The sequence below is a fragment of the Leucoraja erinacea genome, chromosome 28 (assembly GCF_028641065.1).
Source record: "Leucoraja erinacea ecotype New England chromosome 28, Leri_hhj_1, whole genome shotgun sequence".
Taxonomy (NCBI): Eukaryota; Metazoa; Chordata; class Chondrichthyes; order Rajiformes; family Rajidae; genus Leucoraja; species Leucoraja erinaceus.
Genome location: NC_073404.1, coordinates 32,172,957 through 32,461,314, shown reverse-complemented (window position 1 = coordinate 32,461,314; position 288,358 = coordinate 32,172,957). Strand labels below are relative to the sequence as shown.

Sequence of the window (288,358 nt, the reverse complement as noted above, 5' to 3'; positions counted from 1 at the left end):
GACACCTCAGGTCAGCAACCTTCCTCAGACTGATGAAAGAGAGTGAAAAGAGGCAGAGGCATGCAGGACAAAGCCAGCAAGGAAATAGGTGGTACATGTGAGGCGTGATGAGCATATGGATGGAGTGAGTGCCAAGGGCTCAAGGTGAAAGGGACAAAATGCCAAATAAGGAGAGAACGGAAATATGAAACTAGGAGAGATGGGTGGAAGGGATAGAGGGAATATGGAACTCCTGGTTGAGAGATGAGCGTACAAGGACTAGTTAGTTGGTATTACTTAGTTATTTCTATTTGGTGGTATTTAGTTATTCCTATTTAGTTATTGTTATTATTTAGTTACTGTTTAGTTATGGTTATTTAGTTATTATTTAGTTATTATTATTTAGTTATTAGTTATTTAGTTATTACTATTTAGTTAATGAGGGGAAGTATGCTCAACTCTCAACTCCTTGTCCATATTTCCCTTTTACCTTCCAACCCCACCTCACCCTAGTTTTACATTTCAGTTCTTGTCCTTATCCAACATGTTTGATCACTTTCACCTTCAGCCTTTGGCACTTACTCCATCCATTTGCCCATCACCCACTCACCTGTAATCCACCCATCACTTGTCAGGCAGTGCCCAACCCCCACCTCATTTCCAGCTCTCCCCCGTATTTCAGACTGAGAGCTCCTGACCCGATTAGTCATCTGTCCAATCCTTCAGGGGGTTGTCAAACCCACCAAGTTCCTCCAGCACTGTATATATACACACACTCACGATTCAAGCATGGGGTGGCTTGTGTTGCAAAAAAAAGTATGTTTGCAACACGAGGAATTTCATTTACCAGACACTCATACCAATAAAAAGCAACAGAACACAAAGTTCAAACTCTTCCCTTCTTTGGCCTCCTGCGGTCTGGGGCCTCGGGCCTTCCGTTGATGGGACGATCTTGACTCCTGTAGCCGGCGGTCGGGCCGTCCGTGTCGGGGGTCCTGCATCGGGGGGTTGAATCCCAGCTCACTCGGGGTCTAGTCGAACCTTTTGCAGTCTTTGGAGCTTCCCGACATCGGTCTCTACCAGAGACTGCGAGCTCCTCGATGTTGAAGAAACAAATTTGGAAAAGCCATCAATAATTGAACACATTTATCTCATTAAACTGAATAGGGTTAGAAATACGTACCTTATCTCCGATGACATCCATAAAGACCAAATCCATGAAGACTTGATGCTGAAAAATCAATTTAACATAACATTTTAATGTTTGAAATGTTCCAACGTCCTTCTCTACAATTAGACAAAGTGCTGGAGTAACTCAGTGGGTCGGACAGTCCTGGGTGAGAAGATTCTAGTCCTCAAGGTAAAAACACTTGGACATGTGGACAATGCCTGGAGATGCATCTCCAACCAGGACCATTGTGTCTCTGCAGTCAGGACTCCTGCAGGTTGGACCAATATTAAGGTAGTCCAATATATTTAGACTACCTTAAGAGATTAAGGTCTGAAGAGTCCCAACCCAGAATTACCAATCCATGTTCTCCAGCGATGTTGCTGCACCCATCGAGTTGCTCCAGCACTGACACAATTTACAAGCACAGCAACACCCCAGTTACATCAAATACCCATTATATTTCACAAGTGTTCTCCCAACATTGTTGCCCGATGCCTTACTCTTCACGTGGACATTTAAACATTAGATATAAACAAACATTCAGTGCTATCCAGATGGTTTAAAAACACCTGGAATAACCCAACCCCCCACCAGAGCTTCAGTCAAAAATATTAAACTCTACTTTCCCTGTAACAGGAGCCAACTACAACCGGGGAACATGGCTCTGTTCAAAGACAAAGTGCTGGAGGCATTCAGCAGTTCAGGTACAATCTGCCTGACTGCAAGTGGAATGGACAGATGACACCTCAGGTCAGCAACCTTCCTCAGACTGATGAAAGAGAGTGAAAAGAGGCAGAGGCATGCAGGACAAAGCCAGCAAGGAAATAGGTGGTACATGTGAGGCGTGATGAGCATATGGATGGAGTGAGTGCCAAAGGCTCAAGGTGAAAGGGACAAAATGCCAAATAAGGAGAGAACGGAAATATGAAACTAGGAGAGATGGGTGGAAGGGATAGAGGGAATATGGAACTCCTGTTTGAGAGATGAGCGTACAAGGACTAGTTAGTTGTTATTACTTAGTTATTCCTATTTGGTGGTGTTTAGTTATTATTTAGTTATAGGTATTTAGTTATGGTTATTTTTAGTTATGGTTATTTAGTTATGGTTATTTAGTTATGGTTATTTAGTTATGGTTATTTAGTTGGTTATTTAGTTAATGAGGGGAAGTATGCTCATCTCTCAACTCCTTGTCCATATTTCCCTTTTACCTTCCAACCCCACCTCACCCTAGTTTTACATTTCAGTTCTTGTCCTTATCCAACATGTTTGATCACTTTCACCTTCAGCCTTTGGCACTTACTCCATCCATTTGCCCATCACCCACTCACCTGTAATCCACCCATCACTTGTCAGGCAGTGCCCAACCCCCACCTCATTTCCAGCTCTCCCCCGTATTTCAGACTGAGAGCTCCCGACCCGATTAGTCATCTGTCCAATCCTTCAGGGGTTGTCAAACCCACCAAGTTCCTCCAGCACTGTGTATTTACTCACGATTCAAACATGGGGTGGCTCGTGTTGCAAAAAAAAGTATGCTTTGCAACACGAGGAATTTCATTTACCAGACACTCATACCAATAAAAAGCAACAGAACACAAAGTTCAAACTCTTCCCTTCTTTGGCCTCCTGCGGTCTGGGGCCTCGGGCCTTCCGTTGATGGGACGATCTTGACTCCTGTAGCAGGCGGTCGGGCCGTCCGTGTCGGGGGTCCTGCATCGGGGGGTTGAATCCCAGCTCACTCGGGGTCTAGTCGAACCTTTTGCGTTCTTTGGAGCTTCCCGACATCGGTCTCTACCAGAGACTGCGAGCTCCTCGATGTTGAAGAAACAAATTTGGAAAAGCCATCAATAATTGAACACATTTATCCCATTAAACTGAAGAGGGTTAGAAATACGTACCTTATCTCCTATGACATCCATAAAGACCAAATCCATGAAGACTTGATGCTGAAAAATCAAATTAACATTTTAATGTTTGAAATGTTCCAACGTCCTTCTCTACAATTAGACAAAGTGCTGGAGTAACTCAGTGGGTCGGACAGTCCCGGGTGAGAAGATTCTAGTCCTCAAGGTAAAAACACTTGGACATGTGGACAATGCCTGGAGATGCATCTCCAACCAGGACCATTGTGTCTCTGCAGTCAGGACTCCTGCAGGTTGGACCAATATTAAGGTAGTCCAATATATTTAGACTACTTTAAGAGATTAAGGTCTGAAGAGTCCCAACCCAGAATTACCAATCCATGTTCTCCAGCGATGTTGCTGCACCCATCGAGTTGCTCCAGCACTGACACAATTTACAAGCACAGCAACACCCCAGTTACATCAAATACCCATTATATTTCACAAGTGTTCTCCCAACCTTGTTGCCCGATGCCTTACTCTCCACGTGGACATTTAAACGTTAGATATAAACAAACATTCAGTGGTGTCCAGATGGTTTAAAAAAACCTGGAATAACCCAACCCCCCCAGAGCTTCAGTCAAAAATATTAAACTCTACTTTCCCTGTAACAGGAGCCAACTACAACCGGGGAACATGGCTCTGTTCAAAGACAAAGTGCTGGAGGCATTCAGCAGTTCAGGTACAATCTGCCTGACTGCAAGTGGAATGGACAGATGACACCTCAGGTCAGCAACCTTCCTCAGACTGATGAAAGAGAGTGAAAAGAGGCAGAGGCATGCAGGACAAAGCCAGCAAGGAAATAGGTGGTACATGTGAGGCGTGATGAGCATATGGATGGAGTGAGTGCCAAAGGCTCAAGGTGAAAGGGACAAAATGCCAAATAAGGAGAGAACGGAAATATGAAACTAGGAGAGATGGGTGGAAGGGATAGAGGGAATATGGAACTCCTGTTTGAGAGATGAGCGTACAAGGACTAGTTAGTTGTTATTACTTAGTTATTCCTATTTGGTGGTATTTAGTTATTACTATTTAGTTTTCCTATTTTATTTAGTTATTCCTATTTGGTGGTATTTAGTTATTTATTTAGTTGGTTATTTAGTTATGTTATTTAGTTATGGTTATTTAGTTATGGTTATTTAGTTATTACTTAGTTAATGGGGGGAAGTATGCTCAACTCTCAACTCCTTGTCCATATTTCCCTTTTACCTTCCAACCCCACCTCACCCTAGTTTTACATTTCAGTTCTTGTCCTTATCCAACATGTTTTATCACTTTCACCTTCAGCCTTTGGCACTTACTCCATCCATTTGCTCATCACCCACTCATCTGTAATCCACCCATCACTTCTCAGGCAGTGCCCAACCCCCACCTCATTTCCAGCTCTCCCCCGTATTTCAGACTGAGAGCTCCTGACCCGATTAGTCATCTGTCCAATCCTTCAGGGGTTGTCAAACCCACCAAGTTCCTCCAGCACTTTGTATTTACTCACGATTCAAACATGGGGTGGCTCGTGTAAAAAAAAGTATGCTTTGCAACACGAGGAATTTCATTTACCAGACACTCATACCAATAAAAAGCAACAGAACACAAAGTTCAAACTCTTCCCTTCTTTGGCCTCCTGCGGTCTGGGGCCTCGGGCCTTCCGTTGATGGGACGATCTTGACTCCCGTAGCCGGCGGTCGGGCCGTCCGTGTCGGGGGTCCTGCATCGGGGGGGTTGAATCCCAGCTCACTCGGGGTCTAGTCGAACCTTTTGCGTTCTTTGGAGCTTCCCGACATCGGTCTCTACCAGAGACTGCGAGCTCCTCGATGTTGAAGAAACAAATTTGGAAAAGCCATCAATAATTGAACACATTTATCCCATTAAACTGAAGAGGGTTAGAAATACGTACCTTATCTCCTATGACATCCATAAAGACCAAATCCATGAAGACTTGATGCTGAAAAATCAAATTAACATTTTAATGTTTGAAATGTTCCAACGTCCTTCTCTACAATTAGACAAAGTGCTGGAGTAACTCAGTGGGTCGGACAGTCCCGGGTGAGAAGATTCTAGTCCTCAAGGTAAAAACACTTGGACATGTGGACAATGCCTGGAGATGTATCTCCAACCAGGACCATTGTGTCTCTGCAGTCAGGACTCCTGCAGGTTGGACCAATATTAAGGTAGTCCAATATATTTAGACTACTTTAAGAGATTAAGGTCTGAAGAGTCCCAACCCAGAATTACCAATCCATGTTCTCCAGCGATGTTGCTGCACCCATCGAGTTGCTCCAGCACTGACACAATTTACAAGCACAGCAACACCCCAGTTACATCAAATACCCATTATATTTCACAAGTGTTCTCCCAACCTTGTTGCCCGATGCCTTACTCTTCACGTGGACATTTAAACATTAGATATAAACAAACATTCAGTGGTGTCCAGATGGTTTAAAAAATACCTGGAAAAACCCAACCCCCCAGAGCTTCAGTCAAAAATATTAAACTCTACTTTCCCTGTAACAGGAGCCAACTACAACCGGGGAACATGGCTCTGTTCAAAGACAAAGTGCTGGAGGCATTCAGCAGTTCAGGTACAATCTGCCTGACTGCAAGTGGAATGGACAGATGACACCTCAGGTCAGCAACCTTCCTCAGACTGATGAAAGAGAGTGAAAAGAGGCAGAGGCATGCAGGACAAAGCCAGCAAGGAAATAGGTGGTACATGTGAGGCGTGATGAGCATATGGATGGAGTGAGTGCCAAAGGCTCAAGGTGAAAGGGACAAAATGCCAAATAAGGAGAGAACGGAAATATGAAACTAGGAGAGATGGGTGGAAGGGATAGAGGGAATATGGAACAGTTTGAGAGATGAGCGTACAAGGACTAGTTAATTGTTATTACTTAGTTATTCCTATTTGGTATTTACGGTTATTTGGTTATGGTTGGTTATAGTTGGTTATTTGGTTACGGTTATTTGGTTACGGTTATTTGGTTACGGTTATTTGGTTACGGTTATTTGGTTACGGTTATTTGGTTATGGTTATTTGGTTACGGTTATTTGGTTACGGTTATTTGGTTACGGTTATTTGGTTACGGTTATTTGGTTACGGTTATTTGGTTAATGAAGGGAAGTATGCTCATCTCTCAACTCCTTGTCCATATTTCCCTTTTACCTTCCAACCCCACCTCACCCTAGTTTTACATTTCAGTTCTTGTCCTTATCCAACATGTTTGATCACTTTCACCTTCAGCCTTTGGCACTTACTCCATCCATTTGCCCATCACCCACTCACCTGTAATCCACCCATCACTTGTCAGGCAGTGCCCAACCCCCACCTCATTTCCAGCTCTCCCCCGTATTTTAGACTGAGAGCTCCTGACCCGATTAGTCATCTGTCCAATCCTTCAGGGGTTGTCAAACCCACCAAGTTCCTCCAGCACTGTATATTACTCACGATTCAAACATGGGGTGGCTCGTGTTGCAAAAAAAAAGTATGCTTTGCAACACGAGGAATTTCATTTACCAGACACTCATACCAATAAAAAGCAACAGAACACAAAGTTCAAACTCTTCCCTTCTTTGGTCTCCCGTGGTCTAAGGCCTCGGGCCTTCCGTTGATGGGACGATCTTGACTCCCGTAGCCGGCGGTCGGGCCGTCCGTGTTGGGGGTCCTGCATCGGGGGGGTTGAATCCCAGCTCACTCGGTGTCTCGTAGAACCTTTTGCGTTCTTTGGAGCTTCCCGACATCGGTCTCTACCAGAGACTGTGAGCTCTTCGATGTTGAAGAAACAAATTTGGAAAAGCCATCAATAATTGAACACATTTATCCCATTAAACTGAAGATGGTTAGAAATACGTACCTTATCTCCTATGACATCCATAAAGACCAAATCCATGAAGACCTGATGCTGAAAAATCAAATTAACATTTTAATGTTTGAAATGTTCCAACGTCCTTCTCTACAATTAGACAAAGTGCTGGAGTAACTCAGTGGGTCGGACAGTCCCGGGTGAGAAGATTCTAGTCCTCAAGGTAAAAACACTTGGACATGTGGACAATGCCTGGAGATGCATCTCCAACCAGGACCATTGTGTCTCTGCAGTCAGGACTCCTGCAGGTTGGACCAATATTAAGGTAGTCCAATATTTAGACTACCCTAAGAAATTAAGGTCTGAAGAGTCCGAACCCAGAATTACCAATCCATGTTCTCCAGCGATGTTGCTGCACCCATCGAGTTGCTCCAGCACTGACACAATTTACAAGCACAGCAACACCCCAGTTACATCAAATACCCATTATATTTTACAAGTGTTCTCCCAACATTGTTGCCCGATGCCTTACTCTTCACGTGGACATTTAAACATTAGATATAAACAAACATTCAGTACTATCCAGATGGTTTAAAAACACCTGGAATAACCCAACCCCCCACCAGAGCTTCAGTCAAAAATATTAAACTCTACTTTCCCTGTAACAGGAGCCAATTACAACCGGGGAACATGGCTCTGTTCAAAGATAAAGTGCTGGAGGCATTCAGCAGTTCAGGTACAATCTGCCTGACTGCAAGTGGAATGGACAGATGACACCTCAGGTCAGCAACCTTCCTCAGACTGATGAAAGAGAGTGAAAAGAGGCAGAGGCATGCAGGACAAAGCCAGCAAGGAAATAGGTGGTACATGTGAGGCGTGATGAGCATATGGATGGAGTGAGTACCAAAGGCTCAAGGTGAAAGGGACAAAATGCCAAATGAGGAGAGAACGGAAATATGAAATTAGGAGAGATGGGTGTAAGGGATAGAGGGAATATGGAACAGTTTGAGAGATGAGCATACAAGGACTAGTTAATTGTTATTACTTAGTTATTCCTATTTGGTGGTATTTAGTTATTCCTATTTGGTGGTATTTTGGTTATTCCTAGTTGGTGGTATTTAGTTATGGTTATTTAGTTATGGTTATTTAGTTATGGTTATTTAGTTATTACTTAGTTAATGAAGGGAAGTATGCTCATCTCTCAACTTGTCCATATTTCCCTTTTACCTTCCAACCCCACCCCACCCTAGTTTTACATTTCAGTTCTTGTCCTTATCCAACATGTTTGATCACTTTCACCTTCAGCCTTTGGCACTTACTCCATCCATTTGCCCATCACCCACTCTCCTGTAATCCACCCATCACTTGTCAGGCAGTGCCCAACCCCCACCTCAGTTCCAGCTCTCCCCCGTATTTCAGACTGAGAGCTCCTGACCAGATTTAGTCATCTGTCCAATCCTTCAGGGGTTGTCAAACCCACCAAGTTCCTCCAGCACTGTATATATACACACACTCACGATTCAAGCATGGGGTGGCTTGTGTTGCAAAAAAAAGTATGTTTGCAACACGAGGCATGTCATTTACCAGACACTCATACCAATAAAAAGCAACAGAACACAAAGTTCAAACTCTTCCCTTCTTTGGCCTCCCGTGGTCTGGGGCCTCGAGCCTTCCATTGATGGGACGATCTTGACTCCCGTAGCCGGCGGTCGGGTCGTCCGTGTCGGGGATCCTGCATCGGGGGGTTGAATCCCAGCTCACTCGGGGTCTAGTCGAACCTTTTGCGTTCTTTGGAGCTTCCCGACATCGGTCTCTACCAGAGACTGCGAGCTCCTCGATGTTGAAGAAACAAATTTGGAAAAGCCATCAATAATTGAACACATTTATCCCATTAAACTGAAGATGGTTAGAAATACGTACCTTATCTCCTATGACATCCATAAAGACCAAATCCATGAAGACTTGATGCTGAAAAATCAAATTAACATTTTAATGTTTGAAATGTTCCAACGTCCTTCTCTACAATTAGACAAAGTGCTGGAGTAACTCAGTGGGTCGGACAGTCCCGGGTGAGAAGATTCTAGTCCTCAAGGTAAAAACACTTGGACATGTGGACAATGCCTGGAGATGTATCTCCAACCAGGACCATTGTGTCTCTGCAGTCAGGACTCCTGCAGGTTGGACCAATATTAAGGTAGTCCTATATATTTAGACTACTTTAAGAGATTAAGGTCTGAAGAGTCCCAACCCAGAATTACCAATCCATGTTCTCCAGCGATGTTGCTGCACCCATCGAGTTGCTCCAGCACTGACACAATTTACAAGCACAGCAACACCCCAGTTACATCAAATACCCATTATATTTTACAAGTGTTCTCCCAACATTGTTGCCCGATCCCTTACTCTCCACGTGGACATTTAAACATTAGATATAAACAAACATTCAGTGGTGTCCAGATGGTTAAAAATACCTGGAAAAACCCAACCCCCCCAGAGCTTCAGTCAAAAATATTAAACTCTACTTTCCCTGTAACAGGAGCCAACTACAACCGGGGAACATGGCTCTGTTCAAAGACAAAGTGCTGGAGGCATTCAGCAGTTCAGGTACAATCTGCCTGACTGCAAGTGGAATGGACAGATGACACCTCAGGTCAGCAACCTTCCTCAGACTGATGAAAGAGAGTGAAAAGAGGCAGAGGCATGCAGGACAAAGCCAGCAAGGAAATAGGTGGTACATGTGAGGCGTGATGAGCATATGGATGGAGTGAGTACCAAAGGCTCAAGGTGAAAGGGACAACATGCCAAATAAGGAGAGAACGGAAATATGAAACTAGGAGAGATGGGTGGAAGGGATAGAGGGAATATGGAACTCGTTTGAGAAATGAGCGTACAAGGACTAGTTAGTTATTATTATTTAGTTATTCCTATTTGGTGGTATTTAGTTATGGTTATTTAGTTATGGTTATTTAGTTATGGTTATTTAGTTATTACTTAGTTAATGAAGGGAAGTATGCTCATCTCTCAACTCCTTGTCCATATTTCCCTTTTACCTTCCAACCCCACCTCACCCTAGTTTTACATTTCAGTTCTTGTCCTTATCCAACATGTTTGATCACTTCCACCTTCAGCCTTTGGCACTTACTCCATCCATTTGCCCATCACCCACTCACCTGTAATCCACCCATCACTTGTCAGGCAGTGCCCAACCCCCACCTCATTTCCAGCTCTCCCCCGTATTTCAGACTGAGAGCTCCCGACCCGATTAGTCATCTGTCCAATCCTTCAGAGGTTGTCAAACCCACCAAGTTCCTCCAGCACTGTGTATTTACTCACGATTCAAACATGGGGTGGCTCGTGTTGCAAAAAAAAAGTATGCTTTGCAACACGAGGAATTTCATTTACCAGACACTCATACCAATAAAAAGCAACAGAACACAAAGTTCAAACTCTTCCCTTCTTTGGTCTCCCGTGGTCTGAGGCCTCGGGCCTTCCGTTGATGGGACGATCTTGACTCCCGTAGCCGGCGGTCGGGCCGTCCGTGTCGGGGGTCCTGCATTGGGGGGGTTGAATCCCAGCTCACTCGGGGTCTAGTCGAACCTTTTGCGTTCTTTGGAGCTTCCCGACATCGGTCTCTACCAGAGACTGCGAGCTCCTCGATGTTGACGAAACAAATTTGGAAAAGCCATCAATAATTGAACACATTTATCCCATTAAACTGAAGATGGTTAGAAATACGTACCTTATCTCCTATGACATCCATAAAGACCAAATCCAGGAAGACTTGATGCTGAAAAATCAAATTAACATTTTAATGTTTGAAATGTTCCAACGTCCTTCTCTACAATTAGACAAAGTGCTGGAGTAACTCAGTGGGTCGGACAGTCCCGGGTGAGAAGATTCTAGTCCTCAAGGTAAAAACACATGGACATGTGGACAATGCCTGGAGATGTATCTCCAACCAGGACCATTGTGTCTCTGCAGTCAGGACTCCCGCAGGTTGGACCAATATTAAGGTAGTCCTATATATTTAGACTACCTTAAGAAATTAAGGTCTGAAGAGCCCCAACCCGGAATTACCAATCCATGTTCTCCAGCGATGTTGCTGCACCCATCGAGTTGCTCCAGCACTGACACAATTTACAAGCACAGCAACACCCCAGTTACATCAAATACCCATTATATTTCACAAGTGTTCTCCCAACCTTGTTGCCCGATGCCTTACTCTCCACGTGGACATTTAAACGTTAGATATAAACAAACATTCAGTGGTGTCCAGATGGTTAAAAATACCTGGAAAAACCCAACCCCTCCAGAGCTTCAGTCAAAAATATTAAACTCTACTTTCCCTGTAACAGGAGCCAACTACAACCGGGGAACATGGCTCTGTTCAAAGACAAAGTGCTGGAGGCATTCAGCAGTTCAGGCACAATCTGCCTGACTGCAAGTGGAATGGACAGATGACACCTCAGGTCAGCAACCTTCCTCAGACTGATGAAAGAGAGTGAAAAGAGGCAGAGGCATGCAGGACAAAGCCAGCAAGGAAATAGGTGGTACATGTGAGGCGTGATGAGCATATGGATGGAGTGAGTGCCAAAGGCTCAAGGTGAAAGGGACAACATGCCAAATAAGGAGAGAACGGAAATATGAAACTAGGAGAGATGGGTGGAAGGGATAGAGGGAATATGGAACCGTTTGAGAAATGAGCGTACAAGGACTAGTTAATTTTTATTACTTAGTTATTATGGTTGTTTAGTTATGGTTGTTTAGTTATGGTTGTTTAGTTATGGTTGTTTAGTTATGGTTGTTTAGTTATGGTTGTTTAGTTATGGTTATTTAGTTACGGTTATTTAGTTATTACTCAGTTAATGAAGGGAAGTATGCTCATCTCTCAACTGTCCCATATTTCCCTTTTACCTTCCAACCCCACCTCACCCTGGTTTGACATTTCACAGTTCTTGTCCTTATCCAACATGTTTGATCACTTCCACCTTCAGCCTTTGGCACTTACTCCATCCATTTGCCCATCACCCACTCACCTGTAATCCACCCATCACCTGTCAGGCAGTGCCCAACCCCCACCTCATTTCCAGCTCTCCCCCGTATTTCAGACTGAGAGCTCCCGACCCGATTAGTCATCTGTCCAATCCTTCACAGGTTGTCAAACCCACCAAGTTCCTCCAGCACTGTATTTACTCACGATTCAAACATGGGGTGGCTCGTGTTGCAAAAAAAAAAAAGTATGCTTTGCAACACGAGGAATTTCATTTACCAGACACTCATACCAATAAAAAGCAACAGAACACAAAGTTCAAACTCTTCCCTTCTTTGGTCTCCCGTGGTCTGGGGCCTCGAGCCTTCCGTTGATGGGACGATCTTGACTCCCGTAGCCGGCGGTCGGGCCGTCCGTGTCGGGGGTCCTTCATCCCAGGTTGAATCCCAGCTCACTCGGGGTCTAGTCGAACCTTTTGCGTTCTTTGGAGCTTCCCGACATCGGTCTCTACCAGAGACTGCGAGCTCCTCGATGTTGAAGAAACAAATTTGGAAAAGCCATCAATAATTGAACACATTTATCCCATTAAACTGAAGAGGGTTAGAAATACGTACCTTATCTCCTATGACATCCATAAAGACCAAATCCAGGTAGACCTGATGCTGAAAAATCAAATTAACATAACATTTTAATGTTTGAAATGTTCCAACATCCTTCTCTACAATTAGACAAAGTGCTGAAGTAACTCAGTGTGTCGGACAGTCCTGGGTGAGAAGATTCTAGTCCTCAAGGTAAAAACATGTGGACATGTGGACAATGCCTGGAGCTGTATCTCCAACCAGGACCATTGTGTCTCTGCAGTCAGGACACCCACAGGTTGGACCAATATTAAGGTAGTCTAATACATTTAGACTACCTTAAGAGATTAAGGTCTGAAGAGTCCCAACCCGGAATTACCAATCCATGTTCTCCAGCGATGTTGCTGCACCCAGCGAGTTGCTCCAGCACCGACACAATCTACAAGCACAGCAACACCCCAGTTACATCAAATACCCATTACATTTCACAAGTGTTCTCCCAACATTGTTGCCCGATGTCTTACTCTCCACGTGGACATTTAAACGTTAGATATAAACAAACATTCAGTGGTGTCCAGATGGTTAAAAAATACCTGGAAAAACCCAACCCCCACCAGAGCTTCAGTCAAAAATATTAAACTATACGTTCCCTGTAACAGGAGCCAACTACAACCGGGGAACATGGCTCTGTTCAAAGACAAAGTGCTGGAGGCATTCCGCAGTTCAGGCACAATCTGCCCGACTGCAATTGGAATGGACAGATGACACCTCAGGTTAGCAACCTTCCTCAGACTGATGAAAGAGAGTGAAAAGAGGCAGAGGCATGCAGGACAAAGCCAGCAAGGAAATAGGTGGTACATGTGAGGCGTGATGAGCATATGGATGGCGTGAGTGCCAAGGGCTCAAGGTGAAAGGGACAACATGCCAAATAAGGAGAGAACGGAAATATGAAACTAGGAGAGTTGGGTGGAAGGGATAGAGGGAATATGGACCCGTTTGAGAAATGAGCGTACAGGAAAGGACGAGTTAGATGTTATTACTATTTAGTTGTATACAGTTATTATTTAGTTATGGTTATTTAGTTATGGTTATTTAGTTATGGTTATTTAGTTATGGTTATTTAGTTATGGTTATTTAGTTATGGTTATTTAGTTATGGTTATTTAGTTATGGTTATTTAGTTATGGTTATTTAGTTATGGTTATTTAGTTATGGTTATTTAGTTATGGTTATTTAGTTATGGTTATTTAGTTATGGTTATTTAGTTATGGTTATTTAGTTATGGTTATTTAGTTATGGTTATTTAGGTTATTTAGTTATTATTCAGTTAATGAAGGGAAGTATGCTCAACTCTCAACTCCTTGTCCATATTTCCCTTTTACCTTCCAACCCCACCTCACCCTAGTTTTACATTTCAGTTCTTGTCCTTATCCAACATGTTTGATCACTTCCACCTTCAGCCTTTGGCACTTACTCCATCCATTTGCCCATCACCCACTCATCTGTACCTCACCCATCACCTGTCAGGCAGTGCCCAACCCCCACCTCATTTCCAGCTCTCCCCCGTATTTCAGACTGAGCGCTCCCGACCCGAATAGTCATCTGTCCATTTCTTCAGAGGTTGTCAAACCCACCAAGTTCCTCCAGCACTCTGTATTTACTCCCGATTCAAGCATGGGGTGGCTCGTGTTGCAAAAAAAGTATACTTTGCAACACAACGAATTTCATTTACCAGACACTCATATCAATAAAAAAGCAACAGAACACAAAGTTCAAACTCTTCCCTTCTTTGGTCTCCCGCGGTCTGGGGCCTCGAGCCTTTTGTTGATGGCACGATCTTGACTGCCGTAGCCGGAGGTCAGGCCGTCCGTGTCGGGGATTCTGCATCGGGGATTCTGCATCGGGGGGTTCAATCCCAGCTCACTCTGGGTCTAGTCGAACGTTTTGCATTCTTTGGAGCTTCCCGATATCGGTCTCTACCGGAGACTGCGAGCTCCTCGTTGTTGAAGAAACAAAATTGGAAAAACCCATCAATAATTGAACACATTTATCCCATTAAACTGAAGAGGGTTAGAAATATGTACCTTATCTTCCAGGAAGACGATGCTGAAAAATCAAATTATCATAGCATTTTAATGTTTGAAATGTTCCAACGTCCTTCTCTACAATTAGACAAAGTGTGGGAGTAACTCAATGAGTCGGACAGTCCTGGGTCAGAAGATTCTAATCCTCAAGGTAAAAACACTTGGACATGTGGACAATGCCTGGAGATGCATCTCCAACAAGGAACATTATGGCTCTGCAGTCAGGACTCCTGCAGGTTGGACCGATATTAATGTAGTCCAATACATTTAGACTAAAATTGTTAAGGCTCTGAAGAGTCCCAACCCAGAATTACCAATCCGCATTCTCCAGCGATGTTGCTGGAGCCATCGAGTAGCTCCAGCACTGACTTGCAATTTATAAGCACTACAACACCCTAGTTACCCCATCATACACACATTCAATTTCATAAGTGTTCTCCCAACTTTGTTGCCCAATGCCATACTCTTCACGTGGACATGGCCTCCTCATGCACCTATTTTCTAAGTTTCTATGTCACCTATCCATGTTCTCCACAGGTGCACAGATGCAGCCTGACCCCCGCTGAGTTACTCCAGCACTCTGTGTCTTTTGAGCAAGAGTATCCAAATATCTTTACAAATATCTCTACAACAGTCTGTCCAGTCCAAAATTCAATGAATGACCACTCCACACAGATTCCTTTCTTCTTCTTCTTCTTCTTCTTTGGAGTTTTACGGCAGCCAGCATCCACAATGTTGCATTGCTGCCACCTTCTGGCTTCACTCCACAGTCCTAGTCTCTTCTTCTTCTTCTTCTTCTTCTTTGGAGTTTTACGGCAGCCGGCATCCACAATGTTGCATTGCTGCCACCTTCTGGTCTTTATATCCTTTTTATAAGGCCAGAGGCCCTCAAGACAGATTCCTTTCACCTGAGAGTCCTTCATAAGAATTCATAATAAACAAGCTTTGATTAGGGTAGTTAACATTAACCATTTCACACAAGTGGTTAACAACTAGTTCACATTAACTTTCCTCAACCAAGTACAATGTAGATCCACTTTAAATTCCTTGCTGTCTTCTTAATCATAACAATTAGTCATCAACTGAAAACCAGTCTTCATAAAGTGAGTGCCCCAATTAAAACACAATTGGACAGCTATCCAGGAGACAAATTAATTATTGCCACTGCCTTCATGAAGTAAATGGAACCTCAACAACAATTCTTGGTAATATCCTCATAAATCTTGACTGCACCCTTTCCAAGGGTCTCCAAACATTGGAGGCCGATCAGATCGGGGAATTTTATACATCCTTACTCCAATCCACAGCAGACCAATTGTTCCAAATCACTGGGTTCACAGTAAGAATGCACCTCAGTCTTCTTCGGCCCAATATTCTACATTTTCCCTGCATTGTGCATCAATCAATAAAAGTTATAACTGATCAACATTGAACATTAAAATGTAGAAACGAAGAACTGCAGATGCTAGTTTTTTGCACCGAATATTGAAATGATGTAAGGGAGAAGCGGGAACGTGTAGCAGGAATCGGTCAACTGGGCAGCAACAATACAAAAGGTGCAATCAGTCTAATGTGATGATACTATAGGCCAAATAGCCAGCTGCAGTGCAGACAGAGGAATAGATAAAAACTGGTGAAATAATTGGACATAGTCAGCATGGATTTATGAAAGGTAAATCATGTCTGATGAATCTTATAGAATTTTTCGAGGATGTAACTAGTAGAGTGGATAAGGGAGAACCAGTGGATGTGTTATATCTGGACATTCTGAAGGCTTTCGACAAGGTCCCACATAAGAGATTAGTATGCAAACTTAAAGCACACGGTATTGGGGGTTCAGTATTGATGTGGATAGAGAACTGGCTGGCAGACAGAAAGCAAAGGGTAGGAGTAAACGGGTCCTTTTCAGAATGGCAGGCAGTGACTAGTGGGGTACCACAAGGCTCAGTGCTAGGACCCCAGCTATTTACAATATATATTAATGATCTGGATGAGAGAATTGAATGCAACATCTCCACGTTTGCGGATGACACGAAGCTGGGGGGCAGTGTTAGCTGTGAGGAGGATGCTAGGAGGCTGCAAGGTGACTTGGATAGATTGGATGAGTGGGCAAATGCATGGCAGATGCAGTATAATGTGGATAAATGTGAGGTTATCCACTTTGGTGGCAAAAACAGGAAAGTAGATTATTATCTGAATGGAGGCCGATTAGGAAAAGGGGAGATGCAACGAGACATCGGTGTGATGGTACACCAGTCATTGAAAGTAGCCATGCAGGTAGTGAAGAAACCAATGGTATGTTAGCATTCATAGCAAAAGGATTTGAGTATAAGAACAGGGAGGTTCTACTGCAGTTGTACAGGGTCTTGGTGAGGCCACACCTGCAGTATTGCGTACAGTTTTGGTCGCCTAATCTGAGGAAAGACATTCTTGCCATAGAGGGAGTACAGAGAAGGTTCACCAGACTGATTCCTGGGATGGCAGGACTTTCATATGAAGAAAGACTGGATAGACTCGGCTTGTACTCACTAGAATTTAGAAGATTGAGGGGGGATCTTATCGAAACTTACAAAATTCTTAATAGGTTGGACAGGCTCGATGCAGGAAGATTGTTCCCGATGTTGCGGAAGTCCAGAACAAAGGGTCACAGTTTAAGGATAAGGGGGAAGTCTTTTAGGACCGAGATGAGAAAATCAATTTTCACACAGAGAGTGGTGAATCTGTGGTATTCCCTGCCACAGAAGGTAGTTGAGGCCAGTTTGTTGGCTATATTTAAGAGGGAGTTAGATGTGGCCCTTGTGACTAAAGGGATCAGGGGTATGGAGAGAAGGCAGGTACAGGATACTGAGTTGAATGGCGGTGCAGGCTCAAAGGGCCGAATGAGCTACTCCTGCACCTATTTTCTATGTTTCTATCTAGGACTGAACTTTGTGCCTTCCCTCACAGTGGGACCCATTGTGGGGGGATGTTTTTATGTTTAATTAAGGTGTTAAATTCTTCTTTAATGTTGTGTCTTATTATTGGTGTGCTGCAAATGGCAACTCAAATTTCAGTGCACCAGTGGGTGTACATAACAATAAATGTCCTTTGTAGTCAGATCACAGAAAGATGAAAAAGATAGTTATTGTGATTGCTGTCTGAAGAAGGGTCTCAACCCGAAACATCGCCTATTCCTTCGCTCCATAGATGCTGCCTGTCCCGCTGAGTTACCCAGCATCTTGTATCGATCTTATCTTTCCGCTGACTGCTTATCGCAACAAAAGCTTTTCACTGTACCTCAATACACATGACAATAAGCTGAATTAAACTAAGTCCTTGAATAGAAGTACTTGGATCGACTGAGTCTTTTTGAATATATATGTTTCAGGGATTTTTGACTCGTTTCCAAGCAAGTAGAATGAGAATATTATATTTATCATCAGTGTTCAGTCTGGCCCAAAGATCTCTGCTCTATGATCTTCGGTCTGGCCACCTCTGGCGGATGGACTGCCACTTTAATTACAGTCATGTGAGTTCATCAGTCAATTACCGAGCAGGCGCTGAACTTTGCGATCGACGCCTCGCCCTGCGTGTTGCGTCACCACGCGTCCATCACGTGTTCCCCGTGGCGATGGAGGCGGCCGACGTGTTCCGCGCGCTCGGCGCTGGCGCCGCTTTTGACTGGAAACGGTTTGGCGGCCGCGAGGTGATGGGGGAGGGGGGGAGGGGGGGTGGGGGGACTGAGGGGGTGAGGGGGGGATGAGAAGGTGAGAGGGGGTGGGGGTGGGGGGGGGGGAGAAGGGGGAGAGGGGAGGGGGAGAGGTGTGAGGGGGCAAGGGGGACTGAGGGAGGGGGACTGAGGGAGAGGGTGAGGGGGGCAAGGGGGACGAGGGAGGGGGAGAGGGGGGCAAGGGGAGGGGGAGAGTTGAGGGGGCAAGGGGGACTGAGGGGGGGGGGGGGGAGGGGGGCAAGGGGGACCGAGGGTGAGGGGGATGAGGAGGACTGAGGGAGAGGGTGAGGGGGCAAGGGGGACTGAGGGACTGGGGGCGGGGGCTGTGGCCATTGGAACTTTGCAAAATGGTTGGAGTGTTTGGCAGACAGGACATTGTGAGAACGTTTCCCTGGTCTGGAACCCAGAATCACAACCTCAGAATAGGAGTAGTGTAAAGGGGCTGTCCCACTTTCCCGAGTTATTCACGAATTCTCCCGTGTTTTCAAACTCGCAGAATGTTCGTAACGAGTCCGTGGATATATCGTAGCGGCTCGTTATGCCGTAGGTACTCGGGGATCAGGTAAGTCGGGAGGTTTTTTTCAGCCTGATGAAAAAAGGCCAGGAGTAAAAAAATAGTCCCGTGTCCCTACAGCTGGCATAACGAGCCGCTACGATATATCCACGGCCTCCTACGGACATCGTTACAAACATTCTGCGAGTTTGAAAACTCGGGAGAATTCGTGAATAACTCGGGAAAGTGGGACAGGCCCTTAAGAAGGAACTGCAGAAGCTGGTTTAAACTGAAGATAGACATTAAAAGCTGCAGTAACTCAGCAGGACAGGCAGCATCTCTGGAGAGATGGAATGGGTGATGTTTCAGCTCGAGACCCTTCTTCAGGCTGTTTAGGGTTAAGGGAAGCGAGAGATATAGACACTGATGAAGAGAGATAAAGAGCAATGAATGAAAGATATGTAAAAAAAGTAACAATGACAAAGGAAACGGGTCTGTTGGTTAACATCCCACCCAAACCACCCCTTCCCCAGTTACCTTCCCCTGCAACCGCAGTAGATGCAACACCTTTCCCTATACCTCCTTCCTCAACTCTGTCCAGGGACCCCGACAGTCCTTTCAGGTTAGGCAGAGGTTCACTTGCACCTCCTCCAACCTCATCTAATCTATCTGTTGTTCAGGATGTAAACTCTTGTACATCGGCGAGACCAAACGTAGACTGGGCGATCGTTTCACTGAACACCTTCGTTCAGCCCACATGAACCTACCTGATCTTCCAGTTGCTAAACATTGTATTTCTCCTTCTCATTCCCACACAGACCTTTCTGTCCTAGGTCTCCACCATTGTCGGAGTGAGGCTAAATGCAAATTGGAGGAACAGCACCTCATATTTCACTTGGGCAGCTTATAGCCATGTATGGAATTGATTTCTCTAACTTCAAATGCATTCCCTCTCTATCCCTCCCCAACCAAGTCGCATTAGCTTCCCGTTTTCACCCAACAAACAGCTAACAATGGCCTGTTTCCTTTATCATCGTTAATTTTTTACATATCTTTCATTCATTGTTCTTTATCTCTCTATATCAATGTCTATATCTCTCGCTTCCCTTACCCCTAAACAACCTGAAGTAGGGTCTCGACTCGAAATGTCACCCATTCCGTCTCTCCAGAGATGCTGCCTGCCCTGCTAAGTTACTCCAGGTTCTTGTGTCTGTCTCAGAATAGGATTTGGCTGTGAGGAATTAGATAAGAAATGTCTTCATACAAAGAATGTAGAACAGTACAGCACAGGAGTGGGTCCTTTGGCCCACACTGTATGTCGTACACGATGCCAAGTTAAAGTGACCTAATTGATTGTACAGTCATGAAGCAGGCCCTTTGTCTCAACTTGCACATACCAACCAACATGTCCCACCTACACTAGTCCCACCTGCCTGAATTTGGCCCATATCCTTTTCAACCTGTCCTATCATGCACCTGTCTAAATGTTTCTTAAATGGTGTGATAGTCCCTTCCTCAACCACCTCTTCCAGCAGCTTGTCCCATAGACTCGCCACCTTTTGCGTGAAAAGATTACCCCTCCAGTTCCTATTAAATCTTTCCCCCCCTCACAAACCAAAGTCCTCTGGCTCTTGATTCCCCTCTCTCGGCAACTATTCCTTCCATATGTGTATCTGAAAGCCTCTGAAATGCCACTATTGCATCTGTCTCCACCACCACCCCTGGCAATGTGTTCCAGCTCCCACCACTCTGTGTGGGTGAAAAAAACTTAGCATGTAATCTCCATTAACCTTTTTCCCCCACTCACCTTATTAGCTCTCTAGGGTTGGATATTTCCACCCTGGGGGGGAAAAAGGCTCGGACTATATCTATGCCTCATAATTTTATATACTTCTGTCGACTTTCCTCAACCTCTGACGTTCCAGAGAAAACAATCCAAGTCTATTCAACCTCATCTTGTTGCTGAAACCCTCTAATCCATGTAGCATTCGGGTCAACCTCTGCACGCTCTCCAAAGCCTTCACATCCTTCCTGTAATTGGGTGACCAGACTGCATGCATTTGCTCCGAATGTGGCTTAACCAAAGTCTTACAGAGCTGCATGATGATTTCCAGATTCTTGTACTCGATGCCCCAAGCAATGAAGGCAAGCACACAATGTGCCTTCTTCACCACCCTATCAACCTGTTCTGCCACCTTCAGTGAGATATGAATTTGGACTCAAAGATTCCCTGCACATCAATGCTGCTCAGTGTCTTGCCATTAACTGCATACTCCCCCATTCCAACATTCCAAAGTGCAATAACCTCACACTCGCTTATCTTCTATTTCTAGACACATTTCTGCAGCTGATCTATATCCAGCTGTATCTCTGGTACTGTAATAACAGTTGAAAGACATTTAGATGGGTATATAGGTAAGAAAGCCTATATACCTATGCGGGCAAGTGGGCCTTGTGTAAATGGGGCAACTTGGTTGTCATGAAAAAGTTGGACCGAATGCCCTGTTACTGTGATTGGACTATTAAAGTCAAATGGCTGGATTCTGAAAACCATAATCTCAAGCGGAAAGTGGTGGAAATATTCAGCGGATCAGGAGAGAGGTACAGATAATAAAGATATTTGTGCATTTGCATAAATCTTGTCTCTTGTTCACACTTCCAGACAAAATCAATCAATACCATCTTGAATGAAAACCCTACAGAACTTGACTTTTTCACGAATCGGCCTACAAAAATTAACAAACCAGTGGGGGACATATTGAAGATCAGGGAGCAGAGAGCACCTTCTGCAAGAGTGCGTGAAGATATCTGCACCTCCACATCCCCAGGAAAAAGGAAACTTGCGATTAATGGATCAGAAGAGAGGAAAAGGAGCAAAAAAGAAGTCAAAGGTAAGTTGTGCTTAGGTAGACCAAAGTGCTGGAGAAACTCAGCGGGTGCAGCAACATCTATGGAGCGAAGGAAATAGGCAACATTTCGGGCCAAAACCCTTCTTCAGACAAGTATGTTGTGCTTACTTAAAATAGAAGACTCCCAGTGCCAGTATTACTGATTTACATATCTATGCGGTACTTTTCTTTTCATCTGTTATGATCATATTGCATCACAGCACAAACCTGTTCTGGTTCAGTTAGAAACATAGACATCTGGCCAGTAGACTATTGGGCCCCATTCATAATGCTGTGGTGTTCTGACTAATCTTGGCTGGTCTGTAACTCAATGCCATATTCCAGTTCTCATCAGATATTCCCTGATAACTTTTGTCTAGAAGACAATCAAACATTAAACGTATTCAGCAACTTTGCTTCCGCAGCCTAATGTATGGCATCCTAAATAGATCATCATCATAAATATCTTTACAGACATCTTCAGACAATGGCCCCCAGTTCTTCATGTGCTTCCCGAATGCAGTCTGCTAAGACTTGTCAGAATTTATATGTTTCAATGAGTTGCCTATCATTTTTCTAAACTACTTCTATTCTACCATTGATAGAATAGGTAAATGCATCTGCTGAGTCTGAAGAAGTTCAGTTTAGTTTATTGTTACATGTACCGGGGTATAGTGAAAAGCTTTTGTTACATGCTATCCAGTCAGCAGAAAGATAATGAGTGATTACAATCGAGCCATATACAGTGTATAGATACATGACATGGGAATAACATTTAGTGCAAGGTAGATTAGTTTAGCACGGGGTATAGTGAAATGGCCTGACCCATTGAATCACTCTGGCACTTTGTTTTGTAAACCAGCATCTGCAGTTCTTTGTGTCTCCACAATACTCCAAATGCAGCTTGTACAAATGTAACAACGCTGTAACTTCTATCAATTTGAAGAAGGGTGTTTGCAATTTCTTCTGTCACCTACACTCAATTCCCTGACTGCTGAAGGCCAACAAGCAAAAAGCCTTTTTCAACACTTGTCTATTGTTAATGTTGTTAATGGATATGATATAGTTGGGATTACGGAGACATGGCTCCAGGGTGACCAAGGCTGGGAGCTAAATATGCAGGAGAATTCAATATTGAGGAAGGATCGACAGAAAGGAAGTGGAAGTAGGGTGGCATTGCCTACCAAGAGGGGATTAATGCAATAGTAAGGAGAGACGTTAGCTTGGATGCTGTAGAATCTGTATGGATAGAACTGCGAAATAGCCAATGGCAGAAAACACTTGATGGAGTTGTGTACAGACCACCAAACAGCAGTAGGGCGGTTTGGGATAGCATCAAGCAGGAAATTAGGGATGCGTGTGACAAAGGTACAGCAGTTATCATGGGTGACTTTAATCTACATATAGATTGGGATAACCAAATTGGTAACAATGCTGAGGAGGAGGATTTTCTGGAATGTTTATGGGATGGTTTTCTAAGCCGATATGTGAAGGAACCAACAAGAGGGCAGGTTGTGTAATGAGGAAGGAATAGTTAGCAGTCTTGTTGTGCAAGGCCCCTTGGGCAACAGTGACCATAATATGGTGGAATTCTGCATTATGATGGAGAGTGACACGGTTAATTCAGTCGAGGGTCCTGAACTTAAAAAAAGGAGAATTTGATGGTATGAGACGGGAATTGGCTAGGATAGGCTGGCAAATGATACTTATAGGGTTGACGGTGGAGATGCAATGGCAAAGATTTAAAAATCGCATGGATGAATTACAACAATTGATTATCTCTATCTGGCGTAAAAATAAAATGGGGAAGGCGGCTCAACCGTGGCTAACGAGGAAAATTCGGATCAGTGGTAAATCCAAGGAAGAGGCATATAATTTGGCCAGAGGAAGCAGCAAACTTGAGGACTGGGAGAAATTTAGAATTCAACAGAGGACAAAGGGGTTAATTCAGAAGGGGAAAATAGAGCACGAAAGAAAGGTTACGAGGAATATAAAAACTGACTGTAAAAGCTTCTTTAGATATGTGAAGAGGAAAATATATGAAGACAAATGTAGGTCCCTTACAGTCAGAAACAGGTGAATTTATAATGGGGAAACAAGGAAATTGCAGAGTAGTTAAACAAGTACTTTGGTTATGACTAAGGAAGACACAATCTCACTGAAATACTAGGGGACGAGGATCTGGTGGGATGGATGAACTGAAGGGAATCCACATTAGTCAAGAAATGGTGTTTGGTGAACTGTTGGGATTGAAGGCAGATAAATCCCCTGGGCTTGATGGTCTGCAGCCCAAGGAGGTACAGGGGGTGGCCATAGAAATTGTGGATGCATTGGTGTTCATTTTCCATATTCTCTTGACTCTGGATCAGTTCCTGTGGCCTGGAGGGTAGTTAATGTAACCCCATTTTTTAAGAAAGGAGGGGGAGAGAAAACGGGGAATTATAGACCAGTTAGCCTGACATTGGTGGTGGTGAAGATGCTTCAGTCGATTATTAAAGATTTAATAGCAGCGCATTTGGAAAGCAGTGACAGGATCGGTCAAAGTCAGCATGGATTTAAGAAAGGGAAATCATGCTTGACTAATCTTCTGTAATCTTTTGAGGATGTCACAAGTAGAATGGATAAACGAGAGCCTGTGAATGTGGTGTATCTGGACTTTCAAAAAGCCTTTGACAAGGTCCCACACAAGAGATTAGTGTGCAAAAGGAGAGCATGTGGTATTGGGGGTAGGGTATTCACATGGATAGAGAACTCGGGAGGGGATGGGGAGAGAGGGAAAGAAAGGTCTATTTGCAGTTCAATGTTCATATCGCTGGGGTGTAAGCTTCCCAAGCAAAATATGAGGTGCTGTTCCTCCAAATGACAGAAAGGTCAGATTGGGAATGGTAAGGGGGGTTAAAGTGCTGAGCAACCAGGAGATCAGGTAGTTTACAGCCCCTGTCCCACTTTACCGAGTTACTCACAAATTCTCCCGAGTTTTCCCCTTGATTCAAACTCAGAGAATGTCCGTAAGAGGCCGTAGCAGTCCGTGCTTATTTTATAGCGGCTCCTAATGCCAACCTTAGGTACTCCGGGCATCGGGTAAGTTGTAACGTTTTTCAGCATGTTGAAAAATGTCCACGAGTAAAAAATAGCCCCAGTACCCACGGCTGGCATCTCCGAGTTTGAATCGAGGTGAAAACGCGGGAGAATTCGTGAGAAACTCGGGAAAGTGGGACGGGCTTAAGGCGGACTCAGCGGAGGTATTCAGCGAAACGATTGCCTAGCCTGCGCTTGGTCTCGCCAACATCCAGGAGTTGACACCTGGAATAGCGGATACAGCAGATGAGGTTGGAGGAGATGCAAGTGAACCTCTGCATCACCTGAAAAGACTGTCAGGGTCCTTGGATGAAGTCGAGGGTGGGGGTAAAGGGGCAAGTGTTGCATCTCCTGCAGTTGCAGGGGAAAGTATCTGGAGAGGAGGTGGTTTGGGTGGGAAGGGACGAGTTGACCAGGGAGTTGTGGAGGGAGCGGTCTCTGCGGAAAGCAGAAAGGGATGGAGATGGGAAAATGTGGCCAGTAGGCTGATGGAGTGGAAGGTGAGGACAAGGGGGATTCTGTCCATATTATGAATGGGGGGAGGGGGTGCAAGAGTGGAGCTGTGGGATATCGAGGAGACCCAAGTGAGAGCCTCATCTATTATGGAAGGGGGGCGAACCCACGTTCCCTAAAGGATGAGAACAAGAGAACTGGTTGGCAGCCAGGAAGCAAAGAGCTGGAATTAATGGGTCCACTTGGGTGGCAAGAACACAAGAAGACAGATTATTATCTGTGGTAGGTAGACACAAAGTGCTGGATTCAGTCTGAAGAAGGGTCTCGACCCGAAACGTCACCCATTCTTTTCCAGAGATGCTGCCTGTCCCGCTGAGTTACTCCAGAATTTTGTGTCTACCTTTGATTTAAACCAACATCTGCATTTCTTTGTGTAGGAAACAAATGCAGATGCTGGTTTAAATCTGTTCTAAATCAGTTTAAAACAGCATTTGCAGTTCTTTCCTACACATTGTCTGAATGGGATTAGGAAAAGGGGAGGTGCAACGAGACCTGGGTGTCCTTGAACACCAGTCCCAAAATGTAACACCTTACTGTTGTTACTGCAAGACTGTTCAAAGCATCCGAACACAGAACAATTGGCGACGAGGATAAAATAACGAAGATAAGAACAAGGCCAACAAGAAGAATCGAAAACAAGTTTAAAAATAGTAGTATTTGGAAACAAAGTGGAACACCCACCCATCCCCATCGACGCGCCCTACCATCCCCCACCGCTGATGCTGGCTTGGAGAGGAACGGCCACCACCCTCCTCTGCACTCCCCCATCGACGATGACCTCCACCCTCATCTCTCCCATAGCCGTAACAACACCAGCTCCACTGTTTCCTCCCATTATGATTTTCCATATGAATTGAAGAAACGGGGAAAATGTGGCATTAAACTTGCATCTGTGTCTATGATGCCCAGCCCACGCCCCATATCAGTACCATCGCCACGTCATGGCCGCAGGGAGATAACAACCAAGCGGAGGGCGCCACAGCCCCCCCCCCCCCCGTATTGATAGCAGTCCTGAATATTACTGAGACAAGAAAGGGTTCAGCCGTAGACACATTACGAAGGAAGTTCCGCATAATCAGCTGAACCCAAGGTCGCCTACGTCAAACTATGGCACCTTCTGTATTCCTGTTGTGACTACTAAGAGAGTAAACAAAGGGAAACTTAGACACACTGCTAACCTAACAAATCTAATACCTATTACCTCCAAAACCAACCATAAAGCCTATCAATAATACGATCAGGATGGGTCTGCTTAATGTTAGGTCTCTTAATAACAAATCATTTTTAGTCAACAATTTTATTACCACCTCTAAACTGGATTTTATGTTTTTAACTGAAACATGGCTAGAACAAAATAACAGTGCAACCATTCTGATCGAGACAGCTCCTCCCAACTATAACTTTTTTGATGTATGTAGATCTGGAAGAAGAGGTGGAGGGGTTGCTGCTATATTTAAAAACAGATGTCACTTGGAGATTTTCCATCATTCAAATACGTTAGTGCTGTATTGAAATGTTCCTCCAGAGTTCTCCTATTAATTATTTACAGGCCGCCTAAATATTATGCAAATTTTTTCGATGACTTTACAGAATTATTGTCTAGCATCTCCACTGACTTTGACTGTCTAGTTATAACTCGTGATTTTAATTTTCATACTGATGATTTGAATGACAAGGGTGCAAAAGAATGTTTTACTATTTTAGACACATTTGAACTGTCTCAACATGTGAAAGAGGCTACTCATTGTAAGGGGCACACTCTGGACTTGATTATCACAAAGGGTCTCAATGTTTCTGATATTTTCGTGACTGATCCTTCATTGTCTGACCACTTCTGTGTTTTCTTTAATATATCTTTTATTCCCGACATACAGCCAAAATCAAATACTACCAAAAAAGGGTATATAAATGAACATTCTAATGTGCTCATTAAAAATGCCATCTCCTTGTTACCACCTCTAAACCCAAGTTCTGCTGATGATCTTGTAGATAACTTTAATTCCAAAATTGTGAAAGTTATAGATGTCATTGCACCTGTTACGGTTAAAACGATTTCTGGTAAGCAAAAGGCACCCTGGAGAAAAGCTGCTTTTGTAACAGCCCAGAAAAGAGAATGCCGGAAAGCTGAACGCATCTGGCGGAAAACAAAACTTCATATTCACCATGACATCTATAAAGAGAGCCTCCGTGCCTACAATTTAGACTTAAAAAGTGCTAGAGAAACATTTTTCTTCAATATCATTAACAACAACACTAATAAGGCAAAAACCCTATTTGCAACTGTTGACAGACTGACCAACCCCCCCAACACAAATACCACCTGAACTCCATTCCACGCAGAAATGCAATGAGTTTGCATTCTTTTATACTGATAAAATTGAAGGCATCAGACGTGCCATCAATATCTCCGCTTCAAACAAAAATGTTGGATCACCACCCTGTTTAGGCAAAAGTAACGTGGCAATGATGACATGCTTTAATGTCATCTATATATCTATAAAACTCTGTGCCTGACGACTGGCTGCCTTTCTGCCTTTTGATTCGTGCCCAATACTCGCAGATGTCCAATCGGAATGGCCGATGCTCGCAGATGTCCAATCGGAATGGATCATTTTACTTTCTTCCATTGATTCACTGCCACGCCGAATCCAGACGCTCAATATCCCAGATTTTTTCCATTTAGATGGAGATTTTGCTTTTTTTTCTAAGTATCCGCTCCTCATTACATTTCGTCGCCTTTAAGTACACGTTTTTAATCAAATCCTTCCCCCCCCCCCCCCCCCCCCCCCCCCACTCACTCATTTTGTCGCCTCCTGCTGGCCAGCGACCATAACGGCTGCTGGCGCCAGCATTTCAACCTCAAGAGACGCCATTTAATTCGGCCTTTCAAGAACGGCTTCAGTTCGAGGACCACGTCTCCCGTGGGGGCTGCGGGTAGGGAACGGCTGCGGGTAGGGAACGGCTGCGTTGGGGGAGCAGACCCAACGGATCTGCCATTGGTCTAGTAGACTCTAAAACTCTTGTGGAAACGGTGACACAACTAAGGCCATCCACCTGCTGCATTGATGCTTTACCTACCAACTTCTTTAAGAATGTTTTTGACTGCCTAGCAATAGACATATTGCAAATCGATAACAGCTCTCTTCCATCAGGCAATTTCCCAAAAGTCTTGAAAACTGCAGATAGCTATTAATGACTATGATATAGTTGGGATCACGGAGACATGGCTCCAGGGTGACCAAGGCTGGGAGCTGAACATCCAGGGATATTCAATATTCAGGAGGGATAGACAGAAAGGAAAAGGAGGTGGGGTAGCGTTACTGATTAGAGAGGGGATTAATGCAATGGAAAGGAAGGACATTAGTTTGGAGGATGTAGAATCGGTATGGGTAGAGCTGCAAAACACTAAGGGGCAGAAAACGCTGGTGGGTGTTGTGTACAGGCCACCTAACAGTAGTAGTGAAGTTGGAGATGGTATCAAACAGGAAATTAGAAATGCGTGCGACAAAGGCAAAACGGTTATAATGGTTGACTTCAATCTACATATAGATTGGGTGAATCAAATTGGCAGGGGTGCTGAGGAAGAGGATTTCTTGGAATGTATGCGGGATAGTTATCTAAATCAACATGTAGAGGAACCAACGAGAGAGCAGGCTATTTTAGACTGGGTATTGAGTAATGAGGAAGGGTTAGTTAGCAATCTTGTTGTACGTGCCCCCTTGGGCAAGAGTGACCATAATATGGTTGAGTTCTTCATTAGGATGGAGAGTGACATTGTTAATTCAGAAACAATGGTTCTGAACTTAAAGAAAGGTAACTTTGAGGGTATGAGACGTGAATTGGCCAAAATTGACTGGCAATTAATTCTAAAAGGGTTGACGGTGGATATGCAATGGAAGACATTTAAAGACTGCATGGATGAACTACAAAAATTGTTCATCCCTGTTTGGCAAAAGAATAAATCAGGGAAGGTAGTACATCCATGGATAACAAGGGAAATCAGGGATAGTATCAAAGCGAAGGATGATGTGTACAAATTAGCCAGAAAAAGCAGCATACCGGAGGACTGGGAGAAATTCAAAGACCAGCAGAGGAGGACAAAGGGCTTAATTAGGAAAGGAAAAATAGATTATGAAAGAAAACTGGCAGGGAACATAAAAAACTGACTGCAAAAGTTTTTATAGATATGTGAAAAGAAAGAGATTAGTTAAAACAAATGTAAGTCCCTTGCAGTCAGAAACAGGTGAGTTGATCATGGGGAACAAGGATATGGCGGACCAATTGAATAACTACTTTGGTTCCGTCTTCACTAAGGAAGACTTAAATAATTTGCCAGAAATAGCAGGGGACCGCGGGTCAAAGGAGTTGGAGGAATTGAGTGAAATCCAGGTTAGCCGGGAAGTGGTGTTGCGTAAATTGAATGGATTAAAGGCCGATAAATCCCCAGGGCCAGATAGGCTGCATCCCAGAGTACTTAAGGAAGTAGCTCCAGAAATAGTGGATGCATTAGTAATAATCTTTCAAAACTCTTTAGATTCTGGAGTAGTTCCTGAAGATTGGCGGGTAGCAAACATAACCCCACTTTTTAAGAAGGGAGGGAGAGAGAAAATGGGGAATTACAGACCAGTTAGTCTAACATCGGTAGTGGGGAAACTGCTAGAGTCAGTTATTAAAGATGGGATAGCAGCACATTTGGAAAGTGGTGAAATCATTGGACAAAGTCAGCATGGATTTACGAAAGGTAAATCATGTCTGACGAATCTTATAGAATTTTTCGAGGATGTAACTAGTAGCGTGGATAGGGGAGAGCCAGTGGATGTGGTGTATCTGGACTTCCAGAAGGCTTTCGACAAGGTCCCACATAAGAGATTAGTATACAAACTTAAAGCACAAGGCATTGGGGGTTCAGTATTGATGTGGATAGAGAACTGGCTGGCAAACAGGAAGCAAAGAGTAGGAGTAAAAGGGTCCTTTTCACAATGGCAGGCAGTGACTAGTGGGGTACCCCAAGGCTCAGTACTGGGACCCCAGCTATTTACACATATATATTAATGATCTGGATGAGGGAATTGAAGGCAATATCTCCAAGTTTGCGGATGACACTAAGCTGGGGGGCAGTGTTAGCTGTGAGGAGGATGCTAGGAGACTGCAAGGTGACTTGGATAGGCTGGGTGAGTGGGCAAATGTTTGGCAGATGCAGTATAATGTGGATAAATGTGAGGTTATCCATTTTGGTGGCAAAAACAGGAAAGCAGACTATTATCTAAATGGTGGCCGATTGGGAAAGGGGGAGATGCAGCGAGACCTGGGTGTCATGGTACACCAGTCATTGAAGGTAGGCATGCAGGTGCAGCAGGCAGTAAAGAAAGCGAATGGTATGTTAGCTTTCATTGCAAAAGGATTTGAGTATAGGAGCAGAGAGGTTCTACTGCAGTTGTACAGGGTCTTGGTGAGACCACACCTGGAGTATTGCGTACAGTTTTGGTCTCCAAATCTGAGGAAGGACATTATTGCCATAGAGGGAGTGCAGAGACGGTTCACCAGACTGATTCCTGGGATGTCAGGACTGTCTTATGAAGAAAGACTGGATAGACTTGGTTTATACTCTCTAGAATTTAGAAGATTGAGAGGGGATCTTATAGAAACTTACAAAATTCTTAAGGGGTTGGACAGGCTAGATGCAGGAAGATTGTTCCCGATGTTGGGGAAGTCCAGGACCAGGGGTCACAGCTTAAGGATGAAGGGGAAATCCTTTAAAACTGAGATGAGAAGAACTTTTTTCACACAGAGAGTGGTGAATCTCTGGAACTCTCTGCCACAGAGGGTAGTTGAGGCCAGTTCATTGGCTATATTTAAGAGGGAGTTAGATGTGGTCCTTGTGGCTAAGGGGATCAGGGGGTATGGAGAGAAGGCAGGTACGGGATACTGAGTTGGATGATCAGCCATGATCATATTGAATGTCGGTGCAGGCTCGAAGGGCCGAATGGCCTACTCCTGCACCTAATTTCTATGTTTCTATGTTCTATGTTTAAACCTCTTTTAAAAAAGCGGTGCCTAGATGCCTCTATTATTAACGACTATAGACCAATATCAAACCTGTCTTTCATAAGTAAAATCATTGAGAAAGTTTTCCTCCAGTAACTTAATCACTTCCTGGCCTTAACTGGCTGCTACGACAACTTCCAGTCAGGATTTCGACCTCTTCATAGCACCGAGACCGCCCTTTATTAAAGTTGTAAACGACATCTGTCTTAACACAGACTCTGGCAAAGTTTCAATATTAATGCTATTAGACCTCAGTGCTGCATTCGACACTGTTGATTACTCAATACTTTTGGACAGGTTGGAAAAATGGGTGGGGCTTTCAGGCACAGTCTTAAGTTGGTTCAGGTCATATCTACAAGATAGGAACTATTTTGTTTCCATTGGCGACTCTGTATCAGAACCAACCAACATGACGTGTGGAGTCCCGCAAGGTTCGATCTTAGGGCCCTCTTTATTCAACATCTACATGCTCCCACTAGGGCAAATCATGCGAAATAATAATATTGACCACCACTGCTATGCCGATGACACTCAAATCTATGTAGCGCTATCACCAAATGACTATCGCCCCATAGATCTGCTGTGCCAGTGCATTGAGCAAGTCAAAGACTGGATGCGCCAAAATTTCCTCCAACTAAATAAGGACAAAACGGGGATAATTGTTTTTGGTGCTAAAAAAAAAAGAAAGGCTTAAAGTAACCCAACACCTTCACTCTGTCCCTGAAAACTTCAAACAAAGCCAGAAATCTTGGGGTTATTATGGATTCAGATTTACATTTCGACTGTCACATCAAATTAGTAACAAAATCGGCCTACTATCACCTCAAAAACGTAGCAAGATTAAGAGGACTCGTGTCAGCTCAAGACTTAGAAAAACTTGTACATGCCTTTATTACTAGTAGGCTAGATTATTGTAACGGTCTCCTTGCAGGTCTACCGAAAAAAAACTCAGGCAGCTACAGCTTGTTCAGAACGCTGTTGCTAGAGTTCTAACAAAGACCAAAAAATTTGAACGCATTACACCAATTCTTAAATCCTTACATTGGCTCCCTGTTTGTCAGAGAATTGATTTCAAAATCCTGCTGCTCACCTATAAATCACTACATGGTTTAGGGCCAAAGTATATCACTGACATGCTTCCACTATATAAGCCTTCTAGACCGCTAAGATCTTCTGAGACCAATCTGTTAGTGATTCCCAGAGTAAATACAAAACATGGGAAAGCAGGATTTAGTTACTATGCAACAAATAGCTGGAATAAACTTCCTGAATATTTAAGACTTGCCTCAACTTTGACCACTTTTAAAACTAGACTGAAAACTTTTATGTTTACTTTAGCTTTCAGCTAAATCTTAACTACATTGCACTTTTAATTTTTGCATTTTTATAATGCATTTTTAATTTTGCTTTTATTTTCTTTTAATTCTATTTTATTTCATTATATTATTTCATTTTATTGTATGACATGTTTTTATGTGAAGCACTTTGAGTGCCTCGTGTATGAAATGTGCTATATAAATAAAGTTGCTTTGCCTTGCCTTACACTTATCTTAATTATTTTAATTGTTTTGGTGAAGAAAAATTGAGAGTTCGTGCTTGGGTTTCCTTAATTATTTTTAATAATGATATTCTGTTGCATAAAGAACATTTGCTGGTGTTGGTATTAACAGTTCCCATTCTGTCTCATTTCTATTCTGCTGCCGCCTGGCCTCAAGCACAAGCTGAGACTGAAATACACAACATTTTTCCCACTTTAAGAAATGGTGAAGGGGCAATGTCCTCACTGGGAAGCAAGATTCACAGAAGTCATGGCAAAGAACCCAATGCTGAGAAGTTTCAACACCAGCAGCGAGAAAAGGTTAGCCTTTTGTTCATTTATAGGAATTTGTTTATTACAGGAAGGATAATTTAATAACACAACAGTAATATTTTCCTTTGTTATAACGTCTTATTTTCAAGATAAATAAGTTTCGGCGCAAGCATCGGATTTACGTGGATGGAACTGATATCCCCGAACCTGTTGCTACCTTTGAGCAGCTTCAACAAGACTACAAGGTTCACCCAAAAGTTATTCAACATGTAGAGGAATCTGGATTCCTAATGCCTACTCCTATACAAATGCAAGCTATACCCATCATGTTACATGTAAGTGTTTTGTTGAAATGTGAGTCCTGATGCAGGAGAGGCAGATAAGAAAATTAAGATTAGAAGTGGGGGGTTGATATTTAGGCCTGCTCTGCCATTCAGTATGGGTATCAATCTCAGCACTAAATGCCCTTTCCTGCACTAGCCCCATGTCCCTTGATTCTACTAATATTTAGGGCAGTGGATGTTGTCTACTTGGATTTTAGTAAGGCATTTGGTTAAGTCCCCCTTAGTAGGCTGATCCAGAAATTTAAGATGCGGGGGATTAACAGTGACTTGGTGGTACAGTTTCAGAACAACCTTACTGATAGAAATCAGAGGATTGTGGTCAAAGAATAATATTCTGGCTGTAGGTCTGTGACCAGTGGATTTCTACAGGGATCTGTTTTGGGACCTCTGTTGTTTGTGATATATATAAAAGACTGGGATGTAAAAGTGGATGGATTGGTTAGTAAGTTTGCAAATGTCACAAAGAAAGTTGTGGACTGTGGAAGACTGAAAATATACAGCGAGATATGGATTAGCTATAGAAATGGCAGAAGGTGTTTAATCCGAGCAAGTATGAGGTGTTGTACTTTGTGGGGTCGAATGTAAGGGGAAAATATAAATTAATGGCATGACCCTTGGCAGCATCGATGCAAGAGGGATCTTGGGGTCCAAGACCACAATTCCCTGTTGTTGGCAACACGTAGATCGAGTGGTAATGAAGCTTTCGTATAATACAGCATAGGAATGGGCCCTTCGGCCGACAATATTTGGGATCCAAACTGATCTTGAATCCCTGTACGTGATCCATTTCCGTCTTATCCCTGCACTTCCATCAGTTTCGTTTATTGTCACGTCTACCGAGGTACAGTGAAAAGCTTTTGTTGTGCCGATCTAACAGCCTATTAAACACCACTATCTTATCTGCCTCTACCTCCATGCCTGGCAATGTGCCGGGTCCCCCACTACTCTATGCACATCTGTAAATACTAAAACTCTTCGTTGTGTGTGTGTGAGAATATCTGTTTAATTCCTATTTTCCACCAAAGGCTAGGCCACATCCTTCCCATTTTCACACATTCTACTCACTTTTTTCCCATCGAGGCAATAAACGTCTTCCTGTCGCATTCCCACTTATATTTCTGAAGTTGTTAATTGTTTAAAGTTTTGAAAACTCACCCATTTGGGGAAAAAAACCAGAGTGACGCCACAATGCACTCGCAAGGCAGGACGGGGCTCTCCGGGAGGGAAGGGCACTCCAGCGCTCGCAGTGAACGAGGAGTGGAGGCGTCCGCTGGCACCTGACACCTGGTGGGGAGGGTGGTGCTGGAGCGAGGGCCGAGCCCGGGGCTTGGGATGGGGCCATGACCGGGGCCGAGAGAGAAGCCGCTGCTGGATCCAAGGATCAGCCTGGGTCAGTGACAAGCCCGGACATGAAGTCTGGGCCTGGACTGGACCCCAGGTGGCAGCTGAGCTGACGGCTGGAGTCTACAGACAGGGCCGGTCCGAGAACGAGAATCAGGCTAAGTTCCAGGCCCTGTCCTGCTCTACGACCTGGCTAGGTCCTGGCGCAGGGAATGGCAGAGAGGGAAGGAGGATGAGGGAAATAAAATGGGGTGCGGAGTGGAGTGGTAGAGGGAAATGGGGCGGGGGGGGGGTGGAGGAGGGAGATTCCCCCTCCCTATCTACCCACATTCGCACCCTCTTCCTCCCTCTCTACCCCCCTCTCTCTACCCCCCCCCCCCCCCCCTCTCTCCCTCTCCCCTCCCCCTCCCCTCCCCCCCCCCCCCCCCCCCCCCCCCCCTCTACCCCCCCTGCCTCCCTCTCCCTCTCTCTCTCTACCCCCCCCCCTCTACCCTCTCACCCCCCCCCTCTCCCTCTTTACCCCCCCCCCCCCTCTACCCCCCCCTCTCTACCCCCCCCCCCTCTCCCCCCCCTCTCCCCCCTCTACCCCCCCCTCTCTACCCCCCCCTCTCCCTCTCTACCCCCCCCTCTCCCTCTCTACCCCCCCCCTCCCCCTACCCCCCTCTCTCCTCTCTACCCCCCCCCCCCTCTCCCTCTCTACCCCCCTCTCCCTCTCTACCCCCCCCTCTCCCTCTCCCCCCCCCCCCTCTCTACCCCCCCCCTCTCCCTCTCTACCCCCCTCTCCCCTCTCTACCCCCCCCTCTCCCTCTCTCTAACCCCCCCCCCTCCCTCTCTACCCCCCTCCCCTCCTACCCCCCCCTCTCTACCCTCTCTACCCCCCTCTCCCCTCTCTACCCCCCCTGCCCCTCTCTAACCCCCCCTGCCCCTCTCCCCTCTCCCTCCCCCTCCCCTCTCTCTACCCCCCCCCCCCCCTCTCCCCCCCCCCTGCCCCTCTCTACCCCCCCTACCCCCCCCTCTACCCCCCCCCCTCTCTACCCCCCTGCCCCCTCTCTACCCCCCCCCCTCCCCCTCTCTACTACCCCCTCCCCCTCTCTCCCCTACCCCCCTCCTTCTCTCTCCCTCCTACCCTCGCTCCCTACCTCGCCCTTCCCTCCCTCTCTAGGGATTGACGAGGGAGGATGAGGAGGAGGAGGAGGGAGTGCTTGGGGATGAGGAGGAATGAGCCGCGCCTGCACTGTTGGGGGCAATGAGTGAGTGGTGCAATATGGCGTTGGGGGAACGGGTGAGTGGTAGAATCTTGCGTTGGGGGAGCATACCCAATGGGTCTGCACTTGGTCTAGTCTCCATTACACTTTTCCCCTCATCTTATAGCTATGAGAGGCATTGGTCAGGACATTGAGTATAAGATTCAGCAAGTCGTGATGCATCTTTATAGGACTTTGGTTATGCCACATACAGAGTATTGCAGACAGTACTGGTCACCCTATCACAGGAAGGATGTGGATGCTTATGAAAGGTTTACCAGAATGATGCTTGGATTAGGGGATATGAGCTACTTGAAGGTTGGATAGACTTGGATTGTTTTCTCTGGAACGGCTGAGGTTATCTAACAGAAATGTATAAGAGAGGCATTGTTAGGATTGACAGTAAGATCCTTTTTCTCTGGATGAAAATATATAAAAACTAGAGGGCATGCCTTTAAAGTGAGTGGGGCAAAGTTTAAAGATTCAAGAGCGTTTATTGTCATTTGTTCCAAATAGGACAATTAAATTCTTGCTTTGCTTCAGCACAACAGAATATAGAAGGCATAAATACAGAACAGATCAGTGTGTCCATATACCATTGTATAAATATATACACACATCAATAAATCAAACAGATAAAGTGCAAATAAACAGATAATGGGCTATTAATGTTCAGAGTTTTGTTTGAGTTGAGTTCAATAGCCTGATGGCTGTCGGGAAGAAGCTGTTTCTGAACTTGGACGTTGCAGTCTTCAGGCTCCTGTACCTTCTACCTGAAGGTAGCGGGGAGATGAGTGTGGCCAGGATGATGTGGGTCCATGATGATACTGCCAGCCTTTTTGAGGCAGCGACTGCGATAGATCCCCTCGATGGTAGGGAGGTCAGAGCCGATGATGGACTGGGCAGTGTTGTGCAGGGGCAAGTTTTTGTTTACACAGACAGTGCCTGGAAAACATAGAAACATAGAAACATAGAAATTAGGTGCAGGAGTAGGCCATTCGGCCCTTCGAGCCTGCACCGCCATTTAATATGATCATGGCTGATCATCCAACTCAGTATCCCATACCTGCCTTCTCTCCATACCCTCTGATCCCCTTGGCCACAAGGGCCACATCTAACTCCCTCTTAAATATAGCCCGCCAGTCAGTCAATCTTCTATCCATGGTAGTAGTACCTTGCGTCTAACACCATCTTGTTTAGCACTCACGTATGGCACCTTATGAAAATCCAATGACTACTTTGTCTAACCTGCTTATTGTTTCCTCAAAGAATTCCAACAGATTTGTCAGGCGAGATCCGCTCAACAAAACCATGCTGACCAGATTATTTTATCCTGTGCTTCCATGTACCCTGAAGCCTTATCCTTACTCATGGACTTTAAAATATTACCACTCACTGAAGCCAGACGAACCGGCCTATCGTAGAAATATAGAAAATAGGTGCAGGAGGAGGCCATTCTGCCCTTTGAGCCTGCACCGCCATTCAATATGATCATGGTTGATCATCCAACTCAGTATCCTGTACCTGCCTTCTCTCCATACCCCCTGATCCCTTTAGCCACAAGGGCCACATCTTAAATATAGCCAATGAACTGGCCTCAACTACCTTCTGTGGCAGAGAATTCCAGAGATTCACCACTCTCTGTGTGAAAAATGTTTTTCTCATCTCGGTCCTTCATTTGCCTCGTTCCCGTGGAAGTGGAACAGTGGAAACATTGAAACATAAAAAATAGGTGCAGGAAGAGGCCATTCAATATGATCATGGCTGATCATCCAAAATCAGTACCCCTTTCCTTTTTCCTTCTTTTCCCCCATATCCATTGATTCCATTCGCCTTAAGAGCTAAATCTAACTCTCTTGAAAACATTCAGTGAATTGGCCTCCACTGCCTTTTGTGGCAAACAATACCACAGATTCACAACTCTCTGGGTGAAAAAGTTTTTCCTCATCTTAGTCCTAAATGGCCTACTCCTTAATCTTAAACTGTGACCCCTGGATCTGGATATGGGAACATGTTTCCTGCATCTAGCCTGTCCAATCCCTTAAGAATTTTATTTGTTTCTATAAGATCCCCTACCATCCTTCTATATTCTAGTGAATACAAGCCCAGTCAACCCATTATTTCCTCATATGACAGGCCCGCCATCCCGGGAATTAACCTGGTGACCCGACACTGCACTTCCTCAGTAGCAAGAATGTCCTTCCTCAAATTAGGAGACTAAAACTGCACACAATACTCCAGGTGTGGTCTCACCAGGACCCTGTACAACTGCAGTAGGACCTCCTTGCTCCTAAACTCAAATCCTCTTGCAATGAAGGCCAACGTTAGCATTTTTCACTGCCTGCTGTACCTGCATGCCTACTTTCAGTGACTGATGTACAAGGACACCCAGGTCTCGTTAAACCTCCCTTTTTCCTAATCTGACACCATTCAGATAGTAATCTGCCTTTTTTTAAAGAAATACAGGTGCACAACCTTTTATCCGGAGTTCCGGAAACCGGCCATTTTTTCCAGGATGTCGTCTGCACACCAAAGCTCGCGTTTGGCGCCAAACTTGACCCGAAACGACCCACGGTCTGTACTACTGTAGCGGCTGCCTCCTCCCCGGAGACCGGGGAGACACTTAAACATCTGTAAATCATTGCTTAAATGTTAGTCCGTTAGTTTGGAGGGCTTTTAAGGGAAAGGGGGGGGGGGGTGAAGGGGTAAACTTTAATTCTTAGTCCCCTACCTGGTCGGAGAGGCGGGGAGCGGTCAATGCCTTACCGGGTCGCCGTGCAGTAAGCTCCGCAGCGCTGGGGCTGCGGGCGTCCGGCCGCGGGCGGCGCTGGTTGGAGCTCCGACCCCGGCAACTCTACCCCTGGCTGCAGGGCGCTCCAAATCCACCGCCGCCCGTGGCCGGACGCCCGCAGCCCCAGCTCCGCGAATGTTGGGAGTCGGCGGCGTCGCAGCGCTGGGATACCAGGTTGCCTTACCAGGTCGCCATTTGGTAAGCTCCGGAGCGCTGTGGCGGCCGACTCCCAACATTCGCGGAGCTGGGACTGCGGGCGTCCTGCCGCGGGCGGCGCTGGATTTGGAGCGCCTCACAGCCAGGGGTAGAGTTGCCGGGGTCAGAGCTCCAAATCCACCGCCGCCCGCGGCCGGACGGAGCCCCCAACTCCGCGATGTTGGGAGTCTCCGACCAGGTAGGGGACTAAGAATTAAAGTTTCCCCCTTCACCCCCACCCCACCACCACCACATAAAATCCCTCCAAACTAACTGACTAACATTTATGCAATGATTTACCATGATTCCCCGGTCTCCGGGGAGGAGGCAGCCGCTCCAGACTTTTCAAGCCGCCCGCGCTACCTACCTAATCTACGCTAAAAATCTTCCATTCGGAAATCCGAAAATGTCCGAAATCCGACAAGTGTCTGGTCCCAAGGCTTTCGGATAAAAGGTTGTGCACCTGTACAACGCAGAAACAGGCCCTTCAGCCCGCGGAGTCCGCACCGACCAGTGATCCCCACACAATAACACTACCCTACACACACTAGGGACAATTTACACTTATACCAAGCCAATTAACCTACAAATCTGTACGTCTTTGGAGTGTGTGGGAAGAAACCGAAGATCTCAGAAAACTCACGCAGATGTAAAATGACTTACTGCACACACAAGTCTTTTTACTGTAACTGTTTGTTAAACTGAGACTTTACACTAAGCTGTAGCAGTCTGTGGTCATCACTGGAGCTAGAGAGCGAGCTAGAGGTGGGGACACTACAATTATACTGGAGACAATGGGGAGTGGTTAGTAGTGGGGAGGTCACTATGGTTAAGGGAACATGCACTGATCTACATCCTTCCTCTTAGAAACAAAAGCATGGCAGGTACTATACAGAGTGACCACGGCTCATACGCTACGAACACCAATCGCACCGGCAACAGTATAAAACTATGCGAACTCCCCGTAGCGGACAGGCGGCTTGACCAGCCGGCCAGAGCGGGTGCACACACAAGTCTTTTTACTGTAACTGTTTATTAAACTGAGACTTGATACACTAAGCTGTAGCTGTCCGTGGTCATCACTGGAGCTAGAGAGCGAGCTAGAGGTGGGGACACTACAATTATACTGGAGACAATGGGGAGTGGTTAGTAGTGGGGAGGTTAAGGGAACATGCACTGATCTACAACGGAGAACGTACAAATTCCGTTCAGACAGCACCCTTAGTCAGGATTGAACCCGGGTCTCCAGCTCAGCTGCCATGCTGTTCTTGCCATCAAAGTGGATAACCTCACATTTATCCACATGATACTGCATCTGCCCACTCATCCAACCTATCCAAGTTGCCCTGCAGCCTCATAGCATCCTCCTCGCGACTCACACTTCCACCCAGATTTGTGTCATCCGCAAACTTGGAGATGTTACATTGAATTCCCTCGTCTAAATCATTAATGTATGTTGTAAATAACTGGGGTCCCAGCACTGAGCCTTCCGGCACCTCACTAGTCACTGCCTACCATTCTGAAAAGGACCTGTTAATTCCTACTTTGCTTCCTGTCTGCCAACCAGTTCTCTATCCATGTCAATACCCTACCCCCAATACCATGTGCTCTAATTTTGCACATTAATTTCTTGTGTGGGACTTTGTCAAAGGTTTTTTGAAAGTCCAAATGCACCACATCCACTGGCCCTCCCTTATCCATTCTACTTGATACATCCTCAAAAAAATTCCAAAAGGTTAGTCAAGCATGATTTCCCTTTCATAGATCCATGATGACATTGACCGATTCTGTCACTGCTTTCCAGATGCGTGGAGTCACGTTTGCTATTTTTCCCATTTTCTGGAAACATTCCTGACTATATTGATTATTTAAAGCTGTGACTAATACCTGCACAATTTCTACAGCTAACTCTTTCAGAAGCCTGAGGTGTGGTCCATTTGGTCCAGGTGACTTATCCACCTTCAGACCTTTCAGCTTCTCGAGCATCTTCTCAGTATTAGCAACTGCATTAACTTCTGCCCCCTGGCTAGCTTGAATTTCTGGTATTTTTGCCTTTTTATCTTTTACTATGAAGACTGGCTCAAAAAGCTTATTCAGTTTGTCTGCCATTTCTTTATACCCAATTACTATTTTTCCAGCATCTTTTTCAGCAGTGCCATGTCCACTCTTACCTCTTTTGTGTAGCTGTAGAAACTTTTGGTATCCTCTTTTATATTATTGGCTAATTTGTTAACTTTTATTTTAGTTGTCTTCTTTTGGATTTTAAAAGCTTCCCAATCCTCCATCTTTCCACCGATCTTTGACATATTTAATGCCTTCTCTTTTGCTTTTATGCTTTTTTCAACTTCCTTTGTCAGCCATGGTTACTTCATTCTTCCCTTGGTATATTTCCTTTTTGAGATGAAAATATCCTGATCTTCTGAATTACCCCCAGAAACATCTGCCATTGCTATTCTACTGTCATTCCTGCTAAGCTCCCCTTCCAATCAATTTTAGCCAGCTACTCCCTTGTGCCTCTATAGTTACCCTTTCACAACAGTAATATCTGTCAATCTACTGCTTCACAACCAACTTAAAGGAATCACCTCTATGTGGGTCTTGGTTATACATCGTGGAAACAGCCCTAACTTGCCAAAAGGGCTGACCAACATGCCCCAACTACACTATTCCCACTTGCCTGCATTTGGCCCATATCCCTCCAAACCTATCCTATCCATGTACTGGAGGACAACAACAGAACCGATCTTGGTGAACTCTCCCTGAAAGGGAAAAGCGTACAACAATTCAAACAACCCACTGCAAGCCACCTATGCCAGAGTGTGCGTTTTCTTCACTGGATTCAGAAGTAAACACAGAACGTAGAACTTCAATGGAAACAAGTACTGCTTGACTAAAGTACTGCCTTTAAAAGAAGAAAAAAATAGTAATAGGTCCATGTTTTCCTGAAATATTTGTCGGACACACTGAGTTAATCCAGCCCTTTGTGTTTTATACAAAAATAGCTTGCTATTGGGAATTTGTGCCATTACAGCATATTCCCAAAAGAAAGTTGAAAAGTTGCTGATTCTTAAATTTAATAACAGACACCACGGTACATGTGGATGCAGGGTGGAACGTGACTCCTCATTATCTCATTTGCAGGCCCAAAGCACAAGCAGAAATTGTGTGAGTGTTGCTGGTTTTCGGAAAGGTTCACCTTTTAGGCATTGAATTTGAAACTCATTAATGCTGTGCAAATAATTGCACACCATTTCATTTATTTTGAAGACCACAGATAAATGAAATTAATTTAAGTATTTCTTGGTCACTAAATATCAATTGATTCAACTATTTTGATATATTGTTGACCATAAATGTTTTACATTACATATCTGTTACAGAATCGTGAAATCCTGGCCTGTGCTCCAACTGGATCTGGAAAGACATTGGCTTTTTGCATCCCACTCTTGACATGTCTAAAACAGCCAATGAATCAAGGTTTCAGGGCATTGATATTATCTCCCACTCGAGAGCTTGCCAGTCAGGTAAGTTTTGTGCCAAAGAGGATTCTGACAGCAAGCCTATCAGCTAGACAAAGTTATCGGTGATAGACACAAAAAGCTGGCGGGCCAAAATCAGCATCTCTGGAGAGAAGGAATGGGTGACATTTGGTGACATATTGGTGATTACCTAAATACAACATTTAATTACTTGAGAAACACAAGGTTTTGACACACATAGTTTATAAAATACTGGTATTAACATCATCAAGCCCAGGCAGGCAACATAATGCATTCAATGATTTTGTGAATGATACCAGTTGGACTTGTCAGGCCAATATAACTTCTGAAACTATGGTATTACATTCCTCAGCATTGCCACCATGTTTCCTCCAACTAAACGAGAGCAAGTCTGACGTCATCCTGCTCGGCCCCTCGGACTCCATCAAAACGATAACAGGCAGCCTTGGAAGCTTTACCCCCTTACTCAAACCTCACGTCAAAAACCTTGAAGTGATATTTGACTCCGCTTTGAAGTTTGACAAACAAGTCAATGCCGTGATGAAAGCTAGCTTCTTCCAGCTTCGCACGATAGCTAAAATAAACCCATTCCTCCAATTTGACAACCTTGAAAAGATCATCCACTCATCCTCCCGCCTTGATTACTGCAACTTCTGACGGGCACCCGAAAAAGGGACCACATCACCCCGATTCTGGCCTCCCCACTGGCTCCCAGTGTGGTTCAGAATTAATTTCAAGCTCCTCCTTTATGTATACAAAGCCCTTAACGGGCTTACCCCCACCTACATCAAAAATCTGCTAACCTACCATACTACCTCCAGGTCCCTCAGGTCAGCCGACTTGGGGTTACTGACCATCCCGCGGTCCAGGCTTAAGCTCGGGGGCGACCGCGCTTTTTGCGGTTGCAGCACCTAGACTATGGAACAGCATCCCTCTTCCCACCAGAACGGCCCCCCTCCATCGACTCTTTTAAGTCTAGACTTAAAACTTATTTCTACTCACAAGTGTTTCTTGAGTTCCTCTGAGGGAGCGCTGTATGTATATATTTTTGTATGTATTGTTAGATCTATGTACCACTGTATGTAGCACGTTAGTACCTGCACTGATGTAAAGCACTTTGGTCAATGAGAGTTGTTTTTAAATGTGCTATAGAAATAAAATTGACTTGACATTTATCCACATTAAACTTCATCTGCCATGCATCTGCCCACTCCACCAACCTGTCCAAGTCACCCTGCATTCTCATAGCATCCTCCTCACAGTACACACTGCCACCCAGCTTTGAGTCATCTGCAAATTTGCTAATGTTACTTTGAATCCCTTCATCCAAATCTTTGTTGTATATTGTAAATAGCTGCGGTACCAGCACTGAGCCTTGAGGTACCCCACTAGTCACTGCCTGCCATTCTGAAAGGGACCCGTTAATCCCTACTCTTTGTTTTCTGTCTGCCAACCAATTTTCTATCCATGTCAGCACTCTACCCCCAATACCATGTGCCCTCATTTTGCCCACTAATCTCCTATGTGGGACCTTATCAAAAGCTTTCTGAAAGTCCAGGTACACTACATCTACTGGCTCTCCCTTGTCCATTTTCCTAGTTACATCCTCAAAAATTCCAGAAGATTAGTCGAGCATGATTTCCCCTTCGTAAATCCATGCGGACTCGGACCGATCCTGTTACTGCTATCCAAAATGTGCGGCTATTTCACCTTTTATAATTGACTCCAGCATCTTCCCCACCACCGATGTCAGGCTAACTGGTCTATAATTCCCTGTTTTCTCTCTCCTGCCTTTCTTAAAAAATGGGATAATATTAGCTACCCTCCAATCCATAGGAACTGATCCTGAGTGTAAAGAACATTGGAAAATTATCACCAATGCATCCACGATTTCTAGAGCCACTTCCTTAAGTACCCAGGGCTACAGACCATCAGGCCCTGGGGATTTATCAGCCTTCAGTCCCATCAATCTATCCAAAACCATTTCCTGCCTAATGTGGATTTCCTTCAGTTCCTCCGTCACCCCAGATGCTCTGGCCACTACTATATCAGGAAGATTGTTTGTGTCCTCCTTAGTGAAGACTGATCCAAAGTACCTGTTCAACTCATCTGCCATTTCCTTGTTCCCCATAATAAATTCACCTTTTTCGGTCTTCAAGGGTCCAACTTTGGTCTTAAGTAATTTTTTCCTCTTCACACAACTAGAGAAGCTTTTACAATCCTCCTTTATATTCTTGGCTAGCTTACCTTCGTACTTCATCTTTTCTCCCCATATTGTCTTTTTAGTTATCTTCTGTTTTTTAAACATTGCTCAATCCTCTTGCTTCCAGCTCATCTTTGCTACGTTGTACTTCTCTTTTATTTTTATACTATCCCTGATGTCCCTTGTCAGCCACGGTCACCACTTACTCCCCTTGGAATCTTTCTTCCTCCTAGGGAATGAACTGATCCTGCACCTTCTGTATTATTCCTAGAAATACCTGCCATTGTTGTTCCACTGTCATCCCTGCTAGCGTATCTTTCCAGTCAACCTTGGCCAGCTCCTCCTCATGCCCCCATAGTCCCCTTTATTCAACTGTAACACCGACACCTCCGATCTACTCTTCTCCCTCTCCAATTGTAGATTAAACCTGACCATATTATGGTCACTACCTCCTAATGGCTCATTAACTTCAAGTTCCTTTATCCAATCCGGCACTGAGTATAACAGTCAGGAAATCATGTTGCAACGGAGTTGAGCACAGAGGCGCAGTGGTAGAGTTGCTATCTTGCATCAATCCTAACTACACATGCTGTGTGCACAGAGTTTGTGCGTTTTCCTTGCGACCATGTGGATTTTTTTCTGGGTGCTCCGGTTTCCCCACCATATTCCAAAGACATTCAGGTTTGTTGGTTAATTATAAATTGTCCCTAGTGTGTAGAGTAGAATGAATATAAGGGTGATCGCTGGTTGGCAGGCACTTGCTGGGCCTATTGAAGGGCCTGTTTCCACACTGTTTCTCTAAACTAAACTAAATTTTATGGGACTTTGGTTAAACCATATTAGCAATATTGGATGCAGTTCTGGTCACTCCAAAACTGGAAGGATGTGGAGGCTTTGGAAAGGGTGTAGAAGAGTTTTAACAGAATGCTGCCTGGATTGGAGGATATTACCTATAAGGAGGTGTCAGACAAACTTGGATTGTTTTCTCTGGAATGTCAGAATTCAGGGGAGACCTGATAGAATTATATAAAATTATGAGTCATAGGGTAATCAGTGAGAACATTTTTCTTGGAGTGGATATGTCACGGGCTTTATGGTGATAGGGGTAAAGTTTAAAGGAGATACGTGGTGCAAGTTTTTTTCAAACAGTGGGTGCCTGGAACGTACTGCCAGGGCAGGTGTGTTAGTGGCATTTAAGAAGCTTTGACATGAGCACATGGGTTTGCGGGGAATGGAGGGATATGATCATGTGTAGGCACAGGAGATTTGTTTCCTTTGGCATCATGTTTGGTATGGACATTGCAGGCCAAAGTGCCCATTCCTGTGCGGTATTGTTTGTGTTCAATGTTCTCTATTTTCAGACTTATCGAGAGCTAGTAAAACTCTCTGAAGGCATTGGTTTTCGAATTCACATGATCAACAAAGCAACTGAGGCTGCCAAAAAGTTTGGTCCCAAGTCTTCAAACAAATTTGGTAAGTAAGGCTGCATATTTTAACTTAAAATGTTAAAATGGGTGGGAAAAGATGGGCTTCAGATCAGGGTTCGGCTGTTGTTGGTACCCTTGCCCTTGAAGTATTGTGAGGGGTGGAAGATTGCAACTTTCACGTGGTCCGCCCTGTTTTGACTAATGCAATCAACCCGGCGTGCACAATCAAATAAGATCAAATAGAACAAGTTGTTCTACAACTCTAGGCTGTGCACGCCATACGTAAGAAGAAGTATTGTCTGTTTTTGTCGTTGGAATTGTCTGCAGTTAAACTATCCCACACTTTTGTGATGGGGGAAAGAATGGTAAAAACATGAGGAAACTTCATGGGCAAGGATTTTTTTGTGAAACACATGTTTCTAAATTACAGTGATGACTACTGTGGTTCAGCTTTCTGACTTTTCGCAACCATGTTTGTTGAAATTATTTTCTTTGTCTCCAGATATTTTGGTGACAACTCCAAACAGACTGATTTACCTGTTGAAGCTGGAGCCCCCAGCACTGGACCTCAGCAGGTTTGATGCTATCACTTTTTTTCACAAATGTTGCTGAGAAGCTATAGTTGATGCGTAGAACTATACAACATGGATCAATCTCTTCAGCCCCACTTATCCATGTGCACCAACATGCATACTGACACTAATCCTATTTCACTTCATTTGGCCTATATCACTCTAAACCTTTCCCATCCATGTACTTTCCTAAAGGTCTTTTGAACATTGACTATAAATGTGCTATATAAATAAATTTATTATTATTATTATTATATTATTGTAACTGTATCTGGCTCTCAGCCCTTTCATATACCCACACAACTGCATGGAAAAAACATGCCCGTCAGATCCCCTTGCCTTCAGAGAGTTTTGTTAGCTCTTGATGAGTCTGAAAATAGAGAACATTGAACACAAAACAATACAGAACAGGAATGGGTACTTCGGCCTGCAATGTCCATGCCAAACATGATGCCCAATTAAACTATTCTCCTGAGCCTGCACACGATCGTATTCCTCCATTCGCCGCATACCCATGTGCCCATCTAAAACCCTCTTAAATGTTTCTCCTCATCTTCAACTGATTCCCTCTCATTTTAGACTCTCCTAGGCTCTGACTGTCTACCCTCTCTATGCCCCTCATAATTTTATAAACCTTTGTACGATCACCCCTCAAACACTTTTGCACCAGGGAAAGCAGATGCAGCCCATCCAATGTCTGCTTATGACTCAAGCCCTTCTGTCCAGGCAATATTCTTCTCATCACATCCTTTCTACTGCATGGCAACCAGAGTAATCCAACCAACAATTTGTACAATTGTGACATGACATCCCAATTTCTCGACTTGATGAAGTGAGCATGCCGTTGACAATATATTAATGCTTTTTAGGGCATGAAAGGTAGTCTTCTGGTGGATTATGATTGTGTTTTAGGGTATGTACTTTAAATTATGTGCAACAAGCATTCCAGGTTGTAAATGTTGCATATTGTACTGTCATTTTTTATTAGCTACATCAGATATCAATATAAAATTTAAATGAGAAGTTCCTCATTTTCCACAGTTATGCAGATCTAATTTGGCTAAATCACTCCATGTGTTACTGCAAGTTTACTGCGATAGTTAAAATCATTAGCAATGGCAGAAGGCATTCTACATTTTGGTTTATGTGCCTCTTGGGTTGGAAGTGAAAAATAAATGTATGTATGTACTTCTAATTGCAAGCCGCTTTTGCTGAAAGCATTATTGGTAATCATAGTAAGATGCACCCACAGTTAAAAATCCTCCTTATACTTTTAATCCAAACTGTCATGAGAGGCATAGATAGGTGCCTATCGTTTTTGAATCCATATCCAGTCGGGCATTCTTTGTAAAAGGAAAGGGGAAATGGGTGAAAAAGCTTGTTGTTTAGAATATGTTAAAGTGTCGAATTAAACCATTGGATTTTTTTTCCTCAATTGTCTTCTGACTTATATGTTGCCACAAAATAAATTAATAATATGTAATTTAGATCCTTTCATTGTCACTTGTACCGAGGTGTAGTGATAAGCTTTTTTTTTCGCGTGCTTACTAGTCAATTCCATTATAGTAGACAGCTCGGGTTAGTGGATGACAAGCAATTAACACAGATTAGCAGATCATGATTCAACTGTATCAATACTAGCATAAAATAGTGCTCTATAAATTGATATTGTGTATATTTGAAAATTATTCTTTAGGTCTGAGAAGCATACATTTTAGCTTTTATTTTAACCACGATATCTGATGGTATAGAGCATTAAAATGTATTATGTAGCAAAGAGCTGATTATTGTTACATAATCCATATTGCATTGTTGATGCTTCAAAGGAAAGTATTATTTAAAATATTACCAGGTGCATGCTGCCTGTCTTATCATTTGTAATAATAAGTGACTTTTATGGTTTTGAAAAGGCTGTCTATCAGTATTAATTTTTACAAAGTATCCCTGCGTAACAGATGTGCGGGAAACAAATTACGGAATTTGCAGATTACTAGCCCAAAATTTGAGATGCATAGTAATATTTCCTCCTGCAGAATTTATGTGAATGGGGTTGGGCAGCATATAAATTAATGTAAAATGTATATTTATTCATCTTGCATGTCTTTGCCATGTGTGGATGGAAAGACACAATGCTGGTTGTTGTCTAGGAATGCAACCTCCCTCTTTTTGTAAGAACATGGGTCACCTGTGCTGAGAACGTTACTAAATTCTTGGCTCAATTGGCTTTCAGAAGTATTTTGAATATGTTTATATTAGTTAATGTTTAAATAGTTTAGTAAGAAGTAAATTAAAATGGTCCTGATTTCTAAAATGCTCCTATTGATGAATTTCAGAGTTGAGTGGTTGGTTGTTGATGAATCGGATAAATTATTTGAGGATGGCAAATCCGGATTCCGAGATCAGTTGGCCACCATCTTCCTGGCCTGTACATCTCACAATGTGCGGCGAGCTTTGTTCAGTGCCACATTTGCAATGGATGTGGAGCAGTGGTGTAAACTGAACTTGGACAATGTGGTTTCTGTATCAATTGGTATAAGGTGAGAATAAGAAGAACACTTATTGTTTGTGCTAAGCTTAAAAAGAAAAGTCTTCAGTTTATTTTAGACAATCGATAATGGACAATAGGTGCAGGATTTGGCCCTTTGAGCTGATCATCCACAATCAATACCCTGTTCCTGCCTTCGCCCCATGATCCCTTGACGTTGCTATCTTTAAGAGCTTGATTTAACACTCCCTTGAAAGCATCCAGAGAATTGGCCTCCACTGCCTTCTGAGGCAGAGGATTCCACACAGTGTGCAGTTTTGGTCCCCTAATTTGAGGAAGGACATTCTTGCTATTGAGGGAGTGCAGCGTAGGTTTAAAAGGTTAATTCCTGGGATGGCGGGATTGGCATATGCTGAGAGAATGGAGCAGCTGGACTTGTACACTCTGGGGCTTAGAAGGAAGAGAGGGCATCTCATTGAAACATATAAGATTGTTAAGGGCTTGGACACACTAGAGGCTGGAAACATATTCCCGATGTTGGGGGAGTCCACAGTTTAATAGTAAGGAGTAAGCCATTAGAACGGAGACGAGGAAACACTTTTTCTCACAGATAGTGGTGAGTCTGGAATTCTTTGCCTCAGAGGACGATGGAGGCAGGTTCTCTGGATGCTTTCATGAGAGAGCTAGATAGGGCTCTTAAAAATAGCGGAGTCAGGGGATATGTGGTGAAGGCAGGAACGGGGTACTGATTGGGATGATCAACCATGTTCACACTGAATGGTGGTGCTAGCTCAAAGGGCCAAATGGCCTGCTCCTGCACCTATTGTCTATTCACAACTCTGGGTGAAAATGTTTTTCCTCATCTCCATTCTAAATGACCTACCACTTATTCTTAAATTTTGGCCCCTGGTCTCTGGACTCCCCTAACATCGGGGACATGTTTCCTGCCTCTAGCATGTCCAATCCCTTAATAATCTTGTATGTTTCAATAAATTCACTCTAATTCGTCTAAATTCCAGTGTATACAAGCCCAGTTGCTCCATTCTTTCAACATGAGAGTCCCGTCATCCCGGGAATTAACCTTGTAAACCTACGCTGCACCCCCTCAATAGCAAGAATGTACTTCCTCAAATTTTGAGAACAAAATTGTACACAATACTCCAGGTATTGTCTCACTAGGGCCCTGTACAACTGCAGAATGACCTCTTTGCTCCTATACTCAACTCCAGTTGTTATGAAGGCCAACATGCCATTTGCTTTGTTAACTGCCTGCTGTACCTGCATGCTTATTTTCAGTGACTGATAAACAAGGACACCCAGATCTCGTTATACTTCCCCTTTTCCTAAATTGACACCATTCAGATAATAATCTGCCTTCCTGTTTTTGCCACCAAAGTGGATAACCTCACATTTATCCACATTAAACTGCATTTGCCATCCATCTGCCCAGTCACCCAACCTGCCCAAGTCACCCTGCATCCTCATAGCACCCTCTTCACAGTTTACACTGCCACCCAGCTTTGTGTCATCTGCAAATTTGCTAATGTTACTTTTAATCCCTTCATCTAAATCATTAATGTATATTGTAAATAGCTGCTGTCCCAGCACCGAGCCTTGCTGTACCCCACTAGTCACTGCCTGCCATTCTGAAGGGACCGTTAATCCCTGCTCTTTGTTTCCTGTCTGCCAGCCAATTTTCTATCCATGTCAGTACCCTACCCCCAATACCATGTGCTCTAATTTTGCCCACTAATCTCCTCTGTGAGACCTTATCAAATGCTTTCTGAAAGTCCAGGTGCACTACATTCACTGGCTCTCCCTTGTCCATTTTCCTCGTTACATCCTCAAACTTCCAGAAGATTAGACAAGCATGATTTCCCCTTCGTAAATCCATGCTGACTTGGACCAATCCTGCTACTGCTATCCAAATGTGCCGCTATTTCATCTTTTGTAATTGACTCCAGCATCTTCCCCAACACCGATGTCAGGCTAACTGTTTTCTCTCTCCCTCCTTTCTTAAAATGTGGAATAACATTAGCTACCCTCCAATCCACAGGAACTGATCCTGAATCTATAGAACATTGTAAAATGATCACCAATGCATCCACAAATTCTGGAGCCACTTCCTTAAGTACCCAGGGATACAGACCATCAGGCCCTGGGGATTTATCAGCCTTCAATTCCATCAGTCTACCCAACACCATTTCCTGCCTAATGTGGATTTCCTTCAGTTCCTCCGTCACCCTTGATCCTCTGGCCACTACTATATCAGGAAGATTGTTTGTGTCTTCCTTAGTGAAGACGGATCCAAAGTACCTGTTCAACTCGTCTGCCATTTCCTTGTTCCCCAGAATAAATTCAACTGTTTCTGTCTTCAAGGGTCCAACTTTGGTCTTAACTTATTTTTTCCTCTTCACATACTTAAAGGAGCTTATATTATCCGCCTTTATATTCTTAGCTAGCTTAACTTCCTACTTCATCTTTTCTCCCCGTATTGCCTTTTTAGTTATCTTCTGTTGTTCTTTAAAAGTTTCCCAATCCTCTGGCTTCCCGTTCATCTTTGCTCTGTTATACTTCTCTTTTATTTTTATACTGTCCCTGTCGTCCCTGATCAGCCACGGTCGCCTCTTACTCTTAGAATCTTTCTTCCTCTTTGGAATGAACTGATCCTGCACCTTCTGTATTATTCCCAGAAATACCTGCCATTGTTGTTCCACTGTCATCCCTGCTAGGGTCTCTTTCCAGTCAACTTTGGCCAGCTCCTCCCTCATGTCTCCCCCTTTGCTCAACTGTAATACTGACACTTCCAATTTTCCCTTCTCCCTCTCAAATTGTTGATTAAAAATCATATTATAGTCATTATCTCCTAATGGCTCCTTTACCTCTAGTTCCCTTATCAAATCCGGTTCATTACACAACACTAAATCCAGAATTGCTTGTTCCCTGGTAGGCTCCAGTACAAGCTGCTTTAAGAATCCATCTCGGAGGCACTCCACAAACTCCCTTTCTTGGGGTCCAGTATCATCTGCCTTTGCCCAGCCTCCTCACTTAAGCTGCTTGAGCCCAGCCTCAACACTTACACTCAACACTTGCCCCCAAATAGAGCACTCCACCTCAACACATGGCCGCTCCTAGTAGGCTGCTCCACTTTGCCTTCCTTATAGAATAGAATAGAATGCAATTTATTATCATTAAAACCTAGGTTTGTACGAAATATAATTTCTACAGTTTTTTTATCCACAATTAACCTCATTTGTCAGCACCTGGTCCATAGCTATCTATGCCATGGCAATTCAAAAGCTCATCTAGATACTTAAATGTGAGAATATCTGCTGCCACTACTCAACTTGGGAATTGCGTTCCAGGTTCCAGATCCCTTGCAAACTTCTTGCTACCGTCCCCAAACCTTTGTTCTCTAATTGTAGGTCCCTTTGTTAATTGGGAAAACGTTTCCTACTATTTAATTATTACATACTTATTTGTCAGGTCCCTTGTCCACTTTTTTTAGTTTTTGGAGATAAGGCGCAGAAAGCGGCCCACCGAGTCCACCCCGCACACGAACACTATCCTACCCACACTAGGGACAATTTACATTTTAATAGCAAGCCAATTAACCTATAACCCTGTACGTCTTTGGAGTGTGGGAGGAAACGGAAGATCTCAGAGAAAACCCATGCAGGTCACGGGGAGAACGTACAAACACCGTACAGTCAGCACCCGTAGTCAGGATCGAACCCAGGTCTCTGGCGCTGCAAGTGCTGTAAGGCCGCAACTCTACCACTGCGCCACTCTGCTTCATGAATTAAAAAATAAACTCTGTTTTCTTCACATATCTGAGGCACATCATCCCGGGCAGTTTTCAGGTGAATAAAAGTGATGGAGTTATTCAGTAAGTCAGGTGGCATCTCTGGAGAACATGGATAGGTGATGTCTCAATACAATACAATACCATTTATTGTCATTTGAGCCTCAGTGAGGCTCAAACGAAATTCCGTTTCCACAGCCATACAAACAAAGACAATTTCCTACAGACATACACACAATTTAATTCACACAAACATCCATCACAGTGAACCCACTGTGATGGAAGGCAAAGTCTTTTCTCTCCCCTGTTCTCCATTTCTCTCCCGATGTCCAAGCTGTGCCGGGCGATGTACGTCCCCGCTCCGGGTCGTTGCAACCCCGCGACACGGGCTGGAGAAGTTGCGTTGCCGGAGCTCTGGGAAGCGGTGGAGAAGTTGCGTTGCGGGAGCTCTCCCCCCAGACCCACGAGCTCTCGATGTCCCAGTCCACCGGACCTGCGGCTGCGTTGCTGGAGCCTCCGAGCCCCAGGAGTCGAGTCGCAGCAGCGAGTCACCACCGCTCCCCACGCTCCGAGGCCGGCAGGATGGTGAGTGCTCCGCAGTCTCCCGAGCCCCCGGGTCGTTCAGGTTGGAGGCCGCTCCACGGTGCTAGGCCCCAACGACAACGGAGACCTGACAGGAAAAGGTCGGGTCTCCCGGACAAGGAAGAGATTTTAAACAGTTTCCCCCTTTCCCCCCCCCCCCCCCCCACATATACACATTTAAAACCAGTATTAAAAAAACACCAACACTACATTTAACTAAACAAAAAATTAAAAAAAAGACAGACAGGCTGTAGGGGCCGCTGCAACGGGTGAGTCGTACCGGTCAGGTCAGGACCCTTCTTCAGACTGATTGTGGTGAGGGGGAGAGAAAGCTGCTGAAAGAGAAGAGAGGCAGGACAAACCCCAGCAAGTTATGTGGGTACAGGTGAGGGAGGGTTTTGATTGGCATATTGTTGGACAAAGGTCAGAGATGAAAAGAGAAACGGTGTGAGTTAGGGTAGAAGAGTTGTGAATTATCAGTACAGAGGAAAGAATTAGGGGAGAGAAATTGGTGCAAATCCAGGTGGGGCACAGGAAAGAAGAGCGGGGTGTGGAGGTACAGGCGGCTTTTATTTTTGTAATTAGTTGCCTAAAATCAAAGAATTAATACTCGTGCCATTAGGTTGTGAACTAGCCAAGCGGAATACGAGCAGCTGTACATCCAGTTAGCGTGTGGCCTAACTCTGGCAATGAAAGAGGCCCAGGAGAGAAAAGTCAGTATGGGAAAGGAAGTTAAGATGGTTAGCAATTCCCATACTACTGCCACTACATTATCGGCACGGTGTCGCAGAGGAAGAGCTTCTGCCTTACAGCGAATGCAGCACCGGAGACCCGGGTTCAATCCCGACTACATCCTCTGTTCTGGACTTTATAAACTCCACCATCAATAGTGTCACCTCCCTCAAACAGGTGACCATATACCCGAATCAGAAGCCATGGATGAACAGCGAGGTCAGGCTACTGCTGAAAGCATGGGACACCGCTTTCAGGTCAGGCGATGCTCGAGCCTACAGTTCATCCAGGGCTAACCTGAAGAGGGGCATCAGGAAGGCCAAGCACTGCCATAAGCTCAGGATTGAGGAGCACTTCAACAACAACTCCGACCCCAGACGCATGTGGCAAGGCATCCAGGCCATCACGGACTACAGACCCTCCAACATCACCCCCACATCCAGCGACGCCTCCTTCCTTGAGGAGCTTAATCACTTCTATGGTCGCTATGGATTCAGGGACAATCTAGATACAGCCATCAAGGCTGTGCTACCTGCCGATCACCAACCCCTCACACTCACCCCCTACGACGTGCACGTGGCACTGAGTAGGACTAATGCACGTAAGGCTGCTGGCCCTGACGGCATCCCCGGGCGCGTGCTCAGGGCCTGTGCTGCGCAGCTGACAGACGTCTGGACTGACATCTTCAACCTGTCACTTGCCCAAGCAGTTGTCCCCACTTGCCTTAAAGCCACCTCCATCGTGCCAGTGCCAAAACACTCCACTGCGGCAAGCCTCAACGACTTCCGCCCAGTTGCACTTACCCCCATCATCACCAAGTGCTTCGAGAGGCTGGTCCTGGCACACCTCAAAAGCTGCCTACCCCCCACACTGGATCCCTATCAGTTTGCCTACCGCAAGAACAGGAGTACGGAGGATGCCATCTCAACGGCACTTCACTCCGCCCTCTCCCACCTCGACAACAGAGACACTTACGTAAGAATGCTGTTCATCGATTACAGCTCAGCATTCAACACCATTATTCCATCAAAACTGATCACCAAACTCGGTAACCTGGGCATCGACCCCTCCCTCTGCAACTGGATACTGGACTTTCTAACCAACAGACCCCAGTCTGTGAGGTTAGACAAGCACACCTCTTCAACCCTCACCCTGAACACCGGCGTTCCTCAGGGCTGTGTGCTGAGCCCCCTCCTCTACTCCCTCTTCACCTATGACTGCACACCTGTACATGGTACTAACACCATCATCAAGTATGCAGATGATACAACGGTGATTGGCCTCATCAGCAACAACGATGAGCTGGCCTACAGGGAGGAGGTCCAGCACTTAGCAGCATGGTGCGCTGACAACAACCTGGCCCTTAACTCCAAGAAGACCAAGGAGCTCATTGTAGACTTCAGGAAGTCCAGAGGCGGCACGCACACCCCCATCCACATTAACGGGACGGAGGTGGAACGTGTTTCTAGCTTCAGGTTCCTGGGAGTCAACATCTCTGATGACCTCTCTTGGACCCACAATACCTCTACTCTGATCAAGAAGGCTCATCAGCGTCTCTTCTTCCTGAGGAGACTGAAGAAGGTCCATCTGTCTCCTCAGATCCTGGTGAACTTCTACCGCTGCACCATCGAGAGCATCCTTACCAACTGCATCACAGTATGGTATGGCAACTGCTCTGTCTCCGACCGGTAGGCATTGCAGAGGGTGGTGAAAATTGCCCAACGCATCACCGGTTCCACGCTCCCCTCCATTGAGTCTGTCCAAAGCAAGCGCTGTCTGCGGAGGGCGCTCAGCATCACCAAGGACTCCTCTCACCCCAACCATGGAATGTTTACCCTCCTACCATCCGGGAGGCGCTACAGGTCTCTCCGTTGCCGAACCAGCAGGTCGAGGAACCGCTTCTTTCCGGCGGCTGTCACTCTACTCAACAACGTACCTCGGTGACTGCCAATCACCACACCCCCCCCCCCCCCCGGACACTTATTATTTTTTTATTCAAATCGTTTGCTATGTCGCTCTTCAAGGGAGATGCTAAATGCATTTTGTTGTCTCTGTACTGTACACTGACAATGACAATTAAAATTGAATCTGAATCTGCTGTCTGTAGCGAGTTTGTACGTTCTCCCCATGACCTGCGTGGGTTTTTTCCGTGATTTTTGGTTTCGTCCCACAGTCCAAAGATGCACAGGAACGTAGGTAAATTAGCTTGGTAAATGTTAAAAAATAATTGTCCCTAGTGTGTGTAGGTTGGTGTTAATATGCGGGGATCGCTGGTCGGTGTGGACCCAGTTTGCCGAAGGTCCTGTTTCCACGCTGTATCTCCAAACCAAAATTAAACTAAGTCACTTCTCATTTCTGAAGGCTAAATTTCACCTGATGGAAATGCTCAGCAGGCTGGGCAGAGTCTGAGAAAGAAGGAACAGTTAATATTTCTGGACTGGCACCCTTCGTAGGAACTTGATAAGAGAAAAATAAATTTTGATTTCAGTAGAGAGTAGGTGGAAGGGAGGAGAGAACAAAGGGAGTATCTATGGAAGAGCACGTCCACATGATCTAATGGGGGCAGCTAACACATTAAAAGGATGCTTTGTGTAATGTGATACACACAGAGAGGAAGTGAACTATCTAAAGTAGATGCATTCAATATTCTGCTTGGAATGTTGTAATATGTTTAAAGGGAAGATGACGTGTTATTCTTCGAGCTTGTGTTGGATTTGTTGTGACAATGTAGGAGGCCACAAACTGAAAGCCTAGAGTTGAATGGAATGGAGAATTAGAATGGCTCTGGTTTGGGTGATTTGCTGCTGAGCATCTATATTCCTTCCACAGGAGTGAACCGAACTTTCCCTTCTTTAAACTTTAAAACAAGCTGCCAGAGGAGGTAGGTGAGGCTGGGACTATCCCATCGTTTAAGAAACAGTCAGGTACATGGATAGGACAGGTTTGGAAGGATATGGACCAAGCGCAGGCCAGTGGGACTTGTGTAGCTGAGAAATTGTTCGCCGGTGTGGGTGAGTTGGGTTGAAGGGCCTGTTTCCACAATTTATGACTCAATGACCTTTGAGATGTAGCGTGGAAACGGGTCCTTTGGCCCACAGAGTCCACACCAACCAGTGATCACCCCATACGGTGCCTCAGGAAGGCCGTCAGCATCCATAAAGACTCATCACACCCCTGTAACGGACTGTTTGAACTACTTCCCTCCGGCAGACGTTACAAGGCCTTCTATGCCCGAACCTCCAGACTCAGAAACAGCTTTATTCCAAGAGCTATAGCGGCTCTGAACCGGCCCTGCTGAGTGCCCCCCATCCCCCCATGGACTGTCTCCCTCGGATGGTCATGACACACAGCTTATTTATTTATTTTACCTTTCTTTTTCATCGGTTGGAGCTGCATACTAAATCTCGTTGCACTGACGTGCAATGACAATAAAAGATATTATTATTATTATTATAGTTTTTTATACAACTAACTGATGCCAATGAACCTACAAACCTGTATGTCTTTGGAATGTGGGACGAAACCGGAAAGTCACAGGGAGAACATACAAACTGTACAGACAGCACCCGTAGTCAGGATCGAGCCCGGGTCTTTGGTGCTGGAAGGCAGTAACTCTGACGTTGTGCCACTGTGCCACTCTCTTCACCATTTACTGTATATGATACAAAGAAGTTTAATGAACTGTTAACAGACTCCATTAAACTCTTTGGATTGGATCTATTACATTTATTCCCTTTGTTCTGCACATCCCTCACCCATCTTGCCTACTGAAAACCTACTTATATTTCTCTCTAGGTCATCATTTCCCACCAGACCCCGCGCTCACTCAATAACAATACCAATATTGTTATCAAACCCGCTGCCAAGGGGGTTGCCATTGTAGTCCAGCAAACGGACCTATACCATTCAGGGGCCAGGTGCCAGCTCCGATGCCTCATACCCACCCCTTGACCATGACCCTGCAGACTAACACCAGGCCACCAACTCTGAGACTGGGTTTGAAGAAGGGTCCCAAACCAGTTATTTCAGGAAGTAAATCGCAGGATTAAATTAAATAGACAAAGTGTCAATGGATGCTGTTTACTTGGGTTTTCACAAGGCTGTTGAAGAAGATGAGAGCCCATGGTATTTGAGGAGAGATACTAGCATGTCTCGAAGGTTGGCTTAATGGCAGAAGGCAGAGTGGCAGTAAAGGGGGCTTTTTCTGGTTGGCTGCTGGTGAGTAGCGGAGTTCTGTAACGGTTGGTGCTGGGGCTGCGACTCCTCACGTTGTATATCAATAATTTGGATGAGGGAATTGAAGACTTTACGACCATGTTTGCAGATGATACGAAGATAAGTGGAGGGGTGGGTAGTGTAGAGGAAGCAGGGACTCTGCAGAAGGACTTGGACAGGTTGGGAGAGTTTGGTGGTAGGTATAAAGTAGCAATGTTACAAAATTTTGAGATTTAAAAAATCAAGTCTGCAATTTATCCCATCAGATAAAGCATAACAATAAGTTTAATTTGACACCAAATTCACTTTCATATCTCAAGTATTAAAAAAGTTATGGCCATTTTCATACTCGGAAATTAGCATCTTGTTCCCTATTGATTTTCAATGGACATTACAAAAAAGCTGTGATCTTGGATAGTCAAAAGCCCATTTCTTAAGGAAAGATTAACATTTTTAAATAGCCTAAGTGTCCAAAGATTATTCACAAATAATTCACAATATAACATGATTTTTATATCTAATTTACATTAATTTATAGGCCAAATGGAAGGAATTTAGTGTTCAATTGCTGTAAATAAATGCCCATTTAAATCGGCTTTCTAGTGGGTTCATGTGAACGCGCTGGTTTAGAACGTTGACATCGCGCTGGATTAGTGCCCTCAAATGCCGAGAAAAATACTGCGGGATATAAAAAGCCCAAAATGAACTACTCGCCATAGATAACTTTAATTACAGGGTTATATATATGCCCCATTTAATGTAAAAATAAGGTACATACCTTTAATTGTTTGCTTTATAAAACCCTGGGGCTGCGAGAGGTTGCGGAGTGAGAAAGTCATTTTAAAATTATTATAACTATATTATCGAGGCCTATAAAACTAATAATACCTTTTGCGACCGGGTCTTGCAGCGATTTTTCGTTAATGATTTACTAGGCTGAACATCTGCGATTAGAACAGCCTAGTAAAAATCGTGTTTTAAACCCGCCCCCTCCAAACAGCGCCAAAACGCGGACATGGCTGAGGGCAGATTCCCAATGACGATTCAGGTAGGTTTTGTAACATACCTATATAAAGTTGTCGACTACTTTCTGAATGGGTTCAGAAATTAGAGGTGCAAAGGGACATGGGAGTGCTGATGCAGGATTCCCAAAATGTTAATTTGCAAGTTGAATTGGAGTATTGTGAACTGTTTTGTGCTCCATATCTGAGGAGGGATGTGCTGGTGTTGGAAAAGGTCCAAAGGAAGTTTACGAGAATGATGCTGGAGATGATTAGGTTAACATATGAAGAGCATTTGATTGCACTGGGCAGAGTTTAGAAGGATGAGGGGTGGGGGCCCTCATTGAAACTTACCAAATAGTGAATGGCCTGGATAGAGTGGATGTGGAGAGGATGTTTCCATTCGATAGATCAGCTGCCATTGTACAGTGGAGTCGACTCCAGGGGCCAATGACCTAATTCTGCCCTAATGACTGATGAACATTTGGTTCTATTTTTTCCTTTTAGGAATTCAGCTGTAGAGACTGTGGAGCAGGAATTACTTTTTGTCGGAACAGAAAATGGGAAATTGCTGGCAATGCGAGACCTGATTAAAAAGGTAATTGTCATCATATATAATGTCTAACTATTTAGCTGTTTGAAGTTGAAATGATCATGATTTAGTACTCAGTGTGTGATCTGCTGGAGTCCTGTTTGGGATTTAATTATTTGTGTGATGTTGGATAAGCATTGCACAATAAAAGATTTTCTGCCAACTTGGGCTTAATATTTCAATTATATCAGTAAATGAACAACATCCAAGACTAACATAATGTTGTTCTGTTTGAATATTTCTGATAGTAATTAGTTTAGTTTAGAAATACAGTGCGGAAACAGTCCCTTCGGCCCACACAGTCCGTACGGACCAGCGATCCCCGCATGCCAATACTATTATTAGGTATGTTGCAAAGCCTACCTGAAGCGTCGCTGAAAATCTGTCCCAGCCCGTGTGCGCGATTTTGGCGCCGTTTAGAGGGGGGGGGGGGCGGGTTTAAAACGCTATTTTCCTTAGGCTGTTCAAATCGAGGTTTTTCAGCCTAGTTAATTATTAACGAAAAATCGCTGGAAAATTCCGTAGCTTTAATTTTAAGGGCTTTCTTTACTTGTTATAGTAGGTTAAAAATTAACCTCTAAACCCCAGACCGTCGACAACGGGTCGGATCTCATACAGGGGAAAACGGAAGGTAGGCTGTTTATTTTTACGTTAAAAAGGGCTTCTTAAGATCCCTTTATACAAAGTTTAATGTTGCGAGTAGCTCATTTGGGCCCCATTATATCCCGCAGTATTTTTCTGGGCATTTGAGGGCAAAATCTAGCGCAATGTGAACGTTCTAAACCAGCGCGTTCACAGGATCCCACTAGAAAGCTGATTTAAATGGACTTTAATTTACAGCAATTGAACAGTAAATTCCTTCCATTTGGCCTATAAATTAATCTAAATGAGATTTAAAAATCATGTTTTATTGTGAATTATTTGTGAATATTATTTGGACACTTAGGCTATTTAAAAATGTTAATCATTTATTAAGAAATGGATAGATGTTTAGATCTAGTAATTGAAGTCTGAAATTAGCTACAATTGGGTAACAAACTAATTATATGCTTTAATTTCAGGTCATCCAAGTAAGATTATTTTATATTTGTTTCAGAATGCTTCAATCTATGATAACTGAAAATTTCATTCAGTTCTCTTAATTTTTAAGAAAGGTATGGGCTTTTGACTGTCCACGGTCACAGCTTTTTTGTTATGTCCATAGAAAATCAATAGGGAACAAGATGCTAATTTCCGAGTATGAAAATGGCCATAACATTTTAAATACTTGAGATATGAAAGTGAATTAGGTGTCAAATTAAACTTCTTTTTATGCTTTATCTGATGGGATAAATTGCAGACTTGATTTTTTAAATCTCAACATTTTGTAACATTGCTACTATTATACACTTGGGACAATTTCAAACTTTACCAAGCCAATTAGCCTACAAACCTGTACGTCTTTGGAGTGTTGAAACTAACCCCCCCGGGGAAACCCACGCAGGTCACCGTGTAGTGTGTAGTGTACTTGTGTAATTTACACTCTGGCACCAATTATTAACTTTGACATCTTTCAGTAATGCACTGACTTTTATAAAATTTAAAAAAAAAATAAAACACTGATTTCCTTACTTGTCACATCAAATGTTTCTACCTATTACTTCAAACATTATATCCATTTTGTCTCTTAATATCTTTATGAAATGCATATTATGAACAATTATTTAATATTTAATTAAAATGGTAGGTGATTAGTGTAATTCGAACTTGTGTGAATAACTAACCTTTGTTCCATTCCATCTCATGGTCATCCGTTTACAGCGAAACTGGGGAAATTCATAAGATCATAGGAGCTGAATTAGGCCAAGCGGTCCCATCAAGTCTACTCTGCCATTGAATCATGCCTGACCTATCTTTCCCTCTCAACCCCATTCTTTGGCACCCATACATAGAAAATAGGTGCAGGATGAGGCCATTCGGCCCTTCAAGCCAGCACCGCCATTCATTGTGATCATGGCTGATCGTCCCCAATCAATAACCTGTGCCTGCCTTCTCCCCATATCCCTTGATTCCACTAGCCCCTAGAGCTCTATCTAACTCTCTTAAATCCATCCAGTGATTTGGCCTCCACTGCCCTCTGTGGGAGGGAATTCAACAAATTCACAACTCTCTGGGTGAAAAAGTTTTTTCTCACCTCAGTCTTAAATGGCCTCCCCTTTATTCTAAGACTGGCCTCTGGTTCTGAACTCGCCCAACATTGGGAACATTTTTCACGCATCTAGCTTGTCCAGTTATTTTATAATTTTATATGTTTCTATAAGATATCTCATCATCCTTCTAAACTCTAGTGAATACAAGCCTAGTCTTTTCAATCTTTCCTCATATGACAGTCCCGCCATCCCAGGGATCAATCTCGTGAACCTACGCTGCACTGCCTCAATTACAAGCATGCCTTTCCTCAAATTAGGAGACCAAAACTATACACAATACTCCAGATGTGGTTTTACCAGAGCCCTATACAACTGCAGAAGAACCTGTTTATTCCTATACTGAATCCTCTTGTTATGAAGGCCAACATTCCATTAGTTTTCTTCACTGCCTGCTGTACCTGCTGTGACGAATAAACTTGACTTGACTTGACCTGCACGCCAACTTTCAGTGACTGGTGTACAAGGACACACAGGTCTTGCTGCACCTCCCCCTTACCTAACCTAACCCCATTGAGATAATAATCTGCCCCCTGGTTATAGCGCATCTGCCACGCATCTGCCCACTCACTCAACCTGTCCAGGTCACCCTGCAACCTCCTAACATCCTCTTCACAGTTCACACTGCCACCCAGCTTTGTGTCATCTGCAAACTTGCTAGTGTTGCTCCTAATTCCCTCTTCCAAATCATTAATATATATGGTAAACAGTTGCGGCCCCAACACCGAGCCTTGCGACACTCCACTCGCCACTGCCTGCCATTCTGAAAAGGAACCGTTCACTCCTACTCTTTGTTTCCTGTCTGCCAACCAATTTTCTATCCATGTCAACACCCTACCCCCAATACCATGTGCTCTAATTGTAGTCACCAGTCTCCCATGCGGCACCTTATCAAAGGCTTTCTGAAAGTCTAGATACACTACATCCACTGGCTCCCCTTCATCCATTTTACTTGTCACATCTTCAAAAAATTCCAAAAGATTAGTCAAGCTTGTTTTCCCTTTCATAAATCCATGTTGACTTGGACTAATCCTTTTACTGCTATTCAAATACCCCATTATTACCTCTTTAATAATTGACTCCAGCATCTTTCCCACCACCGAAGTCAGGCTAACTGGTCTGTAATTCCCCATTTTCTCTCTCGTTCCGTTCTTGGAAAGTGGGATAACATTAGCTATCCTCCAATCCACAGGAACTAATCCTGAATCTATTAAACATTGGAAAATGATCACCAATGCGTCCACTAATCCTAGAGCCACCTCCCTGAGGACCCTGGGATGCAGACCATCTGGCCCAGGGGATTTATCATCCTTGGGTCCCATTAGCTTATCCAATACTATTTCTCGCCTAATGAAAATTTCTTTCAGTTTTTCTACCCCCTTGGATCCTCTGTCCTCCAGTACATCTGGGAGATTGTTTGTGTCTTCCTTAGTGAAGACAGATCCGAAGTACCTGTTCAACTCTTCGGTCATTTCCTTGTTACCCATAATAATTTCACCCGTGTCTGCCTTCAAGGGACCCACATTTAACTTTGTTACTCTTTTTCCCTTAACATATCTAAAGAAGCTTTTACTGTCCTTCTTTACATTCCTGGCCAGCTTCCCCTCGTACTTCATCTTTTCAGCCCATATTGCCCGTTTTGTTTCCTTCTGTTGTCTGATGAAGGTTTCCCAATCCTCTAGCTTTCGGCTACTCTTTGCTGTGTTATACATTTTTTCATTTAGTTTTATTCTATCCCTAACTTCCCTTGTCAGCCACGGTTGCCTCCTACTTCCCTTAGAATCTTTCTTCCTTTTTGGAATGAAATGATCCTGCGTCTTCTGGATTATGCCCAGAAATTCCTGCCATTGCTGTTCCACCGTCATTCCTGCTAGGATCCCTTTCCAGTCTACTATGGCCTGCTCCCCTCTCATGCCTTCATAGTCCCCTTTGTTCAACCATCACTGCCACTTCCGATATAATTTTCTCCTTCTCAAATTGCAGATTAAAACTAATCATATTATGATCACTACCTCCAAGCGGTTCCTTTACCTCGAGTTCTCTTATCAAATCTGGCAAATTGTAGATTAAACCTGACCATGTTATGGCCACTGCCTCCTAATAGCTCATTACCTCGAGGTCCTTTATTAAATCCGGTTCATTACATAACACTAAATCCAGAATTGCCTTTTCTCTGGTCGGCTCCTTTACAAGCTGTTCTAAGAATCCATCTCGGAGGCACTCTACAAACTCTCTTTCTTGGGGTCCTGAACCAACCTGATTTTCCCAGTCTACCTGCATATTGAAATCCCTCATCACCCCAGTGGCATACTAATCAAGAACCTGTCAATCTCTACTTTAAATATAGTCAATGACTTGGCCTCTGTGGCAATGCATTCCAAAGATTCACCACACTCTGACTAAAATTTCTTCTCATCTTTCTAAAGTTACATCCCTTTATTCTGAGGCTGTCCCCTTTGGGCCTAGATTCTCCCACGAGTGGAAACATCCTCTCCACATCCACTCTATCCATGCCTTCTACTATTAGTTAAGTTTCTGAGGTTTCAATTCGTCCTTCTAAACTCCAGCGAATGCAGGCCCAGAGCGGTCAAACGTTCGTCATGCATTAATGCAATTGTTCCTGGCGTCATTCTCATAAACCTTTGGATCCTCTCCAACGCCAGCACATCCCTCCTCAGCAATGGGCCCAAAACTGCGCAGAATACTCCAAATGCCTGACCCATGCCTTATAAAGCCTCAGGTTTACAACCCTGGTTTTATATTCTATTCCCCTCAAAATTAATGCTAACATTGCATTTGCCTTCTTTACTATGAAAATATACATAATCTTGCCATTAATTGGCCTCTGTACATTGCCTTTAATGTGCAGGGAGTGAATGAGAAAATCGAATAACAGAACCAGTGTGAACATGCAGTGACAAGTGGGGTACCGCAAGACTCAGTGCTGGGACCCCAGTTATTTACAATATATATTCACGATTTAGACAAAGGCATTAAATGTAACATCTCCAAGTTTGTCGATGACGCAAAGCAGGATGGCAGTATCAGCTGCAAGGAGGATGCTATGAGGCTGCAGGGTGATTTGGATAGGTTGGGTGAGTGGGCAGATGCAGTATAATGTGGATAAATGTGAGGTTATCCACTTTGGTGGCAAGAACAAGAAGGCGGATTATTATCCGGATGGTGTCAGATTAATAAAAAGGGAGGTGCAATGAAACCTGGGTGTCCTTGTACATCAGTCACTGAAAGTAAGCATGCGGGGACAGCAGGCAGTGAAGGAAGCAAATGGCATGTTGGCCTTCATAGCGAGAGGATTTGAGTATAGGAGCAAGGAGGTCTTACTGCAGCTGTACAGGGCCCTGGTGAGACTGCACCTGGAGTATTGTGTGCAGTTTTGCTCATCTAATTTGAGGAAGGACATTCTTGCGATTGAAGGAGTGCAGTGTAGGCTCACCAGGTTAATTCCTGGGATGGCGGGACTGACATATGATGAAAGAATAGATCGACTGGGCTTATATTCACTGGAATTTCGAAGGATGAGAGGAGATCTTATAGCCGTTGCCTATTTCCTTCGCTCCATAGATGCTGCTGCACCCGCTGAGTTTCTCCAGCATTTTTGTGTACCTTACATTTATTAAGGGATTGTACAGGCTAGATGCAGGAAAAATGTTCCCTATGTTGATGAGTCCAGAACCAGGGGTCACAGTTTAGGAATAAGGGATGTCATTTTGGACTGAGATGAAAAACTTTTTTATCCAGAGAGTTGAGAATCTGTGGAATTCTCGGTGTCACAGGAGGCCAATTCACTCTTTGTATTCAAGAGTGTTAGATATATCTCTTAGGACTAACGGAATCAAGGGATATGGGGAAAATGAAGGAACTGGGTATTGATTCTGGATGATCAACCATGATCATATTGAATGATGGTGCTGGCTCGAAGGGTAGAATGGCCTACTCCTGCACCTACTTTCAATGTTTCTGTGTGATTAATGCTTGGCATGGACTCAGTGGGCCAAAGGATCTGTTTCAATGCTGCATCTCTAAAACTACTTGGCATTTTTTGCATGGCAAGGCCAACTGATTCAATGCGGATTCATGGCATGACTCCACATTAAACCACTTTCATTGTTTCATCAAATGTTTTATATAACACCATTAAACTAGATTAACATGACGCATTCTTAGCATTACATAAGTATTCCCTTCATCATAGGTACAGTCTGAGATTGTAATAGTGTGAATTGTTTCAATTACATCAATATGTGAATCTTTAAATTCTTTAAAGGGTTTTTCACCTCCAGTGCTGGTCTTTGTTCAGTCTATTGTAAGAGCAAAGGAGTTGTTTCGTGAGTTGATCTACGAAGGTATTAACGTTGAAGTTATCCATGCAGAAAGAACGCAACAACAGGTATAATATTTATTTTCTTGTATTTTGTTTGAAAGAAACTTACTAAATTATTGGATCAACAGTTCAAAAGGTTTTGAAGGGTTTCGGCCCGAAACGTTGCCTATTTTATTCGCTCCATAGATGCTGCTGCACCCGCTGAGTTTCTCCAGCTTTTTTGTGTACCTTCGATTTTCCAGCATCTGCAGTTCCTTCTTAAACAGTTCAAAAGGTTTAGTGGGCAATAAGTGTTGATTATATTAACTATTCCAAAATATCTGTTCCCGGGAGTCGTGGCGGGTAGGAGAAAAATTACACCTAATCTTTTGTACTAATACAATACTGCTATATATACTCAACACACAAGAGAGATGCATTAATCTGCCAAACCAGTGCAAGAAATTAACATACTTCAAATCAGCACAGAATCCTATTCGTATAGCAAGATAACTGGACCTTAAGCCCACTTGTTCATGCCAATCAAGATGCCCCATCTAAGCTTATCCAATTTACCCGTCTTTGATCCATATCCTTTTAAATCTTTCCTATCCTTGTTTCTGTCTAAATGTCTTTTAACATTGTTATTGTACCTGCCTCAACTATTTCCTCTTGCAGCTCAATCCATATACCCTCAACGATCTGTGTGGAAAAAATATGTCCCTTGTGTTCCTATTAAATCTTTCCCCCTGGAAGCCCCACCTTTGGCCTCTAGTTCTTGATTCCCTGGACATTGTGGTACCTAATTGGGCTTTGTTTCTGGGATTGTTGCTCTCTAATGACTACATGTCTGCATCTTCCCCTTTGCTCTACCTTTTGTACTTCAGTTTGACTATTGTATTTATGTACAACATTATCTGATTTGTTGGATAGTACATGAAACATATCCTTTCTTTGCACATGGTTACACAGTCACAATTGTGCAGCATGGAAATGGACCCTTCAGCCCAGCTTGTCCATGCCCACCAAGATGTCCCAACTACACAAGACCCACCTGCCTATGTTTGGCCCACGTTCCTCCAACCTCTAGATTCGGGCACAGTTCCTTCCCAGCTGCTAACAGGCAACTGAATCATCCTACCAACAACTCGAAAGCACTCATGAGCTTATACCTCATTGGAGACCTTCGGACTATCTTTAATCAAATTTTACTCGACTTTATCTTGCACTAAACACTATCATGAATCTATACACTCAGGATGTCTCAATTGTAATCATGTATTGTCTTTCTGCTAGTAAGCAACAAAAGCTTTTCACTGTACCATAGTACACGTGACAGTCAACTAAACTAAATATTTCTCTAAACCTCTCTTATACATGTACCTGTCAAATGTCTTTCAAATGTTGTTGTAGTACTTGGCTGAACCTCAAATCTGGCAACTCGTTCCCCTCATGTGGGATCTCATACAGGACAGACAGGTGAGAGGTTAGAAGTTGCTATGGAGGTTGGTGAGAGAAAGTTTAGTGGACAGAATCGACTGGTGAAAGGCAGAGAGCGAGGAGGGAAGTTCGGTATAAGCTACATGCATTTTAATGCAAGGGGTCTGACGGGTAAGGCAGATTAGCATCGGGCATGGATATGTACATATGTGCGACTGGGACATTGTAGCCATTATTGAAACCTAATTAAGAGAGGGGTACGACTGGCAGCTCAATATTCCGGGGTACAGACATTTCAGGAGAGACAGAGGTGAGAGTAAAGCATGCAGAAACGGCAGGCAGTGAAGAAAACTAATGGCATGTTGGCCTTCATAATGAGAGTAGAGGAGCAAAGAGGTCCTTCTGTAGTAGTACAGGGCCCTGGTGGGACCACACCTGGAGTATTGTGTGCAGTTTTGATCTCCTAATTTGACGAAGGACATTCTTGCCATTGCGGGAGTACAGCGTAGGTTCACAAGGTTAATTCCCAAAATAGCGGGACTGTCATATGTTGAAAGAATGGAGCGACTGGACTTGTATTCGTTGGAATTTAGGATTAGAGGGGATCTTGTAGAAACATATAAAATTATTAAGGGATTGGACACACTGGATGCAGGAAACATATTCCCGATGTTGCGGGAGTCCAGAACCAGTGGCCACAGTTTAAGAACTGAAATGAGGAAAAACCTTTTCACCCAGAGAGTTGTGAATTTATGGAATTCTCTGCCTGCATTCAAAAGATAGATTGTATTGTATTGTATTGTATTGTATTCAAATTTATTGTCATTGTCTCAATTTGAGACAACGAAATGAATTTCCCTTACAGGCAGTATCATAAAACAATTTCAAAAAATAATAAATAAATAATAAAACATATTAAAAATAAAATTGAAATTGAATTAAAAAAAAGCACAAACACAGATACATAACATAAATGGCACCAAGGTGAGGAAGGCACCATAGTCCAGCCAGCCTCCCCTCCGTGTTCATCCGTGGTCGGGGCCTTCCGAGCACCCGCAGTCGCCGCCCCGGGTGGCCCGATGTTCAGGCCCTCACGCCGGGCTGGTGGAACGCCGACGCCGAACCCCAACGGTGAGCATTCTCCTCCTCAGCGGCCCGGACCTCCTGATCAGCCGCCTCCCGCAGCCGGAGTCTGCAGCTCCCGAGTCCACAGGCCGAGCCGGGTCACAGGACCCCGCGCTGTCCATCAGCGCCGCCCACGTTGGGAGCTCCGCAAACCGCAGCTCCAGGATGTCGGTGCAGCAGGTCCAGCACTCCGGGCTCCAGACGGCGACCCCCGGTAAGGCATCGCCAGCCCCGCGATGTTTCAGCGCTGTCCCGCCGCTGCTGGAGCTCCGGTCGATCATGGCAGGAAAGGCCGCGCCAATCCAGGTAGGTAGGCCGCTGTGGGGGGAGGGGGGGGGCGAGGACGCGACTCGAATAATAGTTGCGTCCTCACCAGGAAGCGGCTGAAGGACGGTATCCCCCGCACCGTGTCCTCTTCCCCCACATAAAATCACCAAAAAAACACAAAAAAACACACTTTTTCAAACTAAAAAAACAAAAAGATACCGGGCTGTAGGTGGAGGCTGCTGACACCAGCGCCACCGGAAGTACAGTACAAGTTAAGATACTCTTAAGCTAGTGGACTCAAGGGATATGGGAGAAGGCTGGAACGGGGTACTGATTGTGGATGATCAGCCATGATCACTTTGAATGGCAGTGTTGACTCGGAAGGGTCGAATGGCCTACTCCTGCACCTATTGTCTATGTATCTATGTAAAAGAAATGGGGGGGTTGCAATATTGGTTAAGGAGGATGTCATGACAGTGGTCAGAGGCGACATTACAGACGGTTCGTCTAGTGAGGTTAGTGAGGTTATATGGGTGGAGCTGAGGAACAAGGATTGATCACCTCTTTGGGGGTATTTACAGATCCCCGAATAGTCAATGGGAATTAGAAGAACAAATATGCCAGGAGATTGCAGACAGCTGCAGGTCAAATAAGGTTGTTGTAGTTTTTAACTTTCCCAATATTGACTGAAGTGTGAAGGGTTTAGATGGGGTGCAATTTCTCAAAAAGTGTTCAGGAGAGTTTTCTCCAGCAGTATTTAGAGGCCTCCACACATGAGAGGGCAACACTTGATCTAGACTTGAGAAATTGGGATGGACAAGTGAATAAAGTAGTTGTAGAGGAGCCTTTTGGGACCAGTGACCACTGTTCGATTAGGCTTAAGATAGTTATGGATTGGGTCAGAAAGGGCCCACATGTTAAGATGCTCAATAGGAGTAGGGCCAACTTTAAGGGTATGAGAGAATGTTTTACTCAAGTTAATTGGAGCAGATTATTTAAGGGGAACGGAACATCAGCCAAGTGGGATTCCTGGGATATCAGGACTTTCATATGAAGAAAGACTGGATAGACTTGGCTTGTACTCGCTAGAATTTAGAAGATTGAGGGGGGATCTTATAGAAACTTACAAAATTCTTAAGGAGTTGGACAGGTTAGATGCAGGAAGATTGTTCCCGATGTTGGGGAAGTCCAGAACAAGGGGTCACAGTTTAAGGATAAGGGTGCAGTCTTTTAGGACCGAGATGAGAAAAACATTTTTCAATTGGTCTGCATTGTCCTTGTTACCCATGATCAATTCACCTGTTTCTGTCTGCAAGGGACCTTCATTTGTTTTAACTAATCTCTTTTTCTTCACATATCTATAAAAACTTTTGCAGTCAGTTTTTATGTTCCCTGCCAGTTTTCTTTCATAATCTATTTTCCCTTTCCTAATTAAGCCCTTTGTCCTCCTCTCCTGAACTGAATTTTTCCCAGTCCTCTGGTAAGCTGCTATTTTTGGCTAATTTGTATGCTTCATCTTTTGTTTTTATACTATCCCTGATTTATCTTGTTATCCACGGATGCACTACCTTCCCTGATTTATTTTTTTGCCAAACTGGGATGAACAATTGTTGTAGTTCATCCATGCAGTCTTTAAATGCCTTCCATTGCATACCCACCGTCAACCCTTTAAGAATCAATTGCAAGTCAATCTTGGCCAATTCACGTCTCATACCCTCAAAGTTATCTTTCTTTAAGTTCAGAACCCTTGTTTTTGAATTAACAATGTCACTCTCCATCCTAATGAAGAACTCAACCATATTATGGTCACTCTTGCCCAAGGGGCCACCCACAACAAAACTGCTAACTAACCCTTCCTCATTACTCAATACCCAGTCTAGAATAGCCTGCTCTGTCGTTGGTTCTTCTACATGTTGGTTTAGAAAACTATCCCGCATACATTCCAAGAAATCCTCTTCCTCGGCACCCCTGCCAATTTGATTCACCCAATCTATATGTAGATTGAAGTCACCCATTATAACTGTTTTACCTTTTTAAGTATTGTGTTCACTTCTGGGCACCATGTTATAGGAAAGATGTTGTCAAGCTGTAAAAGGTACAGAGATAATTTATGAGGATGTTGCTGGGACTTGAGGGCCTGACCTATAAGGAGAGGTTGAGTTGGCTGGGACTCAATTCCTTGGTGTGCAGGAGGATGAGGGGTGATCTTATTGAGGTGTATAAAATCATGAGAGGAATAGATCAGGTAGATGCACAGAGTCTCTTGCCCAGAGTAGGCGAATTGAGGACCAGAGGACATAGGTTTAACGTGAAGGGGAAAAGATTTCATAGGAATATGAGGGGAAACCTTTTTACACAAAGGGTGGTGGATGGAAAAGCTACCAGAGGAGGTAGATGAGGCTGGGACTATCCCAAGTTTAAGAAACTGTTAGACAGGTATATGGATAGGACGGGTTTGGAGGGATATGGACCAAACGCAGGCAGGTGAAACTAGTGTAGCTGGGACATGTTGGCCGACGTGGGCAAGTTGGGCTGAAGGGCTGGTTTCCACACTGTATCACTCTGTGACTCTGAGTTCTGGCAACTCATCATAAATAATTTCTGCATCCTTTCCAACTTAATGGAAGCTTTCTTACAATAGGGTGACCAAAACATGATTCCCTTTACACAGTATCTTTACACTGTGGACGTATTGTCATCATGTTTTGTCTTTCCGCTAACTGGATAGTATGCAACATGAAAAACTTTTCCCTGTACCTCTGTCCACGTGACAGTAATAAACTAAACCTGAAAATAATACTCCAAATGCACCCTCAAGTCTTGTATATGTGTAACATAACATCCCAACTTCTATACTCAGTACCCTGACTGATAAATGCAAATGTATTGAAAGCCTTTTTGATCACCATGTCAACCTATAACACCACTTTCAAGGAACAATGTGCCTACACTCTTAGATCCCTCTGCTCTACAGTTTCCCAGGGCCATGCTATATACTGTGAATGTCCTGCCCTGGTTTGACTTTCCAAAATGCAACAGCTTGCTTTTACTGTGTGGTCTGAATCAAGATACCGAATGACTTGGGATGCCTTTTATTTTCAAATTTAAGCTAATTTCTATACGGTATTTCATCCCTCTACAGCAATGTTAATGAATTCTGGAATAATACTTAAGGTATTGAGCAATATTTGTCATTGTGTGTGGTATTTAACACTACAGTTGACATCTTCATTCCAGGGAAATGGGGATTGGAGATGGAGTTATATTCCGAGAAAACGGGCTGATTTTTCCCTAGTGTGAAGTTGCATCATCTGCACATCAAAAAATGAAAGTTGAAAAAATAAATGTTCTGTTTTTATTTACACTTTTTCTATAAATCTTTTCCCATAAATTCTAAGAGTGTATTTTTTCCCCATATCTCATATTTTAGCATTACGATTTTGTAAGGTGAATTTCCATTCTTTAAATGATTATAACATAGGCGATCGTCAGTATTTGTGTTAAGTAATGTGCACAGTTGGTATTATATTAAATTGTAGACACATCTCATCTACATTTTCAATTGTGCGGTCTGGAATACTTGCCTTTTTTCTTCAGAGAGATAATGTAGTGCGCAGCTTCAGAGCAGGAAAGATTTGGGTCCTCCTTTGCACTGCACTGATGGCTCGAGGCATTGATTTCAAAGGAGTGAATTTAGTCATCAACTACGACTTTCCAACTAGTGCTATTGAATACATCCATAGAATTGGTACGTATATTTAATTTTTCCTTTATACCCTGTGAAATTGCTTTGATTTGAAGATTAACATTAAGGTACTCTGAATTTTATGAATGTATTTTTTATATTGAATTAAGTTGAAATGTTATTGGGCAAGAGCTCAGAAGGGTACATAGGGGAAGTCCACATCTGACGTGAGTGATTTAAAGGCCAATTTATCAAGGTTCATGTTCCACTAAGGAGGAGTGGTAAGGATGATAATGTACAGTAACATTGGATGACCAAAGAGATTGTATATTTGGTCAGAAAGAAAAGTAAGTGCTTGCATGGTTTAAGGATGAAATCAGAGGAGCCTTTGAGGAATATAAAGCAAGCTGGTGATTAGAAGGGCCAAAGGGCTAAAAAGTGGCTTTGGTGAGTCTCAGGGATTGGTGTTGGGCCCAGTGCTGTTACTGGTTTATATCAATAATTTGGATGAGAATGTTCAAGACATTATTCGGAAGTTTGCAAATGGTACTTAAGTATGTGTTATTGTAGATAGCAAAGGCAGTTATCAAAATATACAGGATTTTGGTCAGTTTGGAAAGTTGGCTGAGGAATGGTTAATGGATTGTAATTTGGGTAAGTGCGAGGTGTTGCATTTTGCTAAGTTACATCAGGGCAGGTCCTTCATAGTATGGCAGGGACTTGTGTAGTCTTGTAGGGCAGATGGATGTAGGAGTGCAGATGCATAATTCTTTGAAAATGGTTTCGCTGATAATCAAGGTCAAGAAGGCTTTCTGTACATTGGTCAGGCTACTGAATATAGAAGTTGGGATGTTATTTTACTATTGTACAAGCTGTTGATGAGGCTGCACTGGGTGTATTGTTTACAATTTTGGTCACCCTGCTATTGGATGGATGTCAATCAACACCTTATAAAAAATATCAAATAATGGCCTCCACAGCCGACTGTGGCAATGAATTCCACAGATTCACCACTCTCTGACAAAAGAAATTCCTCCTCATCTCCTTTCTAAAGAAGCATCCTTTTATTCTGAGGCTATACCATCGAATTATAGACTCCCACTAGTGGAAACATTTTCTCCTCATCCACTCTATCGAAGCCTTTCACTATTTGGTAAGTTTCAATGAAGGCACCCCTCATCCTTCTCAACTCCAGCAAGTACAGGCCCAGTGCCGACAAACACTCATCAAATGTTCAACCCAATCATCACCACGATCATTCTCGTAAACCTCCTCTGGGCCCTGTCTAATGCCAGCACATCCTTCCTCAGAGATGGGGCCCAAAGCTACTCGCAATAGTCCAAATGCAGTCTGACCAGTGCCTTATAAAGCCTCATCTTTACATCCCTATTTTTATATTCTAGTCCTCTTGAAATAAATGCTAACACAAGAGTATGAGAAACTCTTTTTCTGCAGTGTTAATCAAGCAATGTTCCTGATTTACCTTGTTTCTGATGGTTATCTTGTGTATATACTGCCTTTATCTGCTTATATCTTATAGCTGCCTTTATTGTCTGTCTGATTTGAAAATATTTTTCATCTATCCTCATAATTTGGCCCTCTGGTGCCAAAATACTATTTTGTGGCCCTTTTCTACATTGCTCATGACTTTTTTCTCCTGCTCTGTTTTTGGCTCATTCCGCGTCTAGAGAACAAGCCTTTAAGTTGTTTGAAAACGCACACCTCCAGATTCAGGGACAGTTTCTTCCCAGCTGTTATCGGGCAACTGAACGGTCCTCTCACCAGCTGTTGTGCAGTCCTGACCTCACACCTTCCTCACTGCAAACCATTGCACTACCTTTAATCAGATTTTAACAGACTTTATCTTGCCCTAAATATTGTACCTTTTAACCTTTATCTGTACACTATGGACAGCTTGATTGTAATCATTTATAGTCTTTTGACTGGATAGCATGCAACAACAAGCTTCTACAGAGTAGTGTCTGCTTTTCTCTGCTTTGTCATCTTTATGCAAAATTGCCTTTTATTATGCCTTTTTTTCTGTTTTCTATTTCTACCATCTTGTTCAGCACTATTCTACAGTAGATGAAAGTCAATATTAATTGTTGGTAACAAATGTTTTGTTGTATCTAGGTCGTACAGGAAGAGCTGGTCACCAAGGAAAAGCGAAAACATTTTTTACAGAAGACGATAAACCACTTTTGCGAAGGTCAGTTTGAACATGAATCTCCAGAAAATTAGATGTCTGGGGAAAGCACATCTGTTGCTGGCTACATCGAGCAAATGCATGCTTGTATTTTTTGTGTTAGTTGTTTATAGGAGAGAGAGAAGGTAATCTTCATTATGGCAGAGTATAATCGAGTTGTGCCTCACTATAATTTAAGGTGTGCTTTTATTTTGCTTATATTGCTAATACAGGTTGAACACCAATTTGTTTTTGTTTTGTTTTTGTTTTTTTTGGCCAACGATAGTCCGCCTATCAATATAATCCGGCAAAAATTACTAGAGTTTAGTTGAAATTCCCTTCCCACATTGCAAGTGAGTTGTGCACTTTCCGGTCGAAAGAATCAACTATGTTCTCAATCTTCTCTCCTGTTTCACAAAGACACAGTAAACCCTTGTTTTAACAACCCGCTTATAACAGATATTGGATATAGTGGACGGATCTTCTCACCTATCCCTGGCTCCCACCATCTCCCAGACCCTATTCCCGACTCGCAAGGTGCATCAGCTTCTTCGCCCACTGAAAGGGGACACAGTGCCAGAATCACTCAGCGGGTCAGTATCTCTGGGGAATACAGAGAATTGACATCGGGACCCTTCCTCAGACTCATTCAATCAGTTGAGACACCATCACCGTGTGTCATTTCACTTTAAGCTTGGTGCCGATGCCACTGGTCTGCACCAGTGAGCACTTCTTCACTGGTTCATACGAATGTTGCTGCGATTCATGTTGCCGCCCCGGGGGACAACACTTTAAGCCACTGCCAACGACAGACTGTGCTTGGTCACCGTGGGGTTCTCTCTTTTCTCACCTTCTGTCACTTCCAAAGTTGAGTATGTTGGCAACTCCAGAGGAGGATGTGGAAGCACGAGCGGAGGGGGCCGGGGCCACAATGTGAGCCGCAACAACAGCTGTGTCACTACAACGTGTGGCGAGTGAAGGGTTCACTGGGGCACTTTGAGTCGGGAGTGGGGTTGGACCCGGGGCTCTAAATGGCCGGGAAGACGGAGGCAGTCAGGGATGGGTTGGCAGGTCATTCCATTCACGTTCAGTTTACATTTTATATTTGTTTAATTTATGTTTCTGGCACTCTATAGTGTTTTAGAAACATAGGAGGGGTGACATTAGCAGGGCAAGTGTCATTTCTAACATCTATCAGACTCTTGAACACTACAAAAAGTCTAATTAAACTATGAGCTGTCTTTGATTACACAAAGAACTTCAAGCTTTTCTGCACACTAATTGAGGTTATTAATTTATTGAATGTTTTTGTTTATTATAAGTTGAGTCGAGTGTTACACGTCTGTTATGCTCCTGCAGGTAAGAATTTAATTGTTCTGTTATAATTAACTACTCTTGATTCTTGAAGGTAGACAAAAATCTGGAGAAACTCAGCGGGTGAGGTAGGATCCATGAAGTGAAGGAAAAGGCGACTTTTCTTCAGACTAATGTGGGGGGGGGGGGGGGGGGCGGAAAAAAAATAAATCGAGACCCTTCTTCAGACTAATGTGGGGGGGGGGCGGAAAAAAAAGGAAAGGAAGAGGCGGAGACAGTAGGATGTGGGAGAGCTGGGAAGGGAGAAAGCAAGGACTACCTGAAATTGGAGAAGTCGATGTTCATACTGCTGGGGTGTAAACTACCCAAGCAAAATATGAGGTGCTGCTCCTCCAATTTGCAGTGGGACTCACTCTGGCCAGGGAGGAGGCCCAGGACAGAAAGGTCGGATTTGGATGGCAGGGTGAGGTGAAGTGCTGAGCCACCGGGAGATCAGGTTGGTTATTGCGAACTGAGCAGAGGTGTTGGGCGAAGTGATCGCCAAGCCTGTGCTTGATCTCACCAATGCAGAGCAGTTGACACCTGGAACAGCGGATGCAGTAGATGTGGTAGGAGGAGATGCAGGTGAAGCTCTGCCTCACCTGGAAAGACTGCTTGGGTCCTTGGATGGAGATAAAGCGACAAGTGTAGCATTTCCTGCGGTTGCAATAGATGGACAACATTAGCCATCCTCCAGTCTTCTGACATCACACCTGTGTCTAACGATGACATGTATATTTAAGCCAAGATTCAGCAGCTTCCTTCAATTTCCTTGGATATTCCTGATCAGGGTTTGTTGGTCTATTCCACAATGGAATCCAGGCACTCATTGAATGAAGTAGTTCGTCCTACTTGGCAGTGTTGTTCGTGCCATAAGTGAGGTTATAATCTTTTGCAGAAATGTGCTGCTTTTAATGCATTCTCTTTCTGTCTATTCAGCATAGCAAATATCATCAAACAAGCTGGCTGCCCTGTACCTGATTACATGATGCAAATAAAGAAATTGCAAAGGTAACTGATTTTAAATATGTATTAGCTAAGACAAGGAATGCTGTGCCTAGAGGTTTCACTCACTGGGACCATTTGAACTGCGCAAGTGGTCAGAGTTCATTGTACATCATTTCCAAACATGTACTTCCCCGGATAACAATAACTACATTATTTACAAACGTACTTCAGGATGAAATCAGCCTGAATTTACTCCAATGTTGATGCCATGAATTTTAACTAAAAATAGAAAATTGTGAAAATGGCAGGTCATACCAGCAATAGCTTTGGGTTTGAAGAAATGTGTAAAAGAAATAACTTGCTCTGCACATCTCCATAAAACATTCAACCCCTCAACCTATAGCTATGTATTGCGTACAGTTTTGGTCTCCAAATCTGAGGAAAGGCATCCTTGCCATAGAGGGAGTACAGAGAAGGTTCACCAGACTGATTCCTGGGATGTCAGGACTTTCATATGAAGAAAGACTGGATAGACTTGGCTTGTACTCGGTAGAATTTAGAAGATTGAGGGGGGATCTTATAGAAACTTGCAAAATTCCTAAGGGGTTGGACAGGCTAGATGCAGGAAGATTGTTCCCGATGTTGGGGAAGTCCACAACAAGGGGTCATAGTTTAAGAATAAGGAGGAAGTCTTTTTGGACCAAGATGAGAAAAACATTTTTCACACAGAGAGTGGTAAATCTGTGGAATTCTCTGCCACAGAAGGTAGTTGAAGCCAGTTCTTTGGCTATATTTAAGAGGGAGTTAGATATGGCCCTTGTGGCTAAAGGGATCAGGGGGGTATGGAGAGCAGGCAGGTACAGGATACTGAGTTGGATGATCAGCCATGATCATATTGAATGGCGGTGCAGGCTCGAAGGGCCGAATGGCCTACTGCACCTATTTTCTATGTTTCTATGCCCTCTAGTGTTGGACATTTCCACCTGGGGGGGGAAAGGTTCTGATTGTCGACCCTGATTGCCATCTATGACTCAGAATTATATATACTTCTATCAAGTCTCTCCTGAACCTCTGACGTTCCAGGGAAAACAATCCCAAGTTTATCCATCCCCTTCCTGTAGGTGAAACCCTCTAATCCAGGCAGAATTCAGGTAAACCGCTTCTGCACCCTCTTGGAAGCTTTCACATCTGTATTGGGGCGATCAGAGCTGCGTGCAATACTCCTAACGCAGCCCAACCAAAGTTCTTCAACTTCCTGACTCTTGCACTCATTGCCCCCAGCAATGAAGGCAAGCATACCATATGTTGCCTTTACCACCCTATCTATTGTGCTGCCACCTTATGAATGTGGATCCAAGATACCTCTGCACATCAATGCTGTTAAGGGTCTTGCCATTAATTGCGTATTCTTTTCTTGCATGCAACCTCCCAAAGAGCAACACCTCACACTTGCACGGGTTAAACTCCACATGCTATTTCTGACAGCTTTCCTTATTATTTGCAACACCCCTAATTTTGGTGTCATTAGTAAACTTACTCACCAACCCATCTACATTGAAATCTATGTTTAAGAAAGAACTGCAGATGTTGGTTAAATCAATGGTAGACACAAAATGCTGGAGTAACTCAGCTGGCGAGGCAACATCGAAGGAGAGAAGGAATTGGCGAGGTTTCAGGTCGAGACCCTTCTTCAGACTGATGGTCATTTATATGTTTGTATCATAAACAGCCGAGGTCCCAGCACGGATCCCTGCAGAACACCACTGGTCACAGACCTCCAGCCAGAACATCTGCATTCCACCACAACCCTCTGTCTTCTGTGAATAAGCCAGTTTTGAATCCATACAACCAGGTCATCATGAATGCGTATATCTTGCCCTTCTGGATCAGCCTACCATGAAGGACCTTATCAAAAGCCTTAATAAAATCCATGCATACATCACTGCCCTACCTTCATCCATCTCCTTTGTCACCTCCTCAAATAACACAATCAAGTTAGTGAGACACGATCTGCTGCACACAAAGCCATGCTGGCTATCCTTAGTTAGCCCACTCTCCCATTAATCCTCTCGAAGAATTATTTCCAATAGTTTACCAACCACTGACCTGAGGCTCACCGGCTTATAGTTTCCGGGATTCTCTCTCCTTCCTTTCTTAAACAAAGGACAGCATTGGCCACCCTCCAGTCCTCCAGGACATTCCTGTAGCCAGAGAAGTAACAATGAACAAAGCAACAATCAAGGCCCCTGCAATGTCCTCTCTTGCTACTGTCAATAACCTGGGATTGATCCCATCAGGCCCTGGGGACTTAACCCATTAATGTTCTTCAGGAGCCTCAGCACTATCTCTTTCTCAATCTCAAACTGCCTTGACATATGTGTATACTTCATACTGATCTCGCTGTCCACCTAGTCCTCCTCCTCCTTGGTGAATATAGATGCAAAGTACTTGGTTAGCGCCTCACCTCCATCTTCTGACTCCAAGCATAGATTCCTTCCTTGATATTTGAATTGAAGACCTATCTTCACTGATTGTGGTCTGTGGATCAGAAAGTCAAATCAGTGGCAGAGTGTGTGGTTAATTCCTAGGTCCAGGAGTTTGGAGATGAGTTCCAATGACTGCCCATTTGAGCAATCTTTAATTTCTGTTTCAATGTCCAGAATGAGAAAAGGTCACAAATTCATGTATTTTGCATTCTTTTCTTTTTTTTTTTACCCTATCCCTAAGTCCTACTTTATTTTCTTCCATTCTTGGCTTGATGTTCATGATTTGCTTTTTCCAAATTTAGCATAATTTCATTTGAAGTCCAGAATGATAAAAGTTCTGTCAAATGTCATTAAATATCCATTGAGAATTTGGATAATGCATTAAATGATTGCAGTGCAGAAGGTACATGTTTTAGGGGCAGGCAGCATATCTGGACAGAAGGAATGGATGGCGTTTCAGGTCGAGACCCTTCTTCAGACTGAGAGTCGGAAAAGGGGAACAAAAGATATTGACTGTACTTTGAGAAATGAATGGATAACGATAATCAAGGAAATGGGTGCACAATAGGCCATTGTTGGCAGTGGGATAGGTGATAACGTGTACATGGACTGAGCAACTCAACGGGCCAACAGTAAAACTAGTATGACGACTAGGGTGGGGGTGAGACAGAGAGAAGGGATGTAAGGGTTACTTGAAGTTGGAGTAATCAATATTCATACTGCTGGGGTGTTAGCTGCCCAGGTGAAATATGAGGCACTGTTCCTCCAATTTACATTTGGCCTCACTCTGACAATGGAGGAGGCACAGGGCAGAAAGTTCAGAATGGGAAGGGGAGTTAGTGTTTGGCAACCAGAAGCCAGCTCCTTCAGCATTGATCCAAAGCTGCGCTCCCCAGAATAAGTTTGAATGCACGTCCTTCCATACCACAAACTGCGTGGTTGTACTTTCATCCCTGTACTTTAGTAGGATATCTATCCAGTTTTTTTTTTAACATTTCTTTAATCCTTGGAAATCCTAGGATTTCTAGGAATCCTATTTCAAGGATTTCTAATCCTAGGAGATCTTAAGGATTTCTTTAATCCTTCAACAGTGTGACTTTGTAATAATGATTGCCACTTTGCCCTCATTGCAGTAAACAAAGGAAAAGGGTCATCAAAAATCCAATCAAACGAGCGACCATCAGGACCACTCCAAAATACTTCCTAGAAACGGCGGCCAGAAAGAAGTATGGTTCTTTAAAATCTTATATATTTTTAATTAAATTGTCTACCATTAGATTATATTTAAGTAACCAATAAATCAAGTAATTTCTGAAGTAAAGTTCCCAGTACTCTTTACATGTGACCCTGCTGCTAGATTGAATATTGAGAATATATTTCTTGCTGAGTCTCTATTTACGAGAATTTTTTTTTAATTTGGTGCTTACAGAAAACTGATTCAGAAGAGCAAGAAGAAAAAAGAAAAGCCCAAAATAAGTGTGACAATCAACAGTTTTTAACAAGGTTCCAGATTTGTGAGAAATGGCCTCCCACTCACAAAACCATGTCCCTAATCATCCCTTGTCCATTTAACTGCATGTGTATCTTATCCATCAGAATACTCTCTAGTAACTTTTCAACCACAGATGTTATGCTGAAGATTGTTTTCATTGCTGTTTTGAAAGAAAATAAATGTTTCTAAATATTTTAAGATATCTTGGATGTGCTGAAGAGTGCAGTGCCACCTATGTGAAATACTGCAATATTGTACTTTCTTTATAGTACGTTTCAACCCTTTTAGAATTAACAGATGCTGCAGTATGATATACTGATATTGACATGAGGATGTGAATTTAACATACCCTTTTTCTCTGATATAGAAAATTGCAGTCTGGATACTGTAGTTTAAGTTACTTCCAGTAAGAATTTGTTGTATAGAAATTATAAACTGGTGTAGTTACAGCTAAATGATCTGTAAATCCTAATAAAATCAATCTGGTGATTTCTCATAAATGCCATAATTGTTTTTCAAATTTTAAATATCCATCATTAAAGTAATGTGGACAATTTGACTTTAACACTGACTGTTTACATTATCTCTTCTGATGGAGTGTAAAATATAACTTTGTATTTCATTATTAACAAATTTCTGGATGATATATTTCAGATATTTTACTATGGTCAATGCAGGAACAAAACAGAAAGAGAAATCAATTCCTTTATCTCCAATATTTCCATTTAACTTCAGTGAAAATGTGAAAGGGCGTCAAAGGTTATGTGGAGCAGACAGGAGGAGGGTGTTGAGAGGGAAAGTTAGATCAGTCATGATCGAATGGCAGGGCAGACTTGATGGGCCGAATGGCCTAATTATGCTCTGTGTCTTGTCTTAAAATCTGGTTTCAGTTTAGTTTATTGTCACGTGTACCAAGGTACAGTGAAAAGCTTTTGTTGCATTATAGCTAGTCAGCAGAAAGACAATATATGATTACAATTAATCATAGAAACATAGATAAAGTAAAAAATGTTGCTGTAGGAATAGAGATTTAATAGTGGAGCGATTGTAAAATGAGTTTGTAGAGCTGCTTCTGTGGCTAGCAAGCAAATAGTGAAAAAGTTACTTTTATAACAACTAAACAGGTTCGCTTCTTAATAAACAGACAACACACAAACTGTTTGGTAGACCAGTTCAAAACTTTACTTATTATCGGCCGATGGAAGGGAGGGAGAACTCCAGTCAAGTGACCAATGTAGACACTTCACTGTCCTCAGTCCACTTCTCTGAACAACAGAATTACATCGTATGATATAGTGTTTTTTTGTCACCTTAGCACATTCCACAGACATTAGTCATGGTCAGAGGTACAGAAAAATATGTTTCTACAGAATGCATCACATCAAAGGCATTTTGTCACATTCTCTTAGATCAATCTAGCTTCTCCTCTCTCGTCACCTCCTCCCTCATAAACATAGGACACTTGGTTTACGACATCTTACTTTTCCAATACATCAAAGAGAGATCTAGCTCCTTCTCTGCTTCCTCTCTCGTCACTTGGGAGACAATGTTATAGTATTTATTATCTCACACACCGCAACCTGAGGCAAGCCTAATTTGAGACTAAATATAAGCTGTAAGCTAGCCCAGAAGCCAATTTAATATCATCTTATATTGTTAACAAAAATTCGGCTTTATCAATAGTCCTCTGGGTTGGGTGCCATCTTCCATTAGCTGATGTGCAGAAGGTTGGAATTTATTTCCCTCCTTGGTTTCTCTTGATTAAATATCACCTTGACAGCATGTATGAGTCAGTCCAAGGCAAGTCAAATCAAGTTTATTCATCACATACACATACAAGATGTGCAGGTAAATGAAAAGTGGCAATGCTCGCAGACTTTGTGCAAAAAGACAAACAAGCAAACAACCAAACAAACTATAAACACAATCATAAACACACACATATTCTTTTTCATATTAAATATTGGAAGGAAAAACGTTCAGTAAAGTTAGTCCCTGGTGAGATAGGAGTTTACAGTCCGAATGGCCTCTGGGAAGAAACTCCTTCTCAACCTCTCCGTTCTCACCGCGTGGCAACGGAGGCATTTGCCTGACCGTAGCAGCTGGAACAGTCCGTTGCATGGGTGGAAGGGGTTTCCCATGATTTTATGGACTCTGGAGTTGCACCTCCTGTTGTATAGTTCCTGCAGGGGGGTGAGTGAAGTTCCCATAGTGCGTTCGGCCGAACGCACTACTCTCTGCAGAGCCTTCTTGTCCTGGGCAGAGCAATTCCCAAACCAGATGGTAATATTTCCGGACAAGATGCTTTCCACAGCCGTTGAGTAGAAGCACTGGAGGATCCTCGGAGACACTCTGAATTTCCTCAATTACCTGAGAAATGAAATGAAATGATTCAATTTATTGTCATTGTCAGTGTACAGTACAGAGACAACGAAATGCACTGAGGTGGTAAAGGCGCTGCCTTGCCTTACTCACGAGTGCTGAGGCGTGTGATGTCCATGTCATATCCTCAGAGATGTGGACTCCCAGATATTTAAAACAGTTCACCCTATCCACAGGATCCCCATTTATCCTCAATGGAGTGTACGTCCTCGGATGATGTGCCCTCCTAAAGTCCACGATCAGCTCCTTCGTTTTTTTGATGTTCAAGAGGAGGCTGTTATCCTGGCACCAGGGCGCTAGATCAGCCACCTCCTCCCGGTAGGCCTTTTCATCGTTGTCTGAGATCAGGCCCACCACCACAGTGTCATCAGCAAACTTAATTATTGAGTTGGAGCTGAACCTAGCCACATAGTCATGTGTGTACAGGGAGTACAATAGGGGGCTGAGGACGCAACCCTGGGGCGATCCTGTGCTCAGGGTGAGGGACCTCGATGTATTCCCTCCCATCTTGACTACCTGGGGCCTGACGGTGAGAAAGTCCAGGACCCAGGCACACAGGGAGGTGTTGAGCCCCAATTCCAGTAGCTTCCCAGCCAGTCTGGTGGGGACTATCGTGTTGAAGGCTGAACTGAAGTCTATGAACAGCATCCTCACGTAGCCCCCCTTCTGGCTGTCAAGATGAGAGAGAGCGGTGTGCAAAACCTGGGAGACCGCATCGTCCGTGGATCTGTTCGGACGGTATGCGAACTGCAACGGGTCCATGTTGTGAGGGAGGAAGGCGCAGATGTGTTTCTTCACCAGCCTCTCAAAGCATTTCATGACTACCGAGGTAAGGGCCACCGGACGGTAGTCATTCAGACAGGCTGGGGAGGCATTTTTTGGTGGATTTTTTTGAGGCAGGCAGGGACTACGGACTTGTCCAGGGAGAGGTTGAATATTGTAGTGAGCACCGGAGCTAGCTGCGTAGCACAGGACTTGAGTACTCGCCCCGAGATGCCATCGGGGCCTGCAGCTGTCCTCATGTTCACCCTTGTCAGAGCCCTCCTCACGTCGTGCTCGGATAGTGAGAATGTGTGCACATTCCTGCCTGCAGCTTCGGTAGCCAGCCCGCTGGTGGTATTGTCGATAGTCGGCAGACCTGGGGTGGTGTTGCCCATCTCGAAACGAGCGTAAAAGGAGTTCAGGTCCTCAGCTAGGGAGGTGCTGGCACTTGCGGATGAGGGTGGGGTGCTCCGGTAGTTGGTTACATTCCGTAGCCCCTGCCACAGGCGTCTGGTGTCCTGCTGCTCCATCTGTGACTCCATCTTGTCCCTGTACCTCCTTTTTGCGTTTTCACCGCCCTTCGCAGTCGGTAAGACTCTGCCTTGTAGACGTCCATGTTTCCTGATACCAGGCCCTAGTTGTAGGCAGCAGTGCGAGCATTCAGGGCCACACGAACAGACCTGTCTACCCAGGGTTTTTGGTTCGGAAAGGTGCTTACCCTTACCGTGGAGACGATGTTGTCGGTTATTGTTGCGATGAAGTCCATGACTGCTTCCGCGAACCCACTGACGTCACTGGAAATTGCTTCGAACATATTCCAGTCGACATCACTCAGTGCATCTTGCAGCATGGCCTCTGACTGATCGGACCACCGCTTTACGTCCCTCGTCTCTACGTCTTCCCGAACTATCCTCTGTTTATACTCCAGCAGCAGGAAATTCTGCTGGTATTTCTCTAATTTGTACCGAACGGAACATCGAAATGGTTTTTACAGGAGCACAACAGGTCTGTGAAAACACAGCACTCAATAGATAACATAATAAACAAACTAAATAAAGTTCAATAAAAAAATATGGTGCAAAAACAAAACAAAGCACTTTTTCATACAAAGGGAGGTGAGTGTATGGAATGAGTTGCCAGTGGAGGCACAGCACCCTCGATAATGTTTGGGACAAAGACCCATTATTTGTTTTATTTGCCTCTGTCCTCCACAATTTGAGATTTGTAATAGAAAAAATCACATGTGGTTAAAGTGCACATTTTATTAAAGACCATTTTTATACATTTTGGTTTCACCTTGGAGAAATTACAGCTGTTTATACATAGCGCCCCCTCCCCATTTTAGGGCACCATAATGTTTGGGACACATGGCTTCATAGCCGTTTGTAATTGCTCAGGTGTGTTTAAATGCCTCCTTAATACAGGTATAAGAGAGCTCTCAGCACCTAATCTTTCCTCCTGTCTTTCCATCACCTTTGGGAACTTTTATTGCTGTTCATCAACATGAGGATCAAAGTTGTGCCAATGAAAGTCAATGAAGCCATTATGAGACTGAGGAACAAGAATAAAACTGTTAGAGATAACAGGCAAACCTTAGGCTTACCAACATCAACTGCTTGGAGCATCATTAAGAAGAAAGAGCAATGGTGAGTTTACTAATCACAAAGGGACTGGCAGGCCAAGGAAGTCCTCCACAGCTGATAACCGAATAATTCTCTCTAAAATAAAGAAAAATCCCAGTAAAGAGCTCAACCTTACACGGGTTGAGACACAAGCATCTTTATTGTTCAGGTCATCAACTACACAGCAGATCATCACACGTTCACACTGCTACTCTGACTGGTAGACAGTGGGTAGGATCTTACACTATGAATGTTATAATTAGGCGGGGTTATAATTACTAAGCATTCTAATTGGCTAACATGCTATGGCCAATCTACAATCCCCAAACACATGCCTGACATCAGAAACACTTCAGGAGTCAGGTGTGGATTTGTCAATGACCACTGTCTGCAGAAGACTCCATGAACAGAAATACAGAGGCTACACTGCAAGATGCAAACCACTGGTTAGCTGCAAAAATAGGATGGCCGGTTTACAGTTTGCCAAGAAGCACTTAAAAGAGAAACCACAGTTCCGAAAAATGGTCTTGTGGACAGATGAGACGAAGATTAACATATCAGAGTGATCGCAAGAGCAAGGTATGGAGGAGAGAAGGAACTGCCCAAGATCCAAAGCATACCACCTCATCTGTGAAATACAATGGTGGGGGTGTTGTGGCCTGAGTATGTATGGTTGCTGAAGAAACTGACTCTCTTATCTTCATTGATGATGCAACCGCTGATGATAGTAGCATAATGAATTCTGAAATGTATAGATACATTCTATCTGCTCGAGTTCAAACAAATGCCTCAAAACTCATTGGCCGGCAGTTCATTCTACAGTAAGACAATGACCCGCAAACATACTGCTAAAGCAACAGAGGAGTTTTTGAAAGCTAAAAAATTGTCTTTTTATTGAGTGGCCAAGTCAATTACCCAATCTGAACCCAATTTAGTATGCCTTTTATATGCTGAAGAGAAAACTGAAAGGGACTAGCCCCCAAAACAAACGTAAGCTAAAGATGGCTGCAACACAGGTCTGGCAGAGCATCACCAGAGAAGACACCCAGCAACTGGTGATGTCCATGAATCGCAGACTTCAGGCAGTCATTGCATGCAAAGGATATGCAACAAAATGCTAAACATGACTATTTTCAAGTACATTACATTGCTGTGTCCCAAACTTTATGGTGCCCTGAAATGGGAGGACTATGTATAAACACAGCTGTAATTTCTACATGGTGAAACCAAAATGTATAAAAATGGCATTTATTAAAACCTGACAATGTGCACTTTTACTACGTGATTTTATTCTATTACAAATCTCAAATTGTGGAGTACAGGGGCAAATAAATAAATGACGGGTCTCTGTCCCAAACATTATGGAGGGCACTGTGGTTGAGGCTGCGACTCGCAACGTTTAAGGCACGGTTAGTCAGGTACACGGATGGGACAAGTTTGGAGGGATATGGGCCAAATGTAAGCAGGTGGCACTTGTGTAGCTGGGTCTTGTTGGTCGGAGTGGGCAAGTAGGGTCAAAGGGCCTGTTTTCACACGCTTGACTCTTGCAACAGCAATTTCTTAACTTTGCAATTTCAACTGTTAATTGCCATTACTAATCCGTGATGTAGAAGTCAAGTCAAGTCAAGTTTATTTGTCACATACACATACGAGATGTGCAGTGAAATGAAAGTGGCAATGCTCACGGAACAACAAAACAACCAAACAAATTATAAACACAATCATAACACACATATTATTTTACATAATAAATAATAGAAGGAAAAACGTTCTGTACAGTTAGTCCCTGGTGAGAAAGGCGTTTACAGTCCGAATTGCCTCTGGGAAGAAACTCCTTCTCAACCTCTCCGTTCTCACTGCGTGGCAACGGAGGCGTTTGCCTGACCGTAGCGGCTGGAACAGTCCGTTGCAGGGGTGGAAGAGGTCTCTCATGATTTTGTTTGCTCTGGAGTTGCACCTCCTGTTGTATAGTTCCTGCAGGGGGGTGAGTGAAGTTCCCATAGTGCGTTCGGCCGAACGCACTACTCTCTGCAGAGCCTTCTTGTCCTTGGCAGAGCAATTCCCGAACCAGATGGTAATGTTCCCGGACAAGATGCTTTCCACCGCCGCTGCGTAGAAGCACTGGAGGATCCTCGGAGACACTCTGAATTTCCTCAATTGCCTGAGGTGGTAAAGGCGCTGCCTTGCCTTATTCACCAGTGCTGAGGCGTGTGATGACCATGTCATATCCTCAGAGATGTGGACTCCCAGATATTTAAAACAGTTCACCCTATCCACAGGATCCCCATTTATACTCAATGGAGTGTACGTCCTCGGATGATGTGCCCTCCTAAAGTCCATGATCAGCTCCTTCGTTTTTTTGATGTTCAAGAGGAGGCTGTTCTCCTGGCACCAGAGTGCTAGATCAGCCACCTCCTCCCGGTAGGCCCTCTCATCATTGTCTGAGATCAGGCCCACCACCACAGTGTCATCAGCAAACTTAATTATTGAATTGGAGCTGAACCTAGCCACACAGTCATGTGTGTACAGGGAGTACAATAGGGGGCTGAGGACGCAACCCTGGGGCGATCCTGTGCTCAGGGTGAGGGACTTCGATGTATTCCCTCCCATCTTGACTACCTGGGGCCTGGCGGTGAGAAAGTCCAGGACCCAGGCACACAGGGAGGTGTTGAGCCCCAATTCCAGTAGCTTCCCGGCCAGTCTGGTGGGGACTATCGTGTTGAAGGCTGAACTGTAGTCTATGAACAGCATCCTCACATAGCCCCCCTTCTGGCTGTCCAGATGGGAGAGAGCGGTGTGCAAGACCTGGGAGACCGCATCGTCCGTGGACCTGTTCGGACGGTATGCAAACTGCAACGGGTCCATGTTCCGAGGGAGGAAGGCGCAGATGTGATTCTTCACCAGCCTCTCAAAGCATTTCATGACTACCGAGGTAAGGGCCGGTAGTCATTCAGGCAGGCTGGGGAGGCATTTTTTTTGGTACCGGTACAATGATGGATTTTTTTGAAGCAGGCAGGGACCACGGACTTGTCCATGGAGAGGTTGAATAATGTAGTGAGCACTGGAGCTAGCTGCGTAGCACAGGACTTGAGTACTCGCCCCGAGATGCCATCGGGGCCTGCAGCTTTTCTTGTGTTCACCCGTGTCAGTGCCCTCCTCACGTCGTGCTCGGACAGCGAGAATGTGTGCATATTCCTCCCTTCAGCTTCGGTAGGCAGCCAGCTGTCGGTATTGTCGATAGTCGGCAGACCTGGAGTGGTGTTGCCCCTCTCGAAACGAGCATAGAAGGAGTTCAGGTCGTCAGCTAGGGAGGTGCCGGCACATGCGGGTGAGGGAGCGGTGCTTCGGTAGTTGGTTACAATCCGTAGCCCCTGCCACAGGCTTCTGGTGTCCTGCTGCTCCATCTGTAACTCCATCTTGTCCCTGTACCTTCTCTTTGCGTCCTTCACCGCCCTTCGCATTCGGTAGGACTCTGCCTTGTAGACGTCCATGTTTCCTGATGCCAAGCCCGAGTTGTAGGCAGCGGTACGAGCATTCAAGGCCACACGAACAGATCTGTCTACCCAGGGTTTTTGGTTCGGGAAGGTGCTTACCCTTACTGTGGGGACGATGTTGTCGGTTATTGTTGCGATGAAGTCCATGACTGCTTCCGCGAACTCACTGACGTCACTGGAACTTGCTTCGAACATATTCCAGTCGACATCACTCAGTGCATCCTGCAGCATGGCCTCTGACTGGTCGGACCACCGCTTTACGTCCCTCGTCTCTACGTCTTCCCGAACTATCCTCTGTTTATACTCCGGCAGCAGGAAATTCTGCTGGTATTTCTCTGTAATTTGTACCGAACGGAACTTCTGCTGATCTCTGCTGGCCATGCTGGATCAGTAAGTACAGAGTTTAAAAAGTCTCCGTTTGCCCTGGAGTTTAGATTTAAGAGGGTTTCCCTGTCATACTTTGTTAGTACTAGGGAGTTAGAACTTAGAAATAAGTTAAAAAGGAACATAAAAGTTAAAAACACACACAATTTTCGCGGAGCTGCCACAACGGCGACTGGCAGCTCCACTTTACTATCAGCAAGTGTGATTTAGCTTACACACTTGCTGATAGTAAAAACGAATCTTCCAGTCGTTATAATTGGTCCTTTATTAAAGTATTTAAAAACAAACACATATTCATATCAGGAACTCCTTATTCCAATACAAATTGTAACTTTTTATTCTTACTAACTGTTTCATCTGTGTGGCGTTGTGTGGTAAAAACTGTTGTATCTTCCATCCCCGAGGCTAGACTGACCAGCCCACTCTGTGTGGCTGCACTGGCCTCCTCAGATGTAGACACAGCCCTCTACGTATATAATTCCACCCACAAGCATTCAAAAAAGATACAGCTTTAAGATAAGTCATAGGCCTCTAGTCTCAACAAAAAAGATAAGTATCTATACAACATTATAATATACTAACAGTAACTAACTTAAGCATAAATGGCTCCTACAACTCTAAAGCCAAAATCCCTAGTGCAACCAAGACGGTTACCGTAGTATTTCTTGGTGTTGACTCGATCTGCTTCTATTGCTACTTTCAGGGAATGTTTGATTTGGAGCACAAGTTCCCTCTGTACATTAGATACAAGATACATGTATTCGTCACATGTGCCAGATGGCACAGTGAAATGAAATTCCCATATAGCCATACAATAAAAATAAAGGACACAACACAACACAAAGGATTGCAATAATGCTGCCCCACAACATGCATTATTGCAATCCTTTCTTTGCTTGTTCAGCTTGTATATATCTTGGATACCTGATGTGATTGGTTACCTTTAAACAAAATAGTTTTAATTTACCTTGAATTTTGCTAAAGAAGTCTTATGGCATAATAGTCTACTTATTTTAATACAATCTGTTAGTTCATTACATTTGAATCTCTGATTCTTCATATCAATGCACCTTTATCCCAAAAGCTGATATAAATGACATGATATTTTATACATTTAAACCGTCTGCTGCCTTTCATCATGAATTTAGACATTTCATTTAGATATTCAACAGGTAAAGCAGAAAGATGACATATTAATTGTCATAAGAAGACGATTTTCCAATATTTTCCAGTCCATCAGAAAAAGTGAATGAACCAAGAGAATAACAATACTAATTAAAATTCCCCTAATCTATCCCCTACTCCCAATTCCTCCGTCTACATCGCATCTACACCCAAGATAAGGTGTTTCATACATCCTAGATGTCCTCATTCTTTTGGGAACGGGGGTTCCTCTCCAATCATAGACGAGGCCCTCACTCGTGTCTCCACGGTTCCCCGCAGCTCCGCCTTTGCTTACCCTCCCCTTAGTCACAACAGTCCTAGTCCTTACCTTCCACACTATCAACCGTTGCATAAAACACACATTTCTCCAAAATTTCCGCGCCTCCAACGGGATCCCACCACCAGCCACATTTTCCCATCTCCACCCCTTTCCACCTTCCGCAGAGACCTTTCCTTCCGCAACTCCCTGGTTAACTCATACCTTCCCACCCAAACCACACCCTCCCCAGATACCTTCCCCTGCAATTGCAGAAGATGCAACACCTGTCGCTCTACCACCTCCCTCAACTCTGTCCAGGAACCCTGACAGTCCTTTCAGGTGAGGCACAGGTTCACTTGCACCTCCTCCAACCTCATCTACTTTATCCGTTGTTCAACAATGTGGACAATGTTCAACAATGGGTGAGACCAAACGTAGACTGGGCGATCGTTTTACTGAACACCTTCGTTCAACCCGCATGAACTAACCTGATCTCCCGGTTGCTGGACACTTTAATTCTCCTTCCCATTCCCACACAGACCTTTCTGTCATCGGTCTCCTCCATTGTCAGAGTGAGGCTAAATGCAAATTGGAGGAACAGCATCTCATATTTCGCTTGGGCAGCTTACTGGGGCAGTGGTATGAATATTGATTTCTCTCACTTCAGGTAGCCCCGGCATTCCCTCTCTCTCTATCCCTCCCCCATCCAATTCGCACCAGCTTCACATTTTCACTCTACAAACAGCTAACAATGGCCTGTTCCCTTTATCATCGTTATGTTTTTGCATTTAATTCATTCATTGTTCTTTATTTCTCCACATCACCGTCTCCCATGGAGTTTGAAGAAACAGCAGCAAAGCAAAGCAGGAAAAAGCACTGATTGGCTCTAGCCCGAGTGGGAGGAGAATTAGAAATGAGTCAGAGGGGGGAAAATAGTTTAAAACTGCGGGGAATTTGGTTTGTAAATTGGTAAATTAGGCAATTTATCAGTCAATATCAGCAAGACGGCTCTTAGGGAGCAGCCTTGTGAGGGAAATGCCTTGTGAGAAAAGTGTGAGTCTTTGGCTCGAGAGTCTTCGGCCTGGAGGCTGAGGGGAGGAGGCCATGCATAAACCTTGAGAGGACGGAACGCGGTGAACACATGTCGGGGCAGATGAGACAATGTAAGGCTTGCAGAATGTGGGAGCCCAGGAACAAAGATGGAGCCTCTGGCTGCTACAACTGTTGCAAGTGCATCCAGCTTCAGCTCCTAAAGGACCGTGTTGGGGCACTGGAGATGTAGCTAACGAGAGTTTCCTGGACAGGACAGGACCTACAGTGAGGTTGTCATGCCGAGGATACGGGAAGAACCAAGGTATGTGACAGGGTGGAAATCGTGGAGTGCAGAAGACTCAGGTGGCTGTGCCTAATGAAAACAGGTACGCCCTCTTGGTACAGGTACGCCCTCTTGGTACAGGTACGCCCTCTTGGTCCAGGTACGCTTTCCAGTCCGAGCGGCGGACAGGTCGGTGGCTCCAATCCTAGAGATAGGACTTGACCGGCAGAGCCCTAGTGGTGGGTGACTCCATTGTCCGAGGAGTGGACAGGAGATTTTGTGGCAGCAGATGAGATGCGGGGATGGTCTGTTGCCTCCCCGGTGCCAGGGTTCAGGATGTCACGAGCCGAATTCAGAACATCCTCGAGGGAGAAGGTGAACAGCCGGCAGTAGTTGTGCACGTAGGCACAAACGACATCGGGAAGAAGAGGAAGGAGGTTCTCCAACATGACTTCAGAGAGTTGGGAAGAAGACTGAAATGCCGGACTTCTAGGGTGGTTATCTCTGGATTGCGTCCAGTACCACGTGCTAGTGAGGACAGGGACAGGGAGATAGGGGATCTGAATGTGTGGCTGAGGGGCTGGTGCAGGGAGCAAGGATTTAGATTTATAGACCACTGGGATCTCTTCTGGGGTAGGAGTGACCTGTACAAAAGGGACGGGTTACACCTTAACTGGAGGGGGACCGACATTCTGGCAGGCAGGTTTGCTAGGGCTACACGTGTGGGTTTAAACTAAATAGTGGGGGGGAGGGATTGACAAATTGGGAGTATAAAGATGGAGTTGAAGGGGAAGTGGCTACAGGAAAAATTACAAAAGATTCTCGAATTAATGGGAAGGAAAGCTCGAGAATGGACAACAGAGTAAGGTCAGGGCCAATTGCGAGTGACGCGAGGGGGGAAGTGAATACGGAGGTCAAAGGCTCTATATGAATGCGCGAAGTATAAGGAATAAAGTGGACGAGCTTGAGGCTCAGTTAGAAACTGGCAAGTATGATGTTCTGGGAATTACTGAGACATGGCTGCAAGAGGGTCAGGGCTGGGAACTGAATATTCAAGGATATACGTCCTATCGAAAAGACAGACAGGTGGGCAGAGGGGGTGGGGTTGCCCTGTTGGTGAGGAATGAAATTCAGTCCCTTGCAAGGGGTGACATTGAAACAGGAGATGTGGAGTCAGTATGGATAGAACTAAGGAATTGTAAGGGTAAAAAGACCCTAATGGGACTAATCTACAGGCCCCCAAACAGTAGCCTGGACATAGGGTGCAAGTTGAATCGGGAGTTAAAATTGGCATGTAGCAAAGGTAATGCTGTGGTTGTAATGGGAGATTTCAACATGCAGGTAGACTGGGAAAATCAGGTTGGTACTGGACCTCAAGAAAAGGACTTTGTAGAGTGCCTTCATGATGGATTCTTAGAACAGCTTGTATTGGAGCCTACCAGGGAGAAGGCAATTCTGGATTTAGTGTTGTGTAATGAACCGGATTTGATAAAGGACCTCAAGGTTAATGAGCCATTAGGAGGCAGTGGCCATAACATGGTCAGGTTTAATCTACAATTGGAGAGGGAGAAGAGTAGATCGGAGGTGTCAGTGTTGCAGTTGAATATAGGGGACTAAGGGGCCATGAGGGAGGAGCTGGCCAAAGTTGAATGGAAAGATACTCTAGCAGGGATGACAGTGGAACAACAATGGCAGGTGTTTCTAGGAATAATACAGAAGGTGCAGGATCAGTTCATTCCTAGGAGGAAGAAAGATTCCAAGGGGAGAAAGGGACGACCAAGGCTGACAAGGCACGTCAGGGACAGTATAAAAATAAAAGAGAAGAAGTACAACATAGCAAAGATCAGCGGGCAGCAAGAGGATTGGGTAATGTTTAGAGAACAACAGAAGATAACCAAAAAGACAATGCAGGGAGAAAAGATGAGGTACGAAGGTAAGCTAGTCAAGAATATAAAGCAGGATAATAAAAGCTTCTTTAGGTATGTGAAGAGGAAAAAATTAGTTAAGACCAAAGTTGGACCCTAGAAGACTGAAAAAGGTAAATTTATTATGGGGAACAAGGAAATGGCAGATGAGTTGAACAGGTACTTTGGATCTGTCTTCACTTAGGAGGACACAAACAATCTTCTTGATATAGTAGTGGCCAGAGCATCTGGGGTGACGGAGGAACTGAAGGAAATCCACATTAGGCAGGAAATGGTGTTGGATAGACTGATGGGACTGAATGCTGATAAATCCCCAGGACCTGATGGTCTGCATCCCAGGGTAATTAGGGAAGTGGCTCTAGAAATCATGGATGCATTGGTGATAATTTTCCAATGTTCTATCGACTAAGGATCAGTTCCTGTGGATTATAGGGTAGCTAATGTTATCCCACTTTTTAAGAAAGGCGGGAGAGAGAAAACAGGGGATTATAGACCAGTTAGCTTGACATCGGTGGTGGGGAAGATGCTGGAATCAATCATAAAAGATGAGATAGCCGAACATTTGGATAGCAGTATCAGGATCGGTCCAAGTCAGCATGGATTTACGAAGGGGAAATCATGCTTGTCTAATCTTCTGGAATTTTTTGATGTAACTAGGAAAATGGACAAGGGAGAGCCAGTGGATATAGGGTACCTGCACTTTCAGAAAGCATTTGATAAGGTCCCGCATAGAAGATTAGTGGGCAAAATTAGGGCACATGGTATTGGGGTTAGAGTGCTGACATGGATAGAGAAGTGGTTGGCAGACAGGAAACAAAGACTAGGGATTAATGGGCCCCTTTCAGAATGGCAGGCAGTGACTAGTGGGGTACCGCAAGGCTCAGTGCTGGTACCGCAGCTATTTACAATATACAACAATGATTTGGATGAAGGGATTCAAAGTAACATTAGCAAATTTGCAGATGACACAAAGCTGGGTGGCAGTGTGAACTGTGAGGAGGATGCTATGAGAATGCAGGGTGACTTGGACAGGTTGGGGGAGTGGGCAGATGCATGGCAGATGCAGTTTAATGCAGATAAATGTGAGGTTATCCACTTTGGTAGCAAAAACAGGAAGGCAGATTATCTAAATGGCGACAAGTTAGGAAAAGGGGAAGTACAATGGGATCTGGGGGTCCTTGAACATCAGTCTATGAAAGTAAGCATGCAGGTACAGCAGGCAGTGAAGAAAGCGAATGGCATGTTGGCCTTCATAACAAGAGGAATCGAATATAGGAGCAAAGAGGTACTTCTGTAGTTGTACAGAGCCCTAGTGGGACCACACCTGGAGTAGTGTGTGCAGTTTTGGTCCCCTAATTTGAGGAAGGACATTCTTGTTATTGAGGGAGTGCAGCGTAGGTTTACAAGGTTAATTCCCGGGATGGTGGGACTGTCATATGCTGAAAGAATGGAGCAGCTGGGCTTGTACACTCTGGAGTTTAGAAGGATGAGAGGGTATCTCATTGAAACATATAAGATTGTTAAGGGCTTGGACACGCTAGAGGCAGGAAACATGTTCCCGGTGTTGGGGGAGTCCAGAACCAGGGGCCACAATTTAAGAATAAGGAGTAGGCCATTTAGAACGGAGACGAGGAAACACTTTTTCTCACAGAGTGGTGAGTCTGCGGAATTCTCTGCCTCAGAGGGCGGTGGAGGCAGGTTCTCTGGATGCTTTCAAAAGAGAGCTAGATAGGGCTCTTAAAAATAGTGAAGTCAGGGGATATGGGGAGAAGGCAGGAACGGGGAACTGATTGGGGATGATCAGCCATGATCACATTGAATCACAACTGGCTCGAAGGGCCGAATGGCCTCTACTCCTGCACCTATTGTTTATTGTCTATATCACTCTTTTCCCTTACCCTTAACTAGTCAGCTTAGTCTAGTCCGAAGTGTTCCTTCATACACATAATCAGAACAATATCTGTTGCATTGAACGAAAAGTAAAACTGTGCATGAATTAGAACCATGTGTGTTGTTGACACCAGTATCTTGTAGCTCCTCTAGAATCCTTGGCATTGATTGACAGGCGGCTGGGCGCTGACCTGTGGGAGGCGGGGTTGAACCCGGAAGTGTTTGGTGGTTGACAAGGAGCTGGCCCAAGATGGCGTCGCGACCAGGATCAGGCGGCGGCGCTGGAGGCGGCAGAGGGTAGGCGGGGGCTGGCGGGGACCGGCGGGGGCTGGCGGGGACCGGCGGGGGCGGGCGGGGACCGGCGGGGACTGGCGGGGACCGGCGGGGGCCGGCGGGGGCCGGCGGGGGCTGGCGGGGGCCGGCGGGGGCTGGCGGGGGCTGGCGGCGATGGCGGGACTGGCGGCGATGGGGGGGGCCGGGCCGGGGGCTGGCGGGGCTGGCGGGGCCGGGCGGGGACTGATGGCGGGGGCGGGGCGGGGAGTCGGGGGCTGATGGCGGGGCCTGGCGGGGGTCTGATGGCGATGGCGGGGGCCGGGGTCTGGTGGCGGGCGGGGGCTGGCGGTGACTGGAGCCGGCTGGCGGGGACTGGCGGGGCCGGAGCCGGAGGCTGATGGCGGGGCCGGAGCCGGGGCCGGAGCCGGGGGCTGGTAGCGGGGCAGCGCCGCTCCACTCGCGTTTCATGCGGCGAGTGAGAGACTCCACATTTGCCGGCTCTGTGTCTGTCCCCCGCCAGCCCTTCCCGCCCATCCGCTCTCAGCCTGAAATTAACCAAAGCCATCCCCTCCCTTATTGTTGTTAAAATGGGCAGAGTGGAAGAGGGGCAGGAATTTAATCCCTCTTCCCAAACTGTGGAGTTGCTGTTTAATCTGAAGGGGAACGTGATGTGCAGTACACTGAATAATTGATGTTGTGGAAGGAAATCGGCCCCTCATGCATCTTTCATCTGACGTTATCTCTTTTCATCCAACATTATTAATTTAGAGTCAAGAGTGTTTTATTGTCGTATGTCCCGGATGGGACAATTATATTCTTACTTGCTGCAGCACAACAGAATATGTGAATATGTAAACAAAGTACATAATGGGAGAAGTTTAAAAAAAATTCAATAAATAATATATAGTGCAATAATAATAGTCTTTAGCTGTTCAGAGCTCAGAGCTTATTTGTTGTAGTGTTTAATAGGAGGGTTGCATGTAAGGTCATCGGGTCAAAGGGCGTGACGCACGGAGCAGCTCAATCCACGTGGAGGACATGGCAGCCTCCAGCACACACTTAACACACAGGACGCATACCTTCTTACCTGTTAAAAACCGCCAAAATTGTCATTTTTTGCGCTATAAATACTTGTGGGTGCTGTCATTGAAAGCGGGAAGGTTTGCTCTGAACCCGAGCACCAAGGTGTAAGTGGCCGAAGGAGCACTTCCCCCGGGACAACCGCACTCTCGCCCCGGGGTCAGCGCTGTCCGGCCATGGCCGCCCTCCGCCCTGTCTCCCCCTGTTGGCCGCACTGTCACGGTCTGTGGGTCGGCAGGGCACACACAGGGCCGGGTGTAGCAGGGCCGGGGGGAAGAAAGGGTGGGGGGCCGGGGGGAGAGTGGCTGGGGCGAAGAAGGGGCGAGGGGCCAGGGCCGCGGCTCCAGGCAACGTCAGCTGCAGCAGAGTTGGGGACGGTCTGCTCCCTCCACACACCCAGCGGCACCCTGACCTCTTCCTCCCACCCCCGGCCGCGGGGATCGACGGCCCGGGGTCCGCGGGTGTGCAGTCAGTCCGGATGCTGGGCCAGAAGAAGGGCCGGCTGTGCTGACAGCCATAGTAAATGCTTACCTGTAGTTCACTGCGTGCCCTCCAGTTGTCGTTGCGTGGCAACAGTACAGGTCACGGGTCGTGACCTCGACTCCGCGCAACCTCCCTATAGCCTGATGGCTGTAGGGAGGAAGGTACACAAAATTGCTGGAGAAACTCAGCGGGTGCAGCAGCATCTATGGAGTGAAGGAAATAGGCGACGTTTCGGGCCGAAACCCTTCTTCAGGCTGTAGGGAGGAAGCTGTTCCTGAACCTGGACATTACAGTTTTCAGGCTTCTGTGCCTTCTTGATGGCAATGGTGAAATAAGTGTGTGGTCATGATGGTGTGGGTCATTGATGATTTTGGCTGCGTTTTTCAGGCAGCGACTACGATAGATCCCATCGATGTTGGGGAGGTCAAAGCCGGTGATGGACTGGGCAGTGGTCATAACTTTTTGTAGTCTTTTCCGCTCCTGGAGTTGCCAAACCAGGCCACGATGCAACCAGTCAGAATGCTGTCTACTGTAGAAGTTTAGGAGAATCCTCTTCGACATGCCAAATCTCTGTAAGTAGAGTCGCTGATGTGCCTTCTTTATAATTGCATTGGTGTGCTGGGTCCAGGAAAGATCTTCTGATATATGCACGCCCAGATAATTGAAGTTATTGACCCTCTCCACCATCGAAGGGATCTATAAACAGGATTGTGTGTCCGCATACCTTCCCCGACCAAAGTCCACAATCAGTTCCTTGGTCTTACTGATGTTGAGAGCCAGGTTGTTGTGCTGGCACCATTTGGTCACTCGGTCAATCTCACTTTGATTCTCTGACATCCCCATCTGTGATTCGTCCCACAACAGTGGTGTTGTCGGCGAACTTGATGATGGAGTTTGCACTATGTTCGGCTACACAGTCATGGGTATAGAGTGAGTAAAGCAGGGGGGCTGAGCATGCAGCCTTGAGGTGCTCCTGTTCCTTCTTCTTTTTCTTGCGTATGGCATGCACAGCCTAAAGTTGTCGGACAACTTGTTCTATTTGATCTTATTTGATTGTGCATGCCGGGTTGATTGCATTTGTCAAAACAGGGTGGACCACGTGAAGATTGCAATCTCCCACCCCATACTAATTGTTCCTGAGGATGAAGTGTTTCCGCCAATTCGATCAGTCTGTGGATGAGGAAGTCGCGAATCCAATTGCAGAGGGATGCGCAGAGACCCAGTTCCGTGAGCTTGGTAACCAGCTTGGAAGGGATGATGGTTATAAACGCCGAGCTGTAGTCTATAAAAAAACCAGCCTAAATAAGTGTTTTTATTGTCCAAGTGGTCCAATGTGGACAAGTGCAACTTGCTTGATTAACGAGGGATTCAACAATTTGATCGCAGTTTCCCAGTTCCCCGGTTCTCTGTTCTTCCGCTTCCTCGCATTTAAAACAATGATGGTGTAATAAAAGCATTCATAAAATCAATAATCATATTCCAATAATCATGACAATGAAGTTTCTCAGGGTTGGGTTGATTGAATAAAACTGCTTTGAAATTGTCTCGTTTATGTCCCCAGTGTGTAAGTATATAACATGAACTATATTTTTTGATGCTCAGGAGGCCTGGCTACACCTAATGTTTATTGTTTCCGATTGTTCCCGATGTTGGGGAAGTCCAGGACAAGGGGTCACAGCTTAAGGATATGGGGGAAATCCTTTAAAACCGAGATGAGAAAAACTTTTTTCACACAATCTCTGGAACTCTCTGCCACAGAGGGTAGTTGAGGCCAGTTCATTAGCTCTATTTAAGAGGGAGTTAGATGTGGCCCTTGTGGCTAAGGGGATTAGAGGGTATGGAGAGAAGGCAGGTACGGGATACTGAGTTGGATGATCAGCCATGATCATATTGAATGGCGGTGCAGGCTCGAAGGGCCGAATGGCCTACTCCTGCACCTAATTTCTATGTTTCTATGTTTAGTTTTGGACACAACTGGCATGAATGAATGGTTGATTTTTCTGCTGGCTTGTTGAGCACTGCTTACCAAAAAATCCCTGTAGCAAAACATGGAAGGAGAATTTGTGACCTACAATTCTTTTTACTCTGCTATTTTAGATAACCATACAGTCATCTATCTGATGTGGTAATGATCAGCTATGATCACATTGAATGGTGATGCTGGCTCGAAGGGCCGAATGGCCTGCTCCTGCACTTATTGTCTATGTATCTATGTAATGTAGTGGTTAAGTTACTGGAGTATCAGCCAAAATCCAGGACCAAAGGCATGAATTTACATTCCAGTGTGGTCACTGAGGAAGTTTTGATAATTAAAACTTGAATTACTTTGCAACTGCTTGACATATTAGATTCACTTTTAAAGAAAAATAATAATTCCTGTCTGGTCTGTAAGTGACAATGAATCAACCAAACTGGTTGTCCCATGACTGCCTTTCTGAATATTGACTGAATATTCAAGGGCAATTAGAAATTGCATGAATTCATTAAGAAAGTAAAAGTTAGGGCCACCAATTATGTTTTAAAGCAGACATTTTGAAAACCACCTTCATAATAAAAAGAAATGTAATTCAAATATTGCTAATGTCAAACTGATCATTGTCCAAAAAAAACCATGTTTCTTTTCCTCATTCCATCCCCTGCCTGGTCATGTTATTATGGTTCTATCTGTAATTGGCTAGAAATGGGATTCGAGTGGATGGCATTACTAGTTTAGCTTTATGCTAATCGAACAGCAAATGATTACTGCATTGAATAAGATTCAGGAAGATAAAACCAGGAATATTTTTTAAATTTTAATAGGAATATTAAATATTAAACACCCCTCAGGGTGTTTTCTGCCTTAAGGTCTCTAACTAGTGGTGGTCCGCAGGGATCTGGTCTGCAACTTTTGTTGTGTGTGTGATAAACACACACCGCAAACACTGCACACATCACGCACACATATGAAGGCTGGCAAAGTGTACAGCAGGAAATGGATGTTACAGATGATGGCAGATAGAGTTTAATCCATGTGTGGGAAAGAACTGCAGATGCTGGGTTAAATCGAAGATAGACGCAAATTGTTGGAGTAACTCAAGTGAAGTGTCAAGAGTTTTTTGTCATGTGTCCCAGGTAGGACAATGAAATTTTTGCATTGCTGCAGCACAACAGAATATTGTAGGCATAAATACAGATCAGATCAGTGTGTCCATATACCATTGAATATATATATCTATATCTATATATTACTAAATCTTTGATCTTGACCGATTTTGGCCGACTGTGCAGCGATTTCCGAGAGAATGCCGCCACCTACGGCCGTCATTTTTGGCCACCTCGCTCAGAGCCCCCCTCCGCCGTATGAGTGCGGAGGATCTTTTCCGTCGATGAAAAATGAGAGATATATTGATGTTTTTACAAAATTCCCCATTCTCTCTGCTGCCCCCATTGGCGGCAGGGGGAGGGACTATAAAACCAGGAAGTGTCGTGTCTCACTCAGTCTCTGCCAGAACCAGAAAGCGAGAGGGTCACGGCTCACGGCTCTCTGAGCTGCGAATAACACTGAAGGCACGTCTACTCCATGGTGAGTCCCCTCGATGCGGCTGTAAAGTGGCTGCAGCCCTTTTTAAAAAGTTTGTGTTCACAAAGTGAATTTTGGTTGTTCGGTGGCAGCAGCCCAATTGTTTGCCTTGGCTTGGCTTTTAAAATCGTTGCAACAGTTGGATGCCTGCCCAGGCATCCATACAGCCCACAATGTCTATACTAGCCCTCTAGAAACCAGTACCTTCGGCCCACAACACCCATACTAGCGCAACAGACAGCCCCCCCCACTGGCTAGCAGTATTGGTGACCAGCCCTCCCGTGTGATGCTGGGACCCAACGGGTCCCACTTAGTCTAGTATATATATATAAACAGATAAAGTGCAATAGGCTGTTATAGTTCAGAGTTTGTTTGAAGTTGTGTTTAATAGCCTGATGGCTGTGGGGAAGAAGTTGTTCCTGAACCTGGATGTTGTAGATTTCTGGCTCCTGTACCTTCTACCTGATGGCAGTGGAGAGGTGAGTGTGTGGCAAGGATGTTGTGGGTCCTTGATGATGCTGCCAGCCTTTTTGAGGCAGCGACTGCGATAGATCCCCTCGATGGTAGGGAGGTCGGAGCCGATGATGGACTGGGCAGTTTGCAACTTTTTGCAGCCTTTTCCGTTCCTGGACGCTCAGGTTGCCGTACCAAGCCACGATGCAACTGGTCAGCATGCTCTCTACTATGACACATTTCCACCAATACGGACAGACTGTGGTCTGTGGATGAGGAAATCGAGGATCCAATTGCAGAGGGATGCGCAGAGACCCCGATCTGAGATGTTGGAAACCAGCTTGGAGGGGATGATGGTATTAAATGCTGAGCTGTAATTAATGAATAACAGCCTGATATATAAGTTTTTGTTGGTCCAGCGGGAAAGGCAGCATCTCTGGAGATTAGGAATGGGTGATATTTCGGGTCAAGAAAGGTCTGAAGAAGGGTTTTGACCCGAAATGTCACCCAATGCTTAGTTACTCCAGCATTTTTCATCTACCATCCAAGCAAGCGTGAGATGTTGCACATTGGGAGGTCGAATATAAAAGGAAAATTGACAGACAGTGGCAAGACTCTTCACAACATTTATGCACAGAGGGATTTGTACAAGAGTCAGGATGTCATGTTGCAGCTTTCTAAAACGTTGGTGTGTGTGTATATGTGTGTGTTTTTATGATAAAAGTGTTAATTCATGCAGAGTAATGTGGGTTTTTTTTCCCATCAAGTGTATAACGAGCATTTTTATTAAAAGTCGGGAAACATTGTTAGATTTGTATGCTACCAATGTTCCCTGTAGGAGGGGAGGAGCACTAGGACCCAGTAGAGTCAGACCACATGCCGTCTGCATGGTGGAGGTTGTGGGCCTGGTGCTGAGCTTGGAATTCTGGGGAGGTGACGGCTCTGGCCCGCTGGTGGCCGGTGGAGCGGCGAGGGTCGGCGGAGCCCCTGGTGGAGGCCCGTGGGGGGGGGCCTGGAGTAGAGATACGTGTCGGCAGCACAGAGACGGTAAATGTCGGCGACAGCGGCGGTGGGTGGGTGTGAGTGGGTGGGTGGGTGTGAGTGGGTGGGTGGGTGTGAGTGGGTGGGTGGGTGTGAGTGGGTGGGTGTGAGTGGGCGGGTGGGTGTGAGTGAGTGGGGTGGGTGTGGTGTGTGGTGTGGGTGGGGTGGGGGTGGGTGGGTGGGTGGGTGGGTGTGGGTGGGTGGGTGGGTGTGAGTGGGTGGGTGGGTGTGAGTGGGTGGGTGGGTGTGAGTGGGTGGGTGGGAGGGTGGGTGGGTGTGAGTGGGTGGGTGGGGTGAGTGTGGTGGGTGTGTGGTGGGTGGTGGGTGTGTGTGGGTGTGAGTGGGTGGGGTGGGTGTGAGTGGGGTGGGCGGGTGTGAGTGGGGTGCGATCGGGCGGGCGGGTGTGTGTGAGTGGGTGGGCGTGTGAGTGAGATGGTGTGTGTGGGTGAGTGTGCGTGTGAGTGGGTGCGGGTGGGTGGGTGTGTGCGGGTGGGTGTGTGTGCGCATGTGAGTAGGTGTGAAGACCTAGAGCTGCGGGAGAGTCAGGGTGAGTTGATGCTGGGCCGCCACCTCTGTAAAAATACATGATTATCGTCTTTTTCTTTACTTGCTTGATAATTATATTTCATGATAATTAATGAGTACCACCGTGCAATATTTTGACATATTGTTAAATTATTATATGTTTTATTGTACTAGCTATACACTGGGATGTAGTATACTGGATTTACTGGACTTTATCCTGCACTAAACGTTATAGTCTTTATCCTGTATCTGTACACTGTGGATGGCTGGATTGTAATCATGTATACTCTTTTTGCTGACTGGATAGCATGCAACAAAAAGCTTTTCACTGTACCTCGATACACATGACAATAACATACTAATCTAAACTAAGGGTCGAAGGACATAGGTTTAAAGTGACTGCCAGAAAATCTTACAATATGTAAAGGGGATCTTTTTACATGGAGTAGTTATGATCCAGGATGCATTGTTGGAGAGTGGTGGATGCAGATTCCATTAGTGACTTTCAAAACAAAATCGGATCAACAGTTAAAGTTCAAAGATTTGCTAGATTTCTACTGACGTAAAGTAGGTCACATTGGGAGCACCGAATGAAGTAGGTAAAGTTTGAAGAGGTGTACCTAAATTTCTGTGTCGTCTGGAAAGGTTTCTATGGTCCCTGGATGGAATTGAGAGAACAAATGTTGGGATAGTTCTAACATTTCCTATTGTTGCAGGAAAAGGTACCTGGGAAGGAGGTGGTTTGGGTGAGCTGGAGTGAGCAAACCAAGCAGAGTAAAGGAAGATTTAAAGGACTATGGGCCAAACAAAGGCATTTGGGCCTAGTGTAGATGGGGCATCTTGGTCAGCATCGGCACGTTTCTGTGCTATATATGTGTCTGCACTGTGGAAAGGGGTGGTTGAATGTAGCTGGGGAGGAGTCGGGATAGTGAGGATCAGTGGAACTCTATCCTTGGTCCTTCTGGAAGAAGGGAAGTGAAAACGGAACAGCAGGAGACTGAGGGGAGGTAGGAAAGGACTTCCTCCATAACATTGGTTGGAGGGTGACTTTAGTTTGGAGATACAGCATAGAAATAAGCCCTTTGACTCAGTGAGTCCACTTCGACCATCTGGTTCTATGTTATCCCAATTTTTCATCCACTCTACACACTAGGGGCAATTTACAGTGGCTAATTAACCTACAAACCCACATGTCTTTGGGATGTTGGAGGAAACCAGAACACCTGGAGGAAACCCACGTGGTCACAGCGAGAACATGCAAACTGCACACAACAGTACCCGAGGTCAGGATCGAACCCAGGTCTCTACCAGCTGTGCCACTGTGCCATCCTAGTGTGGAAAGCCTCGCCTTGGAAGCAGATGCTACGGAGATAGAGAAATTGAGAGTAAGGGATGGCGTCCCTGCAAGAAGCACGATTGGAAGAGGTGTCAAGGAAACTGTCAGTGGATTTATAGTAACAATAATAATAATACATTTTATTTATGGGCGCCTTTCAAGAGTCTCAAGGACACCTTACAAAAATTTAGCAGGTAGAGGAAAAACATGTAAGGGGAATGAAATAAATAGTAGAGACATGACTAGTACACAAAGTAAAGACAGAATTCAATACAAAACACAATATGAGGCAATTAATGCACAGACGAAAAGGGAGGGGGACGTGGGGCTAAGGATAGGCAGAGGTGAAGAGATGGGTCTTGAGGCGGGACTGGAAGATGGTGAGGGACACGGAATTGCGGATCAGTTGGGGGGAGGGAGTTCCAGAGCCTGGGAGCTGCCCTGGAGAAAGCTCTGTCCCCTAAACTGCGGAGGTTGGACTTGTGGATGGAGAGGAGACCGGCAGATGTGGATCTGAGGGACCGTGAGGGTTGGTAGGGGGAGAGGAGGTCAGTGAGACATGTGGGGGCCAAATGGTGGAGGGCTTTGTAGGTGAGGATAGTAGACATCAGTTGATAGTCTACACCCTGTGATGGAGACAGAGGGATTCCTGAAATTCACTTGGACTATCCCTGACCACTCTCTCCATTTCTCTACCTCTTTGTCTCCTCCAGCACTTTGTTTTTTGATTACTTTAGGTCTCTCGAGTAGGATTTTTGCTCACCAACTGTCGAGACTAACATATTTATTCTCTTTAAGCAGTTATTAGGCACATTGCATAAATAATTGTTAATATTTTTTTATTGTTTATGTGTGATATTGTTCAATTATGAGTCATAATGGTAATGCGCTGTGAAAGAAATGTAATCTCAGATGGAAAAGCCTGTTCAGTTATAGCTCCCACCCAGAACCACGATTTTTAATAAATAGGTTGGATTCTCCGGTCCTAAGTTAAGTAAATAATTGCAAACACTAGTACCTCGGTGTTCTTATTTCAAATGTACTGACATAATTTAGTAATTGTAAAGGTTTTCTGTCAGTAGTTTGATTTTGAAGCTAAAAATAATCAATGTGGTGATTTAAGAGATGAAATTTGCTCGGTTTATATTCTAAGGTCAGGAAAAAACTTGCTTGTTTTTTGCAGGTCTGGTCTTCTCCTTTGCTAGCATTCTTCACGTCATGATCACACAGTAATTGATTATGATCCAGTAGAGCCAAGAGATGCAGGTGCTGGAATCTTGAGCAAAATACAAAGTGTTGAAGGAACTCAGCAGATCAGGCAGCCTATGCAAAGTGAATGGTCAGATTACCTTTTGGGTTGGGACCCTTCAGACTGGTTGGAGTGTGGGGGAGAAAGCTGGAGAAGAGAAGTGGGGGCATGACACAGTCTGTCAAGCAGCAGGTGAAAACAGGTGAGGGGGTGATTGGCAAATGGATGAAGTGAGTTACTTGGACTAGAGGAGAAAAGGAGACAATATCGTGTTAGAAAAGGAGGGAATAGGAGGACTGAACTGTAAAGATAGAGTGAAGGATATAGGTAGAATGCAATGGGGGGTGGGTTAAGGGGAATGGGGGACGGGGATGAGAGATAAGAAGGAGGGGAAAGATGTTGTGACGGGTTGGGGGATGGGGAGGGGGGAGGAATGTGTGCGTACTGGGATGAAAGAGAAAGAGAGGGGAACGGGGATATTACGTGAAATTAGAGAATTCAATGTTCATATCGCAGGGTTGCAAACTGTCCAACCAGAATATGAGGTGTTCAAGAAGGAACTGCAGATGCTGGAATATCGAAGGTACACAAAAATGCTGGAGAAACTCAGCGGGTGCAGCAGCATCTATGGAGCGAAGGGAAGAAGGGTTTTGGCCTGAAACGTTGCCCATTTCCTTCGCTCCATAGATGCTGCTGCACCCGCTGAGTTTCTCCAGCATTTTTGTGTACCACAGAATATGAGGTGCTGTTCCTCCAGTTTGCATGTGGCCTCGCTCTGGCAATGGAGGAGGCCAATAACAGAATGTTTTGTATGGGAATTGCAATAAGAATGAGAAGATTTTAACTGCCCTCCTTCTCGCACTATTTCACACCCCCGAATCCCCATTGCTCTTTTATCCCCTCTCATTCTTACCCCTATCCCATCCCCCCCCTTAATATTTTACTCCTCCTCTTCTTTCCTTATTAACGCCCATTTGTCTGCACCTCTAGCCTTTGTCACTTACTCCACCCTTCAGCCACCCCCGCCGCCCCATAACCTTATCCACCTATCACTTGCCAAGCATTATCCTGCTCCACCTCTCTTTTCAAGCTTTCTCTTCCCCCTATTCCTATCAGTCTTAAGACAGATTTCGACCCAAAATATCGTCTGCTCTTTCACAGATGCTGCCTGCCCTGCTGATTTCTTTCAGCACTTTGTATTTTGGTTGTGACCTAGTGTACATTTAATGACACTGAGGCAGGCTTATAGTTCTGCACCAATACTGTGTAACAGTTAATATGTGGGAGGTTCTGTCAGTGCTTAAGGGTGGTGCAGTAGTCTGATACAAATTTGATGTGGAAGTTGGTGGACTTTGTTGAGTTGCTGACTCATTTTTCCAAGAGGTGAAGACAAATCTTGATCATATAATTTAATGATGCATAGGTAACATTATTGATATTAAAACAAAACTCCAGTGGGCTCTGAGGTTGGTAACTAGCTGCAGTACTGCACAAAGGCACAATAGCAATGTTACACAAAAAAGCTGGAGAAACTCAGCGGGTGCAGCAGCCTTGCTGTCTCCTCCCCTTCCTCAGCCCCCCTGCTGTCTCCTCCCATCCCCCAGCCTTCTGGCTACTCCTCCTTTTCCCTTTCTTGTCCCCACCCACCCCCGCCCCCGATCAGTCTGAAGAAGGGTTTCGGCCCGAAACGTTGCCTATTTCCTTCGCTCCATAGATGCTGTTGCACCCGCTGAGTTTCTCCAGCTTTTTTGTGTAACCTTCGATTCTCCAGCATCTGCAGTTCCCTCTTAAACACAATAGCAATGTGATGGGTGTTACTAAACTAATAGCCAACAACTTAGGCCATTGATTAATTCAAATCCTTTTTCAGTTTGTAACTTAACTAATAAAAAGCCAGAATTTTTTTTCTAATAAAATTAATCTTATTAACTGTAAATGATGAAACTTCAGGATTATCATGTTAACCAGGCCCATCTGGTTTACTCATGCTCTTCAGAGACATTTATTTCCCTTTCCTGGCCTTGCACATGAGAACCATCATGCACCAACGTGGTTACCTCTTGGCTGCCTCCCAAGTCCAGGAACGACTGGAGATGAATCATAAATACCATGAATACCTGCACCACCCACATCCTGTGAATAAGTATCAAAAGCATTAATGTACATATCACTGCAAATATTCAGGATATGCTGAGCATGTCCTTTTATGGATAGCTTTTATTTTTGTCGATATCTGGAAAAGGGAAAATTTGAATTTGGACAAACTAGCAGTAGCTGCTATCTCAATGTGCTTTGCACATTTTTTTAATTTTTTTTTTTAAACTGAATTTTCCATTTTCAGCCTGTAATTTACTCATTGTTCTTTTAAAAGGGGAATTCCATTTGTGCAGATTGTTACATCATTCTTTTTTGAGAAAATGCTTGGCGTTGGGGTCGAAGCATTTCATCTCAATACAGCTAAGTAATTGGCCCGTTGAATCAATGCTATGTTGAACCATCCAGTCAGTACTGTTGTATTACTTCCCTCTGCCCTGCAAATTATTTCCCCTCTACAATATTTAGTTTATTTTTTTAAACACTGGTTGACTCTGCTTTCATCCACTCTAGGGTTAGAAGACTAAATAATAATAAATCTACCTGAACTAAAAGTTTATCATTGTGTTCCCACTGTATCTTTTGGCCATCACATTAAATCTGTGTCCCTGGTTTGTAAAATGGGGCTCTTGAAATTGCTGCATCCATTAAGGATTACTTAAAATGGTCAAGGCCAAAAGATGAATATAGCAAACACACCCTTAAGTGAGTGGCCATTTTAGGCTTTTTAACTGTGATATTAAAGTTTTGGCATGGAATTATTTTAATATTTAACATGGGAACAGCCGATCCAGCAAGTTGAATCAATTGTGAAGATAGACACAAAATGCTGGAGTAACTCAGCAGCATCCCTGAACAGAACGAATGGGTGATTTGGGTTGAGACCCTTCTGAATCAGGGGAGAGGGAGATACAGAGATAAGGAAATGTAAGGTGTTAAAACGAGACGGAGGATGGAGATCAAGGTAAATGTACAATCGATCATTGTTAACGTGGAGAAGGTAACAATAAATCGATTCTGTGCTTCTTCTTCGGGGTTTAAGTCAGCCCGATCCCCTGACTTCCTTTTTTCTCCAACAAGCCCCCTCCTTTCTAAACACCTCTTCATTTTTCTTTTTGAACTATTTGTAGACGGAGTAATCAATTGTTGCAGGGTATTTTGCCCTTTGTGTAAAGATTATTTTTCTGTAGTTTAATATAGATTTTAAGGACAGACCAGTTCAAATTCTGTTCATAACTTGTAAAGATCTTTTATGCTAATGTTTTTTTTGGTCTTTGCTTGCAGCTTCATGTTCCCAGTATCAGGGGGATTAATTCCTCCCCAAGGTATGTATGGCATTGCTGCAGTTCTACCATGCATATCTTGATGCTTTCCTCTTGTATCCATGTAACATTTTTCACCATTATGTATCCTGTATCACTATATTGCCATCATTCTTTGAACCATTCATTGCAATGCCCCAGTTTTGCATGTGTTTCTTTTAATGCACTAATGAGCTCTGAGTAAATTATTATTCAGTTGCTGGATTTGGCTTAAAACATTTTTAAATTGGGAAATACATATAAATGTTGTAAACAATGTGTTGTGCATCAGCTGGCCCTGCTTATTATCTTTTGATCAATAAGAAAAATGATGCAGTGATTATTTGCTGGTGATGCTTTTGGAAATATGAAATAATTCACCTGCGACACATTCCTTTCCACTGCACCCTCCCTCCAACACTCATCGTATAAAAATAACTAAGCAATTAACCTTTGTTCATTTTTCTTTCCTCCATTGCTGTTTTTTCTGCACACCACTTTCTTTGAAAGAAAACAATCTCACTGACACTCATAGTTTAACGTAACCAGGTTTTCAGCTTGTTTCCAGCTGCTTTCATATGGTCACCCATGGACACATTTGCCATACATACATTAACTTTCCACTAAATACAAGGCACCTGCTGAATTCTCTGTTATTCGTGGGTTACCATAACAGTCTAATAATGAACTTTGAATCTCAATAAACTACATGCTGGAACATGTATTTAACCCAGAATGTGTTGAACAAACTCTTCTGCATTGAGTGCGACTTATACAAAATATGTAACTAAAGATAAAATAAAATGCTAATATAACTTGTGCAGACTGAAATGGCAGCACCAGTACTTTACTGCTTGCACAGTTACATGTGCTTTGTACATTAAATGAGAGTGAAAAGTGAAAACATCTTGAGCTCTTTTTTAAAATGACACATGAAAACACTCTTCAGAAAATGTGGCGGCTTCCGACCCCACTCCCGACTCGCAAGGTGCGAGGCCCTCTCACCTGATGTTTCTTGCCGTCAGTGGTGAATTTGTCCGTTCCCCACTGGAACACCTGCCCCTCTGTTCATTTGGCATCTTACTGTGAGGCTCCCTCCCCTCTCACCTGCTGTCGCTTCCAAGGTGGAGTATGTGAGCGCCTCAGTGGGAGAAAGAGGAGGCGGCGACGGCAGTGGGTGAAGAAGCCAACTAGATAGAGTGACGGTCAAACCGGGAGCGGATAAAGCCACTGCTGACAGCAAGATCGCTATAGCTTTGGTATATCCTTCTCACATTACACTTACTCACTTATCTTTTCATTACCAGTAAACCTATATACACTCTCCTTGCTTCATTTGTCATTTAAAAAAAAACGCTCAGTATTTTTCCCTGTTACCATCGGTATAACAGCAGGATTCCTTGACAAGCCCTCTCCCTATTTTAGGACTAGGACACAGATCCTTAGGAAGAACCAAATTGCTATCAGCTAGCTCAGCATAGAGATAAATTGCAAGACATTTTGGTCCACATACTGCACTACTGCACTCTGGTGTGTTTCCATTCTCAAATCTTTTGTGAAATGTGTGACATTACATTTTAATTTTCTTTCTTACTGCACCCTTTGATTTGTAGAGAAGGCCAAAGGGAAAGCACAGAACCAGATGTCAATCTGTACGGCTTAATTTGCATTGTAGTTTTGAATTATCTTTTAAAGAAAATGTTTAATATTCTCACAGTACAGAAATTGACATAGTATTTGTTTATAATTGAAAATGATATGTTTATTTTGGTGCTGTTTGCTTGATATTTGGGAAGCCTTTAATACTAGTCAATTATCAGAAATAAGTGGGAGATCGCATATGCTACAATCTATTTGCAGTCTACTGTTATCATTTGTTACACTTAAAATGAGTTAATTATTGTTATGCTTCTACCTTTAGTTGGGAAACTGGGGTGATGATAGGTTGGTGGATGAAATAAACAATAAAATGACCGTACCACACCTACACTATAAAACTGCAAAAAAAAATGTATCATGCCAAAAACATGAATAGTAGCAGATACAAACTGCATATGAATGTTTGCAAAATACACTTCAAATTACACAATAGATGTGAAAGAAGCTAATTTATTGCAAAGATGTGAAAGAAGCTAATTTATCTTATATCTCACATCCAAAGCAACAGATCTAGAACATAAAACATAGAACAGTACAGCACAGGGACAGGCCCTTGTGCTCTCCACAGATGCTGCCTAACCAGCTGACTTACTCCAGCATTTTATGTCTTCTTTCTAAACCCGCATCTGCAGTTCCCTGTATCTAAACTTCCTACATTCTCACTTCTCACATGTTAATCTCCTCTGCCTGCATGTGATCCATATCTATCTTTGGAATAACACACATCCAGTTCGTGATTGAGTTTTTTTCTCTGCCATAATATAAAACGGTTCAGGAACTGCTCCAAGCTAGAACATAATTCACTCTGTATTACTTGCAACAATTCCTTTCCCAATCCTTTAAATATGACTAGATTGTGTAGGGTACCTCAAGCATCGCTACGCAGGGCATTCAACTCTGGAGCCATTTTTATTATAATTAGGTCTAGTCAGGTAAAAGGCCATTCCGGGGAGTCCAAGAGGAGGGGGACCGGTGGAGACGAGAAAAGGCTTTTATTATAATGTCTAGAGAAGGTACTTTTGAAGGGTCTTGACCCGAAACATCACCCATTGCTTCTCTCCAGAGATGCTGACTGTCCCACTGAGTTACTCCAGCACTTTGTACCTGTCATAGAAACATAGAAAATAGGTGCAGGAGGAGGCCATTCAGCCCTTCGAGCCAGCACCACCATTCATTGTGATCATGGCTGATCGTCCCCAATCAATAACCCGTGCCTGCCTTCTCCCCATATCCCTTGATTCCACTAAGCCCTAGAGCTCTATCTAACTCTCTCTTAAATCCATCCAGTGATTTGGCCTCCACTGCCCTCTGTGGCAGAGAATTCCACAAAATTCACAACTCTCTGGGTGAAAACATTTTTTCTCACCTCAGTCCTAAATGGCCTCCCCTTTATTCTAAGACAGTGGCCCTTGGTTCTGGACATTCCCAACATTGGGAACAATTTTCGTCCATCTAGCTTGTCCAGTCTTTTATAATTTTATATGTTTCTATAAGATCTCGCCTCATCCTTCTAAACTCCAGTGAAGCCTAGTCTTTTCAATCTTTCCTCATATGACACTCCTGCCATCCCAGGGATCAATCTTGTGAACCTAAGCGGCACTGCCTCAATTACAAGGATGTAATCAGGGCACATGCAAAATAAAATATGGCATCTGATGCAATTGTGTTAGATATTCCAAATTTACAAATTTCACCAAATATTGCCTTATCATTTGTACAGCATATTAATTTATTGCAACTCAAGCTGCATTGATGAACATGTCATTTCTCTACTGAGTTAACAATGAAGACATGCCCAATAGTTATGAGCCACTTTCATGTTTGTTTCTCAACTGAGGAGAGAGCTTTCCCAAATAAGTAAATACTTGATCATTGTCACAAAGTCACTCAGTAGCATGAACTGCTCAGTAGTGTCAGAGGGCCTCAGGGTACCAGTAGGCTCTCCATGTTCTTTCACCATGGAGAAATGTATACAATCAATAAATACAAAGCAGTAATTACTGAGAACTTTGATGACCAACATACTTAAGGAACAAAATACTTAGTTGAATGTGGTGCTTATATTCACTGGGTTGCTTTCTGGTATTCAAAAGTTGATTAATGGAAAGAAACTGAGCCTGCACTCATTTGAGAATGAAATGAAAGGTGATCTTATTGAAGCATATAAGGTTCCAAGAAGTGTTAGATGCTGAGAGGATGATTCCTGTAGTAGATATATCTCAAACTGTGGTGCATCAATTAACCTGGTTGCCCATTTAAAGCAAAGACGAGAAATTTATTCTCTCGGTGGGTTATAGATATTTGTAATTATCTCGAAGGTAGACGCAAAGTGCTGGAGTAACTCAGCGGGACAGGCAGCATCTCTGGAGGACATGGATAGGTGACGTTTCACAGAGTGCTGGAGTAACTCAACGGGACAGGCAGCATCTCTGGAGAAAAGGAATGGGTGACGTTTCGGGTGGAGACCCTTCCCCCTGTCCTGCTGAGTTACTCCAGTTCTTTCCTACACATTCTATAATTATCTTGATGAGCAATGGAGGCAAAGTTATTGAAGAAATTAGAGGTTGGGTTTGACAGACATAATTGCAGTCGAGTGAGGCAGTATGGGGGGAGAGCAGGATAGTAGTGTTGAGGCCAAGACTGGATTGAACATGTTATTCCATTGTGGAGCCCGCTTGAAACTTTCTTGTTTCTTATAGAAACATAGAAAATAGGTTCAGGAGTAGGCCATTCGGCCCTTCGAGCTTAAACCGCCATTCAATATGATCATGGCTGATCATCCAACTCAGTATCCTGTACCTGCCTTCTCCCCATATCCCCTGATCCCTTTAGCCACAAGGGCCACATCTAACTCCCTCTTACATATAGCCAATGAACTGGCCTCAACTACCTTCTGTGGCAGAGAATTCCAGAGATTCACTACAATACAATATTTATTACATGTCATTTGAACCTCAGTGAGGCTCAAACGAAATTCCGTTTCCACAGCCATACAATCAAAGACAATTTCCTACAGACATACACACAATTTAATTCACACAAACATCCATCACAGTGAACCCACTGTGATGGAAGGCAAAGTCTTTTCTCTCCCCTGTTCTCCATTTCTCTCCCGATGTCCAAGCCCCAGGCGGGCGATGATAAATCCCACGGCCATTTTAGGCCCTGCCAGGTCGATGTACGGCCCTGCTCCCGGTCTAAACGTCACAATGTTGGAGTCCCCGGCGGGCGCTGTAATGTCCCACGGCCATGAAGCCGCGCCGGGCGATGTCCGTCCCCGCTCCGGGTCGTTGTAACCCTGCGACACGGGCTGGAGAAGTCGCGTTGCGGGAGCTCTGGGAAGCGGTCTCTCCACCCAGACCCACGAGCTCCTGATGTCCCAGTCCACCGGACCTGCGGCTGCGTTGCTGGAGCCTCCGAGCCCCAGGAGTCGAGTCTCAGCAGCGAGTCACCACGGCTCCCCACGCTCCGAGGCCGGCCAGCCCCACCATGGTGAGTAGTCCGCAGCTCCGCAGTCTCCCAAGCCACCGGGTCGTTCAGGTTGGAGGCCGCTCCACGGTGCTAGGCCCCAACGACAACGGAGACCCGACAGGGAAAAGGTCGGGTCTCCCGGACAGGGAAGAGATTTTAAACAGTTCCCCCCCCCCCCCCTCCCACATATACACATTTAAAACTAGTATTAAAAAACACCAACACTACATTTAACTAAACAAAAAAAAAAAAAAGACAGACAGGCTGTAGGGGCCGCTGCAACGGGTGAGTCGCGCCGCCAACCAAAAAAAAACCTCTATGCGTGAAAAATGTTTTTCTCATCTCGGTCCCTTCCCCCTTATCCTTAAACTGTGACCCCCTTATTCTGGACTTCCCCAACATCGGGAACAATCTTCCTGTATCTAGCCTGTCCAAACCCTTAAGAATTTTGTAAGTTTCCATAAGATCGCCCCTCAATCTTCTAAATTCCAGCGAGTACAAGCTGAGTCTATCCAGTCTTTCTTCATATGAAAGTCCTGCCATCCCAGGAATCAGTCTGGTGAACCTTTTCTGTACTCCCTCTATGGCAAGAATGTCTTTCTGTTCCATATTCTTATTTCTAACAGAATTGTGCAACATATATTCAGCGATTTTTAAGAAAATGCATAGAGTTTAAATGAAGGTTTCCATTTCACAATTTTTTTGTGTAGGGATGACACCAATGCAGCATCAGCAGCAGCAGCAGCAGGGATTCCCCATGGTACCTGTGATGCAGGCTAACATGCAAGGCATAATAGGAATGAACTTCAGTTCACAGATGCCTGCTGGATCAATGCCTATGCAGGTAATTCAGTGATAAACATTTGACTTGCAATATTCTTCATCCGTATGACATTTAAAATATAATATTTTGGCTATATTATTGTCTATGGTATCATTTTCATCGTATAGTGGATTCCCAATCTACTCTGCAAGATGTGGAGGGTACCAACAAACATAAATTGTGCAAGAATATATTGTGCCTCTATCAAATTATTTTTCAGTGAGTCTTAAACAGTGATTGTACAACTATTTAGAAGTAATAGGTTGCACATCAAGCTGTAAATTGTGTAAGGAAACTTGAAGCAAAACAATCAAATGGTTTTTGCCCCAACATATCTTTCCAAGTACAGGTGCACAACCTTTTATCCGAAGGTCCAAATAACGAAAACCTCCGAATAGCGACATTTTTTCAGTCCTTGAAGAAAGGTCCTTGAAAACGTTCACCGAGGGCGGCCCGCAGAGGTGACAGCGGAACCTCCGGTCGGTCTTCGAAGAAAGGGGTACTAAAGCCCCATTCATAAAAGAGAAGGCGAGGGTATATTGCGCGGGAGGGTTAATAATTGACAATCTGCTGCTGCCTGCCCACTGAGGTTAAAAAGTTCCCACGGTAGACTCACGATACACAGTGTATCGTGAGTCTTGCGTGGGAACTTTTTTTAACTCAGCGTGCAGGCAGCAGCAAATTGTCGCTCCCTTCAGTTTCACCCCACCTACACCCCTCTGCTTCCCGGCCATGTGTGTGACCCCTTCCCTCCCCTCTCCAGCTCCCCGCGCATTGCACCGGCGCGGGGGTTTTGCACTGTCTTCACGTCGGAGCTAGTGCCAGTCACCGGAGACGTCAGGACCAACGGGACACCGACCCCCAGGCCCACTGCAAGCACGGAGATCCCAGAGACCCACAGCCAGCAGCAGCCCAGCCCCGTTCCAATTCCAGAGGAACAAGCTCTCCGCTGTCCCCGTAGGGACAGAAGCTGATGGCTCGGGCTGTGACGTCTCCGGCCACCCCCCTGTACAGGGGCTGAGACTGGGAACTGTGGGGTTGTTTGCAGTTGCAGAGGGAGGGGGCAAGGGCGGTAAAGTTCCAAGTCTCAGCTCCATTCCAGGGGGGTGACCGGAGACGTCAGGACCAACAGGCCACCGACTGCAAGCACGGAGATCCCAGAGACTCACAGCCAGCAGCAACTCTAGCCCAGCCGCCCTCCAACTCCAGAGGAACCCGGGTTGCGGATGAGGGGGCGCAGCTCGGGCTGTGGGTGAACTGCCACTTGTCGCTGTAGCGGCGCATCGGGGAGCGGGTTCCTGTTGGTCCTGACGTCTCCGGCCATCCCCCTGGACAGGAGCTGAGAGACGTCAGGACCACCAGAAGCCGCTCCCCGATGCGCCGCTACAGCGACAAGTGGCAGTTCGCCCACAGCCCGAGCTGCGCCCCCTCATCGGGACACCGACCCCCAGGCCCACTGCAAGCACGGAGATCCCAGAGACTCACAGCCAGCAACAACTCTAGCCCAGCCCCGCTCCAACTCCAGAGGAACCCGGGTTGCGGATGAGGGGGCACAGCTCGGGCTGTGGGCGAACTGCCACTTGTCGCCGTAGCGGCCCATCGGGGAGCAGATTCCTCTGGAGTTGGAGGGACAGGGAGACACAGCGGCTTTTGAGAATGGTGGGCAATCACTTCCAAAGTTCTGCCCACACACTCAGTACACCTCTCCTACACTTGTCTCCCGCACTAAGATCATCTCGCAGAGAATGATCCCAGCCTAACCCTCCCTATTCTCTCCTATTCTGCAAGAAAAAACTACATTGAAGACTCAAACTCGCGATCGAGTAACTGCCGGGATCGAGGCGCAAACTCGCGACCTTACGGATACGAGCCGAGCACTCTACCACTGAGCCAGCCGTTAAAATCTACGCTAAAAATCTTCCATTCCGAAAACCGAAAAATTCTGAATTACGAAAAGTGTCTGGTCCCAAGGCTTTCGGATAAAAGGTTGTGCACCTGTACTATATTTCCCTCCCACAACTACTTTCACAAATCAGGTCACAGTTAATTTATAGCCTTGGATTTGTTGATGTCACAATTCCATCCCATGCTGTGTGAGATAGTTTAAATCCAGTTCTAATTCATAATAATATACTTATTGTTGCATGTTACTCAAAAGCTTTATCAAATACTGTACATCTTGATGAGTATGTACAAATTGAATGTTTATTTAAAGGGTACACTTGACTTATCATTTGTTTCCCATACATTGTTTAATGTTTGCTTAATTATTAACAACTTGCTCAAAGATGTATTGGGATACCATGGTGATGTTTGCATCAGAAGGTTTTTACAATACAGCCTTAATAAATAAGGCTCTACATGGATCGAAGCAAAAAGGCAAGCAAGTTGGATTTAATTACCCTTTCCATTTCTGTTATGTTCTGTTGGAAGTCTTATTTTAAAATTATAGAGTCTTAAAGCGATACAGTGGGGAAACAGGCCCTTCAGCCCAACTTGCCCACACTGGTCAACATGCCCCAGCTACACTAGTCCCACCTGCCTGCATTTGGTCCATATCCCTTCTATTATATTATCCTATTATGAGAGGCACATAAAATTATGAGAGGCTTAGATAGGGTAGCAGCCAGAACCTTTTTCCCAGGATGGAAAACTCAGACCGGAGGGCATAGCTTTAAGGTGAGAGGGGCAAAGTTTAAAGGAAATGTGTGGGGAATTGTTTTATGCAAAAGGTGGTAAATGCCTGGTCACACCACTGGGTGTGGTGGTTGAGGCAGATACAATAGTGGCTTTTAAGAGACTTAAACAGACATATGGATATGCAGGAATTTAAGAATATGAATTATGTGCAGGTAGAGAAGAGATGATCTTGGCAACATGTTTGGCACAGCCAATATGGGACGAAGGGCCTGTTTCTGTGTTATACTATTCTATTTTTCTAGGTTCTTTGTAACTTCTGAAAACCTTTGCACCTCTCAGGGTGGAATGCCGATGGGTACCATGCCACCAGCGGGAATGCCATATATGCCACAACATCATTACATGGCAATGCGGCCATCACCGCCACAGTACACACCGGATATGCAAAAACAGTTTGCTGAAGAGCAACAGTAAGATTGTTTTCTGTTTCAAGCAATTACACAGATTATTGTATTTCCTTAAAAATGATAGACATAATAAAGCTGTCGTTTGTGTTCCTCATTTGTGCAATAGGCAAAAAATACCTTTCCTTGAATTTGTAGATAATTTGTCTCCTCCCACACTTATTATTCATACCGACAATATTTATTGACAGAATGTCACTTTTTACGCAGTAACCAAGCTCCATGCAGAATGGGTAAATTCTCGGCCACTACCCGAAACATTTGCACGAAGAATAATGATTTTATGATAAAACGTTCAATTGTAACGCAGATCAAATAATGTAATTTAAGTAGTTTACTATTAATAGCTTTCTCATTTAATTATAATGGGTTAGTCAGTTACTGTATTGGATCATTAATGGGATGTAAATATAACAACTATTCAATGACATTTAGAAACACAGAAAATAGGTGCAGGAGTAGGCAATTCGGCCCTTCGAGCCTGCACCGCCATTCAATATGATCATGGCTGATCATCCAACACAGTATCCTGTACCTGCCTTCTCTCCATACCCCCTGACTCCTTGAGCCACAAGGGGCACATCTAACTCCCTCTTAAATATAGCCAATGAACTGGCCTCAACTACGTTCTGTGGCAGAGAGTTCCAGAGACTCACCACTCTCTGCGTGAAAAATGTTTTTCTCATCTCGGTCCTAAAGGATTTCCCCTTTATCCTTAAACTGACCCTTTGTCCTGGACTTCCCCAACATCGGGAACAATCTTCCTGCAGCTAGCCCGTCCTACCCCCTATGAATTTTGTGTGTTTCTATAAGACCCTCCCTCAATCTTCTAAATTCTAGCGAGTACAAGCCAAGTCTATCCAGTCTGTCTTCATATGAAAGTCCTGACATCCCAGGAATCAGTCTGGTGAACCTTCTCTGTACTCCCTCTGTGGCAATAATGTCTTTCCTCAGATTTGGAGACCAAAACTGTACACAATACGCCAGGTGTGGTCTCACCAATACCCTGTACAACTGCAGTAGAACCTCCCTGCTCCTATACTCAAATCCTTTTGCTATGAATGCTAACATAGCATTCGCTTTTTTCACTGCCTGCTGCACCTGCATGTCTACTTTCAATGACTTGTGTGCCATGACACCCAGGTCTCGTTGCATCTCCCCTTTTCCTAATCGGCCACCATTTAGATAATCGTCTACTTTCCTGTTTTTGCCACCAAAATGGATAACCTCACATTTATCCACATTATACTGCATCTGCCATGCATTTGCCCACTCACACAGCCTATCCAAGTCACCTTGCAGCCTCCTAGCATCCTCCTCACAGCTAACACTGCCCCCCAGCTTCGTGTCATCCACAACTTGGAGATGTTGCATTCAATTCCCTCGTGCAAATCATTAATATATATTATAAATAGGTGGGGTCCCAGCACTGAGCCTTGCGGTACCCCACTAGTCACTGCCTGCCATTCTGAAAAGGACCCGTTTACTCCTACTCTTTGCTTCCTGTTTGCTAGCCAGTTCTCTATCCACATCAATACTGAACCCCCAATACCATGTGCTTTAAGTTTGTATACTAATCTCTTATGTGGGACCTTGTCGAAAGCCTTCTGAAAGTCCAGATATAACACATCCACTGGTTCTCCCTTATCCACGCTACTAGTTACATCCTCGAAAAATTCTATAAGATTCGTCAGACATGATTTACCTTTCGTAAATCCATGCTGGCTTTGTCCAATGATTTCACCACTTTCCAAATGTGCTGCTATCCCATCTTTAATAGTTTCCCCACTACTGATGTTAGACTAACTGGTCTGTAATTCCCCGTTTTCTCTCTCCCTCCCTTTTTAAAAAGTGGGGTTACATTAGCTACCCTCCAATCCTCAGGAACTACTCCAGAATCTAAAGAGTTTTGAAAAATTATCGCTAATGCATCCACTATTTCTGGGGCTACTTCCTTAAGTACTCTGGGATGCAGCCGATCCGGCCCTGGGGATTTATAGGCCTTTAACCCATTCAATTTACCCAACACCACTTCCCGGCTAACCTGGATTTCACACAGTTCCTCCATCTCATTTGACCCGCGATCACCTGCTATTTCCGGCAGATTATTTATGTCTTCCTTAGTGAAGACGGAACCAATATAGTTATTCAATTGGTCTGCCATGACCTTGACCCCATGATCAACTCACCTGTTTCTGACTACAAGGGACCTACATTTGTTTTAACTAATCTCTTTCTCTTCACATATCTATAAAAACTTTTGCAGTCAGTTTTTATGTTCCCTGCCAGTTTTCTTTCATAATCTATTTTCCCTTTCCTAATTAAGCCCTTTGTCCTCCTCTGTTGGACTCTGAATTTCTCCCAGTCCTCTGCTAGGCTGCTTATTCTGGCTAATTTGTACGCTTCATCTTTTGTTTTGATACTATCCCCGATTTCCCTTGTTATCCATGGATCCACTGCCTTCCCTGATTTATTCTTTTGCCAAACTGGGATGAACAATTGTTGTAGTTCATCCATGCAGTCTTTAAATGCCTTTCATTGCATATCCACCGTCAACCCTTTAAGAATCAATTGCCAGTCAATCTTGGCCAATTCACGTCTCATACCCTCAAAGTTACCTTTCTTTAAGTTCAGAACCCCTTGCTTCTGAATTAACAATGTCACGCTCCATCCTAATGAAGAACTCAACCATATTATGGTCACTCTAGCCCAAGGGGCCACGCACAACAAAACTGCTAACTAACCCTTCCTCATCACTCAATACCCAGTCTAGAATAGCCTGCTCTCTCATTGGTTCCTCTACATGTTGATTTAGAAAACTATCCCCCATACATTTCAAGAAATCCTCTTCCTCAGCACCCCTGCCAATTTGGTTCACCCAATCTATATGTAGATTGAAGTCGCCCATTATAACCTTTGTTGCACGCATTTCTAATTTCCTGTCTGATGCCATCCCCAACTCCACTACTACTGTTAGGTGGCCTGTAGACAATACCCACTAGTGTTTTCTGCCCCTTAGTGTTTCGCAGCTCTACCCATATCGATTCCACATCCTCCAAGCTAATGTCCTTCCTTTCCATTGCGTTAATCTCCTCTCTAACCAGCAACGCTACCCCACCTCCTTTTCCTTTCTGTCTATCCCTCCTGAATATTGAATATCCCTGGATGTTGAGCTCCCAGCCGTGGTCACCCTGGAGGCATGTCTCCGTGATCCCAACTATGTCATAATCATTAATAGCTATCTGCACATTCAACTCATCCACCTTATTATAAATGCTCCTTGCATTGAGACACAAAGCCTTCAGGCTTGTTTTTACAACGCTCTTACCCCTTATACAATTATGTTGAAAAGTTGCCCTTTTTGATTTTTGCCCTAGATTTGTCTGCCTGCCACGTTTACTTTTCACCTTGCTACCTATTGCTTCTACCTTCATTTTACACCCTCTGTCTCTACGCTCACACATTTAACAACCCCACCACCTCTTATTCTCTGTTTATTTATTTATTTTTCTTCCCCCCCCCTATACGTTTGGTCTGAGTGCTTCCCTCCTCTACCTCCTGCCTCACACACTGTCTACTAGCTTTCTCTATTTGAGTCCCTCCCCCCATTTAGTCTTTGGTTTTCTCTGCTTCTCCAGAAAACGATTTGAACAGCAACAAAAGATGATGGAAGAGGAACGGAAACGGCGACAGTTCGAAGAGCAAAAGCAGAAGCTTCGCCTTCTGAGCAGTGTGAAACCGAAGGTACTATCCAGCAATCTCGTAAATATGCTTTTGTTCAGTTTGGTTCATTTTAGTTCATAGTGTCATACAGTATGGAAACAGGTCCTTCGAACCAAAATTGCCCAGGCTACCAACATGTCCCATCTACAATAGTCACATCTGACTGCATTTGGCCCACATCCCTCTAAAACTGTCCCATCCATGTACCTGTCCAAATGTTCCTTCTATGTTGTGCTAGTACCTGCCTCCTCTGGCAGCTCGTTCAATGCACCTACTGCCCTTTATGTAAAAAGGTTGCCCCTCAGAAGATTCTGTGCATTTACTTTATCTATTATCCCATGATCTTGCACCCCTCTATAAGATCATAAGTGATAGGAGTAGAATTAGCCATTTGGCCCATCAAGTCTACTCTGTTATTCAATCATGGCTGATCTATCTCTCTCTGCTATCTCTCCCATTCTCCTGCCTTCTCCCCATGACCTCTGACACCCCACATCCTCCTGCATTCCAAGGAATAAAGTCCTAGCCTGCTCAATCTCTCCCTATGGTTCAGGCCCTCGTGTGTAGAAACATAGAAAATAGGTGCAGGAGTAGGCCATTCGGCCCTTCGAGCCTGCACCGCCATTCGATATGATCATGGCTGATCATCCAACTCAGTATCCCATCCCTGTCTTCTCTCCATACCCCCTGATCCCTTAAGCCACAAGGGCCACATCTAACACTCTCTTAAATATAGCCAATGAACTGGCCTCAACTACCTTTTGTGGCAGAGAATTCCACAGATTCACTACTCTCTGTGTAAAAAATGATTTTCTCATCTCGGTCCTAAAAGACTTCACTCTTATCCTTAAACTGTGACCCCCTAGTTCTGGACTGCATCTAGCCAGTCCAGCCCCTTAAGAATTTTGTAAGTTTCTATAAGATCCCCCCTCAATCTTCTAAATTTTAGCGTGTATTTAGCATGTCTAGCGTGTCTTAGCAACATCCTCGTAAATCTTGTATATAGTCAATAGGTGCAGGAGTAGGCCATTCGGACTCTTAAGCCAGCACCGCCAGTCAATGTGATCATGGCTGGTCATCTACAATCAGTACCCCGTTCCTGCCTTCTCCCCATATCCCTTGACTCAGCTGTCTTTAAGATCTCTGTCTAACTCTCTTTTGAAAACATCCAGAGAACCAGCCTCCACCGCCCTCTGAGGCAGAGAATTTCATGGACTCACAAATCTCTGTGAAAAAGTTTTTCCTCTTCTACGTTCTAAATGGGTGACTCCTTATTCTTAAACTGTGGGTACTGGTTCTGGACTCCCCCAACATCGGGACCATGTTTCCTGCCTCTAGCGTGTCCAAACCCTTAATAATCTTATATGTTCCAATAATATTCCCTCTCATCCTTCTAAATTCCAGAGTATACAAGCCCAGCCGCTCCATTCTATCAACATATGACCGTCCAGCCATCCCGGGAATTAACCTGGTGAACCTACGCTGCACTCCCTCAATAACAAGAATGTCCGTCCTCAAATTGGGATACCAAAATTGCACACAAAACTCCAGGTGTGGTCTCACAAGGGCCCTGTACAACTGCAGAAAGACCTCTTTGCTCCTACACTCAATTCCTCTTGCTATGAAGTCCAACATGCCATTTGCTTTCTTCACTCATTGCTGTACCTGCAGTCTTACTTCCAATGACTGATGAACAAGGACCCCCAGAACCCGTTGTACTTCCCCGGTTCCCAACTTGACTTCATTTAGATAATAACTACACTAAGTGGGACCCGTTGGGTCCCAGCATCACACGGGAGGGCTGGTCACCAATACTGCTAGCCAGTCGGGGGGCACTAGTATGGGTGTTGCGGGCCGAAGGTACTGGTTTCCAGAGGGCTAGTATAGACATTGTGGGTCGTATGGATGCTTGGGCAGGCATCCAGCTGTTGCAACGATTTTAAAAGCCAAGCCAAGGCAAACAATTGGGCTGCTGCCACCCGACAACCAAAATTCACTTTGTGAACACAAACTTTTTAAAAAGGGCTGCAGCCACTTTACAGCCGCATCGAGGGGACTCACCGTGGAGTAGACGTGCCTTCAGTGTTATTCGCAGCTCAGAGAGCCGTGAGCCTCTCGCTTCCTGGTTCTGGCAGAGACCGAGTGAGACACGACACTTCCTGGTTTTATAGTCCCTCCCCCTGCCGCCAGTGGAGGCAGCAGAGAGAATGGGGAATTTTGTAAAAACATTAATATATCTCTCATTTTTCATCGACGGAAAAAATCCTCCGCACTCATACGGCGGAGGGTGCTCTGAGCGAGGTGGCCAAAAATGACGGCCATAGGTGGCGGCGTGCTACCACAGTGCATATCCTCATATTTATCCTGCATTAAATGCATCTGCCATGCATCTGCCCACTCACTCAACTCAAATCACCCTGCATCCTCATAGCATCCTCCTCACAGTTTACACTGCCACCCAGCTTTGTGTCATCAGCAAATTTGCTAATGTTACTTTTAATCCCTTCATCTAAATCATTAATGTATATTGTAAATAGCTGCAGTCCCAGTACCAAGCCTTGCGGTACCCCACTAGTCACTGCCTGCCATTCTAAAAGGGACCTGTGAATCCCTACTCTTTGTTTCCAGTCTGCCAACCAATTTTCTATCCATGTCATTGCCCTACCCCAATACCACATGCTCTAATTTTGTCCACTAATCTCCTATATGGGACCTTATCAAATGCTTTCTGAAAGTTCTGTACTCTTTCCAGCTTAACAACATCTTTCCTATAACAGGGTGACCAAAACCAAAAAATCTATAGTTATTGGCAAGTACAACTTCAGAAGTTTCAGAACGGACACACTTTTCTTTAGTGAGATTCAAAACTGCTATTGTCAAAGCCGTTTTCATAAATTACTGAACCATAATCTGCATTTAATGGGCTGAATTATGGAACATAGAATGGGATGGGAGGGGTTCTCCCTCCATGTCAAAGCTTGCTCATCAATTGTGGGTGAGAGGTCCCCACAAGGGATTTAGAATTCCCAAGGAAAAAAATGCAAGAAATTGAGGGGAAAATACTGAACATCATAAATAATAGTCAGGATTTTGCAATCAGAAACCTACATTTAGAACAATCCGTTCATTGCTCAATTTTCTACAGACTTTCTGTATCTAAACGTGGCATAATTGGAAAGTTAAGTGGAATGATGCCCTGAAAAGAGGCACTGGAACTTGTGTGAATGGAATAATTATAACTTAGTTCCTTCATAAATCAATGAGTCCTGACAGCTTTAAACATTAATTGTCAGTGAGTTTGTTTGCAAGATAATACTGTTTGTGGTTAAATATATACACATGGCTGAATGGACAAGCCCTTTGTTTACGTGTTGGTTTAATGGGTGCCCTTAACTTCATGCCGTTGTGTGTATTTGGATTCTCTTAATGAGATATCTTTATTGTTCCTGGAGGGCAGCTTGGTGCTGATGTCTCTCAACAGCAAACAATTAACATCCCCCCCCCCCCCCCCCCCCCCCCCCCCTTCAAATCCTTCAAATAAAATCCTGGGTAGCTATTAAATGAACTTCTTCTTGCGTATGAAACAAGTGAGTTTATTGTCATGTGTTCCTGATAGGACAATGAAACATAAACCAAAGGAATGGTTCGATCTCAAGCCGGGTGTTAAGCAGCCAGGTTGTTGTCTCTATTGTCAATGTCTGCCAGGCCCTGAGCTCCATTTGGTGGGTGGTAGAGCGGGCACCCAGAGATGACATGGTTGGCATATTAAATGAAGAATGTCATTGAAGATTATAGGGACACATTATCCATTCTGTGAAAATAGTGAAATTCTGTTTTTAAGAGATCACAGCTTTGGGTAGAATGTAACCTGTCATGGCTGCTGGTGGCTGTGTGAGTGAGAGTTGCTCCCACAGCATTTAAACTGCATGAATACAGTGGCACGGATTAAAGTAAATACCATTTGTTTATAGCCTTACAAAATGCAAAAGAACACAAGTTGTTTTGGTTCTCTACCCCACATACCTTTTAGTTTTTGTAGCAGGTGTCGATGTTGTTCCAGTTGTGCACTTGGTTTCATTAATCCACTCTCTCCTGGGGATCTTTATTTAATCTGTTCATTTTCATTGGGGTGTAGCAGCCATTTGCAGGAGAGAAGCAATTGCTTACTCAGTGTTAAGTGTAACAGTTATTTTATAATTGCTTGGTTTTATTTCCAATTTCATGTTAATTAATAATACTTAAATTGCATCAAGAAAGTCATGATCCAGCTCTATAAGACTTTGGTTAGGCCACATTAGGAGTATTGAGTGCAGTTCTGGTCATTCCATTGCAGAATGGATGTGGAGGGTATGGAGAGGGTGCATAGGTGGTTTACCAGAATGTTGCTGTGTATTTAAGGGTTTCAGCTATCTATCTAAACCAGCATCTGCAGTTCCTTCCTACACAGGTAGACAGTCAGAACCTTTTTCCCAGGGTGGGAATGTCCAATACTAGTGGACAGAGCTATAAGGTGAGAGGGGAAAGTTTAATGGAGATGTGCAGGGCAAGTTTTTTACACACAGTTGTGTGGACCTGGAATGCATTGCCAGGGTTGGTGGTGGAAGCAGATGGTGGCGATTAAGAGGCTTTTAGATATTCATATTGATGTGCAAGGAATAGAGGGATATGGATGATGTACAAGCAGATGAAATTAGTTTAACTTGGCATCATGTTTGGCACAAACATTATGGGCCAAAGGACCAGTTCCTGTGCTGAACTATTATATGCTCTATGTAATAAATCACCTGCTTCTCTCATTCTGGTTTCAGATTGGGGAAAAAAACAGAGATGATGCTTTGGAAGCCATTAAAGGAAACCTTGCTGGGTTCACAAGGGATGCAAAGATGCACCCAGGCCCTGCTCCACATTCCAGTAAACAAGGTCAGTGTGTCTGTAAATGAATGAAGCTTATTATTGTAGCAAATGTCTATCACATTTCAAGGCTTATAATTTGACAAGAAGATGCTCTGGTCAATAATTGTGAAATTATGAGAAAAATTAAAATGATTTGAAACACTGCAGCCTTCCACCCTCACTATTTACCATCCTGGAATATTCATCTAGTACTGAGTGAAAGACATTTTGCACAACTCAACAGTCCATCTGAATAAATGGTGCCAATATTTTGATTTTGTTTTTCACTCAACCCCTTCATAAATCTGTTGTTGGTGTGTTAGATTGAGTTGGATTCTGCTTCCACCATGCCACTAGATGCAGAATATTGAGTATTCAATAGGAAATAAGCAGTAGGCAAATTCTTTGATTTGATTTTAAACTCTTCTTGGTATCCCATATTTCCTAACACTGTGCCTCGATGCAAAGATCTTTCTGAGTGGTACCCACAGCCTGTTATTTGGAGGGATTAACCTTGAGTAATCCTTGTCAACAGGCTTCGACTTCTGTCAAAGAGAAGCTGTCTTCGTGGTAGGATGGATGAATGTAGATGTGAACCAAAGGTTTCAGATAGGTCTCGACCATCCCTGGTTAAGTCTAAGCTGATTTCCACAGCATTGAAGACACCAAACCAGGATACTTCTCAGTGAGCGAGGAAAATAAAAACTTGTAATGATTTTGCTTTTGAATGCATTGAAGAAATGAGGTTCGATGAGAATAAGTGATTGAGGTGATTCATGGCCACTGCCACCGTTCACCAGCTTTGGGTTAGGCACAGACAATACCCCAAGATAGAGTGTTCCAGCAGGAGCAAAAAGAGAAAACCTGTAGTAGAGAGGGAAATTTGTTTTGAAAAAGTTGAAATTAGGCATTAAACTGTTTCCAAATACACAGTGCCAAATGTCAACTTGCTCCCGGTGGTGATGGAGTCCCTTATGTACTCCCCTATGCTCCTCCGATGTTGAGAAAAGCTTGGCAGATACGTCATTGGGGTTATCAAGTGGGCACCTACTTTCATCGACGTTTCACTGATTGGACCCACGACGTCTTCAGTAGGCTCAGCTGTGCATTCTGGCGTCCCAGAATCACCCCCCTTTGCATCTGTCTAGTCGGTTATTTGGGACACCAAATGGGGTCTTTCCTCTTCAGCCAGAGCTGCTACTCCTCTGCCTCTGCAAGTGGCTAAAGGTGGACTTGGCCTGCAGTTGCGTAGGATAGTAGAAGGTTCAAATTAAACTTGATGCAGAAGATCAGTATGAACTTGCATTTACCTCAAAACACTGACTTAGAATAAAATATTCTGCCACCCGCCATGTTTCTTTGGCCTGGCACAGGGCTTGTCCGCTGATCCCCAGGTCCTTCATCAGTCTTACGGTTGATATTGACACGAATCCTCGACATCCAACTTCTACCGGGCAGATCTTAGCTCTCCAGCCGCGCTGTTCTGCCTCTGCTGCAAGCTCTGTATATCGCAGTTTCTTTCTTTCGAATGCTTCCTGCACAGCATCCTCCCAAGGGACTGTGAGCTCCACAAAATACACCATGTGCTGTTCTCCTGCTTTCCAGAGTCGCTGCCAGGCATTTGAACACTTGATTGATTATGTCTCCAGGTGTACCGTCCTTGGGAGAGACTTACTTTACACCCAGTGAGGATGTGCTTAAGCGTGGCTGGTGTTGAACACAGGGGGCATGATGGATCTTTGCCCAGCCATTGGTTGAGATTTTTTGGGCTAGGAAGGACATCATAGGTTGCCCGAATATCCTGCTCGCCTCCATCTCCCACATGTCCTTCCAGCTGAACTTCCTCTTTTCCACACTCTTCCATCTCATCCACTGGCCCTGTTTAGCTTGCATCACAGCCTTGGCACACCTACTCGATTCCTCCTGTCGGCGGACTTCGGCCGCGACCAACTTCCAGCGCTCCAGTGATGATGCCTTGTTCCAGCAAGGTTGCTTTCCCCCAAGCCCCAAGCCTCTTCTTCCGTGTTGGATTTACCCTATCATGCCGCCTTGGTGGAGAGCAGATTTTGCCTACTATGTCACATTCTTAGCCGTCCACTTCTTTCCTGTTGCCAGGGTTGGAGCAGCAGCTCGGATGACAGTGTCCCTTGATTCTGCCAGGGTCATCTCTAGTCTGACTTTAGTGCACTTAAACTCCTCTGTGAGGCTAGAGAGAGGCAGCTGGAATACCCCCTGACTGTACAGGCCTACGCTGCTCTGGCACCGAAAGAACCACTTTCTCACGAAAGAGCTGATTGTTCTTTCGATCTTTAAGTAAGTAAGTTTATTGGCCAAGTATTCACATACAAGGAATTTGCCTTCCCGACTCTTGTGAGGGTGATGTCATACATGGTTACTGGCCACATAAGGCGAGGTAATAACCCAAATTGCAGGCACCCGATTGTAAGATTGTAACTGTAGAATTGCAGTGAAACCGTCCTTTTCTCAGAAGCAGTGCATACAAATACAAATGTTGTCTATCACCTGTGTAGCGGCCTTCTTAGAATTACAGTTTCCATCCAGTTTTATAATACTGAAAAAGATCTGGTTTTAATATAAATTTGAATTACTATATATTCAAATCTCCTTTGATTCAAGTAATGTGACTTCTTAAGCTAAAGCAATAATCTCGGAGTTTATAATTGTCACATGTACCGAGATACAGTGTAAACCTTTGTTTTGCATGCTGCCCAAACAAATCAGATATACCATATATAGATACAATTAGTTCAAACTCGTTGAAATAGTGCAGAATACAATTCCCAGAGCCACTGGACAGTTGTTAAGGCTGGCGAAGTTGCTTATCGTACCAATGTCTTGTTCATTTGAAATGAATGTTATTTACAGTTTGAGATGTTGAATTAATATATTGCTACGTTGGATTAATTCTTAAATTGAATTGAATTGCGTTTTATTTGACATGTTACATGGTTATTAACAAATGTGAAATACTAACATGCTACTTTATCCTGCTGTGGCTTCATGTCATCTCTTCCAGCAGCAAAACTGCATCTAACAGCATCCCTCTGAATTTCTTAAAAAGGCACAGTGAATATTATTTGTGGCTTTTCGATGTATTAAGAATACTAACCAGTTCACACAAACTCCATGGCTTCCTTTCAATCTTGCTTGTTCCATTTGACTGGTGATGGAGGAATCTTAGTAACAGTTGCAAGCTCTCGGTTGGCTGTTGTAAAATGAGATGTCATTCGGGAATAGGCAGTGTTATTTTCTTGTATTTAACATGCTTTGGGGAAAAGAAAGTAGACAACTAAAACAAATGTTCTCATTTTTGGGTTTGTCATCTTTCTTACATTATTTTTTTTCATACAGAAGATTTAAGTGTTGCTTGTTAAGCTCATGTTAATGGCCTTCAACAAAGGAAATCTTAGAGTAAGGCACATTGGTGGGGTCATATATAGGCCGGACTGGGTAAGATTGTCAGGTTAACCTCTGATATTGGTGAACCATAGGTTTTGCAATCATTGGCAGGTTCAGGATCATCATTACCGGCACTAACTTTTTTAAAACTCTAGAATTTATTTAATTATCTAAATTTAAATGCTCAAATTGTTCACGTGGGATATGAACTCACTTCTAGAGGCTACCCAAGACCTCTGGTGTGCAATAACGTAACCACCACACTGCTCTGCTATCATGTTATAATAAGAAGATTGTTAAGCCCTTTAATTTCAGTGATCATACTCATGTCATTTACAGATAACAAATTACTTTTAAATAATATTTTATTCAGATAAAGTAGATTTTTTTAAATCGGGAATCATTTTAAATAACTTGGTGGTCATGTTGTTAATTAGCAGCATTCTGTCTTCTACAGAATTAATGTAATAATAATAACAAACTTTATATCAGACTCAGGGTCCAGACAAGGGGCAACATTACATAAAAATGCGTTGCATATTAAAAAATATCATAAAGTACATATAAAATCTTAGTATATCACTTATAAAAGCTTCATAAATTATATATTAAAAAAGAACACAATACATGAATTAAAATCCAGAATAAAAGAATGATCAATGTCCTACAACGAGACAACGATACCAGTGTCTCCACAACTGGGATTTGTAGCGTGTAGTACTAAACTTTATTTTTGACAAGGCCACAATAATTACACGTCGGTTGCGCCACCAACCCACTTAATATATATGCAAAAGTCAGTGTCATGATTAGCTTTAAACCCAAAATGGTTATCTAAGGAGTTAACAAACTCATTTATTCTATCCAGCAGAACTCTTTCTAAAACTTTTGACAATATGCTGGCTAAAGCTATGGGCCTGTAATTATTTAGGCTGCCTACTTTACCAGCTTTGTCCTTAATGACCGGCACTAACAGAATGGACAACATTGAGTCTGGTAACAAGCCATGAATCATAAAGCCAGTAAAACAAATAGCAAGGAGAGGAGCTATCCTCATACTCGCATACTTAAGATGTTCAGCAGAAATATGATCCAAGCCACTTGCTTTGGTGTTGGGCAGTTTGTTCATGGCATGATACACCTCATGTGACATAATCACCATTGAGTCATTGCTCTCAATATTGTCCACCCGATACAAGTCACCTTTGACACAGTTGAATAAAGTACTATAATGTTGTCGCCATAACTCCGCGATATTAGCTGTTCTGGAGATTCCATCTACAGTACACGGTAGAGATTGTTTTGCAACTGTTAAGAGCTCTCACTTCTTTCCAAAAATCTGTAGCATTGTTACTGAGCAGCTTCTTAACCAAGGAATCAGCCCTCATAGCTTGCTCATTTTTACAGATGAAGCGAACAGCATACTTATACCTTGCATTAATGAGCTTCTTGCACAAACACAGGCCCCTGTCTGGGTCTACCTGCCATAGCCCATGATTTGGTGGCTTCACGGGCTTCAGTATGATACTCAGCTACATACTTATTCCAGCCAGGCCTGATGTTATGTGTCTTATTTTTATGCTTGCAGTAGGGCTTACTGCCTACATATAAGGCGCTTAATATATCATTATACATGGAGCAGATACCTCTCCTATGCTTCATATCCTTACAATTAACATTACAACACATTATTGCATCTTTAGGTAGATGTACCTAATTAATCAGTTCTAAAATGCTGACTGACAACAGAGAAATTTGTGATTTTGTATTGGCAATAAAAAGTAGATAATTTGAAATCAATGCAAATAATTGTTGCTCGATCCATTCCACCGAAAATGATGTCCAGGCAACAATTTGATGTCATAATGTCAAATCTTCAGCTTTCTCTCACCATGCTTGTTGTTGCTGCTTATGGAAAGAAGTAATTGTTTGCAAACTCTGTTCAGTGCTTAACCAATTTACAGGGCTCACACAGCTATTCAGTTATTACTAGTCTTTTCTTACACCATGTAATGAAACATGTTGGATAACTGTTTTAGTCAACATAAACCCAGTAAATGAATAGCAATGCTTTAATGCATTATGAAGTGTGTATGAATGGAACCAGCGATTACTTATTTATCAGGAATCCTTTATTAATCACCAAAATGCTGGCTGTTGGAAGTGTGGATCTCGAAATGGAAGAGGCCGGCAGGATTACGTAGCTGTTATTGCAAGCTTCATTGTTCTCTTCCTCAGATGCATCCTCAGTTGTGTTGTCTTCAAGCATTCTCAGCTTTTGGTGCAGCTTTGCTTTCTGTCTTTGGAAATGTTCCTGTAGACTATTTGATAGATGCTGCCTCACCCGCTGAGTTTCTCCAGCATTTTTGTCTCCCTGTGGACGATGGCATTTTACCACGAAATAGCTGTCTATATCAGCAATGTGTCTGCTGGTTTCCATGCTTTATTTTTACTAATCTTTCGGGTGGTTATCAATTTTCAATTTTCACATCAATTTTCCTTCATGCAGAACTCATAAAAAGGGTTAGTTTCTGAGATAAAGAGGAGAATTGCTTGTAGACACAACATGCTGGAGCAACTCAGGGGGTCAGGCAGCATCTCTGGAGAGAAGGAATGGGTGACATTTCGGGTTGAGACCCTTCTTCAGAGAGGTGCTTGTATGTTCTGAAAGGCTTTTGTAGTTTGAGCTTCACTGTCATGTTCTTAGAAATAGACAAACTGCGTTTAATACAGAGACATGATATATTAATCAGTCTATATGTACTTGTATTTTCTTATTATTTTAGTTTAATTTGTGTTGCCTTATTTTGATTTATCCATTTTACAGATACTCCCCAGTCATCCCTATCAACTGCCCCTCCTTCCCAATCCCCTGCTTTTTCTGACGATGAAGAATTCAGTGACTTTGTTCAAGGGCCTGATTCTGCTGCACCTGCGGCTCCCACCAGTTTCCAGCAGTTCCAACCCTTCTGCCCCACGTTAGAGTCTGGGCTGCAGTCTGAGCTGGCTGCAGCTCCGGCCCAACATGGTAGCTCACACCACCCTAAAGCTTCTACTGCATTGTATGCCACAGCAGGGCATTCAGCAAAACACAGCCAAGGTAACAAGTACTGAACTTATTTTAAATTGTTCATTTAAAAAAAAAATGAATTAAAAAAAATTATGAGAAGGAAATGATTATATTGAATTTGTGTGATTGCAAAATATTATACATAAATTACATTAATTTATTTTTTCAACTCATAAAAACATAACCATGATTAATTATTTTAGATTTTTGATCCTTTGTGTCAAAGGAGAATGTTTGACTAAAAAAAAAAGATGCATTCTTCATTGCTACAGCATCTTTAGGAGCTCAGGCTTAATATTTAAGTCTAAAATTTTATTGTAACTAACTTAAAATTCACTAAACTAAGCTGGGAAACACTTGTTCCACCTCCTGTTTGTTTAGGCCTTTCATTAGAAGAGAAAATGTTTGCTTCCTGTGATTTCAGCATGCCCAAACAGGCACACATTAAATTTAACAAGTCTGAGCCCAAGGCCCACTTTGGGTCTAAAGCCTCAGTCTCGACTCAGTTTCAGCCCAGTGCCAAGGCCTGTAACTGGGGCATCCAGTCTGAAAGTCTCAGTGGTGTCTTCACAGCAGACATGCCAAAGGAACCTGAGCCAGAGTCACCTGCCAAAGAGAGTGGTGAGCAAACTTTTTTTTCCAATCACTAATAACCAGGCTTCCGCAAAGTCAGAACAATTATATCTCTTTATAATTTTAGTTGATAATTTGTTAACCTTTTAATAATTACTTATCGCATATTGTCTCTTTGATCTAACACAATTTATTTGCCTGAATGACAGGTTTTTGCACCTCGTCTATTATAACATTTATTGAACTTTATTCATAGACTGCTGCTGTGTTGGTTTAGGTGAAAACAAGTTCCCCCTCTATAACACAGTTGATCAATACAGCTGTAAGAATTCTGTTTCGCATTGTACTTCAAGTTTAATCTTTGCATGTAATTAAGCAAGTCAAACATAAGAAAATAAAATCGCTTGTGGTGATGACTTTGAGGACCTTAAAGTAATGATAAGGATATTAATTAACCTTCCACTTTGACCATTTATGTGCAACCTTCTTGACTGAATTTGGTGAAATGTTGATATTGAAATGCTGGACTCCAGCGAAAAATGCCACCAATGTTTTTCATTGTTAAAAATTCTTGATATTAAAATATATGATTATATCAAAGATTGTTATTTTATTTTCTGTGGTTATGTTAATATTCTTTGGCTCAAATCTTGAATCCTTGGAGAAAAAGATGAATAATTCACATGTTCTCTAAATATGCTGCCTGACCTGCTGAGTTTCTCCAGCAACTTGTCATTTTTGTCAGCCAGCTTCTGCAGTTCCTTGTGTCTCTGAATACTTTTGCAGATGTTTTAAAATAATTCCATGCCTTATGGAAGCTTGGTAATCATTAGTGTGGGATTCATAATAGTAGCTGTAACATGGAATTACACAGCATAAAAACGAGCCCATAAACAGGCTAAACTTACCCATGCTGGTCAATATATGCCCCATCTGCCTGCGTTTGGCCATATCTCTAAACCTATCGTATCCATGTACTTGTCTAAATGTTTCATAAATGTTGTGAAAATACTTGGTTCAACTACTTTCAGCTCGTTCCATATACCCATCACCCTTTGTGTAAAAAGCTGTCCCTCGGGTTCCTATCAAATCTTCCACCCCCCCCCCTCACCTTAAACCTATGTCCTCTGGTTCTCGATTCACCTACTTTGGGTAAAGGACTCTGCATTTACCTTATCTATTCCACTCATGATTGTGTATACCTCTATAAGATCACCCCTCATCCTCTTGCACTTTAAGGAATAAAGTCCTAGCCTACTTGACTTCTCCCTGGATCTCAGGCGCTTGAGCCCTAGCAACATGCTCGTAAATCTTTTCTGTTCCTTTTCCAGCTTGACACCATCTTTTGTATAACTGGGTGACCAAATCTAAACACAACAATGTCTTGTACAACTGTAATTGACCTCCCAACTTATTTTCTCTAACTAATGTGCTGAAACCCTTCTTGACCACTCTGTCTACTGGTCATAAGGTCATAAGGAATAGGAGTAGAATTAGGCCATTCGGCCCATCAAGTCTACTGCGCCTTTCAATCCTAGCTGATCTATCTCTTGCTCCTAACCCCATTCTCCTACCTTCTCCCCATAACCATGACATCTGTACGCTACTTTCAAGGAATTATGTACCTGCATTCGTAGATTCCTTTGCTCTAAAATACTCCCCAGAGCCCTGCCATTCAGTGTGTAGATCCGGCCCTGGTTTGACTTCCCAAAGTACAACACTTTGAACTTCTCTGTATTAAACTCCATTAACCATTCCTCAACCCCACCCCCCCCCACCCAATTGATCAAGATACTGCTGTAACTTTTGACAATCATTTTGCCACACATTTTACACTGCCATCCATTACAATACAATAATACAATATTTATTGTCATTTGAACCTCAGTGAGGCTCAAATGAAACTCTGTTTCTACAGCCATACAAACAAAAAAACGATTCCTACTAGACACACAACCAATCCATCACAGTGAACCTCCTCCTCACTGTGATGGAAGGCAAAGTCTTTTCTCTCCCCTGCTCTCCATTTTCCCCCCGATGTTGAAGCCCCAGGCGGGCGATAGTAAGTCCCACGGCCATTTTAGGCCGAGCTGGGCGATGCACAGCCCTGCTCCGGGTCGTTCCAACATTTTAGTGTCATCTGTAAACTTATTAATTCTGCTTCGTATGTTCTCATCCAAATCATTGATATAGATGACAAACAGCAATGGACCCAGCACTGAACCCTGAGGTACACCACTAGTCACGAGCCTCCATTCTGAAAAACAACCTTCCACCATCATCATCTGCTTCCTTACATGAAGCTAATTTTCAATCCAGTCAGAGAGTCATACAGCATGGATACAGACCCATCGGCCCAACCTGCCCACGCTGATCAACATGTCCCATCTACATTAGTCACATCTGTCTGCGTTTGGCCCACATCCCTCTAAACCTATCCTATTCTATCCACGTACATGTCTAAATGTTTCTTAAACGTTGTGATAGTACCTGCCTCAACTACCTCCTCCGGCAGCTCATTCCATATACCCACCACTCTTTGTGTAAAAATGTTATCCATCAGGCTCCTATTAAATCTTTTCCCCCATACCTTAAACCTGTGTCCTCTGGTTCTCGATTCCCCTACTCTGGGCAAGAGACACTATGCATTTACCCGATCTATACCTTCCATGATTTTGTACACATTTAAGATCACCCCTCACCCTCCTGCGCTCCAAGGAAAAAAGTCCTAGCCTGCTCAACCACTTCAGTAGAGCAGGTCCTCGAGTCCTGTCAACATTCTTGTATCTCCTCTGCACCCTTTCTTATAACATGGTGACCAAAACTGAACATATATTGTAAATGTGGCCTCATCAATGTCTAATATAACTGCAATATGACCCTCCAACATCTATACTCAATGTGAGTGGAAAGGAATACAGATGCTGGTTTAAACCAAAGATAGACACAAAAAGCTGGAGTAGCTCAGCAGGACAGGCAGCATCTCTTGAGAGAGGAATGGGTGATGTTTCGGGTTGAGACCCTTCAGACTAGTTAAGGATAAGGGAAACGAGAGATAAAGACAATGTATTCAATATATACTCAATACTCTGACTGATGATGGCCAAAGTGCCAAAAGCCTTTTTGACCACCCTATCTACCAGCAATGCCACTTTCAAGGAACTATGTTACCTGCACACCTGGATCCCTCTGCTCTACAGCCCACCTGCCCAACTGGTAAAGATCCTGTTACAATTTTTGACAACCATCTTCACTATCTGCAATACCACCCACTTCCATGAAGCCAATTTTCTATCCATTCAGCTATCTCTCCTTGGATCCCATGTGCTCTAACCTTTCAGAGCAGCTGGTCATACAGAACCTTGTAAATGCCTTGCTGAAACATCTACAGCTCTAGCCTCATCAACCTTTTTGGTCCCATCTACAAAAAACATAATCAGATGCTTGAGATATGACCTCCCAGGTACAAAACCATATTGACTATCCCTAATCAGCCCTCGTCCATCTCAGTGCATGTATATCTTATTCCTCAGAATACTCTCTTGTCACCTACTGACTACAGATGCTAGACTCAATGGCCTGTATTTTCCTGGCTTTTCACTGGAGCCCTTCAATAGAGGCACAACATTTGCCACCCTCCAGTCTTCTGCAACCTACCTCACCAGTGTTGAATGACGACTCGTAAATCTCAGCCAGGGGGGCCTGCAATTTCCTCTCTAGCTTCCCACAGTGTACTCGGCTATATCTGATTTTGCCTGGATGATTTGTCTACATTCTGTCAGGACCTTCAACACCTCATTGGCTGTATATTGACTGCTCTCAAGACACTTCCATTGACTGACCCAAGTTCACCAGTTCTCGTATCTTTCTCCACAGTAAAAATCAGAGAAATACTCATTAAGGACCTTGCCCCTCCTGTGGCTCCATGCAGGGTTAACCACTTTGATTGCTGAGGGGTCTCACTCTCTCTCTCTGGTACCCTTCTCTCCATTTATGTACATAAAATCTCTTGGGATTGTGGTTAATGCTATCTGCCACAGCTATCTCCTATCCCCATTTTGCCCTCCTGATTTAATTTTTTAGCTTGCTCCTTAGTTTCTGGAACTCCTCCAGATGTACACTTGATCTCAATGGCTTATACCTGCCGCTGCCTCCTTCTTACTCTTGACCTGAGCCGCTATTCCCTTCGTCATCCATGTTTCCTTACACTTATCTGCTTTGCCCTTCATTCTAACGGGAACGTGCATGTTCCGGACTTATCAGCACACTTTTAAAAACAACCCACTTTCCTGACATTCCTTTTCCTTCAAACAACCTACTGCAGTCAACCTGAGTGAGTTTTTGTCTGATACCCTCAAAGTTGGCCCTGCTGCAATTTAGAATTTTAACTCGTGGGCTTGCTGTGTCTCCCTCCATAACTATCTTAAACCTAATCGAACAATGTTCGCTGGTCCCAAAAGGCTCATTCACGAACACTTCATCCACTTGCCTCTCCCAATTTCCCAAGACTGGATCAAGCATAGCCCACTCCTTATGTGGGCTCTCTACATATTGCCAGAGTAAACATTTGACAAATTCCAGAGTACCTAGAGGAAACTCTGTTAAATCATGGCCTACCTATTACCAAGCTATTACGTTTTATTTCTTTGTGATGAAAACCAGATTATGAACTAAAATAAAGCTGGTATGTTACCAGCAATGTATACGTGTGTGCAGATTGTATTCCAGTAATACAGTATTGTTTATTATATGTTCAAGTGTAAGCAGTGTCCTTTCATGGGACACCATAGTGACTTTAACAGCTGCAGTTGTGTGTGGTCATCTTGCCACATTGGGCAACAGCGTAATGTGAATATATATGATTATTGCAGTACTTTGGAGGAGGACTGAGAGGAGGTTAGATGGTTACCCAAAAGGAGAGGGAATAGTGCAGTCTGGTGGCCGGTTCAGGAGGAGGCTTCAGAACAGTCTAGTTAACACACGGTTCATGTATATCAGAAAATTCAAATGAAAAGTGTGATGGTGTTGCAAAAAAAGCCAGTTGCAAAAGTGAAAGAATCTCTTGGAAAAATGGCGACTACTGGTTCTGTATTTAACTCCTGACACTTTCAATTTATCAGGTTTAACAATTTATTTGTTTATTGACCAATGGGGGAAGTATCTAATATATCAAACATGTTCCAAGGATTGAATAACCATAAAGAACTTGGTTTAATATATATATTTTTCTTTGATTAACATTTTACTGATCATCTTGGATGTTTTACAGAAATCTTAAACTGGAATTCGGCATATTATGAGACTGTCACATTGCAACATAAATAACATATTTCTGGAATAAGTCTTACACCAGGCTAGCTATTTTATTTCACTTAGTAAGTAGTCATTTACTTTATTTCCTTAGGTGTCGGTGTGTACCCTCCACAGGATACGCTTCAACCCATGCTTCCTCCATGGCTGTTCAATGACAATCTTGTCCCAGGTACAGTGGATTTTGTTTGTTCAAACCTCCAGCTGAAAGTGATTCATGGGCTTTTTTTCACATGGTGCTCCCATGTATTTTCATTCATTCTTTGGGGTGTTGTCTTGACAGGCAAGGTCACCATTTATTGCCCATCTCTCGTTGCTCTTTGGATGGTGGTGATGGCATATAGCCTCACTGATGTTGGGCAGGGGGTTTGAGACCCCACTTATGTCTATAATGTACTCAAACAATTCAATTTTAGGAAATACAAGCAAGATAATTATAATTTAACTCTGCTGACTTTTCATTTCTGTAAATTCCACCTAAATAATATTCCAACAGAACTCTACAGGAAAGTTCTTGAAGTCACTCTCTCCCCTGTGGGTATTGAGACAGCAAAACTTTATCCAATTCTTCTGTCATCGGGATTACCCAGAGAGATGCTGGGCCAAATATGGGCTCTTGCTAATCGCGCAACTCCTGGCAAACTAACGAAAGAGGAACTGTATACAGTATTGGCTATGGTAGCCATGTCTCAGGTATTGTAACATTGGCTATTTTATATAATTAATAACACTGCTGTAATTTCTACATGGTGAAGCCAAAATGTATAAAAATGGCCTTTAATAAAATTTGACAATGTGCACTTTAACCACATGTGATTTTTTTCTATAACAAATCTGAAATTGTGGTGTACAGAGGCAAATAAATAAATGATGGGTCTTTGTCCCAAAGGGCACTGTAGAGCTATTAATGTGATTCAGTAGTACAAAACAAACTTAAATATCTCATAACTGACCATCAGCATGTTTTGAAAGTATTATTGAGATTGTTTAATAGGCGTAGACTCTTTTTTTAAAGGGAAGAGATTGAGAAATGTGAGATGCAAAGGGACTTGAGGGTGCTGGTGTGGGATTTAGAAGATTGAGTGGGGATCTTATAGAAGCTTATTAATTCTTAAGGGGTTGGACAGGCTAGATGCAGGAAGATTGTTCCCGATGTTGGGGAAGTCCAGAACAAGGGGTCATAGTTTAAGGATAAGGGGTAAATCTTTTAGGACCGAGATGAGAAAAACATTTTTCACACAGAGAGTGGTGAATCTGTGGAATTCTCTGCCACAGAAGGTAGTTGAGGCCAGTTCATTGGCTATATTTAGGAGGCAGTTAGATGTGGCCCTTGTGGCTTAAGGGATCAGGGGGTATGGAGAAAAGGCAGGTACAGGATACTGAATTGGATGATTATTGATATTGAATGGCGGTGCAGGCTCGAAGGGCCGAATGGCCTACTCCTGCACCTATTTTCTATGTTTCTATGGTTCTGTTCCCAAAGGATTAATTTGCAGGTTGAGTTGGTAGTTAGGAAACAAATGCATGTTAGCATTCATTTTGAGAGGACTAATATATTAGCAAGGATGTAATGCTGAGGGTTTATAAGGTACTGGCCAGACCATATTTGGAGTATTGGGAGTAGTTTTGGGCCGCAGATCTGAGGAAACGATTTAGACTTTAGTTGCTGCACAGAAACAGGCCCTTCGGCCCACTGAGTCCACGCTGACCAACGATTACCCCGTACACTAGCACTATCCTACACACTAGGGACAATTTACAATTTTTACAAAAGCCAATTAACCTACTAACCTTTACACATTTAGAATGTGTGACGAGACCAGAGCACAGCAGACAGCACCCATAGTCCGGATCGAACCCAGGTCACTGGCACTGTAAGGCAGCAACTCTACTGCTACGCCACTGTGCTGGCATTGGAGAGGGTCCAGAGGAGGTTTGGGTTAACGTATGAGGACCATTTCATGGCTCTGGGCGTGTATTCACTTAGAAGGATTAAGAGGGATCTTATTGAAACCTACCGACTAATCAAAGGCCTGCATAGAGTAGCAGTGGCGTGGGTATTTCCAGTACAGGGAGATTATCACCAAGGGCATAGCGTCATAGTGAAACGACGAACCTTTAGAAAGGAGATGAGGAGGAATTTCTTAGGCTTCAGGGTAGTGAATCTGTGGAATTCATTGCTACAGAGGGCAGTGGAGGCCACCTCTAAGGGTATTTTGAAAGCAGTGAATGCCAGGTTCTTGATTAGTCAGGGTGTCAAAGGTTAGGTGTACAAGGCAGGGGAATGGGGTTGAGAGGGAAAAATAGATTTGCCGTGATCGATTGGCAGAGCAGACACAATGGGCTGAATAGCAGAATTCTGCTCCTGTGTTTTATGAAATATGAATTTAATTTAATGCATCTATAATGAAGCTAATCGATTCCCCCTGACAACTCCCAAAGCATTTATAATCCCAACTGTATCAATAACATTTAAAATACCATAAAATAACAGTTTCTTTGAAAATATCTAATTGCAATGCCGACAATCACTGTCAGTGGCCTCGCATTTGACTGACAATAGACAATAGGTGCAGGAGTAGGCCATTCGCCCCTTCGAGCCAGCACCGCCATTCAATGTGATCATGGTTGATCATCCACAATCAGTATCCAGTTCCTGCCTTCTCCCCATATCCCCTGACTCCGCTATCTTTAAGAGCTCTATCTAACTCTCTCTTGAAAGTATCCAGAGAACCGGCCTCCACCGCCCTCAGAGAATTCCACAGACTCACAACTCTCTGTGTGAAAAAGTATTTCCTCATCTCCGTTCTAAATGGCTTACCCCTTATTCTTAAACTGTAGCCCCTGGTTCTGGACTACCCCAACATTGGGAACATGTTTCCTGCCTCAAGTGTATCCGAACCCTTAATAGTCTTATATGTTTCAATAAGATCCCCTCTCACCCTTCTAAATTCCAGAGTATACAAGCCCAGCCACTCCATTCTATCAACATATGACAGTCTCGCCATCCCAGGAATTAACCGTGAACCTACGCTGCACTCCCTCAATTGCAAGAATTACTTCCTCAAATTAGGGCCCTGTACAACTGCAGAAGGACCTCTTTGTTCCTATACTCGTCTCCTCTTGTTATGAAGGTCAATATGCCATTCGGTTTCTTCATTGCCTGCTGTACCTGCATGCTTACTTTCAGTGACTGTTGAACAAGGACCCCCCAAATCCCATTCTACTTCCCCTTTTCCCAACTTGACACCCCTTAGATAATAATCTGCCTTCCTGTTTTTACCACCAAAGTGGATAACCTCACATTTATCCACATTAAACTGCATCTGCCATGCATCTGCCCACTCACCAACCTGTCCAGGTCTCCCTGCATCCTCATAGCATCCTCCTCACAGTTCACACTGCCACCCAGCTTTGTGTCATCTGCAAATTTGCTAATGTTACTTTGAATCCCATCATCTAAATCAAAGTAAGTACAAACTTTAAGTTGTCAAATTGATGGGGCCTATGGTCTGTCATTATTGTTTTCAATAGGCAAGTGAATGTATTGGAAACTTATTATTTCTGGATACCTAGGATATACATTGGATTATATCTGCATAATTGGCTAATGTGATTTGGTTCTAAATTATACTAATCAGTGTTTTTTTTGTTTCAGAGGGGCATTCCTACATTGAATCTTGAAAATCTCAACCAGTTTTCATCGGCTCCTCTTCCTACGCTAAATGCAATGGCGATGACTTCAGTTCCACAGCAACCCATGCTTTCCATGGCTTCGGGTGCAAGTCTGTCTGTTCAAGCAGGAATGGATCTTCCCACGCCACTGGGTGGTAGTGCTGTCCCAGTTTCCAGTAGCTTTATGACATCATTTCCTGTCAGTCAGGTAACAGTATTATTAAAACAACAAGTACATGATATCCCAGAAATTCTTAACCAAATCACATGGTGCTTCTGTGATTGAGAGCTGGGTACGGAAGTAAAATAGCGCTGAGATAATCGACAGCCACCTTATGTTTGTCATAGCATTAACAACAAGAAAATGTACTCCATGCTGCATTCTCATGAAACAATTACTTCTGTTGGTCAATGTAGCAATGTTACAACATTTTGAAATTTATAAAAATCAAGTCTGCAATTTATCCCATCAGATAAAGCATAAAAAGAAGTTTAATTTGACATCTAATTCACTTTCATATCTCAGTATTAAACAAGTTATGGCCATTTTCATACTCGGAAATTAGCATCTTGTTCCCTATTGATTTTTCATTGACTTAACATAAAAGCTGTGATCAAGGACAGTGAAATGGCCATAACTTTATTAAACATTAAGAGAACTGAAAGGCATTTTCAGTTATTATAGATAGAAGCATTCTGAAACAAATATTAAATAATCTTACTTGGATGACCTGAAATTAAAGCATATAATTAGTTACTTACCCAATTGTAGCTAATTCCAAAATTCAATTACTAGATCTAAACATCTATCCATTTCTTAAGAAAAGATTAACATTTTTAAATAGCCTAAGTGTCCAAAGAACATTCACACAAGAATTCACAATAAAACATGATTTTTAAATCTCATTGACATTAATTTATGGGCCAAATGGAAGGGATTTAGTGTTCAATTGCTGTAAAATAATGGCCATTTAAATCAGCTTGCCAGTGGGATTCTGTGGAGCGCGCTGGTTTGGAACGCTGCCGTTGCGGTGGATTTGTAGCCCATATGCCCAGAAAGATACTGCGGGATTGAATGGACCCCCAAGTCAGCTACTCGAAACATAAAATTTTGAATAAATGGATCTTTAGAAGCCCTTTTTAATGTAAAGATAAACAACCTAACTTGCCTTGTTCCCTACATGAGATCCGTCCTGTTGTCGGGGTTCGCGGCTTTAGAGGATGATTTTTAATCTACTATAACAATTAAATAACCCAATTTAGTTTAAAAATACCTGCAGCAAATGAATTTCGCAGCGATTTTTCGTCAGCAACTTCGATTTCAACAGCCTAGAGAAAATCGCGTTTTTAAACCCGCCCCCACCCCCTCAAAGGCGCCAATGTCGCGCACACGGGCAGCGGCAGAACTGCAGCGTCGCTGAAGGTAAGTTTTGCAACATACCTAGTCAATGCGCCAAAGATATCCAATAACAGGAATAAAGTTAATATCTTTTAAAGAGTATAATCAGTTAGCTGCCTTGAAAAGAAATTACAGAGGTAATCTACAAAAATAGAAAAAGTATGATAAACTTGTATTCCTTTAATGATCAATGATAGAGTTGTAATGAGTGACACCTTTCAGCTATTGCCTGAGTGATGATTCTCCTTCCAAGGCACTGGCTGATTATATATTGCCTCCTGCATTATTTGCAAACTGTGCTTCTGTGCAAAGTACATCCCTGATAGCGCTCTGAGAGCTGGTTGGTAATTACAGGTGAACATCCCATAACCCAATTCCCACTATGTGTTACAAGTGTAGAGTCAAGTGAGTTTATTGTCATGTGTCCCAGATAGGACAATGAAATTCCTGCTTGCTGCAGCACAACAGAATGTTGTAGGCATAAATACAGAACAAATCAGTGTGTCAACAGATCAGTGTTCTCATCAACATGTTGGAAATCCACTCTTCTTAGCTTTGACCCTGTGTTGGAATTAAGTCTTCAAGCACCATCAACTATCCAGAACCTAGTCCAAGTCTATCCAGTCTCTCCCTGTGGCTAATACCCCCTAATCCAGTATACCCCTAATACCCTCCGCTTCTATTCCTCTTCTGATTTTATAGATCTCTACATGATCACCTATCAGCCTCTTTTGATCCAAGGAGTAAAATCCTGGCCTGTCTTACCTCTCCCTATAGCTCAGGGCCTCAAGTCCTGGTAACATTCTCATAAATCTTCTCCACTAAACTCTTACCACCATAACAAGATCCTTCCTATAGCAGGGTGACCAAAACTGAACATAATACTCCATAGAAACATAGAAAACAGGTGCAGGAGTAGGCCATTCGGCCCTTCGAGCCTGCACCGCCATTCGATATGATCATGGCTGATCATCCAACTCAGTATCCCGTCCCTGCCTTCTCTCCATACCCTCTGATCCCTTTAGCCACAAGGGCCACATCTAATTCCCTCTTAAATATAGCCAATGAACTGGCCTCAACTACCTTCTGTGTCGGAGAATTCCACAGATTCACCACTCTCTGTGTAAAAAATGATTTTCTCATCTCGGTCCTAAAAGATTTCCCCCTTATCCTTAAACTGTGACCCCCTAGTTCTGGACTTCCAAAACATCTGGAATAATCTTCCTGCATCTAGCCTGTCCAACCCCTTAAGAATTTTGTAAGTTTCTATAAGATCCCCCCTCAATCTCCAAATGTGGTCTCACCAATATCTTATACAACAGTATCATTCCAACCTCCATACTCAATACCCTCACTAATGAAGGCCACAGTCCTAGAGATTATCCAGGGAATTATAGGCCAGTGAGCCTCAAGTCAATGGTAAGAAAGTAAATGGGGATTATTCTTTGGGATAGGATTTACTTCCATTTTGGGTTAATTAGGGACAGTCAGTATGGCTTCGCACACAGCCGGACACATCTCACATCGTACTTGCACGGTAGCACAGAGATAGAGTTGCTGCCTTACAGCACATACAGCTCCAGCGTCCCGAGTTCTTGTCACTATGGGTACAGTTATGGGTACTTGTCACTATGGAGCTTGTACATTGTCCCCATGACCTGCGTGGGCTTTTCTCCGAGACTTCAGTTTCCTCCCACCCACCAAAGACGTATAGGTTTGTAGGTTAATTGGCTTGGTATAAATGCAAAAAATTGGTCCTAGTGTAGGATAGTATTCATGTGTGGGGATCGCAGGTTGGTGGGCTGAAGAGCCTGTTTCTGCGTTGTATCCAAACTAAACACAATCAGGTTTTTTGATGAGGTGATGAAGGGGATTGATGAGGGTAAGGTGGTGACTGTTGTTTACATGGATTTTAGTTATGTCATTTGATTTGGTCCCTCATGGTAGGCTGATCCAGAAGATAAACATACACGGGATTAACAGTGACTTGGTTTTATGGATTCAGAATTAATTTACTGATAGAAGACACAGCCTTGTGGTGGAAGGTCAATATTTATACTGAAGATCTGTGACCAGTGGAGTTCCAGAGGAATCTGTGTTGGGACCTCTGCTGTTATAATTAATGACTGATATTTAAATGTCGACAAGTGAGTAAGTTTTCAGATTGTTGGGGTCACAGACTGCGAGGAAGGGTGTCCAGGTATACAGTGGGATGCAGATCAGAAATTGGTGAAATGGCAGATAGAGTTTAATCTGAGCAACTGAGAGGTTTGCACTTTGGAAGATTGAATGTAAGGAGAAAAATATGCAATTAAAGCATATAACCCTTAACAGCAGGGTTCTTGGGATCAGCAAAAGGCCAAAGTCAACAAGGTTTTGTGAAAGGGAGATCTTGTCCGATGAAATTGTTGGAATTCTTTGATGAAGTAAATAGGATAGATAAAGGAGAGTCGGTGGATGTTTTTTTTACCTAGATTTTCAGAAGGCCTTTGATAAGGTGCTACACGTGTCTGCTAATCAAGATGAGAGTCCATAGTATCAGAGGGAAGATACTAGCATGGATAGCAGGTTGACTGGATGGCAGAAGGCACAGAGTGCTAATAAAGGGGGCTTTTCTGTAGTTGGATGCCAGTGACTAGCAGAGTTCTGCAGGGGCCGGTGCTGGGGTCGCTACTCTTCACGTGGTATATCAATAATTTGGATGATAGAATTGAAGGCTTTGTAACCAAGTTTGCCGATGATACAAAGATAGGTGGAGGGACTCTGCAGAAGGGTTGTACAGCTTGGGAGTGGACAAAAAAGTGGCAGATGGAATACAATGTAGCAAATTGTCGCTTCATGCATTTTGGTAGTAGGAATGAAGGAGAAGACTATTTTATAAATGGGGAGTGAATCCAAAAATTTGAGGTGGAAAGGGACTTGGGAGTGCTGGTGCAGGATTCCCATAATGTTCATTTGCAAATCGAATCGGTAGTAAGGAAGGCATATGCAATGGCAGCATTAATTTTGACAGGACTAGAATAGAAAAACAGAGATGTAATGCTGAAGCTTTATAAGGTACTTTTCTGACTGCATTTGGAGTATTGTGAGCAGTTTTGGCCCCCATATCTGTGGAAGGATGTGCCAGAGGAGATGTTCCAGAGGAGGTTTACAAGAATGATCCCAGGGATGAATGGGTTAACGTATGATGAGTGTTTGATGGCACTGGGCCTGTACTCGCTGGAGTTTAGAAGGATGGGGGGGGAACCTCACACAAACTTACTGTATAGTGGATAGAATGGATGTGGAAAGGATGTTTCCACAAGTGGAAGAGTCTAGGACAAGAGGCCTTAGCCTCAGAATAAAAGGATGAACCTTTAGGAAGGAGATGAGGTGTAATTTCTTCAGTCTGAGTGTCGTGAATCTATGGAATTGGACAGAAGGGAGGAGAATAGGGTTGAGAGGGAACAAGAAATCAGCAATGATTGAATGGCGGAGTAGGCGATGGGCCAAATGGCTTAATTCTTCTATGAATTATGAACATGAGCTACAGGGGAAGAAGACAAGGTGGAATTTGTTTGATGGGATTGCTATGCTGGTAATCAGTATGGACTTGGTGGACTGCATGGCTTCCAGATTTTCATGAAAACAGGAAATCTTATGAAAAATAAATCACTGATTCATAATGATTTTTCAAAAGTACATTTTAAAGGTTGCTTGTCGTTATTTTTTTACGCTGAAACAATTGAGACAAAGTTACATGTGATAATTTTGACTGTGGGTCCAATGAATAAAGACTCCGTCCAAGCACCCTGACAGTCCTTTCAGGTGAGGCAGAGGTTCACTTGCTGCACCTCCTCCAACCTCATCTACTGTATCCGCTGTTCCTGGTGTGAACTTGATATATCGGTGAAACCAAGCGCAGGCTCGCCGACGGTTTCACTGAACACCTTTGCTCAGTCCGCCTAGACCTACCTGATCTCCCGGTTGTTAAACATTTTAATTCCCCCTCCCATTCCCGCACTAACCTTTCCGTCCTGGGCGTCCTCCACTGTTAAGTTCAAGTTCAAGTGGGTTTATTGTCATGTGTCCCTGTATAGGACAATGAAATTCTTGCTTTGCTTAAGCACACAGAAAAAAAATAGTAGGCATTTACTACAAAACAGATAAATGTGTCCATATACCATGATATAAATATATACACACATGAATAAATAAACTGGTAAAGTGCAAATAACAGAAAGTGGTTATTTCAGAGTTTTGTCCGAGCCAGGTTTAATAGCCTGATGGCTGAGGGGAAGTAGCTATTCCTGAACCTGGTTGTTGCAGTCTTCAGGCTCCTGTACCTTCTACCTGAAGGTAGCAGGGAGATGAGTGTGTGGCCAGGATGGTGTGGGTCTTTGATGATACTGCCAGCCTTTTTGAGGCAGTGACTGCGATAAATCCCCTCGATGGAAGGAAGGTCAGAGCCGATGATGGACTGGGCAGTGTTTACTACTTTTTGTAGTCTTTTCTTCTCCAGGGCGCTCAAATTGCCGAACCAAGCCACAATGCAACCGGTCAGCATGCTCTCTACTGTGCACCTGTAGAAGTTAGAGAGAGTCTTCCTTGAAAATCCAACTCTCCGTAATCTTCTCAGGAAGTAGAGGCGCTGATGAGCTTTTTTAATAATTGCGTTAGTGTTCTTGGTCCAGGAAAGATCTTCAGAGATGTGCACGCCCAGGAATTTGAAGTTCTTGACCCTTTCAACCATCGACCCGTTGATATAAATGGGGCTGTGGGTCCCCCTCCTACTCCTTCCAAAGTCCACAATCAGTTCCTTGGTTTTGCTGGTGTTGAAACATAGAAACATAGAAATTAGGTGCAGGAGTAGGCCATTCGGCCCTTCGAGCCTGCACCGCCATTTAATATGATCATGGCTGATCATCCAACTCAGTATCCCGTACCTGCCTTTTCTCCATACCCTCTGATCCCCTTGGCCACAAGGGCCACATCTAACTCCCTCTTAAATATTGAGGGCCAGGTTATTGCGCTGGCACCATATGGACAGAGTGAGGCCCAACAAAATAGGAGGAACAGTACCTCATATTCCGCTTGGCGCTCGCACCCCAGCGGTATGGATTTTGATTTCTCTAATTTCAAGTAACCTTTTCTTTCCCTCTCTCTCCATCCTCCCCATCCTAGTTCTCCAACCAGTCTGACTGTCCTTCTAATTAGATTTTATCTTTATATATCACCTTCCCCTAGCTAACAATGATCTATTCTCCTTGAACTTCGTCCCCTTTGATCTCCCATTTTCACACCTTACCCTTGATCAGTACAGGTGTCAGGTTACGGGGAGAAGGCAGGAGAATTGGTTAGGAGGGAGAGATAGATCAGCCATGATTGAAAGAGTTGATGGGCCGAATGGCCTAATTCCACTCCTATTCCTCATGTCCCATGTACCATTCCACATATCTAACTGTGTCTCTCTCTCCCCTGATGTTAATGTTTCAAGCTGAAAACCTTTTGTTAGAAGATCAAGAAAAGGAGATTGAATTTGTGGGCTTCAACTTTCTGAGTCATCAATCCTGGCTGTTTGTTCTGTGCCTTTTCATACCTTTAGTTTCCCTCTCCCCTGGCTCTCAGTCTGAAGAAGAATCTCGACCCGAAACATCACCCATTCCTTTTCTCCAGAGATGTTGCCTGTCCCACTGAGGTATTCCAACATGTTTGTCGGAGGGTCTACCTTCGGTGTATTTCCCTCCAACAAATAAAGTTAGAGATGTGTTTAATAAATATGTGATAATATATTAGTAGTAACTAAACAATATTGTTAAGATTAAATATATCAGAAGATTAAAACCTTTCTTTTACCTAGGCTGTTAAATCTGATGATGATGACTTCCAGGATTTTCAGGAGGCTCCTAAACACAATGCAACTGATGATTCATTCAAGGGATTCAAGAGTGAAGCCTCTGGAATTTTATCGAAAGCCCCAGGCTCACAAACTGCAGTCAGGTTTGAATTATTGTTATGTACATCCCACACTCGTTTACTTTGAACTTTACCTTCTTTAAAGAGCATGGCAGCACTTGTTGCAATCCTATTTTTAGACACCTTAACCTATTGGTAAAATTGACAGCCGTAGAGAGCAGTGTTTTCTAATATAATGTTCATTCTCAAATTGAATGCTGTGCCCTCTTGCATTTGGACAGCTAATAATGTGGACTGGAATGAACCTTGCATACTATGGATTTGAACCAACTGATTTCCAAATTGAACTCCGTCAGTTTGACTCAATATACAGTCAAAGATATACACAAAATGCTGGAGTAACTCAAAGAGGTCACAGCATATCTGGAGAGAAGGAATATGTAACGTTTCAGGTCGAAACCCTTCTTCAGACTGGCAGTCTAAACCTCCTCCAGCCTCATCTACTATATTCATTGTTCAAGGTGTGGACCCTTTCTTCTTCGGCAAGATCAAACGTAGACTGGGCGATCGTTTCACTGAAACACCTTCACTCAGTCCACCTGGACCTACCTGATCTCCCTTGTTGCCAAACACTTTACTTCCCATTCTCACACCGACCTTTCTATCCTAGGCCTCCTCCATTGTCAAGAGTGAGGCCAAGCACAAATTGGAGGAACATCATCTTATATTTTGCTTGGGCAGCTTACAACTCAGTCTGAAGTAGGGTCTTGACACGAAACATCACCCATTCCTTCTCTCTGGAGATGCTGCCTGTGCCGCTGAGTTACTCGAGGATTTTGTGCCTACCCTTGATTTAAACCAGCATCTGCAGTTCTTTCATGCACATTAAAACCCAGTGGTATTGTGGCGGCTCACCGGACGCCACTTCAGAGGCCGTACGAGGGCCCGTTCCGGGTGCTGGAACACGGGCAGTCGACTTTTGTCCTGGACATGGGGGGCCGGCCAGAGGCCGTGTCGATTGACTGTTTAAAGCCGGCGCACCTGGACATTGACCAGCCGGTGCTGGTTGCTCAACCTCGGCCCCGTGGGCGTCCCCCCTCACGACTCCCTCCACCTGTCACTCCACCTGTCCTCCCGCCGGCCCCTCGACCTGTCCCTCCACCTAAATCTGCTGACTTCCGCAGGTCGTTTGCGTTTTGTGCCTCTGGTTCTGGGGGGGGGGTCCTGTGGCGGCTCCTAAGGGTCGTCCCATTATACTGCCGAACCCCTCTGCACAGGAGTGGTGCAGTCCGGAGGCGGTCCTTAGCCGGAGGGTATAAAAGGCAGGGTTTGGGTGCCATCTTTCCCTGGTTTCGTCTTCCCCTGAACCGGGAGGAAATAAAGTAAAGTGCTTCTCAAACTGCGGACTACTTGCCTCATTTTGAGACCCACGCACTACAGTATGAATATTAATTTCTCTAACCAAATAATCCTTGCACCCACCCACCCACTTCCATCCCTCCCCCACCCAAGTCATACCAGCTTCAAAGTTGTGTTGATTCTCATGTCCATACTCGTTTTCACCTAGGCCACAGCTAACAATGGCTTGTTTCTTTAATCATGGATACTTTTTTACATATCTTTTAATTCATTTCATAAGATCATAAGTGATAGTAGAATTAGGCCATTTGGCCCATCAAGTCTACTCCGCCATTCAATCATAGAGTCATAGAGTGATACAGTGTGGAAACAGGCCATTTGGCCCTACTTGCCCACACTGGCCAACGTGTCCCAGCTACACTAGTCCCACCTGCATGCACTTGGTCCATATCCCTCCAAACCTGTCCTATCCATGTACCTGTCTAACTATTTCTTAAATGTTGGGATAGTCCCAGCCTCAACTACCTCCTCTGGCAACTTGTTCCATACACCCACCACCCTTTGTGTGAAAAGATTACCCCTTGGATTCCTATCAAATCTTTCCCCCTTCACCTTGAACCTATGTCCTCTGGTCCTCGATTCCCCTACTCTGGGATTCTGTGCATCTACCTGGTCTCATAATTTTATACACCTCTATAAGATCACCCCTTATCCTCCTGCGCTCCATGAATAGAGACCCAGCATCCTCAACCTCTCCCTATAGCTCACACCCTCTAGTCCTGGTAACATCCTCTTAAATCTTCTCTGAACCCTTTCAAGCTTGACAATATCTTTCCTATCGCATGGTGCCCAGAACTGAACATAATACTTTAAATTGGGGGTAGGGTACTGACATGGATAGGAAATTGGTTGGCAGACAGGAAACAAAGAGTAGGGATTAACGGGTCCCTTTCAGAATGGCAGGCAGTGACTAGTGGGGTACCGCAAGGCTCGGAGCTGGGACCACAGCTATTTACAATATGAATTGTTGATTTAGATGAAGAGATTCAAAGTAGCATTAGCAAATTTGCAGATGACACAAAGTTGGGCGGCAGTATGAACTGTGAGGAGGATGCTGTGAGAATGCCGGGTGACTTGGGTGAATGGGTGGATGCATGGCAGATGCAGTTTAATGCGGATAAATGTGAGGTTATCCACTTTGGTGGCAAAAACAGGAAGGCAGCTTACTATCTGAATGGTGTCAAGTTGGGAAAAGGGGAAGTACAACGGGATCTGGAGGTCCTTGTTCATCACTCACTGAAGGTAAGCATGTAAGTACAGCAGGCAGTGAAGAAAGCTAATGGCATGTTGTCCTTCATAACGAGAATTTGAGTATAAGAACAAAGAGGTCCTTCTGTGGTTGTACAGGGCCCTAATGAGACCACACCTGGAGTATTATGTGCAATTTTGGTCTCCAAATTTGAGGAAGGGCATTCGTGCTATTGCGGGTGTGCAGCGTAGGTTTACGAGGTTAATTCCCGGGATGGCAGGACTGTCATATGTTGACAACCTCTCCACCTCCTCTATTTTTATTGTTAACTAGACCAAGTGCAGACCCGTTGGGTCTGCTCCCCCAACGCAGCCGTTCCCTACTCGTAGCCCCCATGGGAGACGTGGTCCTCCAACTCAAGCCATTCCCGAACCTAAGATTCCAGCACTCAGCAGTGCGGCTGTTTTTAAATGGCGTCTTTGAGGCGAGAGGCGGGCGCCAGCAGCCGTAATGGTCGCTGGCCAGCAGGGGGCAACAAAATGAGTGAGTGAGTGGGGGAGGAGAAGGATTTGATTAAAAAAGTCTACATAATCACGACAAAATTTAATGAGGAGTGGATACTTGGAATGAAAAGTGAAATCTCTACCGAAATGGAACAAATCAGGGCGTTTGTGGGTCGGGTGTTGTCGTGGCAACGAATCAAAGGCTGGCAGCCACAAGTCAGAAACACACAGCCACACAGCCAGACACACACACAGTTTTATATATAGATATAGATAGATGATAAAGAAGTGGCCAGATTGATGATGTGCAGCACGGAGGGGATGGGTAGTGGACGAGGCCGCAGTCTTTTGCAGTCAGGCTGTAATTGGGTGTTAAATGGTGATTGAAGATTGGTGGGTAAAAGCAGTTTATGGTTCTTCTTCAGGCATGCATTTGTGAACAGTGATGTTTGAGATAGTTTTGTGAATTCTGTCTTTCAGTGCGCACACTTTACTGACACCAATTTCAGGCACCTCTGCTTCATCATCTGTGGATAAATATGCAGTCTTTAAAGACTTGACAGAAGACAAGCCTGCTGAAAGTTCACCATTTGCAGGTATAAAGGACTGCCTTAGAAATATTTTATTCCTAAACTGAGCATTGGAAAAAATGTAACAAATGTAAATCTAACAAATACTGTAGATAATACAAGCATGTGTTACCTTGGGTGGGGCGCAAAGTCTCCAGAGGTTTCCGTTCAGGTTTCCTAAATGGGACAGGGGCATTCAAATGTTTTTTAAATGAGAAGACTTTTAAATGAGAAGCATGCTGTTATAAATGTGACTACATTAGCTGAGTACTCTTCCAGTCTCTTCTGACCTGTCAGGAAATACCAATGAAAGGCTCCTAAGTTTTTGTTATTCCATATTATATAACTTAATAAACATGTTACTTAATAGGAAAACAAACTGCTGGAGGAACTCAGTGGCTTCGGCAGCATCTATGGAGGGAAAGCAATAGTCAGCACTTTGGGTCGAGACTCTGCATAAATAGGTCTTCCTCTTTTGACCTAGATTCTAGTCTGCCATATCTGTGTCTCCATGTTATTTATTAGATTTCATATTTTCATTTTTTTTCATTTCTTTCCCCCACTTGTTTCTCCTGCTCACTTGTCACTGCTCAGTGTTCCAGATCATTCTGCGACATAACCACTTGCAAAAGGCATAATGGATATGTGGAGTAAATGTGACATTCTCTCATGACCTCATTGCCCCCGTGCTACTTTCCTTTGAAGCCTGGTCATACATGCAGGGTGTTGCTCTGTCTACTAGCTGCTCATCAGCATCTCGATGCTTGGGACTCTTGACACCACTAATGGGGAAAGTGTGAGCAGAGCCATAGGTGGAAGTCCACATCTCAGCCATGCTGGCAGACAAAAAGCTGGAGAAACTCAGTGGGTGAGGCAGCATCTATGGAGCAAAGGAAATAGGCAACGTTTCGGGTCGAAACCCTTCTTCAGTTGCATACCTCCTAGTTCGGACCCAACCCGGACTATAGATACCCTTCCCTCAGCCATGCTGGCACCTGTTTCCACATAACCAGGGGTATAGAGATAGAAACATAGAAATTAGGTGCAGGAGTAGGCCATTCGGCCCTTCGAGCCTGCACCACCATTCAATATGATCATGGCTGATCATCCAACTCAGTATCCCGTACCTGCCTTCTCTCCATACTCTCTGATCCCCTTAGCCACAAGGGCCACATCTAACTCCCTCTTAAATATAGCCAATGAACTGGCCTCAACTACCCTCTGTGGCAGAGAGCTCCAGAGATTCACCGCTCTCTGTGTGAAAAAAAGTTCTTCTCATCTCGGTTTTACAGGATTTCCCCCTTATCCTTAAGCTGTGACCCCTTGTCCTGGACTTCCCCAACATCGGGAACAATCTTCCTGCATCTAGCCTGTCCAACCCCTTAAGAATGTTTTAAGTTTCTATAAGATCCCCTCTCAATCTCCTAAATTCTAGAGAGTATAAACCAAGTCTATCCAGTCTTTCTTCATAAGACAGTCCTGACATCCCAGGAATCAGTCTGGTGAACCTTCTCTGCACTCCCTCTATGGCAATAATGTCCTTCCTCAGATTTGGAGACCAAAACTGTACGCAATACTCCAGGTGTGGTCTCACCAAGACCCTGTACAACTGCAGTAGAACCTCCCTGCTCCTATACTCAAATTCTTTTGCTATGAAAGCCAACATACCATTCGTTTTCTTTACTGCCTGCTGCACCTGCATGCCTACCTTCAATGACTGGTGTACCATGACACTCAAGTCTCGCTGCATCTCCCCCTTTCCCAATCGGCCACCATTTAGATAATAGTCTGCTTTCCCGTTTTTGCCACCAAAATGGATAACCTCACACTCACCCAACCTATCCAAGTCGCCCTGCAACCTCATAGCATGCTCCTCGCAACTAACACTGCCACCCAGCGTTGTGTCATCCGCAAACTTCGAGATGTTACATTTAATTCCCTTGTCTAAATCGTTATTATATATTGTAGACAATTGGGGTCCAAGCACCGAGCCTTGCGGCACTCCACTAGTCACTGCCTGCCATTCTGAAAAGGACCTGTTAATTCCTACTCTTTGCTTCCTGTCTGCCAACCAGTGCTTTATTCATGTCAATATCCTATCCCCAATACCATGTGCTCTAAATTTGCACACTAATCTCCTGTGTTTATTGCCACTCTTTGCCTTCTGCCATTCAGCCAACCTGATATCCGTGCTTGTATCTGCCCTTTGATACCATGGGCTGTCATCTTCCTTAGCAGCCTTATCAAAAGTAATTTATCTGATAAATGGTTGCCCATTTGCAGGTGATAAAAAAGGAGGGAAAGCCAGTTGTGAAATGACTATGCAGGAAAATTACATATAATAGGAAAACCATTGTGACATTAAACATTTTGGCAGGAAATATGAATTGAAACCTAAGATGTAAGTATTGATAAAAAAGTACAGATACTGGAGTTAACCAGTCAAGCAGTCAGCATTTAGGGTTAGCACCACTTCCTCAGAATTGAGACATGACTGAAGGTTTTATAGTTTTAAAGGCAGAGCTATTGTGCTTTAGCTGAAGGAAAATTACTATATTTTAACTTTTTTTTAGATTTTGGCGATAAATACAGTGTGTTTCGGGACCTTGGTCAGAGCATGGAGAGTAAAGCCTCAGGTGAGTTGGCATTCACATTAAATGAAATGGTGTTGGGTAAGCTGTTGGGACTGAAGGCAGATAAATCCCTAGGGCCTGATGGTCTACATCCCAGAGTACTCTAGGAGGTGGCCCTAGAAATCGTGGTTGCATCGTGATCATTTTCCAAAGTTCAATCGACTGTGGATCAGTTCCTGTGGACTGGAGGGTATTGAATGTAACCTAACTTTTTAAGATAGGAGGGAGAGAGAAAACGGGGAATTATAGACCAGCTAGCCTGACATGGGTGATGGGGAAGATGCTTGAGTCGATTGTTAAAGATGTAATGGCAGCGCATTCGGAAGGCAGTAACAGGATCGGTCAGTCAGATTGACAAGGTCCTTCACAAGAGATAAATGTGAGGTTATCCACTTTATTGGCTAGAACAAGGCAGATTATTATCTGAATGGTGTCAGATTAGGAAAAGGGGAGGTGCAACGAGACCTGGGTGTCCTTATACATCTGTCACTGAAAGTAAGCATGCAGGTACAGCAGGCCGTGAAGAGAGCAAATGGCATGTGGGCCTTCATAGCGAGACGAAGGTCATATTGCAGTTGTATAGGGTCCTGCTGAGACCGCATCTGGAGTACTGTGTGCAGTTTTGGTCTCCTAATTTGAGGAAGAACATTTTGCTATTGAGGGAATAGCAGCGTAGGTTCACCTGGTTAATTCCCGGGATGGCAGGACTGACATATGATGAAAGAATGGATCGACTGGGCTTCTATTCACAGGAATGTAGAAGGTTCACATAGAAACGCATACATTTCTTAAGGGATTGGACAGGCTAGATGCAGGAAAAAATGTTCCCAATGGGGGAGTCCAGAACCAGGGGTCACAGTTTAGGAATAAGGGGTAGGCCATTTAGGACTTAGCTGAGGAATCACTTTTTCATCCAGAGAGTTGTGAATCTGGAATTACTCACTGGATGTTTTCAAGAGAGAGTTAGATATAGCTCTTAGGGCTAACAAGGGATATGGGGGAAAAAGCAGAATCAGGGTACTGATTCTGGATGATCAGCCATGATCATATTGAATGGTGGTGCTGGCTCGAAGGGCCGAATGGTTTACTGCTGCATCTTCTTTCTATGTTTCTATTCACCGTGTAGGTCCCATATTAGACTTCCCATTTCTCTGTATTAAATTCCATCAACCATTCCTCAGCTCACCTTGGCAACCAATCAACATCCTGCTGCAATTTTTGACAGCCATCTTCACTATTTACAATATCACTCACTTTTGTGTCATCATACCAGGTACATTCTAATCTAAATCATTGATGGAGATGACAAACAGTAACAAGTCAAGTCAAGTCAAGTTTATTTATCACATACACATACGAGATGTGCAGTGAAATGAAAGTGGCAATGCTCGCGGACTTTTGTGCAAAAGACAAACAACAAAACAACCAAACAAATTATAAACACAATCATAACACACATATTCTTTTACATAATAAATAATAGAAGGAAAAAACGTTCTGTAGAGTTAGTCCCTGGTGAGATGGGCGTTTACAGTCCGAATTGCCTCTGGGAAGAAACTCCTTCTCAACCTCTCCGTTCTCACTGCATGGCAACGGAGGCGTTTGCCTGACCGTAGCGGCTGGAACAGTCCGTTGCAGGGGTGGAAGAGGTCTCTCATGATTTTGTTTGCTCTGGAGTTGCACCTCCTGTTGTATAGTTCCTGCAGTGGGGTGAGTGAAGTTCCCATAGTGCGTTCAGCCGAACGCACTACTCTCTGCAGAGCCTTCTTGTCCTTGGCAGAGCAATTCCCAAACCAGATGGTAATGTTCCCGGACAAGATGCTTTCCACCGCCGCTGCGTAGAAGCACTGGAGGATCCTCGGAGACACTCTGAATTTTCTCAATTGCCTGAGGTGGTAAAGGCGCTGCCTTGCCTTACTCACCAGTGCTGAGGTGTGTGATGACCATGTCATATCCTCAGAGATGTGGACTCCCAGATATTTAAAACAGTTCACCCTATCCACAGGATCCCCATTTATACTCAATGGAGTGTACGTCCTCGGATGATGTGCCCTCCTAAAGTCCATGATCAGCTCCTTCGTTTTTTTGATGTTCAAGAGGAGGCTGTTCTCCTGGCACCAGAGTGCTAGATCAGCCACCTCCTCCCGGAAGGCCTTCTCATCATTGTCTGAGATCAGGCCCACCACCACAGTGTCATCAGCAAACTTAATTATTGTATTGGAGCTGAACCTAGCCACACAGTCATGTGTGTAACAAGCCCAGCACCAAACCCTGAGGCACATCATTAGTCACAGGCCTCCAGACTGAAAAGTACGCTTCCACCATCACCCTCTGCTTCCTTCCATGAAGCCAATTTTCTGTCCATTCAGCCATTTCTCATTGGATCCCATGTGATCTAACCTTCCAGGGCAGCCTACCATGCAGAACCTTGTCGAATGCTTTGCTGAAGTCCATGTACACAACGTCTACAGCTCTTCCCTCATCAACCTTTTTGGTTACATCTTCAAAAAAACTCATTCAGAGTGACTTCAAAACATCGATCAAAGACCAGATCATACGTTGCTTTATCTACCCTTTTCAATTGGGAATTAAGGAGAGTTTAATTCCAGGACAACAATTAAAATGCAAGTGAAGAGCTGAATAATTCTCTACCATCACATGAACCAATTACCCTCTGAACACCTGAAATAGGTAGAAGAGAAGCATTTTATTTGTGGCAGCAAGTGCTGGACAATTAATTAATCTGAATTGAAATAGACCTGGGTTTTGATATGTTTGCAACTTGACTATTGCAAAATTGTGATATTTAAAAAAAAATGAGTTAATCGATACTGAAGTAGGCCATTCATTCCTTTGGGCCAGCACCGCCATTCAATATGATAAAGTGGTGTGGCGGCATCTAACGGCAGCGGCTCGACTGCAGTCCATCTGTCATTTAATTTAAAAAATTTGACTCGTTAAATGTATGTTTTGATTCTAGTTTCTTATTATTTTTTTAGCTGTGTATGTGTGGGGGGGGGGGGACTGTTTAATCTCTTCCATGTACAGGGGACCCGGCTTTTTCCCTGTCGGGTCTCCGATGTCGTTGGGCTTAACATCGTGGAACCGGCGGCATCCTCCGGCCGGGTCCAACCTGGAGGCTCCACTCGCGGAGCCTGCAGACCTGCCATCATGGAGCTGGCTGACTTCGGAGAGTGAGGAGCTGTGGTGGCGCGCGGCTGCGACCCGACATCGGAGGTTCGGAAGCTCCTGCTGCAGGCCCCGTGGACGGTAACATCAGGAGCTCGCAGGTCCCTGTTAGGAGACCGCTTTTCGGAGCTCCCGCAATGGCAACTTCACCCGGCGGAATCGCGAGGTTAAATGACTTGGCGAGGGGCCTAACATCGCCCCGCGCGACTTAATGTCTGCGGGACTTACCATCGCCCGCCGGGGGCTTTAACATTGTGAGCCCCAGTCGCCTTGACGTTGCAGTTGGACTGCTGGACCGCGGAGAAGAACAAAGGGAAGAGATAAGACTTTTGCCTTCGATCACAGTGAGGAGGTGTTGGGAGATTCACTCTGATGGATGTTTGTGTAAATTGTGTTAAGTGTGGGTCTTGGGTTTTTTGTAATGTTAAGACTGTAGAAAATGCAATTTCATTCAAACCAAGCTGTATGAATGACAATAAAAAGCATTCTATTCTATTTTATTCTAATGGCTGATCATCCTAAATCAATGCCCCGTTCCTGCATTCTCCCCATAATCTCTTGTTTCCGTTAGACCTAAGAGCTTTATCTAACTCTCTCTTGAAAACATCCAGTGACTTGGCCTCCACTGCCTCACGTAGCATAGAATTCCACAGATTCACAACTCTCTGTGTGAAAATGTTTTTCCTCATCTCAGTCCTAAATGGCCTACCCCTGGCATCACTCCAGCTTTTTGAAAACTGTCGACCATTCAGATAATAATCTGCCTTCATGTTCTTGCCACCAAAGTGGATAACCTCACAATTACCCACATTATACTGCATCTGCCATGCATCTGCCCACTCACCCAACCTATCCAAGTCACCCTGCGGCCTCATAGCATCCTCCTTGCAGCTCACACTGCCACCCAGCTTTGTGTCATCCGCAAACTTGGAGATGTTACATTTAATTCCTTCATCTAAATCGTAAATCTATATTACTAAAAGTCTGATCTTGCCACTTCCTGTTGTTCTGTATATTGATTTTAGAAAAAACACTGCCACTTACGGCTGTGATTTTTGGCTATCTTACTCAGAGTCCCCCATCCACTGCGCAGGACAAGAGGATTTTTCCCATCGATGAAAAACAAGAGTTATTAGTGTTTAAAAAATGTTGAGATTCTCTCTCCTGAAGGCCACGCCCCTTCCGGAGGGACTATAAAACCCAGAAGTGTGGAGGTGCCTCAGTTCTCTGCAAGATGGGGGAGCGAGAGGTCGCAATTCTCAGTTTGAGCTGTGAATAACACTGAACACATGTCTACTGAACTGAGTGGTTTTACTGGCCTGTCATTGCCCTTAATGTGGTTTGAAAATGTAGTTTGAAAATGCAAAAGTGTGTTTTGGTTTGAAAGTGCTAAAGCTATGTTGCGTTTGGTTTTGAAAGTGCTAAAGCAAGCTGCCTTGCCTTTGGTTTTGAAAGTGCTAAAGCAAGTTGCCTTTGGTTTTGAAAGTGCTAAAGCGAGCTGCCTTGCCTAATTAGAGCTGCCTTGCCTAATTAGAGCTGCCTTGCCTAATTAGAGCTGCCTTGCCTAATTAGAGCTGCCTTGCCTTCTATATCATTAAAAGTCTAATCTTGACTACTTCCTGTTTGTGCTTTATATTGAATTTAGAAAAAACGCTACCACGTAAAGCTGTGATTTTTGGCCATCTTACTCAGTCCCCCTCCGATCATCAGGTGCGGTGGATTTTTTCCACCGATGAAAAATAAAAGTTATTCCTGTTTAAAAAATGTTAAGATTGTCTCTCCTGTCAATCACGCCATGAAGGCCATGCCCCTTCTGGTGGGAGGGGGGGAGGGTCTATAAAACCCGGAAGTGTGGGCGTGGCTCAGTCTCTGCAAGATGGAGGAGGGAGAGACTGAGCCACGACTCGCTGTCTTTAGTGGCCTTGCAGCCTGCTTGAAATGGTATGAAACTGCGCTTGAATTTGGTGCCCTTGCACCCTGCTTGAAATGGAATTTCAAGGAATAACCGTGAGTCAACTGCGATTCGTGAGTGGGCTGCCAGCACAACAGGCTTGAGTGACAGAGCCGCCAGCCCACGAATCCATTTGGCCCACAATGTCCATACTAGCTGGAAACCAGTCCCTTCAGCGCACAACACCCATACTAGCGCTCCAGAAGCTGAGAGTTGTATTTTTATTCCACTTTTTAATGTTGTCTTCTATATAAAATGCTTTTAAAGAAATATCATCATCTCACATTGACCTCTTTTGAACCCAATCATAAGTGTTAATCTGCATAAACAAAGTAATCCAAATTTCTACCCATATTTTACTCCATTTCCAACACCACAGTTGTAATTTCAAAGCATCATTTAACAGCTCCTTCTACATCTCACTCTGAAAATGCTCTTTTATTTGTGTAATAACCCCACGATGGCTTTGCACCTCTTGATTTTTACAACTTCCATCAATGCTTCTCAAGTTCATAAGTGATAGAAGCAGAATTAGACCATTCAGTCTACTGCGCCATTCAAACATAACTGATCTATCTCTCCCTCTGAACTCCAATCGCCTGCCCCCCCCCCCCCCCCCCCCCCCCCCCCCCCCCCCCCCCCCCCATAACCCCTGACACCCGTTCCAATCGAGAATCTATCTATCTCAGGCTTATAAAATATCCATTGACTTGATTCTTGCTTCTTGCATCTCCTCTATTGTAATTACCATTGATGATGGAGCCTTTGGCTGCCAGAACCTTAAACTCTGGAATTCTCTTCCTCAATCTCTCAACTTGACCATTCTTCCTTTTACGATTCAGTGATGGATTTTGTTTAATGCAAAACTCTTTGGAATGTTACCACCGAAAACGTCTATAAAATAGACATTAGGTGCAGGAGTAGGCCATTCGCTCCATTAAGCCAGCACCGCCATTCAAAGGGATCATGGTTGATCATCCACAATCAGTACCACGTTCCTGCCTGCTCCCCGCATGAATGAATGAATGAATGAATGAATAATGAATACGTTTATTGTCATTGTACAATACTGTGCAACGAAATTCCATTACATCTCCTCCGGTTAAAAAATACAAACACGACAACCATTGACACATATGTACACTTATTAGTAAAAATAATAAATAAGTATTTAAAAATAATTTAAAAAGAATGTTGCATTTCTTGGAATTACATTTTGCTTCCCCAGTGTTCTCTGTTGGAATTAAGTTATTTTATCGCACATGGGTAGAAACTATTTTTTAGTCTACTGGTGCGAGCCTTCAGAGAACTGAATCGCCTCCCAGAGGGTAGCAGAGTGAAAAGGTAGTTGGCAGGGTGGGATGTGTCCTGCTTGATGTTTGTGGCCCAGCGCAAGCATCGGGCCCTATATATATCATCCAAGGAGGGCAGTTGAGTGTTTGTAATGCTCTGTGCAGTTTTTATAACTCTCTGCAGCGCCCTCCTCTCAGCCACAGTGCAGCTGGCAAACCACACCAGGATGCCATAGGAGAGGATACTTTCCACGGCGTATCGGTAGAAGGACAGCAGCAGCGGCTGTGAGACGTTTGCTCTCCGCAGAGACCTCAGGAAATACAGCCGCTGCTGTGACTTCTTCACAAGAGTGATGGTGTTCATTTGCCATTTGAGGTCCTGGGAGATGTTTATTCCCAGGAACTTAAAGCCAGTGACTCTCTCCACCATGTCTCCTTTGATGTATAAAGGAGCAGGTTCCTCTCTCCTCTTCCTCCTGAAGTCAACGACCAGTTCTTTTGTCTTTCATGGGTTGAGTACCAGGTTGTTTTTGGTACACCAGACAGTCAGTTTTTGGACTTCATCTCTGTAGGCAGACTTGTCGTTGTTGTTTATCAGTCCCACCACAGTTGTGTCGTCCGCAAACTTGATGATCCTGTTTGTACTGTGTGTTGGTTTACAGTCATAAGTGTATATTGTATACAAGATGGGACTCAGCACACAACCTTAACCTTGTGACGCTCCTGTGCTGAGCGTCAGGACTGGGGAGTAATTGGACCCCATCCTGACAGTCTGTGGGCGGTCTGTTAAGAAGTCCTTAATCCATCTGCATGTGTTTGCATTAACACCCAGATCAGACAGTTTGTCCACCATTCTGCTGGGGATGATGGTATTAAATGCAGAACTAAAATCTACAAATAACATCCTCACATATGAGCCAGGGCGCTCCAGATGTGTCAGTGCAGAATCCCTTGACTCCACTATATTTAAGAGGTTTATCTAACTCTCTTGAAAGCATCCAGAGAATCGGCCTCCACTGCCTTCTGAGGCAAAGAATTCCACAGATTCGCAACTCTCTGGTTGAAAAGGTTTTTCCTCATCTCCGTTCTAAGTCACATTATTGTTGCCATGTTGAGAAAAACGGGAGAAAAAGCGAAATTCATTTGAATGGACCTAAAAAGTTAATTATTCTGAAATACAGTTGTGTGGATTTGTTAAGAATGTTTTAATTTCCTTCATAAGCATGGTGAAACAATCCTTGTAACATTTCCAGGTAATAAAATGAAAACTATAAACAAATTAAAAAAATAGTCTTTTTCTTGAAAAGACCAACTTTTGCCAAACAACCAGTGTGCCTTCTTTTGTGCATGGCCTGAAGAGAATGTAGCTAAATGCCATTTGTACCATGGGAAATATCCAGAATCTAGCCCATCGTAGCTGGGTTAAAACTCTGACTTTCTTTTTTCCAGATTTACAAAATGGCCCTAATTTGGGTCATTTGGGTATTTAAATTTGGTTCGGTGATCATCCCTCTTCCCTACAATGAGAAATTAAATGGTGGTATGTTCTATGTAGGATTTTACTTGGCACTGCATGCTTGGTATGGGTTGGTGCTTTGATCTTAGTTAACTTGGAATAGCTTGTGCTTGTTTGCTGTGAAAAGTGAAACTTAGAATTACATTCTTCACTGCCAGTATTTTGTCACTGAAAAGTTTTATGTTTACAGGGGAGGGCTTTGCAGAATTCAAGTCACCAGGAAATGATGACGGATTCACTGACTTCAAAACAGCAGACAGCATTTCACCAGTAGATTCTTCAGAGCAAGCAAAGACATTCACAACGGCCTTTCCTTCCGTGCCCTTTCTTCCACAACCACCACCTGTAACACAACCTAAAGACACTTTCAGTCTCACGGACCTTTTTAACTCTGTCAGTTCATCTGGAGAGAACAAATCTGTATCATTTCCATCAGTTTCTGTGACCTCATCCATTACATCATCTGTGTGTGTCGCACCATCATTACCATCATCACATTCATCCGGTACTATTTCCTCATCTGGTAGCAGGACTGTTGGCGGAATTGATGACTTTGGGGACTTCAGTCTTTTTGGCATTGCATCCAGTACTACTGCAGGTGGGGAATGGGATCAGGATGAATTTGCAGATTTTATTGCTTTTGGCACTACTGGATCCTACGAACAGAAATCAAAGGATAAGTACGATATTTTCAGGCAGGAGAAGAATGATGGCTTCACAACATCTTTTGATGCCTCACTTGGCATAGCAGAGCAGCCTCCAGCCTCAACTGTAGACAAATATGATGTCTTTAAACAATTACCTGAGGAAGGGTCTGTGATGGGCTTTGAGGAGCAAAAAGACAGTACCTCTCTTTCACAAGGGAAGAATGATGATGACTTTCCAATTACCAAGTTGCCCCTTGCATTTGGCACCTCCGATAAGGTTTTCATGGATAAACTTTCTGCTTTTAAGCAAGCAAAAGAGGACTCTGCTTCTGTGAAATCTTTGGACCTTCCTTCTATTGGTGGGAGCAGTATTGGTAAAGAGGACTCAGAAGATGCCTTATCTGCTCAGTTTGACATGAAGTCAGCTGAGGTTGGTGGTGATTTGAAGCATGTATTGTCAGACAGCTCGCTGGATTTACCACCTGTCATTGGTCAGCCACCTCCGGTTACAGGTGAGGAAATGGTTAGATTGATCTGGTAAATACATCCAAATCAATTACTACTACAGTTCCCTTTCTATAATACCGCACCAGTAGATGACCTTGTACATGCGTAGCTGTCCATTCTGTATGATCATCAGTGGTGGGGATTCTTCTGTCCCACTGTTAACTATAGTGGAAAATTCCAGCCCAAGCCCTTGATTTAGAAATATCACCATGTAACTGTTTTGATGTACCTATTTTTACTCTATTGCCATCAATGTATTGTGCCAATATCATTATTGGATTATCTTTTCCATCTGGAGTGTAACAGTATTCTATCAGTAGGTGGCACAAACGTTGCTCACGCCTATATTTTCAGGTCATCCATTCTAATCACAGAAAGAGCGGCAACTATTCAAGTTGGATGGCAATTGTTACTCAGTTATTCTTCAACCTTTTAAACTGCCATTACAATTTTATGTTTCCATTTCATTTTCAGCACCATATTAAATAGCAATTGTTTGTACAAAAAGAACACGGTGCCTTAACATGGTGCCTAGTTTTAACTGAAATTTTCTTACAAGGTTACAAATGATTGCTTTAATAATTGTGAAAAGGCACCATTATCGAAGATAAGCAATGCTTTTATTTATGCAAAGACATTTGAAGCTAGTTTTTAAAATCTGACTTGGGTATAGCATGTTCGACTTTATGTAAGATGTAAATGTATGGGCATACCCTGAGTTGACCACACTTAAGTATAGACCAGTGTTAAAATAATCATCTACTGTTTCTTCAACCAATAGTCAGGCAAAGGGGATGAAAGCATCAGTAACATATAAATAATCCTCTGAACAAAAATGAATCCTCAAAATAAATAGAAAGTAGTAATTGTTGATTTGGAGAGGGTTTCCGGCTCAACCGACTAATTTAATTGATGTCCAAAAGACAAGTAATTTTAAAAACAGAACATGGCATGTTTCTCATTCGTAGTCCAAATATTTGTTCTTCATTTTCTCGTGATGAACAAAAAATTAAATATTGTCTATTTTCCACTGTATCCATACAACACCCTTACACTATCCACACAGGCATGGTCTCAGAGAACTGCAGAGTAGCCAAAGTTGTTCCGTTGTTTAAGAAAAGAAGTCAAGATAATCCAGGAATATCTCGGCCGGTGAGCCTCACGTCGTTGGTTGGGAAACTATTAGAGAAGATTCTTCGGAATAGGATTTACTTGTATTTGGAAGACAATGGGATGATTATGGGCAGTAGGCACGGCTTTATAAACCGAGGGTATTATGAGCGATGGGGTTTTTGATAATGGGCAGGTCATGTATTTTGAATGATTGAGTTTTTGAGGAGGTAACAAAGGTGATTGCTTAGAGTACGGCAGTGGATGTCGTCTACATGAAATTTAGTAATGCATTTGATAAAGTACCTCATTGTAGGCTCATCCAGAAGATTAAGATGAACGGAACCATGATACCCTGGACGTTTGGATTCAAGTGCCTCGGTATGATGGCTTATCTGTGTTGTCGGCAGAGGTGGAGTGTATAACCATCACGTTAAATCAGTTGTGGCAGCTTCGTAATGCTTATTATTTTTGTTCTAAACTCTATTTTGTTAATGTTCATAATTTTTTTTATTTAATTAATCCATATAAGTGTTTGTTGCATGGAGTGGTTTTTATTTTATCCTAACACAATATTTGATTTTATCATATGAATCATTAACTCTCAGATAATTTGTTCATCAGAAGATTAAATCAGAAGTTCATTGTGATGACCAAAGATATTTAGAGCCAAGATAGGCTGGAGTAATTTTAAACTGGATGCTCTCAGTAATTCTGGAGTAATTTTAAACTGGATGCTCTCAGTAATTCTCAATGAGTACAACTTTTTAACAAATTCTTAAAACAACTTAAAAATATGAAATGGAATGCATTTGTTATGAAAGTTAATCAAATAGCATTTGAAAATTGCAATTCTGATGAGAGAATTAAAAATAGCTCAGTTTCACACAGTATTTTGAACACAATGGAATAATGTCAATATTTTATATAGTACAGTTTAAATTCCTGGCCTTTTGTTGAATGTAATGCATTGGCAATGCTTTTCTCAGGGTTATTCTCTGTGCTTATTAATAGCTCCATGTGCACTTGGCCACTTGAAACAAATGTGCTGATTTGTATGTTGAAGATCAGGTTTGATCATAAGGATCTTCCTTGTTCATTTTTAAAAATCCAGCTCGTGCATTTCCTTGCTTTACAAATGCTAGAAATATAGTGTAGGAAGGAACTGCAGATGCTGGTTTAAACCGAAGATAGACATTAAAAACTGGAGTAACAGCAGATCAGACAGCATCTCTGAAGAAAATGAATTAAAAGACGTTATTTTAGGAAGGAGATGAGGAGAAATGTATTTAGTCAGAGGGTGGTGAATCTGTGGAATTCTTTGCCTCCGAAGGCTGTGGAGGCCGTCAATAGATATTTTTAAGGCGGAGATGGATGGTTTCTTGATTAGTACAGGTGTCCAAGGTTATGGGGAGAAGGCAGGATCATATGTAAGGGCATCCATAAATTGGTCGTTTGTAACTGGAGATCACCTGCACATTCAAATTTTAGTTTTTTTTCCCCAGTCTGAAAGGTTCACTTGCAATTACCACCTGACCAATATCTACCAAAAGATAGACTCAAAATGCTTGACCCGAAACGTGGCCTATTCATACGATCCTAAGGAATAGGAGTGGAATTAGACCATTAGGCCCATCAAGTCTACTCCACCATTTAATCATGGCTGATCTATCTGCACCGCCCACTCCCCTGACATCAGTCTGAGGAAGGGTCTCGGCCAGAAACGTCACCCATTCGTTCTCTCAAGAGATGCTGTCTGACCCGCTGAGTTACTCCAGCATTTTGTGTCTACCTTCGGTCAAACTTGCCCACACTGGCCAACATCTCCCATCTACACTAGTCCCACCTGCCTGCGCTTGGTCCATATCCCTCTAAACCTGCCCTATCCATGTTCCTGTCTAACTGTTTCTTAAATGTTGCGATAGTACCTGCCTTAACTACCTCCTCCAGCAGCACGTTCCATATACTCACCACCCTTTGCATGAAAAAGTTACTCCTCAGGTTCCTATTAAATCTATTTCCCCACACCTTAAACCTATGTCCTCTGCTTCTCAATTCCCCTACTCTGGGCAATAGACTCTGTGCATCTACCCAATCTATTCCTCTCATGATTTTGTGCACCTCTGTAAGATCCTTCATCCTCCGGCGCTCCAAGGAATAGAGTCCAAGCCTGCTCAACCTCTCTCTCTCTCTATCTCTGCGCCCATTCCAGCTTGACAACATCTTACCTTTAACGTGGTGTCTAACACTGAACACAATAATCTAAATGAAGACTCACTAATATCTTATACAACTGCAATGCGACATCCCAACGTCTACACTCAATGTTCTGACTGATTAAGTCTTTTTGACTCTGAAACACTCCCAAGAGCCCTACCATTCGTTGTGTAGATTCTACCCATGTTAGTACTCCTAAAATGCAACCTCACATTTCTGTTAAATTCCATCAACCATCCTCAGCACATCTGCTCAATCGATCAAGAAAGATCCTGCTGCAATTTTTGACAACCATCTTCACTGTGCAATGCCATCTACTTTTGTGTCATCTACAAACTTGTTAATCTTGCCGTGTATATTCTCATCTAAATCATTGATATGGATGACATTTTGTTGCCAGAATTTGTTTTTGCTTCAGTATTCCGTGTCATCAATTCTTCGTGATGCAGCATGGACATAAGCCCCATGTCCGTTGAGACCCTACCAAACATCAAGAACCATTTACACTAATCCTATGCTATTCCCCCTTTATTCTCCCCACATTCCCATTAATCCATCTAAGGTGACACACTGACTGACGGTATGATCCTGCTGACTCACAGTTCAATCATGACCTCTGATGTTGGTTGTGTGGAGTTTGCCCGCTCTCTCTCATCGCATGGGTTACCTTTTAGATTTCTGGTTTCCTTCCACATTTAAAAAATGCAGATTTGTAGCTTAATTGTAGCCATTTACAGCTGCTCATTTTATCTATCCTGCTATTTGAGTGATTTTGTACAATTTGATTGGCAGCATGATTTATATATAGAATATTCTTTAGTATTTGAGAAATATTGATGCTTGTGTAATTGGTAGAATCAGGGGAAGATGTGGTAGGAGTGGACTTGATGTGAACGATTGCTAATGAAAGTTGTTACCAAGGTGTCCAAAGAGCAAAGGTTGAGTAAGTTGCCCGATTCCTACAGGGTTTAAAAAAAACATGACAGGTGATCTCTTGAGAATATACGATTCTGAGAGTGATTGAGAGGTCAGATGCTGAGAGTTGTTTACTTTCACTGAAATTTCTAGGACTAAGAAGCAGAATCTCAGGATATTTGAAGGGAAATTAGTTTCACATCAATGTGGTTTAGGATGATGGCCCATCACAGCCTCTCGAGACTGATTAGAAATGGGTTAAGCAGGCAGATCATATACATAAATGGCAGAATGGAAAATTATGATGAAAACTGGAAGGGGTTTGGGTATTAAAGAATAAAATGTTGCTCTTGGTCAGATTGATAGGAGGTGATAGTGTGACTATTGCAGTAAAGGAGTTCTTTATGGAAGATGTGAAGAATAGGCAAAGGCAAACCTATTGTCCAATTGTGCCATTAAATTCTTAATAGGTATCTCAGTATACAGAAGTGCCAAATGTGAGGTATCCATTTCAGCAAAGTATTGAGATACTGAACTAAAGTATTGTTACACAGTTCATTTCACTTAAAACCATTTTGTATTAAAAGGCTGTTATTTAACCTCCTTTGTTTTCCTAGTTTGTTAATGTTTGAACATTTGGATCTAGATTGCTACCCTGTGCATCAAAAACACGTTGAATCACTAGAGTCTTTCAAGAATCAGTAGAGTCAGGAGTAGTTCCAAAGGATTGGAAAATTGTAAATGCTACTCCTCTGTTGAAGACGGGAGCGAAGCAGAAGCAGGGAAACTATAGATTAGTCTGTAGGTTAGCCGGTTAGCCTGACTTCAGTGATTGGTAAAATTTTAAGAGTCTATTACAAAGAATGAGGTTTCCGAGCACATGATGAAATAGGCCAAAGTCAAAATGGTTTTGTAAAGGGGAGATCTTGCCTGACGAATCTGTTGGAATTCTGAGATGAAGTAAATAGCAGGATAGGTGAAAGCAGATTTTCAGAAGGCCTTTGATAAGGTGCCGCATGTCAGTCTGCTAAAGAAGATGGTATCAGAGGGAAGATGCTAGCATGGATAGAAGGTTGGCTGCAATGCAGAAGGCAAAGAGTGGGAATAAAGGTTGGCTACCAGTGACTAGTGGTGTTCTGCAGAGGCCGGTGCTGGGGCCGCTACTCTTCACATTGTAAATTAATGATTTGAATGAGTGAATTGAAGGCTTTGTGGCCAAATTTGCAGATGATATGAAGATAGGTTGAGGGGCAGGCAGTGTAGAAAATGCAGGGACTGCAGGTGGACTTGAACAGGTTGGGAGAATGGGGCAAAAAAAGTGGCAGATGAAATACAGCTAATCTACAATCTAATGTCACAAATATGCAAACAGGTGATGCAGTGGAGGCACAAGGAACTGCAGATAATGGTTTACAAAAAGGGACGTGCTGGAGGATCTCAGTTGATCAAGCAACACCTCTGGAGGACATGGGAGGTGATGTTTCTTCAGACTAACTAGTCGTGGGGGAGAAAGCGGGAAGAGATTTGGGGATGAGACTAAGCTTGGCAAGGGATAGGTGGATACAGGTGTGTGGGGGAGGAGTTTAATGGGAGATAATTCGACAAAGGCCAGAGATGAAAAGACAAAATGTGTGAGATGTGGAAACAAGTAGAGAAGATTTGTGAACTGTGAAACCAGAGGATGGAATATAGGTGAACGGGCATGGGGTGGGGGAAAAGTAAAAGGGGAGACAGAGAGATAATTGCGTATCCAGTATGCCCTCTCTCCCCCCTTGCCCTTCCCCTGCTCCCACCTCCCCCCCTCTTCCTTCCCCCCTTCCCACCTCCCCCCACTCTCCTTCCCCCTCCCCTTCCCCCCAGCTGACGCGGCTGATGGGTTCCCATTGTGATGCCACTGATCCCCAGTCACAGTACAGGAAGGGGCGTCGCACCCGTTGAGTGACAGGAGCGGAGACCAATCTGCGCATGTGCGGTTTTTACGATTTTTAAATCTTATTATCTTTTGTACCACCGATCGGAACAAAACGTGTTGCACTTGCAGCACAGGAGAATGGCGGGCAAGGTGGCGAAAAAACGTGGCGCTATTGGTTTTGCCGTTTTTGCGCAAATATAAAAACAACGCAAACCGGAAGAGCACAAGATCAGAGTTTTAGTTATGGATAAACAGACAGACTTATGAATCCAATCTAGTACAGAGTTGTAGCAGAGACTATGGTAATGTCTTGCTGTTATGTCACAGAATTCACTGGGTTGCCTTCAGTGGCTTTTGATTTTAACATGGATCATTGAGGATATAAATGTGATAGGCAATTTACTGGCTAACCCACAGGTTGTAGGATATCATTATTTTCTGTGTTTTAATGTGCAATGGATGGAGGGTAAGAGAGGAAACAAGAGTGTAAACTTTAATCCAAACTTTGTTTTTACTGTTTGAAAAATGATTAATGGAGAAGTCAGTATTGTGTCTGATCTTGGTATCTAAATCTTTAATCTTTAATCAATCTTTATCAGTTGATAAAGAATAAGGTGTCAGAGGAAATTAAAAATAAAACAATGGATTGGAAACAGAATTCTTTAGACCTGCAGATTAAAAGTGGTATTATTTACCCTGAACCAAATTTAACTGATGTGCCTCCACGTGACTTGCATATTTCCAGGCCCTCAGTGGTATCACCTGGCAGGTTTAAAGCTTGTATAATTCTGTGTAAGAAGGAACTGCAGAGGCTGGTTAAAACCGAAGATAGACACAAAAAGCTGGAGTAACTCCACGGGACAGGCAGCATCTCTGGAGAGAAGGAATGGGTGACGTTTCGAGTCGAGACCCTTCTTAAGACCCGAAACGTTGCCTATTTCCTTCGTTCCATAGATGCTGCCTCACCCACTGAGTTTCTCCAGCATTTATGTCTACCTTCGATTTTACAGCATCTGCAGTTCCTTAATGATCATTGTTATTATGAATCATTGGCATTCTGACAGTACAATGCACTTAAATTATCTGGTAAGTATATTTGTTAGATCAAAATTCTAATATGATTTTATTATTAATACTGCATAATTCAAATTACTGAATAATTCAAAGATGGTGGAATATCAGGAGTTGACTTTGTTGCATTTTTGTTGAAGTAATATTTATTTGTTTCTTAAAATTACTGTTCTGGTCTTGATACAGAAGAGTATCTGCATTGTGAATTTCTCAGTATTACCTGACATTGTCGGTCGCATCCAATTAATCTTACCAAATCCGAAACATTGTTTTATTAAACAATCAGACAAGATCATTCCAGTAATCTAAAGGTTTGATTAGGATTAAGGTGAGATAAATTCCATTTACAGATATGGTCAGAAATTGAATTGAACATTTTTCTTTAAGCTTGTTTCAGAGTAAAGGTGTTTTGGAGTTTATAGAAGAATTCCTAGATGTGGGGCACCATCCTGTCACACACTCCAAATGCAGACAAAATGAGATGGAGGAAATCCCACAAACAGAAAATATCATCATTGAATTGACTTGCTGTTAATTATTTATATATTTTAAAATATTTTAAACGGCTAGATTAAATTACAGCCCAAATTCACAGACCGAACATCAGCGGAAGAAAATTGTGCTTTGCAAGCTACAATAGTTGCAACTTATTGAACAGAACTATAAGAAATCCTATATCATATATATTAAAATAAATATGCATTGTGATTTCTTGATTCCAGTAACATTTAAAAAAACAGCTAAATGACCACCTTGTTACATAGAAAGTGTCAAACGAAGGGACAAAGTGCTGGAGTAACTCAGTGGGTCAGACAGCATCTGTGGAGAACATGGATAGGTGACGTTTCACAGAGTGCTGGAATAACTCAGCGGGTAGGGCAGCATCTATGGAGAACATGGATGAGTGACGTTTCACAGAGTGCTGGAGTAACTCAACGGGTCAGGCAGCATCCCTGGAGAACATGAATAGGTGACGTTTCACAGAGTGCTGGAGTAACTCAGCGGGTCAGGCAGCATCTCTGGAGAACATGGATAGGTGACGTTTTGGGTTGGGACCTTTCTTCGGTATGATTGTGGGATGTGGGGGGGGGGAGAAAGCTGGCAAAGAGGAAAGGCAGGACAAAGCGTGGCAAGTAATAGGTGGATAGGCGAGCAGGGGGTTTGATGGGCAGGTACGTGGAGAAAGGCCAGAGATGAAAAAAACAAAACATGTGGTACACAAGGATTGAAAATTTGTGAATTGGAAAGCTGGCGGAAGGAATGTCGGGGGAGGGGAGAAATCGGTGTGATTCCAGGTAGGTCTCAGGAGAGGGGGTGAGGAGAAGATGTAGGAGGGGAACGGGGGGTTTATTACATTGGAAGAATTGGAGAAATCACTTCTCAGGTTGTAAGCTACTCAAGAGAAATATGAGGTGCTGTTCCTCCAGTTTATGTGTGGCTTCACTCTGGGAATGGAGGAGGCCCAGGATATTAAGATCAGTATGGGAAGGGGAGTTAAAATGGTTAGCAACCGGGAGATCCAGTAGGCCTTGGCATATCGAATGCAAGTGTTCAGCGAAATGGTCGCCAAGTCTTTGCTTGATCTCTCTGATGTGGAGGAGCCCACATCAGGAACACCGGGTGCAGTAGAAGGTTAGAAGAGGTGCGCATAAACCTGGAAGGACTGCTGTGGTCGCTCGATGGAGGTGAGGGTTAGGGGTCTGAATTAGGAAACAATGGCTGTCGATCATTGCCAAGCTGAGGCTGCATAAAAACAAATTATTTTCTCAGACTGTTATTTTCCAGATGGAAGAGAGATGGGTGACGATTTAAACTGGATCTGAATATAATTGTATTTCTATTCTTCCTCAGACACTTGAGAATTGTGAATCTGCTAGAAAGTGAGGGGTTTGTCACTTAAGCTTGAAATGGAAGATGTGAATTATTTATAAGCACTGTGCCATTTGATCCAGGCATAGTAGTTTTGTGAAAATGCTGCTTTTTAAAGCATAACAGTGGTCCCATTGTAAGAATGATATAACAACAATTTCATTGTTCTATCTGGGACATATGACAATAACAGACTCTTGACACTTGGCAGCTGTCACCAGGGACCTGGTGTTGCTTTATGCAGGCTTTAATAATTCAACATGTTTATTGACATTATGTAAAGCAATTATGAGCCTTAAGAATCAAAACATTCCGTAATGAAGGGAACCGTTTAGAGTCCAATATTTTACTTGAGTAAGGATAATGAAAAGGCACATGCAGTACCCTATATTAGAAAAGCATCTTTATTTCCATCTGTTATGAAAATATTGTGAAACGGTTATACTCTGCCCCTCACTCATACTGTGTGAACATTAGATTAAATTCACATTGACATTAGCGTAAAGATGAATTGCACTATTGCTTTTTTGATAATGTCTGACCTTTAGTGATCAAGCGAGCTTAAAAACCAAAATGATTGATTGAATTTAAAGAGCACCAATTGACTTTTATTTGCGTTTGCCCCTTTTGTTAAAAGTTATACCTCACATTGACTAAATGTAAATAGCTTTTAAACTTTAAAGAGGCCATTTACATTTAAAGAAAGTCAAAATAATTTTTCTAGCAGATCAGATGGATGCCAGATGAACAGAATTTTAAAATATTTTTTTATAAAAAGCAACATGCAGGAGTAAAAGTGAGTGGGGAGTTAGGTATTTACAAAAAACAAAGACACCTTGTGTACAAGATATTCTCAAAATAGGTGAGACATTGGCAAAGGATTGTCACTATGTAGCTACAGAATTAACTTTGTTTCGTATGTGTGGGGGATCAAAACCAAAGTCTAATTTTCGACATTAGAAATAATTTCTATAGTCTTGGTTTGAGTTCATTGCTGGATTCCTTTGGTATCTCCATATTTATCAGGCAATGAATAGTTTGGATTTGCAGCACATGGTATTCGAATCTCACACAAACATTTAAGAAATGTCTTACGACGACTGAGTTTTTGCCTACTCTGGCTGTCTTGTGCAATTGTGAACACATTGTTGGTGAAATTAACGTCAATTACTTGTAGGATGTTTGAGCAATCTTGAACTACGTTCTCCATAGGTATCACAAGATTGCACTATTATCAGCCTTATGTTTTACATTGGCATTTAAGTCAATAGTGGTGCAGTGGTAGAGTTGCTGCCTCACTGCATCAGAGACTCATGTTCGATCCTAACTATGGGTGTTGTCTGTACGCAGTTTGAACATTCTCCCCGTGATCGTGTGGGTTTTCTCTGGGCACTCTTGTTAACTCCTACAATCCAAAGACGTACAGATTTGTTGGTTAATTGGCTTCTGTAAATTGTTCCTAGTGTGTAGGATGGAACTAGAGTACAGGGTGATCGTTGGTCAGCGTGGATTTGGTTGGCTGAAGGGCCTATTTCCATGCTGTATCACTATAGTAGCAAAGGTTTTATGCATGTTAATATCAAAGTAATATCGGGAGACTATCATAATACAATCCTGAGACAATCTTATATTGAATTCTGAATTGTAATTTGGTTTAATTCTTATTAAAGATCTGTTTTATCAATGGAAATACACTTCTACTGCTCACTAATGTACACAATATTCTGAACCCTTCTATTCTGAATTTCTGAATAATGATCACATCTCTGCTGAAAATAAGGTTGGAATCATTTTAATCTTTTTTTATTCATGTCTAACCTTTCTGTATCTAACCAAACAAAACCATGTGACTTTCTTTGTTTCACATCAGCTCCATTGACATTTTAATCCTGTACAGTTGAGTCCAAATAAAGGCATTTCCACTTTGAATCCCAATTTACTCTGTCCATGGAATTTCTGATCTAAATACAGTCTACAGATATGTGCCAGTATCACTGAATTGGTCCATGTCTTTATCAGGATTCAACTGCATTCCAATACATTCATCTTACTGCTTTTTTGTAATGAAATTAAATCTCTTGTATAAAAATGCTTAATGCTTTAAAATACCTTTTACCTGAATCTGCTTTCTTCAGCTTTTATTTCTGTAATTTGCTCTGTTTGCAGAAGTATTGCATGTGAAGTCTAATCTGTATTTCAAATAACTGTTACACTCTGTAATGTATGACTACATATAGTATTTTCTGACATTTTTCTGAAGTGGCATCTTGCTAATAAACACTGATCTTTGAATATTTGGCGGTGTAATGTCATGTTGACTTGCCCGTACCTAGAGCAAGTGATTGGTGTCCTGTTTATCAAACTAATGCAAGTGTACAAAAAGATATAACCAACAAGACATCAATGCACTGATCGTAACATATTAAAATCCATTTAAATCTCAATGCATTTTTGACTACTAAAGGCTGTATGATGTAACTTCTCACAAATAATGCGCCTTCTCCTGTGCCTGTAGTAGAAAGTGATCTCCAGTTCTATTATACCTGTTTTTATTCTCCTGTGGTTGTTGGTCAGGCAGGATAATGATTCTGGGACATTAAGGGACATCTTGAACCATAATGATGCTTACTGGCAAAGTCTGAAAGAAGAATCTACTATCGCTGCAGTTGTCTTCCATTCTTTTAACTTTATTTTGTTTTTTCTATGTTGTGTACACTTAGTCAATATCACCTTTCTATCCTCGTGTCTGTCTTTAAACATTATTTGTTATGTGTTTGTGTTGTATTAAAAAGCCTATCTAGTCTCTCATGTCTTTAGGGTTCACCTCCTGTGACGGCACATGAAACTTTACTAATTTCCTCGTTCTCGAACTTTCTTTTCTTGCTATTTGTCAGTGCCATATTTTGTTTATCTTATAACTATTGTACAACAGTTAATACAGACCCATGTGCAATATCAATGCTGTGTAGAGTTTTGAAGGCACGTGTAAGGAAGATAAGGGGGGTACTGAGTCTGGGTGCATAGATATATAGACAATAGGTGCAGGAGGATGCTATTTGGCCCTTCGAGTCAGCACCGCCATTCAATGTGATCATCTTCAAGGTGCTGTGTGAGAGCACTTGGGCCTTGTTTAGGTGGAGATGACTGGAGACAATTAGATAAAAGGAGGAGCGGAGTAGTCTGGAAACTTTCTGACATTACAGTAGATCTGATCAATTCCGAGACACGAGAACCTGAATGAATGTCACAACGGCTCAGTTGGAAGTAAACGGAAAGTTCTTTAGAGCAGAATCAGAATTGTTAGATTTGAAAGCTAGCATTAGATAACACAAAGTCAAGACCTGGCGCCACCAATTGTGTTGGAGAACCAGGGGAAGGCGGAAGATTTTGGCAATTATCTGTAGAGAGCAGAACTTGTATGAAGAATATGGAGCAAGGAATTACAATGAGGACTTGACGTGGAATGCGAAGAGCAGTAAAGCCATATAACTACTGCAATACCCACTTCAGTGTTGGAGTATTGTGCGGGGCCACAATAGGAAGCAGGTGAGACAGCCCTGGAGCCTTTGGGTATATTTAGAAGGGACTGAACTCCAGCAGTATTTAAAGACACTGGGATTTCATGAAAATTGTAACCTCATGACAGTTAAAAACTTTTCCAGCCATCTGGTTGTCCCACAGTGTCTCAGGATAGCGTTAAATGCATTAACAATTTCACAAGAAAATTGCTTTCACTCATTTGACATCACAAATGCATGACATAGACTCCAGGTCAGATGGCATCGATGTAGAGAGAAACAGAATTAACAATTCAGATTGATTAAATGTTATGTCATATTAAATCTTATTCTGAACAAATGCTGCCTGACATGTTAAGAATTTTTGTTTTATTACTAATGCTGGTCGAGAATATCAATCAGATGTTTGTTGTCAACATATATTCTGTGGTAATTATCAATGGAAGTATGTTGGGAACATACATGACATTTCCATGTGTTTCCTAAACATGGAGTAGCTAAAGGTTGCTGTTGGAAGGACTATGACTGTTGGTCAGATGTTAGTATGATGGGCTTTCAACTTTCTCCTGAAACTAATTTATGCAGAAAATTGCAATTAATATCATGACTATAAGTTGTTAGTGTACTGGGGCTACTTTTTCTTGGTATTGGTTTATTACACATTTTTCGAGATACAGCTTTGTTATGTGTGCTATCCAGTCCAATCATACTATTGAGTCGAGGTAGAGTTATGTAACAGTTGTGCAAGACATAGGTGAGGCCACATTTGGAATATTGTGTTCAATTTTGGCCACCCTGCTATAGGAAAGATGTTGTTAAGCTGGAAAGAGTACTGAGTACAGAGTAGGTTTACAAGGATGTTGCCAGGACTTGAGGGCCTGCACTATGAAGAGAGGTTGATCAGGCTAGGACTTTATTCCTTGGCGCGCAGGAGGATAAGGGGTGGTCTTGTAGAGGTTTTACCAGATCATGAGGGGAATAGATGCATAGTCTTTTACCCAGAATCGAGGAATCAAGAACAAGAAGATGTAGAGGGATATGAGCCAAATGCGTGCAAGTGGGACTAATGTAGATGGGGGCATGTTGAGCCGAAGGGCATGTTTCCATGCTGCATGAGTCTATGAGTACAATCGAACTTTACACAAATATAACAGGTAGTTCCAAGAGAAAGAAAATTGTTACAGCTATAGAAAGTGCAGATGATTAAAAAAAGTGCAAGTGTTACAAACGTGGTAGGTTGGGAAATCTATAGATTATGAGAGGTCCATTCAGCTGCCTAATAACAGGAGGAAACTGCTCTTGAATCTGGTGGTGCGAGCTTTCAAGCTTTTGTATCTTCTGCCTGACGGAAGAGGAAATGGCTGGGGTGCAGGAGTCCATGATTATGTTGGTTCCTTTTTTGAAACAGTGTGAAGTGTGCGATTGGGGGGGGGGGAGGAGTGAATTGCTGTTACGCGTGATGGACTAAACTGTGTCCACAACTGTGTCATTTCCTGCTGTCTTGGACTGAGCAGCCTGTGCCAAACAAATCTATGATGATTTGTACACTGGTGCGTTATTTGTCATCTTTTTTGCACATGCAGGCACTGTCATGTATCTTGCATTGTAGTGATTGATAAATGATATGGGAAACATGCTGAATTTCCTTGGTCTATTGATGAAGTACAGGCATTGATGTGCTGTCTTGGCCAAAGCAGAAATAGGACAGATTGTTATGATAATTCCACCTTGGAACTAACCTGCTTCCTCAGGTGGATGACTAGCTCCTTTGTTTTGCTGACATTGAGGTAATGGTGTTGTCTTATCACCATGTTACTAAGCTCTATATGCTTCCAGTACTGTGTATTGAATATGTAAATTCATGTTAAGCAAATGACAAAGTACTTCTAATTATTGTCATTGTTATCAATAAATGGATTGATTTTTTTTGTTCTGAACTCTGGGGGGGGATGCATTTTGTTACATCCTGCTAAAAAACTTGTTCCTCATCTTTTGGGGTGGGGTTAACCAGTTTAATTGCATTCAAGCAAGGTGCTGGGGTGAAGAAGTCTATCTACCCTAGCCTCCCCATTTTCAATGGAAGTTTCGGTCAATGATGGTGGCATTCAAAGAATTGCAAAAACTGCCAAATAACTAGCAAATTTGTTGATAGATATTAGTTAGATATAGCTCTTAGGGCTAATGGAATCAAGGGATATGGGGAGAAAGCAGGAACGGGGTACTGATTTTGGATGATCCGCCATAATCATATTGAATGGCGGTGCTGGCTCGAAGGGCAAAAAGGCCTACTCCTGCACCTATTTTCTGTTTCTCACCTGACACATATCCTCGACAATTAGCAGATGACTTTATTTCTCATGAAGATAAACCTGTCCACAAATCTTTATTTTGAGTTTCCTCTAACTACTACAGGTAATCATCATCTCATTCATCTTATGAGGGTTATGGTCTGAGTGCAGGTAGATGGGACTAGGGGAAAATAATTGTTCGGCACATTCTTGTAGGGCCGAGATGGCCTGTTTCCGTGCTGTAATTGTTATATGGTTATCTCATTATCGTATGACGAAAGAATGGATCGACTGGGTTCATTGGAATTTAGTAGGGTGAGAAGGGATCTTATGGAAACATATACATTTCTTCAGGGATTGGACAGGCTAGATGCAGGAAAAATGTTCCTGATGTTGGTGGAGTCCAGAACCAGGGGTTAGTTTCAGAATAACTAACCAGCTTAGACTTGTCTGGGGAATGCCAACTTGGAATATCAAAGAGCACTGGAATTTCAACTACTGGTGCTGTTCACAATTTTAATTCTGACCTACATATATCAATATTTTCAAAGCTAAACACTGATTATATGCAGAATCTTTGTGTTGTTGGTAGCTGACAGCCAGTAGTTGCTTTGAATCAGTTACTGTAGGGACATATGATCTTTCATGGAGAAACGGGTGCAGTGGTATCGCGATGATCATCGTGGACATGAGAGAGACTAAATTCATTTAAGAACTCTAGAGTAAAAAGATGAATGATAATTGGATCAGTAATGGTGACAATAGTGGTGAAAACTATTATATTCATATGAAAACATAGAACATATAGCACAGGAACAGACCCCTTGGCCCACAATGTCTACACCAAGCATGATGCCAAGACCAACACTTATCCGTCTGCACATAATCCATTCCCTGCACATCCATGTACCTATCCAAAAGTCCCTTCTACACCACTATCATATATGCCTCCACTACCACCCCCGGAAGCGCATTTCAGACACGTGTAAAACACTTACGCCAAACATCTCCTTTAAACTTTGCCCCTCTTACCTTAAAGCTATGCCCTCTAGCCTTTGATATTTCCATCCTGGGAAAATGTTCTGAATGTCTTTGCTATCTATGCCCTCATGCTTGTCTGGTTCATTAATGTCCAGGGAACAAGCTGCCTGCCCCAACCCAGTGCAGTCCAAATGTAGTGAACCGTTGTTCCCTGGGGTGGCCAGCATGGAAAATTAGAGCTGAAGCCATCAGAGTAACGTTCTCAACCCAACAACACATAAATGAAAAGGCCTGTACCTCATATAATATCTGTAACAAGTAGCATTTCTGATGGGACAACTTATTCCAAAACAGTTGTAACAACTTAAATAAAGTAAAGTGAGTAATGACAAAACTGGTCCAAGAATAGATTTATGCAAATAAACATTAACTATCTATTCATCTGTGATGAATGTCAATGTTTGAAAAAAAAATTTACAAACTGATGATACTTGAATAGATGCTCCTAATGACAAATGAAACTAAAAAATTGCCTCTGTTTCTAAAATTAATGATGAGGTTTGCGTTGAATTTAAATAAATGATAATTAACGTAGTTGGAGTATTCCGAGCTTGTATATTGTTCATCAACCTGCCTGCAAGATGTTATTTCAGTTCAAAGTGACAAATTTATTCTGACCACCACCATTGACAATCATCAGCATTTGCTGACATTTCATTCCAGCTCTCATTACCAAGTTGCCGTTCGGCATCATATCATGGTTGTGGCTAACGGCAGCAGCTTCCAAACTGCAGACATTGATTTCTGACAGTGTAGGAAATTAAACCTTGAGTGTCTTTTTTTTGCACAAATATTCCAGTAACTTTGTTTGGCAAATGAGTTATGATTTTCAATGGTGGTGGTCAGATTAGGGGGTGAGATTAGTAAATGGCAATGGCATGAATTTTAATGTTGTTCACAACGTCCTGTGCTGCAGAACCACTTTTGCAACGGAATTAGTTGAATGTGGAATTATTTGAATGTGGAGTTAAGGGCCTGTCCCACTTACGCAACTTTTTCGGCGACTGCCGGCACCCGTCATAGGTCATTGCAGGTTGCTGAAAAATGTCAACGTGTTGAAAATCCAGCGGCGACCAGAACAAGGTACGACTCTTTGGGCGACTACTCACGACCGTACAGGCTTCACCCCGCGACATGTTGCCAGGATCTCACTAGTATGGTCGTGAGCACTCCTCAGTCACCCAAAGAGTCGTAGCCTTGGGTGACTTCTGGTTGCCGCTGAATTTTCCACATGTTGAAAATTTACGCCGACCTGCAACGACATATGACGGGTGCCGGCAGTCGCCGGAAAAGTCGTATAAGTGGGACAGGCCCTTTATCCTGTTAAAACCGTAAAGGGACTTGTGGGGGGCAGAGAATGAGATCATGGATTTGCCATGTGGGGTGTCACATGCACACACTTGGAACGTGGAGCTCTGCTGTGCAAGTAATTATGTTGTTTCAATTCTGATTGTGTACATTTTCAATTACTGTCCAGCCCAAACCAGTCTAAAAATAGTCTGGGGTTTAACCAGTTGTAACACTGAACTCCTTGCAAATGGACAGAATTAACGATGTTGAGTTATCTCCGTTACAACATTGTCGCCGTGCGTTGCCACCAATTGACACATCTTGCTAGATCTGTGAGAGCAGCGGTTAAAGGAATATTGATAACACATGCTGCTTATAATCACATTGTTCTTCAGCTTTACATAGTTGAGTATGACTGTCAAATCTATTCACTGTGAAGTTGGAGAACCACTATCTTTAACAAATAGATACATAGAAAATAGGTGCAGGAGTAGGCCATTCGGCCCATCACCACTTTCCCTTTTCCTAATCTGACACCATTCAGATAATAATCTGCCTTCTTGTTCTTGCCACTAAAGTAAATAACCTCACATTTATCCACATTATACTGCATCTGCCATGCATCCGCACACTCACCCAACCTGTCCAAGTCACCCTGCATCCTCCTAGCACCCTCCTCACAGTTCACACTGCCACCCAGCTTTGTGTCATCTGCAAATTTGCTAATGTTACTTTTAATTCCTTCATCTAAATCATTGATATATATTGTAAATAGCTGCAGTCCCAGCACCGAGCCTTGCGGTACCCCACTAGTCACTGCCTGCCATTCTGAAAGGGACCCGTTAATTCCTACTCTTTGTTTCCTGTCTGCCAACCAATGTTCTATCCATGTCAGTACCCTACCCCCAATACTATGTGCTCTAATTTTTCCCACTAATCTCCTGTGTGGGACCTTATTTCTTGTGTGGGACCTGAAAGTCCAGATACACTACATCCACTGGGTCTCCCTTTTCCATTTTACTTGTTACATCCTCAAAAAATTCCAGAAGATTAGTCGAGCACGATTTCCCCTTCGTAAATCCATGTTGACTTGGACCAATCCTGTTACTGCTATCCAAATACGCCGCTATTACATAGTTTATAATTGACTCCAGCCACTTCCCCACCGCTAACTGGTCTATAATTCCCTGTTTTCGCTCTTCCGCCTGTCTTAAAAAGTGGAATAACATTAGCTATCCTCCAATCCATAGGAACAGATCCAGAATCTATAGAACATTGGAAAATGATCACAATGCGTCCACAATTTCTAGAGCCACTTCCTTACATACCCTGGGATGCAGACCATCAGGACTTGGGGATTTATCAGCCTTCAGTCCCATCAGTCTACCCAACACCATTTCTTGACTAATGTGAATTTCCTTCAGTTCCTCCGTCACCCTAGATCCTCTGTCCCTTAGTACATCTGGAAGATTGTTTGTGTCCTCCTTAGTGGAGTCAGAACCAAAGTACCCTGTTCAACCTGTCTGCCATTTCCTTGTTCCTCATGATAAATTCACCTGTTTCTGTCTTCAAGGGACCCACATTTGTCTTAACTAATCTTTTCTTTTTCACGTACCTAAAGAAGCTTTTACTATCCTCCTTTATATTCTTGGCTAGCTTAACTTCCTACTTCATCTTTTCTCCCCATATTGCCTATTTAGTTATCTTCTGTTGTTCTTTAAAAGTTTCCCAATCCCTTAGCTTCCTGCTCATTTTTGCTACGTTATACGTCTTCTCTTTTAGTTTTATATTGTCCTCGACTTCCCTTGTCAGCCACGGTTGCCTCCTACTCCCCTTAGAATCTTTCCTCTTTGGAATTAAATGATCCTGCATCTTCTGGATTATTCCCAGTAATTCCTGCCATCGCTGTTCCACCATCATCCCTGCTAGGGTTCCTTTCCAGTCAACTTTGGCCAGCTCCTCCCTCATGCCTCCATAGTCCCCTTTGTTCGACTGCAATACTGACACTTCTGATTTTATCTTCTCCCTCTCAAATTACTGATTAAAATTTATCATATTATGGTCACTACCTCCTAATGGCTCCTTTACCTTGAGTTCCCTTTATCAAATCCGGCTCATTACACAACACTAAATCCAGAATTGCCTTCACCCTGGTAGGCTCCATCTTGGAGGCACTCTACAAACTCCCTTTCTTGGGGTCCATTACCAACCTGATTTTCCCAGTCTACCTACATATTGCAATCTCCCATAACCACCATAGCATTACCTTTGTTACATGCCAATTTTAACTCTGCTGCAACTTGCACCCTATATCCAGGCTACTGTTGGGGGCATGTAGATCTCTCCCATTTGGGTCTTATTGCCCTTACAATTTATCAGTTCTATCCACAATGACTACATTTTCTGATTCTATGTCACCCCTCGCAAAGGACTAAATTTCATTCCTTACCAACAGAGCTACCCCACCCCCTCTGCCCACCAGTCGGTCTTTTTGATAGCACGTATAACCCTAAATATTCAGTTCCCAGCCCTGGCCCTCTTGCAGCCATGTCTCTGCAATTCCCACAACATCATACTTAGCAGTTTCCAACTGAGCCTCAAGCTCATCCACTTTATATCTTATACTTAACGCATTCATTTATAGCACTTTTAATATGGTATTCACCTCACCTCCCACACCGGTTCCTATTTCATCTGACCTTACTCTCTTATCCCTTCTTGAACTTTCCGTCCCATTAATTTGGGTGTATTTTGTAACTTTTCCTATATTCTCTTTCCCTTTAACTCCATCCATATACTTCCAATTTGTCGACCCCTCCCCCCCGCTGCTTCGTTTAAACCCATCTGTGTAGCACTAGCAAACCTGTCTGCCAGAATATTAGTCCCCCTCCAGTTAAGGTGCAACCCCGTGACTCCAGGTCCATGCTTGAAGCTGAAAGAGAAAAGTAATTTGTCAACATAAGACAAATCACTCTAATTTTTAAAGCTTTTTCTTGGCACATCAGCTGGAAAATAAAAGCAATAGCAAAAACCCAAAACATTTTTGACATTCTTGCACTTTCCTGAAGCAGATGTCAATTGGGCTTCTGAAAATCACAGGCGGCAATGACAATGGTTCTGAGGGCTATTTCAAAGCATCAATCTGCTGAATTACAAATAATTAGCATGGATGAGTAGCCATTGATCAGTTTCAGATCTTTGTCATATTTTTGTACAGTTAAGTATTTTTTTTAATGTCTATCTGTCACATTATAGCTATTCTTTAAAATAAAAATATTAATGTTAGTGATCAGAATTCATTGTTTGTTACAGATCTCGATGACTTTAAGTTTGACCCATTTGGTACCTTTAGCAATGGCTCTGCAGTCAGCAGTTTAACTAGCTATGATTGGTCTGAGAAAGAAGACTCAGGCACCCACATTAAGAAGCAGCCACCATTCTTTAATTCCGAGGGCAGGTCCTTATCCTCCACCTCTGTGCTTCAGAAGAAAGAAACTTCTTTTGGCAGCTCTGAAAACATCACTATGATGACTGTCTCCACGGTAACAACATTCTCAGCTGAAGATGCAAATTCCCAACACAAGTTTGATGCCTTCGGAGACTTCAAAGAGACAGCAGAACAGACCAAACAGAAAAAACAAAGTGGTAACGACTTTGGAGACTTTGCAATTACTTCTTTGAGGGAAAGGGAGAGAGAGATTACAGAGCCTCATTTGGCCGAACCAACTTCTGGAGATGCAGAGCGAGGGACTGAAGTCCAAGTGACAAATGGGGTTTCCTCCGAAGAAACGAAGACAGAATCCTTTGATGAATTTGGGGAATTTCAAAGTGAAAAGCCCAAAATTAGTAAATTTGACTTTCTAATGGCTAGTTCCCAGGGCAAGATAAAATCCAGTGAAGAGATGATCAAGAGTGAAATGGAAACATTTGACCTTTCAGTACAAGGTACGTATCCAGAGTTGAATTAATTTTGGTAATATTGCTACTTAAATTCAAAGTTGGCTGTTGAGAAAACATGTATTTGTTGAAAAGAAAATTTAGATCTTGAATTGCTGGAAAAATGGTTGTTCAAATTTAAAAATAATAGCCATTTGTCTTCTGAATTCACAAATGTATCGATGCTTCATGCTATGGTTTCCTTTGTTGAGTTTTCTTAACAGCAGCAGCTTGTATTTAATGTGGGATATGCCCTAAGACACGTCATGGATTTCAGGTTGTAGACGGTAGTTAGGAGGGGTGATCAGTCATCAGCTTGGTCAAACGGTAGGTTTTAAGGAACTCTTTAAGAAAGATGAGAGAAATTATTTGAGGAAGGTTATCTGATAACCAGGTAGTCCAGGTAGCTGAACTTGAACCATGGGATAGTTTTCCCCGTTGTGGGGCCAAATCGCACCCTTCCCTAACCCCCAAACCATCATCCACCTGTAGAAACCAATTTTTAAGATTGCCTGTGACAAATTTTATCTTTTGTCCCTGTGACAATGTAATTATGTCTTCTTAAAAAATGTCCAGGTTAAAACAAATGTAGCTTGCTCTGACATTTTAGAGAGTTGGGTAAAACGAGAGATCAGTGCTGGCTGGATTGGAGGGTTTCAGCTACAGGGAGAGGTTGGGGAGACTTGGAATGTTTTCTCCGAAACATTGAAGGTTGAGGGGAGAACTTGATAGAAGTTTATAAAATTATGAAAGGCATGGATAGGATAGACAGTCGAAATCCTTTTGAGACACAAAAAGCTGGAGTAACTCAGACCCAGTCAGAAGAAGGGTCTCAACCCTAATCGTCATCTATTCCTTTCATCCAAAGATGCTGCCTGACCTGCTGAGTTACTCCAGCTTTTTGTGTCTATCTTCAGTTTAAACCAGCATCTGCAATTCCTTCCTACACAGAAACTTTATTTCCCAGGGTGGGGATGTCCAACACTAGAGGGCATAGCTATAAAGTGAGAGGAGGACAATTAAATGGAGATGTGCTGAGCACGTTTTTTTACACAGAGGGGGTGGGGGCTTGGAACACACTGCCAGTGGTGGTGGTGGTGGTGGAGGCAGATACAATACAGGTGCACACCCTTTTATCCGAAAGCCTTGGGACCAGACACTTGTCGGATTTCGGACATTTTCAGATTTCCGAATGGAAGATTTTTAGCGTAGATTAGGTAGGTAGCACGGGCGGCTTGAAAAGTCTGGAGCGGCTGCCTCCTCCCCGGAGACCGGGGAATCATGGTAAATCATTGCATAAATGTTAGTCAGTTACTTTGGAGGGATTTTATGTGGTGGTGGTGGGGGGGGTGGGTAAAGGGGAAAACTTTGATTCTTAGTCCCCTACCTGGTCGGCGACTCCCAACATCGCGGAGCTGGGGGCTCCGTCCGGCCGCGGGCGGCACCGGTTGGAGCTCCGACCCCGGCAACTCTACCCCTGGCTGCGCGGCGCTCCAAATCCAGCGCCGCCCGCGGCCGGACGCCCGCAGCCCCAGCTCCGCGAATGTTGGGAGACGGCGGCCACAGCACTCCGGAGCTTACCGCACGGCGACCCGGTAAGGCATTGCCCGCTCCCCGCTGGTATCCCAGCGCTGCGACGCCGCCGACTCCCAACATTCGCGGAGCTGGGGCTGCGGGCGTCCGGCCGCGGGCGGCGCTGGATTTGGAGCGCCTCGCAGCCAGGGGTAGAGTTTCCGGGGTCGGAGCTACAACCGGACGCCCGCAGCCCCAGCGCTGCGGAGCTTACTGCACGGCGACCCGGTAAGGCATTGACCGCTCCCCGCCTCTCCGACCAGGTAGGGGACTAAGAATTAAAGTTTACCCCTTCACCCCTCACCCCCCTTTCACATAAAAGCCCTCCAAACTAACTGACTAACATTTAAGCAATGATTTACAGATGTTTAAGTGTCTCCCCGGTCTCCGGGGAGGAGGCAGCCGCTACAGTAGTACAGACCTGGGTTGACCGTGGGTCGTTTCGGGTCAAGTTTGGCGCCAAACGCGAGCTTTGGTGTGCAGACGACATCCTGGAAAAAATGGCCGGTTTTCGGAGTTTTTCGGTTTCTGGAACTCCGGATAAAAGGTTGTGCACCTGTAGTAGCTTTTAGATAGCCTCATGTTAGTGCAGGCAGATGAGATGAGTTCAGCTGGGCATCATGTTTGCACTAACATTGTGGGCCAATGGAACTGTTTCTGTGCTCTACAACTCTATGAAATCAAAGTGTGTAGCAGTATTAAAAAGAAAAACATTCAGTAGTCCAGAAATTCTGTTAGTCTGGCACCACCATAGTCCCAAACATGCCAGATTATCAGAGTTGTAGTGTATTTACAAGGCACGATTTATGTTAAAATACTGCCTGTCATAAACTTGTTTAATGTAAGATTTCAACCAAAAATATGCAGGATCTCATAAAAGGAGTCTGAGCCTGGGGGATAAGGAAGTGACCCGTCTTGCAGCACCTTCAGAACAGGCATTCAGAGACCGTTCTAATACTTTAAATGAGAAACCAGCAGCACCACTGCCAGTCATCAGAGACAAATATAAGGACCTGACTGGAGAAGTGGAGGTAAAAATTCAATGTGCAATCTGAGTTTGATGATGTTTGTAAAGTCCACTTTACACTGAGGAAGTAAATATGATTGTTCTTAATTTCCAGGTTACAGAATGTCTGATTTTATTCTGTAGGACATCGGGGGGTATTTGATATTCTTCTGTCAGTGGTGGTTTGTTTGGGAGCATTCACTTTGCAGATTCAAAAATGTCAGATAGAATCCCATTTGAGAGACATGAACAGAGAAAGAAAGTCAGTCTGGTGTTCTTGTGCGGGGGCTGAGAGTGCTGCTTTGTTAGAGATAGTACTTTGTTAAACCAAGGCCTTGTCTGCTCTCTCAGAACAGATAACGCGGGATTATTCTTAAGAGCCATTATCCCAGTGTTGTATATAATATCTATTCTTCATTTGGCATCACAACAAAACATGTTTCTAGCCATTGATATGTGTGGGAGTTTGCTTTGAGCAGTTGTAGCAGCTCTATCTCCTACATTAGTGGAATGTCACTGGTACTGAAGGACCAAGTCAACAGCCAGAAAAGGAATGCCATTTAAAATATATATTTTGGCAAATTTCACTGATTTCCTCTTAGAAACATTTCAAAATGAACGAAGGAGACTTGTAATTTATATTTTGCCAAAAAGAAACTGCTGTAGGGGTTGGGTTGGGGGATGGGCAGATATAGGTGAGGCAGGGGGAGAGGGAGTTGGGCAGATATAGGTGAGGCAGGGGGAGAGGGAGTTGGGTTGGGGGATGGGCAGATATAGGGGGAGAGAGGGGGGCAGATATAGGTGGGCAGGGGGGGAGAGGGGGATGGGCAGATATAGGTGAGGCAGGGGGAGAGGGGGTTGGGTTGGGGGATGGGCAGATATAGGTGAGGAGGGGGGGGAGAGGGAGTTGGGTTGGGGGATGGGCAGATATATAGGGGGAGAGGGGGGGGCAGATATAGGTGAGGCAGGGGAGAGGGAGTTGGGTTGGGGGATGGGCAGAGATAGGGGGAGAGGGGGGCAGATATAGGTGAGGAAGGGGAGGGAGTTGGGTTGGGGGATGGGCAGATATAGGTGAGAGGGAGAGGGGGCAGATATAGGTGGGAGAGGGAGTTGGGGAGAGGGGGGGATGGGGATGATATAGGGGGGGAGAGGGGGGCAGATATAGGTGAGGCAGGGGGAGAGGGAGTTGGGTTGGGGGATGGGCAGATATAGGTGAGGAAGGGGGGAGAGGGGGGGGGATGGGCAGATATAGGTGAGGCAGGGGGAGAGGGGGATGGGCAGATATAGGTGAGGCAGGGGGGAGGGGGGGGAGGGGGTTGGGTTGGGGGATGGGCAGATATAGGTGAGGAAGGGGGAGAGGGGGATGGGCAGATATAGGTGAGGCAGGGGAGAGGGAGTTGGGTTGGGGGATGGGCAGATATAGGTGAGGAAGGGGGGGAGAGGGGGATGGGCAGATATAGGTGAGGGGGGGGAGAGGGGGGGTGGGCAGATATAGGTGAGGCAGGGGAGAGGGAGTTGGGGGGGGATGGGCAGATATAGGTGAGGAAGGGGAGAGGGGGTTGGGTGGGGGGTGAGGCAGAGGGGAGTTGGGTGGGGGATGGGGATATAGGGGGATAGGGGGGGGGGCAGATATAGGTGAGGCAGGGGAGAGGGAGTTGGGTTGGGGGATGGGCAGATATAGGTGAGGGGGGAGAGGGGGGGGGCAGATATAGGTGAGGCAGGGGGAGAGGGGGTGGGCAGATATAGGTGAGGCAGGGGGAGAGGGAGTTGGGTTGGGGGATGGGCAGATATAGGTGAGGCAGGGGGAGAGGGGATGGGCAGATATAGGTGAGGAAGGGGGAGAGGGGGATGGGCAGATATAGGTGAGGAAGGGGGAGAGGGATTGTTGAGACGGACTGGGTGGTGATAGGTGGAACCAGATGGAGGAGGGATGGAAAAGATGGAGAAAGGGAGAGGGCTTTGAATGCCTTGTTGTTAAGTGTGGGAAATCTGGGTTGTCTGAAATTACTTTGTACTTCTTGTTTACTTTGTTTTGTAGTAGGATTTGCATATTTCGATAATTCTTAATTCCACTGTGGAAGTATTCACGTCATACTATGTTGGCTCGATTGGTAGCAGCAATAAATACACATCTTGGTATACAAAGGGTGACCCAGTAGTTAGTGCATACAGCAACCTGCCAATTAATGGGGCTCTGGTTTGATCCTGACCTTGGCTACTGTCTATACAAAGTTCACATGTTCTTTCCTTGACTGCATCAGTTTTCTTCAGATGCTCTGTTTTTCTCCAACATTCCACTCTTATGTTGGTAGATTAATTGGCTATTTAAATTACCCCTTTGTACAGATTGATGGCAAAAAGAAACGATGGTCTTTGTAAATTGCAGAGCTACAGTGATATATATGAGGGGAAATTGCTTATGGGAGCTGACATTTGACCCCATAGGGCAAGTGCCCTGCACCCATCTTATTGTAAGTGCAAGATACTTACTACATGCGGAATGTGTGAACAAACTAGTGTCAGATTAAATTGTATGTTGTATCCTTTTCAGGAAAATGAACGTTATGCCTATGAATGGCAAAGATGCTTGGAAAGTGCATTGCAGGTAAAGCCTTCAATGTTTTATTTAGTAATGCCTTGTGGTTGTATGTCAGAGCAAAGTCACACAGTATATGTTCACAGTATGGAATACTTTACGACTTGGATTCTAAAGCAAGTGGTGGGAGATCCTAATGGGAACAATCAACACAATTAGACCATTGAGTTAAACTTAATGAATTAATTGTTTTCTGTATGCTCATGGAGTGTTAAATATTGTACATTCTTATTGTGTGGATGTTCCCACCCACATCCCAAGTCTTTGGAACAATTACCGATGCTATGAATAATTAATGCTACATATGGAAAGCCAACTCCTTGCAGTACCCAGCAGTCTCAAATAATTGGGGGAGCACAATGCATTTCACATCAATTTATTCTTTCGCCTTTGTAGTTGAGTGTTAACTGAAGTCACTGTGAAAACAAAGTAATTGAAATTAGATTGAATATGTACTATCCAAGTTTATTTTCATCCTTCTACTGTTGAAGCACGTGCATATGTTCCAAAGCACTGCATTCAGTTGCCCACTTCCAGCAGTGTTTTCTGTTCTGCACTAACCAAAACTTTGAGAAGCAAAGCCTTCTTTGCCGCCAACTTAACCTGCAAATTAACCTTTAGGGAACCCTGTACCAGCACTCTCGTCCCCTTGCAGCGATCCTCTCCCCATTTCCTCCTTTACTCCTATCAAAATGCATAACTGTACATTTTGCTACACTGTATTCCATTTGCCACTACTTTGCCCACTCTTCCAACCTGTCCAAGTCCTCTGCAGCATTTGTTCTTTCTCCACATTACCTGCCCCTCCACAAAATGGCCTTCAATGCCATCATCCAGATCATTAACATAAAATGTGACGTAGTGGGCCTAACATGACTAGTCACCGACTATCGACCAGAAAAGGCCCCCTTTATTCCCACTCTTTGTCTCCTGCCAGTCATCCAATCTTCTATCTGTGCTGGTACCTTGCATCTAATACCATGAGCTTATGTTTAGCAGCCTCACGTGTGGCACCTTATCAAAGGCCTTCTGAACCTCCAAGTAAACAACATCCGCTGACTCTCCTGTGCCTATCCTGCTTATGGCTTTGTCAAAGAATTACAACAGATCCGTCAGGCAAGATTTCCCCTTCATAAAACCATGCTGACTTTGGCCTATTTTATCGAGTGCTTTTTGTCATAGAGATATGAGTTCCTATGCATGAAACCATAGTCAAGGTGAATTCTAATGGCAGGTAGTAAGTACAGCACTTAAGAGTCAATGAGACATCCAGCATGGTACATGCCCTTTGGCCCAATATGTCCATGCCAACCAAGATGTCCCATATACACTTGTCTCAGGCTTGCCTGTGTTGGCCTATATTCCTTTAAACCTTTGCTATCCATGTACCTGCCTACGTATCTTTTAAATGTTCTGATAGTACCTGCCTCAACTACCTCCTTTAGCAGCTCACTCCATATACCCACCACCCTCCATGCAAAAATGTTGCCCCTTGGGTTCGTATTAAACCTTTGACCGTAAATCTATAGCCTCTGACCCTCGATTCGCCTATTCTGGATAAAAGACTCCTTGCATTCACCCTATCTATTCCCTGCATGATTGTTTACACCTCTATAAGATAATCCTTCCTCCTCCTGCGCTCCAATGAAGGATGACCTGGCCCACCCAACCACAGGCCCTCAAGTCCTAGCAATACCCTCACAAATCTTCTCTGCACTCATTACAACTTAATGATGTCCTTCCTATAGCAGGGTGACCAAAACCGAACACAATAAAACGCAGCACAGTAGCGCAGGGGTAGAGCTGCTGTCCTACAGCACCAGAGACCCGGGTTGTGTCCTGACTACAGGTGCTGTCTGTAAAGAGTTGATACGTTCTCTCTGTGACCGTCTGGGTTTTCTCTGGGTCCTCCGGTTTACTCGCACACCAAAGATGCACAGATTTGTAGGTTCATTGACTTGGGTAAAAATTATAAATTGTCCCCAGTGTGTAGGATAATGCAAGTGTACGGGGTAATCACTGGTTGGTGTGGGCTGAAGGGCCTGTTTCCACTCTGTGTCTCTAAAGTCTAAAGACACTACTCCAAACGAGGCCTCACCAACATGTTGTAGAACTGTTGTTCTCAATTTCATCCCAATCGTCCAAATTTCTATTCTCAATTCAGACTGAAGAAGTGTCTCGATCCAAAACATCACCTATCTATGTTCTCCAGAGTTGTTGTCTGACCCACTGAGTTACTCCAGCACCTTGTGCCTTTTTTTTTGTTAACTAGCATCTGCAGTAGCAATCTTTTATTGTCAATTCCCTGACTGTCAAAGGCCAATGTACCTAAAGCCTTCTTGGCCATGCTATGTACCAATTATACCACTTTCAGGGCACTGTGTACCTGTACTCCTAAATCCCACTGCTCTAACGCACTCCATTCTCTGTGATGGTCCTGTCCTGGTTTGACTTCCCCAAAGCAACATCTGACACTTATCTGCATTAAACTCCATTAGTCATTCATCCACCCACTTGCCCAGCTGATCAAGATCTTATTGTCATTTTTAATAACCTTCACTATCTACGGTACTCTCCACTTTAGTGTCATCTGAAAATGTTCTAATCATACCTTCAACATTCTCATCCAAATTGTTGATTTAAACTACAAATCCCAATGGGCTCAGCACCGATCCCATTAGATATAACAGGCCAGTTTTTAAATAGCTTTGATTAACATAGAATCTTAGAGGCATTTTCCCCACCCGATCTTCCTGCAACTTCTCCAATCACATACATACCCATGCCTTCCTTTAACTTCAAACTATCAATATTGATGTTTCCAAGTAGCCGATATAACCTTTTTTGAAACTATTGATTACATTTGAGGTATTGCTATTAAATATTGTTAATTATCCAATAACGAGTATCTTAACTTGCTAATAGTTTTGTTTCCATTTGCTTGCCTTCTATATTTTCTTGTCAATATCTTATAGGGCCTATGAACATTTTTGTTTCAGGTGATCAACAAGGCCAGTGAGACTCTGAATGGAATTAGCAGCTCAACGGTATGCACCGAAGTCATTCAGTCGACGCAAGGCATGGAGTATCTCTTGGGTATGGTATACATGACAGCAATTACTAATTAATATGTCATTATTAATATTTAGGGGTTACTAGTTGTTTATTGAAGGCAGTTAAAATTGACTATGCTGCTCCGTTCACAACTTGTCAGCCTAACTCCTCTTCAAACCTCTTCTAGCTGTATCAAACTGCAGGCTGCATGCAGCAATTTGAATTTCATCAAATATTAAATGCATCTGCATTATACATATTCTCCAATTCAATTTTTGACATTTCCCCATTAGAAACTTCACATAAAATAATTTAGCCCATGTTATGTGAAACATAGTTGTGTATTTTAAACCCATGAGGTATTTACTCCACCCAGTGAATGTGGCAAATATCTTAATGTATGTAATTTAAAGAATTTAATATCCAATCATGCACTTCTTAAACCAGTCATTGTGCAGCATCAATTTCCCACACAATCACAATTTTCAGTTATTTCTCCTCTTCCCAAAGATATTGAATGTTTGTGGAAAGTGGTTACAGAGCCACTGGAAATCTTGTCTTTCCTTCTCTAAATTATAATTCCACCAAGTCCGCGCTGACCAGCGATTCCCGCCCCCGCATATTAACACTGTCCCACACACACTAGGGATAATTTACATTTATAGAAAACCAATTAATTTACAAACCTGTAAGTGTGGGAGGAAACTGAAGATCTCAGAAAAAAAACCCACGCGGTAATTCGGAGAACATAGAAACATAGAAATTAGGTGCAGGAGTAGGCCATTCGGCCCTTCGAGCCTGCACCGCCATTCAATATGATCATGGCTGATCATCCAACTCAGTATCCCGTACCTGCCTTCTCTCCATACCCCCTGATCCCCTTAGCCACAAGGGCCACATCTAATTCCCTCTTAAATATAGCCAATGAACTGGCCCCCCAACTACCCTCTGTGGCAGAGAGTTCCAGAGATTCACCACTCTCTGTGTGAAAATACAAACTCCGTACAGACAGCACCCGTAGTCGGGATCAAGCCCGGGTTTCGGGCACTAAAAGCGCTGTAAGGCAGCAACTTTACCGCTACACCATCGTGCCGCCCGCAGTTGTTGAACCTACTGCGGTTGCAGGGGAAAGTGCCTGGGGATGAGGTAATTTTGCTCCTCCCTTCCCCCAGGTAGTTTCCCCTGAAACTCTTGTTTTTCTAAGTTTTTTTAACCTAAAAGGAGGCCATTGAACCCTTTTCCATATGTTTAACCTAAGTTGCTCTTGGGGGTTGATTTTTCACTACATGTATTTAATGTCATAGCACAATTCCATTGATTTCCATATCAAGGAAAGTTATTAATCTTCATTTACCATGTTCACTTTACTATTTTGAACTTTGCGCAAATCTTTTCCCCACTGTATCATTTATGAAAAAACATGCCTAATTACTCCAACTTGGGGGGAAAGATGGAAGTGTGTAAAGTCACAGAGACATGCAGCATGGAAACAGGCCATTCTCTACTGTCCCACCTGGCCACATTTGACATATCTGGAGGACTGGAGAGTGGCTAATGTTGTTCCTTTGTTTAATAAAGGAAGTAGAGAGAATACAGGGAATTATAGGCCAGTGAGCCTCATGTCAGTGGTAGGGAAACTATTGGAGAGAGTTCTTTGAGATCGGATTTACTCCCATGTGGAAAAGAATGGGCTAATTAAGGATAACCGACATGGCTTTGTACATGTCTCACTCATTTGAGTGAAGTTTTTTTGAGGAGGTGACAAAGGAGATTGATGAAGTTAGGGTGGTGGATGTTGTATGTATGGATTTTAGTAAGGCTTTTAATGCCAGTCATGGCAGGCTGATCCAGATGAGTAAGATATACGGCATTCACGGTGATTTGGTTGTATGGATTCAGAACTGATTTATTCATGGAATAAGATTATGGTGGAAGATACATGTTCTGGATTGAGGTCTATGACCAGTGGTGTTCTGCCAGGATCTGTGCTGGGACCTCTGCTCTGTCTGATATATATATAAATGACCTAGACGTAAATATAGTAGGAAGGAACTGCGATACTGGTTTAAACCGAAGAAAGACACAAATTGCTGGAGTAACTCAGCGGAGCAGGCATGGGTGGAGGAGAGAAGATATGGGTGACGTTGCAGGTGGAGACCAAGAAGGAGGGTCTCGACTCTTGACCCAAAACTTCACCCATTCCTTCTCTCTAGAGATGCTCGTCACGCTGAATTCAGCAGTTTGTGTCTATCTTAGACACAACCTATCTTAGGTTGAGGATAGACAAAAATGCTGGAGAAACTCAGCAGGTGAGGCAGCATCTATGGAGCGAAGGAATAGGTGACGTTTTGGGTCGAGACCCTTCTTCTGACTGATCAGGTTGAGGAGTTAGTTGAGGAGTTAGTTTGCTGACAACACCAACATTGGAGGAGTTGCAGACAGTGAAGAAGGTTTTCAGTACATAGTGGTTTAGAGATCAACTGCAGAAAAGACAGAAATGGCAGATGGAGGTAAACCCAAGCAAGGAGAGAGTATACAGTTAATGGGAAGACCCTTAACACCATTGATGTGCAGAGTACAAGTTCCTAGCTCACTAAAGGTGGCAGCGTAAGTAGATAGGGTGGTAAAGTAGGCAAATGGTATACTTGTCTTCATTGCTAGGGGCATTGAATATATGAGTCAGGAGGTCATATTGCAGCTCTATAAGACTTTGATTAGGCTGTATTTGGAGTATGGCGTGCAGTTCTGGTTCCCCCAATACAGGACAGAAGTGGAAGCTTTGACGATTGTGCTGCCTGGATTAGAGGGATTCAGCAACAAGGAATTGGATAGACTTGGATTGTTTTCTCTGGGACATTGGAGGTTGAGGAGAGAGTTGATAGATGTATATATAATTGTGAGGCATAGATATGATCGACAGAACTTGTTTCCCCATGGTGGAAATGTCCACCACTACAGGGCATAGCTACACGGTGAGAGGAGGAGAATATAATGGGTTCAAGAAGGAACTGCAGATGCTGGAAGATCGAAGGTACACAAAAATGCTGGAGAAACACAGCGGGTACAGCAGCATCTATGGAGCGAAGGAAATAGGCGAAGTTTCGGGCCGAAACCCTTCTTCAGACTGAATATAATGGGGATGTGCGGGACTAGTTTTTTTACACACAGGTTGTGGGGATCTGGAACGCATTGGCAAGGGTGGTAATGAAGCCAGATACGAAAGTGGTATTTGAGATGCTTTTAGATATTTATTGATCTGTTGTGCTGCTGCAGGTAAGAATTTCAATGTACCGTTTTGGGATATATGACAGTAAAACAATCTTGAGTCCTTACTGACCATTCCTCAGCCCATTGCCCAGCTGATCAAGATCCTAATGTCATTATGAATGTAATTTTTGATAACCATTTTCACTGTTTACGATACCACCCATATTAATGTTATCTGCAGACTTACTAATAATGCCATGCATTCTCTTCCAATGACGGTGAATATGTTTCCAGATAGCTGGGAATTGCCAAATCTGTCATTTCTATTGCAGTGCTCAATTTCTATTATCTATCCATCTGGGATTTTTACATTAAGTGGACAGTGTGCCTTCTTTTACAGGGGTAATAGAGGTGTATAGAGTGACCAAACGCGTTGAGCTTGGAATCAAAGCCACAGCCGTGTGTAATGAGAAACTTCAGTTACTGATGAAGGAAATCGAGAATATTTGGAGCAGTCTCACAATATTCATGTCGCTCACTCCCCTCACGGTAAGACTGCCTCTATTTTCATCTGAATTTTCAAGTCTGTCATTGTTATTTTTGAACTTCCATTAAATACTGTGATGCAGCTTTAATATTATAAATTAAAATCTCTGGTAAATAAAGTTGGCATTATTTTGTACATTGTTTGCAAGACACAAAACTCTGTCCAAATGGAAGAAGCTGTGGATAAGTCAGCATGCCGTTTTCTTCCAACATGAGAGCCACATCTTTGGCATGAGCAGATTGAGTAAAGATGGATGTACTTTAAATGACTAATTATATATGTATATAATCTATCTAGGACAAGAGATTTCACTTCACGTCACATACATACAGCACAAAGAGGGAGCCAGGCAGAATAGTGAGAACTATAGGCCCGAAAGCCTGACCGGTGGTTGGCAAGACGAGGATACGGAGTACTTAGAAGTTCAGGATAAAAAAGGCTGGTCAGCATGGCTTTGTGAAGGGGAGGTTTTGCTTGACAAATCTGCTGGAATTCTTTGAAGAAATAAATAGAAGGACAGACAAAGGAGCGTCAGTAGATGTTGTTTATCGAAGATAGACACAAAATGCTGGAATAACTCAGCGGGACAAGCAGCCTCTCTGGAGAGAAGGAATGGGTGATGTTTAGGAACAATGTCAGTGGGATGGGTGGTACAGAGATATAAATGTAGTCGGAGACAGTAAGATTGGTAGGAGAACTGGAAATGAGGAGGGGATGGAAGGAGAGGGAAAGTAAGGGCCACTTGAAGATATTGTTTACTTAGATTTTCAGAAAGCCTTTAATAAGGTGCCACAAGTGCGGCTGCTAAGGAAGATGAGAGCCCACGGTATCAAAGGGAAGATACCAGCATGGATAGCAGGTTGGCTGGATGGCAGAAGACAAAGAGTGGCAATAAAGGGAGCTTTTCTGGTTGGCTGCCAGTGACTAACGGAGTTACGCAGGGATCAGTGTTAGGGCCGCTACTCTTCACATAGAAACATAGAAATTAGGTGCAGGAGTAGGCCATTCGGCCCTTCGAGCCTGCACCGCCATTTAATGTGATCATGGCTGATCATCCAACTCAGTATCCCGTACCTGCCTTTTCTCCATACCCTCTGATCCCCTTGGCCACAAGGGCCACATCTAACTCCCTCTTAAATATAGCCAATGAACTGGCCTCAACTACCCTCTGTGGCAGAGAGTTCCAGAGATTCACCACTCTCTGTGTGAAAAAAGTTCTCCTCATCTCAGTTTTAAAGGATTTCCCCCTTATCCTTAAGCTGTGACCCCTTGTCCTGGACTTCCCCAACATCGGAAACAATCTTCCTGCATCTAGCCTGTCCAACCCCTTCACGTATATTAATGATTTGGACGAGTTCATTGAAGGCTTTGTGGCAAGGGTTGCGGTTGATACAAAAATAGGTGGAGGGGCAGGTAGTTCAGAGAAAACGGGGACTCTGCAGAAAGATTTGGACAGGTTGGGAGAATGGGCAGAGAAGTGGCAGATGGAATATAATGTAGCAAAGTGTGGAGTCGTGCATTCTGTTAGTAGGAATAAAGGTGTAGGCTATTTTCTAAAAGGGGTGAAAATCCAGGTGGGAAGTGCAAAGGTACTTGGGAGTGCTGGTGCAGGATTCCTAAAAGGTTAATCTGCAAGTCGAATCGGTAGTAAATATTTCAAGAGGGCTTGAATACAAAAACTGGGATGTAATGCTGAGGCTGTATAAGGCGCTGGTCAGACCGCATTTGGAGTATTGTGAGCAATTTTGCGCACCATATCTGAGGAAGGATGTGCTGGTTCTGAAGAGGGTCCAGAGGAGGTTTACAAGAATCATGCCAGGAATGAGTGGGTTAACCTATGATGAGCGTTTGTCGGCACTGGGCCTGTACTCACTGGAGTTTAGAAGAATGAGGGGGGACTTCATTAAAACATACTGAATAGTGAAAGGCTTGGACAGAGTGGATGTGGAGAGGATGTTTCCACTAATGGGAGAGTCCAAGACTAGAGGTCATAGCCTCAGAATTAAATGACATTATTTTAGGAAGGAGATGAGGAGAATTTTCTTTAATCAGAGAGTGGTGAATCTGTGGAATTCTTTGCCACAAACGGCTATAGAGGCCAAGTCGGTGGATATTTTTAAGGTAGAGATACATCAATTCTTGATTATTACAGGTGACAGGTTATGGGGAGAAGGCAAGAGAATGGGGTTAGGAGGGAGAGATAGATCAGCCATGATTGAATGGCGGAGTAGACTTGATGGGCCGAATAGTCTAATTCTACTCCTATTCCTTATGACCTTATGACATCTCCTTTGCACCTCTCATCTGAGAGCTGTTGCCTCCAACTTTGACAGTTCTGCCCTGGAAAAAAGTTCTGACTGAGGCCAGTGTCTCTCGCCTCCTGTATTGGGCTGATCAGACATGTACACAATACTCCAAATGCGGCCTAACCAAAGTCGTATAAAGCTGCATCCTGACTTTTATACCCAATGCCCCAACCAATGAAGATATGCATACATATGTCTTCTTTATCTACTTGTGGCCACTTTGATGGAGTTATAAACCCAGACGCCTAGATACGTCTGCATATCAATTGCTAAGAGTCCTGCCATCATCTATATAACTTCCCCTTACACTCGACCTCCCAAAGAACAACAGCTCACACTTTTAACTCCATCTGCCATTTTCCTGCCCACCATCTTTTATGCAATGGGGATTAATGCAATGGAAAGGGGGATTAATGCAATGGAAAGGAAGGACATTAGTTTGGAGGATGTGGAATCGGTATGGGTAGAGCTGCAAAACACTAAGGGGCAGAAAACGCTGGTGGGTGTTGTGTACAGGCCACCTAACAGTAGTAGTGAAGTTGGAGATGGTATCAAACAGGAAATTAGAAATGCGTGCGACAAAGGCAAAACGGTTATAATGGGTGACTTCAATCTACATATAGATTGGGTGAATCAAATTGGCAGGGGTGCTGAGGAAGAGGATTTCTTGGAATGTATGCGGGATAGTTATCTAAATCAACATGTAGAGGAACCAACGAGAGAGCAGGCTATTTTAGACTGGGTATTGAGTAATGAGGAAGGGTTAGTTAGCAATCTTGTTGTACATGCCCCCTTGGGCAAGAGTGACCATAATATGGTTGAGTTCTTCATTAGGATGGAGAGTGACATTGTTAATTCAGAAACAATGGTTCTGAACTTAAAGAAAGGTAACTTTGAGGGTATGAGACGTGAATTGGCCAAGATTGACTGGCAATTAATTCTAAAAGGGTTGATGGTGGATATGCAATGGAAGACATTTAAAGACTGCATGGATGAACTACAAAAATTGTTCATCCCAGTTTGGCAAAAGAATAAATCAGGGAAGGTAGTACATCCATGGATAACAAGGGAAATCAGGGATAGTATCAAAGCGAAGGATGATGCGTACAAATTAGCCAGAAAAAGCAGCATACCGGAGGACTGGGAGAAATTCAAAGACCAGCAGAGGAGGACAAAGGGCTTAATTAGGAAAGGAAAAATAGATTATGAAAGAAAACTGGCAGGGAACATAAAAACTGACTGCAAAAGTTTTTATAGATATGTGAAAAGAAAGAGATTAGTTAAAACAAATGTAGGTCCCTTGCAGTCAGAAACAGGGGAGTTGATCATGGGGAACAAGGATATGGCGGACCAATTGAATAACTACTTTGGTTCCGTCTTCACTAAGGAAGACATAAATAATTTGCCGGAAATAGCAGGGGACCGCGGGTCAAAGGAGTTGGAGGAATTGAGTGAAATCCAGGTTAGCCGGGAAGTGGTGTTGGGTAAATTGAATGGATTAAAGGCCGATAAATCCCCAGGGCCAGATAGGCTGCATCCCAGAGTACTTAAGGAAGTGGCTCCAGAAATAGTGGATGCATTAGTAATAATCTTTCAAAACTCTTTAGATTCTGGAGTAGTTCCTGAAGATTGGCGGGTAGCAAACGTAACCCCACTTTTTAAGAAGGGAGGGAGAGAGAAAATGGGGAATTACAGACCAGTTAGTCTAACATCGGTAGTGGGGAAACTGCTAGAGTCAGTTATTAAAGATGGGATAGCAGCGCATTTGGAAAGTGGTGAAATCATTGGACAAAGTCAGCATGGATTTACGAAAGGTAAATCATGTCTGACGAATCTTATAGAATTTTTCGAGGATGTAACTAGTAGCGTGGATAGGGGAGAACCAGTGGATGTGGTGTATCTGGACTTCCAGAAGGCTTTCGACAAGGTCCCACATAAGAAATTAGTATACAAACTTAAAGCACAAGGCATTGGGGGTTCAGTATTGATGTGGATAGAGAACTGGCTGGCAAACAGGAAGCAAAGAGTAGGAGTAAATGGGTCCTTTTCACAATGGCAGGCAGTGACTAGTGGGGTACCCCAAGGCTCAGTACTGGGACCCCAGCTATTTACAATATATATTAATGATCTGGATGAGGGAATTGAAGGCAATATCTCCAAGTTTGCGGATGACACTAAGCTGGGGGGCAGTGTTAGCTGTGAGGAGGATGCTAGGAGACTGCAGGGTGACTTGGATAGGCTGGGTGAGTGGGCAAATGTTTGGCAGATGCAGTATAATGTGGATAAATGTGAGGTTATCCATTTTGGTGGCAAAAACAGGAAAGCAGACTATTATCTAAAGGGGGAGATGCAGCGAGACCTGGGTGTCATGGTACACCAGTCATTGAAGGTAGGCATGCAGGTGCAGCAGGCAGTAAAGAAAGCGAATGGTATGTTAGCTTTCATTGCAAAAGGATTTGAGTATAGGAGCAGAGAGGTTCTACTGCAGTTGTACAGGGTCTTGGTGAGACCACACCTGGAGTATTGCGTACAGTTTTGGTCTCCAAATCTGAGGAAGGACATTATTGCCATAGAGGGAGTGCAGAGACGGTTCACCAGACTGATTCCTGGGATGTCAGGACTGTCTTATGAAGAAAGACTGGATAGACTTGGTTTATACTCTCTAGAATTTAGAAGATTGAGAGGGGATCTTATAGAAACTTACAAAATTCTTAAGGGGTTGGACAGGCTAGATGCAGGAAGATTGTTCCCGATGTTAGGGAAGTCCAGGACAAGGGGTCACAGCTTAAGGATAAAGGGGAAATTCTTTAAAACCGAGATGAGAAGAACTTTTTTCACGCAGAGAGTGGTGAATCTCTGGAACTCTCTGCCACAGAGGGTAGTTGAGGCCAGTTCATTGGCTATATTTAAGAGGGAGTTAGATGTGGCCGTTGTGGCTAAGGGGATCAGGGGGTATGGAGAGAAGGCAGGTACGGGATACTGAGTTGGATGATCAACCATGATCATATTGAATGGCGGTGCAGGCTCGAAGGGCCGAATGGCCTACTCCTGCACCTAATTTCTATGTTTCTATGTTACACTAGTCATAGAGTCAAGTCAAGTCACTTTTATTTCTATAGCACATTTAAAAAACAACTCTTGTTTTTTGTATATTGTGTGTTCTTTTTTATTGTACCGCTGCTGGCAAATTAATTTCACTTGCATTTATGTGTTATACAACAGTGGTTATACAATAGTGGTTCATAGATTAGGTACATACATAAATACATACATATAGCCCTCCCTCAGAGGACGTCAAGAACGGCTTGAGAGTACAGATGAGGTTTATGTCTCGCCTTAAAAGAGTCGATGGAGGGGGCAGTTCTGATGGGAAGAGGGATGCTGTTCCACAGTCTAGGAGCTGCAACGGCAAAGGGGTGGTCGCCCCTGAGCTTATGCCTAGATGTTCAGTAATCCCGAGTCGGCCGATCTGAGGGACCTGGAGGTGGAATGGTGGGTGAGAAGACTTTTGATGTAGGTGGAGGCAAGCCCGTTAAGGGCTTTGTAAACATAAAGAAGGATCTTGAAATTTATTTGGAACCGCACTGGGAGCCAGTGGAGAGAGGCCAGAATCGGGGTGATGTGGTCCCTTTCTCGGTTGCCCGTCAGGAGTCTCGCTGCGGCGTTTTGGACCAGTTGCAGGCGGGACAGGGAAGATTGGCTGATGCCAGTGTAAAGGGAGTTGCAGTAATCTAGGCGGGAGGAGATAAATGTGTGGATGATCTTTTCGAGGTCGTCAAACTGGAGGAATTGTTTTATTTTAGCTATCGTCTGAAGCTGGAAGAAGCTAGCTTTTACCACGGCATTGACTTGTTTGTCAAATTTCTATGCTGAGTCAAATATCACGCCAAGGTTTTTGACGTGAGGTTTGAGTAATGGGGTAAGGCTTCCAAGGCTGCCTGCTATCGTTTTGATTGAGTCCGATAGAGTTTTGATAGAGTTATACAGTGTGGAAACAGGCCCTTCAGCCCAACTTGCCCATACCGGCCAACATGCGCACCCCAGCCAACATGCCCCATCTACACTAGTCGTAGAGTGATACAGTGTGGAAACAGGCCCTTCAGCCGAGCCTGCCCATACTGGCCAACATGCCCCATCTACACTAGTCGTAGAGTGATACAGTGTGGAAACAGGCCTTTTGATCCAACTTGCCCGCATCGGCCACCAGCTACACTAGTGTCACTTGCCTGCGCTTCGTCCATATCCCTCCAAACCTGTCCTACCCATGTACCTGTCTAACTGTTTCTTAAACGATGGGATAGTTCCAACCTCAACTACCTCCTTTGGCAGCGTGTTCCACACACCCACCACCCTTTCACAAGGGGACTCCATTAGGCGAGTAGAATGTGGATATTCATGGTATCTACATCTTAGAGATTCCCCCCAGCAGTAAGTTATCGTGAATGCCATGCATCTTAATCTTCGAATCAGCCTATCATGGGGACTTTATCAAATCCTTGCCTTACTAAATCCACTGCCCTCCCCTCATCAATACCTTCTTCACCGCTTCAAAAACATTTGATTAAATCACTAAGACGTGACCTGCCATTTACAAAGCCACACGATTGTCCCTAATTTGCCCGTTCCCTTCCAAATATAAATCCTATCCTGAAGGATCCTCCTCAATAGCTTCTAAAGCATTGATGTGAGGCTCATCTTCAGCCTCTATGATCACCCCATTGCCTCCTTCACTCCAAAGAAATAAAGTCCTAATCCTAGCAATATGAAAATGTGAAAATGTTATTCTTATACAATTATCTTATACAACTGTCCCAGTAATGGCCACAACATCATAGTTCCATGCACTGATCCAGGCTCTAACTTGAAATAAACACACTTTGGCCCATCAATGACACCATATTCCTTTACCTCTCCTTGCCTGTGCTTCCTTTGAGACTTACTGGTCCTAACCTCTATTTTCCCATGTGTAGGAAACAACTGCAGGTGCTGGTTTAAATGGAAGGAGGGTCTGAAGAAGGGTCTCGACCCGAAAAGTCACCCATTCCTTTGCTCCAAAGATGCTGCATGTTCCGCAGTTACTCCAGCATTTTGTGTCTACTATTCTAGAAACCCTCCTGAGTAGCATTAGTGAACCTCCCTGCAAGGATATTGGTCCTCCTCTAGATCAGGTACAGCCCCTCCCTCTTGTTCAGGTCATATTGGCCCCAGAAGAGTTCCCAATGGTCCAAAAATCTGAAACCCTGCCCCCTGCACCAACTCCTGAGCTGTACTACCCGCACTAACCCATGGCACCAGAGATAATCTGAAGCGCTGCTTTTAAACATTTGGCCCAAGTCCCTATATTCACTCTGCCGGACCTCATGCCTATGTCATTTGTTCTGGCTGATCACCCTCCATCTCATTCTTCAGCTGCTCGGAGCCGTTCTGGACCCTGGCACCAGGGAGGCAACACACCATCCTGGAATCTTGTTTGCTGCCACAGAATTTCATTTCAACTGTGGAGATCATTTACCAAATGCACTTGGTTTGGAGATCAACAGTTTAATACATATCCTATACAATCTGGGAGATTTGTGGTGATTTGACATCCACATTCTTCTTCATAGAATAGGCTACAGCTCTTTCTTATTTTTTTTAACCAGTATTTTAAGCTTAAATTCAGTTTAATCATTGCTAAAGTAATTTTTTTCCCATGAAATGGTCAATGCTTTGAGCAAATAATCAAAGAAATCTTGAGTGATTTTGACATTGTTTTTATTGAATTTTCATTGAAGCAGAAATTTAAAATGTATGAAATTTACAGGGTTTTCTTTCTGTAAATGCATTCCTTTGGAATGATGTAGAAGGTAAGGAAAATATTTCATTTTGTTTGCAAAATATAATTTGGTAAGTGTTATATTAATTTAAGAAAAATGATTCCAAGTGATGATACCATTTTGCTGGCTACCTTTCTGAGGAACGTGAGGACTAAATGTCACTCATCTATGAAGTTCAGTGTAACTTTATTATCTGAATACAATAATAGAGAGGGGACAAATGCAACAGCAAAATGCTATGAATACTTTGCATATTTCCATCAGATACCCTGAGAAAGAATTCCAACAGATTTGCCAAGCGAGATCTCCTCTTAACAAAGACATGTGACTTTGGCCTCTTGTATCGTGTGCTTACAAGTGCCCGAAACCTCATCCTTAATATGTGAGGCTGTAACTACACTGTGTTCAATACTTCAATGGGACTTTATTATCACTTCTACCTAAGTGCATTAAAATTATTTTTTTGCATTCAGTTCAGTGACATTCCTGAATGAATAGTTTACTGGTGCATGTGACAAGTCATAGTGAAATTCCTTGCTTGCATACCCAAGGTATGTAAATGGTCACCACATAAAGGGTGCTTATAAAGTATCCCGTGCCAGGTCCCCCTTTGTTCTCCTCCAGCTCCATCACAGCGATCCCCCCACGCCGGGTCCTCCATTCTTCCCCCGGCAGCAACGTCCTTACTTCCATGTGTCCATCCTCGTCCATTAGTCGGCGCCATCATTGACCACTACTCTTCAGAGGCCTCCGTGGCACCAACCCAGGTCCCAGCCGCAGGGGCCGGCGGCGGGCTCCGTCCTGCGAGGTTCCGGGATTGCTGGGAGGCGTACAAACACACTAAGGACAAACGTATAACACAGCAGACCACACTGAATCAGTGTACAAGAGTCAACATGGATAACACAGGCAGTTATTTAATAAGAAATTCCCCAACATGTTAGACCAAAACTGGTTATCACATTACTTACTTAAAGTGTCTGTTTCAATGTATCTACAAGTAAAATCCACAAGAATTGATTATCAGAATTTTGAACAACAGGAAAAGGGCATTGCGATTTACCCAACAATGCCTATGTGACTGTGACTGATGGAAAATCTAAACATTAAATCCATGTTATTTGAATCTGAATTATCTTTTTAATCCATTTACATTCATTGCAGCCAGATGAAAACTCTCTGGATTTCTCTTCCTGCATCCTGCGACCTGGAATAAAAAATGCAAAAGAGTTAGCCTGTGGAGTTTGCCTTCTTAATGTTAACTCCAGAAGCAAGGTAAACACAGCTTCATGAAGCTCTCTCACATTGTAGCAATTCATGAATTAACATTGTGATCAGTGAGTTGCATGGAGCAGATCTAGTTCAGTAAATATCTGCTAGTTATTGATATGTCTTTTTTTCTTCATTAATAAATCAAAGCGTTTTATGGTGTCACTCTTTTTCAAGCCGTGGTTACCCAGCATTATTGAGTTACATCATGTACTGCTTGCATCACAACCCCGGTCCGCCCAGACTAAAGTATTGTTCATCTCATCCGTGTGATCAGATACAGAACGGGGTTCAGCAACTAAATCAAATTCCCTCAAGTTTTAGAAGTTGTTGGACTGGCTGTGAAGTGGCTCCTAATGCTTAATGTCACTCCACTGAGTCCTTTCAGCCAGGGTTAACTCAAGGTAAAGAATAAAAGCAAGCAGTGTTGCGGGAGAAAACGAATTTGCCATTTTGAAGATGAAATCATTCCACTGATTTGGTACTAATGTATAACCTGTATACTGACTTCACATCTCACTTATTCCAGAAGGAAGAAAACTTGGAGGATCATCCAAAACAAGTATGACCTTCTACAAACTATATCTACAATCTGCCAAGTTGCTATGGAATGGGGCTGAATTAAAATTAACTTTAAATTAGCCACTGGGATAATTTTTACATCTCTCCTTTCTTGCATATCACTTTGGGCACGACTTTATTTGAAATTGTTTAAAATCTGTTGTCTCCTTCCAACTACTGATGGGGTTCTTTCCCGAATGGTGTTTGGAATGCATGGGGAAATTGGTGGTGCATGGGCCAAGACCAGGTGGATTTAACATGCATGTTGATGGAAGATAATGCCTTTTACAAAAAAAAATTAAATACCTTGCATTTAACAAATACAGTATATTTTAATAGAATATACAGTTAAATGCAGTAAGGTGCTGCTTGAATTTTTGATTTACACCAAAGTGGATTCATATAATCATATGTGCAGAATCTCTGGTAGAACTGTACAAATGTATCTCTCTCATGATAGACCTGTTTTATATAATAGGCAAATTAGAGAAATGATTAACCTTTTACAATGTAAATGCTCATCATGCCTCTTGGAACTTAGTTTAAGTGACCATCAGTCTGAAGAAGGGTCTTGACCCGAAATGTCGCCCATTCCTTCTCTCCAGAGATGCTGCCTCACCCGCTGAGTTACTCCAGCATTTTGTCTACCTTCGATTAATCCAGCATCTGCAGTTCTTTCTTACACATTAGTTTAAGTCGGGGGTCAGCAACCTTGTTCTACATAGGGGCCAGGACGCATGTCTGTGAGCGGATGGCGGGCCACATCTATCACGTGTACACATGGATCCCGCCCACATCCCGCCCTAGATGGCAGGCATCAAATCATGTGTCAAAAATGCTGGAGAAACTCAGCGGGTGAGGCAGCCTCATGCAATCCTTGCAGGTCTCACCCGCTGAGGTTCTCCAGCATTTTTGTCTACCTTCAATTTTTCCAACATCTGCAGTCCTTTCTTAAACGTGTTCACAGAAGGTGCGCGGCTTTGCGCATGGTGCCGTACAGCCAGAGCTCAGCGGGCCGGATGGTTTTGGGTTACGGGCCACATTCGGCCCGGGGGCTGCAGGTTGCCCACCCCTGGTTTGTGATTATGCTTCAAAAAATTGTTGATGAATGTATATCAAGGTTAATGGTTTATTTATCAGTATTTTATATTTTAGTTGCCCTTGATAAGGGAAGTAGTGAGAGTGTTGATAGCTCGGGGCATTCACCTTAAACTGGGCATTACACGGAATCATGAAAGTCTTACTTGGAGCAGAACAATAGATGTGTAAACAATCTTCAATCAGACAACACAGTGTGCTGCAGTAACTCAGCGGGTCAGGCAGCATCTGTGGAGAACATGGATAGGTGACGTTTCACAGAGTGCTGCAGTAACTCAGCGGGTCAGGCAGCATCTGTGGAGAACATGGATAGGTGACGTTTCACAGAGTGCTGGAGTAACTCAGCGGGTCAGGCAGCATCTGTGGAGAACATGGATAGGTGATGTTTCACAGAGTGCTGCAGTAACTCAGCGGGTCAGGCAGCATCTGTGGAGAACATGGATAGGTGACGTTTCACAGAGTGCTGGAGTAACTCAGCGGGTCAGGCAGCATCTGTGGAGACGTTTCACAGAGTGCTGGAGATAGGTGATGTTTCACAGAGTGCTGGAGTAACTCAGCAGGTCAAGCAGCATCTGTGGAGAACATGGATAGGTGACGTTTCACAGAGTGCTGGAGTAACTCAGCTGGTCAGGCAGCATCTGTGGAGAACATGGATAGGTGACGTTTCAGGTCGAGAATCTTAAGTGAACTTCCTCACATGTGTGACTGCAACATGCCACATAAGATCTGAGTAAAATTGATTTTTAACTGTCCATTTTTGTGGCACAATTAAAAACATTGATAGCAATTTACCTTTGTTGCAGTCGAGTCATGGAATTGTTCTGGAAGTGTAGAAGGACTTCGATTGTTTTGTTGTTGAAAGGCAAGGATCATGATGTGGTTTCTGTGCAGATATGGAGTCCTCTGTCTGATGAGATCCTTTTTCAGAATTGTCTGTTTTAAAAAAAAATCCCTCACAAACATCAACCATCTTAAGTTACTCCTGAGTTTAGTGGTTGCTCTGGTAGCTAGCCGCTTAATAGACAATAAACAATAGATTCAGGATTAGGCTATTCAGCCTTTCGAGCCAGCACCGCCATTCAATGTGATCATGGCTGATCATCCACAATCTAACCCGTTCCTGCCTTCTCCCCATATCCCTTGACTCCATTATCTTTAAGAGCCTTGTCTAACTCTCTCTTGAAAGCATCCAGAGAGCCAGCCTCCACTGCCCTCTGAGGCAGAGAATTCCACAGACACAACTCTGTGTGAAAAAGTTTTTCCTCATCTCCGTTCTAAATGGCGTACCCTTTGTAACTGTCCTCCCTACGTGTTTGTGAACATTAGAACATAGATTGACAGCCAGCCAAACTCGATTCAATAACGAAATGTGAGTCCAGAATTTAGCATCTCAGCTTTCAAGTTTAATGACTTTCCAGTGCTGTCACATTCTTATCATTGAAAAACGAGTGAAAACTATAAAGGAAAAGGAAGATACACAAATTACTCTCCTTTACAGAAATAATAATAATAATAATAATAAATACTTTATTAATTCCCTTTTCTGGGGAAATTCAGGTGTCCTTACAGCACACTAAAAAAATACAACATAACATTGAAGAAGAAATTTAACATAAAAACATCCCCCCACAACTGTGGGCGAAGGCACAAAGTCCAGTCCCCGTCATCATGAGGGACCCTATGGAGGCCTGATGTTTCAGGCCCTTTTGCCGGATGATGGTGCTCTGGCGTCGGGAGAACCCTCTCAGCGGCTTGGGATGCCTGGAACGGCCGCTTCCTAACGAGACCGCGCTGGACGGACCTCCGCCACTGGTGATCTCGGCGAGAGATCCCAGGCTCCCGATGTTAAAGTCAGAAATATACATTTAGATGGAAATAAACAAATCTTCTGATACAGTGAAACATATAGGGAAAATATACAATAAACAATCCAGCTAATGCCACTGCAAATCCTATCCGCTGTTTGTTATCTGTGCTACAACATGGCTGCCTGCTAGCAAGCAGATCATTCACAAATGCTATGGAGTTAAACATCATCCATCATAAATACTCTCCAATATAGCATTCTAAGCATAGTGCAAACAAAGTGAACTTACAACCATTGCTTTCTTAAGTGTAACTTAGCTAGGATTGGAAAGGATTGCTTCTGATGTTAAAGCATAGCAGACAAAGAGACAGGAGACTACTTCCTGCTTCCTGCTTCCTGCTTCCTACTTCCTACTTCCTGTGTGCAACGGCCATTTCACAATAAAAGTCCAACAGATGGTGCTATTGCACATGAAATCCTTCAGAGGGGTGAACCGTCGAAAAGTGCCTGGACCTGATGGTATACCCGGTCTTGTTCTAAAAACCTGTGCGGACCAACTGGTGGGAGTTTTTACGGACATTTTCAACCTCTCACTTCTGAGGTCAGTGGTTCCCACCTACTTTAAAAGGGCATCAATTATACCAGTGCCCAAGAAGAGTAAGGTGACGTGCCTCAATGACTATCGACCAGTAGCACTAACGTCTGTGGTGATGAAGTGCTTTCAGAGGATGATCATGGCACAAATCAACTCCTACCTCGACAAAAACCTGGACCCACTGCAGTTCGCTTACCGCCATAACAGATCAACGGTGGATGCGATCTCGCTGGCCCTCCACTCCGCTCTGGACCACTTAGACAACAAAAACTCATATTAATTGATTACAGCTCGGCATTTAATACAATCATCCCCTCCAAGCTGGTTACCAAACTTGCAGAACTGGGTCTCTGCGCATCCCTCTGCAATTGGATCCTCGACTTCCTCATTCACAGACCATAGTCTGTTCGTATTGGTGGAAATGTGTCATCCTCAATAACAATCGGCGCGGGAGCACCTCAAAGCTGCGTGCTCAGCCCCCTGCTGTACTCACTCTACACTCATGACTGCGTAGCCGGTCATAGTGCGAACTATTGTGGGACGTATCACTGATGGGGACGAGTCAGAGTACAGAAGTGAGATCGACCGACTGACCAAATGGTGCCAGCACAATAACCTGGCCCTCGACACCAGCAAAACCAAGGAACTGATTGTGGACTTTGGAAGGGGGAGGATGGGGACCCACAGCCCCGTTTATATCAACGGGTCGATGGTTGAAAGGGTCAAGGGCTTCAAATTCCTGGGCGTGCACATCTCTGAAGATCTTTCCTGGTCCGAGAACACTGATGCAATTATAAAGAAAGCACATCAGCGCCTCTACTTCCTGAAAAGATTACGGAGAGTCGGTTTGTCAAGGAGGACTCCCTCTAACTTCTACAGGTGCACAGTAGAGAGCATGCTGACCGGTTGCATCGTGGCTTGGTTCGGAAACTTGAGCGCCCTGGAGCGGAAAAGACTACAAAAAGTAGTAAACACTGCCCAGTCCATCATCGGCTCTGACCTTCCGTCCATCGAGAGGATCTATCACAGACGCTGCCTCAAAAAGGCTGGCAGCATCATCAAGGACCCACACCATCCTGGCCACTACCTTCAGGTACAAGACTGCCTGAAGACTGCAACAACCAGGTTCAGAAACAGTTACTTCCCCACAGCCATCAGACTATTAAACTCGGCTCGGACAAAACTCTGAACATTAATAGCCAATAATCTGTTTATTTGCACTTTATTAGTTTAATTATTCATGTGTGTATATATTTATATAATGGTATATGGACACACTGATCTGTTCAGTATTTGTGCCTGCTATGTTCTGGTGTGCTAAAGCAAAGCAAGAATTTCATTGTCCTATCAGGGACACATGACAATATAACTCTCTTGAACTCTTTAACTCTTGAATTCAAGCAGAGGACAGAATACCCCTTATTCTTAAACTGTGGCCCCCTGGCTCTGGACTTCCCCAACATCGGGAACATGTTTCCTGCCTCTAGCGTGTCCAAACCCTTAATAATCTTATGTTTCAATAAGATATCCTTTCATCCTTCTAAATTTCAGAATATACAGAAGGATGAGAGGATATCTTATTGAAACATATAGGATTATTAAGGGTTTGTGCTAACAAGAAAACAACTGCTATGTTAACAATATACATTGATCAATGTTATAAAATTACTGGTTTCATCCTTAATACTTGGTACTGCGATGGAGAAGGGAATGCATTAAGCTCAGAGCCATCCTGACTTGGAAGGTTCCTGGTGCAGAACGCTGTTAATTAAGGAGTGTTGCAACAAGGGAGGTTTGCGTAGAATCATTTTGTGAAATCTCAGATAGAAGATTGCACTGTCAGATGAGAACATGACCAGACTTTCTTGTGACCACTTTCTCAGTCATTTAAGAATTACATAGAAGGACTTTGGGGCGCAGCAGTAGAGTTCCTGCCTTACACCGCCAGAGACCGGGTTTGATCCTAACTATGGGTGCTCTCTGTACTGAGTTTGCACTTTCTCTATGTGACCCCGTGGGCTTTTTCTGGGTGCTCCCACATTTCACAGACGTACAGGTTTGTAGATTAATTGGTTTCTGTAACTTGTCCCTAGTGTGTGTAGGATAATCCTTGTGTACAGGGTGATCACTGGTCGGCCAAAAGGCCTGTTTCCACTGAAGATCGACCCAAAATGCTGGAGTAACTCAGCAGGACAGGCAGCATCTCTGGGGAGAAGGAATAGGTAGTGTTTCAAGTTGCATCTCTAAAGTCTAAAGGCTTTGTAAGCACAGACACGGCAACAGCTGTAGATAGAACTGTACCTCGGTGAGGGACTTGAAACTATGGAATGAAAAGAATATGTTCTTTGATTGATAATATACAACCTTACTGCCTATAATGAGGCTAGTGCTACAAAGCCGTATCGAAATGATTTATCTTGAAAATACTAAAATTATAGTCCATGAGCCCATTAATGTACTTGAATTCAAATTGCACTGTAATTGTCAAAGTAATAATTAATATATTGCAGCAATAATTCACAGTTACCCATTTAAAAGAAAATGGAACAATGCATTTGTCTTAAAGGATGATTGCAGGTGATTATGTAGAAAACTAGTGCCATTTCTTCTTTGTGGAATAGTGAACCCTCCAAAGTAAGTGTTGAGGAATTGTTGTTCCAGCTGCTGTAACATTGGAGCAGAAATGAACCCTGTCATGATTGGAGAATGTTGCTCCACTGTTTTCGAACATGCTGCCCATGGAGGGATCCTGGAAGAATTATTGTTCCCACTTGAAAGTTATAGAAATATTTTTCATGTAACCCTTAAATAAAACAGGGCTATCATTTAAAAACTCCCAATTCATTCAGTGTGTCAAATACAGTTCAGTGTGTAGTCTGTCAGATGAAATATTTATATCATATTATGCTGATGAATGTAGTTTTGTTGATTTATGATTCATTTTAGCAACTTTATTAAGAAGAAAGGGATAGTTCTCACTGTAGCCTTAACATATTTTCCAGAATGTTCACTTGGTTCAGAATTTATTTTGATTCAGAATTGAAGTTGCCTGAGTGTTACATCATTTATCACCAAATATATTGATATTATGACGTGTTGAATTGTCATATTTTGCCATTTCTGGCTTGTTGGCCCAGAATAAGTGTTGTCAAGTACGTCACTAGATCAGCTTTTAAGTTATTTTCCTTTATAGTTTTGTGAACAATTATTGTTATGGAGTCATAGAGTGATACAGTGTGGAAACAGGCCCAACTTGCCCACACCGGTCAACATGTTCCAGCTACACTCATCCCACCTGCCTGCGTTTGGCCCATATCCCTCTAAACCTGTCCTATCCATGTACTAACTGTTTCTTAAATGTTGAGATAGTCCCAGCTTCAACTACCTCCTCTGGCAACTCATTCCATACATCCAACACCCGTTGTGTGTGTGAAATCACAATCTTCAATCTTTTTCCCCAACCTTAAACCTCAATTCCCCTACTCTGGGAAAGAGACTGTGCATCTACCCGATCTATTTCTCTTGTACACCTCCATAAGATCACCCCTCATCCTCCTGTGCTCCAAGGAATCGAGTCCCAGCCTACTCAACCTCTCTCTTTCACTCAGATCTTCTAGACCTGTACCTGTTCCAGCTTGACAGCATCTTTCCTATAACCCAGTGCCCAGAACTGAGCACAACACTTTAAATGTGGCCTCACCAATGTCTTATACAACTGCAACATAACTCCCAACTTCTATACTCTAGCTGATAAAGGCCAAGTGGTAAAAGCTTTTTTGACCACCCGACCTACCTGCGACTCCACCTTCAAGGAACCATGCACCTGTATCCATAGATCCCTCTGCTCTACAACAACTACCCAGAGGTCTACCATTCACTGTGTAGGTGCTGCCCATGTTAGACTTCCCAAAATGCAACACCTCATTTCTCTGCATTAAATTCCATCAACATTGGTAATGTTACATAACATGCATCCTTTATTGACTTCCATTCATCATTTATCCATGTTCTCCAGAGATGCTGCCTGACACGCTGAGTTACTCCAGCACTGTGTCTAACTTTGGTGTAAACCAGCATTTGCAGCTCCTTTCCTCATCTGAGCCAGTGATGCTGTTTGAGTATGGTGACAGACTTGTTAATAGCAATAACATCATCCTGGTTTGGACACCTATTGTATATCCTTGTTCACCTTCTTCTATTTGCTCTCGTCTATGTTCTTTCAAACCCACCAGAAGTTGGGAAGGAACTTTCTATGTAAATATTACAACTGTGTAGAAGCCCGGTGAAGTAAAGCTTTACGTGTAGGGTCAAGGATTGGTTTCCCCGCCTCAAACTTCATGGAAACTTGGTGGGGAGATTTGTATACTAAATATGTCTATAATCCTGTGCTTTTAATTATAGTATTTCTACTGTATAACCAGTAATGACATCTGATGTCAACTATTTGTGTGGACATTAATATATATTAACAGATGCTTTAGTTGTACATATAGTTCTGTTTAACCTTTATTCTTTTCATTATTTTCTTCTTTCTAGGCCTTCAATTCGGAGAGTGACAATTTTAAGTTATCTTATGGAGGTCACCAGTATCATGCCAGCTGTGCCAATTTCTGGATTAATTGCGTGGAGCCTAAACCACCAGGCCTCATCCTACCAGACTTGCTCTGACATTGTCATCAGAACCACATACTGTTACTACATCTGTCCATTTCTTGCACCTCATTGACATTTCACACGGATCAGTGGGTAATACAGGGTGTCCTGTGAAGAACAATTTACAACTTTTATTTTTTTAAGTATATTTAAGAGGTTATATTCATGAGTTACCACCTAATAAGCAAGATTACTTAAATACTTTGAAACGATAGAGGGCAGCTGCTCAGAATGAAACAAACCTGATCCATCCCTGGTTTCTTGAAACCCAGAGATCGCAGTTGCATTCAGTGATTGCAACAAGGCAGTGTTGGTTTAGATGTGTTTTATTCAGTGCTGGGCTCATTCTGTTTTTCTAATTATTGGAAAAAGTACTAAAAGTCTTTATTTTAAATTATTTAAATATCTGAGTTAGGTGAATACATATCTGCTATCTTTTAGTTCTCTGCTAGGGTCTAAGTGAGGTGATGATATTGTTTAAGGTGTCACATGGGGGGAAGATCACAACAGAAGATTATAGAATCAACTGAATGTCGAAAATATTGTCTAGAACCAAACAGCATTCTTCTCAAAGCCCAGGCAAAACGTGACAGGATGTGGATTAAAACTTAAAATATTAGTAGAACGCATCTTGCAGTATAGTTACAGTAGTTGTTGTATGCTGCAGAATGTTCTAATGGGTCAAATGATCTTCAAAATGTGAGCATTCAGAAAGACTTTCATCTTTTTGTTGCTGAGCAACCCAGTCATATGTTGTCATTTTCCAATATATTTGTTTCTTTGTGTCAAAGGAAAGCCCTATTGAGCCTCATCACATTGGACGGACTTGTTTGTCAGAATAGTGATGTGTTCCTCTCAATAGAGAGCGCCTTTACTGGAGGTAGCAATATCTGACCAGCGTCTGTTTAACCACAGTAAAATTAAAAACCCGGTGATGTACAATAGGCAGCTGACACTGACACAGTACCCCAAGTTCACATTAGCCCCAATATACCAAGTATCTCTGATGTGACACCTTTTGTCACATTTTTTCAAATCAAGTTGTGTTTTAGGAATATATTGTGGAAGAAATTTGGAACATAAATAGTCAAGAAGAAATTGAACCAAATAGTTGCAGTCCAATATTTATTTAAATCAAATGTTTTAATATGCTGTATGAAATTATCCCAGTTTTCTTGGGAAAAATCAAATGGTCAATAATGATGTACAAAATTAATTTAAATATTTAGTGGTATACTTCTGTTTGCATTGTTTAAGAATTTATATTTCGGTGCAGTATAATATATTTCTGTAAAAGTCCATCTCATTCCTCATTCTCTGCCCACTGCCTCAGCCCCACTTTCATTCCCCTCGCCATCCTTTCATTGTGTAGTCTTGTGTGTGTTTGCAGAATTGGGTGTTATCTCTGCTGATAAACAGTGGGCACCATCAAAGCCTAGACTGCAATTTGATTGTGCCAAGAGGCCAGGTGAACATGCTTGAGTGGCAAGATCTGGGTTATTGAAGTGGGGATTTTGTGGTCATGTCACGGCTGATGCACTACCTCAGTACCAAGAATATTGGATGGTGATTCAAATTCCACAGCAACAATTGACCAGAAAAGATGTAGGTTTTTAATTTTGATGGGTGCTCTTTTGGAATGGGTACATGCTTTTTCCTTGTAATTTCCTTTAATTCTGGCTTAAATCCATGGAGAGTTCTTGTCCCATAATGAATTGTATTTCAAGAAAAAATGTAAGTTTTGCTGGAAGTAGAGATCAAGCAGGTTGAACTTTTGTTGCCATTGAGTCGGGGTGGGGGGGGGGGGGAGATAGTGAAATTACAATTAATCAGTTTGGTGACAATGACAAAAACACTCTGATGATCATGTTCTTTAATATTTCAAAGACCATAGCATGAAACCCATGGTTATATGTGAAGGAATGACCTTAACCATTAGAGGTTAGTCTGAGCAGTATTTATATTATGCAAACTATCAGAAGGATGATTTAACGATTTTGGTTTTCTGAGGGTTAAGTCAAGTCCATATTCTTGTTACTGACAGTAAGCAGCCCACAAAGGGTGTTTCATTTGCTACGTCTATGAACATGCTTTTCTTAACTGTAAGTGGACATTTTGCATTGCTTTTCTTCATGTTCTGAGTGGTAGTTTTGTGTGCGTGTGTGTGAGTGCTTGTGTGTAGGGCCTACTTTATGTGAATTAGTTTTATTTGACTGTTTTCCTGTTATTAACTGTGACCGGTCAAAGCGAAAACTGAAGAATGTGATTAAAATGAGAAATCCATCAACACATATGTTGCATTTGTACACAGGCACGTCTGCAGTTGTGTACAGGCACGTCTGCAGTTGTGTACAGGCACGTCTGCAGTTGTGTACAGGCACGTCTGCAGATTTGTGTACAGGCACGTCTGCAGATGAAACAGATATGACAGCCATTGATATCTTGCATTCATCTCTATGAAGAACAGTCATTTTGATTTTACATGGCTTTTAAATGATAATTTTAATTAAATAAATCATGTTCATAAAATTGTCAGTAGATGTTGATGATGGAGCCTGTTTTGCATTTCCAACATTTTATGTTTTTAGTTTAAATGTGTAAGATTTTAATTGAGTGAAGTCAATTATAGAGTGCAGATTTGATATAATCTGATGCCCTTTTCCGTAATAACTCAGTGACGGAGTTAACATTAGGGTCAGGATTCCTTCTTTTTGCAACAACTCCAGTGTCCTAGGTTACTGTATCCAAGTCTCTCTAGTTGCTGTGGAAACCATGTGAACCCTAACAATGTATGCAGCAGGGTCTATTTATCAAAACATCAAAGGAGCATTAAAGATTTCAAGTGAAATTATGTTTCAAATAATTTGTTGGAAATTCTTTTATACTTTCCAAAGATCGAGTTCCACTTGCATTCATATTTCTAAATATCCAGGTCTTCAAAAATGTAGTGTTCACTTTTACTGCTAGATTCAGGTTCAGGTACTGAGGAGAAAGGAATGGTTGATGGAATTTAATACTGAGAAGTGTGAGGTGTTGCATTTTGGGATGTCGAACAAGGGCAGGACCTACACAGTAAATGGTAGGCCTCTGGGTAGTGTAGAGCAGAGGGATCTAGGAGTACAGGTGCATGGTCCTTTAAGGTCGAGTCGCAGGTAGATATGGTGGTCAAAAAGACTTTTGGCAATTTGGCCTTCGTCATAGAGTATAGAAGTTGGGAGGTCATGTTGCAGTTGTATAAGACGTTGGTGAGACCGCATTTAGAATATTGTGTTCAGTTATGTTATAGGAAAGATATTGTCAAGCTTGAAAGGGTTCAGAAAAGATTTACGAGGATGTTGCCAGGACTAGAGGGTATGAGCTATAGGGAGAGGTTGAGTAGGCTGGCTCTCTATTCCATTGATGAGGGAAGATCTTTTAGAGGTACACAAAATCATGAGAGGATTAGATCGGGTAGATGCACAGAGTCTTTTACCCAGCGTAGAGGAAACGAGGACCAGAGGACATAGGTTCAACGTGAAGGTGAAAAGATTTAATAGGTTTCCGAGGGGTAACATTTTACACTAGAGGGTGGTGGGTGTATGGAACAAGCTGCCAGAGGATGTAGTTGAGGCTGGGACTATCCCATCGTTTAAGAAATAGTTGGACAGGTACATGGATAGGACAGGTTTGGAGGGTTATGGACTAGGATAGCTGGGACATTGTTGGCCGGTATGGGCGAATTGGGCCGAAGGGCCTGTTTCCACACTGTATCACTCTATGACAAATCAAGTTTCTAAACTAAAATAATTAGTGTAATTCTTTCCTATTCCCTTGTCTTTTCCAGAATGTTTTCAGTTACTGTGAAATTAATGACATTGCAGTAATACGTGATTATAGGATGGGAATAGACCATTGTAATCAACCTGCCATTTCCCAATTTCTCAGTCTACCTGTCCTGTCAAACTCTCAGATTTCCAAATCAACATTACTGTACTTTAAATAAAATAATTGTAGTTCACAAGAACCTCTTTTATTTTCAGTGTGTAGCTAGTATTCTTATTACCTCCATTACTTTCTCTCTCTAATGGGGCAACAGTGTTAATGGAATGCAGGGGTGGCTTGTTGGCAGGATGCACAAGGCCATGATGGGAGGACTGGTGCTGGCCCATTACTGTGTTTGGTTAATATCAAGGATTCAGATGAGAATGTACAAGGCATTGTTAGTAAATGCAGATTACACTTAAGTAGGTAGTATCATAGATCATGCAGATGGTTATCTAGAACTACGGCAGCACCTTGATCAGATGGGCAAGTGGTAGGTGTTGCATTTTGGGAAGTCAAAATAGTCATACAGTGTGGAAACAGGCCCTTTGGCTCAAGTTGCCCACACCCACCAACATGCCCCATTTATACTAGTACCACCAGCCCAGACTTGGCCCATAAACCCTCTACACCTATCACAATGATAGTACCTGCCTCAACTACCTACTCCGGCAGCTCATTCCATGCAACCACCACCTTTACCCCTCAGGTTCCCCCTCATCTTAAACCTATCTATGTCCTATTGTCCTCAATTCCCTTATTCTGGACAAAGACCCTGTGCATTAACCTGATCTATTCCTCGCATGATCTTGTACACCTCTATAAGATCACCTCTCATCCTGCGATCCAATTAATAAAGTCCTAGCCTGCTCAACCTCTCACTATAGCTCAGGCCCTTGAGTCTTGGCAACATTCTCGTACAAATTTCCAGACTGACAGCATCTTTCCTTTTACATAATGACTAAAACTGAACACAATACCCTAAATGCGGCCTCAGCAATGCAATATGCAACTGTAACATGACCTCCCAACTTCTATACTCAATACTCTGACTGATGACGGCCAATGTGCCGAAAATCTTCTTGACCACCTTATCCACTTGTGATGCCACTTTCAAGAAAGTATGTACCTGCACTCCTAATGCCCTCAGTTCTAAAGCACTCCCCAGAGGTCTGTCTGCCAGGTGCTGTCATTCCTGCCTTTATTAAACTGCCAAAAATACCACTTCTCTTCAGCCAATTCCATCAACCATTTCTTAGCCGACCTGCCCAGCCCCCAAGAGTTTTGACAACCATCTTCACTACAATACCACCCATTTTTATCTTGTCTGCAATTTTGGTAATCATGTGAAGTGCGTTCTCATCCAAATCATTGATACAGATGACAAACAGCATCATTAATAAAATCAAATATCAAATAGATTATTTTGCTCAGAAACACTGCTGGTCACAGGCCTCCAGTCCAAAAAGCAACCTTTCACCATCAGCCGCTGCTTCCTTCCATAAGGCAATTTTCTATCCATTCAGCTATCTCTCCTTGGATCCTTTGAAATCTAACCTTGAAGAGCAGCCTACCATATGGAATCTTGCCAAATGCCGTGCTGAAATCCCCAAAAACTCAACAACTCTGCATTCATCAACCTCTTTTGGTCACATCTTCAAACACGACCTCCCACATGCAAAACGGTCCGGGAATCAAGAACTAGAGGGCATAAGTTTAAATTGAGGGGAAAGATTTAATTGGAACCCAAGGGCCAACATTTTCACAAAGAAAGTTTTGGGAATGTGGAACGATGTCTAGTTGAGGCAGGTATAACAACATGTAAAAGATATTTACACAGGTACATTGAAAGGAAAGGATTAGTGGGATATGGACCAAACCTGGGCAAATTGGAGTCAATTAGATGAGACATGGACAAGATGAGCTGCTCTGCTCTGTTCTATTGTGCTGGGATAATTGGTCACTAATTTTCTCCTAGTGGTGGTAGAATCCAGGGAGAGTTGATGGGAACGTGGGAGATGAAGTTACAGTCGGGTTGATGTTAAAATTAATGTCAACAGAGAGTCAGTGGGACAAAGGTTGCTCTTTGTCTCTGACTGAGCTAAAAAATAGACTGAAAAACGTTAAATATATTCAGAATTTATTGTATTTTAAGGCATTTGTTTGGATTCATGTTATTCTTGGACTGGTTTATTCTCTTAAATAAATGATCTCCAGTCTGCATTCTTGTTAAAGGCTGACACAATAAATAATCTTCTCTCAAATCCATCTCAATTGGCTTAGCTATTCTTACTCGACCCTTCAAGGTCAAGACCCTTTTTCAGACTGATCCTAACTCTAATACCCCTAGTCAACCTAAGTTTACTTAGCTTGGCATAGCTGAGATCTTAGTGTAAGGGTTTATTATTGTCAGGTATACAGTGAAACCTTTATTTTGGATGCTATCCCTGAAAATCTATCATTCTTGAGTATCATCAAACCTTCCCCAAGTACAAAAGAGAAACAGAATACAGAATATTGTGTTAAAACTACAGAAAAAGTGCACGGGCCACATAAGAAGATATCCTTAATCTTATGCAAGGTCTGTTCAATACTTATAATAGCAGGAAAGAGGTTGTACCGGATCTGATATGTGATTTCAATCCTTTGTATCTCTGCCCCTTGGGAGTAGGAAGAAGTCAGAATGACCAAAGTATGTCCTCATTCTTCAGGGAACGGGGGTTCCCCTCTTCTACCATAGATGAGGCTCTCACCAGGGTCTCTTCTATACCCCGTGACTCTACACTCACTCCCCATCCCCCCACCCACTCGTAACAAGGGCAGTGTCCCCCTTGTCCTCACCTTCCACCCCACCAGCCATCACGTACAACAAATAATCCTCTGTCATTTTCGCCGCCTCCAACGTGACCCCACCACTTGCCACATCTTCACATCTCCTCCCGTCTGCTTTCCACAGAGACCGCACCCTCCGTAACTCCCTGGTCAATTTGTCCCTTCCCACCCGAACAACCCCCTCTCCGGGCACTTTCCCTTGCAACTGCAAGAAATGCTACACTTGTCGCTTTACCTCCCCCCTTGACTCCAATCAAGGACCCAAACAGTCTTTCCAGGTGCGGCAGAGGTTCACCTGCACCTCCTCCAACCTCATCTATTGCATCCGCTGCTCTAGATGTGAGACCAAGCATAGGCTTGGCAATCACTTCGCCGAACACCTCCGCTTGGTTCGCAATAATCAACCTGATCTCCCGGTGGCTCAGCACTTCAACTCCCCCTCCCATTCCCAATCCGACCTCTCTGTCCTTGGCCTCCTCTACGGGCAGAGTGAGGACCACCGTAAATTGGAGGAGCAGCACCTCATATTTTGCTTGGGCAGTTTGCAACCCAGCGGTATGAATATTGACTTCTCTAATTTCAGGTAGTCCTTACTTTCCCCTCCCCTTCTCAGCTCTCCCTCAGCCCACTGGCTCCTCTTCTTCCCACCCTACATCAGTCTGAAGAAGGGTTTTGGCCCGAAACATTGCTTATTTCCTTCGCTCCATAGATGCTCCGCACTCGCTGAGTTTCTCCAGCATTTTTGTGTACCTTCGATTTTCCAGCATCTGCAGTTCCTTCTTGAACAAAGTATGAATGATGCTTGATTATATTGCTGGTTATTAATGACTTGAATTCCTTCTTAGTTTATAATGTGGGGAAGTAGAAGCTTTGAAATTGTTCTTAAACCATTTGTTAACTCAGAATTTAATAAACAGGTTTGTTTTCTGAGCAAAACAATCTATTTGACATGAAACCATGTTTATACTGATGCAGGTTTGTATTTTTTCCAGTATGATGGAATGCTAATATGATTCTGTAATATTAAATAAACATGGTAACAATCTACTCAGCAAATTAACTTTCAGCTATTTGATACAATCTATATTCTGTTTTATTAACTGAATAAAAAACACATTTGAACCAATCCCAAGGAGTGGATCAAGGCTTCAATTGACTGTTGAACATGTGACAATGTTGGGCAGTTTACTTGTAATTTCTTTTGTAATCCACGGGATATTTTATGTAAGTGATTTTCATTTCTCGCATTTAGATTTTATGAAAATGAATGGCAGGAAAATCACTACACTATGAATCTTATTCAAGTGATCAGCGACAGCAGTCACATTATTGCGTGAGTGTGTGCGTGCGTGCGTTCGAAACTTCCAGCACAATTCATTGAAATGCTGCTGTGTAAATTCGCTACCTGCACCACAGGCCTCGATCGTGAGAAAAGACAAGAGAACTGTTGATAGAATAATTTTGAGACACTTCTAAGCTAGAATAACATCTGAATTTACATAACATCCAGAGCAGTTGTGAAAGAGAAGTTATATTGAACCATTTGAAGTGTTCAATGGAGCTGCTATTTGATGTTTGGTCTTCTGTCTCTGTTTAAAATGTTTAATTGGCCTGCTGAGTAATGCAAATTAAATGACTATCTGTAAATTCTGCTTTTGCATTAAACAGTTGCTAGTTCTGCAAAATCTGACTGTATTAGCATATTCGTACTACTGGAAATTATACTTCTAAAATCCATTTGCACACATCAGTATGTTATTTAAAAAAAACAACAGACTCATGGTATTGTGCTTGTACTAAATCAGTTGAAATATATTATAAACCCAATACATGCTCCTGTTCACGGCAAGGTTTTACAGTACCCTCCATAATATTTGGGACAAAGACCCATCATTTATTTGGCTCTATTCCACAATTTGAGATTTGTAATAGAAATAATCACATGTGGTTAAAATGCACATTGTCATATTTTAATAAAGGACATTTTTATACATTTTGGTTTCACCATGTAGAAATTACAGCTGAAATTACATAGTCCCTACATTTGAGGGTACCATAATGTTTGGGACACATGGCTTCACAGGCGTTTGTAATTGCTCAGGTGTGTTTAATTGCCTCCTTAATGCAGGGAAAAGAGAGCTCTCAGCATCTAGTCTTTCCTCCAGTCTTTCCATCACATTTGAAAACTTTGATTGCTGTTTCTCAACATAAGGATTAAAGTCGTAGCAATGACAGTCAAAGAAGCCATTATGAGACTGATGAACAAAAATAAAACTGAGACATCAGCCAAACCATAGACTTACCAAAATCAACTGCTTGGAACATCATTAAGAAGAGAGCACTGGTGAGCAAAGGGACTGGTGGGCCAATGAAGGTCATAGCTGATGACAGAAGAATTCTCTCTATCATAAAGAAAAATCCCCAAACACCTGTCCGATAGATCAGAAGCACTCTTCAGGTGTGGATTTGTCAATGACCACTGTCCGCAGAAGACTTCATGAACAGAAATGAAAGTATATAAAAGCCTCATATCACATATTCCAATGGAATCTTCCAAATATCCCACTGGCATTTCTTCAAACATTCCCTGACTTAGACAAAAGGTACAGGAAGTAGGCCAGTCGGCCCTTTGATGTGATCATATCTGATCGTCCCCAATCAGTACCCCGTTCCTGCCTTCTCCCTATATCCTCTGCTATCTTTAAGAGCCATATCTAGCTCTCTCTTGAAAGTATCCAGAGAACCTGCCTCCATTGCCCTCTGAGGCAGATAATTCCACAGACTCACAACTCTGTCGAGACCCATCTTTACTGAGAGATGGGGAAAGGGAAACGATAGATATAGATGGTGATGTAGATATAGAACAAATAAATGAAAGATATGCAAAAAAGTAAAGATGATAAAGGAGACAGGCCACTGTTAGCTGTGGGCTAGGTGAAAAGGAGTTACAGACAATGAGACTCAACAAGACGACTTGTGTGGGTTAGGGACAGAGAGAGAGGGAAAACAAGGGTTACATAATAGCTGCCTAAGAAATATGAGGTGCTGTTCCTCCAATTTGCGATTGGCCTCACTCTGACAATGGAGGAGGCCCAGGACAGAAAGGTCAGTGTGGGAATGGGCGCAATTTACCCCAATTTTGTCATTTCACAGAAGAATCCCAACCTGAAACATCACCTATCCATGTCCTGCAGACTCGCTGCTTGACCCATTGAGTTACAGGGGTGGAAAAACTGGCAGTAAGGGTGAGCTGAGGGAAGGAAGTCAAAGGAAGGGGGTGCAAGTATGGGCATGGCCAGAATGTGCAGGTTCATTCTGTAGGATGAAGGTGTGGCTCAGTAGCGCAAGGACTCAAAGCACCAATACTCATCAAATTAGACAAATATTTGCAATTTTATATAAAAACACCTTTTATTTCTTTTTGTTGTTGATAAAGCTCTTCATACATTGCAATTCCCGTTGAAGAAAACCATTTACAAGCAGTGCCAGAGATAACCAACTGTTACAACATTCTTGTTGTGTTTGGCCAACATTTGCCAACCCATTAGATAGTCGGCTCCTGTCAGTCTGGTGACTTGCCGGCCCAGGATGTCAGAAAGTGCACGGATGATGAGCCATGAATCCCATCACGGAGCAGATACCAACCCTGAACCTGTAAACCCCAGAAGATAAACGCACAACACTGAGAAATACCACACACTCACTGGGAAGCCAAATGCAAGCAAGTCTTCATTGGCACAAAAAAATCTTCATTGAGTCACTCCAGCACATTTTTCTCTTTAAATTTGTGCTTTTAAAAACAAATAGCAGCAGCACTGTTCAACGTTTCACCGACTGCACAGGGCTATCCAATAGACAAGCTCGTCTCTGCTTGCGTTTGACCACAGCCCTCATTAGAAGGTAGGCAGCACACAGCACAGAACAACAGTGAAGCAGTGCAAATCGAATCATTACATTTACAGTTTAGGTCTTGTTCAAAATGGACTGAGCTACAATCTGCCCAAGTCCATAGCAGCAACTATCAAGCATCACTGGGCCAGCCAAACTCTCCCCTCTACAGCCTACAGTGTAAGTGCCACTTCCAGCCAGTATCACAAAGATTAATATCTTCTTGCATGTCCATTAAAAGGGACACAATTAAAAACATTAAAGATAAAATAATTAGGATTAATTTTAGAAATGTTTAAAAATGATTTCCATGACCAAGCTTTAAGGCTGGCCTGGGCTTAACAGATTTACGATATTCCAGGGCCATTTGGGGAAACAGAACATTGAAGCTTAATCCATTTACGAGAGATTCAGCTGAAACTACGTTAGTATTTGCCATCAGATTTACATATCCTATGGGAGACATTAATTTTTTATTATTATAGTGTGGTCAAAGATTAGTTCCTCAACTTATGTTAAATGCCCCAGAAGGGGGTGAGGTTCCTGGTTTCTTTTTCGTAAACATCTGCGATCACCCCGATGGGGGACTGCACCATTTTCACGCTGTTCTTGCCAAAGAGTTTCCGCTCGTACTCAATGAGCTGCTTCCAGAAGCCCACGTTGGGCCGGATGATGGGCCGGCGAGATTTGACCCAGTTATGAGCCTCTAGCAGGGAGATCTTGTGGAACTTCATCAGGTACACAATACAAAGAGAGGCGGATCTACTGACTCCAGCCACGCAGTGCACCAAAGCAGATCCATGCTTCTTGCTAATGCTGTGGATCTTGTCGGCAATGCTGTCGAAGTAAAGGGAGAGTGGGGCATGGGGCAGGTCTGCCACTGGCACCTTGACATACTCCACCTCAGGCCAGTTGGCATTGGGGATCTCCATGGTGGCGTTAATAATGCAGGTGATGCCCTTGGACAGGACCAGGTTGCGGTTGGCAGCTGCATTCCCACTGCTCAGGTAGAGGAAGGGGGTGATCTGTGCAATCCCACCCAGCACCCCTCCAGTCACTAGCCGGGGCTTAGAGGAGGGACCGGGCGGGGTGCGGTGAAAAAAGCTTTGACTGCGGGAACTCATTGAAGTGTTGCCTCAGCGCTGCTGTACATCAGCGGGCCAGGAACTAAAGCTGCAATCAGGCTTTCTGCCAGCCAATATTACTGGACCTGAAAAACAGCGAGAGAATATGATTATATCATGATTACAGCCAGATAAGCAACTGTTCACTCTGACAGCACTGAAAACATACCCAACCCGCCCAACCAAGTACCCACTTGATCCATATAAATATTGTGTATATACTTACTGTAATACTTTTACTGAACTGCATGCAAAAATGTAATTTCACTCGTGAAGTGTACCATTGAATTTTGGATCTGTCTGGAATTTCATCGAATAGACTTTCAACTAAGAAAATTGTGGCAATGCTTGGTCAAGGCCCTTAGAAACACCTTCTATTCACATCGCTACTTTAAACAAGGAAACCATCCACAGAACTTCACAGAAACAAAGCCAAGATATTCAAGAAACAAGTGGTCCACATCAGACGACCAAACTCCTGGGAAACTTGGTGTTGATGCAGAAACAGGAATGGAGATTTGTCAAGTCCCAAAGTACGACGATAGGGACAGGAATGAAAAGGTAGCTCGAAATGTAAACAGCGAGAGAACATGACAGGACCCTAACCCTGAAATCAGCCGAGAACGTGGATCAGGAACATCTGTGGAGTAAGTGAGACCTTTTACTAAGAGTTAAGTCAAAGGTAAAGAGTGTTTTATTGTCACTTGGACCAAAGCGGAACAATGACATTCTTACTTGTAGCTGCACAATCTGGACAAAAACCTTCGATAAACAAAATAAATAAATATACCAATATAGTCCCAATTGCAAAATAGCTCATAACTCTTAGTTTAATTGGAGTTTGTGGTGTTCAATAGTCTGATGGTTGTTGGAAAGAAGCTGTTCTTGAACCTGGATGTTACTGTTTTCAGGCTCCTGTATCTTCTTCCTGAAGGTTGCAGCGAGATGAGAGCATGGCCAGGGGGGTGTGGGTCTCTGGTGATGCTGGCTGCCTTTTTGAGGCAGCGCCTCCTGTAGATCCCTTCAATGGTGGGGAGGTCAGTACCTGTGATGGACCTTCGATGGTGGGGAGGTCAGTACCTGTGATGGACCGGGCAGTGTCCCCAACTCTTTCTAATCTCTTTCACTCCCGGGCATCCGTTGCCAAACATGATGCAATCAGTCAATATGCCCCCACCACACACTTGTAGATGTTCAAGAGTGTATTCATCGACATGCAAAATCTTCAAATCTGAGCAATGTTGATGGTGCATAAAACACTCCGAACCAACAAACTGGTGCCCCGCACGCACGCACGCCAGGTTGATTGCATTCGTCGAATCAGGGCGGACAATGTGAAGGTTGCAAACTTCCACAGCTGATGCAATACGGAATCAGTAAAAAGGTGACTGGTGCCTTTATGTGAGATTATATGAGGAGTTCCACTTCAATTACATGGTGCTTTAGTAACACTGCCGCATGAATATTGTAGAGATAAGGTCTCCAAGAATGTGCTTGCTATGGGAAGAGTGTAATACATTCACCGGATTAGTTCCCCGAACAACAGCGTTTTTGTTGACCAGACCTGTATTATCCAAGGTTTAAGGAATAAGAATGGTCTCACCAAAACTTAGAAGATTCTTTAAGCACTCAATTGGTTGGAAAAGGGAGTCAGAAAAGGGAGCAAGCTTTTTGAGGGGAGAAATATCTTCAGACTGTGAATCTTTGGAATTTTGTGGAGGACTATGCAGACACTGACACTGGTATTGAACATGGCAGCAGTTGTTGCAAAAAGGTAAATGAACGAAATGTGGAAACATGAAAGGAACTGCCGTCAAAGGCCAGCAGAGGACACCGGTCACTAATTTAGAGACAGGATTCTGGAGCAAAATACAAGGTGCTGGAAGAACAGAGGGTCAAGGCAGCATCAGTGGTGGGACATAGCCATGAGCAAGGGCCACATATGCTGATGTCCAATTTTGATTCAATTCAACAGTGGATTTGGTTCAAAGTACCCGTTTTTTATTTGTTCTTATTAAAATACATTTCATCAGTTTCTGCTTGATTACCCATTCAGAAGTCTCTCTGTAACATTTAACTTCTCCTGAACTAACAGCCATTGGAGGAATTTACCCGTGTAATGGGATGTTAACATAACTCTAGTAATGTCACCATTCTTGACCAGGCCCTTTGGCCTGTGTGCTGACCATGATGCCGAGACCAACATAATCCATATCCATGCACCTATCCTAAAGTCCCTTAAATGCCTTAATCTCTGCCGCAACCATCTCGTTCCAGACCTCCACCATCCTCTGTCTGTAAAAAAACTTATCCCACATATTTTCCTCCCACACCCACGTTTCCACAATGGCCACAACACCATATTCCCAGCACCGATCCAGGATCTAAGCCCATCTGCCTTCTCCACAATACTTGCATTTGAACAAACACACTTCAGCCCTTCAGTGTCGCCATGTTCCTGCACCTCTCCCTGCCCATTCTTCCGTTGAGACTTAGTGGTCCTAACCTCTATCTTCCCATCACTCCTTCAATATCTGACCTGTTGCTCTGGTTCCCACCTGAGTCTCTAGTTTAAACCCTTCCAGATAGGACTAGCGAACCTCCCTGCAAGTGTTAACATTATCTAGAACCTTTTAGTAATCTATGTATACAGAGTGGTGTGCATGTGTTCCTGTGATAAATGCGGTCCTAATGATATTGTTCCGTACAAGTAGAACTACATAATCAACCTGTATTTAAAGTTAAAACAGAGATGACCACTGTAAATTTCACATTGCTGTGAAAACTGACAAAAGCATTAAAGCTGAGAATAGCAGCGTATTAACTCTGCTCATCAATGTTTGTTATTACAAATTAATAATGCATTCAGCTTTTTAAATATTTATAAGCTGGTTCTCATTCCAACTTTTCTTTGATGGAATTGTTCTTCTTTCCTAAACCGGAGAAAACCCACGGGGTCACGGGGAGAACATGTAAACACCGCACTGACAGCACCCGTAGTCTCTGGTGCTGTGAGGCAGCAACTCCAGTGCTGAGCCACCCTAGTGATGGCTGTTCGGGGAACTCAGGCTCAAAATTGATGACCTGGAATCTGAGCTTCAAACTGTGGCACCTGTGATTACCTGGATACTGTGTCATCGAGGCAGAGTCATACAACATGGAAGCAGGCCCTTCGGCCCAACTTGCCCACACCAACCAACATATCCCATCTGCACTGGTCACAGCTGCCTCCATTTGGCCCATATCCCTCTAAACCTGTGCTATCCATGTACCTGTCCAAATCTTTCTTAAACATTGCATCTGCCTCAACTACCTCCTCTGGCAGCTCGTTCCATTCAACCACCATCCCCTCACCTTAAACGTGGTTAGCAAACAACAAAACCTTGGTACACGTGACACTACGCTAAACTGTGTCCTCTGGTTCTTAATTCACCTACTTTAGGCAAGAGACTCTGCATTTACCCAATCTAGTCCTCTCTTCACTCTCTCCATCTTGACAACTCATTCCTATAACATGGTGACCAAAACTGAACGCAATCCTCTAAATGTGTCCTTGTGATATATATCTGTAACATGACCTCCCAACTTCTATGTTCAATACTCTGACTGATCAAAACCACAGTTAGAATCTCCCGGAGCAGGAGGTCACAGATCAGGCAACCCTCTAGGATGGTGGAGGAGGCACAGCTAATATTAGAGAGGTCTGATCTGCTTGATTATCTTGATTAGATTTTTTTTGGGTTGGTGACAAAGGTGATTGATGTTACCTACATGGATTTCAGCAAAGTACTTGATAAACTCCCCATGGTAGGCTGATCCAGTTACATGGGATTAACAGTGACTTGGTGGTATGGATTTACTGGTTTACTGACAGAAGCAGAGGGTTGTGGGGAAGGACAATATTCGGGATATATATATATTAAAATGATCAGTAAGTTTGCAGATGACACTGAGATTGCTGGGGTCCCAGACTGTGAGGAAGTCTATCGAAGTATACTGTGGCATCTAGATCAGCTACAGTAATGGCCTGAGGAATGGCAGGCGGACTTTAATCTGAGCAAATGTTAGGTGTGGTACTTTGGGAGGTTATTTTGGGAGAAAATATACAATTAATGGCATGATCTTCACCAGTATTAAGCATAGAAAATAGGTGCAGGAGAAGGCCATTTGGCCCTTTGAGCCTGCACCGTGTAGAAGGACCCACAGCTCCCTGAAAATGGCAACACAATAGATGTAGCGGTAACGAAGCTTGCTTTCATCGCTCGGGGCATTGAGTTAATGGAAGTCATGATGCAGCTATATTGTGGCACTTTGACAAGATTCCCTTGAAAGCCAGCTGATTGTCACAAATCCCATAACTACCCTTCCCACATTTCTTGCCGTGATATTTCTCACTCCGGATTAAATCTTCCGTTCCACTGCTTTCACTCAGTGAAGTCAGGCTGGCGGTGTTTGGGGAGCAATCAGCTGTCCCCACACTAACAAACTCTGCAAAATTCATTCTACACACAGGGAGGTTGCTACAAACTCACGACCCAGACACTAATACTACTCAAGGCCAACAAGGTGCCCAGCTGAGGCATCACTACAAAACATCTGTAAGTTGGGACTATTTTTATGTTGCGTTTAGAATGCAACTAACTATGGTCGATATACAACCTAGGATAACAATTCTGAGGGAAACTGCACCGGCAGAGATGTGGTTTTCAGGACAAGCATCACAATGTGGGCTCTGCTTGTCCCTGCAAATGAATCCAGAGGAACAGAAACAAAAATCGGTGTTGTTACTGAGCCAAGAGGATAAGCCAAGAATGAGGCTGTTTGCATCCTGCCACCAGGGAACAGAGGGCAGGAAGGTCGATCTTCAATCAGGCAACAGAGCGCTGGAGTAACTCAGTGGGTAACGCAGCATCTCTGGAGAAAAATAATAGGTGACATATGGGTCAGAACCTTCTTCAGACTTAATCCTTCTTGGGTTTTAAAGGTTTTGCCCTAAAAAACGTCACCTATTCCTTTTTCTTCAGAAATGCTGCCTGACCCACTGAGTTATTCCTGCATTTCATGTCTGTCTTTAGTATAAACTAGCATCTGCAGTTCCTTCCTACACATCCTCCATTTACAGTTGCAGTCAGTGTAGGAGGGTGCTCAATGCCTACATCACCAGGCCCACAAACTGCCCAACACAAAGCAGCACAGTATGTCAGGATTGTGGCGTTTGCACGTTCTTCCTTTGACTACGAGGTTGCTCCGAGTGCTCCAGTTTCATCCATACCCCAGACTGGCCACTGGTGTTAAATCCATTGGCACCCAACAGCCATGTCAATTCTGAGCCAGGGGATCCTCAGTTGTCCTGGAAATCTCACCCCTATTCCCAGGATCAGTTGGTTTCACTTGAATTGTAATCTGAAAGGTCTTGGTCATGTGAATGCATTTGGAATGGGCCTGGTAGAGCAGAACGTCAGAGACAGCAAGGGTTTATACCCTTGGCCTTCTTCACTTCCTGCAGCCAAGTTCAATCCTGGGAGAGGACAAACACAAGGTCCACGTTAAACTGGGGCATTGTGAACAACCCAAAGCCAATAATAAGCAGACAAAATGTTAGGAAGGAACTGCAGATGCTGGTTTAAACCAAAGATAGACACAAAATGCTGTAGTAACTCAGCGGGTCAGACAGCATCTCTGGAGAAAAGGAATAGGTGATGCTTCATCACCTTAATTAAACTCCTCCCATTCCCACACTGACCTTTCTGTCCTGGACCTCCTCCACTGTCCAGTGAGGTCAAACAGCACCTCATATTTCACTTGGGGCAGCTCACAACCCAGGGATATGAATATTGACTTTAACTTCAAGTAACCCTTGCTTTCCCTCTCTCTCTCCAATCCTTCCCCACCCTAATCATTGTACTAGCCTCAAAGTCATCTTGTAGGCGACAGATAGCACAATGGGCTACGAGTTCGGCTGGCGACCGGAAGGTAGCCGGTTCAAATCCCGCTTGGAGTGCATACTGTCGTTGTGTCCTTGGGCAAGACACTTCACCCACCTTTGCCTGTAATGGAATGTAATTACGGCGGCAGGCGCGGGCTCACCGCGACGCCCTGTGTCTCCCTTTCAAGGGAGATGCTAAAAATGCATTTCGTTGTCTCTGTACTGTACACTGACAATGACAATAAATTGAATCATTTCATTTCATTTTTTCATTTCAGTCTCATTGCCTGTAACCACACAGCTAACAATGGCCTGTTTCATAGAAACATAGAAACATAGAAATTAGGTGCAGGAGTAGGCCATTCGGCCCTTCGAGCCTGCACCGCCATTTAATATGATCATGGCTGATCATCCAACTCAGTATCCCGTACCTGCCTTCTCTCCATACCCCCTGATCCCCTTAGCCACAAGGGCCACATCTAACTCCCTCTTAAATATAGCCAATGAACTGGCCTTAACTACCCTCTGTGGCAGAGAGCTCCAGAGATTCACCACTCTCTGTGTGAAAAAAGTTCTCCTCATCTCGGTTTTAAAGGATTTCCCCTTCATCCTTAAGCTGTGACCCCTGGTCCTGGACTTCCCCAACATCGGGAGCAATTTTCCTGCATCTAGCCTGTCCAACTCCTTAAGAATTTTGTAAGTTTCTATAAGATCCCCTCTCAATCTTCTAAATTCTAGAGAGTTTAAACCAAGTCTATCCAGTCTTTCTTCATAAGACAGTCCTGACATCCCAGGAATCAGTCTGGTGAACCTTCTCTGCACTCCCCCTATGGCAATAATGTCCTTCCTCAGATTTGGAGACCAAAACTGCACGCAATACTCCAGGTGTGGTCTCACCAAGACCCTATACAACTGCAGTAGAACCTCCCTGCTCCTATACTCAAATCCTCTTGCTATGAAAGCCAACATGCCATTCGCTTTCTTTACTGCCTGCTGCACCTGCATGCCTACCTTCAATGACTGGTGTACCATGACACCCAGGTCTCGCTGCATCTCCCCCTTTCCCAATCGGCCACCGTTTAGATAATAATCTGCTTTCCCGTTTTTGCCACCAAAATGGATAACCTCACATTTATCCACATTAAACTGCATCTGCCAAACATTTGCCCACTCACCCAGCCTATCCAAGTCACCTTGCAGTCTCCTAGCATCCTCCTCACACCTAACACTGCCCCCCAGCTTAGTGTCATCTGCAAACTTGGAGATATTGCCTTCAATTCCCTCATCCAGATCATTAATATATATTGTAAATAGCTGGGGTCCCAGTACTGAGCCTTGCGGTACCCCACTAGTCACTGCCTGCCATTGTGAAAAGGACCCGTTTACTCCTACTCTTTGCTTCCTGTTTGCCAGCCAGTTCTCTATCCACATCAATACTGAACCCCCAATGCCATGTGCTTTAAGTTTGTATACTAATCTCTTATGTGGGACCTTGTCGAAAGCCTTCTGGAAGTCCAGATACACCACATCCACTGGTTCTCCCCTATCCACGCTACTAGTTACATCCTCGAAAAATTCTATAAGATTCGTCAGACATGATTTACCTTTCGTAAATCCATGCTGACTTTGTCCAATGATTTCACCACTTTCCAAATGTGCTGCTATCCCATCTTTAATAACTGACTCTAGCAGTTTCCCCACTACCGATGTTAGGCTAACTGGTCTGTAATTCCCCGTTTTCTCTCTCCCTCCCTTCTTAAAAAGTGGGGTTACGTTTGCTACCCGCCAATCCTCTGGAACTACTCCAGAATCTAAAGAGTTTTGAAAGATTATTACTAATGTATCCACTATTTCTGGAGCTACTTCCTTAAGTACTCTGGGATGCAGCCTATCTGGCCCTGGGGATTTATCGGCCTTTAATCCATTCAATTTACCCAACACCACTTCCCGGCTAACCTGGATTTCACTCAATTCCTCCACCTCCTTTGACCCGCGGGCCCCTGCTATTTCCGGCAGATCATTTATGTCTTCCTTAGTGAAGACGGAACCAAAGTAGTTATTCAATTGGTCCGCCATATCCTGGTTCCCCATGATCAACTCACCTGTTTCTGACTGCAAGGGACCTACATTTGTTTTAACTAATCTCTTTCTTTTCACATATCTATAAAAACTTTTGCAGTCAGTTTTTATGTTCACTGCCAGTTTTCTTTCATAATCCATTTTTCCTTTTCTAATTAAGCCCTTCGTCCTCCTCCGCTGGTCTCTGAATTTCTCCCAGTCCTCCGGTATGCTGCTTTTTCTGGCTAGTTTGTACGCATCATCCTTTGCTTTGATACTATCCCTGATTTCCCTTGTTATCCATGGATGCACTACCTTCCTTGATTTATTCTTTTGCCAAACTGGGATGAACAATTTTTGTAGTTCATCCATGCAGTCTTTAAATGCCTTCCATTGCATATCCACCGTCAACCCTTTTAGAATTAATTGCCATTTAATCTTGGCCAATTCACGTCTCATACCCTCAAAGTTACCTTTCTTTAAGTTCAAAACCATTGTTTCTGAATTAACAATGTCACTCTCCATCCTAATGAAGAACTCAATCATATTATGGTCACTCTTGCCCAAGGGGCCACGCACAACAAGACTACTAACTAACCCTTCCTCATTACTCAATACCCAGTCTAAAATAGCCAGCTCTCTCGTTGGTTCCTCTACATGTTGGTTTAGATAACTATCCCGCATACATTCCAAGAAATCCTCTTCCTCAGCACCCCTGCCAGTTTGATTCACCCAATCTATATGTAGATTGAAGTCACCCATTATAACTGCTTTGCCTTTGTCGCAAGCATTTCTAATTTCCTGTTTGATGCCATCCCCAACTTCACTACTACTGTTAGGTGGCCTGTACACAACACCCACCAGCGTTTTCTGCCCCTTATTGTTTCGCAGCTCTACCCATACCGATTCCACATCCTCCAAACTAATGTCCTTCCTTTCCATTGCGTTAATCTCCTCTCTAACCAGCAACACTACCCCACCTCCTTTTCCTTTCTCTCTATCCCTCCTGAATATTGAATATCCCGGGATGTTCAGCTCCCAGCCTTGGTCACCCTGGAGCCATGTCTCCGTGATCCCAACTATATCATAATCATTAATGGCTATCTGCACGTTCAACTCATCCACCTTATTACGAATACTCCTTGCATTGAGACACAAAGCCTTCAGGCTTGTTTTTACAACGCTCTTACCCCTTATACAATTATGTTGAAAAGTGGCCCTTTTTGATTTTTGCCCTGGTTTTGTCTGCCTGCCACTTTTACTTTTCACCTTGCTACCTATTGCTTCTACCTTCATTTTACACCCCCCTGCCCCTCTGCTCTTGTACCCATCCCCCTGCCACATTAGTTTAAATCCTCCCCGACAGCAGTAGCAAACACCCCCCCAAGGACATTGGTTCCATTCCATTCCAGGTGCAGACCGTCCTGTTTGTACTGGTCCCACCTCCCCCAGAACTGGTTCCAATGCCCTAAAAATTTGAATCCCTCCCCCTTGCACCATTTTTCAAGCCACGTATTCATCTGCAATATCCTCCTATTTCTGCTCTGACTGGCCCGTGGTACTGGTAGTAATCCAGAGATTATTACCTTTGAGGTCCTACTTTTAAGCTTATCTCCTAGCTCCCTAAATTCATCCTTTAGGACCTCATCCCTTTTTTTACCTATATCGTTGGTGCCAATATGCACCACGACAACTGGCTGTTCACCCTCCCCCTCCAGAATGTTCTGCAGCCGTTCAGTGACATCCCTGACCCTTGCACCAGGGAGGCAACATACCATCCTGGAGTCTCTTTTGCGGCCGCAGAAACGCCTATCTATTCCCCTGACAATTGAATCCCCTATTACTATTGCCCTTCCACTCTTTTTCCCCCCCTCATGTGCCGCAGAGCCACCCATGGTGCCATGAACTTGGCTGCTGCTGCCTTCCCCTGATGAGCAATCTCCCTCAACAGTTTCCAAAATGGTATACCTGTTTAGGAGGGAGATGACCGCAGGGGACTCCTGCACTACCTGCCTACTGCTTTGCTGACTATTGGCCACCCGTTCCCCTTCTGTCCTCTTACCTTTTACCTGCGGGTTTCATTTATCATCGTTACTTATGCTGCATATCTTTCATTCATTTGTTCTATATCTCTCTACGTCATTGTCTATCTCTCTCGTTTCCCTTTCCCCCAACTCTCAGTCTCAAGAAGGGTCTCGACCCGAAGCGTCACCTATTCCTTTTCTCCAGAGATGTGGTTTGACCCGCTGAGTTACTACAGCTTTTTGTGACTATCTTTGCCAATAATCAGCAGTTAATCACAAGGAACAGAGTCAGGAACAGCCGGTCCCAGATTCTTCAATCTTTTCTTAGTGTGCAGCACCCAAGACCCAAGATTAAATATCTTTCATTTCTCAGCACATCTAATCTTGTCGATAAAAGGCACTGCAAAAATAAAAGAGAGGACTATTCATCTTGTGCATTGGTGGTTGGTGGAAATGAATGCTGACGTTAGCTGTTGCATGACATCACTAGCCATGAATAACATCTCGTATATTCTGCCTAATTTATTCACACACACTAGATGTCTGTCTCTCCACGGACTGGCTGTGAAACCCTAGCAACATGTCACATATAGCTCCTCAATCTACTCAAACCAGAGCCCACGCTGCGATCACACACGGTGTCTGCTTCAGATGATTCAAAATCCTTAAACCCAGTGCTCAGAAAAAATGTAAAAGGCAAGAGTCGACCCCCTCCCACCACGTCACCCCAGTGGTCACTAGTTACATAATAGGTTCAAGAGCAGAGACAACAAACATTATAGCCCACAGATAACAGCCCGTGGCAAGGTCCGTCTAACGCCGCTGATCATATCAAACTCTATTGACGTATCAAAATCCCACAGCTCTTTAGAGAAATACTTACTCACAAATCGAACATCTGCCCCTTCAACACAATTTCAGATTGGATTCTGCAGAGATATTACCCGACAATAAAACACAAACGTGTGTTGGTTCATTGTGGGAACTCGCAGGATGAAAACTAGGCACCATGACAGCAGAAAGGAGAGCTCTGTTGCTTTACTCATCACCACAGGTTCCTGAACCCCTTCAACCCAACCTCCCACTGAACCCCCTCTGCTGGTACCCCCAACTCTACACACCAGCATCGACCCTGAACCCTGTCTGCCAAGCCCCCTCCACTGGGCTACCCAGCTTTAATCCCCAACACAGGTCCCCGGACCCCCTCCGTGGCCCAACCAGTCACACCCCCTCCACTTTACATTTAAAATTATTAAGGGATTGGACAGGGAAGATGCAGGAAAAATGTTCCCGATGTTGGGGGAGTCCAGAACCAGGGGTCACAGTTTAGGAATAAGGGATAGGCCATTCACTGAAGGTATTCAAGAGGCCTGTCCCACTTGGCTGTCATTCGCGCACCATTTACGCGACATGCTAGCGTGTGGGTAGCGTGTGGGTAGCGTGTGGGTAGCGTGTGGACAGGCACATGGAGTGGTGTGGAGGAGTGTGGACTTCGTCCTGCACTAAATCTTCGCGCGCCACCGGCCTGTCACGTAACTGACGGCCAAAGTGGGACACGCCCAAGACCCTGGCGTGACGCAACATCTCACCTCCAACAGCAGCAAACGATCGTCAGACTCGGCCTGGGGCTCACGGCCGTTGCGGTCCGGATCCGCCCCCACTCCTACTCCCAGAGCGGGGCCAAGACGATTGGAGATTAACACAAAATGCTGGAGTAACTCAGCGGGACCAGCAGCATCTGTGGAGAGAAGCAATGGGTGACGTATTGGGTCGAGACCCTTCTTTCAGACTGAAGAAGTCTCGACCCGAAACATCACCCATTCCTTCTCTCCAGAGATGCTGCCGGTCCCACTGAGTTACTCCAGCATTTTGTGTCCATCTTCAAATGACGTCACGCGCTCCAGACGGCTGTGACCATCGCACGTCAGTCACTGTCTGATGTGTAAATAACGGCGCAAGTGGGACAGGCCCTTTAGATTTAGCTCTTAGGGCTAAAGGAATCAAGGGATATGGGGAGGAAGCGGGAACGGGTACTGATTTTAGATGATCAGCCACGATCATATTGACAATATACAATAGGTGCAGGATCTTCCCCGTTCAATCAGTACCCCGTTCCTGCCTTCTCCCCATATCCCTTGACTCCGCTATCTTTAAGAGCTCTATCTAACTCTCTCTTGAAAGCATCCAGAGAACCGGTCTCCACCTGTGGAATTCTCTGAGGCAGAGAATTCCACAGACTCACAACTCTCTGTGTGAAAAAGTATTTCCTCATCTCCGTTCTAAATGGCTTACCCCTTATTCTTAAATCGTGGCCCCTGGTTCTGGACTACCCCAACATCGGGAACATGTTTCCAAACCTTTAATAATCTTATATGTTTCAATAAGATCCCCTCTCACCCTTCTAAATTCCAGAGTGTGCAAGCCCAGCCGCTCCATTCTATCAACATACAGTATGACAGTCCCGCCATCCCGGGAATTAACCTTGTGAACCTACGCTGCGCTCCCTCAATAGCAAGAATGTCCTTCCTCAAATTTGGAGACCAAAAACTGCACACAATACTCCAGGTGTGGTCTCACCAGGTCCCTGTACAACTGCAGAAGGACCTCTTTGCTCCTAGACTCAACTACTCTTGTTATGAAGGCCAACATGCCATTCACTTTCTTCACTGCCTGCTGTACCTGCATGCTTACTTTCAGTGAATGGCGGTGCTGGCTTGAAGGGCCGCATGGCCTACTCCTGCACCTATTTTTCTATGTTTCTACAGACCCCTGAACCCCTTTAACTGAACCCCCTCTGCTGGTCCCTTCAGCTTTACTCACCAGCACATAGCTGCCGTGCCATCGTGGTCAATGTAACTGGGCTGAGATATCCACCACCCACACCAACAATGTTGCTGACAAAACACACACACGTTCCACGGCAGAAGAGCTGCTTGAGTCATTGTTTCCATAATTCCAAAATCTAGAGTGTCATAATCAACAAACAGTATTTGTATATAAAGGAAAAATAAATGTACTGGCTGCATGGTTGTAATATGGGTCACATCCATCTGCCCAAACACCAGTAGACACATCCAAATGCTGCTTTACGTAGACCGCAACAATACCCAATGTTCCACGCCCAAATATGTAAAGAGAAAGAGGCGAATACTCAAGTGTAATAATAATAACGAATAATAAGAAGAAGAAGAATCAAGCCCAGTTTCTTGACAAAACCACTGTGATGCTGCAAGGGAATACATGAGGTGTGCAGCCTTTACAATGTTTCTGAACTTGGTGTCAGAAATCATATTGGTGTCTGTGTTTAGATAACAGTCAAAGTAAGAGCTGGAGATGGCACATCCAGTCTGCTGGATCAAGGCAGAAGTGTAGTGACCAGGACACATTCCAGCTGCCATCATGAGTTGATGGTACTCTGAGCAACAATGGGCTTGGTACTTGCTCCAGTGGGGACTGATCTGTCTGTGCTCTCACCCCCTGCAATGATCTCCTGAAGCTAGTCTGAGTTGAAAGTTGCAATGTCAGGTGTGGCTCCACATTGAACTGGTAACATCCAGCAAAGCTACCAACCAAGTAACACACAGGCAAATTAGAAGCATTGATGTGATCAACTCTCACTCTAATGAACATGTTGGCATTACTACTTGGGTTCAGTTGGGAGTGAGTGCAGTGGAGACGAAGGCTGTAAGGCTGGTATTGAAGACATCTCCAGAACTAACCGTGCCTCTAAACAAGCCTCTCAGTAGATACAGAGGAAAGCTGCCATGAAATTCAGGGCTAATCTAAATCCTGGCCTTAGGTCCGTTCCATGGCCAGAATGTGAGAGCATGTTGTCACCAGGCAGTCTCTGCTTCCCCACAGTAAACTTCACTCATCCTGCCCCCCTCTGCTCAAAAACCCCAGGGCAGCGCCAAGCAAACCTGTCGCCCATCCTTCTCCCAAACGGGAATACTAGTGGCACAGTGTCTCTTAACGCTCAACACAACTTACATGAACACATCCATGTTAACACACGTGTACGTGAACACATCTGTGTTAACACACGTGTACGTGAACACACGTGTACATGAACACATCCGTGTTAACACACGTGTACATGAACACAACCATGTTAACACATCTCGTCAATGAATAATTGAAGATAGACACAAAATGCTGGAGTAACTCAGCGGGACAGGCAGCATCTCTGGAGAGAAGGAATGGGCGACGTTTTGGGTCGAGAACTTTCTTCAAGAGAAGCTGGAGAAGCAATTTAACAATTGTACGATTCTCAGAGGAACGTCTCACTGTGCCTGGGTACATGTGACAAACATGGCAAGTCCACATCAAAGTACGATCAAGGATAGTCCGAGGGTCACCAATGAGGTAGATAGTAGTTCAGAACCGCTCTCTGGTTGTGGTTGGATGGTTCAGTTGCCTGATAACAGCCGGGAAGAAACTGTCCCTGAATCTGGAGGTGTGCGTTTTCACACTTCTGTACCTCTTGCCCGATGGGAGAGGGGAGAAGAGGGAGTGACCGGGGTGAGACTGGTCCTTGATGATGCTGCTGGCCTTGCCGAGGCAGCGTGAGGTGTAGATGGAGTCAGTGGAAGGGAGGGTTGATAGTGTGTGATGGTCTGGGTTGTGTCTACAATTCTCTGGTGTTGGATGGAGCTGTGATGCATCGTAGACACCGAGAGGCAAGAACAAGGACTGACTGTGTTTCTGGCCTCCAGTCCCGGGGAAAGGAGAATACAGAGCCCGGCTCCCAGAGTGGGGACATTGTGCGCCACGGGGCCGTTCGGCCCATCGCCTCCCTGCCCCCCCCCCCCCCCCCGGGGCTTCAGAACCGCTCTGTTCTCGCCAATGTAACGTTTAAACCTCGACCGGCGGCGTCGCCCCGGCAACAACTCACAGAAACCACAGCGCGGATTCCAGCCCCGAACCTGATCATCGTCTCATCCCCGTCCCTCCCACCCCCCCGACACCACCCCAGCGCTGCCCACATACCCCATGTACCCCCACCCCCCCCAACCCCCCCCCCCACCCCCCCGACCCGGACCCCACAGCCCCAGCGCTGCCGACCCGCCCCAGCGCACCCCCCCACGTCCCCCCATGTACCCCCACACATACCAGTGTACCCCCGCCCCCCCCCCCCCCCTCCATGTACCCCCATATCCCCCCCCCCCCCCCCATTCCCCACTCTACCAGTGCCGGCTGCGCCCCATCTCTCTCTCTCTCCCCGGGTGAACTCGCCGCCGCCGCCGCGTTTCCCGACGCAGATTCCGGGGAAATAAAGCGGCGGCTCCGCCTCCCCGACTCTGCTCTTCCGTTTAAAGGCGCCGCCCCGTCACCGACATTCAATATGATGATCGCTGATCATCCACAATCAGTGCCCCGTTCCTGCTATCTCCCCATATCCCTTGATTCATTTAGCCCCAAAAGCTAAATCTAAATCTCTCTTGAAAACATGCAGTGAATTGGCCTCCACTGCCGTCTGTGGCAGAGAATTCCACAGATTCACAACTCAGTGCTTCCTCATCTCAGCCCTAAATGGCCGACCCCTTATTCTTAAACTGTGACCCCTGGTTCTGGACTCCACCAACATCTGGAACATTTTTCCTACATCGAGCCTGTCCAATCCTTGAAAAATGTTATGTTTCAAATCTATAAAAATCCCTCTCATCCTTCAAAATTCCAGTGAATATAAACCCAGTCCATCCTTTCTTTCATCATATGACACTCCCACCAACCCGGGAATTAACCTGGTGAACCTACGCCGCACTCCCTCAATAGCAAGAATGTCCTTCTTCAAACTAGGAGACCAAAACTGCACACAATACTCCAGGTGCAGTCTCACCAGGGACCTGTACAACTGCAGTGGGACCTCCTTGCTCCTATACTCAAATTGTCTTGCTGTGAAGACCAACATGCCATTTGCTTTCTTCACTGCTTGTTGTACCCGCATGCTTACTTTCAGTGTGCAGAAAAGAACTGCAGATGTTGGTTTAAGTCAGTCTGAAGAAGGGTCTCGACCCAAAACGTCACCCATTCTTTCTCTCCAGAGATGCTGCCTGTCCCATTGAGTTACTCAGCATTTTGTGAGTAATGTCAAACCTTCCCTACACCACGGTAGTGTCACAACCTTCCCGGTTGTCCAGATTCGCCTCCATCTCAGGTCTAAGGATTTCTGTTTCTTCAGCTGTGACAATTTCCAACGTTCTGTGGGAAACATTTGCGATTTGCTCCCGAGAGTGGCAGACACTCACACCTTATCGGCAATGGATCTAACATTCACCAAATGTTCACTGATGAACTTCTAAAAGATGGGAGATTCCTGTCCTTGCTTCACTGTTAGAGGGCCAGTGAAAGTCTGGGATGAGAAACTTAAGAACCTGAGCCAAATGACCTCATTGATGGGCTGAATGGCCCAACTCTACTCCCATTCCTTATAACCTTATCAACCTTCCTCAAACACAAATGTTTGAACTGAGGAAAATGTATCTAAGTGACAGAATGAAGCATAAGGTCATAAATGGTAGGAGTAGAATTTGAACATTCGGCCCATCAAGTCTACTCTGTCATTCTATCATGGCTGATCTACCTCTCTCCTAACCCCATTCTCCAGCTTCTCCCCATAACCACTGACACTCATACTAATCAAGAATCTATCGATCTATCTATAATAGTCACACAGCACAAGGCTGACGTGTGACCCATAGATTCTCCACATTCCCATCAACTACACCCAGAATCTAACACCTACACACACACACACACAAACTTCCATTTACAGAGGCTAGTATATCTTTGGGATGTGGGAGGAAACTGAAGCACCCAGAGGAAACTCCACAGCGGCAGAGGTCAGGCTTGAATCTGGCTCACTCCAGCTGAGGTAACGGCACTCCTAGTTCTTCCTTTGCTCTAGGGTAGATCATTGAGCACCAGAGGGCATTTTGTCCCATTGCCCACCCAAACCATTACATTGATAAAACAGGCCAAATTACATGACTAGCATCTAGCATTACAAGCAGGACTTTACCCAGAGGTGAAATTATTTACCACCAAAATTCTTTGTTTCGCCATCTCCTTGGCACCGCAGTTCCTCCAATGACAAGGACATCTTTATCTGCATTGCTATTTTCGCCCACTTGCACACTACAAGCAGAGAGCTACAGACATTGTTATGGTGAGATCAGTCACATTATGCCCACATCCGTTTGTCCAGTGCTCTGTAAACTATTGCCAACATAGTCTTTGTGTATCATCATTCATGGCAGCCTCAGCTTTCCATCGCACTGATTCCTGGAGAACGCTACATCCTCATTGGTAAACTGGTCACTCTCGGCCTCCCCACTGTCACATGTGCCTGGATTAAGGATTTCCTCACAAACCGGCCCCAGACTGTGAGACTTGGCCCCCACCTCTCCTCCACTCGCAGGTTGAGTACCGGTTCCCCACAGGGCTGTGTGCTAAGCCCCCTCTTATACTGTCTCTACACCTACGACTGTAGTCCGGCCCACAACAACAACCGCATCGTCAAATTTGCTGACGACACTACTGTGGTCGGACTTATTTCAAAGGGAGACGAGGCAGCCTACAGAGAGGAAGTCCTGAAGTTGACAACCTGGTGCTCAGAAAACAATCTGGCTCTGAACACCAGGAAAACAAAAGAGCTCATTGTCGACTTCAGGAGGCACAGCACCGACTTAGTCCCCCTACACATTAACGGCGAGTGTGTGGAGAGGGTCAACACCTTCCGGTTTCTCGGCGTCCATATCGCTGCTGATATCTCCTGGACAGACAACACGACAGCGGTCATCAAGAAGGCTCAGCAGCGGCTGCACTTCCTGAGGGTCCTCAGGAAGCACAACCTGGACTCTAACCTGCTGCTGACCTTCTACCGCTCGTCCATCGAGAGCCTGCTGACATACTGCATTACAGCATGGTATGGCAGCTGCACCATGGCAGACAGGGAGAGGCTTCAGAGGGTAACCAGGACAGCGCAGAGGATCATTGGTTGCCCTCTCCCCTCCCTGATGGACATCTACACCTCCCGCTGCCTTAGCAGGGCAAAGAAGATCACCAAAGACAGCTCCCATCCTGCGTTTGGACTGTTCGACCTGCTGCCCTCTGGAAGGCGCTATAGGTGCATCAAATCCAGGACAAACAGACTCAGGAATAGCTGCTTCCCGAGAATTATATCTACCATAAATTCAAATCCACACATGCACTGACTACACCGCCCAACACGGACTTCCATCTGTATATATGTATATATGTATGTAGCGCCGTAGAATTTGTGCACCTATTCCCCCCCCCCATCTCCCTTCTGTTTTGTTTTTCTGTTTCTTGTTTTTTGTGTAAAATTGTATGTATGAACTGAGTACGAGCAGCTTTCAGTTTCACTGTACATGTATAGTGACAATAAATGGCATATCTCTCTCCCATTTCTCCCCAAATCTTCGTCCATTTCCTTTTCTATGTTGATTTAGTTTAGAGATATTAGATACTTTAGCTAGAGAGATTTATTTAGTCCCTTAGTTTTATAGAACAAGTGTTATATCACTGCACATCTTTGTTGGTTTCTTCTCATAAGATAACCGGTCTTTTATTAAGGATTGTGAATCCTTTACTTCCAGTTCAGAGAGGCTCACCATGAAAGCACTTCTCTGCAGATCTCGGCACTAAATTGCAATCTATGTACCTGCTCCCACTTCTCTTGTTTAAAGCATGGCCATGTTTTGCCTTTCTCTCCTGCCTCACGTTCACTGGGGATAGATTCATGTTGATCTTGTTTTGTTTGCATTTTGAATCTGGAGTGGCACAGATCCCAATTGCCATGGCGACAGTTACAATCCTGTGCCGTTTGAAGGCTTAAACCAAAGTGGTTCCATGACGAGGTGGCTGTGGCATTCAAATGTAAATTATGTTTACACCTCACTGCCTGGTGACCAAAGATCTTATAGCGAAGCTTCACTATAAGATCTTTGCTGGTGACCAAGTGCACTAGACTCCAACACAAACCCGTGACCAAGTGCACTAGACTCCAACACAAACCCGTGACCAAGTGCTCTAGACTCCAACACAAACCTGTGACCAAATGCACTAGACTCCAACACAAACCCGTGACCAAATGCACTAGACTCCAACACAAACCCGTGACCAAGTGCTCTAGACTCCAACACAAACCCGTGACCAAATGCACTAGACTCCAACACAAACCCGTGACCAAGTGCACTAGACTCCAACACAAACCTGTGACCAAATGCACTAGACTCCAACACAAACCTGTGACCAAATGCACTAGACTCCAACACAAACCCGTGACCAAGTGCACTAGACTCCAACACAAACCCGTGACCAAGTGCACTAGACTCCAACACAAACCCGTGACCAAGTGCACTAGACTCCAACACAAACCCGTGACCAAGTGCACTGTACTCCAACACAAACCCGTGACCAAGTGCTCTAGACTCCAACACAAACCCGTGACCCGTGCTCTAGACTCCAACACAAACCCGTGACCACGTGCTCTAGACTCCAACACAAACCCGTGACCAAGTGCACTAGACTCCAACACAAACCCGTGACCAAGTGCACTAGACTCCAACACAAACCCGTGACCAAGTGCTCTAGACTCCAACACAAACCCGTGACCAAGCTCTAGACTCCAACACAAACCTGTGACCAAGTGCACTGGACTCCAACACAAACCAGAGGGAACCAGGAGTAACAATATGTACCCTTTCCGTCTGAGGAAAAATAAAAAGTGTTCAGTGATTGATACCTTGTTATTAGACACTAATTATTACATAAACTTTGTCACATGGAAGTTAATTACAGTCCAGACTGAGGCTTGTCTTGCAATTAGCCGAATCCTAGTGGGAGCAAGAATAAATCCAGCAATTGCAATAACAAGGTAGACTATTTATCAGCAAATACCAGCAGTAAGAATCTAAACCCAACGTCCTAATTATTCTGAAGTTATATTCTGCCACGATTGTTTACAATGTGATGGTTTCCTTCTGACTACACAGCCAACATTCATCCCAACACCAATCTGAATTCAATACCTGGGCATCAACGTAAACACCTGTTCCCATGGCACCACATGTGGCATTACAGGTGGCGCTCAGTCTCACTGCTCCAGCAACCCAGGTTCTAATCTGACCTCTGGCGCTCCCTTTGTGGTGTTGGCATGTTTTCTCAACACCACCTGGATCAGACTGAAGGCTTGCTTGTTGTTAGTTTAACTAACTGCTGCATATTTCCGCTTGTGTAGGTGGGTAGAAGGAGAATTAGTTGCAGCAGAATCAGGGTGCATGTGGCTGGTGGGATTGCTCTGAGAGCTAGCATTGACCTGATGGGCTAAATGGCCTATTTCTACATTATTGGGGGAAATGAAATAGAGTAAGAACAATGAATAATCATGGCAGTGAAGTTCACACAGTGTAGCACCATCCATTCCCTGCATCGTGATGTTTGCACATTTGGGTCTCACTGTTAGCCATCAAATGCTAACTTTTACCCAATTTCATGCTGATGCAATATGAAGTTAATGATGTGGTCGTAAAGAATTTCAGCGATGGGGAGGGGGTCTGAAGAAGGGTTTCGGCCCGAAACGTCGCCTATTTTCTTCGCTCCATAGATGCGGCTGCACCCGCTGAGTTTCTCCAGCAATTTTGTGTACCTATGAAGTTAATGATATCCGGATTAGTTCCCCAGTGCCATCTGCACCGTCACATCTTGTGCGGCGGGTGGGACAGGTAGGGAATGGGCAAGACATGTGGGGGAAGGGACAGGTGGGGGAGGGCCAGGTGGGGGAGGGGCCAGGTGGGGGAGGGACCAGGGGGGGGGGGACAGGGGCAGGTGGGGGAGGGGCAGGTGGGGGGGGGAGGGACAGGTGGGGGAGGGACAGGGGGGGAGGGACAGGTGGGGGGGGGACAGGTGGGGGACAGGTGGGGGAGGGGACAGGTGGGGGAGGGGCACAGGTGGGGGGGGGCAGGTGGGGAGGGGCAGGTGGGGGAGGGGCAGGGGGGGAGGGGCAGGTGGGGAGGGACAGGTGGGGGAGGGGCAGGTGGGGGAGGGGCAGGTGGGGGAGGGGCAGGTGGGGGAGGGACAGGTGGGGGAGGGACAGGTGGGGGAGGGACAGGTGGGGGAGGGGCAGGTGGGGAGAGGGACAGGTGGGGGGAGGGGACAGGTGGGGGAGAGGGACAGGGGGGGAGGGGCAGGTGGGGGAGGGACAGGTGGGGGAGGGACAGGTGGGGGGGGGGAGGGGCAGGTGGGGGAGGGGCAGGTGGGGGAGGGACAGGTGAGGGAGGGGCACAGGTGGGGGGGGACAGGTGGGGGAGGGGCAGGTGGGGGGGGACAGGTGGTGGGGGAGGGGCAGGTGGGGGAGGGGCAGGGGGGGGAGGGGCAGGTGGGGGAGGGACAGGTGGGGGGGGACAGGTGGGGGGGGGGACAGGTGGGGGAGGGGCAGGTGGGGGGGGGAGGGGCAGGTGGGGGGGGGGGCAGGTGGGGGAGGGACAGGTGGGGGAGGGACAGGTGGGGGGGAGGTGGGGGTAGGGACAGGTGGGGGAGGGGACAGGTGGGGGAGGGACAGGTGGGGGGGACAGGTGGGGGACAGGTGGGGGGGGGACAGGTGGGGGAGGGACAGGTGGGGGGGGACAGGATGGGGGAGGGTGGGGGAGGGACAGGTGGGGGAGGGACAGGTGGGGGAGGGACAGGTGGGGGAGGTGGGGGAGGGACAGGTGGGGGGAGGGACAGGTGGGGGAGGGACAGGGGGGGGGAGGGACAGGTGGGGGAGGGACAGGTGGGGGAGGGAGGGACAGGTGGGGGGGACAGGTGGGGGACAGGTGGGGGAGGGACAGGTGGGGGGGGACAGGGGGCAGGGGACAGGTGGGGGAGGGACAGGTGGGGGAGGGGGCAGGTGGGGGAGGGGCAGGTGGGGGGGGACAGGTGGGGGGGGGACAGGTGGGGGAGGGGACAGGTGGGGGAGGGACAGGTGGGGGAGGGACAGGAGGGGGGGGAGGTGGGGGAGGGACAGGTGGGGGAGGGGACAGGTGGGGGGGGACAGGTGGGGGGGGACAGGTGGGGGAGGGACAGGTGGGGGAGGGGCAGGGGGGGGAGGGACAGGTGGGGGAGGGACAGGGGGGGGACAGGTGGGGGAGAGGGGCAGGTGGGGGAGGGACAGGTGGGGGGAGGATAGGGGGGACAGGCAGGTGGGGGAGGGACAGGGTGGGGGAGGGACAGGTGGGGGAGGGACAGGTGGGGGGGGACCAGGTGGGAGAGGGGGGGTGGGGGAGGGGGGGACAGGGGGAGGGGAGGGACAGGTGGGGGAGGGACAGGAAAGGAAGCATGGAGGATACTTTCCTTCTCAATGTGTATATTTTCCCCTCACAACCTGCCTGCCCTGGACTTTGACTCCCATCATTAACATATTGGAGGCTGCAGATTGTGAGGCATAACATGTGATTCTGTTGACTGCTGTAATTCAGTTGCCTGGATTTCTATGAGGTTGTAGTGAAGTGCTCACCTTTCCAGTCTGAAGATGGGTCCTGATCCCATACCCCACCTGTCGATGTTCTGCAGAGGTGCTGTCTGACCTGCTGTTAATCCAGCACTTTGTGTCTTTTTTGTTGTGAACCAGTATCTACAGTTCCTGGTATGTTGGCCATTACCTAGTTCATGAAGAAATTGTGATGTAGAGACAAATGTAGAAAAAGCTGGAGATACTCAGCAGATCAGTCAGCATCTGTGGAGAGAGAAGCAGGGTTGAAGCATTTTATCAGGGCACCTCCTTTAATGGAGGAATGCAGGAGTAGCATTGAGATTGGGCCCTAAGTGTCACTGCCAGGAAGCCCCAGAGTGCCCAACCTACCTACTTGGCAAATGGTGTATCTGTGGGCTCAAGACCCTTGGTCTCCAATCACCAATGAGTGGGATTCACTGGTAATGCCACACCCGAGAGGACTGAAACTCACACATTGTTAATGCTCCCTCGCATGTGACAGACAGACAGCCAAAGACCAGGGCAGGCAGGTTGTGAGGGAAAAATATACAATTATTAGCATGACCCTCAACAGCATTCATGTACAATGGGATCTTGGGGTCCAAGCACATAGCCAGCCCCCTGAAAGTGGCAACACATGTAGATAGGGTGATAAAGAATGCATATGGTCTGCTTGTCTTCAAGGGTCAGGGCATTCAGGATATAGGACTTTGGTCCGGTGGCATTTGGAATATTGGGTGCAGTTCTGGTCACCCTATTTCAGGCTGCATGTGGGGGCTTTGGAGAGGGTGCAGAGGAGGTTTACCACAACTCTGCCTGGATTACGGGCTATTAGTTACAGGAAGAAATTGGACAGACTTGGACAGACCCTGACAGGGCAGTACTCACTCCCTTAACAATGCTGAAATGTGTTGGCCAGCAGTTGAGCCGAATAACTATCTAATACTCTTCTTCTTACGTATGGCGTGCACAGCCTAAAGTTGTAGGACAACTTGTTCTATTTGATCTTATTTGATTGCATTAGTCAAAACAGGGCAGACCACGTGAAGGTTGCAATCTCCCACCCATTCAATACTCTGACATCACTAATTGTGAAACACTTCTCGACAACAGTGACCATCTCCATGACAACAGTGACCGGCTCCATGACAACAGTGACCATCTCCATGACAACAGTGACCGGCTCCATGACAACAGTGACCGGCTCCATGACAACAGTGACCGTCTCCATGACAACAGTGACCGTCTCCATGCCGACGGTCCATACAGGAGTGATTCCCAGGGCCGTGCAGGACTGAGCAGTGTAGAAGTGGGGGAGCAGGAAGGGATGGACTCTATGTGAGGCATGTTGGTCCCATTACCACAAGGGTCCATATACACCCTCCCAAGGGTCAGCAGTCACTCCTTTGCCTGCGGTTGCCCACATTGTCAGTGGATGGTTGATCCGGTCACCCAGACCAGGCTTCCTCTTCTCCCATTGCTAGAGCAAACATCATGGAGAGCCTGAAATTGGAAAGAAATGTCCTTCCCATCATCTCCTAAATCCTCATGCATTCCCCCATCACTGCATTTACATTTTAATATTTTAATCTTGGGCATCTGAAATATCAGCATGAGTGATATCAGCATGGGTTGAACGGCAGGTGTCGTGCCTTGGCCGGAGGCCCCCTAGATTTCGAGGCCCTAGGCTTCAGCCAATGAAGCCTAGTGGTAAATCCTGGCTCTGCGAGGCTCCACTAGATCTCGAGACCCTAAGCTTAAGCTTGTCAAGCTTATACATAAATCCGGCCCTGGGCATAGCTAGGGCCCATGTGTGTGCCCATAGCTACGCCTTGTATTTGGAGGAAATGGGAGGAGTTAAAACAAAAAGTTATTACGGTTAAGGACCAGCTCCGCTAGGCGGAGGAGAGTATCTGTAGACGGGGATTGGTTGTTGCTCCGGTCGAGGAAGAAACGGAGGGCTTTGAGACCCTCCTGGTGGGGGATGGAGGTGTAGAGTGACTGGTTTGAGGGTCTCCAATGAGGTAGATGGAAGGTCAGGACCGCTCTCTAGTAGGTGAGAGGACGATTTAGTTGCCTGACAACAGCTGGGAAGGAACTGTCCCTGAATCTGACGGTGGGCAGTTTCAGATTCAGATTCAGATTCAATTTTAATTGTCATTGTCAGTGTACAGTACAGAGACAACAAAATGCATTTAGCATCTCCCTTGAAGAGCGACATAGCAAACGATTTGAATTAAAAAAAAATAAATAATAATAAGTGTGTCCGGGGGGGGGGGGGGTGATTGGCAGTCACCGAGGTACGTTGTTTAGTAGAGTGACAGCGGCCGGAAAGAAGCTGTTCCTCGACCTGCTGGTTCGGCAACAGAGAGACCTGTAGCGCCTCCCGGATGGTAGGAGGGTAAACAGTCCATGGTTGGGGTGAGAGCAGTCCTTGGCGATGCTGAGCGCCCTCCGCAGACAGCGCTTGCTTTGGACAGACTCAATGGAGGGGAGCGTGGGCAATTTTCACCACCCTCTGCAATGCCTTCCGGTCGGAGACAGAGCAGTTGCCATACCATACTGTGATGCAGTTGGTAAGGATGCTCTCGATGGTGCAGCGGTAGAAGTTCACCAGGATCTGAGGAGACAGATGGACCTTCTTCAGTCTCCTCAGGAAGAAGAGACGCTGATGAGCCTTCTTGATCAGAGTAGAGGTATTGTGGGTCCAAGAGAGGTCATCGGAGATGTTGACTCCCAGGAACCTGAAGCTAGAAACACGTTCCACCTCCGTCCCGTTAATGTGGATGGGGGTGTGCGTGCCGTCTCTGGACTTCCTGAAGTCTACAATGAGCTCCTTGGTCTTCTTGGAGTTAAGGGCCAGGTTGTTGTCAGCGCACCATGCTGCTAAGTGCTGGACCTCATCCCTGTAGGCCAGCTCATCGTTGTTGCTGATGAGGCCAATCACCGTTGTATCATCTGCATACTTGATGATGGTGTTAGTACCATGTACAGGTGTGCAGTCATAGGTGAAGAGGGAGTAGAGGAGGGGGCTCAGCACACAGCCCTGAGGAACGCCGGTGTTCAGGTTGAGGGTTGAAGAGGTGTGCTTGTCTAACCTCACAGACTGGGGTCTGTTGGTTAGAAAGTCCAGTATCCAGTTGCAGAGGGAGGGGTCGATGCCCAGGTTACCGAGTTTGGTGATCAGTTTTGATGGAATAATGGTGTTGAATGCTGAGCTGTAATCGATGAACAGCATTCTTACATAAGTGTCTCTGTTGTTGAGGTGGGAGAGGGCGGAGTGAAGTGCCGTTGAGATGGCATCCTCCGTACTCCTGTTCTTGCGGTAGGCAAACTGATAGGGATCCAGTGTGGGGGGTAGGTGGCTTTTGAGGTGTGCCAGGACCAGCCTCTCGAAGCACTTGGTGATGATGGGGGTAAGTGCAACTGGGCGGAAGTCGTTGAGGCTTGCCGCAGTGGAGTGTTTTGGCACTGGCACGATGGAGGTGGCTTTAAGGCAAGTGGGGACAACTGCTTGGGCAAGTGACAGGTTGAAGATGTCAGTCCAGACGTCTGTCAGCTGCGCAGCACAGGCACTGAGCACGCGCCCGGGGATGCCGTCAGGGCCAGCAGCCTTTCACACTTCTGTACCTTTTGCCTGATGGAAGAGGAGACAAAGGAGTGGCCAGGGTGGGACTGGTACTTGATTATGCTTCTGGCCTTGCCGAGGCAGCATGAAGTGTGGATTGGGTCATTGGAAGGGAGGCTGGTTTGTGATGGTCTGGGCTGTGTCCACCACCACACAAGTCTTGGAATCAGATTTTGATTTTTGGTGCATTGTTATAACTACGGGGGGGATCGCTCGGCATAACCTATTTAATTTACTTTTAACTGCTGATAGATCATCAAGTGTATTTGTATTCAACTATTTAATTTTATCAGCGTTTCACAATCTTATGCTTTGTTTTAATTGTGAAAAAGCTTTGTGAATGATTCCAAGTGTTTATGCTGATCCCCCAAACCAGATTCTTCTTTCAGTTTCCGCATGGGATGTTTCTGATATCAACTCTGTTTCATTCCTGGCTGAGGGATACAAAATGTGAGGAGCATAGATAGATTGGATCATAAAAACGTTTCCCTATAGGGAGATATCTGAAACCAGAGAATTGGAGGGAGAATTATTTTTAGCCAGAGGCTGGTTGGAATCTGGAACAAACTATCTTTAATCAGACTTTACCTTGCACTAAATGTTATTCCCTTTATCCTGTATCTGTACACTGTGGACAGCTTAATTGTAATCACTGGATAGCAGTCAGCAAATGCCTTTCACTGTAGCTCTGTACATGTGACAATAGTAAACTACTCGTGTTGGGATCACACCACAACTTCACTTCAAGGTGAATTTGATCAAAGAATCTGGAAACCGAAATCTCATCAATTCTGTTGAATGGCCCTCGACTTAAAAGGTTTTTCTCCTTTTAAATGTTGCAAATTTAAACTCCGGGATCATGACATCTTTGCACACTGCATTAACTGAAATCTCCTGAAATTAGGATTTTATGCAAGAAATGATCTAAAACAACAAATTCAATCTCAGATACTTAGTCTGTTTGGGTAACAAAAACATTTAAATATCTTTATCAAAGCATATTTTATTTTATTGAACTCGCACTACATTTACCAAAACACAAAAGATCCAGGAACTGACAAAGAGCACAAATTGCGATCTTTTACAAGAAGAGAATAAATAAAAAGACATGGTTATTTTGTTCCATTCTGTACATCACTGACAAAGGAAATGAGAAGTTGCTGGGTGAGTCTGCCTTGTACAGGCAGCATTCATTCCTCAACACCTTGCCCATTCACGCCTTAGTAATATATCCTTCTCGAATCAGGAAATCATAGATCTTTCTTGTTTTGTTCACATCTATTTTAATGAGAGTCCTTGCTTGGGCTAGCTTCAAACCACCTAACCTGCTGCTTTCGTTCATTAAAGCCGACTTGTATTCCAAATATGCTCCGGGAACGAGGCGTACCATCTGACACAGCTGTGAGACAAGTGGAGGAAGAAAACATCCATAAGCAACATTATACAACATATTCAAAGTCTTACATAAACTTCCTCTGATTACAGGAAGAAAATGATACACTGAACGATTAAATACCTCAAACATCTTTCTCAAAACAGCAATATTTTTATGTTGAAATTCACCTTCCAAGAGGCAAGAGACGTACATTGCAAAAACTATAGGGTTAACTTTTAAAACATTTTGGTTGGAACTACAGAAGCCTGAATAGACTGAAAGTGACTGAAGTGAAATTTGATTAATTTTTCCTTGCCCGCCCATATTAGGATTTGATATTGCCCGGAGTTAGCAGCAGAGACAGCTTTGCCTGTACCTCTTTCTCCTTATCATTCAGTTTCTCGGTGCCGGGAAGGCCGGTGAGGTTCAGTGGAGGTGCATTTCTCCGACCTGCTCCATCCATAACAGAAAAGGAAAACAGAATTTCAGTAAAGAAGAGTGCAACAAAAAGGCGATTCGCTACTTGTCATTGGTTGGAAAGTTCCAACAGCTGACAGATCGGAGTAGAAACTGCCTGCAATTTACCATCCACTGAAAGTATTTAGTTGTGAACGTGTAAATGAATACAAGTTGCGCTGAGAATTTAAAATGGTGCAATTGGGAATGGAAGGAGCAACGAGAGCAGCGTTTGGGACAATTGTCCCTGTACAAAACGTTAAACTTTGTAGTTCTCCGGAAGGAATGCATTTGTAAAAACATACATCAATTCTGTACGAAACACCTTGACAAAGGCAGTAATGTCGGGCAATAAAACTGATTGTGCCAGCGACGGTAAATTAAACAACTATCCTAACACTGTACCATTGGTAATATTAATGAGGAAAAGAGAGAAAAGAAGAGAGCAAAGGATTATTGCTGTAATAGCAAAGTAATCAGTTGGACAATAGAGAGTCTGTATCATGGAACAATATTCATGGGTGGGAAGATTACATATCACTGAGAAGCAATACTTTAGAGCACCATGGCTTCTCCACTCATGTTCCTTTCAGACATTGTTCTGACTGGGATAGGGATGATGTCCACATACCTGCAGATTTCCACAACACTCTGGGTGCAGTGACTGATCCATCACTGTCAATGGCTGTGAAATATGCCAACTACATTTACAACATGCAGGGATTATCTCAGTGAAACACAACTTTAGTTCTCCGGAGGGAATGCATTTGTAAAACCTCACCTGGGAGAATTCTGTTCAACTGGAGCTGATGTAGTAAGGAGCAATTCCCCGTATAAAGGAAATGAGATTGGTGGGAAAGATTAACAACATGCTCTGCAGCCTGGAAAGGAGGGGAAAAGAAAAGCTAGACAAAAGCTCAACTGAAAATATTACTTGCAATTCTTTCAGAACTATATTAATCTAAATGAATCCAAAATAGTTTTAAAATAGGTGTTAAAATTTCTTGGGTGACAATATTTTACGATACGACACAGCAGGGAGTGAAGAAAGCTGATGGCATGTTGGCCTTCATAACAAGAGGATTTGAGTATAGGAGTAAAGAGGTCCTACTGCAGTTGTTCAGGGCTCTGGTGAGACCACACCTGGAGTATTGTGTGCAGTTTTGGTCTAATTTGAGGAAGGACATCCTTGCTATTGAGGCCATGCAGCGTAGGTTCACAAGATTGATCCCCAGGATGGCAGGACTGTCATGTGAGGAAAGATTGGAAAGACTGGGCTTGCATTCACTGGAATTTAGAAGGATGAGAGGGAATCTTATAGAAACATATAAAATTATAAAAGGACTGGACAAGCTAGATGCAGGAAAAATGTTCCCAATATTGGGAGAGTCCAGAACCCGGGGCCACAGCCCAAGAATAAAGGGAAAGCCATTTAAAACTGAGACGAGAAAAAACGTTTTCACCCAGAGAGTTGTGAATTTGTGGAATTCTCTGCCACTGAGGGCAGTGGAGGCCAATTCACTGGATGGATTTAAAAGAGAGTTAGATAGAGCTCTAGGGGGCTAGCGGAATCAAGGGATATGGGGAGAAGGCAGGCACAGGTTACTGATTGTGGATGATCAGCCATAATCACAAACGGCCTCCTCCTGCACCTATTTTCTATGTCTCTATGATAGAACTTTATTTATCCCAGGAGGGAAATTGATCTGCCAACAGTCATTAAACACAAGATACATGAAATTAAAGTGACTCGTGGAAACTCCAGGATTGGGATCGGTGATGCGCAAAGATTTGGTGGGGGTGGTGTCAGTCTACCCCACGACAGTGTGCAGCTTGAAAGCCACAGGGAGTTTGAATCTGAATAGGATCTCCTGTGGCGTTCTGTGCTGTCATGAAGTTAAGCTGCTATGGCAACGGGTTTTGATAAGATGAACAACTTATTCCTATTTAAGCAGAAACCTGCGTACTGCTGCAAGTCATTAGGACAAACTAAACAAGAAAAGCAAATATTTATCTGAACAGGAAGCATGGTAATGGTGCCATGTGTGTTACAACACTGAACAGGAGGATCACTGGGAATTGAAGTGGGTGTTTAGACTATTTCAAAGTCCACTAATCTGCAGCAGTTGCACAAGTGCAGCTAATGGACTTCCCTGATATCGACAGTACTATAAACGGTCTGCACTACGTTGCAGGGAACTGATGGCACTTATTTAGATCACACTGACATCTCTCACAGAGGGTGGTGGGTATATGCAACAAGCTGCCAGAGGGGGTAGCTGGGGCAGGTACTATAACAACATTTAAAAGACAACTGGACATGAACATGGATAGAAAGGATTGAGGGATATGGGACAAACTGGACTAGATAGGGCATCCTGGTCGGCATGGACGAGTTGGCTTGTTGAATGGCACTATGACCGTAAATGTCTATAATATAATATGACCCAGAATAGAATAGAATAGAAATTTGATTGACTAAGTTGGTCTTTATTTGCAGTATTTTCAAAATACATTAAAAAACAAGCCATACAGGATGTTGCTGTTCAGAATGCACCCGAGACAAATTAGTTTATTGGATCAATGAAACGTGTCTAATGTAATCCGGAAGGAATGACTTCAACTAATGGTGGGGCAGATGTGAACCCAAACACAAGCTAGTTCAACAGTCTAACCTCTAACATATTGTCAACTCCATTCTGCAGCGAGAATGTTTACACTTTGGGGCAAGGGAGAAGTTAGGGAGAAGCTGGTGCACTTCATGTTCCCATTCATAAATAGCAGCTACTCACCTGCAGATGAAAGTATTGGTGTCACTGGGTTTATTCCTGAATCACTGAAAATAACAATATAAACATAATGAACCTGGTGCATTGCTAGAACATAAAACTTCTCTCCAGGAAATTAAGTTGCTGTTTAAATGTGAATCTAAAAAGATTCGAACAGAGCAAACTCTTGCTTTTTGTCCATTAAACTCTGCCACAACTTCACAGAATCTGAATTATACAATGTTCATAGCAGAGGCTCTTTGCTGTCTCCAACATTCCCCGTCTGCCCCTTTCTCCAGAGCCTTGACAAAGATTTCCTCATTACATTTATCTAGCTCCCTTCTGGAGGCTGCAATGGAGCTTTCTGCCATTAGGGAGCAGGCAGTGCATTCCACATTCAAACACAAGATGTGCAAAGTGAGTCTGCTTCATGAATTAGTTTCCTTCCGCTCTGACCTGTAATCTTTGAGCCACGAGTGTGAATGGGTGATGGATGGATGGTGACCAAAGGGCCTGCTCCCTGATCCCACACTGCACCTCTAAACTATATAGCTTTTATAATCATCAGAATTTGTGTAATAGCATCACCCCAACAAATACACACATAATGTGAACATGTACAGACCAATGGTGGAGTACACTAGGTGCTCAAAGCATAAACTGAAACCACAAGAGGCTGCATTTGTACTTCACCTAGACAGAAGTAGAAAGAAGCTGCATAAAGACAGATAACTATAATGAATGTTACACAAAAAAGCTGGAGAAACTCAGCGGGTGCAGCAGCATCTATGGAGCGAAGGAAATAGGCAACGTTTCGGGCCGAAACCCTTCTTCAGACCATAATAACTATAATGAATGTTTGAAGTCATGCCAATGAAAGTCAAATAAGCCATTTTGAGTGAGAAACAAGAATAAAACTGTTAAGAGACATCAGCCAAACCTTAGGCTTACCAACATCAGCTGTTTGGAACATCATTAAGAAGAAAGAGCACCTGTGAACTTATTAATCGCGAAGGGACTGGCAGGCCAAGGAAGACACCTGATGACAGAAGAATTCTCTCGGTAAAGAAAAATCCCCAAACACCTGTCCGACAGATCAGAAAACACTCTTCAGGAGTAGGGTGTGGATGTGTCAATGACCACTGTCTGTAGAAGACTTCACGAACAGAAATACAGAGGCTACACTGCACTTAAAAGAGCAACCACAGTTCTGGGAAAAGGTCTTGTGGCCAGATGAGACAAAGATTAACTTATATCAGAGTGGTGGCAAGAGCAAAGAATGGAGGGGGCAAGAAACTGACCAAGATCATTTCTGATGTGTGTGGGGAGTTACTTAAAGATAAACTTTTGATTCTTGAAGGATGAGTGAATGGAGAGATAAGAGGAGCTGACCCAGACACGATTGTTTGGGGTGGTGGGGCAGACTGCACTGATGTGAGCCCAGGTGGATGAGACACAGGACTCACATTGCTGCTTGCCTGTGTAACCACTGCTGACAGGCAGTGGAGTCCTGCAGGCACTGCAGCAGGTCCGTCAGCATGCACCGCTTCAGTCGTTCCTCCTCACGATGCACCTTCAGGCAGTCGTACACTCTAGCACCTGGATAACAGATCAAAGAGCAGAGTGCAATCAGAGCTATTCCACAAATAAACGTAGTCCATCAACTTTGCAATCGTGCATATATAACTCGCATGGAAATAGTATTATTTGTGAATAAATCTATGTTGTAGCAAAAAGGTAATTTTAGAAAATAGTAAGTCAGTCATACAGCACAGAAACAGGCCCTTCGGCCCAACTTCCCACACCAGCCAACCTGTCCCATCTACACTAGACTCACCTGCCCGAGTTTGGCCCAAATTCCTCTAAACCCGTCCTATCCATGAACTGGTCTAAATGTTTCTTAAACTTTGGGATAATCCCAACCTCAACTACCTCCTCTGGCAGCTCGTTCCATGCATCCACTGCCCTTTGTGTGAAGCTTCTTTCCGGCGGCTGTCACTCTACTAAACAACGTACCTCGGTGACTGCCAATCACCCCCCCGGACACTTATTATTTATTTTTTATTCAAATCGTTTGCTATGTCGCTCTTCAAGGGAGATGCTAAATGCATTTCGTTGTCTCTGTACTGTACACTGACAATGACAATTAAAATTGAATCTGAATCTGAATCTGAAAAGTTACCCCTCAGATGAAATCTTTTCCCCTTGAACCTATGTCCTCGATTCACCTACTCTGGGCAAGAGACTGTGCATCCACCCGATCTATTACTCTCATGATTTTATACACACCTATAAGATTCCCCCTCATCCTCTTGCATTCCAAGGAATAGAGTCCTAGCCTACTCAACCTCTCCCTATAGCTCAGACCCTCTAGCCCGGGCAAATTCCTCGTAAATCTGCTCTGTACCCTTTCCAGCTTGACAATATCTTTCCTATAACATGATGCCCAGAACTGAACAAAGTATTATAAATGTGGTCTCACCAACGTCTTATACAACTGCAACATGACCTACCAACTTCTATACTCAATACTCTGACTGATGAAGGCCAAAGTGCCAAAAGCCTTTTTGACCACCATATCTACCTGCGACTCGACCTTCAAGGAACCATGCTCCTGTACTCCTAGACCCGTCTGCTCTACAACACTAACCAGAGGCCCACCATACACTGTGTAGGTCCTGCCCTTGTTACACTGCCCAAAATGCAACACCTCACATTTCTCTGTATTAAATTCCATTAACCATTCCTCCGCCCACCTGGCCAATCAATTAAGATCCTGCTGCAATCTTTCACAACCATTGTCAATATCTGCAAAACCACTCACTTTTGTATCAACTGCAAACTTGCTAATCTTGCCATGTATGTTCTCATCCAAATCATTGATGTAGATGACAAACAGTAACAGACCCGGCACTGAACCTCGAGGCACACCACCAGTCACAGGCCTCAAGTCCAAGAAGCAACCTTTCACCATCACCCTCTGCTTCCTTCCATGAAGCTAATTGTTTATCCATTCAGCTATCGCTCCTTGGATCCCATGCGATCTAACCTTCCATAGCAGCCCACCATGCAGAAATAGTATTTTAAGATACCTTTTATACCCTTGATTCTAAATTAATATTTCATTCATGAACTTTAAATTTAAATACTAAAACTTGGTGCATGTTTATAATGAAATAGTAACGTTACCTTCTTCCTAACATTTTTATCTCCACATACTGAAATGGAGTAAGGCAAGTAGAATCAGTACGCCATAACAGTCATTGCTGCTCCTCGAACTCATCTGCTTTGTCCAATCATCAGCTCTCTCTATTTCATTGGAGTATCAATCTCAGCCTTGAAAATACTTCACTAAATCACCCTTAACGTTAGATTGAGTGATTCCAGATTCATAACCTGTAATGACGTTTTGAGTCTCAATCTTAAACAGCCAATTTGATATCCTGAGATTATGCTTCTAGTTTTAGCCTGACGACCTGGTCCATAAAATAAAATGCTGTAAAGAGTAGTGGGTGGTGGATAGCGTGCAGCAATCCATATAGCCTACACACTAACCACGTAGAGTGCAGCAATCCATATAGCCTACACACTAACCATGTAGCCACCTCAGGAGTTAATATAATTTGAGATAGTTATGTCAGATGTTTCTGAAAAATGAAATTAATTAACTAAAAGGTTACATGTCATTTATAAATCATTTAAAAAGATTTGATAATTTGTCTGAAGAAGGATCCCAACCCAAAACCACACATTGTTAACCAGTATTTTTATTTTTTATTGTATGCTTATTTTGTATTTTTATTTTTACTTCTACTATCTTGCACTATGACTATGACCAGACGGTAAACTGCATTTCGTTGTACCTATACTTGTATTTGTGCAATGACAATAAAGTTGAATTGAATTGAATTGAAATCATTGCACAACTTTAATTTGAATATATGATGTAAACATTGACACACTTCATTTCACGGCACATTAACTGGACAAAATTCTCTTGAACAACAGCTTTCCTCTCTTCCCAGATCCATTTAGAGTAACAATACTTTTTGAATAGCTTTCCCAAATAATTCACCTCGAAATGTGAAGACTCCTGCCAGTCTGTATTCTTGCAACCGCTTGATTTCCTTCCGGAGTTCAAAATCCACTGTGGAAAAAAATGTGTCAGAAATGGAATGTTAACATGTAGTTTAAGTAGCATCACATCCCCCTATGTTCTCATTCCAACTACCTCATGGTGGGTCAGACCTGGGATCCAACACATTGCTACATTGGTTGTCAAATTCTCTATCTTGTGTCCTAAAGAACTAACCCAATGGTCTTTGTATATTTTCCCGCATTTAAAGTTACTAAAATTACTAAAATCACTCCCCACCAACATCCTCAGGACTTTCTACAGGGGCACGGTGGAGTCTGTACTCACGTACTGCATCAATACGTGGTACTGCACCTGCAACTGCTCGGACAGGAAGGCTCTGCAGAGGGTAGTGAGGGGAGCAGAGAGGATCATTGGCGTCTCCCTACCCTCGGTACAAGAACTGTTCCAGAGCCGCTGTCTGAAGAAAGCACAGAGAATTGCCAAGGACAAACTGCACCCCCTCCACACACACCTGGATCTCTTGCCATCAGGCAAGAGATATCGAAGCATCAAAGCCCGGACTACGAGGCTGCTAAACAGCTTCCTACCACAGGCTGTGAGGCTGCTAAACAGTCACTCTGCACTCACAGTCACTTGACTTGACTCTGCGGCTGGCACGGACACTTTAATAACTGGCACTGGCCACTCAAATCAGCGGCCCCGGACATTTTTTTATGATTGGTTTACTGTTTTTAACATTGTGTTTTTTTACCTGATTTTAACTATTTATTCTGTTCCATCAGGGACTGGATTGTTTTTTTAGTGTTATTATGTGAGAAGTGTTTTTAAATTTCATGTGCGATGCTCCGCTATTCACTGGGAAACGTCTTTTCATTTTGCACTGTACTTGTTGCTTGCACGATGACAATAAAGGTTGATTGATTGATTGATAGAGATATTCTGACCATGATAGAAAAAACAAAACATTTTCATCTCTTAATGAATGTAATATTTGAGACTGATGTGCAGATGAACACTCACCTTGCCTTTAAAAGCATCTACCAAAGAAATAAAAACAATTGAATGCATGTGCCACCTACATGTTTGGCTTTCAATAAATTTGTCGTGCTCTGTGGGTCCGACCAGTCTTGCAAAGTGTCTCATTGCTTCACAGAGGTCTTGAACTTCTTTAGGATACCTTCTTTCAAGAACTGCAATTGAAGAAATGGATAATTCTGAATAGTTAAACTGCAAATGAAATTATTCCAGGAAAAGCTACGGCCCAAAGCTTTAGAATTCTGCCATTTATTAAACAGCTTCAACAGGTCCCGTATTTCCTACCTGCGTGCAAATCCATAAAGCACTCACAAACACGCAATGAGCCAATCATCAGCCCAAATTAAAAATAAATCACCTGCTGGTCTGGAAAATGCATCTGCCTTGCACTTTCTGCTTCCCACCATTGCTCTGTACGTTGTTTTCATTAATTTGCTTGATGTACATTTCATCACGGCTTACGGTTTAAGTATCTCAGTAGCAAGCTATTTTCACTGGCCTTCTCTATTATTTCTGCTAAAACGATTTATTCTTTTTCAGTAGCCATACAAAATATACTTATAATATAATTAAATTTCAGGGCAAGCAACAAGCTGGAAATCAGCACTGCCATGGTGGACTTTATCAAATGCCTTACTAAAACCCACGCAGACAACATCCACCCCCCCACCCTCACCGATCACCTTCGCCACCTCCTGAAAAAATCCAATCGTCAGTAAAACACGGCTTGCCGTGTACAAAGCTACACTGACTGCCCTACTTTCATAATGTAGAACACTTTAATGTTAAGCATACCCATATCAATGCTATATTAGTGGTCGTGGACAGCAACTGTCTAAAGCTAAAGATCTTTTTGCTAGTATAATGACCAAAGAAATTAGCAGATTAAGAGATCAGAGATAAGCATGAATCACTATACAGAATACACAGCGTGGGCACTGCAGTTAGTATTTATTTCATTCACAACTTGGTTCCCAAAATCCATTGCTGACAACTTGCCAACAGCAGTGAATCGTTGTTAGTTTAGGTCCTCTTTCATTAACAGTGTGGAAATCTGTGGTAAAATTGAGTTATTTTCAACCAAAAGGAAAATAACTCTAAGGTGCAGTACAGGATGAAATACACTTGCTCCCCATTCATATCTGTTACAGAGCTTGCATTTGGCAAACTGCTTACTGTTTATACTTACTCTGAAATTTTCTGAGGTTAATCAGCCCATGGTCTCTCAAAATTCTGTAGAATGTAAAATGCTCCAGTCAGATATTTTTTCTACATTACTGGTATAAACAACACATTTCACATATTAAATCTTTACCTTCTCACCATAAACCTACGCCTTTTCATTCTTGGTTGCCCTACACTGGGTAAAAGACTCTGTAGTCATCCCATCTATTCTCCTCATGATTTTATACAACTCTATAAGATCACTTCTGTTCCAAAAAAAAGTCCAAGCCTGCCCAAGCTCCCCACGGAGCTCAGACACATCAGCCTCTCACCGAACCCTAACCCTAACGCAAGTACAATTCAAACAACAGCATATGGATAGGCAAGGCTTTGAGGGATATTGGCCAAACACAGCAGGTGGGGACTAGCGTGGATGTGGGCATCTTGGACGGTTGGACAAGGTGGGGAACCGTTGTCTGAAAGGGTAAAAGATCACCAGTGTTAGTGCAGAGCCGATGAAAAACAACTTTAAATGGATAAACTATTTTGCTGTTAATACGGAAGGTGATTTGACGCAATACTCAAAGCTAGATATTACAAATTTCATACAATATGTGCTGGCTGCCGACACTGAAAGCTCTAAAATGGTGCTGTAGAGATCCTCTGAGCAGACTAGAATAGCAATGCATGCTTTCTGGTGTAGTGGCTTCACAATGTGAAAGTGCCAACAACAGGCATGATGTGCTTCCGATCCATCAGTACATGGAAACAACTGTGTACAATGCCCCGGCAGTCCCTAGAGTAGGACACGGCTGAATACCTCATTAGCAATGGTGTAGTCGGAGATATCCCACGGTCAAAGAGCATTATATAAATACAAGTTTGTTTTTATTCCCCAAATGCCATTTGCAATGTAAACATTCCCAGAACACACGAAGTATGCCGAGAAGTCAAAGACTCTGGTGGGACAGGCAGGTGGGACTAGTGTAGCTGGGACATGTTGGTCAGTGTGGGCAAGTTGGGCTGAAGGGCCTGTTTCCACACTGTATCACTCTATGACTAGTGAAGATGGGACATGATGGTCGGTAAGGGCAAGTTGGGCTGAAGGGCCTGTCTATGACTCTTTTGTTCTTGGTAGTTGGCGGGTACAACATACAAACGCGAGATGAAAGTGCCCTTTGAAAGAAATAAATCAAGTTTTAGGCAGTATTGTGGCCCATTGTGGGGGGGGGGGGGGGGGCAGTACTGTGGGACTCTGCCTTGAAGGGAAGAACACAGGCAGGATATAAACAAACTGACAGAAAAGGCATACATTCTGGTTTCGTTTGGATTTGAACATTATTTTTGGAAGAATAAAAACCCAAGCATATAAAAGATCAAATTCAGTATTCAGTATGAACTTACTTTTTTCTTCGCTGCCGCTCTTTTAATCTGGAATGATAAATGTCTACCACGGCAAGCTTCAAAGCTGCTCAAAGTGAAAATACAAAAATGAAGAGAAACGCTTCAGCAAAAACCTGCTAATCACTATATTAACAAAAGAAGGACGAATTACAAAATAAACTGATAACACAGAAAAAATTAGATCTTGTCTCTCTTGAAAAGTTTTTTAGTGAGAATTGCATCCTCAGGTAAAGTTGCTCCATCAAAGTCGGGTGTGCATTAGGGTTGGGGCCACACTGCAACACAGTCATCAGCAAGTACCCTCTTGGCAGTTTGTAGCCAGAACTATTTGGCTTGTCATGCAAGCCATTTGTCAAGTTAAACCCAATAGTATTAAATTCATTTCCACTAGAATATACAGTATTTTGGCATTTTACCAAAACGGACAATTATAAACAATTTTATAAAGGGGGGGGGGGGGGGGGAATTTGAAAGTTTTTCACGCATGACGGAAACTAGATGCAGTTTTGGGGTTTACTGGGCTAGCAATAGGGAATTGTCCATCAAAATACTCACCATGCAAAATATCAGAGTCATCCTCTACAAAGTCAATGTCCCTCAGGTCCCACTCTGCATAATTATCAAATTCCTGCGCAAGAGATAAATGCAGCGGTTTCAGTAACTTTCATTTTTCAATATGAAAAACCTTATATAAACTAGAATATAAACAACCCTATACCCTATGGGGAAACTGCTAGTCAGTTATTAAAGATGGGATAGCAGCACATTTGGAAAGTGGTGAAATCATTGGACAAGGTCAGCATGGAATTATGAAAGGTAAATCATGTCTGACGAATCTTATAGAATTTTTCGAGGATGTGACTAGTAGCGTGGATAGGGGAGAACCAGTGGATGTGTTATATCTGGACTTCCAGAAGGCTTTCGACAAGGTCCCACATAAGAGATTAGTATACCAACTTAAAGCACACGGCATTGGGGGTTCAGTATTGATGTGGATAGAGAACTGGCTGGCAAACAGGAAGCAAAGAGTAGGAGTAAACGGGTCTTTTTCACAATGGCAGGCAGCGACTAGTGGGGTACCGCAAGGCTCAGTGCTGGGACCCCAGCTATTTACAATATCTATTAATGATCTGGATGAGGGAATTGAAGGCCAAATCTCCAAGTTTGCGGATGACACTAAGCTGGGGGGTTGTGAGGAGGATGCTAGGAGACTGCAAGGTGACTTGGATAGGCTGGGTGAGTGGGCAAATGTTTGGCAGATGCAGTATAATGTGGATAAATGTGAGGTTATCCATTTTGGTGGCAAAAACAGGAAAGCAGACTATTATCTATATGGTGGCCGACTAGGAAAAGGGGAGATGCAGCGAGACCTGGGTGTCATAGTACACCAGTCATTGAAAGTAGGCATGCAGGTGCAGCAGGCAGTGAAGAAAGCGAATGGTATGTTAACTTTCATAGCAAAAGGATTTGAGTATAGGAGCAGGGAGGTTCTACTGCAGTTGTACAGGGTCTTGGTGAGACCACACCTGGAGTATTGCGGACAGTTTTGGTCTCCAAATCTGAGGAAGGACATTAGTGCCATAGAGGGAGTGCAGAGAAGGTTCACCAGACTGATTCCTGGGATGTCAGGACTGTCTTATGAAGAAAGACTGGATAGACTTGGTTTATACTCTCTAGAATTTAGGAGATTGAGAGGGGATCTTATAGAAACTTACAAAATTCTTAAGGGGGTTGGACAGGCTAGATGCAGGAAGTTTGTTCCCGATGTTGGGGAAGTCCAGGACAAGGGGTCACAGCTTAAGGATAAGGGGAAAATCCTTTAAAACCGAGATGAGAAGAACTTTTTTCACACAGAGAGTGCTGAATCTCTGGAACTCTCTGCCACAGAGGGTAGTCGAGGCCAGTTCATTGGCTATATTTAAGAGGGAGTTAGATGTGGCCCTGGTGGCTAAGGGGATCAGAGGGTATGGAGAGAAGGCAGGTACGGGATACTGAGTTGGATGATCAGCCATGATCATATTGAATGGCGGTGCAGGCTCGAAGGGCCGAATGGCCTACTCCTGCACCTAATTTCTATGTTTCTATCCATGTACCTGTCCAAATGGATTTTTAAACTGTGATAGCACTTGCCTCAACTACCTCCTGACAGCTTGCTGCATTAACCCACCACCATTTGAGTACAAATGATACCCCCAAGGTTCCTATTAAATCTTTCGCCCCCTCACCATAAACCCATGTTCTATAGGTCTAGATTCCCCATCTCCGTGGTATCCCCTGTAGCTCAGGCCCTCGAGTCTTGGCAACTTATTCATAAATCTTCTCTGCAGTCTTTCCAACTTGATAACATCTTTCCTATAACATGGTTGCCAAAACGGAACACAATACTTTAAATGTTGCCTCACCAATGTTTTATACAACTGTAACATGACCTCCCAACCTCTATACTCAATACTCCGACTGATGAAGGCAAATGTGCCAAAAGCTTTTTTGACCACCTTATCTACCTGTGACGCCATTTTCTGAGAATTATGTACCCTGCACTCCTAGATCCCTCTGTTCTACAACACTCTCCAATTCCCTACCACTCACTGTGTAGGTCCAGCCCTTGTTACTGCCCAAAATGCATTAAATTCCAGCAACCATTCCTCAGCCCACCTGCTCAACCGATCAAGATTCTGCTGCTATTTTTGACAACCATCTTCACTATCTACAATACCACCTACTTTAGTGTCATTTGCAAACTTGCTATTCTTGCCCTGTATGTTCTCATCCAAATCATTGATATAGATGACAAACAGTAACGGGCCCAGCACCGAACCCGGAGGCACACCACTAGTCACAGGCCTCCAGTCTGAAAAGCAAACTTCCACCATCACCCTCTGCTTTCTTCCATGACGCCAATTTTCTATCCATTCAGCTTTCTCTCCTTGAGTCCTTGTCAAATGTTTTTCTGAAGTCCATATATACATCGACAGCTCTGTCCTCATGAACCTTTTTGGTCTCATCTTCAAAAAACTAATTCAGATTCGTGAGACACAACCTCCCACATACAAAACCGCTCTGACCATCTCAAATCAGCCTCAAGTGCCTGTATATCTTATCCCTCAGAATACGCTCTAGTAACTTTCCGACCACAAATGTTAGGCTCACTGGCCTGTGGTTCCCAACCTTTTCCCTGCAGCCCTCCGTGAACAGAGGCACAAACGGCTAATACTGAACGGCAGCCAAGATAAACACGCTGGTCCCATGCTGTATTGCAGTCTTCCACTGTTCATCAGGTGCTCATCTACCCATTGTGACAGCCACTCAATGCCCACAATATTGATGCCAGTGTCAATCATACGGACGTATACTAAACATTACAAAGGTTCTCTGCTACCTGATGACGTGCATACAAATGTCCTTCACTTTGGGGGGCGGGGGGAAGAGAGGGAGGGACACACATTGTGAGGCTAGCTTATGCCAAAATAGAATTCCAACTGAGTGAAAGGAAAGGAATTATCAGACCAGAGGTCAGTATTCACAACATTGTTCATAGTGATTTTACAGGTAGTATTACAGGATTTACAATCCGATATAAGCCAGCCTGCCCAACTACTGATTACTCCCGTTATGTACTAGGTTTACATATTCTGTTGTGCTGCAGCAAGCAAGAATGTCATTGTCCTATCTGGGACATATGACAATAACACACTCTTGACTCTTGGTGTTTACGCCCCACACACACTCTGCCCATCCTGCTTTCTCTAACCATGTATCCTTTAATTTATGTCTCTCTCCTGTAATTATCCAACCCTCTATTGAATACATCATTTTGATAGTGATTCTCAAATCCAGTTAAGGCAAATGACTTGCCTCAACAAAGTCTGCTCGAGCTGGCATATATCCCGCCATGTCCCTGGAGAGCGCCGAATCAAATGCTGGCCGAGGCGGCTCATCAGATGCTGCAGTCCGTGAGAAACAAGCCACCATTTACTTTATAATAACGATGTGCCAGTTAATAATGTAAATATTCATGCTCAATGCTGCAAAACATCACACAATTGCTGCAGTCCTTCGTGATGCTTTGAAGAAAGGTGCTCAAAGGAAATTAATATTTTATTTCTCTCTTGTAGAGTCATACAGCTGGGAAACAAACCCTTTGGCCCAACTTGCCGTGCCAACCAACATATCCCATCTACACAAGTCCCACCTGCTCTTGTTTGGCCCATATCTCTAAACCTTTCCTATCCATGTACCTGTCTAAATGCCTTTTAAATGTTGTTATAGTACCTGGCTCAACTACCTCTTCTGGCAGCTCATTCCATATACCCACCACCCATGTGAAAAAAAGTGTAAGAAGGAACTGCAGATGCTGGTTTAAACCGAACATAGACACAAAAAGCTGGAGTAACTCAGTGGGACAGGTCGCATCGTTAGAGAAGGAATGCGCGACGTTTCGGATCAAGACCCTTCTTCAGACGAAGGGTCTCGACCCAAAACGCCACCCATTCCTTCTCTCCAGAGATGCGGCCTGTCAGGATGAGTTACTCCAGCTTTTTGTGTCTATCACCCTTGTGAAAATGCTGCCCCTCAGGTTCCTCTTAAATCCTCAGCCTCTGGTTCTTATCAAATGTCTCCCCTCTCACCTTAAACCTATTTCCTTTGGTTCATGATTCCCTACTCTGGGTAAAAGACTCCTGTGCATTCCCCCTTTCTATCCTCCACATAATCTTATACAGCTCTGTAAGATCACCTCTCATCATCACAACAGGGTTTTAACCAAGAGTTGATATTTTTGATGAACGATACTTGAAAGCTATGAGTTGACGTTGGCAACTGTTGGCAATTGTTGGTGCGCTGCCTCAGAACAAGTCATCTTTTTTACACTTCACTTTGCAATATTTTACTTACGTATGATTGACAGAGCATTTCATTGTATCATAATATATGTGACAATAAAGTAACAGTTGAACTTCCATTGAACTGTTGAAATGTGGATCAGACTGTACAAGGCTAGGAGTTCCTGCAAGTTCATGTATTAGGCTGCAGAAGGTACGACTTGAAGCCCAAATACTCCAACATAATGGTGTCAATAAACCGTTAATGGGATGTGCATCACAGGGTATGAAGCCTGGTTAAGTCACCATCTAATGTCCTACAAGCCTGGCATCTTTGTCCTTTCATCATCTCGCAACATTATTATCGTCATGTGTACCAAGATATTTTTTGCATGCTATCCAATCAAATCAGATAATATTATACATAACTCCAATCTAGCCAAATTCAAGAAGAAGATGTAGAGCAAAGAGGAAGGTACCAAGTGTCAGTATCTACAGAAACTCAACTGTGGCACTGCAAACTCTAGCAGAGACCAGGACTTCTTCAGATTCATGTAGCTCAACCAATCATAGGAATTCCTTGGACCCAAGCCACAAAAAAAGCCTTTGTTTTTGTCAATTGCCAGTTTGGCTTTTTTTGCCCACACTTTTCTACTTTCAATTGCAGTGATACGTACGTCTGAATGTGATTGCCGTATCAAGATCTTTGGATTCTTCAGACTGCTTCAAACTCAGCAACGTCGAGGAAAACAGTGGATTGTTAACAAAATGTTTCATGTAGTGCTTCTCACAATCTTCCTTGGATTTTGTACGCATCTGGTTGGCCACATCTTGCCTTCAAGAAAGGTTTTGTGAAAAACCATGGTTAACATGCGTAATGTTTGTTTCTATAATGATGAGCAAAGCAATAAACTGTGGGTAACTGGGTACGATTGTTGTGCTAACGCACCAAACATTTCTGCCTAATTCTACTCAAAAAGTTGTGAGTTACAATGGTGTTACTGTTGCTGCATTTATATAGTGCCTTCAACATCGCCATGTGCTTCAAGTTCTCTCAGAAGAACATTATTAAGATTTGACATCAAATGACATTTGTTCTGTATAGCAGCGTTCATTTGGTAAAAACATACCAAAGCATTTCACAACAAAATAAACAGAAGGATATTAATACACATGATGTTGGTCAAAAGGGTAAGTTTTAAACTGTAGAATAAAGTAGAGACATGGGAAAGTGCAGACATTTGGGGAGAAACATCCTGGCAGAAATAGCTGTCAAATGGAGGAGATTAAAATCAGGGATGCTCAGGGCATAACCACAGATAGCCTGGAGACACTGGAGGTTGCAGAGATAATGAGGGACAAGTTCACTGAATGCTTTGAAAAGGATCAAGGCATTGATTAACCAGGACCAACATATACGAGCACAAAAGATAACAAGGTTGTTGAACTATACGTCTGGTCCAAGCACTGGGTTTTAAGACAAAATGTACTGGAGCAACTCAGCGAGGACAGGGATCGGTCTCTGGAGGACAGGGATCGGTCACATTTTTGGGTTGGGACCCTTCTTCAGAACCAAAACATTATCTTAAAAGTTTGGACAGGCAATTATGAAAAAGCAACATAAATCATGGTGATTAAAAAACACGCTCAATGTCTGAAGTGCAAAAGCAGAGATCTCAATTCCTACAGATCTAGTTACTCATTTTGGGAAGGGCAGGGCAGGGGCACGAACTGATTTGAAATCACAAATACCACGGATCAGGAAGGAGGTGGTTGTCAGATTAAGGTGGGTACCATTGGATATTCATAGTAGATCAGTATTAAAAGGCAAGAATAGATCTTTTGAAGATTCCATGCAGGCAATGGTGCAGGAGTGGGAAGAAAACCAAATGTCACTGTTTCCTCAAGTTAATTTGATAGCTGCTGAAGATACCATGCGTGGTTGATGAGTTTTTTTTGTAATGCACTGAAAATCGGCTTGAATGGAATTAATTAGAATTGGAAATGAGAAGCTTTGAAGGTATTGGACAATGTAAATGCACAAGGAATGGGCCAAATGCTTGAATTGCCAGAATATAAGCAGGCAAGACCTGCAGAATACAGGGCCAGTACTCAGATTGATTACACAACATAGCTATATGTAGGAAGGAACTGCAGATGCTGGTTTATACCGAAGATAGACACAAAACGCTGGAGTAGCTCAGGTCAAGTAGCATCCCCAGAGAAAAGGAATAGGTGACGTTTTGGGTCGGAATCTTTCTTCAGACAGCTTTACAAAACTTTGTTTAGGCTGCATTTGGAATATCTTGTGCAGTCGTGGCTGCCACACTATAGGAAGGACATGGAGACTTGAGAGAGGTTTGCCCTGGTGCTACCTGGATTAGAGGGCAGAAATCTGGACAAACGTCAACTGTTTTCTCTGGAGCATCGGAAGTGAAAGGAGATCAAAAAGAAGTATTCAAGACCAGTCTGAAGAAGGGTTTCGGCCCGAAACGTTACCCATCTCCTTCGCTCCATAGATGCTGCTGCACCCGCTGAGTTTCTCCAGCATTTTTGTGTACCTTCAAAAAGAAGTATGTAAGATTGTGAGAGGCAAAGATAGGGTAGTCAGAATCTTTTTACCCAGAGCGGAAATGTCAAATTCTAGCGGTAATAGAATTAAGGTGCGAAGAGAGAAAGGTTTACAGGAGATGTGTGGGCAAGGTATAGTTTTAAACATAGAGAACGAAGGGTATCTGGAACGCGCTGCCAGGGTTGGAGGTAGAGGCAGATACCACAGTGCCGTTTACGAGGCTTTCAGACAGGCACATGGTTATGGAGGGATATCGATCACGTGTAGGCACTGACGCTGTCGGCATGTTCGTGTGCCGAGCTGTATTCTGATAACAAGCCCTTAAAATATTGTTCCTTCATGGTATCAATGTGCTTTTAAAGTGCACAAGTAACTTAAATAAATGAAGCATAGAAGTTTAGAGTGGTATTCCCCTTGAATACAAGGGGAAGACATTGAATAATATGTATTTACATTATCAATTCATCTTTTTTATAATTACTTTGTGGTCAGTGAAATATATTAAGGAATGAGAAACAAGTATTCCTTTGGGTTCTGAGCATTGGTATAAAACAGCAAATATCTTAAACACAAGATATGGGTTAAACTCATCACCAGTGATGAATGTAACTCCAGGACCGGGGCTCATTTTAATCTGTGGAATTCTCTGCCTCAGGGCGGTGGAGGCAGGTTCTCTTGATACTTTCAAGAGAGAGCTAGATAGGGCTCTTAAAGATAGCGGAGTCAGGGGATATGGGGAGAACGCAGGAATGGGGTACTGATTGGGGATGATTAGCCATGATCACATTGAATGGCGGTGCTGGCTCGAAGGGCAGAATGGCCTACTCCTGCACCTATTGTCTATTAAAACAGGAAAGACTGGGAACATTTACTGGTATCATGGAAAGGTTTGCAATTACAGCACTGTCACTGAATGGTGTCTTCTGTGACAGACCCTTCAGTACAGAGCATTGGTAACTTACTGCGTTCGTGATTAGCAAAGAGTATTTGAAAGGAACACTCTTTAACCAGAAAGGGTAAAAGAAACGGGCTGCTGTGGTTTCACTGTACCTCAGTACACGTGACAATAAAGTAAACTAAAGATAGAAGCAGGGAATAGTGAAGAGTTGAATGTCTCCACTATGGTCATGAAAACATCCACGTATGAAAATAATCTATCAACGTTTGCTCAAATTAGTTTCATTGCAAGTGAAAGATTAATGATGTTACCAGTTTCCAAAACCACAGTCCATCACAGCCTCAAGTAATGCCATCTCCTCTTGAGCTCTCCAGTTTGGATCCAAAATGGGAAAGTCAGATGTCTGTGTATTGGTAATGGGAAAAAAAAAAAATAAAGCTATTTACACCCAGCATTATTTGCCTCATTCCTTCCAAAGTTTAAGTACGGAAATCACAGTTGTCAGTCAATGCCTGACTGAAAGAGCAAGAGGTGGATAAATTGAAAAACTTATTATCCTCTGGATGATCTGAATGAATGAATTAACTGTACCTATTTTACACAAGATATTACACTCCAAAAGTTTCAAAGAGCATTAAGTCTGTCAAAAACATAGAACAGTATCGCACAAGAACAGGCCCTTCGGCCCACAATGTCTGTGCCAAACACAATGCCATCTACCTGTGTATAGTCCAGATCCCTTCATTCATTGCATATCCATGTGCCAATCCCAAATCCTCTTAAATTTCCCTATCATATAAGCCTTCACCACCACCCCTGGCAGATTGTTCCAGACACTCGCCACCTTATGTGTAAAAACTTAGTCATAGTGATACAGTGTGGAAACAGGCCATTCGGCCCAACCTGCCCACACCGGCCAACATGTCCCAGCTATAATAGTCCCACCTGCCCGCATTTGGTCCATATCCCTCCAAACTTGTCCTATCCATGTACCTGTCTAACTGCTTCTTAAATGATGGAATAATCCTAGCCTCAACTGCCTCCTGCGAAGGGCGGTGAAGGACGCAAAAAGGAGGTACAGGGACAAGATGGAGACACAGATAGAGCAGCAGGACACCAGACGCCTGTGGCAGGGGCTACGGACTGTAACCAACTACCGGAGCACCCCACCCTCATCCGCAAGTGCCGGCACCTCCCTAGCTGATGACCTGAACTCCTTTTACGCTCGTTTCGAGATGGGCAACACCACCCCAGGTCTGCCGACAATCGACAATACCGCCAGCGGGCTGGTTACTGAAGCTGCAGGGAGGAATGTGCACACATTCTCGCTGTCCGAGCACGACGTGAGGAGGCACGGGTGAACACGAGGAAAGCTGCAGGCCCCGATGGCATTTCGGGGCGAGTACTCAAGTGCTGTGCTATGCAGCTAGCTCTGGTGCTCACTACAATATTCAACCTCTCCTTGGACAAGTCCGTGGTCCCTGCCTGCTTCAAAAAATCCATCATTGTACCACTACCAAAAAATGCCTCTCCAGCCTGTCTGAATGACTACCGTCCGGTGGCCCTTACCTCGGTAGTCATGAAATGCTTTGAGAGGCTGGTGAAGAAACACATTTGCGCCTTCCTCCCTCACAACATGGACCCGTTGCAGTTCGCATACCGTCCAAAGTGTATGTGACGAATAAACTTGACTTGACGACTCCTCTGGCAGCTTGTTCCATACACCCACCACCCTTTGTGAGAAAACATGCCCATATATCTTCTATAAACTTTGTCCCGCTCAGCTTAAACCTATGCTCTCTAGTATTTAGAAACGAAGAACTGCAGATGCTGGTTAATACACAAAAAGGACAGAGTGCTGGAGTAACTCAACGACTCAGGCAGCATCTTTGGAGACATGGATAGGTGACGTTTTGGGTTGAGGCCTTTGTGTCCCTCTATCATTTGATCTTTCTATCCCGGGAAAGAACCTATAGAAAGTCAAATAGGATGTCTTCAATCTGCATTCTACTTTATATCTAAAGCAGTAAAGTATGAATGAAATTGCTTCCTCTGAATGATAAATTTATTTCCCTAGTTTAGGAAGTGGCTAGAACTAATTTCCATAGCCATGTATGGGAGAATACAAATCACTGTACTTACCATTATTTCATAACTATGATCACTTTGATGTTTCTTGTACTCAAACCCTCTGGTAAAGCACTATAAACAAGAAAAATAATTTTCAAACTGCATTCTTTGACGCATTATATCTCGATACGATATAACTTTATTTATCCCAGGAGGGTTTTATGTAGGAAGGAACTGCAGATGCTGGTTTACACTGAAGATAGATACAAAACGTTGGAGTATCTCAGCGGGACAGGCAGCTTCTGGAGAGAAGGAATGGGTGGCGTTTCAGGGCGAGACCCTTCTACACCACTGCAGTCTTTGAAATGCAACTAATGTATCTGCTTGAAAAAGATTAAAACATAGGAATACCTAAAAATAAATATAGTAGCTACAATCTACGTGCAATGAAATTTACAAGCAATGATTAGTTTTGAAATCACGAGTAGCCGTGTAAACAAAGACTGATCTTTATTAGAACATTGCACTGCAAGGAGCCACTTGACACAAGTGGTGTAGAAACGGTATTTATGCAGATAGTAATTACTTACTCAGTAGTTACATATTTTATAGATATATTTGATGGATAAAACATTTGAGATGGGATTGTGCCAGATCTTGCAAGCATATGAATCAGCAAATCAGGATAAGGACTGTTTGTTGTAAATAGGAGGAAAAGTTACAGTTTGGACATGAAGACACCCCAGACACTTTTCATATAGCAGGATATATATTTCTCAATATAAATCAATGAAGATTTCTTAATACCATAACTACTTCAATACATTATCTTGGACTACAACATCCATGGATAAACTGCAGTGCACATGTAATAAAGTACAATTTACAGCAAGGAATCACATCTTTCCAGCATCATGAATATTGCAGAGTACCTGTAAGCATATCAGCAAAGGAGGAGGTCCACAATCCGCACACTTTATGTAGGGTTCCATTAGGTAGGAAGAGCAACCACGACAAGGTGGCTGGTCAAATGGGTCACCTGAAATAAAGCCAACTCTAAATATAATAAAACTGCAATACATTGGATACTCTCACTCAGTTTTCCACACATGCAAACATGGAACTGTTGGGTCTGATTCAGTAACTCCACAAATTATCTCTAGTATATTATTAAATTGACATGAGTAAATGTTCTTGCTAAACTTGTTTTTAAAAGCTCTGACAATCTGGTGTCTATCATTGTCAGCAACATTTTAGCTATGCAACATGAAGTAGTAGCAAGGGCATATTTCCAATCGAAAAATGGGACTTACGATTTTTATTCATAAGTTGGAGGAGGTGCATGTGAAGCTCTGCCTCACCTGGAAGGGCTGCTGGGATCCCTGGATAGAGGTGTAGGAACAGGTGTTGCATCTCCTGCGGTTGCAGGGGAAGGTACCTGGAGAGGGGGTGGTGTAGGTGGGAAGGGATGAGTGAACCAAAGAGTTGCAGAGGGAGCTGTCTCTGCATAAATAGGTGGAGATGTGGCTCGTGGTGGGATCCCGTTGGAGCAGAGGGAAGTGTCTGAGGATGATGTTTTGGATGCTGAGGCTGGTAGGGTGAAAGGTGAGGACCATAGAACTCTGTCCTTGTGTAAGAAGGAAATGCAAATGCTGGTTTAAACCGAATCTAGACACAAAATGCTGAGTAACTCAGCAGGACAGGCAGCATCTCTGGAGAGAAAGAATGGGTGACGTTTCGGATTGAGACCCTTCTTCAGACTGATTAGGGAAACGAGAGATATAGACTGTGATGTGGAGAGATAAAGAACACTGAATGAAATGCAAAAAAGAATGATGATAAAGGAAACAGGCCATTGTTAGCTGTTTGTTGGGTGAAAATGAGAAGCTAATGCGACTGGGTGGGGAGGGATAGAGAGTGAGGGAATGCCAGGGCTACCTAAAGTGAGAGAAATCAAATTTCATACCACTTGGCTGTAAGCTGCCCAAGCGATTTCGCTCCAGTTATCCGTCTATATCTCTCGTTTCCCTTATACCTAACCAGTCTGAAGAAGGGTCTCCACCAGAAACGTCACCCATTCCTTCTCTCCAGAGATGCTGCCTGTCCCGCTGAGATACTCCAGCAATTTTGTGTCTAAAGGGCACGTCCCACTTTCACGACCTAATTCCGCAGCATGGTCGTCACAAGGTCGTAGCATGCCGTGATGCTAGTCGTGGGTACTCGTGGCATCAAGTAGGTCGGGGCGTTTTCTAGCATGATGAAAAATGTCCACGAGTAAAAAATGTCGTGAGAGTGGGACAGGCCCTTAACTGTCCTTGTTCGGGCTGGGGAAGAGGGAGAGCAGAACTCCGAGATACAGAGGACACGCGGGTGAGGAACACATATGGGAGCCTGGGGGACCCACGTTTGCTATAGAGGATCATAAGGGATAGTAGAATTGGGCCATTCAGTCCATTCAATCATGGCTGGTCTATCTCGCACTCCTATCCCCTGACACCAGCACTAGGACATCTCGAGTGTCCGAGAATGAAAGCCTGAGCTCGGCAGCAAATGTCCGCGGTATCCAGGGGCGGCTACTTTAACTTACTGACAAACGGCGCCAGCCGGTCCATGTTTCTGCTTCAGCTTCAGCCGCGGCTGTAGGGGCCTCCGGGCCCGCTCCCTCCACCCGCCGGGCCGGTACCCGCACACGGCCGGGTCGGGGCCTACACACGGCCGGGCCCGTTCCCTCCACCCGCCGGGCCGGTACCCACACACGGCAGGGCCGGTACCCACACACGGCCCCGGTACCCGCACACGGCCGGGTCGGGGCCTACACACGGCCGGGTCGGGGCCTACACACGGCCGGGCCGGTACCCACACACGGCAGGGCCGGTACCCACACACGGCAGGGCCGGTACCCACACACGGCCGGGCCGGTACCCACACACGGCCGGGCCCGCTCTCTCCACCCGCCGGGCCGGTACCCGCACACGGCCGGGTCGGGGCCTACACACGGCCGGGCCCGCTCCCTCCACCCGCCGGGCCGGTACCCACACACGGCCGGGCCCGTTCCCTCCACCCGCACGGAGACAACTACTCTCCGCCACAGAGAGAGAGCGCGAGAGCCGGAATCCTTCACCGCCAACACCCCGGTCCCGGGAGCGGCGCCGCCATTTTGAGTCCACGCCGCCACAAGATGGGGATGAGTGACGGATCAGTCCCCTCCCTCCCCCCCCCCCCACGGCGCTCCCTCACTCCCCCCCCCCCCCCCCCCACGGCGCTCCCTCCCTCACCCCCCCCCCCCCCCCCCCCCCCACGGCGCTCCCTCACTCCCCCCCCCCCCCCCCCCCCCACCCCCCGCCCCCCTCACCCCCCCCCCACCCCCCCCCCCCCCCCCCCCCCCTCTCACCCCCCCTCCCCCCCCCCCCCCCCCCCCCCCCCCCCCCCCCCCCCCCCCCCCCTCCCTCCCCCCCCCCCCCACGGCGCTCCCTCCCCCCCCCCCCCCCCCCCCACGGCGCTCCCCACCCCCTCCCCCCCCCCCCCCACGGCGCTCCCTCCACTCCCCCCCCCCCCACGGCGCTCCCTCACTCCCCCCCCCACGGCGCTCCCTCACCCCCCCCCACGGCGCTCCCTCACTCCCCCCCCCCCCCCCCCCCCCCCCCACGGCGCCCCCCTCACCCCCCCCCCCCCCCCCCCCCCACGGCGCTCCCTCACTCCCCCACGGCGCTCGGCCTCCCTCCTTACTTCAGGTTTCATGAAAAGATGTCTTAAAGAACTAAGTAAGTTTTGGTTTGTGAAAATGACAAATAAAGTGAGCAGCCAGATCCCACAAATAATAAATGACAGTAACTCTCCGTTAGACTAACGGAGGCTCCAGCAACCCGGGTGCAACCGTGTGTGGAGAATCTCTGCGGGTTAAGGGGCTGTCCCACTTAGGCGACCCAATCTGCGAGTTTAGAAAAGTTTGCCCTGGACTCAACTCACAGCATGGTCGATACATAGTCCTAGGAGATCCAATGAGGTCACTGGAACTCTCCTTCATGCTCGAGGGAAGTTCCCGCTTACTCCTGGCCTTAGCTAGGTCGCGGACATTTTTTCAGTATGTTGAAAATTTTTCCGCAAGTAAAATTTGGTCTGCATGGTTCTTTTGAACTCGTAGTGCAGTTGAGTGGGGTCGCTATTTACTTACAGCCAGTCGAGGGCAGCCGTAGGCAATCTCCTTCGCTGTCAACGACAAAGGACATTTATTGTCACATACACCAATTGGTGTAGTGAGATTTGAGTTGCCATTGCAGCAAACTACTAAAATAAACACAACATTAAAGAATGTAACATTAAACATAAAAATATCCCCCCACTGTGAGGGAAGGCAGCAAAGTTCAGTCCACTTCCTCAATGTTCACCTGTGGTCGGGGCCTATTGAGGCCTCTGCAGTGATGTTTCCGGCCCTCTTGCCGGAATTGTATTGTATTGTATTGTATATCTTTATTGTCATTTCCTGAGTATTCACATACCCAGAGGAAACAAAAAAACGTTGCTCAACCATGTCCATTCAGTGTGCATTAAAAATAAATAGAAATAAAAATACATGTATCATGAACAAATTTAACACTCTACTAAACATTCAACAGGCGTTCCGATCGGCAGCGGCACAACAGTGGCTCTGCTGCAGTGTGTCCAGGTTGGTGGTTGGTGCGAGATACTTTGGCAGGGGGCAAAGTCCATTTAGCAGTCTTATAGCCTGCGGGAAGAAGCTGAGGAGCATCCTGCTGGTTTTGCAGCTAATGCTCCTGTACCTCTTCCCAGATGGCAGGATGGAGAAAATGTCATGCGATGGGTGGTAGGGGTCATTGATGATGGAGATGGCTCTGCTGATACATCTCTTCCTGTATATGTCCAGCAGGAAAGGGAATGGAGCACCAATAATCCTGCTGGCGGTCTTCACAATCCTGTCTAGTTGGTGCCGTTCGTACGCCTTGCAGCTCCCGAACCAGGAAGTGATGCCGTAGGTCAATGTGCTCTCGATTGTCCCCCTATAAAAAGTCCATAGGTGTGTAGTGGGGAGACCTGCTTTTTCGTAGTCTTCGGAGAGGGTGTAGTCGCTGCTGGGCTCTCTTGACCAGTGCTGTGGTGTTGCCCGTGGACGTCAGGACATCAGACAGATGTAGTCCTAGGAACTTCACACTGCTGACCCTTTCCACATCAGCTCCATCTATGTGCAGAGGTGTATGGTGTTGTTTCCCCGCCCTCCTGAAGTCAACCACCATCTCCTTAGAATGATGGAACTCCGGCGTCGGAAGAACACTCTTCAGCGGCTTGGAGTTCCGAAACGGACGTTTGCTACCGGAGACCGCGGCTTCCGAAGTCCACAGGCCGCACTGGTCGGAGCTCCAACATTGGCGATCTCGGCGAAAGATCTGCGGTGTTTAAAGTCAGTGCCGCCGCAGCTGGACGCTCTGCAGACCCCACAGCTCCACGATGCTGAAGTTGGCAGACACAGCACTGCGGAGCTCCGCACGGCGACCTGGGTAAGGCATGGCCCCACTCCACGATGGTACCTCAGTGCTGCGCTGCTGCTGAAGCTGCAGCTCGAAGCTCTGGGCCGTCTCCGGCAGGAAAGGCCGCGCCAATCCAGATGGTAGGCCGCGAGGAGGGGGGCGAAGATGCGGCTCGGAGGAAGGACGCATTCTCGCCCAGGTAGGGACTGGAAAAAACGGTTTCCCCCTTTCCCCCCCCCACATAAAAAAGACTAAAAGGCCTCCAAAACAAAACTTATAACAAACTAAAAATAAAAAAGGTGAAAAACAAACAGCTGCAGGTGAGGCTGCCACACTCTATGGCGTCGCCACTAGACCGGGCATTTTAATTGGCTCATTGGAGTTTTCAGGACCAAGGAAAACTGATCGGTAGGTAAAATGGTCGCTAAACTTTATTATACTTCTTAAAAGTGTCTCCACTCCTTCTCCCCCCCCCCACCTCCGCGCTCTCTAAAGGACTTACCGTACACTGTGGCAGCCGTTTACCTTCCTGTTCATTGCATGTGTGAATTGAAGACAGCGTTCCCCCGCTTTCCCAGGCCTCCGCCCTTGCGATGTGTTTGTGTGTGTGCGGTCGGTCGATCCAGCTCGCGGTTTCAACGCAGATGTTCGATCCAGCTCAAGGCTTTCCAGGCGAGTGTCCTCGAGCTTGAAGGTCGAAGACACTCTTCTTAACTCGCAGATTAGGTCGCTGCAGTGGGACATCCCCTTAACACAGCATTTAAAGGCAAAACATTTCAGATCGAAGAACCTTCATGAACCTCTGATGCTGCCTGACTTTTGAATGTTTATGGCATTTTTTTGTTTTTATCGCTTTTTAAATGTTGCCGCTTAGTTCAGGTTTCAGCTTGAACCTTATCACAAAAATGATTTAAAATATTCCTTGTGCTTGTTATCTGTTGTTGGGAGATTGCCACCTGCTGGCTATAAGTGGCACCTGTGACCGCCGAGTTCAACACCTCCGGGCTGCGGGTCTGCGGAGTGGAGCGGGCGGCGCCGATTTCAACATCGGGAGCCTGGGAGCTCCAAACCGGCGCGGCCTTGTCGGCTTCGGAAGCCGCGGTCCCCAGTCAGGAAGCGGCCGTTCCAGGTGGCCCAGCCGCTGAGTAGACTCTCCCGATGCCGAGGCAACTCCACCTGGTGAGAACGGCCAGGAACATCGGGCCTCCATAGAGGCAACTGCGGTGGCCTCAATAGGCCTGACTTTGGGTGAACTTCGGGTTGGGGACTGGACATTGTGCCTTCCTCCACAGTGGTATCCATTGTGGGGGGATGATTTTTTGTCTGTACGTAATCCTGTTAGTCTTTGTCCAAGATGGCTGCCGTGAAGAGAGAGTGGACGCTGGCGCGCTTTAGCTGCCGCTGCTCTCTCTTCACATTGTGTTTTTGATTTTTTGTTTTTTGGACTGAATTCTGTTTTTAATTTGTGTTTCTGTGATGTCTTTATTATTTATTTTATTCTGATTATATGTTTTTTATTCCTGTTAATCTTTGTATTATTCTTGATTGCTTTTGAGTAATCTCAAATAGTGGACTGGGAAAATAATATATTTAAAGGCCAAGAGCATAAAATCTGGTCTGGGGCAGTTTGGTCCGAGTCCATTTTGTTTTGTGTGAGAGAGCATCTGCTACATCATGGCAATGTCAGACATGAGAACAAAGAAGCTTATGGATAGGCAAATTAATAGCAATTGTTATCGAATAACTACAACTTATTTTTAATGTCACTTGTAAGATTATATACTTACACTTATGGAGTTTATCTGAAAACAAATCAATTCCATCTGGTGAACCGGTTTCTTTCACCCATAACAAATGATGCTTTGTTTCGAGAAGGTCAATTAAAAAAAATATGACCCCAGTATATTAATAGCCAGCACACAACAGAATCATTCAAATGTATATGGCAGGAATAATCATCAGAATGATCTTTACAAATGATTTAACATTACTGAAGGAATGTCAAAATAGGGATGGTAGAAAAGTAGAGGATAGGAACAGCCCCATGGCCCACGATGCCTTGGCTGAACATGATGCAAGATAAACTCATCTCTATATTGTGCCATTTAATTATTTGTGTGTTTTGCTGTTGCAATGTACTAATAAACTTCCACAGACTGTGTCTCTAAATTTTCTGGATAACTTTTCATTTCAATACGAAGAAAAACATAAAGTCCTCACATTTTTTACTGCTGCAGGTAAGACAGAGAAGAAGATGACAGGCTGGAGAATGCATTTTTGATTAAAATATATTGAGAATTGAGAGTTCCAATGAATTACTTTGTTATAGTCATAGAGCACGTAAACTGGTTCTTGGGCTCAACTTGCCCACACCGGCAAAATGTCCCAGCTGCACTATTCTCTTGTAGACCAGTTAGCCTGACATCGGTGGTGGGGAAGATGCTGGATTCAATTATTAAAGAAGTAATAATGGCGCATTTTGATAACAGTAAAAGGATTGGTCTAAGTCATCATGGATTTATATACGGTGAATACTGCTTGACTAATCTTCTGGAATTTTTTGAGGATGTGACAAGTAAAATGGATGAAGGAGAGCCCACGGATGTAGTGTATCTGGACTTTAGACAGCTTTTGATAAGGTACCACACAGATTAATGGGCAAAATTAGAGCACAGGGTATTGGGGGTAGGGTATTGACATGGATAGAGAATTGGTTGGCAGACAGGAAACAAAGAGTAGGAATTGTATTGTATTCTTGTATTCAAATTTTATTGTCGTTGCCTCACTTTGAGACAACGAAATGAATTTCCCGTACAGCAGTATCGTTAAAAAAAAATCACAAGAAAAAGAATAAAAATAAATAATAAATAAATAATAAAACATATTAAAAAAATAAAATTGAAATTGAATTAAAAATTTAACAAAAGCACAAACACAAAAAGTCCACAACACAACATAACATAAATGGCACCCAGGTGAGGACGGCACCATAGTCCAGCCAGCCTCCCCTCCGTGTCCATCCGTAGTCGGGGCCTTCCGAGCACCTGCAGTCGCCACCCCGGGTGGCCCGATGTTCAGGCCCTCACGCCGGGCTGGTGGAACGCTGACGCCGAGCCCCGACGGTGAGCATCCTCCTCCTCAGCGGCCCGGACCTCCCGATCAGCCGCCTCCCGCTGCCGGAGTCTGCAGCTCCTGAGTCCACAGGCCGAGCCGGGCAGAGTCACAGGACCCCGCGTTGTAGTCAGCGCCGCCCGCGTTGGGAGCTCTGCAAACCGCAGCTCCTTGATGTTGGTGCAGCAGGTCCAGCACTCCGGGCTCCAGACGGCGACCCCCGGTAAGGCATCGCCAGCCCCGCGATGTTCCAGCGCTGTCCCACCGCTGCTGGAGCTCCGGTCGATCCCGGCAGGAAAGGCCGCGCCAATCCAGGTAGGTAGGCCGCCGGGGGGGGGGGGGGGGGGGGGGGGGGGGGGGAGGACGCGACTCGAATAATAGTCGCGTCCTCACCAGGAAGCGGCTGAAGGACGGTATCCCCCGCACCGTGCCCTCTTCCCCCACATAAAAACACAAAGAAAATATACTTTTAACATAACAAAATAAACAAAAAAAAACAAAAAGATACCGGGCTGTAGGTGGAGGCTGCTGGCACCAGCGCCACCGGAAGTACAAGAGTACAATTAACGGGTCCCTGTCAGAATGGCAGGCAGTGGCTAGTGGAGTGCCGCAAGGCTCGGTGCTGGGCCGCAACTATTTACAATATATATTAATGATTAAGATGATGGGATTTAAACTAACACTAGCAAATTTGCAGATGACACAAAAGCTGGGTGGCAGTGTGAACTGCAAAGGGAATGCAATGAGGACGCAGGGTGACTTGGACAGGTTGAGTGAAGAAAGCTAAAGGCATGTTACCCTTCATAACGAGAGGATTTGAGTATAGGAGTAAAGAGGTCCTTCTGCAGTTGTACCGGGCCCTGGTGAGACCACATCTGGAGTATTGTGTGCAGTTTTGGCCTCCTAATTTGAGGAAGGTCATCCTTGCTATTGAGGAAATGCAGCAAAGGCTCACGAGGTTAATCCCCGGGATGGCGGGACTGTTATATGATGAAATATTGGAACGATTGGGCTTGTATTCACTGGAATTTAGAAGGATGAGGGGTTTTCTTATAGAAACATATAAAATTATAAAGACTGGACAAGCTAGATGCAGGAAAAATGCTCCCAATATTGGGAGACTCCAGAACCAGGGGCCACAGTCTAAGAATAAAGTGGGGGCCATTTAAAACTGAGATGAGAAAAAACTTTTTCACCCAGAGTTGTGAATTTGTGGAATTCTCTGCCACAGAGGGCAGTGGAGGCCAAATCACTAGAAGAATTTAAAAGAGAGTCAGATAGAGCTCTGGGGCTAGTCAAATCAAACGATATGGGGAGAAGGCAGGCATGGGTTACTGATTGTGGATGATCAGCCATGATCACAATGAATGGTGGTGCTGGCTCGAAGGGCCAAATAGCCTCTTCCTGCACCTATTTTCTATGTTCTATATGTATCTATACACTGTAAATGGCTCGATTGTAATAATTTATTGTCTTTCAGCTGACTGGTTAGTACGCAACAAAAGTGA

General features: G+C 44.1%; 4 protein-coding genes across 27 annotated transcripts; 2 read left to right on the top strand and 2 right to left on the bottom strand.

The window, feature by feature from the left end:
* The first annotated feature begins 18,031 nt into the window (after positions 1–18,031).
* Positions 18,032–82,116, top strand: ddx52 (DEAD (Asp-Glu-Ala-Asp) box polypeptide 52). 2 transcript variants are annotated; one of them, XM_055658219.1, is made up of 15 exons: positions 18,032–18,181; positions 21,361–21,589; positions 32,938–33,080; positions 33,182–33,367; positions 42,328–42,471; positions 46,012–46,123; positions 46,580–46,652; positions 48,983–49,186; positions 59,977–60,067; positions 66,533–66,655; positions 72,998–73,148; positions 75,219–75,294; positions 77,563–77,634; positions 81,191–81,283; positions 81,487–82,116. In XM_055658219.1, exons 1-15 carry the CDS (start codon positions 18,107–18,109, stop codon positions 81,554–81,556), a joined length of 1,842 nt encoding a protein of 613 aa, XP_055514194.1. In that variant the 5' UTR covers positions 18,032–18,106; the 3' UTR covers positions 81,557–82,116. The 2 variants fall into 2 exon arrangements, with proteins under 2 accessions (XP_055514194.1, XP_055514195.1); XM_055658220.1 differs by lacking the exon at positions 18,032–18,181 and having other exon boundaries at positions 21,459–21,589; positions 32,981–33,080.
* Positions 82,117–96,927: 14,811 nt separating this feature from the next.
* synrg (synergin, gamma) lies at positions 96,928–220,687 on the top strand. 7 transcript variants are annotated; one of them, XM_055658207.1, is made up of 23 exons: positions 96,928–97,043; positions 110,124–110,164; positions 115,981–116,114; positions 119,073–119,203; positions 122,836–122,941; positions 127,729–127,840; positions 134,061–134,333; positions 134,685–134,924; positions 140,281–140,358; positions 140,683–140,879; positions 143,845–144,069; positions 151,100–151,239; positions 154,747–154,862; positions 157,409–157,471; positions 165,607–166,575; positions 187,114–187,746; positions 190,177–190,340; positions 192,867–192,920; positions 195,911–196,007; positions 199,573–199,721; positions 209,006–209,116; positions 209,640–209,672; positions 217,708–220,687. In XM_055658207.1, the coding sequence occupies exons 1-23, from the start codon at positions 96,997–96,999 to the stop codon at positions 217,837–217,839; spliced, it is 4,245 nt and encodes a 1,414-aa protein (XP_055514182.1). In that variant the 5' UTR covers positions 96,928–96,996; the 3' UTR covers positions 217,840–220,687. The 7 variants fall into 7 exon arrangements, with proteins under 7 accessions (XP_055514182.1, XP_055514185.1, XP_055514183.1 ...); XM_055658210.1 differs by lacking the exon at positions 209,006–209,116; XM_055658208.1 differs by lacking the exon at positions 209,640–209,672.
* A 7,162-nt stretch (positions 220,688–227,849) lies between these two features.
* dusp14 (dual specificity phosphatase 14) lies at positions 227,850–244,958 on the bottom strand. 3 transcript variants are annotated; one of them, XM_055658215.1, is made up of 2 exons: positions 244,665–244,958; positions 227,850–229,555 (listed from the first exon to the last, which is right to left on the bottom strand). In XM_055658215.1, exon 2 carries the CDS (start codon positions 229,467–229,469, stop codon positions 228,861–228,863), a length of 609 nt encoding a protein of 202 aa, XP_055514190.1. In that variant the 5' UTR covers positions 229,470–229,555; positions 244,665–244,958; the 3' UTR covers positions 227,850–228,860. The 3 variants fall into 3 exon arrangements, with proteins under 3 accessions (XP_055514190.1, XP_055514191.1, XP_055514192.1); XM_055658216.1 differs by lacking the exon at positions 244,665–244,958 and adding an exon at positions 242,298–242,394; XM_055658217.1 differs by lacking the exon at positions 244,665–244,958 and adding an exon at positions 234,833–234,982.
* Positions 244,959–256,583: 11,625 nt separating this feature from the next.
* On the bottom strand, positions 256,584–282,119 carry tada2a (transcriptional adaptor 2A). Of its 15 annotated transcripts, none has more exons than XR_008725747.1 (16): positions 280,847–281,009; positions 279,192–279,298; positions 278,332–278,391; positions 276,501–276,592; positions 273,397–273,554; positions 271,755–271,843; positions 268,455–268,527; positions 267,900–267,963; positions 266,521–266,564; positions 265,376–265,486; positions 264,273–264,344; positions 261,664–261,796; positions 260,222–260,265; positions 258,211–258,310; positions 257,350–257,423; positions 256,936–256,997 (listed from the first exon to the last, which is right to left on the bottom strand). XR_008725747.1 is itself a non-coding variant. In XM_055658204.1 (15 exons), exons 2-15 carry the CDS (start codon positions 279,249–279,251, stop codon positions 256,812–256,814), a joined length of 1,275 nt encoding a protein of 424 aa, XP_055514179.1. In that variant the 5' UTR covers positions 279,252–279,298; positions 281,986–282,119; the 3' UTR covers positions 256,584–256,811. The 15 variants fall into 15 exon arrangements, 11 of the variants coding, with proteins under 11 accessions (XP_055514179.1, XP_055514173.1, XP_055514175.1 ...); XR_008725750.1 differs by having other exon boundaries at positions 261,676–261,796; XM_055658204.1 differs by lacking the exons at positions 258,211–258,310; positions 280,847–281,009 and adding an exon at positions 281,986–282,119 and having other exon boundaries at positions 256,584–256,997; positions 257,350–257,439; positions 260,223–260,265.
* Positions 282,120–288,358: the final 6,239 nt, after the last annotated feature.

Excerpts from the sequence above, each read along its gene's own strand:
- ddx52 (XM_055658219.1), top strand. The coding sequence starts at position 18,107 with ATGGAGGCGGCCGACGTGTTCCGCGCGCTCGGCGCTGGCGCCGCTTTT. Across the intron at positions 33,368-42,327 it reads CTATACCCATCATGTTACAT|AATCGTGAAATCCTGGCCTG; the intron begins GTAAGTGTTTTG and ends TATCTGTTACAG. Across the intron at positions 46,653-48,982 it reads CCAGCACTGGACCTCAGCAG|AGTTGAGTGGTTGGTTGTTG; the intron begins GTTTGATGCTAT and ends GATGAATTTCAG.
- synrg (XM_055658207.1), top strand. The coding sequence starts at position 96,997 with ATGGCGTCGCGACCAGGATCAGGCGGCGGCGCTGGAGGCGGCAGAGG. Across the intron at positions 140,359-140,682 it reads CAATGACAATCTTGTCCCAG|AACTCTACAGGAAAGTTCTT; the intron begins GTACAGTGGATT and ends ATATTCCAACAG. Across the intron at positions 199,722-209,005 it reads TGTCGCTCACTCCCCTCACG|CCAGATGAAAACTCTCTGGA; the intron begins GTAAGACTGCCT and ends CATTCATTGCAG.
- dusp14 (XM_055658215.1), bottom strand. The coding sequence starts at position 229,469 with ATGAGTTCCCGCAGTCAAAGCTTTTTTCACCGCACCCCGCCCGGTCCC.
- tada2a (XM_055658196.1), bottom strand. The coding sequence starts at position 280,871 with ATGGACCGGCTGGCGCCGTTTGTCA. Across the intron at positions 276,593-278,331 it reads ATCATAGTTATGAAATAATG|ACATCTGACTTTCCCATTTT; the intron begins GTAAGTACAGTG and ends ACCAATACACAG. Across the intron at positions 257,440-260,222 it reads CACCAATACTTTCATCTGCA|GTTATGGATGGAGCAGGTCG; the intron begins GGTGAGTAGCTG and ends TTTTCCTTTTCT.